The 288,358-nt window shown below is 41.9% G+C and overlaps 12 protein-coding genes and 1 long non-coding RNA gene across 19 annotated transcripts in view; 5 read left to right on the top strand and 8 right to left on the bottom strand.

Moving 5' to 3' along the window:
- Nucleotides 1-88,790: 88,790 nt before the first annotated feature.
- LOC306928357 (cationic amino acid transporter 3-like) lies at nucleotides 88,791-112,549 on the bottom strand. The gene is made up of 13 exons (XM_079508404.1): nucleotides 112,470-112,549; nucleotides 103,570-103,868; nucleotides 102,188-102,565; nucleotides 101,665-101,826; nucleotides 99,776-99,956; nucleotides 99,546-99,661; nucleotides 97,704-97,926; nucleotides 96,674-96,813; nucleotides 95,638-95,740; nucleotides 95,163-95,395; nucleotides 94,025-94,191; nucleotides 92,915-93,023; nucleotides 88,791-92,142 (listed from the first exon to the last, which is right to left on the bottom strand). Exons 3-13 carry the CDS (start codon nucleotides 102,552-102,554, stop codon nucleotides 91,991-91,993), a joined length of 1,953 nt encoding a protein of 650 aa, XP_079364530.1. The 5' UTR covers nucleotides 102,555-102,565; nucleotides 103,570-103,868; nucleotides 112,470-112,549; the 3' UTR covers nucleotides 88,791-91,990.
- Nucleotides 97,330-131,829, bottom strand: snx12 (sorting nexin 12; the record flags this gene model as incomplete). 2 transcript variants are annotated; one of them, XM_079508406.1, is made up of 5 exons in its annotated part: nucleotides 131,380-131,829; nucleotides 128,485-128,580; nucleotides 126,409-126,533; nucleotides 125,879-125,972; nucleotides 97,330-97,339 (listed from the first exon to the last, which is right to left on the bottom strand). In XM_079508406.1, the coding sequence occupies exons 1-5, from the start codon at nucleotides 131,542-131,544 to the stop codon at nucleotides 97,337-97,339; spliced, it is 483 nt and encodes a 160-aa protein (XP_079364532.1). In that variant the 5' UTR covers nucleotides 131,545-131,829. The 2 variants fall into 2 exon arrangements, with proteins under 2 accessions (XP_079364532.1, XP_079364531.1); XM_079508405.1 differs by lacking the exon at nucleotides 97,330-97,339 and having other exon boundaries at nucleotides 125,870-125,972.
- A 3,579-nt stretch (nucleotides 131,830-135,408) lies between these two features.
- On the bottom strand, nucleotides 135,409-141,910 carry LOC306928647 (cytokine receptor common subunit gamma-like; the record flags this gene model as incomplete). The annotated part of the gene is made up of 10 exons (XM_079508917.1): nucleotides 135,409-136,328; nucleotides 136,670-136,748; nucleotides 137,413-137,518; nucleotides 137,984-138,164; nucleotides 138,672-138,805; nucleotides 138,918-139,090; nucleotides 139,409-139,502; nucleotides 140,400-140,435; nucleotides 140,653-140,847; nucleotides 141,841-141,910. The coding sequence occupies 10 exons, from the start codon at nucleotides 141,908-141,910 to the stop codon at nucleotides 136,137-136,139; spliced, it is 1,260 nt and encodes a 419-aa protein (XP_079365043.1). The 3' UTR covers nucleotides 135,409-136,136.
- Nucleotides 141,911-145,848: 3,938 nt separating this feature from the next.
- On the top strand, nucleotides 145,849-147,149 carry LOC306928570. Its single transcript, XR_013790712.1, has 4 exons — nucleotides 145,849-145,922; nucleotides 146,315-146,408; nucleotides 146,716-146,888; nucleotides 147,023-147,149. It is a non-coding gene; the product is annotated as an uncharacterized lncRNA (long non-coding RNA).
- Nucleotides 147,150-147,704: 555 nt separating this feature from the next.
- LOC306927870 (cytokine receptor common subunit gamma-like) lies at nucleotides 147,705-149,990 on the top strand. Its single transcript, XM_079507746.1, has 6 exons — nucleotides 147,705-147,757; nucleotides 148,191-148,284; nucleotides 148,641-148,816; nucleotides 149,106-149,239; nucleotides 149,460-149,633; nucleotides 149,794-149,990. Exons 1-6 carry the CDS (start codon nucleotides 147,730-147,732, stop codon nucleotides 149,797-149,799), a joined length of 612 nt encoding a protein of 203 aa, XP_079363872.1. The 5' UTR covers nucleotides 147,705-147,729; the 3' UTR covers nucleotides 149,800-149,990.
- A 1,271-nt stretch (nucleotides 149,991-151,261) lies between these two features.
- On the bottom strand, nucleotides 151,262-164,129 carry LOC306927869 (protein-tyrosine sulfotransferase 1-like). Of its 2 annotated transcripts, none has more exons than XM_079507745.1 (6): nucleotides 163,794-164,129; nucleotides 160,948-161,668; nucleotides 158,992-159,150; nucleotides 157,701-157,957; nucleotides 154,522-154,726; nucleotides 151,262-152,830 (listed from the first exon to the last, which is right to left on the bottom strand). In XM_079507745.1, exons 2-6 carry the CDS (start codon nucleotides 161,365-161,367, stop codon nucleotides 152,819-152,821), a joined length of 1,053 nt encoding a protein of 350 aa, XP_079363871.1. In that variant the 5' UTR covers nucleotides 161,368-161,668; nucleotides 163,794-164,129; the 3' UTR covers nucleotides 151,262-152,818. The 2 variants fall into 2 exon arrangements, with proteins under 2 accessions (XP_079363871.1, XP_079363870.1); XM_079507744.1 differs by having other exon boundaries at nucleotides 151,262-152,759.
- Nucleotides 164,130-174,124: 9,995 nt separating this feature from the next.
- Nucleotides 174,125-181,349, bottom strand: LOC306928191 (serine protease FAM111A-like). Its single transcript, XM_079508121.1, has 7 exons — nucleotides 181,308-181,349; nucleotides 180,020-180,113; nucleotides 179,290-179,364; nucleotides 178,948-179,022; nucleotides 177,168-177,256; nucleotides 174,897-176,738; nucleotides 174,125-174,283 (listed from the first exon to the last, which is right to left on the bottom strand). Exons 2-6 carry the CDS (start codon nucleotides 180,102-180,104, stop codon nucleotides 174,900-174,902), a joined length of 2,163 nt encoding a protein of 720 aa, XP_079364247.1. The 5' UTR covers nucleotides 180,105-180,113; nucleotides 181,308-181,349; the 3' UTR covers nucleotides 174,125-174,283; nucleotides 174,897-174,899.
- Nucleotides 181,350-182,584: 1,235 nt separating this feature from the next.
- On the bottom strand, nucleotides 182,585-187,433 carry crcp (calcitonin gene-related peptide-receptor component protein). Of its 2 annotated transcripts, XR_013790541.1 has the most exons (7): nucleotides 187,305-187,433; nucleotides 185,738-185,774; nucleotides 185,497-185,595; nucleotides 184,981-185,075; nucleotides 184,384-184,441; nucleotides 182,741-183,613; nucleotides 182,585-182,699 (listed from the first exon to the last, which is right to left on the bottom strand). XR_013790541.1 is itself a non-coding variant. In XM_079507368.1 (6 exons), the coding sequence occupies exons 1-6, from the start codon at nucleotides 187,310-187,312 to the stop codon at nucleotides 183,467-183,469; spliced, it is 444 nt and encodes a 147-aa protein (XP_079363494.1). In that variant the 5' UTR covers nucleotides 187,313-187,433; the 3' UTR covers nucleotides 182,585-183,466. The 2 variants fall into 2 exon arrangements, 1 of the variants encoding a protein (XP_079363494.1); XM_079507368.1 differs by having other exon boundaries at nucleotides 182,585-183,613.
- Nucleotides 187,434-187,438: 5 nt separating this feature from the next.
- asl (argininosuccinate lyase) lies at nucleotides 187,439-203,671 on the top strand. 2 transcript variants are annotated; one of them, XM_079507367.1, is made up of 16 exons: nucleotides 187,439-187,592; nucleotides 189,656-189,850; nucleotides 194,797-194,880; nucleotides 195,584-195,640; nucleotides 195,862-195,959; nucleotides 196,468-196,545; nucleotides 197,498-197,575; nucleotides 198,077-198,129; nucleotides 198,728-198,790; nucleotides 199,343-199,457; nucleotides 200,132-200,216; nucleotides 200,504-200,563; nucleotides 200,712-200,795; nucleotides 201,245-201,325; nucleotides 201,991-202,097; nucleotides 202,721-203,671. In XM_079507367.1, the coding sequence occupies exons 1-16, from the start codon at nucleotides 187,578-187,580 to the stop codon at nucleotides 202,863-202,865; spliced, it is 1,398 nt and encodes a 465-aa protein (XP_079363493.1). In that variant the 5' UTR covers nucleotides 187,439-187,577; the 3' UTR covers nucleotides 202,866-203,671. The 2 variants fall into 2 exon arrangements, with proteins under 2 accessions (XP_079363493.1, XP_079363492.1); XM_079507366.1 differs by lacking the exon at nucleotides 187,439-187,592 and adding an exon at nucleotides 189,045-189,201.
- Nucleotides 203,672-205,161: 1,490 nt separating this feature from the next.
- On the bottom strand, nucleotides 205,162-218,177 carry ca4c (carbonic anhydrase IV c; the record flags this gene model as incomplete). Its single annotated transcript, XM_079508916.1, has 8 exons — nucleotides 205,162-205,350; nucleotides 206,727-206,890; nucleotides 207,971-208,037; nucleotides 209,652-209,744; nucleotides 210,297-210,442; nucleotides 210,591-210,755; nucleotides 211,766-211,813; nucleotides 218,126-218,177. 8 exons carry the CDS (start codon nucleotides 218,175-218,177, stop codon nucleotides 205,162-205,164), a joined length of 924 nt encoding a protein of 307 aa, XP_079365042.1.
- Nucleotides 218,178-220,377: 2,200 nt separating this feature from the next.
- LOC306927571 (uncharacterized protein) lies at nucleotides 220,378-224,283 on the top strand. Of its 2 annotated transcripts, XM_079507362.1 has the most exons (7): nucleotides 220,378-220,484; nucleotides 222,126-222,501; nucleotides 222,608-222,748; nucleotides 223,022-223,077; nucleotides 223,377-223,419; nucleotides 223,664-223,912; nucleotides 224,162-224,283. In XM_079507362.1, exons 2-7 carry the CDS (start codon nucleotides 222,135-222,137, stop codon nucleotides 224,167-224,169), a joined length of 864 nt encoding a protein of 287 aa, XP_079363488.1. In that variant the 5' UTR covers nucleotides 220,378-220,484; nucleotides 222,126-222,134; the 3' UTR covers nucleotides 224,170-224,283. The 2 variants fall into 2 exon arrangements, with proteins under 2 accessions (XP_079363488.1, XP_079363487.1); XM_079507361.1 differs by lacking the exon at nucleotides 220,378-220,484 and having other exon boundaries at nucleotides 222,013-222,501.
- A 1,031-nt stretch (nucleotides 224,284-225,314) lies between these two features.
- Nucleotides 225,315-241,919, bottom strand: LOC306927750 (aldehyde dehydrogenase family 3 member A2-like). Of its 2 annotated transcripts, none has more exons than XM_079507591.1 (11): nucleotides 241,814-241,919; nucleotides 241,129-241,297; nucleotides 240,376-240,607; nucleotides 237,329-237,414; nucleotides 236,581-236,789; nucleotides 235,087-235,204; nucleotides 233,603-233,744; nucleotides 232,583-232,749; nucleotides 231,835-231,934; nucleotides 229,962-230,200; nucleotides 225,315-226,744 (listed from the first exon to the last, which is right to left on the bottom strand). In XM_079507591.1, exons 2-11 carry the CDS (start codon nucleotides 241,288-241,290, stop codon nucleotides 226,730-226,732), a joined length of 1,470 nt encoding a protein of 489 aa, XP_079363717.1. In that variant the 5' UTR covers nucleotides 241,291-241,297; nucleotides 241,814-241,919; the 3' UTR covers nucleotides 225,315-226,729. The 2 variants fall into 2 exon arrangements, with proteins under 2 accessions (XP_079363717.1, XP_079363718.1); XM_079507592.1 differs by having other exon boundaries at nucleotides 241,724-241,816.
- Nucleotides 241,920-271,473: 29,554 nt separating this feature from the next.
- LOC306928645 (transcription factor COE1-like) overlaps nucleotides 271,474-288,358 on the top strand; it is a gene marked incomplete at its 3' end in the record, with an annotated part of 118,890 nt that continues 102,005 nt past the window's right edge. The window contains 4 exon segments of the mRNA XM_079508915.1: nucleotides 271,474-271,617; nucleotides 272,420-272,576; nucleotides 273,386-273,449; nucleotides 278,837-278,892. Coding sequence (XP_079365041.1) covers nucleotides 271,487-271,617; nucleotides 272,420-272,576; nucleotides 273,386-273,449; nucleotides 278,837-278,892 — 408 coding nt within the window. The 5' untranslated portion in view covers nucleotides 271,474-271,486.

Genomic DNA, 288,358 nt, shown 5'->3' with positions numbered 1-288,358 from the left:
AGTTGTGCTGGCTAAAGCACTCACTTCACACTTCCCAAGGAAATCAAGTGGCCTATACTACTTATCAAGTGGCCTATTTCAGGGTGAAACTAATTAAACTAGTCTACTAGCCTACTGTTTGAACACAAACACTACAACTATAAACTACTGACTACTACACAAGCTAATAATATACTACTAATACAAAAGCACTTAGAGTTACACTAACAGCAGTTTGCTAAAATACAGAATAATGCTACTTACTCAACTAGACAGGTCAGGAGGTCTGTTCACTTCAAATGTTGGTTATACACTGAAGACAATACTCCCAGCCTGGCTACTTAACCCTTGAGTTGTGCTGGCTAAAGCACTCACTTCACACTTCCCAAGGAAATCAAGTGGCCTATACTACTTATCAAGTGGCCTATTTCAGGGTGAAACTAATTAAACTAGTCTACTAGCCTACTGTTTGAACACAAACACTACAACTATAAACTACTGACTACTACACAAGCTAATAATATACTACTAATACAAAAGCACTTAGAGTTACACTAACAGCAGTTTGCTAAAATACAGAATAATGCTACTTACTCAACTAGACAGGTCAGGAGGTCTGTTCACTTCAAATGTTGGTTATACACTGAAGACAATACTCCCAGCCTGGCTACTTAACCCTTGAGTTGTGCTGGCTAAAGCACTCACTTCACACTTCCCAAGGAAATCAAGTGGCCTATACTACTTATCAAGTGGCCTATTTCAGGGTGAAACTAATTAAACTAGTCTACTAGCCTACTGTTTGAACACAAACACTACAACTATAAACTACTGACTACTACACAAGCTAATAATATACTACTAATACAAAAGCACTTAGAGTTACACTAACAGCAGTTTGCTAAAATACAGAATAATGCTACTTACTCAACTAGACAGGTCAGGAGGTCTGTTCACTTCAAATGTTGGTTATACACTGAAGACAATACTCCCAGCCTGGCTACTTAACCCTTGAGTTGTGCTGGCTAAAGCACTCACTTCACACTTCCCAAGGAAATCAAGTGGCCTATACTACTTATCAAGTGGCCTATTTCAGGGTGAAACTAATTAAACTAGTCTACTAGCCTACTGTTTGAACACAAACACTACAACTATAAACTACTGACTACTACACAAGCTAATAATATACTACTAATACAAAAGCACTTAGAGTTACACTAACAGCAGTTTGCTAAAATACAGAATAATGCTACTTACTCAACTAGACAGGTCAGGAGGTCTGTTCACTTCAAATGTTGGTTATACATTAGCCCATGGTCTTGGAGTGATTTTCGTCTTTTCTCAAATCCTCGTTTTTCATCATTTTTGACCATGGGCTGTAGCCCATCTCAGACGGCATACTATAGCACGCCGTTTTTCATCATTTTTGAGGATTTGGGAAAAAGGCGAAAATCACTCGAGACAATGGACTATAGCCCATGGTCTCGGAGTGATTTTCGCCTTTTCTCAAATCCTCGTTTTTCATCATTTTTGACCATGGGCTGTAGCCCATCTCAGACGGCATACTATAGCATGCCGTTTTTCATCATTTTTGAGGATTTGAAAAAAAGACGAAAATCACTCGAGACAATGGACTATAGCCCATGGTCTCGGAGTGATTTTCATCTTTTTTTCAAATCCTCGTTTTTCATCATTTTTGACCATGGGCTGTAGCCCATCTCAGACGGCATACTATAGCACGCCGTTTTCATCATTTTTGAGGATTTGAAAAAAAGGCAAAAATCACTCGAGACAATGGACTATAGCCCATGGTCTCGGAGTGATTTTCGTCTTTTCTCAAATCCTCGTTTTTCATCATTTTTGACCATGGGCTGTAGCCCATCTCAGACGGCATACTATAGCATGCCGTTTTTCATCATTTTTGAGGATTTGAAAAAAAGACGAAAATCACTCGAGACAATGGACTATAGCCCATGGTCTCGGAGTGATTTTCATCTTTTTTCAAATCCTCGTTTTTCATCATTTTTGACCATGGGCTGTAGCCCATCTCAGACGGCATACTATAGCACGCCGTTTTCATACTTTTTGAGGATTTGAAAAAAAGGCAAAAATCACTCGAGACAATGGACTATAGCCCATGGTCTCGGAGTGATTTTCGTCTTTTCTCAAATCCTCGTTTTTCATCATTTTTGACCATGGGCTGTAGCCCATCTCAGACGGCATACTATAGCATGCCGTTTTTCATCATTTTTGAGGATTTGAAAAAAAGACGAAAATCACTCGAGACAATGGACTATAGCCCATGGTCTCGGAGTGATTTTCATCTTTTTTTCAAATCCTCGTTTTTCATCATTTTTGACCATGGGCTGTAGCCCATCTCAGACGGCATACTATAGCACGCCGTTTTCATCATTTTTGAGGATTTGGAAAAAAGGCGAAAATCACTCGAGACAATGGACTATAGCCCATGGTCTCGGAGTGATTTTCATCTTTTTCTCAAATCCTTGTTTTTCATAATTTTTGAGGATTTGGAAAAAAGGCGAAAATCACTCGAGACAATGGACTATAGCCCATGGTCTCGGAGTGATTTTCATCTTTTTTTCAAATCCTCGTTTTTCATCATTTTTGACCATGGGCTGTAGCCCATCTCAGACGGCATACTACAGCACGCCGTTTTTCATCATTTTTGAGGATTTGGAAAAAAGGCGAAAATCACTCGAGACAATGGACTATAGCCCATGGTCTCGAAGTGATTTTCGCTTTTTCTCAAATCCTCGTTTTTCATCATTTTTGACCATGGGCTGTAGCCCATCTCAGACGGCATACTACAGCACGCCGTTTTTCATCATTTTTGAGGATTTGGAAAAAAGGCGAAAATCACTCGAGACAATGGACTATAGCCCATGGTCTCGAAGTGATTTTCGCCTTTTCTCAAATCCTCGTTTTTCATCATTTTTGACCATGGGCTGTAGCCCATCTCAGACGGCATACTATAGCACGCCGTTTTTCATCGTTTTTGAGGATTTGGAAAAAAGGCGAAAATCACTCGAGACAATGGACTATAGCCCATGGTCTCGGAGTGATTTTCATCTTTTTCTCAAATCCTTGTTTTTCATAATTTTTGAGGATTTGGAAAAAAGGCGAAAATCACTCGAGACAATGGACTATAGCCCATGGTCTCGGAGTGATTTTCATCTTTTTCTCAAATCCTCGTTTTTCATCATTTTTGACCATGGGCTGTAGCCCATCTCAGACGGCATACTATAGCACGCCGTTTTTCATCATTTTTGAGGATTTGGAAAAAAGGCGAAAATCACTCGAGACAATGGACTATAGCCCATGGTCTCGGAGTGATTTTCATCTTTTTTCAAATCCTCGTTTTTCATCATTTTTGACCATGGGCTGTAGCCCATCTCAGACGGCATACTACAGCACGCCGTTTTTCATCATTTTTGAGGATTTGTAAAAAAAGGCGAAAATCACTCGAGACAATGGACTATAGCCCATGGTCTCGGAGTGATTTTCATCTTTTTTCAAATCCTCATTTTTCATCATTTTTGACCATGGGCTGTAGCCCATCTCAGACGGCATACTACAGCACGCCGTTTTTCATCATTTTTGAGGATTTGAAAAAAAAGACGAAAATCACTCGAGACAATGGACTATAGCCCATGGTCTCGGAGTGATTTTCGTCTTTTCTCAAATCCTCGTTTTTCATCATTTTTCACCATGGGCTGTAGCCCATCTCAGACGGCATACTATAGCATGCCGTTTTTCATCATTTTTGAGGATTTGAAAAAAAGACGAAAATCACTCGAGACAATGGACTATAGCCCATGGTCTCGGAGTGATTTTCATCTTTTTTTCAAATCCTCGTTTTTCATCATTTTTGACCATGGGCTGTAGCCCATCTCAGACGGCATACTATAGCACGCCGTTTTCATAATTTTTGAGGATTTGGAAAAAAGGCGAAAATCACTCGAGACAATGGACTATAGCCCATGGTCTCGGAGTGATTTTCATCTTTTTTTCAAATCCTCGTTTTTCATCATTTTTGACCATGGGCTGTAGCCCATCTCAGACGGCATACTATAGCACGCCGTTTTTCATCATTTTTGAGGATTTGGAAAAAAGGCGAAAATCACTCGAGACAATGGACTATAGCCCATGGTCTCTGAGTGATTTTCATCTTTTTTCAAATCCTCGTTTTTCATCATTTTTGACCATGGGCTGTAGCCCATCTCAGACGGCATACTATAGCACGCCGTTTTCATAATTTTTGAGGATTTGGAAAAAAGGCGAAAATCACACGAGACAATGGACTATAGCCCATGGTCTCGGAGTGATTTTCATCTTTTTCTCAAATCCTCGTTTTTCATCATTTTTGACCATGGGCTGTAGCCCATCTCAGACGGCATACTTTAGCATGCCGTTTTTCATTATTTTTGAGGATTTGAAAAAAAGACGAAAATCACTCGAGACAATGGACTATAGCCCATGGTCTTGGAGTGATTTTCGTCTTTTCTCAAATCCTCGTTTTTCATCATTTTTGACCATGGGCTGTAGCCCATCTCAGACGGCATACTATAGCATGCCGTTTTTCATCATTTTTGAGGATTTGAAAAAAAAGACGAAAATCACTCGAGACAATGGACTATAGCCCATGGTCTCGGAGTGATTTTCGTCTTTTCTCAAATCCTCGTTTTTCATCATTTTTGACCATGGGCTGTAGCCCATCTCAGACGGCATACTATAGCATGCCGTTTTTCATCATTTTTGAGGATTTGAAAAAAAGACGAAAATCACTCGAGACAATGGACTATAGCCCATGGTCTCGGAGTGATTTTCATCTTTTTTTCAAATCCTCGTTTTTCATCATTTTTGACCATGGGCTGTAGCCCATCTCAGACGGCATACTATAGCACGCCGTTTTCATAATTTTTGAGGATTTGGAAAAAAGGCGAAAATCACACGAGACAATGGACTATAGCCCATGGTCTCGGAGTGATTTTCATCTTTTTCTCAAATCCTCGTTTTTCATCATTTTTGACCATGGGCTGTAGCCCATCTCAGACGGCATACTTTAGCATGCCGTTTTTCATTATTTTTGAGGATTTGAAAAAAAGACGAAAATCACTCGAGACAATGGACTATAGCCCATGGTCTTGGAGTGATTTTCGTCTTTTCTCAAATCCTCGTTTTTCATCATTTTTGACCATGGGCTGTAGCCCATCTCAGACGGCATACTATAGCATGCCGTTTTTCATCATTTTTGAGGATTTGAAAAAAAAGACGAAAATCACTCGAGACAATGGACTATAGCCCATGGTCTCGGAGTGATTTTCGTCTTTTCTCAAATCCTCGTTTTTCATCATTTTTGACCATGGGCTGTAGCCCATCTCAGACGGCATACTATAGCATGCCGTTTTTCATCATTTTTGAGGATTTGAAAAAAAGACGAAAATCACTCGAGACAATGGACTATAGCCCATGGTCTCGGAGTGATTTTCATCTTTTTTTCAAATCCTCGTTTTTCATCATTTTTGACCATGGGCTGTAGCCCATCTCAGACGGCATACTATAGCACGCCGTTTTCATAATTTTTGAGGATTTGGAAAAAAGGCGAAAATCACTCGAGACAATGGACTATAGCCCATGGTCTCGGAGTGATTTTCATCTTTTTTTCAAATCCTCGTTTTTCATCATTTTTGACCATGGGCTGTAGCCCATCTCAGACGGCATACTATAGCATGCCGTTTTTCATCATTTTTGAGGATTTGAAAAAAAAGACGAAAATCACTCGAGACAATGGACTATAGCCCATGGTCTCGGAGTGATTTTCGTCTTTTCTCAAATCCTCGTTTTTCATCATTTTTGACCATGGGCTGTAGCCCATCTCAGACGGCATACTATAGCATGCCGTTTTTCATCATTTTTGAGGATTTGAAAAAAAGACGAAAATCACTCGAGACAATGGACTATAGCCCATGGTCTCGGAGTGATTTTCATCTTTTTTTCAAATCCTCGTTTTTCATCATTTTTGACCATGGGCTGTAGCCCATCTCAGACGGCATACTATAGCACGCCGTTTTCATAATTTTTGAGGATTTGGAAAAAAGGCGAAAATCACTCGAGACAATGGACTATAGCCCATGGTCTCGGAGTGATTTTCATCTTTTTTTCAAATCCTCGTTTTTCATCATTTTTGACCATGGGCTGTAGCCCATCTCAGACGGCATACTATAGCACGCCGTTTTTCATCATTTTTGAGGATTTGGAAAAAAGGCGAAAATCACTCGAGACAATGGACTATAGCCCATGGTCTCTGAGTGATTTTCATCTTTTTTCAAATCCTCGTTTTTCATCATTTTTGACCATGGGCTGTAGCCCATCTCAGACGGCATACTATAGCACGCCGTTTTCATAATTTTTGAGGATTTGGAAAAAAGGCGAAAATCACACGAGACAATGGACTATAGCCCATGGTCTCGGAGTGATTTTCATCTTTTTCTCAAATCCTCGTTTTTCATCATTTTTGACCATGGGCTGTAGCCCATCTCAGACGGCATACTTTAGCATGCCGTTTTTCATTATTTTTGAGGATTTGAAAAAAAGACGAAAATCACTCGAGACAATGGACTATAGCCCATGGTCTCGGAGTGATTTTCATCTTTTTTTCAAATCCTCGTTTTTCATCATTTTTGACCAAGGGCTGTAGCCCATCTCAGACGGCATACTATAGCACGCCGTTTTTCATCATTTTTGAGGATTTGGAAAAAAGGCGAAAATCACTCGAGACAATGGACTATAGCCCATGGTCTCGGAGTGATTTTCATCTTTTTCTCAAATCCTCGTTTTTCATCATTTTTGACCATGGGCTGTAGCCCATCTCAGACGGCATACTTTAGCATGCCGTTTTTCATTATTTTTGAGGATTTGAAAAAAAGACGAAAATCACTCGAGACAATGGACTATAGCCCATGGTCTTGGAGTGATTTTCGTCTTTTCTCAAATCCTCGTTTTTCATCATTTTTGACCATGGGCTGTAGCCCATCTCAGACGGCATACTATAGCATGCCGTTTTTCATCATTTTTGAGGATTTGAAAAAAAGACGAAAATCACTCGAGACAATGGACTATAGCCCATGGTCTCGGAGTGATTTTCATCTTTTTTTCAAATCCTCGTTTTTCATCATTTTTGACCATGGGCTGTAGCCCATCTCAGACGGCATACTATAGCACGCCGTTTTCATCATTTTTGAGGATTTGGAAAAAAGGCGAAAATCACTCGAGACAATGGACTATAGCCCATGGTCTCGGAGTGATTTTCATCTTTTTCTCAAATCCTTGTTTTTCATAATTTTTGAGGATTTGGAAAAAAGGCGAAAATCACTCGAGACAATGGACTATAGCCCATGGTCTCGGAGTGATTTTCATCTTTTTTTCAAATCCTCGTTTTTCATCATTTTTGACCATGGGCTGTAGCCCATCTCAGACGGCATACTACAGCACGCCGTTTTTCATCATTTTTGAGGATTTGGAAAAAAGGCGAAAATCACTCGAGACAATGGACTATAGCCCATGGTCTCGAAGTGATTTTCGCTTTTTCTCAAATCCTCGTTTTTCATCATTTTTGACCATGGGCTGTAGCCCATCTCAGACGGCATACTACAGCACGCCGTTTTTCATCATTTTTGAGGATTTGGAAAAAAGGCGAAAATCACTCGAGACAATGGACTATAGCCCATGGTCTCGGAGTGATTTTCATCTTTTTTTCAAATCCTCGTTTTTCATCATTTTTGACCATGGGCTGTAGCCCATCTCAGACGGCATACTATAGCACGCCGTTTTCATCATTTTTGAGGATTTGGAAAAAAGGCGAAAATCACTCGAGACAATGGACTATAGCCCATGGTCTCGGAGTGATTTTCATCTTTTTCTCAAATCCTTGTTTTTCATAATTTTTGAGGATTTGGAAAAAAGGCGAAAATCACTCGAGACAATGGACTATAGCCCATGGTCTCGGAGTGATTTTCATCTTTTTTTCAAATCCTCGTTTTTCATCATTTTTGACCATGGGCTGTAGCCCATCTCAGACGGCATACTACAGCACGCCGTTTTTCATCATTTTTGAGGATTTGGAAAAAAGGCGAAAATCACTCGAGACAATGGACTATAGCCCATGGTCTCGAAGTGATTTTCGCTTTTTCTCAAATCCTCGTTTTTCATCATTTTTGACCATGGGCTGTAGCCCATCTCAGACGGCATACTACAGCACGCCGTTTTTCATCATTTTTGAGGATTTGGAAAAAAGGCGAAAATCACTCGAGACAATGGACTATAGCCCATGGTCTCGAAGTGATTTTCGCCTTTTCTCAAATCCTCGTTTTTCATCATTTTTGACCATGGGCTGTAGTCCATCTCAGACGGCATACTATAGCACGCCGTTTTTCATCGTTTTTGAGGATTTGGAAAAAAGGCGAAAATCACTCGAGACAATGGACTATAGCCCATGGTCTCGGAGTGATTTTCATCTTTTTCTCAAATCCTTGTTTTTCATAATTTTTGAGGATTTGGAAAAAAGGCGAAAATCACTCGAGACAATGGACTATAGCCCATGGTCTCGGAGTGATTTTCATCTTTTTCTCAAATCCTCGTTTTTCATCATTTTTGACCATGGGCTGTAGCCCATCTCAGACGGCATACTATAGCACGCCGTTTTTCATCATTTTTGAGGATTTGGAAAAAAGGCGAAAATCACTCGAGACAATGGACTATAGCCCATGGTCTCGGAGTGATTTTCATCTTTTTTCAAATCCTCGTTTTTCATCATTTTTGACCATGGGCTGTAGCCCATCTCAGACGGCATACTACAGCACGCCGTTTTTCATCATTTTTGAGGATTTGTAAAAAAAGGCGAAAATCACTCGAGACAATGGACTATAGCCCATGGTCTCGGAGTGATTTTCATCTTTTTTCAAATCCTCATTTTTCATCATTTTTGACCATGGGCTGTAGCCCATCTCAGACGGCATACTACAGCACGCCGTTTTTCATCATTTTTGAGGATTTGAAAAAAAAGACGAAAATCACTCGAGACAATGGACTATAGCCCATGGTCTCGGAGTGATTTTCGTCTTTTCTCAAATCCTCGTTTTTCATCATTTTTCACCATGGGCTGTAGCCCATCTCAGACGGCATACTATAGCATGCCGTTTTTCATCATTTTTGAGGATTTGAAAAAAAGACGAAAATCACTCGAGACAATGGACTATAGCCCATGGTCTCGGAGTGATTTTCATCTTTTTTTCAAATCCTCGTTTTTCATCATTTTTGACCATGGGCTGTAGCCCATCTCAGACGGCATACTATAGCACGCCGTTTTCATAATTTTTGAGGATTTGGAAAAAAGGCGAAAATCACTCGAGACAATGGACTATAGCCCATGGTCTCGGAGTGATTTTCATCTTTTTTTCAAATCCTCGTTTTTCATCATTTTTGACCATGGGCTGTAGCCCATCTCAGACGGCATACTTTAGCATGCCGTTTTTCATTATTTTTGAGGATTTGAAAAAAAGACGAAAATCACTCGAGACAATGGACTATAGCCCATGGTCTTGGAGTGATTTTCGTCTTTTCTCAAATCCTCGTTTTTCATCATTTTTGACCATGGGCTGTAGCCCATCTCAGACGGCATACTATAGCATGCCGTTTTTCATCATTTTTGAGGATTTGAAAAAAAGACGAAAATCACTCGAGACAATGGACTATAGCCCATGGTCTCGGAGTGATTTTCATCTTTTTTTCAAATCCTCGTTTTTCATCATTTTTGACCATGGGCTGTAGCCCATCTCAGACGGCATACTATAGCACGCCGTTTTCATAATTTTTGAGGATTTGGAAAAAAGGCGAAAATCACTCGAGACAATGGACTATAGCCCATGGTCTCGGAGTGATTTTCATCTTTTTCTCAAATCCTTGTTTTTCATAATTTTTGAGGATTTGGAAAAAAGGCGAAAATCACTCGAGACAATGGACTATAGCCCATGGTCTCGGAGTGATTTTCATCTTTTTTTCAAATCCTCGTTTTTCATCATTTTTGACCATGGGCTGTAGCCCATCTCAGACGGCATACTACAGCACGCCGTTTTTCATCATTTTTGAGGATTTGGAAAAAAGGCGAAAATCACTCGAGACAATGGACTATAGCCCATGGTCTCGAAGTGATTTTCGCTTTTTCTCAAATCCTCGTTTTTCATCATTTTTGACCATGGGCTGTAGCCCATCTCAGACGGCATACTACAGCACGCCGTTTTTCATCATTTTTGAGGATTTGGAAAAAAGGCGAAAATCACTCGAGACAATGGACTATAGCCCATGGTCTCGAAGTGATTTTCGCCTTTTCTCAAATCCTCGTTTTTCATCATTTTTGACCATGGGCTGTAGCCCATCTCAGACGGCATACTATAGCACGCCGTTTTTCATCGTTTTTGAGGATTTGGAAAAAAGGCGAAAATCACTCGAGACAATGGACTATAGCCCATGGTCTCGGAGTGATTTTCATCTTTTTCTCAAATCCTTGTTTTTCATAATTTTTGAGGATTTGGAAAAAAGGCGAAAATCACTCGAGACAATGGACTATAGCCCATGGTCTCGGAGTGATTTTCATCTTTTTCTCAAATCCTCGTTTTTCATCATTTTTGACCATGGGCTGTAGCCCATCTCAGACGGCATACTATAGCACGCCGTTTTTCATCATTTTTGAGGATTTGGAAAAAAGGCGAAAATCACTCGAGACAATGGACTATAGCCCATGGTCTCGGAGTGATTTTCATCTTTTTTCAAATCCTCGTTTTTCATCATTTTTGACCATGGGCTGTAGCCCATCTCAGACGGCATACTACAGCACGCCGTTTTTCATCATTTTTGAGGATTTGTAAAAAAAGGCGAAAATCACTCGAGACAATGGACTATAGCCCATGGTCTCGGAGTGATTTTCATCTTTTTTCAAATCCTCATTTTTCATCATTTTTGACCATGGGCTGTAGCCCATCTCAGACGGCATACTACAGCACGCCGTTTTTCATCATTTTTGAGGATTTGAAAAAAAAGACGAAAATCACTCGAGACAATGGACTATAGCCCATGGTCTCGGAGTGATTTTCGTCTTTTCTCAAATCCTCGTTTTTCATCATTTTTCACCATGGGCTGTAGCCCATCTCAGACGGCATACTATAGCATGCCGTTTTTCATCATTTTTGAGGATTTGAAAAAAAGACGAAAATCACTCGAGACAATGGACTATAGCCCATGGTCTCGGAGTGATTTTCATCTTTTTTTCAAATCCTCGTTTTTCATCATTTTTGACCATGGGCTGTAGCCCATCTCAGACGGCATACTATAGCACGCCGTTTTCATAATTTTTGAGGATTTGGAAAAAAGGCGAAAATCACTCGAGACAATGGACTATAGCCCATGGTCTCGGAGTGATTTTCATCTTTTTTTCAAATCCTCGTTTTTCATCATTTTTGACCATGGGCTGTAGCCCATCTCAGACGGCATACTATAGCACGCCGTTTTTCATCATTTTTGAGGATTTGGAAAAAAGCGAAAATCACTCGAGACAATGGACTATAGCCCATGGTCTCTGAGTGATTTTCATCTTTTTTCAAATCCTCGTTTTTCATCATTTTTGACCATGGGCTGTAGCCCATCTCAGACGGCATACTATAGCACGCCGTTTTCATAATTTTTGAGGATTTGGAAAAAAGGCGAAAATCACACGAGACAATGGACTATAGCCCATGGTCTCGGAGTGATTTTCATCTTTTTCTCAAATCCTCGTTTTTCATCATTTTTGACCATGGGCTGTAGCCCATCTCAGACGGCATACTTTAGCATGCCGTTTTTCATTATTTTTGAGGATTTGAAAAAAAGACGAAAATCACTCGAGACAATGGACTATAGCCCATGGTCTTGGAGTGATTTTCGTCTTTTCTCAAATCCTCGTTTTTCATCATTTTTGACCATGGGCTGTAGCCCATCTCAGACGGCATACTATAGCATGCCGTTTTTCATCATTTTTGAGGATTTGAAAAAAAAGACGAAAATCACTCGAGACAATGGACTATAGCCCATGGTCTCGGAGTGATTTTCGTCTTTTCTCAAATCCTCGTTTTTCATCATTTTTGACCATGGGCTGTAGCCCATCTCAGACGGCATACTATAGCATGCCGTTTTTCATCATTTTTGAGGATTTGAAAAAAAGACGAAAATCACTCGAGACAATGGACTATAGCCCATGGTCTCGGAGTGATTTTCATCTTTTTTTCAAATCCTCGTTTTTCATCATTTTTGACCATGGGCTGTAGCCCATCTCAGACGGCATACTATAGCACGCCGTTTTCATAATTTTTGAGGATTTGGAAAAAAGGCGAAAATCACACGAGACAATGGACTATAGCCCATGGTCTCGGAGTGATTTTCATCTTTTTCTCAAATCCTCGTTTTTCATCATTTTTGACCATGGGCTGTAGCCCATCTCAGACGGCATACTTTAGCATGCCGTTTTTCATTATTTTTGAGGATTTGAAAAAAAGACGAAAATCACTCGAGACAATGGACTATAGCCCATGGTCTTGGAGTGATTTTCGTCTTTTCTCAAATCCTCGTTTTTCATCATTTTTGACCATGGGCTGTAGCCCATCTCAGACGGCATACTATAGCATGCCGTTTTTCATCATTTTTGAGGATTTGAAAAAAAAGACGAAAATCACTCGAGACAATGGACTATAGCCCATGGTCTCGGAGTGATTTTCGTCTTTTCTCAAATCCTCGTTTTTCATCATTTTTGACCATGGGCTGTAGCCCATCTCAGACGGCATACTATAGCATGCCGTTTTTCATCATTTTTGAGGATTTGAAAAAAAGACGAAAATCACTCGAGACAATGGACTATAGCCCATGGTCTCGGAGTGATTTTCATCTTTTTTTCAAATCCTCGTTTTTCATCATTTTTGACCATGGGCTGTAGCCCATCTCAGACGGCATACTATAGCACGCCGTTTTCATAATTTTTGAGGATTTGGAAAAAAGGCGAAAATCACTCGAGACAATGGACTATAGCCCATGGTCTCGGAGTGATTTTCATCTTTTTTTCAAATCCTCGTTTTTCATCATTTTTGACCATGGGCTGTAGCCCATCTCAGACGGCATACTATAGCATGCCGTTTTTCATCATTTTTGAGGATTTGAAAAAAAAGACGAAAATCACTCGAGACAATGGACTATAGCCCATGGTCTCGGAGTGATTTTCGTCTTTTCTCAAATCCTCGTTTTTCATCATTTTTGACCATGGGCTGTAGCCCATCTCAGACGGCATACTATAGCATGCCGTTTTTCATCATTTTTGAGGATTTGAAAAAAAGACGAAAATCACTCGAGACAATGGACTATAGCCCATGGTCTCGGAGTGATTTTCATCTTTTTTTCAAATCCTCGTTTTTCATCATTTTTGACCATGGGCTGTAGCCCATCTCAGACGGCATACTATAGCACGCCGTTTTCATAATTTTTGAGGATTTGGAAAAAAGGCGAAAATCACTCGAGACAATGGACTATAGCCCATGGTCTCGGAGTGATTTTCATCTTTTTTTCAAATCCTCGTTTTTCATAATTTTTGACCATGGGCTGTAGCCCATCTCAGACGGCATACTATAGCACGCCGTTTTTCATCATTTTTGAGGATTTGGAAAAAAGGCGAAAATCACTCGAGACAATGGACTATAGCCCATGGTCTCTGAGTGATTTTCATCTTTTTTCAAATCCTCGTTTTTCATCATTTTTGACCATGGGCTGTAGCCCATCTCAGACGGCATACTATAGCACGCCGTTTTCATAATTTTTGAGGATTTGGAAAAAAGGCGAAAATCACACGAGACAATGGACTATAGCCCATGGTCTCGGAGTGATTTTCATCTTTTTCTCAAATCCTCGTTTTTCATCATTTTTGACCATGGGCTGTAGCCCATCTCAGACGGCATACTTTAGCATGCCGTTTTTCATTATTTTTGAGGATTTGAAAAAAAGACGAAAATCACTCGAGACAATGGACTATAGCCCATGGTCTCGGAGTGATTTTCATCTTTTTTTCAAATCCTCGTTTTTCATCATTTTTGACCAAGGGCTGTAGCCCATCTCAGACGGCATACTATAGCACGCCGTTTTTCATCATTTTTGAGGATTTGGAAAAAAGGCGAAAATCACTCGAGACAATGGACTATAGCCCATGGTCTCGGAGTGATTTTCATCTTTTTCTCAAATCCTCGTTTTTCATCATTTTTGACCATGGGCTGTAGCCCATCTCAGACGGCATACTTTAGCATGCCGTTTTTCATTATTTTTGAGGATTTGAAAAAAAGACGAAAATCACTCGAGACAATGGACTATAGCCCATGGTCTTGGAGTGATTTTCGTCTTTTCTCAAATCCTCGTTTTTCATCATTTTTGACCATGGGCTGTAGCCCATCTCAGACGGCATACTATAGCATGCCGTTTTTCATCATTTTTGAGGATTTGAAAAAAAGACGAAAATCACTCGAGACAATGGACTATAGCCCATGGTCTCGGAGTGATTTTCATCTTTTTTCAAATCCTCGTTTTTCATCATTTTTGACCATGGGCTGTAGCCCATCTCAGACGGCATACTATAGCACGCCGTTTTCATACTTTTTGAGGATTTGAAAAAAAGGCAAAAATCACTCGAGACAATGGACTATAGCCCATGGTCTCGGAGTGATTTTCGTCTTTTCTCAAATCCTCGTTTTTCATCATTTTTGACCATGGGCTGTAGCCCATCTCAGACGGCATACTATAGCATGCCGTTTTTCATCATTTTTGAGGATTTGAAAAAAAGACGAAAATCACTCGAGACAATGGACTATAGCCCATGGTCTCGGAGTGATTTTCATCTTTTTTTCAAATCCTCGTTTTTCATCATTTTTGACCATGGGCTGTAGCCCATCTCAGACGGCATACTATAGCACGCCGTTTTCATCATTTTTGAGGATTTGGAAAAAAGGCGAAAATCACTCGAGACAATGGACTATAGCCCATGGTCTCGGAGTGATTTTCATCTTTTTCTCAAATCCTTGTTTTTCATAATTTTTGAGGATTTGGAAAAAAGGCGAAAATCACTCGAGACAATGGACTATAGCCCATGGTCTCGGAGTGATTTTCATCTTTTTTTCAAATCCTCGTTTTTCATCATTTTTGACCATGGGCTGTAGCCCATCTCAGACGGCATACTACAGCACGCCGTTTTTCATCATTTTTGAGGATTTGGAAAAAAGGCGAAAATCACTCGAGACAATGGACTATAGCCCATGGTCTCGAAGTGATTTTCGCCTTTTCTCAAATCCTCGTTTTTCATCATTTTTGACCATGGGCTGTAGCCCATCTCAGACGGCATACTACAGCACGCCGTTTTTCATCATTTTTGAGGATTTGGAAAAAAGGCGAAAATCACTCGAGACAATGGACTATAGCCCATGGTCTCGAAGTGATTTTCGCCTTTTCTCAAATCCTCGTTTTTCATCATTTTTGACCATGGGCTGTAGCCCATCTCAGACGGCATACTATAGCACGCCGTTTTTCATCGTTTTTGAGGATTTGGAAAAAAGGCGAAAATCACTCGAGACAATGGACTATAGCCCATGGTCTCGGAGTGATTTTCATCTTTTTCTCAAATCCTTGTTTTTCATAATTTTTGAGGATTTGGAAAAAAGGCGAAAATCACTCGAGACAATGGACTATAGCCCATGGTCTCTGAGTGATTTTCATCTTTTTTCAAATCCTCGTTTTTCATCATTTTTGACCATGGGCTGTAGCCCATCTCAGACGGCATACTATAGCACGCCGTTTTCATAATTTTTGAGGATTTGGAAAAAAGGCGAAAATCACACGAGACAATGGACTATAGCCCATGGTCTCGGAGTGATTTTCATCTTTTTCTCAAATCCTCGTTTTTCATCATTTTTGACCATGGGCTGTAGCCCATCTCAGACGGCATACTTTAGCATGCCGTTTTTCATTATTTTTGAGGATTTGAAAAAAAGACGAAAATCACTCGAGACAATGGACTATAGCCCATGGTCTTGGAGTGATTTTCGTCTTTTCTCAAATCCTCGTTTTTCATCATTTTTGACCATGGGCTGTAGCCCATCTCAGACGGCATACTATAGCACGCCGTTTTTCATCATTTTTGAGGATTTGGAAAAAAGGCGAAAATCACTCGAGACAATGGACTATAGCCCATGGTCTCTGAGTGATTTTCATCTTTTTTCAAATCCTCGTTTTTCATCATTTTTGACCATGGGCTGTAGCCCATCTCAGACGGCATACTATAGCACGCCGTTTTCATAATTTTTGAGGATTTGGAAAAAAGGCGAAAATCACACGAGACAATGGACTATAGCCCATGGTCTCGGAGTGATTTTCATCTTTTTCTCAAATCCTCGTTTTTCATCATTTTTGACCATGGGCTGTAGCCCATCTCAGACGGCATACTTTAGCATGCCGTTTTTCATTATTTTTGAGGATTTGAAAAAAAGACGAAAATCACTCGAGACAATGGACTATAGCCCATGGTCTTGGAGTGATTTTCGTCTTTTCTCAAATCCTCGTTTTTCATCATTTTTGACCATGGGCTGTAGCCCATCTCAGACGGCATACTATAGCATGCCGTTTTTCATCATTTTTGAGGATTTGAAAAAAAGACGAAAATCACTCGAGACAATGGACTATAGCCCATGGTCTCGGAGTGATTTTCATCTTTTTTTCAAATCCTCGTTTTTCATCATTTTTGACCATGGGCTGTAGCCCATCTCAGACGGCATACTATAGCACGCCGTTTTCATCATTTTTGAGGATTTGAAAAAAAGGCAAAAATCACTCGAGACAATGGACTATAGCCCATGGTCTCGGAGTGATTTTCGCCTTTTCTCAAATCCTCGTTTTTCATCATTTTTGACCATGGGCTGTAGCCCATCTCAGACGGCATACTATAGCATGCCGTTTTTCATCATTTTTGAGGATTTGAAAAAAAGACGAAAATCACTCGAGACAATGGACTATAGCCCATGGTCTCGGAGTGATTTTCATCTTTTTTTCAAATCCTCGTTTTTCATCATTTTTGACCATGGGCTGTAGCCCATCTCAGACGGCATACTATAGCACGCCGTTTTCATCATTTTTGAGGATTTGAAAAAAAGGCAAAAATCACTCGAGACAATGGACTATAGCCCATGGTCTCGGAGTGATTTTCGCCTTTTCTCAAATCCTCGTTTTTCATCATTTTTGACCATGGGCTGTAGCCCATCTCAGACGGCATACTATAGCATGCCGTTTTTCATCATTTTTGAGGATTTGAAAAAAAGACGAAAATCACTCGAGACAATGGACTATAGCCCATGGTCTCGGAGTGATTTTCATCTTTTTTTCAAATCCTCGTTTTTCATCATTTTTGACCATGGGCTGTAGCCCATCTCAGACGGCATACTATAGCACGCCGTTTTCATAATTTTTGAGGATTTGGAAAAAAGGCGAAAATCACACGAGACAATGGACTATAGCCCATGGTCTCGGAGTGATTTTCATCTTTTTCTCAAATCCTCGTTTTTCATCATTTTTGACCATGGGCTGTAGCCCATCTCAGACGGCATACTTTAGCATGCCGTTTTTCATTATTTTTGAGGATTTGAAAAAAAGACGAAAATCACTCGAGACAATGGACTATAGCCCATGGTCTCGGAGTGATTTTCATCTTTTTTTCAAATCCTCGTTTTTCATCATTTTTGACCAAGGGCTGTAGCCCATCTCAGACGGCATACTATAGCACGCCGTTTTTCATCATTTTTGAGGATTTGGAAAAAAGGCGAAAATCACTCGAGACAATGGACTATAGCCCATGGTCTCGGAGTGATTTTCATCTTTTTCTCAAATCCTCGTTTTTCATCATTTTTGACCATGGGCTGTAGCCCATCTCAGACGGCATACTTTAGCATGCCGTTTTTCATTATTTTTGAGGATTTGAAAAAAAGACGAAAATCACTCGAGACAATGGACTATAGCCCATGGTCTTGGAGTGATTTTCGTCTTTTCTCAAATCCTCGTTTTTCATCATTTTTGACCATGGGCTGTAGCCCATCTCAGACGGCATACTATAGCATGCCGTTTTTCATCATTTTTGAGGATTTGAAAAAAAGACGAAAATCACTCGAGACAATGGACTATAGCCCATGGTCTCGGAGTGATTTTCATCTTTTTTCAAATCCTCGTTTTTCATCATTTTTGACCATGGGCTGTAGCCCATCTCAGACGGCATACTATAGCACGCCGTTTTCATACTTTTTGAGGATTTGAAAAAAAGGCAAAAATCACTCGAGACAATGGACTATAGCCCATGGTCTCGGAGTGATTTTCGTCTTTTCTCAAATCCTCGTTTTTCATCATTTTTGACCATGGGCTGTAGCCCATCTCAGACGGCATACTATAGCATGCCGTTTTTCATCATTTTTGAGGATTTGAAAAAAAGACGAAAATCACTCGAGACAATGGACTATAGCCCATGGTCTCGGAGTGATTTTCATCTTTTTTTCAAATCCTCGTTTTTCATCATTTTTGACCATGGGCTGTAGCCCATCTCAGACGGCATACTATAGCACGCCGTTTTCATCATTTTTGAGGATTTGGAAAAAAGGCGAAAATCACTCGAGACAATGGACTATAGCCCATGGTCTCGGAGTGATTTTCATCTTTTTCTCAAATCCTTGTTTTTCATAATTTTTGAGGATTTGGAAAAAAGGCGAAAATCACTCGAGACAATGGACTATAGCCCATGGTCTCGGAGTGATTTTCATCTTTTTTTCAAATCCTCGTTTTTCATCATTTTTGACCATGGGCTGTAGCCCATCTCAGACGGCATACTACAGCACGCCGTTTTTCATCATTTTTGAGGATTTGGAAAAAAGGCGAAAATCACTCGAGACAATGGACTATAGCCCATGGTCTCGAAGTGATTTTCGCCTTTTCTCAAATCCTCGTTTTTCATCATTTTTGACCATGGGCTGTAGCCCATCTCAGACGGCATACTACAGCACGCCGTTTTTCATCATTTTTGAGGATTTGGAAAAAAGGCGAAAATCACTCGAGACAATGGACTATAGCCCATGGTCTCGAAGTGATTTTCGCCTTTTCTCAAATCCTCGTTTTTCATCATTTTTGACCATGGGCTGTAGCCCATCTCAGACGGCATACTATAGCACGCCGTTTTTCATCGTTTTTGAGGATTTGGAAAAAAGGCGAAAATCACTCGAGACAATGGACTATAGCCCATGGTCTCGGAGTGATTTTCATCTTTTTCTCAAATCCTTGTTTTTCATAATTTTTGAGGATTTGGAAAAAAGGCGAAAATCACTCGAGACAATGGACTATAGCCCATGGTCTCGGAGTGATTTTCATCTTTTTCTCAAATCCTCGTTTTTCATCATTTTTGACCATGGGCTGTAGCCCATCTCAGACGGCATACTATAGCACGCCGTTTTTCATCATTTTTGAGGATTTGGAAAAAAGGCGAAAATCACTCGAGACAATGGACTATAGCCCATGGTCTCGGAGTGATTTTCATCTTTTTTCAAATCCTCGTTTTTCATCATTTTTGACCATGGGCTGTAGCCCATCTCAGACGGCATACTACAGCACGCCGTTTTTCATCATTTTTGAGGATTTGTAAAAAAAGGCGAAAATCACTCGAGACAATGGACTATAGCCCATGGTCTCGGAGTGATTTTCATCTTTTTTCAAATCCTCATTTTTCATCATTTTTGACCATGGGCTGTAGCCCATCTCAGACGGCATACTACAGCACGCCGTTTTTCATCATTTTTGAGGATTTGAAAAAAAAGACGAAAATCACTCGAGACAATGGACTATAGCCCATGGTCTCGGAGTGATTTTCGTCTTTTCTCAAATCCTCGTTTTTCATCATTTTTGACCATGGGCTGTAGCCCATCTCAGACGGCATACTATAGCATGCCGTTTTTCATCATTTTTGAGGATTTGAAAAAAAGACGAAAATCACTCGAGACAATGGACTATAGCCCATGGTCTCGGAGTGATTTTCATCTTTTTTTCAAATCCTCGTTTTTCATCATTTTTGACCATGGGCTGTAGCCCATCTCAGACGGCATACTATAGCACGCCGTTTTCATAATTTTTGAGGATTTGGAAAAAAGGCGAAAATCACTCGAGACAATGGACTATAGCCCATGGTCTCGGAGTGATTTTCATCTTTTTTTCAAATCCTCGTTTTTCATCATTTTTGACCATGGGCTGTAGCCCATCTCAGACGGCATACTATAGCACGCCGTTTTTCATCATTTTTGAGGATTTGGAAAAAAGGCGAAAATCACTCGAGACAATGGACTATAGCCCATGGTCTCTGAGTGATTTTCATCTTTTTTCAAATCCTCGTTTTTCATCATTTTTGACCATGGGCTGTAGCCCATCTCAGACGGCATACTATAGCACGCCGTTTTCATAATTTTTGAGGATTTGGAAAAAAGGCGAAAATCACACGAGACAATGGACTATAGCCCATGGTCTCGGAGTGATTTTCATCTTTTTCTCAAATCCTCGTTTTTCATCATTTTTGACCATGGGCTGTAGCCCATCTCAGACGGCATACTTTAGCATGCCGTTTTTCATTATTTTTGAGGATTTGAAAAAAAGACGAAAATCACTCGAGACAATGGACTATAGCCCATGGTCTTGGAGTGATTTTCGTCTTTTCTCAAATCCTCGTTTTTCATAATTTTTGACCATGGGCTGTAGCCCATCTCAGACGGCATACTATAGCATGCCGTTTTTCATCATTTTTGAGGATTTGAAAAAAAGACGAAAATCACTCGAGACAATGGACTATAGCCCATGGTCTCGGAGTGATTTTCATCTTTTTTTCAAATCCTCGTTTTTCATCATTTTTGACCATGGGCTGTAGCCCATCTCAGACGGCATACTATAGCACGCCGTTTTCATCATTTTTGAGGATTTGAAAAAAAGGCAAAAATCACTCGAGACAATGGACTATAGCCCATGGTCTCGGAGTGATTTTCGCCTTTTCTCAAATCCTCGTTTTTCATCATTTTTGACCATGGGCTGTAGCCCATCTCAGACGGCATACTATAGCACGCCGTTTTCATCATTTTTGAGGATTTGAAAAAAAGGCAAAAATCACTCGAGACAATGGACTATAGCCCATGGTCTCGGAGTGATTTTCGTCTTTTCTCAAATCCTCGTTTTTCATCATTTTTGACCATGGGCTGTAGCCCATCTCAGACGGCATACTATAGCATGCCGTTTTTCATCATTTTTGAGGATTTGAAAAAAAGACGAAAATCACTCGAGACAATGTACTATAGCCCATGGTCTCGGAGTGATTTTCATCTTTTTTCAAATCCTCGTTTTTCATCATTTTTGACCATGGGCTGTAGCCCATCTCAGACGGCATACTATAGCACGCCGTTTTCATACTTTTTGAGGATTTGAAAAAAAGGCAAAAATCACTCGAGACAATGGACTATAGCCCATGGTCTCGGAGTGATTTTCGTCTTTTCTCAAATCCTCGTTTTTCATCATTTTTGACCATGGGCTGTAGCCCATCTCAGACGGCATACTATAGCATGCCGTTTTTCATCATTTTTGAGGATTTGAAAAAAAGACGAAAATCACTCGAGACAATGGACTATAGCCCATGGTCTCGGAGTGATTTTCATCTTTTTTTCAAATCCTCGTTTTTCATCATTTTTGACCATGGGCTGTAGCCCATCTCAGACGGCATACTATAGCACGCCGTTTTCATCATTTTTGAGGATTTGGAAAAAAGGCGAAAATCACTCGAGACAATGGACTATAGCCCATGGTCTCGGAGTGATTTTCATCTTTTTCTCAAATCCTTGTTTTTCATAATTTTTGAGGATTTGGAAAAAAGGCGAAAATCACTCGAGACAATGGACTATAGCCCATGGTCTCGGAGTGATTTTCATCTTTTTTTCAAATCCTCGTTTTTCATCATTTTTGACCATGGGCTGTAGCCCATCTCAGACGGCATACTACAGCACGCCGTTTTTCATCATTTTTGAGGATTTGGAAAAAAGGCGAAAATCACTCGAGACAATGGACTATAGCCCATGGTCTCGAAGTGATTTTCGCCTTTTCTCAAATCCTCGTTTTTCATCATTTTTGACCATGGGCTGTAGCCCATCTCAGACGGCATACTACAGCACGCCGTTTTTCATCATTTTTGAGGATTTGGAAAAAAGGCGAAAATCACTCGAGACAATGGACTATAGCCCATGGTCTCGAAGTGATTTTCGCCTTTTCTCAAATCCTCGTTTTTCATCATTTTTGACCATGGGCTGTAGCCCATCTCAGACGGCATACTATAGCACGCCGTTTTTCATCATTTTTGAGGATTTGGAAAAAAGGCGAAAATCACTCGAGACAATGGACTATAGCCCATGGTCTCGGAGTGATTTTCATCTTTTTCTCAAATCCTTGTTTTTCATAATTTTTGAGGATTTGGAAAAAAGGCGAAAATCACTCGAGACAATGGACTATAGCCCATGGTCTCGGAGTGATTTTCATCTTTTTCTCAAATCCTCGTTTTTCATCATTTTTGACCATGGGCTGTAGCCCATCTCAGACGGCATACTATAGCACGCCGTTTTTCATCATTTTTGAGGATTTGGAAAAAAGGCGAAAATCACTCGAGACAATGGACTATAGCCCATGGTCTCGGAGTGATTTTCATCTTTTTTCAAATCCTCGTTTTTCATCATTTTTGACCATGGGCTGTAGCCCATCTCAGACGGCATACTACAGCACGCCGTTTTTCATCATTTTTGAGGATTTGTAAAAAAGGCGAAAATCACTCGAGACAATGGACTATAGCCCATGGTCTCGGAGTGATTTTCATCTTTTTTCAAATCCTCATTTTTCATCATTTTTGACCATGGGCTGTAGCCCATCTCAGACGGCATACTACAGCACGCCGTTTTTCATCATTTTTGAGGATTTGAAAAAAAAGACGAAAATCACTCGAGACAATGGACTATAGCCCATGGTCTCGGAGTGATTTTCGTCTTTTCTCAAATCCTCGTTTTTCATCATTTTTGACCATGGGCTGTAGCCCATCTCAGACGGCATACTATAGCATGCCGTTTTTCATCATTTTTGAGGATTTGAAAAAAAGACGAAAATCACTCGAGACAATGGACTATAGCCCATGGTCTCGGAGTGATTTTCATCTTTTTTTCAAATCCTCGTTTTTCATCATTTTTGACCATGGGCTGTAGCCCATCTCAGACGGCATACTATAGCACGCCGTTTTTCATCATTTTTGAGGATTTGGAAAAAAGGCGAAAATCACTCGAGACAATGGACTATAGCCCATGGTCTCTGAGTGATTTTCATCTTTTTTCAAATCCTCGTTTTTCATCATTTTTGACCATGGGCTGTAGCCCATCTCAGACGGCATACTATAGCACGCCGTTTTCATAATTTTTGAGGATTTGGAAAAAAGGCGAAAATCACACGAGACAATGGACTATAGCCCATGGTCTCGGAGTGATTTTCATCTTTTTCTCAAATCCTCGTTTTTCATCATTTTTGACCATGGGCTGTAGCCCATCTCAGACGGCATACTTTAGCATGCCGTTTTTCATTATTTTTGAGGATTTGAAAAAAAGACGAAAATCACTCGAGACAATGGACTATAGCCCATGGTCTTGGAGTGATTTTCGTCTTTTCTCAAATCCTCGTTTTTCATCATTTTTGACCATGGGCTGTAGCCCATCTCAGACGGCATACTATAGCATGCCGTTTTTCATCATTTTTGAGGATTTGAAAAAAAGACGAAAATCACTCGAGACAATGGACTATAGCCCATGGTCTCGGAGTGATTTTCATCTTTTTTTCAAATCCTCGTTTTTCATCATTTTTGACCATGGGCTGTAGCCCATCTCAGACGGCATACTATAGCACGCCGTTTTCATAATTTTTGAGGATTTGAAAAAAAGGCAAAAATCACTCGAGACAATGGACTATAGCCCATGGTCTCGGAGTGATTTTCGCCTTTTCTCAAATCCTCGTTTTTCATCATTTTTGACCATGGGCTGTAGCCCATCTCAGACGGCATACTATAGCATGCCGTTTTTCATCATTTTTGAGGATTTGAAAAAAAGACGAAAATCACTCGAGACAATGGACTATAGCCCATGGTCTCGGAGTGATTTTCATCTTTTTTTCAAATCCTCGTTTTTCATCATTTTTGACCATGGGCTGTAGCCCATCTCAGACGGCATACTATAGCACGCCGTTTTCATCATTTTTGAGGATTTGAAAAAAAGGCAAAAATCACTCGAGACAATGGACTATAGCCCATGGTCTCGGAGTGATTTTCGTCTTTTCTCAAATCCTCGTTTTTCATCATTTTTGACCATGGGCTGTAGCCCATCTCAGACGGCATACTATAGCATGCCGTTTTTCATCATTTTTGAGGATTTGAAAAAAAGACGAAAATCACTCGGGACAATGTACTATAGCCCATGGTCTCGGAGTGATTTTCATCTTTTTTCAAATCCTCGTTTTTCATCATTTTTGACCATGGGCTGTAGCCCATCTCAGACGGCATACTATAGCACGCCGTTTTCATACTTTTTGAGGATTTGAAAAAAAGGCAAAAATCACTCGAGACAATGGACTATAGCCCATGGTCTCGGAGTGATTTTCGTCTTTTCTCAAATCCTCGTTTTTCATCATTTTTGACCATGGGCTGTAGCCCATCTCAGACGGCATACTATAGCATGCCGTTTTTCATCATTTTTGAGGATTTGAAAAAAAGACGAAAATCACTCGAGACAATGGACTATAGCCCATGGTCTCGGAGTGATTTTCATCTTTTTTTCAAATCCTCGTTTTTCATCATTTTTGACCATGGGCTGTAGCCCATCTCAGACGGCATACTACAGCACGCCGTTTTCATCATTTTTGAGGATTTGGAAAAAAGGCGAAAATCACTCGAGACAATGGACTATAGCCCATGGTCTCGGAGTGATTTTCATCTTTTTCTCAAATCCTTGTTTTTCATAATTTTTGAGGATTTGGAAAAAAGGCGAAAATCCCTCGAGACAATGGACTATAGCCCATGGTCTCGGAGTGATTTTCATCTTTTTCTCAAATCCTCGTTTTTCATCATTTTTGACCATGGGCTGTAGCCCATCTCAGACGGCATACTACAGCACGCCGTTTTTCATCATTTTTGAGGATTTGGAAAAAAGGCGAAAATCACTCGAGACAATGGACTATAGCCCATGGTCTCGAAGTGATTTTCGCCTTTTCTCAAATCCTCGTTTTTCATCATTTTTGACCATGGGCTGTAGCCCATCTCAGACGGCATACTATAGCACGCCGTTTTCATAATTTTTGAGGATTTGGAAAAAAGGCGAAAATCACACGAGACAATGGACTATAGCCCATGGTCTCGGAGTGATTTTCATCTTTTTCTCAAATCCTCGTTTTTCATCATTTTTGACCATGGGCTGTAGCCCATCTCAGACGGCATACTTTAGCATGCCGTTTTTCATTATTTTTGAGGATTTGAAAAAAAGACGAAAATCACTCGAGACAATGGACTATAGCCCATGGTCTCGGAGTGATTTTCATCTTTTTTTCAAATCCTCGTTTTTCATCATTTTTGACCAAGGGCTGTAGCCCATCTCAGACGGCATACTATAGCACGCCGTTTTTCATCATTTTTGAGGATTTGGAAAAAAGGCGAAAATCACTCGAGACAATGGACTATAGCCCATGGTCTCGGAGTGATTTTCATCTTTTTCTCAAATCCTCGTTTTTCATCATTTTTGACCATGGGCTGTAGCCCATCTCAGACGGCATACTTTAGCATGCCGTTTTTCATTATTTTTGAGGATTTGAAAAAAAGACGAAAATCACTCGAGACAATGGACTATAGCCCATGGTCTTGGAGTGATTTTCGTCTTTTCTCAAATCCTCGTTTTTCATCATTTTTGACCATGGGCTGTAGCCCATCTCAGACGGCATACTATAGCATGCCGTTTTTCATCATTTTTGAGGATTTGAAAAAAAGACGAAAATCACTCGAGACAATGGACTATAGCCCATGGTCTCGGAGTGATTTTCATCTTTTTTCAAATCCTCGTTTTTCATCATTTTTGACCATGGGCTGTAGCCCATCTCAGACGGCATACTATAGCACGCCGTTTTCATACTTTTTGAGGATTTGAAAAAAAGGCAAAAATCACTCGAGACAATGGACTATAGCCCATGGTCTCGGAGTGATTTTCGTCTTTTCTCAAATCCTCGTTTTTCATCATTTTTGACCATGGGCTGTAGCCCATCTCAGACGGCATACTATAGCATGCCGTTTTTCATCATTTTTGAGGATTTGAAAAAAAGACGAAAATCACTCGAGACAATGGACTATAGCCCATGGTCTCGGAGTGATTTTCATCTTTTTTTCAAATCCTCGTTTTTCATCATTTTTGACCATGGGCTGTAGCCCATCTCAGACGGCATACTATAGCACGCCGTTTTCATCATTTTTGAGGATTTGGAAAAAAGGCGAAAATCACTCGAGACAATGGACTATAGCCCATGGTCTCGGAGTGATTTTCATCTTTTTCTCAAATCCTTGTTTTTCATAATTTTTGAGGATTTGGAAAAAAGGCGAAAATCACTCGAGACAATGGACTATAGCCCATGGTCTCGGAGTGATTTTCATCTTTTTTTCAAATCCTCGTTTTTCATCATTTTTGACCATGGGCTGTAGCCCATCTCAGACGGCATACTACAGCACGCCGTTTTTCATCATTTTTGAGGATTTGGAAAAAAGGCGAAAATCACTCGAGACAATGGACTATAGCCCATGGTCTCGAAGTGATTTTCGCCTTTTCTCAAATCCTCGTTTTTCATCATTTTTGACCATGGGCTGTAGCCCATCTCAGACGGCATACTACAGCACGCCGTTTTTCATCATTTTTGAGGATTTGGAAAAAAGGCGAAAATCACTCGAGACAATGGACTATAGCCCATGGTCTCGAAGTGATTTTCGCCTTTTCTCAAATCCTCGTTTTTCATCATTTTTGACCATGGGCTGTAGCCCATCTCAGACGGCATACTATAGCACGCCGTTTTTCATCGTTTTTGAGGATTTGGAAAAAAGGCGAAAATCACTCGAGACAATGGACTATAGCCCATGGTCTCGGAGTGATTTTCATCTTTTTCTCAAATCCTTGTTTTTCATAATTTTTGAGGATTTGGAAAAAAGGCGAAAATCACTCGAGACAATGGACTATAGCCCATGGTCTCGGAGTGATTTTCATCTTTTTCTCAAATCCTCGTTTTTCATCATTTTTGACCATGGGCTGTAGCCCATCTCAGACGGCATACTATAGCACGCCGTTTTTCATCATTTTTGAGGATTTGGAAAAAAGGCGAAAATCACTCGAGACAATGGACTATAGCCCATGGTCTCGGAGTGATTTTCATCTTTTTTTCAAATCCTCGTTTTTCATCATTTTTGACCATGGGCTGTAGCCCATCTCAGACGGCATACTATAGCACGCCGTTTTTCATCATTTTTGAGGATTTGGAAAAAAGGCGAAAATCACTCGAGACAATGGACTATAGCCCATGGTCTCTGAGTGATTTTCATCTTTTTTCAAATCCTCGTTTTTCATCATTTTTGACCATGGGCTGTAGCCCATCTCAGACGGCATACTATAGCACGCCGTTTTCATAATTTTTGAGGATTTGGAAAAAAGGCGAAAATCACACGAGACAATGGACTATAGCCCATGGTCTCGGAGTGATTTTCATCTTTTTCTCAAATCCTCGTTTTTCATCATTTTTGACCATGGGCTGTAGCCCATCTCAGACGGCATACTTTAGCATGCCGTTTTTCATTATTTTTGAGGATTTGAAAAAAAGACGAAAATCACTCGAGACAATGGACTATAGCCCATGGTCTTGGAGTGATTTTCGTCTTTTCTCAAATCCTCGTTTTTCATAATTTTTGACCATGGGCTGTAGCCCATCTCAGACGGCATACTATAGCATGCCGTTTTTCATCATTTTTGAGGATTTGAAAAAAAGACGAAAATCACTCGAGACAATGGACTATAGCCCATGGTCTCGGAGTGATTTTCATCTTTTTTTCAAATCCTCGTTTTTCATCATTTTTGACCATGGGCTGTAGCCCATCTCAGACGGCATACTATAGCACGCCGTTTTCATCATTTTTGAGGATTTGAAAAAAAGGCAAAAATCACTCGAGACAATGGACTATAGCCCATGGTCTCGGAGTGATTTTCGCCTTTTCTCAAATCCTCGTTTTTCATCATTTTTGACCATGGGCTGTAGCCCATCTCAGACGGCATACTATAGCATGCCGTTTTTCATCATTTTTGAGGATTTGAAAAAAAGACGAAAATCACTCGAGACAATGGACTATAGCCCATGGTCTCGGAGTGATTTTCATCTTTTTTTCAAATCCTCGTTTTTCATCATTTTTGACCATGGGCTGTAGCCCATCTCAGACGGCATACTATAGCACGCCGTTTTCATCATTTTTGAGGATTTGAAAAAAAGGCAAAAATCACTCGAGACAATGGACTATAGCCCATGGTCTCGGAGTGATTTTCGTCTTTTCTCAAATCCTCGTTTTTCATCATTTTTGACCATGGGCTGTAGCCCATCTCAGACGGCATACTATAGCATGCCGTTTTTCATCATTTTTGAGGATTTGAAAAAAAGACGAAAATCACTCGAGACAATGTACTATAGCCCATGGTCTCGGAGTGATTTTCATCTTTTTTCAAATCCTCGTTTTTCATCATTTTTGACCATGGGCTGTAGCCCATCTCAGACGGCATACTATAGCACGCCGTTTTCATACTTTTTGAGGATTTGAAAAAAAGGCAAAAATCACTCGAGACAATGGACTATAGCCCATGGTCTCGGAGTGATTTTCGTCTTTTCTCAAATCCTCGTTTTTCATCATTTTTGACCATGGGCTGTAGCCCATCTCAGACGGCATACTATAGCATGCCGTTTTTCATCATTTTTGAGGATTTGAAAAAAAGACGAAAATCACTCGAGACAATGGACTATAGCCCATGGTCTCGGAGTGATTTTCATCTTTTTTTCAAATCCTCGTTTTTCATCATTTTTGACCATGGGCTGTAGCCCATCTCAGACGGCATACTATAGCACGCCGTTTTCATCATTTTTGAGGATTTGGAAAAAAGGCGAAAATCACTCGAGACAATGGACTATAGCCCATGGTCTCGGAGTGATTTTCATCTTTTTCTCAAATCCTTGTTTTTCATAATTTTTGAGGATTTGGAAAAAAGGCGAAAATCACTCGAGACAATGGACTATAGCCCATGGTCTCGGAGTGATTTTCATCTTTTTTTCAAATCCTCGTTTTTCATCATTTTTGACCATGGGCTGTAGCCCATCTCAGACGGCATACTACAGCACGCCGTTTTTCATCATTTTTGAGGATTTGGAAAAAAGGCGAAAATCACTCGAGACAATGGACTATAGCCCATGGTCTCGAAGTGATTTTCGCCTTTTCTCAAATCCTCGTTTTTCATCATTTTTGACCATGGGCTGTAGCCCATCTCAGACGGCATACTACAGCACGCCGTTTTTCATCATTTTTGAGGATTTGGAAAAAAGGCGAAAATCACTCGAGACAATGGACTATAGCCCATGGTCTCGAAGTGATTTTCGCCTTTTCTCAAATCCTCGTTTTTCATCATTTTTGACCATGGGCTGTAGCCCATCTCAGACGGCATACTATAGCACGCCGTTTTTCATCATTTTTGAGGATTTGGAAAAAAGGCGAAAATCACTCGAGACAATGGACTATAGCCCATGGTCTCGGAGTGATTTTCATCTTTTTCTCAAATCCTTGTTTTTCATAATTTTTGAGGATTTGGAAAAAAGGCGAAAATCACTCGAGACAATGGACTATAGCCCATGGTCTCGGAGTGATTTTCATCTTTTTCTCAAATCCTCGTTTTTCATCATTTTTGACCATGGGCTGTAGCCCATCTCAGACGGCATACTATAGCACGCCGTTTTTCATCATTTTTGAGGATTTGGAAAAAAGGCGAAAATCACTCGAGACAATGGACTATAGCCCATGGTCTCGGAGTGATTTTCATCTTTTTTCAAATCCTCGTTTTTCATCATTTTTGACCATGGGCTGTAGCCCATCTCAGACGGCATACTACAGCACGCCGTTTTTCATCATTTTTGAGGATTTGTAAAAAAGGCGAAAATCACTCGAGACAATGGACTATAGCCCATGGTCTCGGAGTGATTTTCATCTTTTTTCAAATCCTCATTTTTCATCATTTTTGACCATGGGCTGTAGCCCATCTCAGACGGCATACTACAGCACGCCGTTTTTCATCATTTTTGAGGATTTGAAAAAAAAGACGAAAATCACTCGAGACAATGGACTATAGCCCATGGTCTCGGAGTGATTTTCGTCTTTTCTCAAATCCTCGTTTTTCATCATTTTTGACCATGGGCTGTAGCCCATCTCAGACGGCATACTATAGCATGCCGTTTTTCATCATTTTTGAGGATTTGAAAAAAAGACGAAAATCACTCGAGACAATGGACTATAGCCCATGGTCTCGGAGTGATTTTCATCTTTTTTTCAAATCCTCGTTTTTCATCATTTTTGACCATGGGCTGTAGCCCATCTCAGACGGCATACTATAGCACGCCGTTTTTCATCATTTTTGAGGATTTGGAAAAAAGGCGAAAATCACTCGAGACAATGGACTATAGCCCATGGTCTCTGAGTGATTTTCATCTTTTTTCAAATCCTCGTTTTTCATCATTTTTGACCATGGGCTGTAGCCCATCTCAGACGGCATACTATAGCACGCCGTTTTCATAATTTTTGAGGATTTGGAAAAAAGGCGAAAATCACACGAGACAATGGACTATAGCCCATGGTCTCGGAGTGATTTTCATCTTTTTCTCAAATCCTCGTTTTTCATCATTTTTGACCATGGGCTGTAGCCCATCTCAGACGGCATACTTTAGCATGCCGTTTTTCATTATTTTTGAGGATTTGAAAAAAAGACGAAAATCACTCGAGACAATGGACTATAGCCCATGGTCTTGGAGTGATTTTCGTCTTTTCTCAAATCCTCGTTTTTCATCATTTTTGACCATGGGCTGTAGCCCATCTCAGACGGCATACTATAGCATGCCGTTTTTCATCATTTTTGAGGATTTGAAAAAAAGACGAAAATCACTCGAGACAATGGACTATAGCCCATGGTCTCGGAGTGATTTTCATCTTTTTTTCAAATCCTCGTTTTTCATCATTTTTGACCATGGGCTGTAGCCCATCTCAGACGGCATACTATAGCACGCCGTTTTTCATCATTTTTGAGGATTTGGAAAAAAGGCGAAAATCACTCGAGACAATGGACTATAGCCCATGGTCTCTGAGTGATTTTCATCTTTTTTCAAATCCTCGTTTTTCATCATTTTTGACCATGGGCTGTAGCCCATCTCAGACGGCATACTATAGCACGCCGTTTTCATAATTTTTGAGGATTTGGAAAAAAGGCGAAAATCACACGAGACAATGGACTATAGCCCATGGTCTCGGAGTGATTTTCATCTTTTTCTCAAATCCTCGTTTTTCATCATTTTTGACCATGGGCTGTAGCCCATCTCAGACGGCATACTTTAGCATGCCGTTTTTCATTATTTTTGAGGATTTGAAAAAAAGACGAAAATCACTCGAGACAATGGACTATAGCCCATGGTCTTGGAGTGATTTTCGTCTTTTCTCAAATCCTCGTTTTTCATCATTTTTGACCATGGGCTGTAGCCCATCTCAGACGGCATACTATAGCATGCCGTTTTTCATCATTTTTGAGGATTTGAAAAAAAGACGAAAATCACTCGAGACAATGGACTATAGCCCATGGTCTCGGAGTGATTTTCATCTTTTTTTCAAATCCTCGTTTTTCATCATTTTTGACCATGGGCTGTAGCCCATCTCAGACGGCATACTATAGCACGCCGTTTTCATAATTTTTGAGGATTTGAAAAAAAGGCAAAAATCACTCGAGACAATGGACTATAGCCCATGGTCTCGGAGTGATTTTCGCCTTTTCTCAAATCCTCGTTTTTCATCATTTTTGACCATGGGCTGTAGCCCATCTCAGACGGCATACTATAGCATGCCGTTTTTCATCATTTTTGAGGATTTGAAAAAAAGACGAAAATCACTCGAGACAATGGACTATAGCCCATGGTCTCGGAGTGATTTTCATCTTTTTTTCAAATCCTCGTTTTTCATCATTTTTGACCATGGGCTGTAGCCCATCTCAGACGGCATACTATAGCACGCCGTTTTCATCATTTTTGAGGATTTGAAAAAAAGGCAAAAATCACTCGAGACAATGGACTATAGCCCATGGTCTCGGAGTGATTTTCGTCTTTTCTCAAATCCTCGTTTTTCATCATTTTTGACCATGGGCTGTAGCCCATCTCAGACGGCATACTATAGCATGCCGTTTTTCATCATTTTTGAGGATTTGAAAAAAAGACGAAAATCACTCGAGACAATGTACTATAGCCCATGGTCTCGGAGTGATTTTCATCTTTTTTCAAATCCTCGTTTTTCATCATTTTTGACCATGGGCTGTAGCCCATCTCAGACGGCATACTATAGCACGCCGTTTTCATACTTTTTGAGGATTTGAAAAAAAGGCAAAAATCACTCGAGACAATGGACTATAGCCCATGGTCTCGGAGTGATTTTCGTCTTTTCTCAAATCCTCGTTTTTCATCATTTTTGACCATGGGCTGTAGCCCATCTCAGACGGCATACTATAGCATGCCGTTTTTCATCATTTTTGAGGATTTGAAAAAAAGACGAAAATCACTCGAGACAATGGACTATAGCCCATGGTCTCGGAGTGATTTTCATCTTTTTTTCAAATCCTCGTTTTTCATCATTTTTGACCATGGGCTGTAGCCCATCTCAGACGGCATACTATAGCACGCCGTTTTCATCATTTTTGAGGATTTGGAAAAAAGGCGAAAATCACTCGAGACAATGGACTATAGCCCATGGTCTCGGAGTGATTTTCATCTTTTTCTCAAATCCTTGTTTTTCATAATTTTTGAGGATTTGGAAAAAAGGCGAAAATCACTCGAGACAATGGACTATAGCCCATGGTCTCGGAGTGATTTTCATCTTTTTTTCAAATCCTCGTTTTTCATCATTTTTGACCATGGGCTGTAGCCCATCTCAGACGGCATACTACAGCACGCCGTTTTTCATCATTTTTGAGGATTTGGAAAAAAGGCGAAAATCACTCGAGACAATGGACTATAGCCCATGGTCTCGAAGTGATTTTCGCCTTTTCTCAAATCCTCGTTTTTCATAATTTTTGACCATGGGCTGTAGCCCATCTCAGACGGCATACTATAGCACGCCGTTTTTCATCATTTTTGAGGATTTGGAAAAAAGGCGAAAATCACTCGAGACAATGGACTATAGCCCATGGTCTCGGAGTGATTTTCATCTTTTTCTCAAATCCTTGTTTTTCATAATTTTTGAGGATTTGGAAAAAAGGCGAAAATCCCTCGAGACAATGGACTATAGCCCATGGTCTCGGAGTGATTTTCATCTTTTTCTCAAATCCTCGTTTTTCATCATTTTTGACCATGGGCTGTAGCCCATCTCAGACGGCATACTATAGCACGCCGTTTTTCATCATTTTTGAGGATTTGGGGAAGAGGCGAAAATCACTCGAGACAATGGACTATAGCCCATGGTCTCGGAGTGATTTTCGTCTTTTCTCAAATCCTCGTTTTTCATCATTTTTGACCATGGGCTGTAGCCCATCTCAGACGGCATACTATAGCACGCCGTTTTTCATCATTTTTGAGGATTTGGAAAAAAGGCGAAAATCACTCGAGACAATGGACTATAGCCCATGGTCTCGGAGTGATTTTCATCTTTTTTCAAATCCTCGTTTTTCATCATTTTTGACCATGGGCTGTAGCCCATCTCAGACGGCATACTACAGCACGCCGTTTTTCATCATTTTTGAGGATTTGGAAAAAAGGCGAAAATCACTCGAGACAATGGACTATAGCCCATGGTCTCGGAGTGATTTTCATCTTTTCTCAAATCCTCGTTTTTCATCATTTTTGACCATGGGCTGTAGCCCATCTCAGACGGCATACTATAGCATGCCGTTTTTCATCATTTTTGAGGATTTGAAAAAAAGACGAAAATCACTCGAGACAATGGACTATAGCCCATGGTCTCGGAGTGATTTTCATCTTTTTTTCAAATCCTCGTTTTTCATCATTTTTGACCATGGGCTGTAGCCCATCTCAGACGGCATACTATAGCACGCCGTTTTCATAATTTTTGAGGATTTGGAAAAAAGGCGAAAATCACTCGAGACAATGGACTATAGCCCATGGTCTCGGAGTGATTTTCATCTTTTTTTCAAATCCTCGTTTTTCATCATTTTTGACCATGGGCTGTAGCCCATCTCAGACGGCATACTATAGCACGCCGTTTTTCATCATTTTTGAGGATTTGGAAAAAAGGCGAAAATCACTCGAGACAATGGACTATAGCCCATGGTCTCGGAGTGATTTTCATCTTTTTCTCAAATCCTCGTTTTTCATCATTTTTGACCATGGGCTGTAGCCCATCTCAGACGGCATACTTTAGCATGCCGTTTTTCATTATTTTTGAGGATTTGAAAAAAAGACGAAAATCACTCGAGACAATGGACTATAGCCCATGGTCTTGGAGTGATTTTCGTCTTTTCTCAAATCCTCGTTTTTCATCATTTTTGACCATGGGCTGTAGCCCATCTCAGACGGCATACTATAACATGCCGTTTTTCATCATTTTTGAGGATTTGAAAAAAAGACGAAAATCACTCGAGACAATGGACTATAGCCCATGGTCTCGGAGTGATTTTCATCTTTTTTTCAAATCCTCGTTTTTCATCATTTTTGACCATGGGCTGTAGCCCATCTCAGACGGCATACTATAGCACGCCGTTTTCATCATTTTTGAGGATTTGAAAAAAAGGCAAAAATCACTCGAGACAATGGACTATAGCCCATGGTCTCGGAGTGATTTTCGTCTTTTCTCAAATCCTCGTTTTTCATCATTTTTGACCATGGGCTGTAGCCCATCTCAGACGGCATACTATAGCATGCCGTTTTTCATCATTTTTGAGGATTTGAAAAAAAGACGAAAATCACTTGAGACAATGGACTATAGCCCATGGTCTCGGAGTGATTTTCATCTTTTTTCAAATCCTCGTTTTTCATCATTTTTGACCATGGGCTGTAGCCCATCTCAGACGGCATACTATAGCACGCCGTTTTCATACTTTTTGAGGATTTGAAAAAAAGGCAAAAATCACTCGAGACAATGGACTATAGCCCATGGTCTCGGAGTGATTTTCGTCTTTTCTCAAATCCTCGTTTTTCATCATTTTTGACCATGGGCTGTAGCCCATCTCAGACGGCATACTATAGCATGCCGTTTTTCATCATTTTTGAGGATTTGAAAAAAAGACGAAAATCACTCGAGACAATGGACTATAGCCCATGGTCTCGGAGTGATTTTCATCTTTTTTTCAAATCCTCGTTTTTCATCATTTTTGACCATGGGCTGTAGCCCATCTCAGACGGCATACTATAGCACGCCGTTTTCATCATTTTTGAGGATTTGGAAAAAAGGCAAAAATCACTCGAGACAATGGACTATAGCCCATGGTCTCGGAGTGATTTTCATCTTTTTCTCAAATCCTTGTTTTTCATAATTTTTGAGGATTTGGAAAAAAGGCGAAAATCACTCGAGACAATGGACTATAGCCCATGGTCTCGGAGTGATTTTCATCTTTTTTTCAAATCCTCGTTTTTCATCATTTTTGACCATGGGCTGTAGCCCATCTCAGACGGCATACTACAGCACGCCGTTTTTCATCATTTTTGAGGATTTGGAAAAAAGGCGAAAATCACTCGAGACAATGGACTATAGCCCATGGTCTCGAAGTGATTTTCGCCTTTTCTCAAATCCTCGTTTTTCATCATTTTTGACCATGGGCTGTAGCCCATCTCAGACGGCATACTATAGCACGCCGTTTTTCATCATTTTTGAGGATTTGGAAAAAAGGCGAAAATCACTCGAGACAATGGACTATAGCCCATGGTCTCGGAGTGATTTTCATCTTTTTCTCAAATCCTTGTTTTTCATAATTTTTGAGGATTTGGAAAAAAGGCGAAAATCACTCGAGACAATGGACTATAGCCCATGGTCTCGGAGTGATTTTCATCTTTTTCTCAAATCCTCGTTTTTCATCATTTTTGACCATGGGCTGTAGCCCATCTCAGACGGCATACTATAACATGCCGTTTTTCATCATTTTTGAGGATTTGAAAAAAAGACGAAAATCACTCGAGACAATGGACTATAGCCCATGGTCTCGGAGTGATTTTCATCTTTTTCTCAAATCCTCGTTTTTCATCATTTTTGACCATGGGCTGTAGCCCATCTCAGACAGCATACTATAGCACGCCGTTTTTCATCATTTTTGAGGATTTGAAAAAAAGACGAAAATCACTCGAGACAATGGACTATGGTCTCGGAGTGATTTTCATCTTTTCTCAAATCCTCGTTTTTCATCATTTTTGACCATGGGCTGTAGCCCATCTCAGACGGCATACTATAGCACGCTGTTTTCAACATTTTTGAGGATTTGGAAAAAAGGCGAAAATCACTCGAGACAATGGACTATAGCCCATGGTCTCGGAGTGATTTTCGTCTTTTCTCAAATCCACGTTTTTCATCATTTTTGACCATGGGCTGTAGCCCATCTCAGACGGCATACTATAGCACGCTGTTTTCAACATTTTTGAGGATTTGGGAAAAAGGCGAAAATCACTCGAGACAATGGACTATAGCCCATGGTCTCGGAGTGATTTTCGTCTTTTCTCAAATCCACGTTTTTCATCATTTTTGACCATGGGCTGTAGCCCATCTCAGACGGCATACTATAGCACGCCGTTTTCATCATTTTTGAGGATTTGGGAAAAAGGCGAAAATCACTCGAGACAATGGACTATAGCCCATGGTCTCGGAGTGATTTTCATCTTTTTTTCAAATCCTCATTTTTCATCATTTTTGACCATGGGCTGTAGCCCATCTCAGACGGCATACTATAGCACGCCGTTTTTCATCATTTTTGAGGATTTGGAAAAAAGGCGAAAATCACTCGAGACAATGGACTATAGCCCATGGTCTCGGAGTGATTTTCATCTTTTTTCAAATCCTCGTTTTTCATCATTTTTGACCATGGGCTGTAGCCCATCTCAGACGGCATACTATAGCACGCCGTTTTCATAATTTTTGAGGATTTGGAAAAAAGGCGAAAATCACTCGAGACAATGGACTATAGCCCATGGTCTCGGAGTGATTTTCATCTTTTTTCAAATCCTCGTTTTTCATCATTTTTGACCATGGGCTGTAGCCCATCTCAGACGGCATACTACAGCACGCCGTTTTTCATCATTTTTGAGGATTTGGAAAAAAGGCGAAAATCACTCGAGACAATGGACTATAGCCCATGGTCTCGGAGTGATTTTCATCTTTTTTCAAATCCTCATTTTTCATCATTTTTGACCATGGGCTGTAGCCCATCTCAGACGGCATACTACAGCACGCCGTTTTTCATCATTTTTGAGGATTTGGAAAAAAGGCGAAAATCACTCGAGACAATGGACTATAGCCCATGGTCTCGGAGTGATTTTCATCTTTTTTCAAATCCTCATTTTTCATCATTTTTGACCATGGGCTGTAGCCCATCTCAGACGGCATACTATAGCATGCCGTTTTTCATCATTTTTGAGGATTTGAAAAAAAGACGAAAATCACTCGAGACAATGGACTATAGCCCATGGTCTCGGAGTGATTTTCATCTTTTTCTCAAATCCTCGTTTTTCATCATTTTTGACCATGGGCTGTAGCCCATCTCAGACAGCATACTATAGCACGCCGTTTTTCATCATTTTTGAGGATTTGAAAAAAAGACGAAAATCACTCGAGACAATGGACTATGGTCTCGGAGTGATTTTCATCTTTTCTCAAATCCTCGTTTTTCATCATTTTTGACCATGGGCTGTAGCCCATCTCAGACGGCATACTATAGCTATAGCATGCCGTTTTTCATCATTTTTGAGGATTTGAAAAAAAGACGAAAATCACTCGAGACAATGGACTATAGCCCATGGTCTCGGAGTGATTTTCATCTTTTTTTCAAATCCTCGTTTTTCATCATTTTTGACCATGGGCTGTAGCCCATCTCAGACGGCATACTATAGCACGCTGTTTTCAACATTTTTGAGGATTTGGAAAAAAGGCGAAAATCACTCGAGACAATGGACTATAGCCCATGGTCTCGGAGTGATTTTCGTCTTTTCTCAAATCCACGTTTTTCATCATTTTTGACCATGGGCTGTAGCCCATCTCAGACGGCATACTATAGCACGCTGTTTTCAACATTTTTGAGGATTTGGGAAAAAGGCGAAAATCACTCGAGACAATGGACTATAGCCCATGGTCTCGGAGTGATTTTCGTCTTTTCTCAAATCCACGTTTTTCATCATTTTTGACCATGGGCTGTAGCCCATCTCAGACGGCATACTATAGCACGCCGTTTTCATCATTTTTGAGGATTTGGGAAAAAGGCGAAAATCACTCGAGACAATGGACTATAGCCCATGGTCTCGGAGTGATTTTCGTCTTTTCTCAAATCCACGTTTTTCATCATTTTTGACCATGGGCTGTAGCCCATCTCAGACGGCATACTATAGCACGCCGTTTTCATCATTTTTGAGGATTTGGGAAAAAGGCGAAAATCACTCGAGACAATGGACTATAGCCCATGGTCTCGGAGTGATTTTCATCTTTTTTTCAAATCCTCATTTTTCATCATTTTTGACCATGGGCTGTAGCCCATCTCAGACGGCATACTATAGCACGCCGTTTTTCATCATTTTTGAGGATTTGGAAAAAAGGCGAAAATCACTCGAGACAATGGACTATAGCCCATGGTCTCGGAGTGATTTTCATCTTTTTTCAAATCCTCGTTTTTCATCATTTTTGACCATGGGCTGTAGCCCATCTCAGACGGCATACTATAGCACGCCGTTTTCATAATTTTTGAGGATTTGGAAAAAAGGCGAAAATCACTCGAGACAATGGACTATAGCCCATGGTCTCGGAGTGATTTTCATCTTTTTTCAAATCCTCGTTTTTCATCATTTTTGACCATGGGCTGTAGCCCATCTCAGACGGCATACTACAGCACGCCGTTTTTCATCATTTTTGAGGATTTGGAAAAAAGGCGAAAATCACTCGAGACAATGGACTATAGCCCATGGTCTCGGAGTGATTTTCATCTTTTTTCAAATCCTCATTTTTCATCATTTTTGACCATGGGCTGTAGCCCATCTCAGACGGCATACTACAGCACGCCGTTTTTCATCATTTTTGAGGATTTGGAAAAAAGGCGAAAATCACTCGAGACAATGGACTATAGCCCATGGTCTCGGAGTGATTTTCATCTTTTTTCAAATCCTCATTTTTCATCATTTTTGACCATGGGCTGTAGCCCATCTCAGACGGCATACTATAGCATGCCGTTTTTCATCATTTTTGAGGATTTGAAAAAAAGACGAAAATCACTCGAGACAATGGACTATAGCCCATGGTCTCGGAGTGATTTTCATCTTTTTCTCAAATCCTCGTTTTTCATCATTTTTGACCATGGGCTGTAGCCCATCTCAGACAGCATACTATAGCACGCCGTTTTTCATCATTTTTGAGGATTTGAAAAAAAGACGAAAATCACTCGAGACAATGGACTATGGTCTCGGAGTGATTTTCATCTTTTCTCAAATCCTCGTTTTTCATCATTTTTGACCATGGGCTGTAGCCCATCTCAGACGGCATACTATAGCTATAGCATGCCGTTTTTCATCATTTTTGAGGATTTGAAAAAAAGACGAAAATCACTCGAGACAATGGACTATAGCCCATGGTCTCGGAGTGATTTTCATCTTTTTTTCAAATCCTCGTTTTTCATCATTTTTGACCATGGGCTGTAGCCCATCTCAGACGGCATACTATAGCACGCTGTTTTCAACATTTTTGAGGATTTGGAAAAAAGGCGAAAATCACTCGAGACAATGGACTATAGCCCATGGTCTCGGAGTGATTTTCGTCTTTTCTCAAATCCACGTTTTTCATCATTTTTGACCATGGGCTGTAGCCCATCTCAGACGGCATACTATAGCACGCTGTTTTCAACATTTTTGAGGATTTGGGAAAAAGGCGAAAATCACTCGAGACAATGGACTATAGCCCATGGTCTCGGAGTGATTTTCGTCTTTTCTCAAATCCACGTTTTTCATCATTTTTGACCATGGGCTGTAGCCCATCTCAGACGGCATATTATAGCACGCCGTTTTCATCATTTTTGAGGATTTGGGAAAAAGGCGAAAATCACTCGAGACAATGGACTATAGCCCATGGTCTCGGAGTGATTTTCATCTTTTTTTCAAATCCTCGTTTTTCATCATTTTTGACCATGGGCTGTAGCCCATCTCAGACGGCATACTATAGCACGCCGTTTTTCATCATTTTTGAGGATTTGGAAAAAAGGCGAAAATCACTCGAGACAATGGACTATAGCCCATGGTCTCGGAGTGATTTTCATCTTTTTTCAAATCCTCGTTTTTCATCATTTTTGACCATGGGCTGTAGCCCATCTCAGACGGCATACTATAGCACGCCGTTTTCATAATTTTTGAGGATTTGGAAAAAAGGCGAAAATCACTCGAGACAATGGACTATAGCCCATGGTCTCGGAGTGATTTTCATCTTTTTCTCAAATCCTCGTTTTTCATCATTTTTGACCATGGGCTGTAGCCCATCTCAGACGGCATACTTTAGCATGCCGTTTTTCATCATTTTTGAGGATTTGAAAAAAAGACGAAAATCACTCGAGACAATGGACTATAGCCCATGGTCTCGGAGTGATTTTCATCTTTTTTTCAAATCCTCGTTTTTCATCATTTTTGACCAAGGGCTGTAGCCCATCTCAGACGGCATACTATAGCACGCCGTTTTCATCATTTTTGAGGATTTGGAAAAAAGGCGAAAATCACTCGAGACAATGGACTATAGCCCATGGTCTCGGAGTGATTTTCATCTTTTTTCAAATCCTAATTTTTCATCATTTTTGACCATGGGCTGTAGCCCATCTCAGACGGCATACTATAGCACGCCGTTTTCATACTTTTTGAGGATTTGAAAAAAAGGCAAAAATCACTCGAGACAATGGACTATAGCCCATGGTCTCGGAGTGATTTTCGTCTTTTCTCAAATCCTCGTTTTTCATCATTTTTGACCATGGGCTGTAGCCCATCTCAGACGGCATACTATAGCATGCCGTTTTTCATCATTTTTGAGGATTTGAAAAAAAAGACGAAAATCACTCGAGACAATGGACTATAGCCCATGGTCTCGGAGTGATTTTCATCTTTTTTCAAATCCTCGTTTTTCATCATTTTTGACCATGGGCTGTAGCCCATCTCAGACGGCATACTATAGCATGCCGTTTTTCATCATTTTTGAGGATTTGAAAAAAAGACGAAAATCACTTGAGACAATGGACTATAGCCCATGGTCTCGGAGTGATTTTCATCTTTTTTCAAATCCTCGTTTTTCATCATTTTTGACCATGGGCTGTAGCCCATCTCAGACGGCATACTATAGCACGCCGTTTTCATACTTTTTGAGGATTTGAAAAAAAGGCAAAAATCACTCGAGACAATGGACTATAGCCCATGGTCTCGGAGTGATTTTCGTCTTTTCTCAAATCCTCGTTTTTCATCATTTTTGACCATGGGCTGTAGCCCATCTCAGACGGCATACTATAGCATGCCGTTTTTCATCATTTTTGAGGATTTGAAAAAAAGACGAAAATCACTCGAGACAATGGACTATAGCCCATGGTCTCGGAGTGATTTTCATCTTTTTTTCAAATCCTCGTTTTTCATCATTTTTGACCATGGGCTGTAGCCCATCTCAGACGGCATACTATAGCACGCCGTTTTCATCATTTTTGAGGATTTGGAAAAAAGGCAAAAATCACTCGAGACAATGGACTATAGCCCATGGTCTCGGAGTGATTTTCATCTTTTTCTCAAATCCTTGTTTTTCATAATTTTTGAGGATTTGGAAAAAAGGCGAAAATCACTCGAGACAATGGACTATAGCCCATGGTCTCGGAGTGATTTTCATCTTTTTTTCAAATCCTCGTTTTTCATCATTTTTGACCATGGGCTGTAGCCCATCTCAGACGGCATACTACAGCACGCCGTTTTTCATCATTTTTGAGGATTTGGAAAAAAGGCGAAAATCACTCGAGACAATGGACTATAGCCCATGGTCTCGAAGTGATTTTCGCCTTTTCTCAAATCCTCGTTTTTCATCATTTTTGACCATGGGCTGTAGCCCATCTCAGACGGCATACTATAGCACGCCGTTTTTCATCATTTTTGAGGATTTGGAAAAAAGGCGAAAATCACTCGAGACAATGGACTATAGCCCATGGTCTCGGAGTGATTTTCATCTTTTTCTCAAATCCTTGTTTTTCATAATTTTTGAGGATTTGGAAAAAAGGCGAAAATCACTCGAGACAATGGACTATAGCCCATGGTCTCGGAGTGATTTTCATCTTTTTCTCAAATCCTCGTTTTTCATCATTTTTGACCATGGGCTGTAGCCCATCTCAGACGGCATACTATAACATGCCGTTTTTCATCATTTTTGAGGATTTGAAAAAAAGACGAAAATCACTCGAGACAATGGACTATAGCCCATGGTCTCGGAGTGATTTTCATCTTTTTCTCAAATCCTCGTTTTTCATCATTTTTGACCATGGGCTGTAGCCCATCTCAGACAGCATACTATAGCACGCCGTTTTTCATCATTTTTGAGGATTTGAAAAAAAGACGAAAATCACTCGAGACAATGGACTATGGTCTCGGAGTGATTTTCATCTTTTCTCAAATCCTCGTTTTTCATCATTTTTGACCATGGGCTGTAGCCCATCTCAGACGGCATACTATAGCACGCTGTTTTCAACATTTTTGAGGATTTGGAAAAAAGGCGAAAATCACTCGAGACAATGGACTATAGCCCATGGTCTCGGAGTGATTTTCGTCTTTTCTCAAATCCACGTTTTTCATCATTTTTGACCATGGGCTGTAGCCCATCTCAGACGGCATACTATAGCACGCTGTTTTCAACATTTTTGAGGATTTGGGAAAAAGGCGAAAATCACTCGAGACAATGGACTATAGCCCATGGTCTCGGAGTGATTTTCGTCTTTTCTCAAATCCACGTTTTTCATCATTTTTGACCATGGGCTGTAGCCCATCTCAGACGGCATACTATAGCACGCCGTTTTCATCATTTTTGAGGATTTGGGAAAAAGGCGAAAATCACTCGAGACAATGGACTATAGCCCATGGTCTCGGAGTGATTTTCATCTTTTTTTCAAATCCTCATTTTTCATCATTTTTGACCATGGGCTGTAGCCCATCTCAGACGGCATACTATAGCACGCCGTTTTTCATCATTTTTGAGGATTTGGAAAAAAGGCGAAAATCACTCGAGACAATGGACTATAGCCCATGGTCTCGGAGTGATTTTCATCTTTTTTCAAATCCTCGTTTTTCATCATTTTTGACCATGGGCTGTAGCCCATCTCAGACGGCATACTATAGCACGCCGTTTTCATAATTTTTGAGGATTTGGAAAAAAGGCGAAAATCACTCGAGACAATGGACTATAGCCCATGGTCTCGGAGTGATTTTCATCTTTTTTCAAATCCTCGTTTTTCATCATTTTTGACCATGGGCTGTAGCCCATCTCAGACGGCATACTACAGCACGCCGTTTTTCATCATTTTTGAGGATTTGGAAAAAAGGCGAAAATCACTCGAGACAATGGACTATAGCCCATGGTCTCGGAGTGATTTTCATCTTTTTTCAAATCCTCATTTTTCATCATTTTTGACCATGGGCTGTAGCCCATCTCAGACGGCATACTACAGCACGCCGTTTTTCATCATTTTTGAGGATTTGGAAAAAAGGCGAAAATCACTCGAGACAATGGACTATAGCCCATGGTCTCGGAGTGATTTTCATCTTTTTTCAAATCCTCATTTTTCATCATTTTTGACCATGGGCTGTAGCCCATCTCAGACGGCATACTATAGCATGCCGTTTTTCATCATTTTTGAGGATTTGAAAAAAAGACGAAAATCACTCGAGACAATGGACTATAGCCCATGGTCTCGGAGTGATTTTCATCTTTTTCTCAAATCCTCGTTTTTCATCATTTTTGACCATGGGCTGTAGCCCATCTCAGACAGCATACTATAGCACGCCGTTTTTCATCATTTTTGAGGATTTGAAAAAAAGACGAAAATCACTCGAGACAATGGACTATGGTCTCGGAGTGATTTTCATCTTTTCTCAAATCCTCGTTTTTCATCATTTTTGACCATGGGCTGTAGCCCATCTCAGACGGCATACTATAGCTATAGCATGCCGTTTTTCATCATTTTTGAGGATTTGAAAAAAAGACGAAAATCACTCGAGACAATGGACTATAGCCCATGGTCTCGGAGTGATTTTCATCTTTTTTTCAAATCCTCGTTTTTCATCATTTTTGACCATGGGCTGTAGCCCATCTCAGACGGCATACTATAGCACGCTGTTTTCAACATTTTTGAGGATTTGGAAAAAAGGCGAAAATCACTCGAGACAATGGACTATAGCCCATGGTCTCGGAGTGATTTTCGTCTTTTCTCAAATCCACGTTTTTCATCATTTTTGACCATGGGCTGTAGCCCATCTCAGACGGCATACTATAGCACGCTGTTTTCAACATTTTTGAGGATTTGGGAAAAAGGCGAAAATCACTCGAGACAATGGACTATAGCCCATGGTCTCGGAGTGATTTTCGTCTTTTCTCAAATCCACGTTTTTCATCATTTTTGACCATGGGCTGTAGCCCATCTCAGACGGCATACTATAGCACGCCGTTTTCATCATTTTTGAGGATTTGGGAAAAAGGCGAAAATCACTCGAGACAATGGACTATAGCCCATGGTCTCGGAGTGATTTTCGTCTTTTCTCAAATCCACGTTTTTCATCATTTTTGACCATGGGCTGTAGCCCATCTCAGACGGCATACTATAGCACGCCGTTTTCATCATTTTTGAGGATTTGGGAAAAAGGCGAAAATCACTCGAGACAATGGACTATAGCCCATGGTCTCGGAGTGATTTTCATCTTTTTTTCAAATCCTCATTTTTCATCATTTTTGACCATGGGCTGTAGCCCATCTCAGACGGCATACTATAGCACGCCGTTTTTCATCATTTTTGAGGATTTGGAAAAAAGGCGAAAATCACTCGAGACAATGGACTATAGCCCATGGTCTCGGAGTGATTTTCATCTTTTTTCAAATCCTCGTTTTTCATCATTTTTGACCATGGGCTGTAGCCCATCTCAGACGGCATACTATAGCACGCCGTTTTCATAATTTTTGAGGATTTGGAAAAAAGGCGAAAATCACTCGAGACAATGGACTATAGCCCATGGTCTCGGAGTGATTTTCATCTTTTTTCAAATCCTCGTTTTTCATCATTTTTGACCATGGGCTGTAGCCCATCTCAGACGGCATACTACAGCACGCCGTTTTTCATCATTTTTGAGGATTTGGAAAAAAGGCGAAAATCACTCGAGACAATGGACTATAGCCCATGGTCTCGGAGTGATTTTCATCTTTTTTCAAATCCTCATTTTTCATCATTTTTGACCATGGGCTGTAGCCCATCTCAGACGGCATACTACAGCACGCCGTTTTTCATCATTTTTGAGGATTTGGAAAAAAGGCGAAAATCACTCGAGACAATGGACTATAGCCCATGGTCTCGGAGTGATTTTCATCTTTTTTCAAATCCTCATTTTTCATCATTTTTGACCATGGGCTGTAGCCCATCTCAGACGGCATACTATAGCATGCCGTTTTTCATCATTTTTGAGGATTTGAAAAAAAGACGAAAATCACTCGAGACAATGGACTATAGCCCATGGTCTCGGAGTGATTTTCATCTTTTTCTCAAATCCTCGTTTTTCATCATTTTTGACCATGGGCTGTAGCCCATCTCAGACAGCATACTATAGCACGCCGTTTTTCATCATTTTTGAGGATTTGAAAAAAAGACGAAAATCACTCGAGACAATGGACTATGGTCTCGGAGTGATTTTCATCTTTTCTCAAATCCTCGTTTTTCATCATTTTTGACCATGGGCTGTAGCCCATCTCAGACGGCATACTATAGCTATAGCATGCCGTTTTTCATCATTTTTGAGGATTTGAAAAAAAGACGAAAATCACTCGAGACAATGGACTATAGCCCATGGTCTCGGAGTGATTTTCATCTTTTTTTCAAATCCTCGTTTTTCATCATTTTTGACCATGGGCTGTAGCCCATCTCAGACGGCATACTATAGCACGCTGTTTTCAACATTTTTGAGGATTTGGAAAAAAGGCGAAAATCACTCGAGACAATGGACTATAGCCCATGGTCTCGGAGTGATTTTCGTCTTTTCTCAAATCCACGTTTTTCATCATTTTTGACCATGGGCTGTAGCCCATCTCAGACGGCATACTATAGCACGCTGTTTTCAACATTTTTGAGGATTTGGGAAAAAGGCGAAAATCACTCGAGACAATGGACTATAGCCCATGGTCTCGGAGTGATTTTCGTCTTTTCTCAAATCCACGTTTTTCATCATTTTTGACCATGGGCTGTAGCCCATCTCAGACGGCATACTATAGCACGCCGTTTTCATCATTTTTGAGGATTTGGGAAAAAGGCGAAAATCACTCGAGACAATGGACTATAGCCCATGGTCTCGGAGTGATTTTCATCTTTTTTTCAAATCCTCGTTTTTCATCATTTTTGACCATGGGCTGTAGCCCATCTCAGACGGCATACTATAGCACGCCGTTTTTCATCATTTTTGAGGATTTGGAAAAAAGGCGAAAATCACTCGAGACAATGGACTATAGCCCATGGTCTCGGAGTGATTTTCATCTTTTTTCAAATCCTCGTTTTTCATCATTTTTGACCATGGGCTGTAGCCCATCTCAGACGGCATACTATAGCACGCCGTTTTCATAATTTTTGAGGATTTGGAAAAAAGGCGAAAATCACTCGAGACAATGGACTATAGCCCATGGTCTCGGAGTGATTTTCATCTTTTTCTCAAATCCTCGTTTTTCATCATTTTTGACCATGGGCTGTAGCCCATCTCAGACGGCATACTTTAGCATGCCGTTTTTCATCATTTTTGAGGATTTGAAAAAAAGACGAAAATCACTCGAGACAATGGACTATAGCCCATGGTCTCGGAGTGATTTTCATCTTTTTTTCAAATCCTCGTTTTTCATCATTTTTGACCAAGGGCTGTAGCCCATCTCAGACGGCATACTATAGCACGCCGTTTTCATCATTTTTGAGGATTTGGAAAAAAGGCGAAAATCACTCGAGACAATGGACTATAGCCCATGGTCTCGGAGTGATTTTCATCTTTTTTCAAATCCTAATTTTTCATCATTTTTGACCATGGGCTGTAGCCCATCTCAGACGGCATACTATAGCACGCCGTTTTCATACTTTTTGAGGATTTGAAAAAAAGGCAAAAATCACTCGAGACAATGGACTATAGCCCATGGTCTCGGAGTGATTTTCGTCTTTTCTCAAATCCTCGTTTTTCATCATTTTTGACCATGGGCTGTAGCCCATCTCAGACGGCATACTATAGCATGCCGTTTTTCATCATTTTTGAGGATTTGAAAAAAAAGACGAAAATCACTCGAGACAATGGACTATAGCCCATGGTCTCGGAGTGATTTTCATCTTTTTTCAAATCCTCGTTTTTCATCATTTTTGACCATGGGCTGTAGCCCATCTCAGACGGCATACTATAGCACGCCGTTTTCATACTTTTTGAGAATTTGAAAAAAGGCAAAAATCACTCGAGACAATGGACTATAGCCCATGGTCTCGGAGTGATTTTCGTCTTTTCTCAAATCCTCGTTTTTCATCATTTTTGACCATGGGCTGTAGCCCATCTCAGACGGCATACTATAGCATGCCGTTTTTCATCATTTTTGAGGATTTGAAAAAAAGTCGAAAATCACTCGAGACAATGGACTATAGCCCATGGTCTCGGAGTGATTTTCATCTTTTATTCAAATCCTCGTTTTTCATCATATTTGACCATGGGCTGTAGCCCATCTCAGACGGCATACTATAGCACACCGTTTTCATCATTTTTGAGGATTTGGAAAAAAGGCGAAAATCACTCGAGACAATGGACTATAGCCCATGGTCTCGGTGTGATTTTCATCTTTTTCTCAAATCCTTGTTTTTCATAATTTTTGAGGATTTGGAAAAAAGGCGAAAATCACTCGAGACAATGGACTATAGCCCATGGTCTCGGAGTGATTTTCATATTTTTTTCAAATCCTCGTTTTTCATCATTTTTGACCATGGGCTTTAGCCCATCTCAGACGGCATACTACAGCACGCCGTTTTTCATCATTTTTGAGGATTTGGAAAAAAGGCGAAAATCACTCGAGACAATGGACTATAGCCCATGGTCTCGAAGTGATTTTCGTCTTTTCTCAAATCCTCGTTTTTCATCATTTTTGACCATGGGCTGTAGCCCATCTCAGACGGCATACTATAGCACGCCGTTTTTCATCATTTTTGAGGATTTGGAAAAAAGGCGAAAATCACTCGAGACAATGGACTATAGCCCATGGTCTCGGAGTGATTTTCATCTTTTTCTCAAATCCTTGTTTTTCATCATTTTTGACCATGGGCTGTAGCCCATCTCAGACGGCATACTATAGCATGCCGTTTTTCATCATTTTTGAGGATTTGAAAAAAAGACGAAAATCACTCGAGACAATGGACTATAGCCCATGGTCTCGGAGTGATTTTCATCTTTTTTTCAAATCCTCGTTTTTCATCATTTTTGACCATGGGCTGTAGCCCATCTCAGACGGCATACTATAGCACGCCGTTTTCATCATTTTTGAGGATTTGGAAAAAAGGCGAAAATCACTCGAGACAATGGACTATAGCCCATGGTCTCGGAGTGATTTTCATCTTTTTCTCAAATCCTTGTTTTTCATAATTTTTGAGGATTTGGAAAAAAGGCGAAAATCACTCGAGACAATGGACTATAGCCCATGGTCTCGGAGTGATTTTCATCTTTTTTTCAAATCCTCGTTTTTCGTCATTTTTGACCATGGGCTGTAGCCCATCTCAGACGGCATACTATAGCACGCTGTTTTCAACATTTTTGAGGATTTGGAAAAAAGGCGAAAATCACTCGAGACAATCGACTATAGCCCATGGTCTCGGAGTGATTTTCGTCTTTTCTCAAATCCACGTTTTTCATCATTTTTGACCATGGGCTGTAGCCCATCTCAGACGGCATACTATAGCACGCTGTTTTCAACATTTTTGAGGATTTGGGAAAAAGGCGAAAATCACTCGAGACAATGGACTATAGCCCATGGTCTCGGAGTGATTTTCGTCTTTTCTCAAATCCACGTTTTTCATCATTTTTGACCATGGGCTGTAGCCCATCTCAGACGGCATACTATAGCACGCCGTTTTCATCATTTTTGAGGATTTGGGAAAAAGGCGAAAATCACTCGAGACAATGGACTATAGCCCATGGTCTCGGAGTGATTTTCATCTTTTTTTCAAATCCTCGTTTTTCATCATTTTTGACCATGGGCTGTAGCCCATCTCAGACGGCATACTATAGCACGCCATTTTTCATCATTTTTGAGGATTTGGAAAAAAGGCGAAAATCACTCGAGACAATGGACTATAGCCCATGGTCTCGGAGTGATTTTCATCTTTTTTCAAATCCTCGTTTTTCATCATTTTTGACCATGGGCTGTAGCCCATCTCAGACGGCATACTATAGCACGCCGTTTTCATAATTTTTGAGGATTTGGAAAAAAGGCGAAAATCACTCGAGACAATGGACTATAGCCCATGGTCTCGGAGTGATTTTCATCTTTTTCTCAAATCCTCGTTTTTCATCATTTTTGACCATGGGCTGTAGCCCATCTCAGACGGCATACTTTAGCATGCCGTTTTTCATCATTTTTGAGGATTTGAAAAAAAGACGAAAATCACTCGAGACAATGGACTATAGCCCATGGTCTCGGAGTGATTTTCATCTTTTTTTCAAATCCTCGTTTTTCATCATTTTTGACCAAGGGCTGTAGCCCATCTCAGACGGCATACTATAGCACGCCGTTTTTCATCATTTTTGAGGATTTGGAAAAAAGGCGAAAATCACTCGAGACAATGGACTATAGCCCATGGTCTTGGAGTGATTTTCGTCTTTTCTCAAATCCTCGTTTTTCATCATTTTTGACCATGGGCTGTAGCCCATCTCAGACGGCATACTATAGCACGCCGTTTTTCATCATTTTTGAGGATTTGGAAAAAAGGCGAAAATCACTCGAGACAATGGACTATAGCCCATGGTCTTGGAGTGATTTTCGTCTTTTCTCAAATCCTCGTTTTTCATCATTTTTGACCATGGGCTGTAGCCCATCTCAGACGGCATACTATAGCACGCCGTTTTTCATCATTTTTGAGGATTTGGGAAAAAGGCGAAAATCACTCGAGACAATGGACTATAGCCCATGGTCTCGGAGTGATTTTCATCTTTTTTCAAATCCTAATTTTTCATCATTTTTGACCATGGGCTGTAGCCCATCTCAGACGGCATACTATAGCACGCCGTTTTCATACTTTTTGAGGATTTGAAAAAAAGGCAAAAATCACTCGAGACAATGGACTATAGCCCATGGTCTCGGAGTGATTTTCGTCTTTTCTCAAATCCTCGTTTTTCATCATTTTTGACCATGGGCTGTAGCCCATCTCAGACGGCATACTATAGCATGCCGTTTTTCATCATTTTTGAGGATTTGAAAAAAAAGACGAAAATCACTCGAGACAATGGACTATAGCCCATGGTCTCGGAGTGATTTTCATCTTTTTTCAAATCCTCGTTTTTCATCATTTTTGACCATGGGCTGTAGCCCATCTCAGACGGCATACTATAGCACGCCGTTTTCATACTTTTTGAGAATTTGAAAAAAGGCAAAAATCACTCGAGACAATGGACTATAGCCCATGGTCTCGGAGTGATTTTCGTCTTTTCTCAAATCCTCGTTTTTCATCATTTTTGACCATGGGCTGTAGCCCATCTCAGACGGCATACTATAGCATGCCGTTTTTCATCATTTTTGAGGATTTGAAAAAAAGACGAAAATCACTCGAGACAATGGACTATAGCCCATGGTCTCGGAGTGATTTTCATCTTTTTTTCAAATCCTCGTTTTTCATCATTTTTGACCATGGGCTGTAGCCCATCTCAGACGGCATACTATAGCACACCGTTTTCATCATTTTTGAGGATTTGGAAAAAAGGCGAAAATCACTCGAGACAATGGACTATAGCCCATGGTCTCGGAGTGATTTTCATCTTTTTCTCAAATCCTTGTTTTTCATAATTTTTGACCATGGGCTGTAGCCCATCTCAGACGGCATACTATAGCATGCCGTTTTTCATCATTTTTGAGGATTTGAAAAAAAGACGAAAATCACTCGAGACAATGGACTATAGCCCATGGTCTCGGAGTGATTTTCATCTTTTTTTCAAATCCTCGTTTTTCATCATTTTTGACCATGGGCTGTAGCCCATCTCAGACGGCATACTATAGCACGCCGTTTTCATCATTTTTGAGGATTTGGAAAAAAGGCGAAAATCACTCGAGACAATGGACTATAGCCCATGGTCTCGGAGTGATTTTCATCTTTTTTCAAATCCTAATTTTTCATCATTTTTGACCATGGGCTGTAGCCCATCTCAGACGGCATACTATAGCACGCCGTTTTCATACTTTTTGAGGATTTGAAAAAAAGGCAAAAATCACTCGAGACAATGGACTATAGCCCATGGTCTCGGAGTGATTTTCATCTTTTTTCAAATCCTCGTTTTTCATCATTTTTGACCATGGGCTGTAGCCCATCTCAGACGGCATACTATAGCACGCCGTTTTCATACTTTTTGAGAATTTGAAAAAAGGCAAAAATCACTCGAGACAATGGACTATAGCCCATGGTCTCGGAGTGATTTTCGTCTTTTCTCAAATCCTCGTTTTTCATCATTTTTGACCATGGGCTGTAGCCCATCTCAGACGGCATACTATAGCATGCCGTTTTTCATCATTTTTGAGGATTTGAAAAAAAGACGAAAATCACTCGAGACAATGGACTATAGCCCATGGTCTCGGAGTGATTTTCATCTTTTTCTCAAATCCTTGTTTTTCATAATTTTTGACCATGGGCTGTAGCCCATCTCAGACGGCATACTATAGCATGCCGTTTTTCATCATTTTTGAGGATTTGAAAAAAAGACGAAAATCACTCGAGACAATGGACTATAGCCCATGGTCTCGGAGTGATTTTAATCTTTTTTTCAAATCCTCGTTTTTCATCATTTTTGACCATGGGCTGTAGCCCATCTCAGACGGCATACTATAGCACGCCGTTTTCATCATTTTTGAGGATTTGGAAAAAAGGCGAAAATCACTCGAGACAATGGACTATAGCCCATGGTCTCGGAGTGATTTTCATCTTTTTTCAAATCCTAATTTTTCATCATTTTTGACCATGGGCTGTAGCCCATCTCAGACGGCATACTATAGCACACCGTTTTCATCATTTTTGAGGATTTGGAAAAAAGGCGAAAATCACTCGAGACAATGGACTATAGCCCATGGTCTCGGAGTGATTTTCATCTTTTTCTCAAATCCTTGTTTTTCATAATTTTTGACCATGGGCTGTAGCCCATCTCAGACGGCATACTATAGCATGCCGTTTTTCATCATTTTTGAGGATTTGAAAAAAAGACGAAAATCACTCGAGACAATGGACTATAGCCCATGGTCTCGGAGTGATTTTCATCTTTTTTTCAAATCCTCGTTTTTCATCATTTTTGACCATGGGCTGTAGCCCATCTCAGACGGCATACTATAGCACGCCGTTTTCATCATTTTTGAGGATTTGGAAAAAAGGCGAAAATCACTCGAGACAATGGACTATAGCCCATGGTCTCGGAGTGATTTTCATCTTTTTTCAAATCCTAATTTTTCATCATTTTTGACCATGGGCTGTAGCCCATCTCAGACGGCATACTATAGCACGCCGTTTTCATACTTTTTGAGGATTTGAAAAAAAGGCAAAAATCACTCGAGACAATGGACTATAGCCCATGGTCTCGGAGTCATTTTCATCTTTTTTCAAATCCTCGTTTTTCATCATTTTTGACCATGGGCTGTAGCCCATCTCAGACGGCATACTATAGCACGCCGTTTTCATACTTTTTGAGAATTTGAAAAAAGGCAAAAATCACTCGAGACAATGGACTATAGCCCATGGTCTCGGAGTGATTTTCGTCTTTTCTCAAATCCTCGTTTTTCATCATTTTTGACCATGGGCTGTAGCCCATCTCAGACGGCATACTATAGCATGCCGTTTTTCATCATTTTTGAGGATTTGAAAAAAAGACGAAAATCACTCGAGACAATGGACTATAGCCCATGGTCTCGGAGTGATTTTCATCTTTTTTTCAAATCCTCGTTTTTCATCATTTTTGACCATGGGCTGTAGCCCATCTCAGACGGCATACTATAGCACGCTGTTTTCAACATTTTTGAGGATTTGGAAAAAAGGCGAAAATCACTCGAGACAATGGACTATAGCCCATGGTCTCGGAGTGATTTTCGTCTTTTCTCAAATCCTCGTTTTTCATCATTTTTGACCATGGGCTGTAGCCCATCTCAGACGGCATACTATAGCATGCCGTTTTTCATCATTTTTGAGGATTTGAAAAAAAGACGAAAATCACTCGAGACAATGGACTATAGCCCATGGTCTCGGAGTGATTTTCATCTTTTTTTCAAATCCTCGTTTTTCATCATTTTTGACCATGGGCTGTAGCCCATCTCAGACGGCATACTATAGCACGCCGTTTTCATCATTTTTGAGGATTTGGAAAAAAGGCGAAAATCACTCGAGACAATGGACTATAGCCCATGGTCTCGGAGTGATTTTCATCTTTTTTCAAATCCTAATTTTTCATCATTTTTGACCATGGGCTGTAGCCCATCTCAGACGGCATACTATAGCACGCCGTTTTCATACTTTTTGAGGATTTGAAAAAAAGGCAAAAATCACTCGAGACAATGGACTATAGCCCATGGTCTCGGAGTGATTTTCGTCTTTTCTCAAATCCTCGTTTTTCATCATTTTTGACCATGGGCTGTAGCCCATCTCAGACGGCATACTATAGCATGCCGTTTTTCATCATTTTTGAGGATTTGAAAAAAAGACGAAAATCACTCGAGACAATGGACTATAGCCCATGGTCTCGGAGTGATTTTCATCTTTTTTTCAAATCCTCGTTTTTCATCATTTTTGACCATGGGCTGTAGCCCATCTCAGACGGCATACTATAGCACGCCGTTTTCATCATTTTTGAGGATTTGGAAAAAAGGCGAAAATCACTCGAGACAATGGACTATAGCCCATGGTCTCGGAGTGATTTTCATCTTTTTCTCAAATCCTTGTTTTTCATAATTTTTGAGGATTTGGAAAAAAGGCGAAAATCACTCGAGACAATGGACTATAGCCCATGGTCTCGGAGTGATTTTCATCTTTTTTTCAAATCCTCGTTTTTCATCATTTTTGACCATGGGCTGTAGCCCATCTCAGACGGCATACTATAGCACGCTGTTTTCAACATTTTTGAGGATTTGGAAAAAAGGCGAAAATCACTCGAGACAATCGACTATAGCCCATGGTCTCGGAGTGATTTTCGTCTTTTCTCAAATCCACGTTTTTCATCATTTTTGACCATGGGCTGTAGCCCATCTCAGACGGCATACTATAGCACGCTGTTTTCAACATTTTTGAGGATTTGGGAAAAAGGCGAAAATCACTCGAGACAATGGACTATAGCCCATGGTCTCGGAGTGATTTTCGTCTTTTCTCAAATCCACGTTTTTCATCATTTTTGACCATGGGCTGTAGCCCATCTCAGACGGCATACTATAGCACGCCGTTTTCATCATTTTTGAGGATTTGGGAAAAAGGCGAAAATCACTCGAGACAATGGACTATAGCCCATGGTCTCGGAGTGATTTTCATCTTTTTTTCAAATCCTCGTTTTTCATCATTTTTGACCATGGGCTGTAGCCCATCTCAGACGGCATACTATAGCAAGCCGTTTTCATCATTTTTGAGGATTTGGAAAAAAGGCGAAAATCACTCGAGACAATGGACTATAGCCCATGGTCTCGGAGTGATTTTCATCTTTTTTCAAATCCTCGTTTTTCATCATTTTTGACCATGGGCTGTAGCCCATCTCAGACGGCATACTATAGCACGCCGTTTTCATAATTTTTGAGGATTTGGAAAAAAGGCGAAAATCACTCGAGACAATGGACTATAGCCCATGGTCTCGGAGTGATTTTCATCTTTTTCTCAAATCCTCGTTTTTCATCATTTTTGACCATGGGCTGTAGCCCATCTCAGACGGCATACTTTAGCATGCCGTTTTTCATCATTTTTGAGGATTTGAAAAAAAGACGAAAATCACTCGAGACAATGGACTATAGCCCATGGTCTCGGAGTGATTTTCATCTTTTTTTCAAATCCTCGTTTTTCATCATTTTTGACCAAGGGCTGTAGCCCATCTCAGACGGCATACTATAGCACGCCGTTTTTCATCATTTTTGAGGATTTGGAAAAAAGGCGAAAATCACTCGAGACAATGGACTATAGCCCATGGTCTTGGAGTGATTTTCGTCTTTTCTCAAATCCTCGTTTTTCATCATTTTTGACCATGGGCTGTAGCCCATCTCAGACGGCATACTATAGCACGCCGTTTTTCATCATTTTTGAGGATTTGGAAAAAAGGCGAAAATCACTCGAGACAATGGACTATAGCCCATGGTCTTGGAGTGATTTTCGTCTTTTCTCAAATCCTCGTTTTTCATCATTTTTGACCATGGGCTGTAGCCCATCTCAGACGGCATACTATAGCACGCCGTTTTTCATCATTTTTGAGGATTTGGGAAAAAGGCGAAAATCACTCGAGACAATGGACTATAGCCCATGGTCTCGGAGTGATTTTCATCTTTTTTCAAATCCTAATTTTTCATCATTTTTGACCATGGGCTGTAGCCCATCTCAGACGGCATACTATAGCACGCCGTTTTCATACTTTTTGAGGATTTGAAAAAAAGGCAAAAATCACTCGAGACAATGGACTATAGCCCATGGTCTCGGAGTGATTTTCGTCTTTTCTCAAATCCTCGTTTTTCATCATTTTTGACCATGGGCTGTAGCCCATCTCAGACGGCATACTATAGCATGCCGTTTTTCATCATTTTTGAGGATTTGAAAAAAAAGACGAAAATCACTCGAGACAATGGACTATAGCCCATGGTCTCGGAGTGATTTTCATCTTTTTTCAAATCCTCGTTTTTCATCATTTTTGACCATGGGCTGTAGCCCATCTCAGACGGCATACTATAGCACGCCGTTTTCATACTTTTTGAGAATTTGAAAAAAGGCAAAAATCACTCGAGACAATGGACTATAGCCCATGGTCTCGGAGTGATTTTCGTCTTTTCTCAAATCCTCGTTTTTCATCATTTTTGACCATGGGCTGTAGCCCATCTCAGACGGCATACTATAGCATGCCGTTTTTCATCATTTTTGAGGATTTGAAAAAAAGACGAAAATCACTCGAGACAATGGACTATAGCCCATGGTCTCGGAGTGATTTTCATCTTTTTTTCAAATCCTCGTTTTTCATCATTTTTGACCATGGGCTGTAGCCCATCTCAGACGGCATACTATAGCACACCGTTTTCATCATTTTTGAGGATTTGGAAAAAAGGCGAAAATCACTCGAGACAATGGACTATAGCCCATGGTCTCGGAGTGATTTTCATCTTTTTCTCAAATCCTTGTTTTTCATAATTTTTGACCATGGGCTGTAGCCCATCTCAGACGGCATACTATAGCATGCCGTTTTTCATCATTTTTGAGGATTTGAAAAAAAGACGAAAATCACTCGAGACAATGGACTATAGCCCATGGTCTCGGAGTGATTTTCATCTTTTTTTCAAATCCTCGTTTTTCATCATTTTTGACCATGGGCTGTAGCCCATCTCAGACGGCATACTATAGCACGCCGTTTTCATCATTTTTGAGGATTTGGAAAAAAGGCGAAAATCACTCGAGACAATGGACTATAGCCCATGGTCTCGGAGTGATTTTCATCTTTTTTCAAATCCTAATTTTTCATCATTTTTGACCATGGGCTGTAGCCCATCTCAGACGGCATACTATAGCACGCCGTTTTCATACTTTTTGAGGATTTGAAAAAAAGGCAAAAATCACTCGAGACAATGGACTATAGCCCATGGTCTCGGAGTGATTTTCATCTTTTTTCAAATCCTCGTTTTTCATCATTTTTGACCATGGGCTGTAGCCCATCTCAGACGGCATACTATAGCACGCCGTTTTCATACTTTTTGAGAATTTGAAAAAAGGCAAAAATCACTCGAGACAATGGACTATAGCCCATGGTCTCGGAGTGATTTTCGTCTTTTCTCAAATCCTCGTTTTTCATCATTTTTGACCATGGGCTGTAGCCCATCTCAGACGGCATACTATAGCATGCCGTTTTTCATCATTTTTGAGGATTTGAAAAAAAGACGAAAATCACTCGAGACAATGGACTATAGCCCATGGTCTCGGAGTGATTTTCATCTTTTTCTCAAATCCTTGTTTTTCATAATTTTTGACCATGGGCTGTAGCCCATCTCAGACGGCATACTATAGCATGCCGTTTTTCATCATTTTTGAGGATTTGAAAAAAAGACGAAAATCACTCGAGACAATGGACTATAGCCCATGGTCTCGGAGTGATTTTCATCTTTTTTTCAAATCCTCGTTTTTCATCATTTTTGACCATGGGCTGTAGCCCATCTCAGACGGCATACTATAGCACGCCGTTTTCATCATTTTTGAGGATTTGGAAAAAAGGCGAAAATCACTCGAGACAATGGACTATAGCCCATGGTCTCGGAGTGATTTTCATCTTTTTTCAAATCCTAATTTTTCATCATTTTTGACCATGGGCTGTAGCCCATCTCAGACGGCATACTATAGCACACCGTTTTCATCATTTTTGAGGATTTGGAAAAAAGGCGAAAATCACTCGAGACAATGGACTATAGCCCATGGTCTCGGAGTGATTTTCATCTTTTTCTCAAATCCTTGTTTTTCATAATTTTTGACCATGGGCTGTAGCCCATCTCAGACGGCATACTATAGCATGCCGTTTTTCATCATTTTTGAGGATTTGAAAAAAAGACGAAAATCACTCGAGACAATGGACTATAGCCCATGGTCTCGGAGTGATTTTCATCTTTTTTTCAAATCCTCGTTTTTCATCATTTTTGACCATGGGCTGTAGCCCATCTCAGACGGCATACTATAGCACGCCGTTTTCATCATTTTTGAGGATTTGGAAAAAAGGCGAAAATCACTCGAGACAATGGACTATAGCCCATGGTCTCGGAGTGATTTTCATCTTTTTTCAAATCCTAATTTTTCATCATTTTTGACCATGGGCTGTAGCCCATCTCAGACGGCATACTATAGCACGCCGTTTTCATACTTTTTGAGGATTTGAAAAAAAGGCAAAAATCACTCGAGACAATGGACTATAGCCCATGGTCTCGGAGTGATTTTCATCTTTTTTCAAATCCTCGTTTTTCATCATTTTTGACCATGGGCTGTAGCCCATCTCAGACGGCATACTATAGCACGCCGTTTTCATACTTTTTGAGAATTTGAAAAAAGGCAAAAATCACTCGAGACAATGGACTATAGCCCATGGTCTCGGAGTGATTTTCGTCTTTTCTCAAATCCTCGTTTTTCATCATTTTTGACCATGGGCTGTAGCCCATCTCAGACGGCATACTATAGCATGCCGTTTTTCATCATTTTTGAGGATTTGAAAAAAAGACGAAAATCACTCGAGACAATGGACTATAGCCCATGGTCTCGGAGTGATTTTCATCTTTTTCTCAAATCCTTGTTTTTCATAATTTTTGACCATGGGCTGTAGCCCATCTCAGACGGCATACTATAGCATGCCGTTTTTCATCATTTTTGAGGATTTGAAAAAAAGACGAAAATCACTCGAGACAATGGACTATAGCCCATGGTCTCGGAGTGATTTTCATCTTTTTTTCAAATCCTCGTTTTTCATCATTTTTGACCATGGGCTGTAGCCCATCTCAGACGGCATACTATAGCACGCCGTTTTCATCATTTTTGAGGATTTGGAAAAAAGGCGAAAATCACTCGAGACAATGGACTATAGCCCATGGTCTCGGAGTGATTTTCATCTTTTTTCAAATCCTAATTTTTCATCATTTTTGACCATGGGCTGTAGCCCATCTCAGACGGCATACTATAGCACGCCGTTTTCATACTTTTTGAGGATTTGAAAAAAAGGCAAAAATCACTCGAGACAATGGACTATAGCCCATGGTCTCGGAGTGATTTTCATCTTTTTTCAAATCCTCGTTTTTCATCATTTTTGACCATGGGCTGTAGCCCATCTCAGACGGCATACTATAGCACGCCGTTTTCATACTTTTTGAGAATTTGAAAAAAGGCAAAAATCACTCGAGACAATGGACTATAGCCCATGGTCTCGGAGTGATTTTCGTCTTTTCTCAAATCCTCGTTTTTCATCATTTTTGACCATGGGCTGTAGCCCATCTCAGACGGCATACTATAGCATGCCGTTTTTCATCATTTTTGAGGATTTGAAAAAAAGACGAAAATCACTCGAGACAATGGACTATAGCCCATGGTCTCGGAGTGATTTTCATCTTTTTTTCAAATCCTCGTTTTTCATCATTTTTGACCATGGGCTGTAGCCCATCTCAGACGGCATACTATAGCACACCGTTTTCATCATTTTTGAGGATTTGGAAAAAAGGCGAAAATCACTCGAGACAATGGACTATAGCCCATGGTCTCGGAGTGATTTTCATCTTTTTCTCAAATCCTTGTTTTTCATAATTTTTGAGGATTTGGAAAAAAGGCGAAAATCACTCGAGACAATGGACTATAGCCCATGGTCTCGGAGTGATTTTCATCTTTTTTTCAAATCCTCGTTTTTCATCATTTTTGACCATGGGCTGTAGCCCATCTCAGACGGCATACTACAGCACGCCGTTTTTCATCATTTTTGAGGATTTGGAAAAAAGGCGAAAATCACTCGAGACAATGGACTATAGCCCATGGTCTCGAAGTGATTTTCGTCTTTTCTCAAATCCTCGTTTTTCATCATTTTTGACCATGGGCTGTAGCCCATCTCAGACGGCATACTATAGCACGCCGTTTTTCATCATTTATGAGGATTTGGAAAAAAGGCGAAAATCACTCGAGACAATGGACTATAGCCCATGGTCTCGGAGTGATTTTCATCTTTTTTCAAATCCTCGTTTTTCATCATTTTTGACCATGGGCTGTAGCCCATCTCAGACGGCATACTATAGCTATAGCATGCCGTTTTTCATCATTTTTGAGGATTTGAAAAAAAGACGAAAATCACTCGAGACAATGGACTATAGCCCATGGTCTCGGAGTGATTTTCGTCTTTTCTCAAATCCTCGTTTTTCATCATTTTTGACCATGGGCTGTAGCCCATCTCAGACGGCATACTATAGCATGCCGTTTTTCATCATTTTTGAGGATTTGAAAAAAAGACGAAAATCACTCGAGACAATGGACTATAGCCCATGGTCTCGGAGTGATTTTCATCTTTTTTTCAAATCCTCGTTTTTCATCATTTTTGACCATGGGCTGTAGCCCATCTCAGACGGCATACTATAGCACGCCGTTTTCATCATTTTTGAGGATTTGGAAAAAAGGCGAAAATCACTCGAGACAATGGACTATAGCCCATGGTCTCGGAGTGATTTTCATCTTTTTTCAAATCCTAATTTTTCATCATTTTTGACCATGGGCTGTAGCCCATCTCAGACGGCATACTATAGCACGCCGTTTTCATACTTTTTGAGGATTTGAAAAAAAGGCAAAAATCACTCGAGACAATGGACTATAGCCCATGGTCTCGGAGTGATTTTCGTCTTTTCTCAAATCCTCGTTTTTCATCATTTTTGACCATGGGCTGTAGCCCATCTCAGACGGCATACTATAGCATGCCGTTTTTCATCATTTTTGAGGATTTGAAAAAAAGACGAAAATCACTCGAGACAATGGACTATAGCCCATGGTCTCGGAGTGATTTTCATCTTTTTTTCAAATCCTTGTTTTTCATCATTTTTGACCATGGGCTGTAGCCCATCTCAGACGGCATACTATAGCACGCCGTTTTCATCATTTTTGAGGATTTGGAAAAAAGGCGAAAATCACTCGAGACAATGGACTATAGCCCATGGTCTCGGAGTGATTTTCATCTTTTTCTCAAATCCTTGTTTTTCATAATTTTTGAGGATTTGGAAAAAAGGCGAAAATCACTCGAGACAATGGACTATAGCCCATGGTCTCGGAGTGATTTTCATCTTTTTTTCAAATCCTCGTTTTTCATCATTTTTGACCATGGGCTGTAGCCCATCTCAGACGGCATACTACAGCACGCCGTTTTTCATCATTTTTGAGGATTTGGAAAAAAGGCGAAAATCACTCGAGACAATGGACTATAGCCCATGGTCTCGAAGTGATTTTCGTCTTTTCTCAAATCCTCGTTTTTCATCATTTTTGACCATGGGCTGTAGCCCATCTCAGACGGCATACTATAGCACGCCGTTTTTCATCATTTTTGAGGATTTGGAAAAAAGGCGAAAATCACTCGAGACAATGGACTATAGCCCATGGTCTCGGAGTGATTTTCATCTTTTTCTCAAATCCTTGTTTTTCATCATTTTTGACCATGGGCTGTAGCCCATCTCAGACGGCATACTATAGCACGCCGTTTTTCATCATTTTTGAGGATTTGGAAAAAAGGCGAAAATCACTCGAGACAATGGACTATAGCCCATGGTCTCGGAGTGATTTTCATCTTTTTTCAAATCCTCGTTTTTCATCATTTTTGACCATGGGCTGTAGCCCATCTCAGACGGCATACTACAGCACGCCGTTTTTCATCAATTTTGAGGATTTGGAAAAAAGGCGAAAATCACTCGAGACAATGGACTATAGCCCATGGTCTCGGAGTGATTTTCATCTTTTTTCAAATCCTCATTTTTCATCATTTTTGACCATGGGCTGTAGCCCATCTCAGACGGCATACTATAGCATGCCGTTTTTCATCATTTTTGAGGATTTGAAAAAAATACGAAAATCACTCGAGACAATGGACTATAGCCCATGGTCTCGGAGTTATTTTCATCTTTTTCTCAAATCCTCGTTTTTCATCATTTTTGACCATGGGCTGTAGCCCATCTCAGACAGCATACTATAGCACGCCGTTTTTCATAATTTTTGAGGATTTGAAAAAAAGACGAAAATCACTCGAGACAATGGACTATGGTCTCGGAGTGATTTTCATCTTTTCTCAAATCCTCGTTTTTCATCATTTTTGACCATGGGCTGTAGCCCATCTCAGACGGCATACTATAGCTATATTGTGGCAGCGGTGGCCGAACGGATAGCGGCGCGGTCTAGATACCGGAAGGTTCCCAGTTCGAACCAGCCGTCCAACACGTTAAAATTACCACCGCTGAAATGCCCTTGAACAAGGCATCAACCACTACGATGAAATGTGTTCTATGAGCAGGGCCTGGCTGGAAACAAGTTCTTGAGCTTAGCCCAGATACCCTGGGTAAATATAGATTTCATTTCATTTCATTTCATAGCATGCCGTTTTTCATCATTTTTGAGGATTTGAAAAAAAGACGAAAATCACTCGAGACAATGGACTATAGCCCATGGTCTCGGAGTGATTTTCATCTTTTTTTCAAATCCTCGTTTTTCATCATTTTTGACCATGGGCTGTAGCCCATCTCAGACGGCATACTATAGCACGCTGTTTTCAACATTTTTGAGGATTTGGAAAAAAGGCGAAAATCACTCGAGACAATGGACTATAGCCCATGGTCTCGGAGTGATTTTCGTCTTTTCTCAAATCCACGTTTTTCATCATTTTTGACCATGGGCTGTAGCCCATCTCAGACGGCATACTATAGCACGCTGTTTTCAACATTTTTGAGGATTCGGGAAAAAGGCGAAAATCACTCGAGACAATGGACTATAGCCCATGGTCTCGGAGTGATTTTCGTCTTTTCTCAAATCCACGTTTTTCATCATTTTTGACCATGGCTGTAGCCCATCTCAGACGGCATACTATAGCACGCCGTTTTCATCATTTTTGAGGATTTGGGAAAAAGGCGAAAATCACTCGAGACAATGGACTATAGCCCATGGTCTCGGAGTGATTTTCATCTTTTTCTCAAATCCTCGTTTTTCATCATTTTTGACCATGGGCTGTAGCCCATCACAGACGGCATACTATATCACGCCGTTTTTCATAATTTTTGAGGATTTGGGGAAGAGGCGAAAATCACTCGAGACAATGGACTATAGCCCATGGTCTCGGAGTGATTTTCGTCTTTTCTCAAATCCTTGTTTTTCATCATTTTTGACCATGGGCTGTAGCCCATCTCAGACGGCATACTATAGCACGCCGTTTTTCATCATTTTTGAGGATTTGGAAAAAAGGCGAAAATCACTCGAGACAATGGACTATAGCCCATGGTCTCGGAGTGATTTTCATCTTTTTTCAAATCCTCGTTTTTCATCATTTTTGACCATGGGCTGTAGCCCATCTCAGACGGCATACTACAGCACGCCGTTTTTCATCATTTTTGAGGATTTGGAAAAAAGGCGAAAATCACTCGAGACAATGGACTATAGCCCATGGTCTCGGAGTGATTTTCATCTTTTTTCAAATCCTCGTTTTTCATCATTTTTGACCATGGGCTGTAGCCCATCTCAGACGGCATACTATAGCACGCCGTTTTTCATCATTTTTGAGGATTTGGGGAAGAGGCGAAAATCACTCGAGACAATGGACTATAGCCCATGGTCTCGGAGTGATTTTCGACTTTTCTCAAATCCTCGTTTTTCATCATTTTTGACCATGGGCTGTAGCCCATCTCAGACGGCATACTATAGCATGCCGTTTTTCATCATTTTTGAGGATTTGAAAAAAAGACGAAAATCACTCGAGACAATGGACTATAGCCCATGGTCTCGGAGTGATTTTCATCTTTTTTTCAAATCCTCGTTTTTCATCATTTTTGACCATGGGCTGTAGCCCATCTCAGACGGCATACTATAGCACGCCGTTTTCATCATTTTTGAGGATTTGGAAAAAAGGCGAAAATCACTCGAGACAATGGACTATATCCCATGGTCTCGGAGTGATTTTCATCTTTTTCTCAAATCCTCGTTTTTCATAATTTTTGAGGATTTGGAAAAAAGGCGAAAATCACTCGAGACAATGGACTATAGCCCATGGTCTCGGAGTGATTTTCATATTTTTTTCAAATCCTCGTTTTTCATCATTTTTGACCATGGGCTGTAGCCCATCTCAGACGGCATACTACAGCACGCCGTTTTTCATCATTTTTGAGGATTTGGAAAAAAGGCGAAAATCACTCGAGACAATGGACTATAGCCCATGGTCTCGGAGTGATTTTCGTCTTTTCTCAAATCCTCGTTTTTCATCATTTTTGACCATGGGCTGTAGCTCATCTCAGACGGCATACTATAGCACGCCGTTTTCATCATTTTTGAGGATTTGGAAAAAAGGCGAAAATCACTCGAGACAATGGACTATATCCCATGGTCTCGGAGTGATTTTCATCTTTTTCTCAAATCCTCGTTTTTCATAATTTTTGAGGATTTGGAAAAAAGGCGAAAATCACTCGAGACAATGGACTATAACCCATGGTCTCGGAGTGATTTTCATCTTTTTTTCAAATCCTCGTTTTTCATCATTTTTGACCATGGGCTGTAGCCCATCTCAGACGGCATACTACAGCACGCCGTTTTTCATCATTTTTGAGGATTTGGAAAAAAGGCGAAAATCACTCGAGACAATGGACTATAGCCCATGGTCTCGGAGTGATTTTCGTCTTTTCTCAAATCCTCGTTTTTCATCATTTTTGACCATGGGCTGTAGCCCATCTCAGACGGCATACTATAGCATGCCGTTTTTCATCATTTTTGAGGATTTGAAAAAAAGACGAAAATCACTCGAGACAATGGACTATAGCCCATGGTCTCGGAGTGATTTTCATCTTTTTCTCAAATCCTCGTTTTTCATCATTTTTGACCATGGGCTGTAGCCCATCTCAGACAGCATACTATAGCACGCCGTTTTTCATCATTTTTGAGGATTTGAAAAAAAGTCGAAAATCACTCGAGACAATGGACTATAGCCCATGGTCTCGGAGTGATTTTCGTCTTTTCTCAAATCCTCGTTTTTCATCATTTTTGACCATGGGCTGTAGCCCATCTCAGACGGCATACTATAGCATGCCGTTTTTCATAATTTTTGAGGATTTGAAAAAAAGACGAAAATCACTCGAGACAATGGACTATAGCCCATGGTCTCGGAGTGATTTTCATCTTTTTCTCAAATCCTCGTTTTTCATCATTTTTGACCATGGGCTGTAGCCCATCTCAGACAGCATACTATAGCACGCCGTTTTTCATCATTTTTGAGGATTTGAAAAAAAGACGAAAATCACTCGAGACAATGGACTATAGCCCATGGTCTCGGAGTGATTTTCATCTTTTTCTCAAATCCTTGTTTTTCATAATTTTTGAGGATTTGAAAAAAAGACGAAAATCACTCGAGACAATGGACTATAGCCCATGGTCTCGGAGTGATTTTCATCTTTTTCTCAAATCCTCGTTTTTCATCATTTTTGACCATGGGCTGTAGCCCATCTCAGACAGCATACTATAGCACGCCGTTTTTCATCATTTTTGAGGATTTGAAAAAAAGACGAAAATCACTCGAGACAATGGACTATAGCCCATGGTCTCGGAGTGATTTTCATCTTTTTTTCAAATCCTCGTTTTTCATCATTTTTGACCAAGGGCTGTAGCCCATCTCAGACGGCATACTTTAGCATGCCGTTTTTCATCATTTTTGAGGATTTGAAAAAAATACGAAAATCACTCGAGACAATGGACTATAGCCCATGGTCTCGGAGTGATTTTCATCTTTTTCTCAAATCCTCGTTTTTCATCATTTTTGACCATGGGCTGTAGCCCATCTCAGATGGCATACTATAGCATGCCATTTTTCATCATTTTTGAGGATTTGAAAAAAAGACGAAAATCACTCGAGACAATGGACTATAGCCCATGGTCTCGGAGTGATTTTCATCTTTTTTTGAAATCCTCGTTTTTCATCATTTTTGACCATGGGCTGTAGCCCATCTCAGACGGCATACTATAGCACGCCGTTTTTCATCATTTTTGAGGATTTGGAAAAAAGGCGAAAATCACTCGAGACAATGGACTATAGCCCATGGTCTCGGAGTGATTTTCGTCTTTTCTCAAATCCTCGTTTTTCATCATTTTTGACCATGGGCTGTAGCCCATCTCAGACGGCATACTATAGCATGCCGTTTTTCATTTTTGAGGATTTGAAAAAAAGACGAAAATCACTCGAGACAATGGACTATAGCCCATGGTCTCGGAGTGATTTTCATCTTTTTTTGAAATCCTCGTTTTTCATCATTTTTGACCATGGGCTGTAGCCCATCTCAGACGGCATACTATAGCACGCCGTTTTTCATCATTTTTGAGGATTTGGAAAAAAGGCGAAAATCACTCGAGACAATGGACTATAGCCCATGGTCTCGGAGTGATTTTCGTCTTTTCTCAAATCCTCGTTTTTCATCATTTTTGACCATGGGCTGTAGCCCATCTCAGACAGCATACTATAGCACGCCGTTTTTCATCATTTTTGAGGATTTGAAAAAAAGACGAAAATCACTCGAGACAATGGACTATAGCCCATGGTCTCGGAGTGATTTTCATCTTTTTTGAAATCCTCGTTTTTCATCATTTTTGACCATGGGCTGTAGCCCATCTCAGACGGCATACTATAGCACGCCGTTTTTCATCATTTTTGAGGATTTGGAAAAAAGGCGAAAATCACTCGAGACAATGGACTATAGCCCATGGTCTCGGAGTGATTTTCATCTTTTTTCAAATCCTCGTTTTTCATCATTTTTTACCATGGGCTGTAGCCCATCTCAGACGGCATACTATAGCACGCCGTTTTCATAATTTTTGAGGATTTTGAAAAAAGGCGAAAATCACTCGAGACAATGGACTATAGCCCATGGTCTCGGAGTGATTTTCATCTTTTTCTCAAATCCTCGTTTTTCATCATTTTTGACCATGGGCTGTAGCCCATCTCAGACGGCATACTTTAGCATGCCGTTTTTCATCATTTTTGAGGATTTGAAATAAAGACGAAAATCACTCGAGACAATGGACTATAGCCCATGGTCTCGGAGTGATTTTCAACTTTTTTTCAAATCCTCGTTTTTCATCATTTTTGACCAAGGGCTGTAGCCCATCTCAGACGGCATACTTTAGCACGCCGTTTTTCATCATTTTTGAGGATTTGAAAAAAAGACGAAAATCACTCGAGACAATGGACTATAGCCCATGGTCTCGGAGTGATTTTCATCTTTTTTTCAAATCCTCGTTTTTCATCATTTTTGACCATGGGCTGTAGCCCATCTCAGACGGCATACTATAGCACGCTGTTTTCAACATTTTTGAGGATTTGGAAAAAAGGCGAAAATCACTCGAGACAATGGACTATAGCCCATGGTCTCGGAGTGATTTTCGTCTTTTCTCAAATCCACGTTTTTCATCATTTTTGACCATGGGCTGTAGCCCATCTCAGACGGCATACTATAGCACGCTGTTTTCAACATTTTTGAGGATTTGGGAAAAAGGCGAAAATCACTCGAGACAATGGACTATAGCCCATGGTCTCGGAGTGATTTTCGTCTTTTCTCAAATCCACGTTTTTCATCATTTTTGACCATGGCTGTAGCCCATCTCAGACGGCATACTATAGCACGCCGTTTTCATCATTTTTGAGGATTTGGGAAAAAGGCGAAAATCACTCGAGACAATGGACTATAGCCCATGGTCTCGGAGTGATTTTCATAATTTTCTCAAATCCTCGTTTTTCATCATTTTTGACCATGGGCTGTAGCCCATCTCAGACGGCATACTATATCACGCCGTTTTTCATAATTTTTGAGGATTTGGGGAAGAGGCGAAAATCACTCGAGACAATGGACTATAGCCCATGGTCTCGGAGTGATTTTCGTCTTTTCTCAAATCCTCGTTTTTCATCATTTTTGACCATGGGCTGTAGCCCATCTCAGACGGCATACTATAGCACGCCGTTTTTCATCATTTTTGAGGATTTGGAAAAAAGGCGAAAATCACTCGAGACAATGGACTATAGCCCATGGTCTCGGAGTGATTTTCATCTTTTTTCAAATCCTCGTTTTTCATCATTTTTGACCATGGGCTGTAGCCCATCTCAGACGGCATACTACAGCACGCCGTTTTTCATCATTTTTGAGGATTTGGAAAAAAGGCGAAAATCACTCGAGACAATGGACTATAGCCCATGGTCTCGGAGTGATTTTCGTCTTTTCTCAAATCCTCGTTTTTCATCATTTTTGACCATGGGCTGTAGCCCATCTCAGACGGCATACTATAGCACGCCGTTTTTCATCATTTTTGAGGATTTGGAAAAAAGGCGAAAATCACTCGAGACAATGGACTATAGCCCATGGTCTCGGAGTGATTTTCATCTTTTTTCAAATCCTTGTTTTTCATCATTTTTGACCATTACAATTACAATTTACAATTTAGGCATTTAGCAGACGCTCCTAATCCAGAGCGACTTACATTAGGCAAGAACAAAAGTATGGGAATACATCACATATATAAAATGCATTTATCAAGAAACATGCGTAAGCTAAGAACGTAACTAGAACATATCTATATAATGACACTATACATATTAAAAATACATATATACTATACTATGCTATACATATGTACTATGATGTGCTATGACTACATACAATGCAATTATTGTGCTGTCTACAAGACATGCTATAAGTCTGTTTCAAATGCTATCTAAGTCTAAAAAGTGCTATCTAAGGGGGTAGGATAAGTGCTATGGGCCATGATGAGTCTGAAAAGGTGGGTCTTCAGACTACGGCGGAAGATTGGGAGTGATGCTGCAGTTCTGATTGCAACGGGGAGTGCATTCCACAGTTTTGGGGCCAGAAGGGAGAAGAGTTTGGGACGTGTGGAGCGTTGTCCCGGCGTTTTTAGTGAGGGTACTTCCAGCTTTCCTGCGTTGGCTGATCTGAGTGCGCGGGAGGGTTTGTAGGGTTCAATCATGCTTGCAAGATATGGGGGAGCCATACCTTTGGTTGCTTTGAATGCCAGCATCAGAGTTTTGTATTCTGTGCGGGCAGCGACTGGGAGCCAGTGCAGGGAGCGGAGCAGGGGGGAGACATGTGAGAATTTTGGCTGGTTGAAGACCAGACGAGCTGCGGCGTTTTGGATCAGTTGGAGAGGCTTAAGTGCACATGCCGGTAGGCCAGTAAGGAGCGAATTACAATAGTCAAGTTTTGACAAGACTGTTGTCTGGATTAGGAGCTGGGCTGATTCCTGGGTGAGGAACGGTCTAATTCGTCGTATGTTATAGAGTGTGAACCTACAGGATCGAGTGACAGCTGTGATGTGAGTTTTAAACGAGAGCTGACTGTCCAGGACAACACCAAGGTTCCTGGCTGTTGGGACAGACGTTACCAGGGCGTTGTCTACGGAAATAGTTAGCTCCCGCATAGGGCAGGACTTAGCTGGGAAGAAGAGAAGCTCAGTCTTGTCTGGGTTCAGCTTGAGGTGGTTGGAGGACATCCACTGTGAGATGTCGGCCAGGCATGCAGTGATGCGCTCTTCCACCTGAGTGGCAGAGGGGGGGAAGGATAGAAACAGTTGTGTGTCATCGGCATAGCAGTGATAGGATATATTGTGAGCAGAGATGATAGTGCCAAGGGATTTGGTGTACAGTGAGAAAAGGAGCGGACCAAGTACAGATCCCTGTGGGACCCCAGTTTGGAGGGTTCGGGGGGATGATAGCAGACCTTTCCAGGAAACCTGGTAGGTCCGGTCGGTGAGATAGGAAGAGAACCACTTTAGTGCTGTCCCGCCGATGCCTAGATCCGCTAGGGTGTCTAGGAGCAGCTGGTGGTTCACTGTGTCAAATGCCGCCGATAGGTCTAGGAGAATCAGGACAGCAGAGTGGGAAGCAGCCTGGGCAGCATGTAGTGCTTCTGTGACTGCCAGCAGGGCAGTTTCTGTGGAGTGTGCCTTCTTGAATCCTGATTGGTTGGGATCCAGCAGGTTGTTCTGTGAGAGATGGAGAGAGAGCTGGTTGGAGACAACACGTTCAATGCTTTTAGACAGAAATGAAAGGAGTGATACCGGTCTGTAGTTCTTGACATCTGAGGGGTCAAGGGTTGGTTTTTTGAGGAGTGGAGTTACTCTGGCTGACTTGAGGGCAGATGGGAAGCAGCCTGAGGTTACTGAGGTGTTGATGATGGAGGTGATGAAGGGGAGCAGATCAGGTGCGATGGTCTGGAAGATTGGAGACGGGACAGGGTCGAGAGGACAGGTGGTAGGTCTAGTGGATGTCACTAGTTGTAGGACCTCGTCTGGGGAAAGAGGAGAGAAAGAAGACATGCATGGTAAGTTGGGGTTAGTGTTGGTTGAGTCAGATGCCACTTTATGGGGGAGGGGGGGAAAGGAGCTGCTGATATCGTCAACCTTCTTCTCAAAGTAGTTGACAAAAACATCAGCAGTGAGGGATGCAGGTTGAGTGGGGGGAGGGGGCTTAAGGAGGGAGGAGAAAGTGGAGAAGAGTTTCCTTGGGTTAGAAGTACAGGATTGGATTTTGGTGTGGTAGAAAGAGGTTTTAGCAGTGGTTAGTGAGAGGGAGAAGGCAGAGAGGAGTGAGTGAAAGTGGGAAAGGTCATCAGGTAGCTTTGTCTTGTGCCACCTTCTTTCGGCTGCCCTTAGAGGTGTTCGTTCAGATCTGAGAGTTTCAGATAACCAGGGAGCCGGTGGACATGAGCGAGCTGGCCTGGATGAGAGCGGGCAGTGTTGGTCGAATGCCGATGAGATAGAGGAGAGGAAGGATGAGGTTGCAGTGTTAGGTGAGAGAGAGAGGAAGGACTCCAGGGAGGGTAGAGAGGAGAGAATAGAGGATGAGAGGGAGGAGGGGTTTAGGGACTTGAGATTGCATCGGGTGGTGGTGTTCGGAGGGTTAGTAGGTTTGGGCGGGAGGGTGGAGAGAGAGAGGGAGAAGGTTATGAAGTGGTGGTCAGACCTGATTAAGGGGGTAACAGAGAGTGTAGAGGGAGAGCAGGCTCTGGAGAACACAAGGTCCAAAACATTACCAGCCTTGTGAGTGGGAGGGGAGGGAGATAGGGAGAGGTCAAATGAGGCCAGAAGGGATGTAACGGGAAGATACTTCTCTGCTGTAGGTAGGTTGAAATCACCCAGTAGGATCAGAGGGGTGCCATTCTCCGGAAAGGAGCTGATCAGAGAATCTAGTTCTTCCAGGAAGTTCCCAAGGGTTCCTGGGGGGCGATGGGCTGTAGCCCATCTCAGACGGCATACTACAGCACGCCGTTTTTCATCATTTTTGAGGATTTGGAAAAAAGGCGAAAATCACTCGAGACAATGGACTATAGCCCATGGTCTCGGAGTGATTTTCATCTTTTTTCAAATCCTCGTTTTTCATCATTTTTGACCATGGGCTGTAGCCCATCTCAGACGGCATACTATAGCACGCCGTTTTTCATCATTTTTGAGGATTTGGGGAAGAGGCGAAAATCACTCGAGACAATGGACTATAGCCCATGGTCTCGGAGTGATTTTCGTCTTTTCTCAAATCCTCGTTTTTCATCATTTTTGACCATGGGCTGTAGCCCATCTCAGACGGCATACTATAGCATGCCGTTTTTCATCATTTTTGAGGATTTGAAAAAAAGACGAAAATCACTCGAGACAATGGACTATAGCCCATGGTCTCGGAGTGATTTTCATCTTTTTTTCAAATCCTCGTTTTTCATCATTTTTGACCATGGGCTGTAGCCCATCTCAGACGGCATACTATAGCACGCCGTTTTCATCATTTTTGAGGATTTGGAAAAAAGGCGAAAATCACTCGAGACAATGGACTATATCCCATGGTCTCGGAGTGATTTTCATCTTTTTCTCAAATCCTCGTTTTTCATAATTTTTGAGGATTTGGAAAAAAGGCGAAAATCACTCGAGACAATGGACTATAGCCCATGGTCTCGGAGTGATTTTCATCTTTTTTTCAAATCCTCGTTTTTCATCATTTTTGACCATGGGCTGTAGCCCATCTCAGACGGCATACTACAGCACGCCGTTTTTCATCATTTTTGAGGATTTGGAAAAAAGGCGAAAATCACTCGAGACAATGGACTATAGCCCATGGTCTCGGAGTGATTTTCGTCTTTTCTCAAATCCTCGTTTTTCATCATTTTTGACCATGGGCTGTAGCTCATCTCAGACGGCATACTATAGCACGCCGTTTTCATCATTTTTGAGGATTTGGAAAAAAGGCGAAAATCACTCGAGACAATGGACTATATCCCATGGTCTCGGAGTGATTTTCATCTTTTTCTCAAATCCTCGTTTTTCATAATTTTTGAGGATTTGGAAAAAAGGCGAAAATCACTCGAGACAATGGACTATAACCCATGGTCTCGGAGTGATTTTCATCTTTTTTTCAAATCCTCGTTTTTCATCATTTTTGACCATGGGCTGTAGCCCATCTCAGACGGCATACTACAGCACGCCGTTTTTCATCATTTTTGAGGATTTGGAAAAAAGGCGAAAATCACTCGAGACAATGGACTATAGCCCATGGTCTCGGAGTGATTTTCGTCTTTTCTCAAATCCTCGTTTTTCATCATTTTTGACCATGGGCTGTAGCCCATCTCAGACGGCATACTATAGCATGCCGTTTTTCATCATTTTTGAGGATTTGAAAAAAAGACGAAAATCACTCGAGACAATGGACTATAGCCCATGGTCTCGGAGTGATTTTCTTCTCAAATCCTCGTTTTTCATCATTTTTGACCATGGGCTGTAGCCCATCTCAGACAGCATACTATAGCACGCCGTTTTTCATCATTTTTGAGGATTTGAAAAAAAGACGAAAATCACTCGAGACTATGGACTAGCCCATGGTCTCGGAGTGATTTTCATCTTTTTTCAAATCCTCGTTTTTCATCATTTTTTACCATGGGCTGTAGCCCATCTCAGACGGCATACTATAGCACGCCGTTTTCATAATTTTTGAGGATTTGGAAAAAAGGCGAAAATCACTCGAGACAATGGACTATAGCCCATGGTCTCGGAGTGATTTTCATCTTTTTCTCAAATCCTCGTTTTTCATCATTTTTGACCATGGGCTGTAGCCCATCTCAGACGGCATACTTTAGCATGCCGTTTTTCATCATTTTTGAGGATTTGAAATAAAGACGAAAATCACTCGAGACAATGGACTATAGCCCATGGTCTCGGAGTGATTTTCATCTTTTTTTCAAATCCTCGTTTTTCATCATTTTTGACCAAGGGCTGTAGCCCATCTCAGACGGCATACTATAGCACGCCGTTTTTCATCATTTTTGAGGATTTGGAAAAAAGGCGAAATTCACTCGAGACAATGGACTATAGCCCATGGTCTTGGAGTGATTTTCGTCTTTTCTCAAATCCTCGTTTTTCATCATTTTTGACCATGGGCTGTAGCCCATCTCAGACGGCATACTATAGCACGCCGCTTTTCATCATTTTTGAGGATTTGGGGAAAAGGCGAAAATCACTCGAGACAATGGACTATAGCCCATGGTCTCGGAGTGATTTTCATCTTTTTTTCAAATCCTCGTTTTTCATCATTTTTGACCAAGGGCTGTAGCCCATCTCAGACGGCATACTATAGCACGCCGTTTTTCATCATTTTTGAGGATTTGGAAAAAAGGCGAAATTCACTCGAGACAATGGACTATAGCCCATGGTCTTGGAGTGATTTTCGTCTTTTCTCAAATCCTCGTTTTTCATCATTTTTGACCATGGGCTGTAGCCCATCTCAGACGGCATACTATAGCACGCCGCTTTTCATCATTTTTGAGGATTTGGGGAAAAGGCGAAAATCACTCGAGACAATGGACTATAGCCCATGGTCTCGGAGTGATTTTCATCTTTTTTTCAAATCCTCGTTTTTCATCATTTTTGACCATGGGCTGTAGCCCATCTCAGACGGCATACTATAGCACGCCGTTTTCATCATTTTTGAGGATTTGGAAAAAAGGCGAAAATCACTCGAGACAATGGACTATATCCCATGGTCTCGGAGTGATTTTCATCTTTTTCTCAAATCCTCGTTTTTCATAATTTGAGGATTTGGAAAAAAGGCGAAAATCACTCGAGACAATGGACTATAGCCCATGGTCTCGGAGTGATTTTCATCTTTTTTTGAAATCCTCGTTTTTCATCATTTTTGACCATGGGCTGTAGCCCATCTCAGACGGCATACTACAGCACGCCGTTTTTCATCATTTTTGAGGATTTGGAAAAAAGGCGAAAATCACTCGAGACAATGGACTATAGCCCATGGTCTCGGAGTGATTTTCGTCTTTTCTCAAATCCTCGTTTTTCATCATTTTTGACCATGGGCTGTAGCCCATCTCAGACGGCATACTATAGCATGCCGTTTTTCATCATTTTTGAGGATTTGAAAAAAAGACGAAAATCACTCGAGACAATGGACTATAGCCCATGGTCTCGGAGTGATTTTCATCTTTTTCTCAAATCCTCGTTTTTCATCATTTTTGACCATGGGCTGTAGCCCATCTCAGACAGCATACTATAGCACGCCGTTTTTCATCATTTTTGAGGATTTGAAAAAAAGACGAAAATCACTCGAGACAATGGACTATAGCCCATGGTCTCGGAGTGATTTTCATCTTTTTTCAAATCCTCGTTTTTCATCATTTTTGACCATGGGCTGTAGCCCATCTCAGACGGCATACTATAGCACGCCGTTTTCATAATTTTTGAGGATTTGGAAAAAAGGCTATAGCTATAGCATGCCGTTTTTCATCATTTTTGAGGATTTGAAAAAAAGACGAAAATCACTCGAGACAATGGACTATAGCCCATGGTCTCGGAGTGATTTTCATATTTTTTTCAAATCCTCGTTTTTCATCATTTTTGACCATGGGCTGTAGCCCATCTCAGACGGCATACTATAGCACGCCGTTTTTCATCATTTTTGAGGATTTGGAAAAAAGGCGAAAATCACTCGAGACAATGGACTATAGCCCATGGTCTCGGAGTGATTTTCATCTTTTTTCAAATCCTAGTTTTTCATCATTTTTGACCATGGGCTGTAGCCCATCTCAGACGGCATACTATAGCACGCCGTTTTTCATCATTTTTGAGGATTTGAAAAAAAGACGAAAATCACTCGAGACAATGGACTATAGCCCATGGTCTCGGAGTGATTTTCATCTTTTTTGAAATCCTCGTTTTTCATCATTTTTGACCATGGGCTGTAGCCCATCTCAGACGGCATACTATAGCACGCCGTTTTTCATCATTTTTGAGGATTTGGAAAAAAGGCGAAAATCACTCGAGACAATGGACTATAGCCCATGGTCTCGGAGTGATTTTCATCTTTTTTCAAATCCTCGTTTTTCATCATTTTTTACCATGGGCTGTAGCCCATCTCAGACGGCATACTATAGCACGCCGTTTTCATAATTTTTGAGGATTTGGAAAAAAGGCGAAAATCACTCGAGACAATGGACTATAGCCCATGGTCTCGGAGTGATTTTCATCTTTTTCTCAAATCCTCGTTTTTCATCATTTTTGACCATGGGCTGTAGCCCATCTCAGACGGCATACTTTAGCATGCCGTTTTTCATCATTTTTGAGGATTTGAAATAAAGACGAAAATCACTCGAGACAATGGACTATAGCCCATGGTCTCGGAGTGATTTTCATCTTTTTTTCAAATCCTCGTTTTTCATCATTTTTGACCAAGGGCTGTAGCCCATCTCAGACGGCATACTATAGCACGCCGTTTTTCATCATTTTTGAGGATTTGGAAAAAAGGCGAAATTCACTCGAGACAATGGACTATAGCCCATGGTCTTGGAGTGATTTTCGTCTTTTCTCAAATCCTCGTTTTTCATCATTTTTGACCATGGGCTGTAGCCCATCTCAGACGGCATACTATAGCACGCCGTTTTTCATCATTTTTGAGGATTTGGGGAAAAGGCGAAAATCACTCGAGACAATGGACTATAGCCCATGGTCTCGGAGTGATTTTCATCTTTTTTTCAAATCCTCGTTTTTCATCATTTTTGACCATGGGCTGTAGCCCATCTCAGACGGCATACTATAGCACGCCGTTTTCATCATTTTTGAGGATTTGGAAAAAAGGCGAAAATCACTCGAGACAATGGACTATATCCCATGGTCTCGGAGTGATTTTCATCTTTTTCTCAAATCCTCGTTTTTCATAATTTGAGGATTTGGAAAAAAGGCGAAAATCACTCGAGACAATGGACTATAGCCCATGGTCTCGGAGTGATTTTCATCTTTTTTTGAAATCCTCGTTTTTCATCATTTTTGACCATGGGCTGTAGCCCATCTCAGACGGCATACTACAGCACGCCGTTTTTCATCATTTTTGAGGATTTGGAAAAAAGGCGAAAATCACTCGAGACAATGGACTATAGCCCATGGTCTCGGAGTGATTTTCGTCTTTTCTCAAATCCTCGTTTTTCATCATTTTTGACCATGGGCTGTAGCCCATCTCAGACGGCATACTATAGCATGCCGTTTTTCATCATTTTTGAGGATTTGAAAAAAAGACGAAAATCACTCGAGACAATGGACTATAGCCCATGGTCTCGGAGTGATTTTCATCTTTTTCTCAAATCCTCGTTTTTCATCATTTTTGACCATGGGCTGTAGCCCATCTCAGACAGCATACTATAGCACGCCGTTTTTCATCATTTTTGAGGATTTTAAAAAAAGACGAAAATCACTCGAGACAATGGACTATAGCCCATGGTCTCGGAGTGATTTTCATCTTTTTTCAAATCCTCGTTTTTCATCATTTTTGACCATGGGCTGTAGCCCATCTCAGACGGCATACTATAGCACGCCGTTTTCATAATTTTTGAGGATTTGGAAAAAAGGCGAAAATCACTCGAGACAATGGACTATAGCCCATGGTCTCGGAGTGATTTTCGTCTTTTCTCAAATCCTCGTTTTTCATCATTTTTGACCATGGGCTGTAGCCCATCTCAGACGGCATACTATAGCACGCTGTTTTCAACATTTTTGAGGATTTGGAAAAAAGGCGAAAATCACTCGAGACAATGGACTATAGCCCATGGTCTCGGAGTGATTTTCATCTTTTTTTCAAATCCTCGTTTTTCATCATTTTTGACCATGGGCTGTAGCCCATCTTAGACGGCATACTACAGCACGCCGTTTTTCATCATTTTTGAGGATTTGGAAAAAAGGCGAAAATCTCTCGAGACAATGGACTATAGCCCATGGTCTCGGAGTGATTTTCGTCTTTTCTCAAATCCTCGTTTTTCATCATTTTTTACCATGGGCTGTAGCCCATCTCAGACGGCATACTATAGCACGCCGTTTTCATAATTTTTGAGGATTTGGAAAAAAGGCGAAAATCACTCGAGACAATGGACTATAGCCCATGGTCTCGGAGTGATTTTCATCTTTTTCTCAAATCCTCGTTTTTCATCATTTTTGACCATGGGCTGTAGCCCATCTCAGACGGCATACTTTAGCATGCCGTTTTTCATCATTTTTGAGGATTTGAAATAAAGACGAAAATCACTCGAGACAATGGACTATAGCCCATGGTCTCGGAGTGATTTTCATCTTTTTTTCAAATCCTCGTTTTTCATCATTTTTGACCAAGGGCTGTAGCCCATCTCAGACGGCATACTATAGCACGCCGTTTTTCATCATTTTTGAGGATTTGGAAAAAAGGCGAAATTCACTCGAGACAATGGACTATAGCCCATGGTCTTGGAGTGATTTTCGTCTTTTCTCAAATCCTCGTTTTTCATCATTTTTGACCATGGGCTGTAGCCCATCTCAGACGGCATACTATAGCACGCCGTTTTTCATCATTTTTGAGGATTTGGGGAAAAGGCGAAAATCACTCGAGACAATGGACTATAGCCCATGGTCTCAGAGTGATTTTCATCTTTTTTTCAAATCCTCGTTTTTCATCATTTTTGACCATGGGCTGTAGCCCATCTCAGACGGCATACTATAGCACGCCGTTTTCATCATTTTTGAGGATTTGGAAAAAAGGCGAAAATCACTCGAGACAATGGACTATATCCCATGGTCTCGGAGTGATTTTCATCTTTTTCTCAAATCCTCGTTTTTCATAATTTGAGGATTTGGAAAAAAGGCGAAAATCACTCGAGACAATGGACTATAGCCCATGGTCTCGGAGTGATTTTCGTCTTTTCTCAAATCCTCGTTTTTCATCATTTTTGACCATGGGCTGTAGCCCATCTCAGACGGCATACTATAGCATGCCGTTTTTCATCATTTTTGAGGATTTGAAAAAAAGACGAAAATCACTCGAGACAATGGACTATAGCCCATGGTCTCGGAGTGATTTTCATCTTTTTCTCAAATCCTCGTTTTTCATCATTTTTGACCATGGGCTGTAGCCCATCTCAGACAGCATACTATAGCACGCCGTTTTTCATCATTTTTGAGGATTTGAAAAAAAGACGAAAATCACTCGAGACAATGGACTATAGCCCATGGTCTCGGAGTGATTTTCATCTTTTTTCAAATCCTCGTTTTTCATCATTTTTGACCATGGGCTGTAGCCCATCTCAGACGGCATACTATAGCACGCCGTTTTCATAATTTTTGAGGATTTGGAAAAAAGGCTATAGCTATAGCATGCCGTTTTTCATCATTTTTGAGGATTTGAAAAAAAGACGAAAATCACTCGAGACAATGGACTATAGCCCATGGTCTCGGAGTGATTTTCATATTTTTTTCAAATCCTCGTTTTTCATCATTTTTGACCATGGGCTGTAGCCCATCTCAGACGGCATACTATAGCACGCCGTTTTTCATCATTTTTGAGGATTTGGAAAAAAGGCGAAAATCACTCGAGACAATGGACTATAGCCCATGGTCTCGGAGTGATTTTCATCTTTTTTCAAATCCTCGTTTTTCATCATTTTTGACCATGGGCTGTAGCCCATCTCAGACGGCATACTATAGCTATAGCATGCCGTTTTTCATAATTTTTGAGGATTTGGAAAAAAGGCGAAAATCACTCGAGACAATGGACTATAGCCCATGGTCTCGGAGTGATTTTCATCTTTTTTCAAATCCTCGTTTTTCATCATTTTTGACCATGGGCTGTAGCCCATCTCAGACGGCATACTATAGCACGCCGTTTTTCATCATTTTTGAGGATTTGAAAAAAAGACGAAAATCACTCGAGACAATGGACTATAGCCCATGGTCTCGGAGTGATTTTCATCTTTTTTGAAATCCTCGTTTTTCATCATTTTTGACCATGGGCTGTAGCCCATCTCAGACGGCATACTATAGCACGCCGTTTTTCATCATTTTTGAGGATTTGGAAAAAAGGCGAAAATCACTCGAGACAATGGACTATAGCCCATGGTCTCGGAGTGATTTTCATCTTTTTTCAAATCCTCGTTTTTCATCATTTTTTACCATGGGCTGTAGCCCATCTCAGACGGCATACTATAGCACGCCGTTTTCATAATTTTTGAGGATTTGGAAAAAAGGCGAAAATCACTCGAGACAATGGACTATAGCCCATGGTCTCGGAGTGATTTTCATCTTTTTCTCAAATCCTCGTTTTTCATCATTTTTGACCATGGGCTGTAGCCCATCTCAGACGGCATACTTTAGCATGCCGTTTTTCATCATTTTTGAGGATTTGAAATAAAGACGAAAATCACTCGAGACAATGGACTATAGCCCATGGTCTCGGAGTGATTTTCATCTTTTTTTCAAATCCTCGTTTTTCATCATTTTTGACCAAGGGCTGTAGCCCATCTCAGACGGCATACTATAGCACGCCGTTTTTCATCATTTTTGAGGATTTGGAAAAAAGGCGAAATTCACTCGAGACAATGGACTATAGCCCATGGTCTTGGAGTGATTTTCGTCTTTTCTCAAATCCTCGTTTTTCATCATTTTTGACCATGGGCTGTAGCCCATCTCAGACGGCATACTATAGCACGCCGTTTTTCATCATTTTTGAGGATTTGGGGAAAAGGCGAAAATCACTCGAGACAATGGACTATAGCCCATGGTCTCGGAGTGATTTTCATCTTTTTTTCAAATCCTCGTTTTTCATCATTTTTGACCATGGGCTGTAGCCCATCTCAGACGGCATACTATAGCTCGCCGTTTTCATCATTTTTGAGGATTTGGAAAAAAGGCGAAAATCACTCGAGACAATGGACTATATCCCATGGTCTCGGAGTGATTTTCATCTTTTTCTCAAATCCTCGTTTTTCATAATTTGAGGATTTGGAAAAAAGGCGAAAATCACTCGAGACAATGGACTATAGCCCATGGTCTCGGAGTGATTTTCATCTTTTTTTGAAATCCTCGTTTTTCATCATTTTTGACCATGGGCTGTAGCCCATCTCAGACGGCATACTACAGCACGCCGTTTTTCATCATTTTTGAGGATTTGGAAAAAAGGCGAAAATCACTCGAGACAATGGACTATAGCCCATGGTCTCGGAGTGATTTTCGTCTTTTCTCAAATCCTCGTTTTTCATCATTTTTGACCATGGGCTGTAGCCCATCTCAGACGGCATACTATAGCATGCCGTTTTTCATCATTTTTGAGGATTTGAAAAAAAGACGAAAATCACTCGAGACAATGGACTATAGCCCATGGTCTCGGAGTGATTTTCATCTTTTTCTCAAATCCTCGTTTTTCATCATTTTTGACCATGGGCTGTAGCCCATCTCAGACAGCATACTATAGCACGCCGTTTTTCATCATTTTTGAGGATTTGAAAAAAAGACGAAAATCACTCGAGACAATGGACTATAGCCCATGGTCTCGGAGTGATTTTCATCTTTTTTCAAATCCTCGTTTTTCATCATTTTTGACCATGGGCTGTAGCCCATCTCAGACGGCATACTATAGCACGCCGTTTTCATAATTTTTGAGGATTTGGAAAAAAGGCGAAAATCACTCGAGACAATGGACTATAGCCCATGGTCTCGGAGTGATTTTCGTCTTTTCTCAAATCCTCGTTTTTCATCATTTTTGACCATGGGCTGTAGCCCATCTCAGACGGCATACTATAGCACGCTGTTTTCAACATTTTTGAGGATTTGGAAAAAAGGCGAAAATCACTCGAGACAATGGACTATAGCCCATGGTCTCGGAGTGATTTTCATCTTTTTTTCAAATCCTCGTTTTTCATCATTTTTGACCATGGGCTGTAGCCCATCTTAGACGGCATACTACAGCACGCCGTTTTTCATCATTTTTGAGGATTTGGAAAAAAGGCGAAAATCTCTCGAGACAATGGACTATAGCCCATGGTCTCGGAGTGATTTTCGTCTTTTCTCAAATCCTCGTTTTTCATCATTTTTGACCATGGGCTGTAGCCCATCTCAGACGGCATACTATAGCTATAGCATGCCGTTTTTCATCATTTTTGAGGATTTGAAAAAAAGACGAAAATCACTCGAGACAATGGACTATAGCCCATGGTCTCGGAGTGATTTTCATCTTTTTTTCAAATCCTCGTTTTTCATCATTTTTGACCATGGGCTGTAGCCCATCTCAGACGGCATACTATAGCACGCTGTTTTCAACATTTTTGAGGATTTGGAAAAAAGGCGAAAATCACTCGAGACAATGGACTATAGCCCATGGTCTCGGAGTGATTTTCATCTTTTTTTCAAATCCTCGTTTTTCATCATTTTTGACCATGGGCTGTAGCCCATCTTAGACGGCATACTACAGCACGCCGTTTTTCATCATTTTTGAGGATTTGGAAAAAAGGCGAAAATCTCTCGAGACAATGGACTATAGCCCATGGTCTCGGAGTGATTTTCGTCTTTTCTCAAATCCTCGTTTTTCATCATTTTTGACCATGGGCTGTAGCCCATCTCAGACGGCATACTATAGCTATAGCATGCCGTTTTTCATCATTTTTGAGGATTTGAAAAAAAGACGAAAATCACTCGAGACAATGGACTATAGCCCATGGTCTCGGAGTGATTTTCATCTTTTTTTCAAATCCTCGTTTTTCATCATTTTTGACCATGGGCTGTAGCCCATCTCAGACGGCATACTATAGCACGCCGTTTTTCATAATTTTTGAGGATTTGGAAAAAAGGCGAAAATCACTCGAGACAATGGACTATAGCCCATGGTCTCGGAGTGATTTTCATCTTTTTTCAAATCCTCGTTTTTCATCATTTTTGACCATGGGCTGTAGCCCATCTCAGACGGCATACTATAGCACGCCGTTTTCATAATTTTTGAGGCTTTGGAAAAAAGGCGAAAATCACTCGAGACAATGGACTATAGCCCATGGTCTCGGAGTGATTTTCGTCTTTTCTCAAATCCTCGTTTTTCATCATTTTTGACCATGGGCTGTAGCCCATCTCAGACGGCATACTATAGCACGCTGTTTTCAACATTTTTGAGGATTTGGAAAAAAGGCGAAAATCACTCGAGACAATGGACTATAGCCCATGGTCTCGGAGTGATTTTCATCTTTTTTTCAAATCCTCGTTTTTCATCATTTTTGACCATGGGCTGTAGCCCATCTTAGACGGCATACTACAGCACGCCGTTTTTCATCATTTTTGAGGATTTGGAAAAAAGGCGAAAATCACTCGAGACAATGGACTATAGCCCATGGTCTCGGAGTGATTTTCGTCTTTTCTCAAATCCTCGTTTTTCATCATTTTTGACCATGGGCTGTAGCCCATCTCAGACGGCATACTATAGCACGCTGTTTTCAACATTTGAGGATTTGGAAAAAAGGCGAAAATCACTCGAGACAATGGACTATAGCCCATGGTCTCGGAGTGATTTTCGTCTTTTCTCAAATCCACGTTTTTCATCATTTTTGACCATGGGCTGTAGCCCATCTCAGACGGCATACTATAGCACGCCGTTTTCATCATTTTTGAGGATTTGGGAAAAAGGCGAAAATCACTCGAGACAATGGACTATAGCCCATGGTCTCGGAGTGATTTTCATCTTTTTCTCAAATCCTCGTTTTTCATCATTTTTGACCATGGGCTGTAGCCCATCTCAGACGGCATACTATAGCACGCCGTTTTCATCATTTTTGAGGATTTGGAAAAAAGGCGAAAATCACTCGAGACAATGGACTATAGCCCATGGTCTCGGAGTGATTTTCGTCTTTTCTCAAATCCTCGTTTTTCATCATTTTTGACCATGGGCTGTAGCCCATCTCAGACGGCATACTATAGCACGCCGTTTTTCATCATTTTTGAGGATTTGGGAAAAAGGCGAAAATCACTCGAGACAATGGACTATAGCCCATGGTCTCGGAGTGATTTTCATCTTTTTTTCAAATCCTCGTTTTTCATCATTTTTGACCATGGGCTGTAGCCCATCTCAGACGGCATACTATAGCACGCCGTTTTCATCATTTTTGAGGATTTGGAAAAAAGGCGAAAATCACTTGAGACAATGGACTATAGCCCATGGTCTCGGAGTGATTTTCGTCTTTTTTCAAATCCTCGTTTTTCATCATTTTTGACCATGGGCTGTAGCCCATCTCAGACGGCATACTATAGCATGCCGTTTTTCATCATTTTTGAGGATTTGAAAAAAAGACGAAAATCACTCGAGACAATGGACTATAGCCCATGGTCTCGGAGTGATTTTCATCTTTTTTTCAAATCCTCGTTTTTCATCATTTTTGACCATGGGCTGTAGCCCATCTCAGACGGCATACTATACCACGCCGTTTTTCATCATTTTTGAGGATTTGGAAAAAAGGCGAAAATCACTCGAGACAATGGACTATAGCCCATGGTCTCGGAGTGATTTTCGTCTTTTCTCAAATCCTCGTTTTTCATCATTTCTGACCATGGGCTGTAGCCCATCTCAGACGGCATACTATAGCATGCCGTTTTTCATCATTTTTGAGGATTTGAAAAAAAGATGAAATTCAGATTTTACGGGGGCCAGTTTCGAATTGCAGCCATCCGTAGGTGCCCTTTGAGAGCGGTTTTGAAGGAGTCAAGGGATTCGCATGTCTTAATGACTGTTGGTATGGCGTTCCACATTTTGGTGGCATAGGAGCGAAAAGAATTTAGTCCCTTGTTTGTGCCGAATCTGGGTTGAACATGGTTCGTTGCACTCCCTCTGGTGTTGTGGGTGTGGACTTCGTTAACATTAAGGAAGTATCTACACAGGTACATGGGTATCTTGGTGGAGTATCGAATCTTGTGGACCAGACCCATCGCAAGATGCTGTACTCTGTCGCCGACCCTAAGCCATGCCAGTCTGTCAAAGTGGGCAGGGGTGAGGTGGGTTCGGGGGGTGAGGCCAAGTAGGAGCCTGACCAGTTTGTTTTGGGAGGTCTGGAGCCTAGTTTTAAGGGCCTTTGAGGTGCTGTGGTACCAGGAGGTGCATGCATAGTCAAAGAAGCCTTGTACAAGGGCTCCTGTTAAGGTCTTCAAGGTGTTTTTGTCGACCAGTGAGGAGATCCTGTAAAGGAATCTTGTTCTTTGGTTGACTTTTTTGATTACGTTGGTGGCCATTTTATCACCGGAAAGATTAGCCTCCAGGATGGAACCTAGGTAGGTAATTTCATCTTTACGTGTGATAACATTGTCACCCACTCTAACCAAGAAGCCATTTGCCTTGCTGAGATTACTATTAGATCCAAAGAGAATGGATTCAGTTTTCCCAGGTGTAAAGATAGTTTGTTATCAGCGAGCCAGGTGCAGATTCTACCGAGTTCAGAGCTGAGGGCATTTTCAACCTGCAGTTTGTCCCTGTCCGAGACCAGCAGTGCCGAGTCATCTGCGAACAGGAACAAGTTGCAGTCACAAGCTGAAGTCATGTCGTTTACATATATTAGGAACAGTAGAGTCCCTAGTATGCTTCCTTGTGGAACGCCACAGCTCACTGGGAGGGACAGTGTTCCGTTCACTTCCACCATCTGTTCTCTCCCCTCCAGATAGGATTGCATCCAGCTCACTGATGTGCTGCGTGCGTGCATTTAAAAAGTAACCAAACGGATCATTTGTTTTTTTACACACAATCATCAGTTTTAGCCTTAGGTTTTAGCAGAAGCAGATACATCATGCATGTAGCCTACCGGTCTTGGCTGAATGGAATATTATAATATATATATTATTACTTATAAACAGCTCCTTCTTTGCTCTCTTCTTTATCCACGTGTGGGGAATGGGATACACAGGAGAGTTGTCATGGTTGCTTTAATCCTTCTTATATTAATTTGATTTGCTAGTTTGCTTTCACCTCGTTGAGGTCAACACTGTTGTCGGGATCCGTGGCGTCGTGATATAAAGTATAATTGCACGCCGGTGTTTTCATTCAAATCAGCGCTGATCCTAAATCAGCATAATCATCACACGTAACACAGCCGTTCGTGTCGCGTATTGTACTGTAAATATGACAGTTGCATGGATGCAAAGTAGTGGTTGATGTCTGGACAGGCATGCTGTTGGTGTTGTGCATGGTGAGATCATGCAAACGGTGTGGTTACACCTGGCGCCGGGCCTGGTTTGGTAGGAGAAGGCGGACAAAGGATGGGGTATTAGTGTGGCAGGATGAGTAAGCATATGACAAAGGGCCATGAAAATATGACTTTTTAAAAAAGTGGTCATGTGGCTCAATTTTCCCCAGGTAAGGGGTAAGTTGATCCAAGTCGAGGGGTAAGTTGAACCACATGATATTTTAATGTTAAAAGCTTAAACTTGAACAGATAATGTAATTCACTTATCGATAATAATATAATAACTGTTTTCCCTTTTGCAAATAGTCTTATTTATTTATTTGTTTATTTATTATTTAAACAATATTAAGACAATTAAATAAAGTTTGTTATTCAGAACCTTATTTGCAATAATGTTAATACAATATTGCAAACTTCTCTTAAATGATTATGTATAAATGTACGGTCATTCAGTATAATTTGAGTAGCAAAGACTAATACAAAAAATATGAATAGTGATTCCCATTGACTCAATTTACCCCTGGACATTGGTTCATTTTATAGCCACCATTTTAGAATGTATTTGCTAAATGATTCACACGGTTCTATCCATTGGCAAATCATTAACGTGTATGGTATTACATTTTAGACCTAGGTACATTTTGCTTTGTATAACAGTCATTTTACATGACAAATTTCACCTTGACATACAAAAAACTGTTTTTTGTGTAAAAGAATGTTTTCTACTTTCCCCATGTGCTTCCCAACTTCCCAACTTCACAGCCAGGTGTAAAAAGGTTAAATCAGACCTGTCTGAAGTGAGTGGTGCAACAGCGCCCCCTGTTGGTCCCATACAGACATAGGGACAGACTGCTGGTTCTACGAGTGGTTGCACCACTCAAATAGGTCATGCCATACAATATATAGTTTATGGTGTTATACCATGTATTGTAAACTAAAGTACTAATTGCAACAACATATATAGACCACTAGAGGGTGACATCCATCAACTTTACAGTTTTTTTGTCTCAGTCACTGAGTCACTCTACCCGACAGAAATGAATGGCAACAGTTGCTATATAATAGCCCAGCCAGGGGGATAACTATATGGGACCCACATGGAAATGTCAGCGGGCACCAGATGGTTCTCACCTGGGTTGCCCGTGTGGGTTCTACCTGGGTCCTAGGTGGGCCCCACCTTGGCAATTTTATGTGGGACCCAAGTGGGTCCTAACTGGGCTAGCCCGTGTGGGCTTTAAGTGGGTTCTACCTGGGTCCTAGGTGGGCCCCACCTTGGCAATTTATGTGGGGCTGACATGGGTCCCTTATGGTTTCAAGGTGGGCTGAACTATATGGGAGCCACATGGAAATGTCAGCGGGCACCAGATGGTTCTCACCTGGGTTGCCCGTGTGGGCTTTAAGTGGGTCCTAGGTGGGCCCCAACTAGGCAATTTTATGTGGGACCCAAGATCTGCCATTGACCCCCATTATACATTTCTCAAATTTGATTTCTAAAACTATGAAACATTTCAAAGATGAATTTTCAGGCAAACATGTCCACCGTAAGATGAACCTAATAAAGTTTGAATGGGGTTTCTAGGTGTAAGTATGTAGGACTAGTAGCATGCCAAATATTCCAGAAGGAGCGATTTACCGGCCGACCCATGTGAGACAATAGTTAAATCTACAAGCTGACAATATTGCGGATGTATTGAGTTGCACACTTAAGAAGTGAGTCATGGTAGAATGAGTGTAAAGTACGGTAGCTAGTGAGTCATCAGGGAGGGAGTCATGATAGAATACTTCAACTACGGTACTTGCATTACTTGGTTCATACTGAGAAAGTCAAAGCGGAAGGTCTAGTACACCAAACACGCAGTCATCCAATTTGTAATAAGCATGAATCATTTAATTAAAAAAAGACATTGAAAATACAGCTCATTTTACACAACAGCCATATTTACAGGATATAAAACTCATAAGAGACAAAAATATATTGTTTGCGTTAATGAGACAGCGTAGTGAGAGAGTTGCAAGATGAGTCGACTTGTTTAAAAAGGCACAAGGGGCGGGATGTTGGTCACATCTCTCATTCCCTTCCAAATACTCGTTATAGATTAATACAGTCTGGATAAACAATGGAACATGTACAGTACAGTACAGTATAACCTGGCAGAACTCCCATAGGTTATACCTGTGTAGGACTATGCCTAACCCATGCCCATGAAAACAGTATTAGTAATTTTAAACATGTCTTAACCCATATCCTCTGTTTCTTTTTTTCTTTTTTTTTGAGATGTTGTGTGATTGACATCTGTTACAAATACTGGCTGGATCATTCTAAACCTACCCGGCCAGTACCTCCCATCTCCACATTCAAGTTGCTTGCCTACAGTTTCACTCTGAACAATAGGCAAAAGTATACGGTAGCAACTGCAAAAAGTAATCTACAAGCAAGGGAAAAGATTCCCTTGAAAAGATTAGAGATTTGTGTTAGAGCATTGAAAGGCAAAAAAAAGAGAGACAAATGACAAAAAGAAGAAACTCCCTTCAGTGATACTTTGAATTCATCTGTATAAGTTAAAGAATCATACCATGATAGTTATACAGAAATAATGTACAAACTACAGTAAAGTACTGTACTAGTATCACCCCCCTCCCCCCTATAAAACAAAAGAGAACAAAAACAAAAAGGAAAGTGGAAACAATTTACATAATTTAAAGACCATCTTTAAGCGGTCATTGCATGTTATGGAAAACTGTCGTTTTCCAAAACACATTGATTTGTTTGAGCAGGGATCAATATAACCCGACAGGGTCAAACAATTGGTGATAAAAAAGATTTGAAATAAGAAAACAATATACATATACTGTAGATATATAGGAACAAAATCATTTAGCTACTTAAAAACTGTACATGTAACACTTAAAAACACAAAGAAAGTACATCTAAAAGCGTGTTAATAGAGAATTATACGAAAAGGCAGAAAGATGTTTTTCTTCTTCAAAAAACACCTAAATATAATAGGTTCTAATGAACAGAATAATTGAGTCAATGAAATGATGAAACAAAACGTGACGACAACTCAACAACAGACCAAGTTTCAATGGAAACTAAAAATAAACAGTACCTTTGAGAAAAAACCCAGAGAGTTTTTCCACAAGGAACAAAATAAAATATATGTATATAAAGTTTAAAGATATATACTAGTGGTGATGAATTGACAGACAGGCCTGTGTAAAGAAAGCGACTCCAGAGATCCCAGGCCAAAGACACGTGTGGAGAATCGGAACCTGATAGTTGCCAGTTAGAAATAACTGACCCCCACTGAAACCGTACGCCGTTTCTTACAGCTTCCTGACCATAACTCAGTACAACATTCTCTAAAAGATGAACAGGCAGACGCGGAGAGAGAATTTAACTTTAGCCGATTTGTACGGAACCCGAGACGTTCCTGTGAGCCGTCAAGAGGGTTACAGGTGACACGGTCGGACATTAAAAAAAAGAAACTACGCCTCCATCAGGCGGCTTCGGTGAGTCTGCACAGAGATCGTGGCGCGTCCTTCCATCCCGGGTAAAAAGCTTTCGCAGCAGACAGACTCTAGTATGTACAGATAAGTCAAACTGGTAGCCATGCTTGCTGACCACATTGGATGCTTTTGCAACATCCATAACTGACCTCAATGAATATTGGTTGGATAAAACCTGCATCCAAACCAGAGCTCAGTCAAATAGTATTGGCCAACAAAAAGATTGTTTCAAACGACTTGAAGTGCCAGATGATGACTCAGGGCAATCACTGTTGTGTTACCCTGACATTCATGATTCACTCATTACATTATATAGTAAGTATACTGTACACTAGTCTGGTACTCCATGAAGGCTCCATGAAGGTTCAGTAACAGTCTGTTTAAAAACAACATAGATATCATTGATGTAACTGACACAAGATAGTAATTTCTGGTCTTATTTCATTGTGGACCCAAGTAAAAGTAGTTGGTTTCCCCCGGTAACAAAGGGATCCAAATAAACGATTAGACGGTAGATGCTACTACAGTATCCATTTCTTTTCTGCAGCTCATCTGTAAATATACTGCATGATATGAGGTCGTGTTGCGGGTGTTGGGCATTAAGGAAAAACACACCGTCCTACAAAGCTTCTACTTCAGGCTTGGACATACGCTACACAGTACACACACACATCAATACGCGCCTACCATGTGCTGTTGACCTAAGCGCACTGGGGCTCTGACCAGCGATTGTAAACCTCACAGCCACAATGCTACCCTGTATACACACACACAGCAGACAGACAGACAGACAGACAGACAGACAGACAGACAGACTGGTACACTGTGACCTAGCCCCATATGGAACCTCTCCCTCTGCTATGTAGCTCCGAGATGAGGTCCCACTCATCCGGGTACCGGCACAGGTCGAGACCAGCGAATATTTTCCACAATACACAATTCTTACCCTGCTCTCAGACATTTTATTACACCGAAGCTTACCAGAAGCCAATAGAAGATTTCCGGAAAGTCTTAAAAATGTGGAACTGGCTGACTAAAGAAGCGATTTAAACGCTTGTTTCAACCGTCAGTTCGATTTTCATGCCAGAAGATAAAAGGTCTGAGAGCAGGTTCCATAGGATCAATGAGCTGGCCCAGGTGACATGGTAACACATTAAGGTCTGAGAGCAGGTTCCATAGGATCAATGAGCTGGCCCAGGTGACATGGTAACATCAGGTTCCATAGGATCAATGAGCTGGCCCAGGTGACATGGTAACATCAGGTTCCATAGGATCAATGAGCTGGCCCAGGTGACATGGTAACACATTTCATGAGTATATCCAAGTTCAACGTTTGTTCGACGCCGGCAGCGCCACACGTTGGACATTTGGATAAGTCGGAAGGCTAGCTGGTTGATGCAGTCTACCGGGCTCAAGCAAACAGGTTTAGTAAACACTAGTCTACAGCTAGTGGCCACAAAAGTTGCGCACGCAAACACATTTGCGCACACACACACTGAGCCACGTTGCGGTAACTACTTAATCAGGAGGCGAAGACGATAAATAGTTTATTTTTTTTGTTAATGCCGGTGGGGAAATTCTTCACAAGTATCACAGTACTTGTTGTTAGTCACTTCTGGGCAAAAAGGGTTCATTACAGGCAGTTTATCTCCAGACTCTAAAAGGCCTGGTTTATACTTGGTGCACGACACCCGCACGCAACCAAGTATAACTCAGGGGCAGAGGATGGGTTTAAGGCTCAACACAGACAGAGACCCATGATGAGGCACGTTGGTTTTTAATCAACCAAAATTACCGCAATGAGTCTGTGTGTCGACGTCAGCCAGCCTCCAGGTCAGAGGTAAGATGTGTGGTGTGGTCTGTTTTTTCCTTCTCTTCTTCTCCCTTTTCAACTTTAAGCGGTTAAGGGGCATTGGGTCCGGCAGTTAGTTGGGTGGTCTATCAGGGGCTGCTGTCGCCTTCCATGTCGCTGTCGTTGGGGGCTCCCCGGTAGATGGGGCTCTTGCTCTGCAGAGCGGGCTCGTACTTGCGCCCGGGCGAGCTGGCCGACTCGCTGCTGTTCTTGATACCGTAGAAGAAGTAGATGGTAAAGCCTGGAGGGAGAAAGACGCGAGGAGGAGACCAAACAAACGAGGAGTTCCATTAAAAAATGCCCTTGTTGTTGTCAGCAGCTAAAGAACATAGTCTATTGTCATCCCGTATGAAACCAACAGTCACTGTGAAACAGCTTCAAATGAGGATTCACTGGCTAGGAAAAATACGGTAGTATTTGTATGTACTGTACTTTATATACTTATACATTATTTAGTGAATGTACCTACTGTATATACACTGTAACTTGCATGCAGTACTGTTAATGTATATACTGTGTACATGCATTCAATTCCCTGTTATTCTAGTATATAAATATGTTTTTTTTGTCCAATTGTGCATATTAATGTGTGTGGGTGTCATGTAAGGGGCTGTCAAATTAAATCTATACTGGGCTCTATGCACACATGCACTTCGTTCACAGGTGTAACCGATGATACTAATTAAGGCTCTGTTCCATTCTGGTAAACCGGGAGTCATGGTGCTGATTTTGTTGTCTCACTGGAAACACTCTGCTACACCAGTGGGTCTCAAAGTGTACTTGAGTGGGTTCCAAATGGCCCCGTACAGGTCTGTAACTCTGATAGTGTACAAATGGAACCCACACTCTCAGAGTTATGGGGGTCCTTGAAATTAAAAAGTTTGAGAACCACTGTGTACACTAAATGAGCCTTAATGGTAAGGAAGTGGAGAAGGGGCCCGGAAGTATTAAGAGTTATTATGTGAGCATAGAGCCCATTTGCTCCCTGTCGGAGGTTAGTTGCGAGGACATACCGATGGCCATCCACACGGCGAAGCGGCACCACGTGCCCATGTCCAGCTGCATCATGAGGTAGATGTTGACGAACACGCTGAACAGAGGCAGCCAGGGCAGCAGCGGCACCTGCACAGAGGAGAATTGTTGATTTTGAGTCATAGATAGATATATATATATTGAGTCATATTTTAGTCACAGATAGAGGAAACATATTGTCTCTGTCGGGCAAAAAACTTCATATTTTCACCTTTTCAAGTTTTTTCCCCCCATAAATTAAAGCCCTACTTCAATGTCATCACAATGTCAATCACACAAAAGTAACAAAAATAGCAACTCTACAACGCGATGCGTTTTGAGTTTGCAGATCTGCTCTTGCTTCTATTTTGGATTTGAACTCTGAAAAGTAATAGTTTCAGACAGATGAGGTGTGCTCTTGCTCTTTAACCTCAATTTCAACCTCCAATTTCAGCCATGACCAACTCCAGCTGCCCTTTTTCCCTGCAATCATCTGAGTCACCATCAAAGCATAATTCTCTCCTAAATCATTCATTCTGAAAGTAAACCATAGGACCCACTTTTGTTGACACTCACCCAAACACACATCAATCTTTCATTTTGAGCAGGCACAGGAAGGGCATCTCTGATGTCATGATGTCACACTGTAGTCCAGAAATGACTTCATACTGCTTAATGCATACGCCATACACTCACTTTTTATATAGGCTCACATCACTCTTTCACTTTAGGTATGTGGCTCACATTTTAGTTTTCTCATTGGATCTGTGCGAACCATGTACGTAGGTGATCAGAGAATTCCGTTGAAAGGTGACAAGTTTGCATTGCTCAATGTGTGATGAGTCATGACGAGTGCTTTGACTGAAAATGAGAGCTGATCCCCCCCAAAGGTACCCTTCTCTTATCCACTTTAATCCTTTATACTTCATTGACCGGGGTTCGCCAGGAGCCTACACTTGGTCCCCAAATCCCCATCTTTCTTCCCTCTAGTCAACACCAAATCTTTTGGCCAATCTATAAGCTCAAAACTTGAGATGGTATCCTGTAGATCTTCAGCTACTATTACAAGCCTATAATAGGGACGCTCAGGTTCATTTAAAAAAAGGACATACCTTGAAGGTGAGAGCCTCTTTGCTCTCAGGCTGCCTCCAGATGATGATCACACAGACGGCACACATCAGACCAAGGATCACACACGTGGTCAACACGGCCGGATCGGCCGCCAGCAGCTCCGGGAGTTTCTGGGCCAGCACCACGCACAGGATGGTGATCAGCACCGCTGCAGTGGACAAGAGGACACATCAGTAGATCAGTTACCTTCATAGAGCAATGTGGCGCACACGCAAACATATGAGCGTATGTCTTCGTCACGATGAAGTGATTCATTCAGAATCCAGAGCAGAGAGTCCAGTGCTGATTTCGTCTGTGTTGATTTTCGGTCGAGTCGACTACCTTTTTTCACGGACAAAAACTAAATAAAAACTTAGATGACTAAAACTACATATATTGACAATTTCGTCAACAAATAAAAACTAGACTAAAATGTCAGGGAGGGACTAGTGGTGAAGAGATACAGTAGAACTTGGTTGCGTACGGGTGTTGTGCTCTGAAAATAGCAGATCTAAAAGCTCACAACGCCTCACGCATGCAACCAAGTGTAACAGCCATTACGATGCCATCAAGGCCTTTTTTGTCGACAAAATCAACTGTAGATTTAGTTGACTAAAATCATATGATATATTTAGTGGACACAAACTAGACTAACACTAAAACATTTCAAATGACTGATCAAATATGAAACTAAATGGAATTTTATTCAAAATTGCTGTCGAAATCAACACTGGGAGAGACCTCTTCTCTGGTAGAGAACGCGATAATCTACTGTTAGACGGATGTTAGGTTCTTAGCTTGCTTATGATCCTTGATGACAATTTTCTATGTATTTGATGAATTGCCATGTGTTGTTCTTGCTTACTGTAAGTCACTCTGCATTAAGAGCGTCTGCTAAATGCCTAAATTGTAAATTGCTAGGGCTGTGTTGCTGTAGCCTGGTATCCAGCCTGCTTCGCTACGTTCGGCGGATTTTTTTTTCTCTCTTCGCTTATCAGTCTGGAAAGCCTCCTATCTCCAAGGGAGGCGGGCAAAACCTCCCAATGGGAGGCTTTCCAGACTGATAAGCGAAGAGAGAAAAAAAAATCCGCCGAACGTAGCGAAGCAGGCTGGATACCAGGCTAGTGTTGCTGTACTTACAGATAAAGGCCGTGGTGATGTAGACGATGTTGCCGGAGGTCTTTGTGGGCGTGTCCCCGCTGGGGCAGAACAGCAGCTTGAGGGTGAAGCCCTCGTGGAGCGGCCGGTCCTCCGGCTCCACGCCGTACTCATCACCGCTGTCCCCTCCGCTGCTCACCGCCACCTTCTCCCCTCCCACCAGCTCCACCAGCTTCTCCGTCTGGCTGGATTTATTGATGCTGCCTGGCTGGTACCTGCATGGGTGGGCGGATGAGACAAAGTTAGGGGGGGGAGCCCGATGGGAATGAACGTACTACAGTGCATGTGTCGGTTCAACCAAATGGAACAACAATCCAAATTGAACCGAACATCTCGTAAAAAACTGCACACCAATCTAAATTTGTCACCGCTTGTCGACTGTATGTTGGACCAGAATTCTTTTTTTTTAAAGAAAGCTGCTTAATGTTTGTGTTTTGTATAGACATAGACAGCCTACCTGAGGATGAGCACACAGATAGCCACCAGGGAGTAGGCCAACAGAGTCCCAATGGACATGAGGTCCACAAGAGCAGCCAGGTCAAACAGGAAGGCCATCAGGGCTGGAAAGGGGAAACCACAAGCTTAGCACACAATAACTTCTCCTTTCTTAGTAAACGGTGCATTTATAGCCTATAGTAATACATATATATTAGCACATTATCCTATGCCATGCCATATAATTAAGCAATATTACACGAGAGGTTTGCTTTACCGTGATTATTAGCACGACAGCATTGCTGCAGGAATGAGGCTTTTGCCGAGTTCCGCAAGCAGCGCCATAATCTAGGGAAAGCACACCCTCTCGTGCAATATTGCGATTATACAACAGTTACCCTTAAACAAAAAACATGTCAACTCAATGTCATTGTCAGATTTAGCCAATACGACCGCAAATGTCCCATGCAAAGCCTAGCCACTCAGCTGGCTATGTTATGGCTAGTTATGCTCTGCGAGACTCAGCACAGCTGATTTTTATGTTTTGATTAGGTGTTCCATCATGGTCGTTTAAGCATGATGGAACACCTGGGTAGGGTAGAAGCAAACCAATCAGTTTGCTTCCTCAAAACTACCTGTTGTATAATGCTGAATGAAACTTCCTGCCATTAGTGCTTGGACCGAACAAGGCCGGCAATATCCCAAAGTAAACCTTTTTAAATGCTAGGAGAGGAGAGTGGGGTGTTATTGATCAAACAGACGCTGCCTGTCAGCCAGCCAGCCAGCCAGATAAATAGCTGAGTAGTAATCTGTGTTGAGACCATGACGAACGAGAAAAACAAAAAGAGAGCCGACATGAAGACAAATTATGGACTGACAGGCGGTGATAGAAATGAGAGCTGGCCTTCAAGACAGCCAACGGAAGAAAAACAAGCATGACAGCTGTGATAAGCAATGACCCGACCAGCTCTCAGTTTGAAAGGTTTGGGCAACTGAAAAACCCACAGTCACACACAAAAATAAATAAATCATAAAAAAGGCAATCAAAGTGAACCTACCAGCCACAATACCAGAGGCAATAGTAGCGATAAGAGGTGTCTTGGTGCGCTCATTCATCTTGGACAGAACCCGGAACAGCAGCCCGTCCTCTGCCATGGCGTAGATCACCCTGGGCATGGGGAACATGGAGCCCAGCAGGCTGGAGCACGGCAGATACGTCAATTATAATAATACATTTTATTTGTTTATAGGACTTTTTTAAAGTACACACTTCACACAACTATCCCCTATCACCATATTTAGCCGATCAGACGTTAGGGCACTGCACAGGGCAGTGGGTACTCTGACAACGGGTAGAACGTGTATTCTGACAGGTACAACGGGTATTGCATAAACGGGTGGTGCATGCATTCCTGACTTCACCTGTGTCAGGAATGCATGGCTTTTGTACGAGAAACAGAACACAAAACACAGACTAATCAAGTAATAAAAGCAAGTCTATAACAGTGTGTTAGCATTCTCAACAAGTTTGGTTTTAACAGCAAAATAAATTAATGGACTAATTTGCAGACTGAGTTCCATACATACATACAAGTGGATAGCCTCATAATTATAATTACTATAGTTTTGCATTCCTCCATTGCTCAACTAATTATTTCCGTTTGTAAACCTGAAAGGCCATTACATTCGTGGAGCTTCCCAGATTGCCCTTCTAGTTTCATTCACTCTGTAAGGAATGTGGTTCATCTTGTCCGACTTCCTATGACAGCAAGCAATGGGTTAAAAACATAACTTGCCAAATGCCAACTACAAATGATTGTGGCTGTGCTTCTGAAACCCAATCCAAGTCATGAAGACCGGAAACCAATAGCAGTGAATCTACCAACAAGACAACGGGTCATGCCATATAATGGTATAACATTGTCTTTAGGGCTGCAACTATGGATCATCTTCATTTTGTTTTCATACCAACAAATCAAGGCAAAAAAAATCTACTCGGTCAATCGATTATTTTATTTAAATCAGTGATGTTTTTGAATTGCTTAAATCGACCTGTTGGATTAACCATTGCACCCCTGATGGTCTTACCTGGTAGAGAGGGCGCAGAGGGAGCCCACGGCCACTATGTATCTAGCCGGACCCCAGCCCACGTAGCTGAAGGCCTCTGGCAGCGGGCTCTGGTTGTTCAGCTGGTAGTACGGCATCATGAGGGTGAGGGCCGCCGACACGCCAAAGTAGGCAAAGAAGCAGATGAGCAGGGATGCCACGATGCCTATGGGGATGTCACGCTTGGGGTTCTTGGCTTCTTCGCCTGAGGGGAGGAGGAAACCGGGTCAACGTGAATGTAGAGGAGCTAAGGTCCCTGACACATGAGGCCAGAATTCTACAAATGTCTTCTATAAAACAGTTATCTAGAAACTTTCAGTGGTTCTCAAACTTTATATGTATTTGGAGTTTTCAGTGGTTCTCAAACTTTATATGTATTTGGCCGTGGACCCCCTTCTCAAAATATTTTGGACCTCCAGAAGCAAAGATTTGAGTTAAACATTTTCACTTTAAAAATATATATTAAGATTTTCAAAAATAGCAGATCTACAGGCTCATAGTGCGGCAAGAAGTGACGCACTATGAGCTTGTATATCTAAATTGTATTCTATTCTATTGTATATCTAAAATGACAGAGATTGAGATAACCCCCATACCTGAGGTAGAACCAAGCAAGCACAACCACGTTTTTTCATAACCTTCATATGTCGTCATTTTTTAAGTGGATGATGATGTGAATGTCACATTTGGACTGTTTGTTTTAGACAGTTATGCACTGAATATCTGAATGAGAGAACATACTATATGCATCTCTTGCCCCATGCACAATATATCAACAATGGGTATAGTTTAACTTTATGGGGGAATATATGCAAAGTTGCAAACCATTGAGCATCCCTTTTCCGGCTATGCCATAATCTGTGAACATTCTGCAAAATAGCAGATCTAGTGGTTCTACATGGACCCCTTGGGGATCAATGAAGTAAGATGTAAGTTGTTAACATTATACATTTAATGTATATACTATAGTGTAATATTGTGATAGCTGTGGCACCAAACAGAAGTTCAGCACGTATGCTGCCTAAAACAACCTCCGGTTGGGGCAGTTGAGAAGGCTGCATTGCATGCATACCTCAACTCATCCAGAGTGGTACACGCAACACGTTTCTCATTCTTGTGGTCTTGTTGATACAAGCAAATGTCTCCTCAAGACGTGTTGTCAAACCAAAAGTGACTTAGACCTTTCAGTTTCTCCAAGTGCTTCTGAAGGCTTTTGAACTTGTCTTTTCTATTTTCGCAGGATGTATCGATTGGCACAAGCCTCTTGTTGCCTTTACAGTATGACCTTTGCAAATTACGACGTAAGCTGAGCCTCGAATAATACAAAAGAGCAACACAATGACGCCAGTGGCATCACACGTGATAAGTGGTGTGTGTCTCTTGGCAAGGTGGATGGCATGTAGCACTATCCTGGTAATCCCCTCTAATGGATCACTCATCAAACCGGCAAGTCATTTTAGATCGTTTTGGTTTCTTCCGCATCTTCAAAATCACCTTATGCAATTGCAAACAAAAGCAGAAAGAGCAGCTTTGTTGTCACTTCTTATGAAGTACCTCATGTAACCTGGCACCTTTGAGTGCCCTGCCTTTCTGCAACGTGCATAATACAAAAGAGCAACACAATGGATGGCATGCAAGCACCTCGTGTTAATGACTTTAATAATCAGTTGTCGCCGAAATCTTTGATTCAATAGCATGCAAAAACATCCACTCCAAATGTGGTGACATTATGCTCATTAATTACAGAGATGTGGACCTTCAACCTTGGGGTATCCCCAAAACGAAAGCCTTTTGGGGATTTGTTCCTCTACTAAAGCCACTCACTTGTTGTGGCAATGCAGTCGAAGCCCACAAAGGCGTAGAAGCAGGTGGCAGCGCCAGACAGAATGCCTTTCAGTCCGAATGGAGCGAATCCGCCTTCACCAAAGTTGTCTTTGACCCTGGGGGGGAAGCGAGATTCAGAGTGTTACCAGACGAGTTTGTGTGTCAATATCGATAACGGAACAGGAAGGTTAAAAACTGTATAAGTAGACAGGTATCAGCCAGGTACTGACGTCATGACAGTGTTGTTGGTGGAGTTGATGAAGGTAGAAAAGTCCTCCTCTGTGAGGTTCCAGTTGGCCGCGTCCCCCTTGACGAAGCCAGAGATGATGACAAAGCCCAGAACCACCAGGTTGATGCCCGTGAACACTTTGTTGACCAGCGCAGACTCACTCACACCAAACGCCAGCAGGCCTGGGAGGAGAAGAACAACGAGAGCCATAATTCATGATGCTCATCCTTACTTACACTATACAAATACACATACACCAACACCCAGTGTTGGAAAACATCTTTTACCTACAAGGTAGAAATACTAAAAGTCTGGTATTCAAAACTTACTTGAGTAAAAGTACAAAAGTATTGGCATCATAATGTACTTAAAGTACTCGCCCATTATGGAGAATGTCCCATTTCACCCGTTTTCAAATGTATACAATCCTTTTAAAATAGCAGATGTATAAGCTCACAACACGTCGGGAGAAGCATATAATATACTGTATAGGGCTGAGTGGTTAATGTTAGTGTACAGTAACTAGTAACTTAAGTTTTCAAGTAATTGTAGTGTGAAGTCTGAGATGTAGTGGAGTAGAATTATAAAGTATTGAAAATTGTAAGTAAAAGCACCTCAGAATTATACTTAAGTACAGTATTTGAGTAAATGTACTTAGTTACTGTCTTACACCACTGCTTCTACTACACATACAGACACCAACAGCCCTTATTATAACCAACATACTACTAGGAAAGTTACAGTGACAGTATCTTCTAGACTAGAGCATCTTATTATAACAAACATACTTCTAGGAAAGTTACAATGACAGTATCTTCTAGACCAGGGGTTCTCAACGTTTTTGGCCGGGGACCCCCGGTAATGCTTTGGCAATGTCTCGGGACCCCCGCCCCGCCCCGCCCCCTCCCGACCCCCAATATAAATTGACTGCTACAATAACCATTTTGGGCGGGAACCCCTTTTGGTGTTTTAAGCATTGTTATAATTTAGCTATTGAAAAATAGCAGATCTACAAGCTCATAGCGCGCCACCGAGTGGCGCTCTACAAGCTTGTAGGTCTGCTATTTTTGAATCATCGTGAAAATATTTTTTTATTTTTTAGAAAATAATTTGGGGACCCCCTAAAATAATTTCGACCCACGGGTTGAGAACCCCTGTTCTAGACTAGAGCATCTTTTCCCTTCTGAAAACAATGCTTTTGGTAGAATATGCATATTCTACCTTCTGTGTGATTAATTTAAGGTTTAAATAGTTAAATATGTTTACCAACCAGCCTAAAACATTACTTTTCCTTTAGCTGCAAAATGGCACACTAGAAATGTCAACGTGATACATCACTAAACTGATTCAGTCAGATAACTCATGAGTAGATTGATACCAATAATAGCTTGAGAACATGAGTATTTATAAAATGTATAAATACAAGTGTGAATGTTATATTTGATCTTGGCGTCCAGGCTCTGACTGCTATACATTACTCCCTGCTCAGCACATTAGCACGAGCAGACAACCATTTATGAGCAGGGAGATGTATAGCAAACCACTCGGGGGAAAACCAGAACCCTTAGGAAAACAGTCTACCGGTGGTGCTGGGCGGTGGTGGTGAAAGCAAACAAAGCACATACAACATCAGTGACAGCCTGACAGACAGCAAGAGGAAGTGCAATGTATCAAGTGAGCTGAAGTAGACCGCCAGCTGCTTGACGCGTCGTATACACTACATCGCTCACATAGTGCTGCACATGCGTGTACAAACCTCTCGAGTATCTCCCTGATCCAGCTCGCAGGCTACGCATCATTTACATTTATTTGATTCAAATCCTATTACGTTTTTTTCTGTCCATTGATTTGGGTAAAAAAACAAGGTAGTTTCCAGCAATGCCAACTCACCAGTGAGCAGCAGCACCAGTAAGAGGGCGAAGAGGTCGGGATACTCTGCGAGGACGTTCCCAGGAACCTTCATCGCCATGGCGGCTCGGAAGAAGCCGGATATCTTTTGCTCCACCAGGTTGTCGAATGTGGAGCTCCATGCTCTCGCCACGCTGGCCGTGCCTTACGTGGGGGGAGAGACAAATACATGTTTAAACCAAGGTGCACACAAAGGGGGGAAAACTATAGCCTTGCGTAGCGATACTAATATCATTCATTGCATATTAGTCTCGTCCATCTCAGTGTAAGATTGTTTTCGGCAAGGTCCGGCCCCATATTTGAATACTGGGCACTGGTTGGTTATAGCCTGGTTCCAGACGAAACTGGTTGACTCGTCACCATTTCAGCCGTGAAGTCCTCCCACAACTGAGACTTAATCTGCCTGGGTCAATATGCATTGCAAAGGCAGATGAAGGCTGGCTACGCGAGGCTAGGAAAAGGGTACTCACTCCGCTACCAAGTAGGCTCAATCCATCCAACTCACCAATCACATACGACAGGATCAGATTCCAGCCCGTGATGAACGCCCAGATCTCTCCGACCGTCACGTAGCTGTAGAGGTACGCCGAGCCCGTCTTGGGCACGCGGGCGCCGAACTCGGCGTAGCACAGCCCCGCCAGCATGGAGGACAGCGCGGCGATGAGGAAGCAGAGGACGATGGCGGGCCCCGCCTTCTCGCGCGCCACCTCTCCGGCCAGCACGTAGACGCCGGCGCCCAGCGTGGAGCCCACGCCCAGGGCGATGAGGTCCAGGGTGGTGAGGCAGCGGGCGAACCGCGTCTCCTCGCAGGAGAGGTCGAGCGCCCGTCGACGCAGCAGCACCTTGCCCAGGGCGGCCAGTTTGGCAGCCATGTTACCTAGGGCTGTCATGATCACAACATTTAAGTTGACAAACTATTTTCGATTAACGACTTAATTGTTTTTTTTGTTTGTTTTTTGCATTGACCATTGGAACATTTCAATAAAAAATATATTTCTGTTTGCCTCGTAATAAAAAAATCACACCGTGTGAACTGAGTGGTGTAAGGTTTTATATAGCATGATCAGCTGTGGTCTGACGTAATAAGGTATTATATAGCCTGATCAGCTCTGATCTGACGTAATGAAATCACACCCGGATGTGATTTCACAACTGGCTTTTTTTGTGCAGAGAAAATGAGCACGGTTGCTACGGTCATCCAGTTCACCCGGGTGTGATTTAATTACGTCAGAAATTATTTTGAACATAGCAACCATGCTCATTTTTTCTGCACACAAAAGCCAGTTGTAGGAGTGGTTTACACCACTCAAAAATGCACAGGGTAGATATGAGAAATAACTGAAATATACAAAGACATTACTGACATATCACACCTCCATATATGGTAGTGACACGTAACGCCACATCACACATCATGACAGCTGGCCAGGAAATCTACATCTGCAGCGACGCAAGTCACACTTGCAAATGAAACAAGTTGGTACAACACATGGATCTCCATATGTGGAGCTGACTATCATCACCTGGATCTCCATATATGAAGATCACGACACTGATCTTATCAAACCCTGGATAGCTATACATGGTTTGAAATACTAGATCTGCATATATGGAGCCGGCCAGCAACTCTACATCTGACCTCACTGACACCAGATTAACTCCTGCTTCTGAACTGTGCCGCATTAAGAAGCTCTGTAAAGGGCGAGGTCGCTTCTTGCCCTCAGGGCGTCTTACTGGTTATTTTATACATAAAAAAAGGTAAAAGAAATAGCGGCAATAAATGTATGACATTTTTTCAACATGCAAACGTGACGATTATGACAAAATAATTGTGATTATCTCAAATAATTGTGATTAGACTTTATGTAATAATTGTGACAGGCCTACCGTTATGTGTGTTTGGAGAGAATGTGGGTATTTGGTATCCGGCGTGTCCCTTTTCGTTGAGCGTTTAACCAACGCTGCTCAAACCCCCCCCCCCGCCCGACGTGTGAGGTTTGTATTTCAAATAAAATGTGAACAGGTAGACGACTGACACTAGTCAATCGTGACTTGCGGTCCTCTAGGGATGTTGTGTGTGTTCTCTTTTTGCAGCAGCAGCAGGCACTGGAGAGTGGAGACAAGACAGCAGACACAGGGAGCGGCAGGCTCACTCAGACTCACAATAGCTGGCAGAAACAGAGGACCTGGGAGGACAAAACAAAACAGGAGAAGCTAGTTAGTTAGTTTGAAAGAACATGGAGCTATCCAGTATCCAGTCGGTTTAACCACATTAACACAATCAGACCCTCACTACTCGAAATCAAGTTAGACGCTTTTGCACCCTCTAGCCTAGTCTAAAACACACAGCGAGCACTACAATAGCACTGCCATCTTTAATTTCTGGGATTGCCACAGGCTGCATGCTTCTCACATCTGTTTCCAATGAGGGCAGGTTAATACCAGAGAATCCATTCTTGGAATGCATCTATCCTCGAGCAACCTAGCAGGTGCTCGGCTCGCCAGCCAGCCTAGCAGCAGGAAAGGGGGATAAAATGAAGACACATGCTCACTCACGCACCCCCTGCTTATACAACTTCGTGGAACTCTCCCATCTCTTTGTCAACCCAATAGAAATCCAAAAGAGCTACCTAACAGCGTTGCCCCTACTGGGTTTCAAGATCAAACATTAAAATCTATAAGCGGACACGACAAAGCGCCTCTAGAGAAACACAAGGGGCAACACCTAGCATAGTTCTCCAACACACCCGTGCGGTGAGCTGGGCGTTCCGCTGCGTGTGCTCTATTATTTCAGCAAACAGACACCGATAGGGAGAAGCATGGGAAAGTCGTGAGGCGAGAGAGGCCAGTCAAATGAGTCAAGTCAACAAAGACAGAATGGCGATAGCCTGTGTATTGATAAGATGGACAGAAGAACCTGAAAAAGGGTCAGTTATCAAGTGACCGGAAAATGGGGCATATGAAAAGACAACAATCTAGCTAGCTTCGGGCGCCATCAATGAAAGCTGTTCAGTGTACTGAGCATGCTGGTTCATATAACCATTTCTGTGCACCAATATCCCGATTATTGGTAATAATCAGGTTACGGCAATAATTTGACAGAAGCTTTTGCATGCTGATGATGATGCATGCACAGCATTAGTGCAATAAGTTGCTGCAATAACACGGGTTCACATTTTACTCTAGCACACGTTATGAAACCTGAAAGTTACCTGAATGTTAGCTGATCCATTATTTTTTCTTTGATTGTAAAGCACTTTATTTACACTTTATTGATTTATTTAATAATTCACTGTCATGAATATGTACTTGTCCATTATTTTAGAATTTATTTTATTTTATTTTAAGGTCAAAGGTCACATCATGGTTTACAAATCCGCAATTAGAAAGTAGTGATCTATGTATTGCACCCATTATGCTTTTAACATGAACAGTTTATGAAGTTCAATGTGTATTGTAATTTGGCTCCCGGTCGCTGCCCGCACAGAATACAAAACTCTGATGCTGGCATTCAAAGCAACCAAAGGCATGGCTCCCCCATATCGTACAAGTATGATCGTACCCTACAAACCCTCCCGCTCACTCAGATCAGCCAACGCAGGGAAGCTGGAAGTACCTCACTAAAAACGCTGGGACAACGCTCCACACGTCCCAAACTCTTCTCCCTTCTGGCTCCAAAACTATGGAATGCACTTCCCATCACAATCAGAACTGCAGCCTCACTCCCAATCTTCCACCGTAGTCTGAAAACCCACCTCTTCAGACTCCACCATGGCCCGTAGCACTTGCCCTAGCCTAGCCCTTAGATAGCACTTTATGTAGACTTAGATAGTATTTTAAACAGACTTATAGCATGTTACATAGACAGCACTAGAATTGCATTGTATGTAGTCATAGCACTTTATAGTACACATGTATAATATATAATATAGTATAGTATGTATAGTTTACATAGATAGTCCACTGTTACGTTCTTAGCTTATGCATGTTTCATGATAACTACTTTTTATATATGTGATGTAATGCCATGCTTTTTTGTTATTGCTTAATGTAAATCGCTCTGGATTAAGAGCGTCTGCTAAATGCCTAAATTGTAAATTGTAATTGTAACCAGGACTTTATTTAACAAACCAATTGCATTTTCACAGCAGAACTCGCTGAAAGAACACGCTGGTCTGACATCAAGGACAGCAGCCACAAACCTTTACAATCAGCGTTGATAATATGCTTGGTAACTGTGGGACCAGCAGAACAATAATATTGATTACAATGCACTAAGGTGCGCACGTGCGCGCACACACACACACACACACACACACACACACACACACACACACACACACACACACACACACACACACACACACACACACACACACACACACACACACACACACACACACACACACACACACACACACACACACACACACACACACACACACACACACGTTGGGCCAAGGCCACTCTGAGGGAGGACGGTGAGACGAGGATACATGTGGTGTTATCGTTAATCTGTGCAGGTGCAGGGTTATACTCCAGGACGGTCACTCGCATACACCTGACGTCAATCTCCAACAAACAACCAACAAGACCGGCCGCAGGGTTATCTACTTATGATAACCCCTTTCTGCTTTGTTTTGCTCACATCCCTGTACATTACTGTACATCCACGTAACCAAACACGCCACGCACTGCCTCATGAAACATAAAGGTCAATGGTTTACGGACATGCAAAGATGCAATACCTGTTCAAGATTACGTGTCATGCTGGCACGCTGATCTTATCAGTAAATACTACACTAGGTTTGTACATTTAACACAATAGTCAAATGTTTGACCGGCTTGTCACGTGGTCCATCACATTGCAGTAGTAACCTAAAATGCAATGGCAGTGGATGTGCTGGGAAATGCATATAATTTAGTCAACAATGGATCTCAGAGTTGCGAGGACGTGGTTATGATTATGCAGAAATGCGTTGTGGGCGCAGTCAGTGGTGCCGTTCATTCTTTGATATAATATAAACCGTTCACTTGTTTGCTGCTGTATCAGCCCATAATACACATTCTTGTGTTGGAGCATGTGATGCAAACTGGCTTTTGACCAGTTGATCCCACTGTTGGTCCCCGAGGGAAATGTCACGTCCGCCTATTGACACCTGAGCCTCAGCATGGCTTGCTGAGGAGGCAGGTTGTCATTTCAGGCCTATTTGGTCACTCTACGCTGGACAGGCCGCACAAGACAATTCAACTATATGCACAAGTCACAGAAAATACAGACCATTTTAATATGATTTGGAATATGTTTTGCCCAAGTACTCTACATAAATGTATATTAAACAAATTAACCAAATGTATCTTATGAACTTACTTCGCTATTTTTGTTGTGCTGCTGCCCATTCTCTTTCTTAACCCACAAGGCACAATGACACACATTCTCACCAAAGACTTTGTGTAAGTGAATTGTACTATTAATACTGTTAAAACAACATAACCCACGCTATCAAAGGGGCTTCTGTAACAACATCAAAAGAAGAATATCCTGCCTTGTGTGGTTATGTGTTAGGTAGAAAAACAAACCGCATCAAACAATCAGGAAAAAGTAACGACGGCAACAAAAGAAAGAAAACCAACAACCGCAACAATAAGCGTCGGACGGGGGCCTTTTTGAATAGCGGTGGGAAACTGGTACGGCAACGACATTCCGGCGGCGTTTACCACTCCCATTACCAGGAACTGCGATCTGAGGGTGTAAATGTTATATCAATAAACATTCACTACCACACTGCCGTGCCCAGCCAACTCTGATCTGCCCAGGGGGTTGGCCCTGCATTGGATATCCCGACAGTAAATGGGACAAGGGTGCTTAAACCAAACCTGGGGAAATGGGGTCACCGATATCAAAAGTAGGGAAAAATTCAAAAAAACTAGCCAAGCTGTACCTTGGGCGGAAGGTTATAGTTCACATTATGTGAATTTGTGAAACCACTTATCCCCATTCAAATTTGTGATGCACCACTTCTTCCCATGCAACGTATAATTTGGATTGGCTCATACAACGTCAGCCAACCTTGGCCATCAGGCACAGAAAAGACTCACTTTAGGGTGGTCTCATTAGAATGATGCCAGATCCACTGCTAGCGTAACTGAAAGGCCATTCTAGTTCCAACACCTCTGCCTGTTACTAGGCTAATCCTTTCCTTGTGGTCTTCACGAGGGTGCCTGGCTGGCTCTGTGTGTATATGCGTGTGTGAACTAGGGCAGATTTTGCACCAAGTTGCAAGACGGTGTGGCTGCAGAATGAAGTCTATTCTCTGGCACGGGAATGTACCAAGTGCAAACTCAGCCAGACACCCACCTGCAACCCTGCCCAGTGCCCAGGCACACACACATGACAGGCTGACAGCAGTGTGGACAGTAGTGTTATTACACATTATTTGTTTCTCTAGACAGTGACTACTTTTAATGGTACATCTCCTTCGGCTAAGCCACAATATTGTAGAGCAGCACTGACAACTCACAAAATTGTATTGACTTAAGCAAGGCAATAAGTGCATTCAAACACATCTTCTGTGGGACTCCCAGGGAGCAAACAGCCACACCTAGCCAGCTACCTCCCTTCAGGGCTATGACCGACCTTGCACTTATTACAAAGGTACTATATGATCAAAGTGCTTGGCACAATAGACATGCTAATGTCGCTTTTGTAAGATTTGGTTCCAAAGGGTCCTTGTTACTTGGTGGCGGGCTGCTGTACCAACCTCTAAGAGGATTAGCAGGACTAGCAAACCTGCTAAACTCATTACAGCCACTTGCCCCATCTGTCTTAACAACACACAGCTTTGTTTGGGTTCTTTCTGTCAAAAGCAACAACATGGTTTGTACTACTTATCTATGTTGTGCGAAAGTGGAATAGTTTAATATCTCATGTCTACAGTGTCTTGTCATCAACCACCTGATAAGCAACGCCTGCTGTAACAAGACACACAAAAGACAAGACAACTTTAGTCACCACCAATTAGTCCAAGCATTAACACACCAAACACCAGACCCTTATATAAGAGTCTCACCTATTCACTTACATAACCTCACCTTAAAGAGTTAGTCCACAGACTGTAGAACAGGTCAGGTTCCCACAGTGTCAAAACTATTATAGTGCACTTTTGAGGATTTAAAAATCCATAGAGAATGCAAACAGTTTCCCATGCTTGCCATTTCTGACGGGTTCAGGGTCACCTACAGACAACGTTCTGAATGACGATACTATTGTAGGTCCAGTATTGTGTGAGTTAAGTGGGACACATACTAGACTAAATTGAATGGGCCATTGCATAGGCTGAACCCAACACTTTTGTGAACAGTAAATGCAAGGGTCACTAGGGATGGGCACATGGTTAAACATGTACGTACGTACGTACGTACGTACATGGATTTAAATCACTGTCCATTTTGGACTGATCAACAGAAATTTTTAAACAACTCACAAATTATAAAGAATATTGTATATAAATTGCAATTTATCTAACATATCAAACATTCAATGTTGATGGCCTCCACAAAAAATATAACAATATATTCCCTAACCCTTCTTCAATCTATCTAAAATTCCACAAATCTCTGTATCCGTCTGTGTTTTGGTGATTCTTGCATCATATTGATGATGGCATAGTACTGCAACATCGGCTGCTGTTGCAGCATCAAATATGACACAATTTTCATTTTGAATGGCTTGTCTTTCAAAATAAACAAAAAGCTCTTGTTTTGGAACCATTAGCTGATAAAGAGACTTCTAGGAAACCATCCACAAGGCAGTAGAAAACATTTCTATTGAGACAGATGACTGTTCTAACTTTATTTACTGACGTCAAGGTCATATACGTCAATACAGTCACTGTGTCCAAGGCTTGTGAAGTTTACTGAGGTGCATTAAAAATGCACAAAGAATATGCCATATAATAATAATATATATATATATATATATAATATATTAATAATTCATTCAAACTTGCGTGCTAAGAAACACTAGTGAATGGGGTGAACGTGAACTCACCTAACCCTGATGTGTGTTCAAAAGTACAACTTAACAATTTCAGAATGTGTCAAAGAGACAATGGCTGTTTGAAGTTATGGAACGCTGTTTTCCCCCCCAACTTAAAAAAGGACAGACTCTATATCCGTGTGCACGGCGCGCACACGTATGGTCGTTGTGTATTTTGTGGGACTAGGCAGAGCGTTGTGCATGCATGCGTGCCGAGTGCGTGTGGACAGACTGACCGCTGTGACTGAACTGGACGACCTTCTAAGTAAACCGACCGGGACGGGCGCCATCACCACCAACAACCTCTTGTCGCTGGGAAATGGAATGCGGTGGGCTACGGGCAGCACAGCACACTATGAACTTTCTTTTGTCTACCATGGCTGGATTGGCCGCCCGATACCATCCCTAGACTACATAGTCTCATCATCACATAGTGAGCAATGAATGTAGAAGCACCCTCTCGACTCCTCTACAGCCAGAACAAGGATACTGTGGCAGCAGAGGGCCAGAGGCCATACCAGGTCCAGGAGTGATACCAAATAATCCAGGCTAGTAAATGAACCACAAGCTTGTAGATGTTCTATTTCTGCAACGAAAAGATTTGACATAGAGGGGGGGGAGGAGGGGGCCTAGTATCGACCCCTGGGGGACTCCGGACAAATAAGTATATTGAGATTTTTCAAAAATGCCTTTCGCCAAAACACACATGTCACCTTCGCCGGATCAGGTTTCTCCTTACTTAACAACAAATAGTGATCTTCACCCTCCCTGCTATGAGTGTGTTATAAAGCACATAATCGCCCACGTCCATTTCACAGGGTGCCACGCGGTAAGCATTTCTGCTCACTCACTGCCCTGTTCCGAGCACAAGATGCTGTGTGTGCAGAGTGCACTGTGCACTGTGCAGAGTGCACTCTGCACAGTGCACCCAGAACAGTGCACCCAGAACCCCAATATGCTTAAATCAGCTCAAAATTCAAATACAGCACTCACAAGAAATAATGTATCACGGTCCTCAAAAATGTTGTTGGACTGGCATTTGATCATAATGTCCTTTCTGTTGTGGCAGAAATGCACTGAAATGTCAACCAGCAGCAGCAACTGGGGTGAAAAGTAAATGTCAAAAGTCATCGATGATGTAGTCTTCTGTAAACGTGCTTCACCATTTATTATCTCACACCGTGTGTGGTATACTTTTGACATTTACTTTTTCACCCAGTGCTATACTGGTCGACATGTCAGTGTATTTCTGCCACAACAGAAATGCAGGTCTAAAGTACTATACAGAGATGTGTGATACTAGTACATCATAATCACATTCGTTCCTTAAAACACACAGCAGGCATCACACCGACGACTGGACAAGCAGCTCATTTGTACATTGTTGAGGAAGTCACTCAGTCAGAAGACAGAATGAATGTCATTATAGAGCAACCGGATCAGGGCAGTAACCTGGGACAGCCCGTCGTCTCACGTTTAATGTCACCCAAACAAGGACACGCACATACGACACGGGCGGAGACTCGGGACTGGAGGATCAAGTGACAACACAAGTCATCAACGACCTTTAATACAGGTGGTTCGCTTGGTCATGGTCACTCACATCTCTGTGATCATCATGTTACCGTCTGTGTCTGCACACACATACAGGTACACTTGTCTGAAGATGATGCAACTACACGCACACGCACGCCGCGGGCTCCTTGCCTCCTCCCTTTGCTAATAAGGGAGTCACTCGCCGAAAATAACCGATCTACAAGCTCACAGTGCGTCGCGACCGAGCAGGTCGGCTATTTGTCGGCCAGCGACATCGTAGCTTAGAGTGGATCGCCCGTGTGTGTGTGGTGGAAATACGTGGCCCCGGCTCGGTGTAATCTCGCGTGATTCGGCCGCCAACAACCAACAACAACAACACCACACGGTTCTCGCGTGGCTTGGTTGTAACAATATACAGTAGAGTAGAGTCTATCCATCTAACATGGTAGCATGGGGTTGGTTGTTGCTACTAGCTGCCGGGTGGGCTACAAGAACCAAAACAATGAATGGACTGAGAGGTCGACTAGACCACACACACAGCACCACCACGGCACGAACGAACTGAACCAAAAATAACTGATCTGGTTCTAACCGGTGCGGGTTTTAAACGGGTCTATGACTCTATTTGGCACAGGCTTTTCCGATGAATTGAATGAATATATACACTTCTTGGACCCCAATGGAAACAACAAATGAAATAAGCCGTATAACTAAAGATTTCTTGTTGGGGTTATCCTTCCTTTTTAGCACCCTTTTGTATGAATGATATGAATCTGTACCTCTGTGCTTTTTTGGGGGGACAAACTGTTAATAAAGTAGCATTTACATTTACAATCAAAAGCTAACATCTCCCGCGAAGAACGGTATCATCCGCTAAAAAAAGGAAAAAATAATCTGTCTGATAAGAGATTTACCAATTCCATTAACAATAAATATAAATTAAATGTATTTGTTTAGACTTAAATCCCAACGTCAGAGCCAGATTGTGTAGCCTACACTATACTGTAAAACATGTGTGTACAGTAGTGATAATGACAGCACGAGGCGGTATTGCATCAGTCTAGTCTAGCAGAGACAGAGAGCCGTTATTACAAGGTGAGTCCCCTGGAAGCGGAAGGCATGCAGGAAGCGCGACATCTTATCATCGTATTAAAAAAGAAAACGGTATTTTTTACACAATGTCATAATGTAATAAAACACGGTTTATAGTCACCTGCTGTTGTGTTTGGAATGGATGAATGGGCAGCAGCATCAAACTGTGTCTCTCTCTCCTCGTCGTTGTGGTGAATGTGAAATATCTCTTCTCCCGCCCGGGTGTGTGTGTGTGTGTGTGTGTACTTCCTCGTTTCCGAGGGGCGGGGTGACGTGTGTGTGTGTGCGTGAGTGTGTGTGCGTGTGTGTGTGTGCGTGTGCTTGAGGGGCGGGGAATGCGTGACGTCACCGTCTGTGTATAAACAAACCACCGCCGTTCCCACAGGGAGTGGGGAAGGTGGGTGGGGGCGGGGCCTGTCATTCATGAATGGAAATTGTAATGGTTACGATCTTAACCGATGACCACTTTCAGCCTCCCTGAGTCCCTGTCTGTCTGTCTGGCTGGCTGGCTTCCCCTATTGTCATTGTCACTGTTGATGTTGGCGAACAAAAAAAGATTATTGCATTTTTCGAAATGTTTTGAAACTATAGCATATGCTGTTGGGTTACTGTAGTGGCATGACCATATATGGAAGCAGCGTCAACTGTCTCCACTGGGTCTTTTGTCCCTCTCACAATCACATTAACATTATGAACGAAACTGAGGGAAATCGCCAATCGGATTAAAACAAACCAGTAGCCTACTCTCCATGTGCTCAGTAGCCCATGATACATTTTGTACTTAAGTAAAAGTACCCATACCACAACGCAGAAATAAATAAAACCAAGATATTCAAAATTGAGTTGAGAAAAGTAGGAAAATATTCACATTGCAATGTGCTGTGAGCTTGTAGATTGTCTATTTTCCAATAGCCATGGGGCTGAAGTGGTTAATGCTGCATGTTTTCGTTCAGTTAGTTATAGTTCCATATATATAAACACACAGTGTATAACTACTATAACTAGTAGCAAACCAGCAGAAGTAAAAAATAATAATAAATACATGATATATTCCATCATATTAGCTGACATTGGGGCATTGTTGGAGCATAATATTGAAACTGAGATTGACTGTGAGTCAATGTGTTTATTACACAATAAATACGTATTCTGAACATTTGAACAAGATTGCTTCAGACTTCAGAATGTTTACTTTCAGTATTTGTCCTCCAGCCTAAAAACTAAACTAAAACTATAGCAAACAAGGTAAAAAACTAAGGAAAAATAGGCCTACAAATTTCTTTCTCTGAATCTCTGTACATCCCTCGACTGAATTAAAACCTACTTAAAATGTGATTACATTTCAAAGCGACCCATCGCAAGTTCTCAGACTGGATTAATTAATTAATTAGCTCTGAAAGTACTAGCTTTATGATGTTATATATAGCTTATTATATCTTCCCTATTCCCTTCTGTCTATAAATTACCACAAATCTCTATGTATCTGCCTGTCTCTGCCTGTGATTTTGGCCAAATAAGATGTACCCGTCCCTGACGATGGCATACTGCAACATCGGCTGCTGTTGAGCATCAAATATGACATCATGTTTCATTTTGAATGCTTGTCTTTTAAAATAAATGAACAGCTTTGTTTTGAAACAAGGCAGTGGAAAACATTTTCATTGAGACAATGAGAGTTTAACCTCATTTTCACTGACACCAGCTGCACTACATACTGTACACTGTACATACTGTACATGATACCGTCAGGCTTGTGACAAACACAATGTAGAGTGCTTTTATTATAGCCAATTGCCTCAAATAATACAATGGGGAGATATTAGAAGTTTGTCAGTTGTAATTGTTTTTTAACCAGTAAAGCCCTAATATATTTCATATTTTCTGTTGAATGTCAACTGCCTTTGTAAGTTTTATTGTTAACTTAAATCTGTCCAAATTGAGGTTAGGGTTAGTATTCTAATATAATTGAATATCTAATCTAATATTCTAATATAAGTATTCTGGACAAAGTTAGTTGTCAGTTATGTTGTTTTTTAAAATCTTTGTGTGCTTGATTAATGATTATTGCCAGGAAGTGGATTGTTTGACTACTGTTTCGAATCCTAAACCATTGACCACTGACCACACAGATTAGCATGACCACTTACTGTTTAGAATTCTAAACAATAGTGATCAAGGAATAGGATGACTAAATTAAGCAATCCGCAAACCAATCATCTATCTAATCTTTAGACAGATACTTACTCACTGATTGACAGATACTCACAGATACTTACTCACTGGCATGGCTTAGGGTCGGCGACAGAGTACAGCATCTTGCAATGGGTCTGGTCCACAAGATTCGATACTCCACCAAGATACCCATGTACCTGTGTAGATACTTCCTTAATGTTAACGAAGTCCACACCCACAACACCAGAGGGAGTGCAACGAATCATGTTCAACCCAGATTCGGCACAAACAAGGGACTAAATTCTTTTTGCTCCTATGCCACCAAAATGTGGAACGCCCTACCAACAGTCATTAAGACATGCGAATCCCTTGACTCCTTCAAAACCGCTCTCAAAGGGCACCTACGGATGGCTGCAATTCGAAACTGGCCCCCGTAAAATCTGAATCCCCCCCACCGCCCCCCCCTTTTTCCCCTCACTGTATATGTTTCTTTTCCCTTTTTACCTCCATTATGATGAATTCCTGTACTGTTCTTTGTCTATATAGAAGTGTCTATTTGTACGTCTCTAAATGTTTTGATGAATTGAACATGGTGGACCCTGTTGTAAACAAGTGTAATGCTTAATTGGGTCGTCCACTCACAGTTAACAGCCTTTGTATTGAGTTTGTGCTTGAAATGTACTGTAATTCTGCAAACTGTTAATAACATTTTCAATCAATCAATCAATCAAATTATTATTTGATAGTTTGTGGTATCAGTCCAACAATCAACTGTTTGCTCATTGGATCAAATTATACAGAATTTACATAAGAAAGGTAAATTACATGTAAAATTATAGGTACAATCTGTGCATTGGATTTCTATAAATGTAACAATGTTTTCGTAAATATTTCATTGGTGACCTTTACCACAGGTATGGCATATTGTAGCTATACTCTCCTCACCTTTTGTCTATGCTCAGAGACACTGCTTTGCAGATGCTCTTTCAATTTACTTCCACTTTATCAAACTGACCCAACTGGGTGTCTGTTCAACTACAAGCGCCACGGCTGCACACTGGGCTGCTGTGTCAGAACCACTAAGAAAACAGAATCTAATCCCTTCCCCTGGTCCCTTATCCATTCTGCCTGCTTTCATTACACAGGACTAGGCCAGCAGATCAAAGAATGCCCAGTGCTTTTTTTTTTCTCCCCTATTTTCTTTTTGCAGGTCACAGCCTTATAGGGTCACAGTGGAGACCTCTACCAAGGCCTAAAGATCTCAACAGGTAGCTCATTTAACCACATGAACCCTACCGTCTCTATTGATATTAGACAAAAATAAGACAATCTTCAAGCGCACAGTGTGTTGCAACGTGACGGGTTGTGAGCTTGTAAATCAGCAGTTTTCTACTTTCTATTTGGTGTGTAGAGGGAAAAGGGTTGAGGGTCGAGTAGTTAAAGGTAGTTAAAGTTAAAGGCCATGGGGTCACCTAAATCAATAGCTTCCTCCTCTTGGGAGCATGCATGCATGCACAGAAAATCTGTGTCTGTATGACACAGATTACAAAGTTGAATGTTCAAGTTTGGCCTGATGGTGGCACTAGAGGAAAGGTCACAGGGTGACCAAAAGCAATGTTGTTTCTTCCCCCTTGGGAGCATTGATGTGAAGAGAACATGTGCAATGGTAATGGTAATGGTAATTGGCAGCTGCTGGCCAATTACCATTACCATTGCACATGTTCTCTTATTTCGAGATAATATCTCAAACATATTATGTTGGCCACAGAGAGACAGACAGACAGGGAAAACATCAGTGGTGGAAACAGTGATACTGCAATGTATAAACGCTCTGTTACAATTAAAAGTCTGGTACAAATAAACGTAAAGTAGGCCTATCAAAAGTAAAAGTACTCATTATGCAGATTCTAAGAATTGTAGTGTAGTAAAAATATAATATTAGCCTCTGAGATGTAGTGGAGTAGAAGTAAAAGTATAGAAATGTGAAAGTACTACTGCAAACTACAAAACACATTCAAATGGTTACTTAGGTATAGTACTTGAGTAAATGTACTTATTCCACCACTGTAAGGCCTCACTCAGACCTTTAAAACATTGATGCATGCTTGTTGTATGAATGTTGTGAGTGTCATGGCCGCCAAAATGCATTTCCAATGGAAGTCACATGGTTTGTAGTCCACATTTTGGACTACAAGCTGTTGTATGGCTTTCGGCTGTGTTTCGGCTGTGTTTCGACTGCGCCCCTCCCCCTCATACAACACAAATGTTGTGTCAAACCATGTGACTCCCATTGGAAATGCATTGGGGCAAGCTGTGTCACACCCTTTGTATACAACAAGCATACAGCAATCTGTTGCGATCGTGTGAGTGAGGCCTAAAACAAAACGTCCTTGGTGGAGGCGACTTAACTGCAGCAGGACAGAGCAACACTTTACATCCAAATCTCTGTAGGCCTACTGTGTACATTTGCCTATATAGCCTATGTACTGTATCATAATAGGAGTGAAGTGTTGATTGTTGTAATATGTCATTCTGAAGTCCAATTGTCCCACACACATTTTACACACACATTTATAATAAGACACACTTGTATGGCCAATTACAATCATGTCTAATTTGGTCTGTGCAGATCAAGGTCTACAGTACATGACATAATTACTATTCTGGGACAACTTTAATCCACCTTTGGCCAACATTCCCCTTCCATGTTAATCCCTACACTTAATGCACAAAGTCATGAAGAAAAATGTTTGAAGATAGTCTTTTCCACAGTACATTATCAAGCTCATTGTGAACTGGCAATTATAGGAGGATAAAAAAAATCACAATGCATTGTTGCTTACAGTAAAAAATAATAATCACAATGCATGGCTTGCAGTGTAGAGCCCTGGGAGACACTGGTCAACAATGTGTATACGGTTAACTTGTGTGTAGGATCAAGTCAAATAGCAAGAAACATAGTTTAGTTCCCAGAATCAATCTAGACTTTAAAGACATTAGTAATTTCTTCTCCCCATACTACATTAGGCCATCTCCTTTTATGACCCCTCCTATAGGAAATAATGTGATTTAGTGTGAAAAGGCGGCAAGAAGCCTACTATACTACTGCAGAGCCTATACTTTTTGTGACATAATAACCACACAATCCCTAGCTAGCATCCCTATTCTGTGGCAGACATTTGGCAAAAATAAAACATCTCCAAATTGTGAGCTTGTAGATCTGCTATTTTCGGCAAAGAGATTTGGGTCCCTATTTTCGCCCTTATCCCCAAACCTTTTTTTTACCATTTTGAAAAACATTGTAAAATCGTTCAACTAGCCGATCTACATTGATACGTTGTGAGCTTGTAGATCGGTTATTTGAACAATTCAAAGGTGCTGGCAAAATTCAAAGGCTCTGGCAAAAATATGGCCCTTGGTGTGGAGGGGAAAAGGAACGGGCCAAATATAGAGCCGGAGAGGACCCAGGGCTCTATACATAGTATACTGTTTTAGTATACCGGTTGTCAGCAGTGGTTACCTTCTAAAAACACATTACTCTTAGCATGACACAAGAACTGATTTACAAGTTATGTGTCATAAACCTATACATCAGTTTGTCGGAAAGCGACTATAAATGTAACAGCTGTATGTCGGTCGACCCGACATTTCGGTCCCACGAGCAACATTATTTCAATAACTACTTCCTGACTTGCCATGGAATTCACTGTGCACCTTCATGCTCTCCATAGAATGAACCATATCGGTTTTGGTGACCCCGCATGGCCTTTCCTCGAGTCTAGCACCACCATTAGACCAACTTGCACAAGATACCTCAACCTAATGGATGAATAGTTGAAACTGTTAAACTGACTTAGTGCTGACCTTTGCTTGGGGTCCATACCCTTAAGTAGACCTGAATTATTATCTCACAGTTGAAAATAATAATCTATTTGACAGGATACAGCAGGCAGCAGGGACTTTTATTGGTGGATACAAACAACAAGGAAGTTTCTATTCACCCATAGTGAAATTGCAATGATTACATGTAGGAGTACATCTTATAATTATAATGATGAAAGAAAGAAAGCAATACAAAATAAGGGTAGAACGAGCAATATTTAAGGTCAGCAGAGTAGTTGCAGATTACTACCTTGAACAATCATTGTTCACAATATTTAACCCCGTTGTCACAGTGCTTAGATGTGGGTATTTTACCTGACTTAACATTCCCAGAACACAGTAAAATCTAGTGTTAATTTTACTCAAGAGAATGTACAAATCAAATGGAACCAAATTACCTGACCTGTTAAAGGGTCTATTTGGTTCTTCGAGTTGAATTAACGCAAGAGGGTTTTACCGTGTTGCCGATTTGACGACACACAGCCAAAACGTAATTCAGTTAAAACTAAGACAGGGGTAAAGGAGGGGAGATAATAATCACATGTCAGTATGTCGGGAAAAAATAACATATTCCATTTCATCTTCATGGAGAAAAAAGTTCACACACATGGAATGCGGTTTATTGTCTCTTGCTACATGTTGCTCAGCTTTGGAAGGTCGAAGGAATCATCAGTACCAAATATCTTGTTAGCAAAAGGATACACTTTGAAAGCAGGGAATGTGACGCCTTTTACTTAAGAGCATCTAAATAATTAAAAAAAACAATACACCCATAACAATGCAATATTCAATGTAAAAAAATAATAATAAAAATAAAATTCTTGATATGATAGAATGACAGATGGGAGTGTGAATGTTTTTTCTTCTTTTTTGCGATTATTAAATTCAAATTGTGTAATGTGGTGCAATGGCTAAAAAAGATAAACCATACAATTTCTATATGATACATTGATTTTCTTTACTTGGTTCTGGCTAGGAGAAACAGGATATATATATTTTTTTCTACATCTTCATCTTCATCATCAGACCTTTTCCACCAAGTTTAACGTGACATGACGTCATAGAAATAAGTGTACATGGGACCGCTCCAGCAGTTTTCATGGTCTTTTCCAACAAGGGAGAGAGGAGAAAAGAAAATACATAAAGGTAAGAATGCAGTCTCCCTCGAAACAGTTTCAATTAAGCCTGATTCTACAAATGTTTTCTAAATCCTATACTTGTCGCTATCGGGTAGAAACCTGCATATTTTAACTATTTGTGCGTTTTCGTAAAATGAATGCCCTGCTTGGATCATACATACATCAGCGTCACACAAAAATAGCATCACGAAATGACGCGTTTTGAGCTTGTCCGTCTGCTATTTTTGATACTGTAGAATTTGAATCCTGAGAGTAACATTTTTGGACATTTCTACCAGACGGAGCCAATACTGTATAGCTAAAATCTAAAATTACACAGATGCTTTCCCGGTTTTAAAGTGTTATATTGTATCTCTCAATTTCATCCAATCTCTCCTGATTGGATGAAATTGGAATTCTGACCCGGAACATGTATTTTAAAAGAGCTGGAGAGATGGGGAGACCCCCATTACTGGCGTTAAAAGAAAAAACAGACCAGACAGTGGGCTTGTGGTTGCGTGATTTCTTTCTACGTCCGTGATTAGACATGGTAACGCCCCGCCTGCCTCTGATTGGCCTACCGACACTGCCCGTCTTGCCTGTCCTCCAAGATGCAAGGGTACTCTCCGTGGATTTGATTTGGCTGTCTAATAGTACTAATACTAAAAAGATAAAGATCAAGGGAAAAAGAGACCTTTTTACAGTACAATAATGTTTCAAGTTTACACATGTATGCAAATAAACAGGCCAGCGGCATAAACAATATTAGTTTGCCTCTTCTACAAAAAATAAAAGTTACTGTCGCGCGTGCCAAGCTGTCATTCTCTTGTATTACCGGTATATCGTACTTGTACTACGGCTTTCCACCACCTCAGAGGCAGGCGGGGCGTTACCATGTCTAATCACGGACGTAGAAAGAAATCACACCTTGTGGTTAGAGTGTCCGCCCTGATACTGGGAGGTCAGGGGTTCAATCCCCAGGCCGGGTCATACCAAAGACTGTAAAAATGGGACCCAATGCCTCCCTGCTTGGCACTCAGCATCAATGGGTTGGATTGGGGGGGTCAAATCAACTAATCAAATGATTCCAGAGCACGGCATGGCTGCAGCTCACCGCTCCTTGGCTGCGGCTCACCGCTCCAAGAGATGGGTCAAATGCGGAGAACAAATTTCACTGTGGTAGCGTGTGACAAATTATATGACTTTAACTTTGAAACAAACAAAATATTACAATGATACTATAGAATATAAACACTTATTTTAACAAAACATATCACTTACACCGTGACCACCTTCAACATTTTATATACTGTAAGTAAGCCTTGCCGAGCCATGAGGCCCATAGGGCAGGAGCCCATCTCCTGTTTCTGTAGTGTGAGGCAGCTTGATGTACAAGTACACCCCCTGGACATGACGCTAGTATATACTTTTTATACTGTACAAGTGTACATATGCATAAATTACTTTTCTGGACAGAAACATTTAAAAGGAAATCTCAAGTTCAGACATGCGTTTCAGGCCAGCCTGCAGGCAACCCATTTCGTTCAGAGCTGAACACACATTGTCACTTTCAGTGGCCAGATGTGCATGAGGAATTAGAAAATACCCAAAAATGTAATAAAACCACATGTAGCACAATCCTAGCCACTGTCTTAATTAAGTAATGTCGTGTCGCTTGCCAAAACCGATTTGAAAGAGTCATTCTCGTAAAGTGATAGTCGTCCGATGGAACAATAAAAAAGGCTTCAAGAGGAGCACAGACAGCCGTTGTGACTGTGTTCCTAAGTCCAGATAATATAAGAGGACAAATGGGAATTCAACTATTCAATTGAAATGAGTTTCCTCTTCAGCATGCTTGCATTAAATCTATTTTAAGATCCCTAAATGAATTATTATTAATGAACTCAAACAATGAGTAAGAAATGACTCTGGAGCCTACGCAAAAATCTGATTTGACTGAGCTGAAATGTAATTGACCAGTTCTGCTAGGCAGGCATCTGGCAGAAGATGATCAAGGTGGGTATGCACTCTAGTCTACACCAACATGCACTCATGCAGTGCGTGTGTGTACTGCTGATGCACATCTGAAGCTGCAAAACTGCTTTGGACTTATGTGGTTTTCATTTTGTTTGCTTTGCCACCATGTGTGATCAAAGCGTTGAGATGAAGTCTTCTCAAGACTCGTGTTGGGTGGTTTCTATGTGAGCTACAGAATATGTTTTTGGCAGATGGGCAGTGTGAGGAGATGTTCTGGCAACGGCTATTATTTATCACATGGCTACATCACAATGCTGTATGGCCTTTCATTCACAAAGAAATGTTTGTCTTGGTGCGAGACTGAACAGTGCATTTCATTGATTTCGCAGGTCTGGGATTTATTTTTCTTCAAAAAGTCAATTTAGGGATGGAGATCGAATTCAACAGGATGAACACTCACAGTGAAGCGTTAAAGCACACATCGTTCATGTTTACAATTCACCACGTGACGAGAATAGCCGGCAAGCTTGCAGTGCTAATTCTTGGCCGTTCTCGGCGTGTGACACCATCACACAACGGAGCATAGATAGACAGAAGTAAGCAAAAACAGATGATCGTCAGAAGCGTGCAAACTTGCCATGCAGCTGGTTAGTAGTTACTAGCAACAAATTTGTGAGAAAATTAGTAAAATGATTTTAAGAGTGCTCTACAAAAGGATGATGTATCCTTTCGTTATAAAACAGTGGTTAACATACAGGTACACGGTAAATTAGTATTCTAATAGTTATATTAGTTATTAGTACACTGAGAAACTTCGGCAAGCCACATTGGCCAAGGACAGTGGTCTATCGATGTATGTTCAATTCCTACTGCAATGACTAAATCTGAAATGTTAACCTGCATGCTAGAAAATAGATTGCAAAATTCCCTACATATCTCTGTGGGTTAGAATTTGCAGCAGTTGAACCGGCAGAATTATACAGTATATATTGTAGGGCTGGGCGATATTGATCTGGCCAAAATATCATGACTGTATATAACTTATGACAAACTTCTCACTGTCCTACTGTATTTCAAATACATATATACTGTATACTTTATATTGTCACTGTCGGGTGGAAACCTTGTATGTCCAAAAACGTTCATTTTCAGGAAATGGGAAAGAAGCTGTGTTTGTCGAAGTAAGGCACGCAAACATAAATATTGAAATATGGAGAGACAAGGTTTCTGCCAGACAGCAATGATATAGTGAATAGTTGTTTTTCCCCCAATTTATATACTGTGGACAACGGTATAGTAACATCCATACCTTTGTATGGATCCACAGCACGTATAGCTTCCTATTCACTAGATCTTCCGGCACTACTATATTGTCATTTATTTATTTTTTGTTCTCTGGTTGTCTTCTAGGACAGGTAATAGGTACACATGGATGTAAAGGTAGATTACAGGCAGATCTCCTGATCTATAAGGACTATTAGTTTAGACTTGTAGATCTCGCAAAGCAATAGATGGATCAGAATATTTTAAAGTGCCCATGCAACCACCTGTGATTTGTGAAAGAAAAGAAAAAAGGAGGGGAAATAAGCTTTTAGGGAGAGGATGTTTATATAATAATAAAACAAACTTACTTCATTCATACCTAAAAACAAAAAAAGAGAAAACATGAGATATATGTTAAATTACAGTACAATGTCTCTGTACAGTACGTCTGATGTACAAATGCAAATATTTCAATATTGTTCTACTTTATTCACATTATATTACAATCATGAATATATAACACTCTTGGAAAGATCAAATGTATTGTACAATTAATTACTTTTGTTTAATCCCCCCTGAAATTAGCGATTGGAGAAACAAGAGCCCAAGGGCCCGATTAAGCAAGTGGAAAAACCCATGCGGTAATACAGATTTTGGCCTCGCTCTGCGCCTTTTCGTATTATGGAAGCCGTGGTGAACGCTCACTCATATGGAATACCACGTTCCTGAATATTTTAGCATTGGGGGAGTGTCCATATGTTAATTATTTTCGCTTTGCGCTATTTGCTATTAAGCCCCTTGACCTAAAAACACTCAGCGCATACCGATTCCGCCTGGGTCTGACCACGTCTTAAAAGCAAAAAGCACTGTTTGATTTTACACTTGAGCGGCTCTGGAGTGTTGCCATGTCTGTTTGCTGTTTATTATAAGCGGCTTCTTTTTCTGCAAAGTTGCTTGTAAATATTGGTAGTTGTGGTTGCTTTTCTTGTTTCTAAAGTGCTTATTTGGGCTTTTCTCCTAATGTTGTTTAAACCAGTGATCCTCACACAGCGACATTCCCATGTCAAGGACCCCCAGATGAATGCATTTGCCCAACTAAGCCAGTGACCCCCATGACAGATTTGTGTTTTTAAATGTTTCAATAACATTTTTCAAAAATATTCCACAATTGTCACTTTTTTCAAAGATTACTTTTGAAAATAGATCTACCAGCTCACAATGCATCACATTCATTAATTAAAACTATGAACTCTGACTGCAGGGAGATATATATTTATAATGATCATTATAACAATGTGCAAGAAAATATGTAAAAAGAAGGAAGATTTTTATATTTGTGGACAATCAAAATATGCTGGAAATTTTAATGTGGTGTCATTAAAAGGAATCTTGATATGGCAGACTCACTATCTAGAAAATAAAATAGGTTGCAGACCCCTGTTATATGCGATTCTTTTGGGAGTATGTTTATAGACCTATTTACTTGTTTCTATGAGACATGGCAACAGCGAGCTTTCTGGCTGTCTGGCTTTCTGTTGTTGAGATTGTAAAGGGTCATATATCGCTCATTTCTCAACCTTTTAAAAAAATTAAAACATCTCCATAATCATTGGGAAGTTTGCTTTCATACGCTGTATCACACCCGACTCAATTCTTCTTCAATAAAATGCTACGAGCGAAGACCATAACATTGGGGCGGCAGCAATACGCATGGCGCACGTATGGCATTTCAACTCATTCCTTCGTCGTGACTCGAATGAAATAAAATAAAATAAACGTTATTTTACTGGTGTTTTTCAATAGAAACAAATAAAGAGCGTGTGTGCAACAGTGCATATACGTGCATGCACTATATGCTATATTTCCTCCTTGTCGGGATGTGAGCTCTTCACAGCTCTGTCTTTCATATTATTCTTATAATATTTGATATTATAAACACTCATGGTTCTCTCATTTCTCAACCGTTTTTTAAAATGTAAAAATCCCCATATTCCTTAGGAATCTTGCTTTCATTCGCTGTATGGTACATGGTTCTATTTTTATCGAATTAAACAATATCAAACGAACTTGTATGTTCGGGGTTTAGACGATTCTGGGAACATTACGCATGGATTGCCAATTTGCCAGCCAATGCTGCGTATCTACTCGCAGTTCCATTCCGATCTGAAAGGTATAGGTAGGTGCCATTTCAAAGGCTTAGTTATTCATTTATGAATCAAATGAACTAGAATAAAGATTTTTACAGCTGTTTTTCATGCTTAGAACAGAAACAAATGAAGTGATGATGTGCGTATATCTCCCTCCCTTTATAGCCGCCGCTGTAATGACTTTCCAATTAACACCGCAAGTTACTTAACAAAATAGAGACATAGGCATACAAGCTATGCACATCATGGCTGTGACAGCTTGTGGATCTGTTCTTTTGAGGTGACAGCAGGCAGTGCAATAGGAATAATTAACCCAAATATGACAAAGTCATGTCATATCTAATGGTGCCAGCCTGCAGAAATGTATTACCACTCCAGCAAAGGGCGCATTCCGTATGTTTTCCGTATGTGAGATCAGCTGACTCGTAAAGAGAATAGTACGGACATGTTCATTGGGTAAGCCTTAAACACTCCTATAAACACTCCCATGACTAATTCAAGGCCGTTTTGCTCACACCACGGGGTGTCGAAAGCGCTTCTTACCAGGCCCATAATTGTAATATGACATTGCCCACGCCCCCACGTCTTAAAAACTGTAATATGATATGTAATTAGATTCCACTTGCTTAATCGGGCCCCAAGACTTCACAATATGAACACATCTTATTTTACAGTTATAAAACTAATGCAGGAGGGGGAGAGAGGAAGAGTCACAGACAGAAATGTCTGAACACATATCAACATATCCTGATGTAGAACAGACAAACAGTCGTTGAGAGACGGAGGGAGACAGAGAGAGACGGAGAGAGAGAAAGCGAGAAGAGAGCGAAAGGCAGATGCAAGAAAGAAGAGAGAAGATAAAGAGGAAAACATTGAAAGGAGACTGGGAAGATATAGGCAAAAAATGGCAAATGCACTGTTAAACATCACAACTTTTGACCCCATCATCCCCCTTGGTAACCCTAGTGCCGTACTTTTCCAGGAATGTAGTTGCGGTCAATGCTCTCCTCCTGCAGAAACATGTGAAGACAGCGCTCATTCTGGGCCAAGGGATGACCTGCGATTCTACAGGAAGACATGGTACAGATAAAATTCACTCGATGCACGAAATGTATCATTAAATACCACCAATGTCTCTTTTTCTTGGAAAGCAGCTGGAGGATTAGCTGGTAAGCCCCGTCGTGGGCTAAACATTTCTGGCAACGTCTAGGTCTGTTAAATGTCTCCGTTCAAGCGGGTAATTTGTGTCTAGATGACTTAGCGGAAGACACAGTGATAGCTTTGATTCACCTGTGATCTGAAAACCACCTGAATTTGTTGAAAACCACCCAAACAAACTCTGAAACCGGCATGAAATGGTAGTATGCCAGGCATAAGACATAATGTAACCATTTGTGGGCTTAATTGAAATATACAGTATGCCTTGTGTCAATAAACTCAATATGCTGCCCAGCCCTACTTAGAATACCAGTTTTACCAATTAATTATTGGCAGCACTGACCTGTTGATGAATTGCTCCAGGCCAAATCGCCGCTCCTCGATGAAGGCCTCCTCAAAAATGCCCTCATCCCCTCGGAAGGGCAGCTGTCTCTTCAGGGCCTTGCCTGGCAGAGGTGGTACTACAATCTGCGGGTGTCAGGGAACGCAATACACATTAAATATTCTATTATTATTATACACATTTACCGGTAGATATACAGTACACGATAGGTATGATGGAATACATGTTTCAACCCCCCACATGTACTCGTTTCGTAGTTCTTTTCCCGCTTTTAGTGTGCGATTTGAAATTATCTGCATCTTGGTAGCATGACAAAAGGTATGGTGTCCACTGTCCAACTGTCCAAAAATTCAATGCACACATACATTTCAATGGAAGTAATTATGTAATTTAAAAACTAAGGGGTAACTAACATTCACAGTGTTTCCCCTAGCCAGAAGCTGATTGTGTGGGGGGGAGCTTTTCACTTTCACACGCGCCGGACCCGTGCACACGCACGGTACGGTTTTTATTTATTTATTTTATTCATTACATTTTTTGCTGTCTTTTGCCTTTTTCTGGCCTATTTGCGGCCGCCTACTAAAAATCATACTGTGATGACTGGCCATGATTGTGTGGGGGCCCCTCACACCATAATGCATATTTGGGAAACACTAATTCATTTTTAAAACTTTTTGGGTGTCGGAATGCTGCAGGGTTCTAGCTCATATCATGAGCTAGAACAATGTGACAACTAAATATGTGACATGACACATAATTAGCCTGCGGACCAACCCACCCTTTGAAAAGATAAATGATGTCAGGGACCCCCAAATTGACACATCATTAACCTGCGGACCAACCCACCCTTTGAAAAGATAAATTATGTCAGGGACCCCATTTACAGCTATAGCAGTGATTCTCAACCATTTTAATTTCAAGGACCCCCCAGTTTGGTCTTGCATTAAACCCACAGACCCCTATTTGATATAATTTTGATCTCTGGGACCCCCGATCTACCAGTGTTAATTTAACTCTGATGGATTTGTACACTCTCAGAATTACAGACACTTCAGGGTCCATTTGGTTCCTAACAATCAATCATTTGGCAGGGCACCCTTCTCAAGGACTTTGAGAAACACTGGCTTAGGGTGCCACCTGTGTGGGGGAGGGGTTCATTCTTTACATGTATGCACAGTTGCACACCTGGTCACCTGCTATCATACATAGAATGCAGAGTATGTGCAGAACCACATACTGCTATAAATACTGAGAACAGACAGTATAGTACAGCAGTGACTGTAATACAAACTAAGGATAAACCGGCTAATAAGCAGGCGAAACAGCTTCACAGCAGAACCCTGTACTACGTATAAAGTCAAAGAGAAGTCCAACATGCTTCAGCCAGTTATGGGTAGAAGGGCTCGGTGCTCAGACAGCAAGACTAGTAAAAAGAAAAATACCTGGGCACTTCAAAATAGACTACCCAAATAACCATACTGTGTCTACGGCTACACCTTTTATTCATTTACAGGGGTGACTGACGTTTCGACTTGCGCCTTCCTCCGATTCTGAGGAAGACGCAAGTCACGCCCAAGTATTTTAATTTGTATACTGCAAATATTCTAATATTCCGTAGACTGAAAATAGTCTACGGAAACATTCTGTCTGAGATTCCAAGACAATGAAAGAGAGAGACATTTAATCCAGGACATTACACTTTGATCTCAGAGAATGATTGATTTGATCATCAGAGAAAGAGAGAGGGAGTAGGATGTCATGGATGAACCGTTGGTTTTTCTTTCATGTATCAATAATGACAGAGAAGGTCATCAGACATCTCAAAACTAACACCTAGTCAACAGAGGAAGTGTAAAATTGGTTTTATACTTCGCTGTGCAGCAGTGTTGTGCACCAGAAACAGCAGGCTATCTTCGGTGCGCAGCACAGTGTGCAACCAATGCCTATAAATCAGCCATAAAGCTGTGCAGCCAACATCATCTCTTATCGGCTCACGGTAACTGTTGGGTGTCACCGATCGACCCAAATAATTGCCACCTAGAAATGTGACGTTATGTTGTGACTTGTGTGACTCACCTTACTGTCTCTTTCAAGCTCATTCTTTAGCCACTCAAAGTCACTGTATCTTCTTCTCACACAGGAATCCTTCAGCTTGAAAATAGGAAGGTTTGTCTACACAGAGAAGACACAAGAAACAAGACTTGATGTGGCTTCTGTTGCATCCTGAAATCTGTGCTATATTGACAAAGGCCATAGATAATAGACATAAAAGGGGAGAATTTTATTTTCATGATTACTGATGTATTTGGCAAGTGTTTTAGTATTTTTTCCATCTATGGTGATAGCTATATAAATTAGCAGGGTGATGTACAATTTGTGTCAGTGGCTGTACAGTCCATAGAAAATTGTACGATGGGGAGTGGGGAGTAGCCAGTTGTAGGGAGTTGAAACTTGTACCACTTAAAGTACTTCATTATTAAGAATACAACCAACAATGATAACAGCAGATCTTTAATTTTACCAAGAACGACATGGTGCAACAGTTGATAGTAGATCTACAAGCTCACAATGTGGTGTGATCTGCTGTGAGCTTGTACATCAGTTAGTATAAAATAAAATAGGGATAGGGATTAAGTGCTTAATCAGACTAATACATTTATTATTATTATTTTTTTTAAAGCATTTTCATGTCCTTCGTTGACAGAATTTGTTGTAGTCCCAGGTTGAAAATGGTTAAAGGGAAATGAGTTTCATTGTGGGAGACATACAGTGCCAGGAGTTGGAGCGAACTCCACTCATTTGCCTCCAGCTGCCAAATAGCTTTCATGCAGCCTTTTCAAAATGAATATTATTATGCCTGACTTTAGCCGCTGGTGGTGATGCAGCTTTTTGTTGTTGTTGCACTACTGTTGCACTACTGTTTGTATTTTGCCAGAATTAATGAGGAAGAGACATAAATGAGTAACATTTATCATTATCGGGCAACTGTGGTCAATAATGCAGGTACTACTACACTAGAATCCTATTGAAGGCAGTGTTAATACTTTGTTGAGCGGGGCACCCCAATCTACTATGAATCACTCCGTTCAATGGAAAGGAATTGCAATGACTGGGGTACCCCAGGGAGCTATACTTGATCGCCTCCCTTTTCCTGCATTTTAGTCCACAAACCTCTTTGCTGAAAATAACCAATTTAGCTTCCATGTGGTTAACCTGAAACTATCACAATGGCATATTATGTGAAAAGTTCTTGGGTTGCAAGAATTGAGGAACAGTGACCAGCATGGACTGAGTTTTGAATGTTAAGTATCAGTTTCATGAACAAAACAACATCGTCAACATTATGGCTGAAATTAGACCTTTCATCTCTCCCTCTCTCATCAACATGGGCAAAATGAATTAATCTGATTAGCTGCAGTGGATAGTAAATAGTAAATTGTTAAAATAAATGGCAAACCTGGCAGTCTAGTTCTCTTTTTTGGGGCTTGGGATATTGGTGTGTCCACGTGGTCTATTAACACCAGGCATTGGTTATATTATGTTATTTAACCTGCCAATAAGCATTCTAGCCTAAACATACCAAAGAAAAAACTAGACATACCCTAGAAATAACTATAAAGCGAAGGGCTTGTCATTTCACTCGTGATAACCATGCAGATCTCTGGCAAACTGTTGATCTCTGCATGGTTTAATGGGGGTGATAACATTAATTTCCTCAATATGATATGATCCAAGCGTCAAGGTTTAGCTGTGTCAGTGGTTTTCTACCTCCCTCAGTCACTCTGTCATTCACTTCTCATTGGGATTGAATTTCATTCCTCGATATTTGTTTTCTTTGCCAGGTTTGGTCAAGACAGACGGTTCCAGATGTCTCTCCACAGTCCACACAAACAACAATTTGCTTATATAGCATTTACTGAACTGTTAATATCAATGCATTATCCAGACATTCATTTTCATTCTGAATATAATCTACACACAGCCATCGATTAAGAACCATGTCAACAACAGAGCACAGTACCGCTCTCACATGTTAATGCATTTGGAGCACTGCAAGCGTTCTTAATCTGCATCTGTAAACAAAACTCATATTGGACCAGACCATTTTGTGACTGTTCATGGTAGCGGGAGAGCATAATTAATAATATGATAAACTTCACATAATTACAGAGGCAGCCAGGGCCGCACGACAAAGCCCGGACCTCGGGTTTGTATTTGCCGGGGTCATTCGGTTCCCTCCCGCCGGATCAAGACAACGTTACAGCCCCGGTATGTTTTTAACTTCCACATCCAGAGGATGCTAACCAGGCTAACGGAGGCTTAGCGAGTTCTCTCTAACGCTGTTAGGAGCGGTGCTCCTCCCAATGCTCCTATAGACTGAAAATTCCACTACAGCGAGGTCTCCAACTGTAGTAAAACATAAATAAAGAAGGTTATTTTGCTACTCATCGAAACAAAGACTGTTTTGTGCTGTTGAAAGACTATTCTCCATGGTGGGAATAGTCTCAGGACCCCACCTTCTCTGGGTAATGTACTTTTTGGGCAGAAAATGAAATATGTCCGCCAGACGGACATTTTTGTAATTACTCACCTGCGCCCTCTACAGATCTGGTCAACGGTAATTTATATTGTCCATGTCTGTAGAGGGCGCAGATGAGCAATTAAAATAATTTCCGTCTGGCGGATATATTTAATATTCTGGCCAAAAACGATATTATACAGTGAAGGTGGGGTCCTGATACGTTTCCCACCATGGAGAATAGTCTTTCAACAACACAAAACAGCCTTTGTTTGGATGAGTAGCGAAATAGTTTTCTTTATTTTGACTACAGTTGGAGACTTCGCACGGTAGTGGAATGTTCAGTCCATGAGAATAGCAGCGCGCGCTGGCAGAGCGTAGCGAGAAGTCGATAACGCTCTGGACCAGAGCTAACCGTGACCCATGTTTTCGCCGTTTCTCTCCGAACCTACCCGCATCCGAACTTCATAGGTGGTATACCGGGTCCGTCCGACCCCCACGGTCTGTGGATCATAAACGTCTATCTCCAGAAAATTACTCGGCGGCCCGTAAGCGTCCGTCAGGTCCTGAGGTTTGGAATTCAGCCGGCGAGTGTCGGCCACCGTAGGTTCTGTCATTTTTTAGGCTGTTTTCTTTTATTTATTTGGGAGCTACGAACAACAACTAAAAAAAAAAAAAAAACTCACACTATGTAAATAACACCCACAGAATGGTACTTAGATCTCTTCTGGAGACATCAATGTGTTGTTGTGGTAGCTGATAGCTACAGCTGGATGATGATAAGTAAAGTAGGTTGTTGTGTGTTCTGTTCGGGGGCCCAGCCGCCCTGCCCTCCCTCTGCGAGAAATGCGTGCGTTCGGCTCCGTTTCCGTGCTGCTGTGTGTGGGACAGTGCGCACGCCTTCTAGCGGACTGACGAAGTCACTGCATGGACTCAGTCCATCCATTTATTTACCCTTACAATGAAATACTTTATTTATCTTCATCATCTGACTGGGAGATGAAAATAATAAAATCTAAAACAACTAATTAGAATCAAAAGTGAGATTGAACAACGGCATACTGTAGAAAGCAATATATACGCCAGAAAATCATATAGGCCTACAAGTAAGTATTAAAGTAAGTAAGACACCCTGAGGGCAAGATGAAACATATATGGACCTTCATATATAAATACATTTTCGGGTCGGTTAGGGCGTAAAATGTGTGCTAAGGCCAGGCCAGGCGGGGCCTTGGGCCAGCCTGGCAGTTAGGCCTTGATTTTCGGGCCTGTTGAGAACTCTAGTTTTCGCCAGCTGCCGAGCGCGGCTGCGCTAATAACTTTGGGGGTTTGAGGTCAGATGTAGAGTTGCTGACTGGCTCCATATATGCAGATCTAGGTGATGATCCAGTCTTCTCCATGTATGGCTATCCAGAGTTTGACGAGGTCAGTCCCGTGATCTTCATATGGAGATGGCCATATATGGAGCGGGTCACGAGGCGTGACAGACTGATGGCTATATACGGAGCGTGTCACAAGGCGTGACGAACGGACAGACTGACTGACAGGTTTTGCAGGTTTTCGTAGTATTTATTTTATATTTTTTATAGATGGACAGACAGTAGACTGACAGGAAATGGGGAGAGAGATGGGGGGTGCATGGTGACATGCAGTAAAGGCCATCGGGATCGGGAGTTGAACCCGCGGCACTCTGCCAGACTGCTTGGACCGCTGAGCCACGGCCCAGGCCGTCATAGAAATAGTTGACAGAAAGCAATTTAAAGAACAAAAACTAAATTTTCACAAATTTACACAAAAAGTAGCAGATCAAGCTTGTAGATAAGCAATTTTGTCATTCATATACGAGAAAGTAATATTTTGCACCCTAAATAGTGCATAAATGGTTAAAATAATAGACTGCAAAGCAAGGCAAAGCAACAACAATGCCCATTGGGAATGCACAGCCCTCCATTTATACAATACCCGTTGTCATACCTGATATATAATATGATGTAATTGGTGACATCAAGGATCTCCATACTTGGGCATAAATGGTGCATTTGTTTTGGTGTATTTATTTTTATATAGTATAAATACGTCGGACAGACAGACAGGCAGACGGACAGATCTTGCCGTAGATCTGCTATATATTTTTTTTTAATTAACTTTTATCCCACGATTTTGCAACCAATTTTTTCACCCAGTGACAATTATCTAATGTAATCCTGGGCGCTACACTTCCTCTGTCAACCTGGGGGGGCAGCGGACTGACCTCATGCTTGCTCCTATGCATGAGGAGTCCAAGCTGCTTCTTTTCGCCTGACAGGGGGGAGTTTCCCCGGCCTGACGTAGTGAGTGGAAGGAACACGTTATTCCGACCAGTTCCTTTCCCCTCCATCAGGCGCCCCGGCTGGCCAGGGGGAGGTAGTTTAGAGACCAGGATTACTGCATGTTTTTTGTGAGGGTACCTACCCTAGATCTGCTATTTTTGAATAGCCCAATGCAAACATCTAAAATGACACAGATGCTTTCCCAGCTTTAATGGGCTAACCATTCAATATAAACCAACAGTAGCCAGTAGCCAGTTAAGTGTAAAGATATGAGAACTGGATAGAATTTATAATAATTTGGTCCACTCCCTGGGGTGTTGTCTCTGTACATGAAATTTAGTTTACCCATCCTACATCCAAGCATCAATATGGTGCTCGGGAAGCAGTTAGTCCGGGGTTAATTGTCTTGCTCCTAGACACTTCGACACATTGCCGGGCCTCAACCTGGGACTTTCTGCTCCCCAAGTGGGCTCTCTCTACCCATTCAGCTGTGGAGTAATATTATTAATATCTATTATACAATTGAAAAGGTGTGCCCAAAACGCTGTGCGCCGCACAGGAACAAAAGGCACCAGCTACTACGTCACTCCAAGAGTGTCTGACACACTGCAACACACACTGCAATAACCCACTAAACACACTAACACGTCACACACTTACCCTCCGCGTCGACCCATGGCTATCTCCTCATGTCGCGCAGCACGCCCATGATCAACACCAGCCGCGTAAAAATTGTCATCGCACTGCCACTAAAGCCGGCTCCCGTCCAGACTCACAAACAATATCAATATCAATAATAAACACAAACACGCCACAAGCACCGACACCCCCGCCTAATTTGTTGCCACGTCTATGAAAACAACCACAGAAACAATGCCATTCAACAGCTACTTACACACACTACCACTCGCTTACAATACGCGGCCCTGGCAACACTACATCCCCTCTCCCATTTGCTCAAAGCCAACCACGTGACCCACGAGAGCTTTTATGTTTCTGCAACACCGGAAGTTACACGCTACACACACACACACATTAGAAGAACAACACGAACACAACACTACACACTCACACACACACACGGGCCACTGTTGCCAGGTCTATGAAAACTGGCCCAGAAACAAGCAAACAGACCCAGAAACAAAGCCTTTCACCACGCTACTTACACACACTACAACTCGCTTACAATTCACGACCCTGGCAACATTGTTCCCCGTCTTCCACAACACACACCGTCCCACACAGACACACACACTGATTCGGACTTGGATGGACAGCGGCGCGATTACATAAATACACCGTTTAATTCATGCAAACACGACAATTGCACCACCAGTTTCATTAATGTAACCACGACAATTGCGCGACCCGTTTAATTCATGGAAACATGACAACTGCGACGCACCGAGGCGCATGGATTCTGTGTGTGTGTGTGCGTGCGGGGTGCCTCTGAATTGGAGTGTTTCTGTCAGTCAGCGATGCGATCCGTTGTTATTCAGCCAGGAAAACAATCTAAACATTATATACTAACGTCAGCATCGGGCAGATTAACACACACAAGCGTTATTAGTTGAGTTTTCTTATTGAAGTGCCTCTCAATTGTAACGGTGTGTTTATGTCAGTCAGCGATGCGATCCGTACCAGCACCATATGCACGGACTGGAGAGAGGCGAAGTGTTTCTCTCCCTTCGGCTCATGTAGCCCTCATTGGAACTACAAATATTGTTCCCGAACAAACAATGTGGGGTCACTGCAATCCACAATCCAAAATATTGTAGCCCTACTATAATGCAGTCAAGGTCCCCCAAAAAATATACTACAGTATGTTCTGCTCCATTCTCAACAGCTTTTGGTTTCCAAAAACAGTAATTTATTGTAAGCAAACAAAAACAGTAAACAGCAGTTTCATGTCTGCTTATTTTCATTCACATTAATTTCCTTTGATGTGAAAATACAACAATAATAATAACACCCATCAGTTACTACATGTCAAGGGCACAATACTGGAGTGGAGTCTGTCAAATCCCGCTATTTCCTTCTTCCCATTGCGCTGCCAACGGAACTAGGATTCGCCGCCCGAAGGGCGGCGAAATTCTAGTAATATACATAATATTACTCATGGTATTAGTTAGGACTCAAGCATTGTTCTGAATCTGCTAGATCAGCTGTCTGATCATTCTTTTCTTTTTTTACAAAGACAATGTAAGGACACACCATTACAGTAGTATTGCAGTATTATTATATTATTAACTGTTATCTATAAAGATTTTTCCATCTTCCAAAATCAATAATACATTCAAGTGTTAAAAATCTGTTTTTCTGTGGTCACATCCAATAGCTCATTACAATGTCGAGTAGTCTCACCAAAGCACTTCTCTTCTTATCTCCTTCGCCAAATACAAATAGCAATCTTTACATTTCTCCAATTAATAAAAAAAGCTTCACAACAGTGCCCCTGTAATTAAGCGACAAAAAAAAAGCTGAAAACCTTTTTTTTTATATTATTTTGTATGTGTGGATTAGACTATCAACTACAGTATTTATGTTTTACTTCCATTACCTAATTCCCCCAACAACACCTGTGTTGCCACTATTGCAGCCTCAGTACCTCAGCTCAGAAGCCTTTGCTTGAAGTTCCTACTTCCTATAGCACCCCTTTCAAAACAGCTCTTTTGTTCCTCGAGAATAGATGAACCAAGTGTTTGACTACACATTTGTTTTGTTTGCATGGACTGGCCATAAGAAATGTATGTATTTCATAGCAGTTTCTGACTTAGTTGGAGGGGATGCTATTTGCAACAAATGAAATTATATGGACAGTTAACACTTTAAACCCATATGATACGCGACACTGTGTCGTTCAGAAGAAAGGGGAAGTGTGGAGTGGGGGAAGTGGAGAATCACTCAGATTCATTGGTTGAGGTGGCGACAGAGCAGTCGGTTTGGTCAGTGGTGACCGAGAAAGAGGAGGAACTATCGGAGCTCTCGCTGGCAGACTGGGGGACACGGCTGTACTCGTTAACAGCACAGGCACGCTCATTGTAATCAGCCTTGAACCCCTCCTTCAGGCCTTTGGAGATGTGAAGCCACTCCTTCAAAAAGAAAGTTATTTGCATTGTTTTGTAGAACATGGTATACAGTCTACTGCACAATACAATACTTTACTGTCCATCATTGTTGCTTCAAATAGAATGTATTTGAACATGATCATAGTATATAGTAGGCTATTATGGACATATACTGTACCAGAGCCCCATATACATTTCTAAGCAGAAAATATGTAAGCATCCAACGATATATACAGATATTTTTTTTTCTCAGGATAAAACAATGTTTTTTCAAAATTAATTAATGTATTCGGCTCCATGAAGTTTTTATGAGTTTCTGGTGGCTCCATGCATGCTTAAGTTACAGATCTCTGGATGGTACTAACCTCTACATTGCCATGGATCAGGATTTCATTCAGGTTCTTGCCTGGTTTTGGAACAATGGGGATCAGGATGATTCTAATCCTGTGAGGAGATAAAAACTGCTCAGTATAATGTGATCATAGAGACTAATTTTGATTTATTCAACGTTAGTTTAAAAGAAAACACATGATAGACATGCTTCTCGAAAGGAAAGAACATCAAGGTAACTACTTTTTATGTATGTGATGTATGCCATGCTTTTTTGTTATTGCTTAATGTAAATCGCTCTGGATTAAGAGCGTCTGCTAAATGCCTAAATTGTAATTGTAAATTGTAAGGTAATGAATTGTTTCCAAAGTGTGGTCCTTAGTTTCGAGCAAAACAAGCAAAACAAGATCAGGGCATCAACATTTGTTTTCCTTATCCCTTTGCAACTCTGGTTGATTTATTGTAAGGCTGTGTGTGACTGTGTCAAATGTCGCGTGACATTGGTACCACAGGGGAACTGATAATTATTGCGACCGAAGGTCGCAATAATTAACTATGGAATCGAGCATTTCCCGTCAGTTAGTGTGTCGGGCACCATGTGGTTCCCAGGTCTCGTGACATTGTGTGACATCATCAGGGATGGAGATGTGGAGACCCTGATGTCATAAAAACTATGTTGAATGTGTGAATGTGAAAATGTCATTAGACAATGAACCCTGCTAACCAGGAAGCCATGATGAGCAGCCAGTCAACAATGTTCCCCTCTGGAATGACCCACCTGTCATGATGCACCAACGTGATGAGCACCAGAAGAAAAATGCAGGTACCCACAACAGAAAACACCACAGACCACACTGACATAGGGCCACTTCCACGTGGAGTGTCTGAGACAGGGAAAGATGTGTCTAAAATGACGATATTCAATGTATATAGGTCGCCATACTTTATTCTGCGTACTTGCTTATGTGCTTGCTTACTTGCTGGCTGATTGACTGACTTACTTACTTACTTGTTTACTTATGTACACTGTACAGTTACTATAGGCAAACTTACCTTCTTTAGGTACATACTTTCTTATATACTTAGCCTATACATGCTTCCTTCCTTCCTTCATTAACTTACTGTACATTGTCTTTGAGCTAAATTCTACATATAAAAGTTGCTATTAAATAATTATTACTATTATCCTCACATATGGCCTAAACGGAGGTTCTGCTGTATACCTCTCTCTTTCTCTATTGCTTTTCAGAAACAGCCTGATGGCAATGACAGTTTGTTCAACCTACTTTGTTCTGGTTAGGTTTTTTACCTATAGCGACTATTTAGACAAGTCTGGGTTTATTAAATACCTGTGCTCAGTGTGCTGCTATTCTTCATAGATCCCCAGTAGACAGGTTGACTCCAGTCACTCAAGTATATGGACCCTCCACAGTAACTGGCCACCCTGAACCTCACCTGAAGCTCATAGCGGGAGTTACCGGAGGGCAGGTTGGAACAGTAACTCGGTCTCTCCATGCTGAATCTAGAACTCTGAACACAAGAAGAAAAATGTGCAGATGGTTTGAGAGGTGGATGAGGGAGAATGTTGGGCTAAAAATGTGATGAAAGAAAGAAAGAAAGATTTATTTTTTATTTGTATCAACTGTATTCTAATGCTGACCAACGGAAATGACAGTGATATCTGACGGAACAAATGATCCATCTCTTGGCTATTGTGCTTGCATATTGTAATACCCTGTTTTGTGGGTTTTTTTCTCTTTTTTTGTGTTTTGTATTGTATTGATTGTACAGTTAGGACCCTCTCGAAAACGAGATACTATATCTCAATGGGGTATTCCTAAATAAAGAATTTCAAAGAAAGAAAGAAAGAAAGAAAGAAAGAAAGAAAGAAAGAAAGAAAGAAAGAAAGAAAGAAAGAAAGAAAGAAAGAAAGAAAGAAAGAAAGAAAAAGAAAATAATCTATTGAATATTATAATTCCTTTTATAAAATCCCATCATTCAGGCTTTTGCTTATTCTCTTATTAATTCCATACCTACCTCCCATTTGTTGTAGTTGGTCCTGTAGCGAACTTCATTTTCCAAACATTTGTACCAATCATTGGTGTGATTCCAATAGAAACACAGGTTGGAGTCGTTCTTGACAGTAACGTTGACTGGAGCATTCAGCTTGACTGAAAATGTAACAGAAATAATGAAAATAACCAAACCGTTGAGGGAAGTTCACAATAATAGCATAGGAGCCCTAAGGTTAGATAATGAACATTGAAAATGACCTACCTTTACCTTTGGTTTTTAGGCTGTGTTCGTTGAGAAAACTGTCATTGTCGTATGTCAGCTTTGTGTAAAAAGGTTCAAACCTCTGAGTTTCTAGCTTGTTGTATGGCTGCTTACATCCAGTAGTAGAGCCTTTCTCTGAGGTATAGAATGTACACTCTTTGAAATTATCCCAATGAAACCTAAACACACACACACACACACACACACACACACACACACACACACACACACACACACACACACACACACACACACACACACACACACACACACACACACACACACGCGCACACACACAGTGTGAGAAAGAATGTGTACACAAGCCTAGCTGGATTCTGTAAACTACTGATTACTTGCTATAATTCTGTGGTGCAACATAATACATTTGTTTACAATATCCTCATGGTCGCTATGTCATAAAAACAAATCACTTAGCTTCTACAGTATATGCATGGTGTTCGACCCATCCACTTAAGCTCTATGATGAACAGACTAACCTGCTGTAGAAGGTGTAGTTGACCTCTGGTGTGTTCTGTCCATCCCAGCTACAATGGACATAGTCCAGATCCTCCAGCAGACAGCTCACATTGACTACAATCACAACATTTGGTTCCTAATTATCATTTAGCTGGGGACCCCCTGGAACTCTCTCAAGGACCCCTGGGGGTCCCCGGACCCCACTTTGGGAACCACTGATATAAACAGTTACAACCACACCTACACACCACTGGGACACAGAGATTCAACAAAGACATCGCTGTTTCATAATAATTAGTTACATACCGCCAGTGTTTTTTTTTACTACTGCAATGTACTCCATTACAAGTAAAAGTCCCATATTCAAAATGTACTCGAGTAAAAGTACAAAACTATCGGCATCAAAATGTACTTAAAGTACTAAAAGTAATAGTAATAGTATATTGCAGAATGTCCCATTACAATGAGCTCTCTGACATTAACAAGTATAGAGTATACCGGTACATGTATTACAATTTATCCCACTGGATATATATATATATATATATATATATATATATATATGAGGTTTCTCTTCCTGTTAAATGATCAGATTTAAGCTCCTCTATGATGATTTCCTGTTTTTGGCTATATAGAAGAGTATATTTGTACGTCTCTAATTGTTATGATGAATTGAACATGGTGGGCCCTATTGTAAACAAGTATAATACTTGATCGTTGATTGTGTCGTCCACAACTGTGTCGTTAACAGTTTTGTATCGAGTTGTGCTTGAAATGTACTGTAATTCTCCAATCTGTTAATAAATTCATCAATCTCTCTCTCACACTCGCACGCACGCACGCACGCACGCACGCACGCACGCACGCACGCACGCACGCACGCACGCACGCACGCATGCACCCACGCACGCACGCACGCACGCACGCACGCACCCACGCACGCACGCACGCACGCACGCACGCACGCACACACACACACACACACACACACACACACACACGTATACGTACTCTGCTTTTGTACAAGTGGCGGTAGTTCTGGGTCACCTGAAATGCAATAAATGAGTATGTTATAAGGCTTATTCTTCATTTATAATTGTGCATGATAGTCATGGTCAATGAATAAAGGACTGAATATTTAAGAGGAAAGCAAAGACGAAAGACTGACATGTAACCTATACTAAATATGTGCCTAAAAAAGTTAGTTCATCATACATCATATATATCTATAATATGTGCAAACACACAAAGATTTTAGTCTTACGTCGTTTACAGATTAGATTGGGTTTGGACCACTGATTATTGTCACACTTGATGACATAGGAGGTGCCTGCCTTCCTCGCGTAACCATCAGTACACGTGTATCGGTACTTGCCGACACTTTGACAACAATTTGATGCTTTTGGAAGTTCAGTTAGTTCCACATGTGGTAACTGTGAGCATGGACACGTGCAGTTCTCTGTAAACAAAGCATGGATATGCCAGGATACAACAGATTATTACAACAACCAAGTCATGCCTTATTTGTAAAGACACATTTTTGGAGATTCTTTTGGTGTCTTTTGAGTGAACAGTTTAGGGGGCCATTTAGAATTTTGTCCATAAATCACAACCTGTTAAAGGTTTTTTGGGCACCCCTTCTAGGATGTTTTAGGATGACCCAAGGGACATCTGTACCAAATCACCGTGTATCAATTTCGACGGTATTCCGCCCTACTAATAGCCCTATAGTGGTATAATTACCCAACAATATACTATAATTTACCATACATTAGGGGAATAGAAATGAAAGCATTGCCCACATCCACCTACAGATGTGTTAATACACAGTAACTGCAGTGCAGGCTGACGTCAAGGGGAATTTACCCACAGTTCTTTTCTGGGAAAGGAAGCCACATTTCTCGAAGCCACATTTCTTAAAACAACATATCACCACAAGTCGTTCGCGTTTAGCCTCAGTATGAAAACAATCTATATCTCAAATTAATAAAACCTTTAATTTATTTATTTTTAACTGAGAAATCTTGGTAAGATTTGATCAACTTTCAGATATTTGTGTTCCTTCCACTGACAAACACTTTTCAAGAAATGAAAGAGAAAGAATGAAGTGGAATAGGATTTATTTTTAAAAATTATTATTGCATTCTTTAAAAAGATAGAGATCCTGACAATGTAAGATAAGTGTATCAATTTAATTACAGTAGGCTGGATGTAGACACACAGAGTTGACAAAACCCATGAGCATATAAGTTAATTTTGATATACTGTAAAACATTCACTATATTAAAAAATAAATATATATATAAGAAATATATATTTTATATTTTCTTTTGTATAAAAAATACAAAAAACAATATTTCCTTTTTTTAATATAGTGATTGTTATATATATATATATATATATATATATATATATATATATATATAATATTATTATTAAAATATTTACTAACCTGGCGGTGGTTTTCCGGCAATCACACTGCCAGTCAGGTAGAGAAGGATAAACAATCCAACTGGTGCCATGGCAGAACAGAACAGAATGATGTGCATGTGACAACCTGATGGGGGTAGTTGCATGCTCTCAACCTCACTTGGTTTTTCACTTCCTGTTAACGGAAACAATTCTGCAGTTTCAGAGCAGGTGCTTTTTTATGACATACATAAAAAAACCCACAAACTTTATCTTGAAATTCTGTGTTAAAATAATTTTGGCTCAATTAGGAGTCAAGAGTAACAAGGTAGTTCAGTCACTTACACTTCAGTATACTATACTGTAAAAGTGTTAATTAACTACTATTTGGTGGAGAATGGGCTGGCAGAAGTTATAGGGTGAGTGAGTGATTTAATAGGTCAATTCCTCCTCCCAAATGTTTATATCATAAAGCCCAGTTAGTGTCCCAGTCCCACTCACATGTTTTGTAAAATGTGTTATGACCCATATATCAAGTCAGATAATGTTATTGTCTCCACCAGGCCGAAGGCCTTGTCTCCACCAGGCCGAAGGCATGGGGAGAGAGTATGTTTTGCACTCCGTCCGTGTGTGTGTGTGTGTGTGTGTGTGTGTGTGTGTGTGTGTGCGTCCGTCCGTCCTTCCTTCCGTCCGTCTGTTACCAGCTAATCTCCGGCACCGTTGGCCCGATCCATGCCAAACTTTGCACACACACTCTGTGTGTGCAAACGACGAACCTCTGCCCCAAATATTCCTCAATGGCCTGTTATAGCGCCACCATGAGGCCGATTTAGGCAAAACACATTTCTGTAGATTACTCGTACACATTTTATCCATACATCACACAATTCGGTATACACTATCTCCATAGTCATGTGATCAACACGGATCTGCACCATTTCCCATCTTCCTTCCTGATTGGCTAAGATTCGCTTCCAAAGCTCACATGATTGGTCCGTTTCGAACAAAATGCCACAAATCACAAACACAGTGTGCAATTTCCGTGAAATTATACACGCACATTTCCACTAGGCTGAGGACGACATGACACAATTTATTTTCCAAACCAGCCTCATGGTGGCGCTATAACAGGGCAATTCCTGTTTTTACCTATAACTGCATCGTTCTGTGTACAACTTTGTATGCGCACTCCCTAGAGGCATGGAAAAACATTTTCCCTGCATCCCTCCACATCTGCCGGTTATAGCGCCACCATGAGGCCGATTTCTGCAAAACACATTGTTTATATTAGTCGCACAGATTTCATCCAAATCTCATGCAAATCGGTATACATGATCTCTGTAGTCATGTGATCAAGACGAGTCTTTTTGATTTCTCAGATTCTACACTGATTGGCTAAGATTGCCTTCCAAAGTCTTCAGGAGTGGCCCGTTTTGTACAAAATGCTGCACATGTCCTGCTCATCCAGAATTCTATCCTCAGAGATGCTATGAGTGATCTGACTCTGCATTTCCTCAACACAATGAAGACAATTGTTGCAAAAAACAAACAAACATGTTTATATCACTCCTAAACATTTTGCCAAACATCACACACACTCCTATCCTCCTGGTGGAGACCTGTGCCCAGAAGGGCACTTTTTTAAATATTTACATTGTCTTTTAGGCCGTGGGTACAGCCCATTCCAATAAGGAAGTTATTCATATTTACATTGTCTTTTAGGCTGTGGGTACAGCCCATTCCAATAAGGAAGTTATTAATATTTACATTGTCTTTTAGGCCGTGGGTACAGCCCATTCCAATAAGGAAGTTATTAATATTTGTCTCCACCAGGCCGAAGGCATGGGGAGAGAGTATGTTTTGCACTCCGTCCGTGTGTGTGTGTGTTTGTCCGTCCGTGTGTGTGTGTGTGTCCTTCCATCCGTCTGTTACCAGCTAATCTCCGGCACCGTTAACCCGGTCGATGCCAAACTTTGCACACACACTCCCTGGATGCCAACGTTGAACCTCTGCCCCGCATTTTCCAGAACGGCCTATTATAGCGCCACCATGAGGCAGCTTTTCACATTTTTTACCTAAAACTGCACCGATCTGCGTGAAACGTTGCATGCACACTCCCTAGAGGCCAAGGACAAACCTTTGACCTGCATTTTCCGCATCTGCCTTTTATAGCGCCACCAGGAGGCCGACTTTTGTAAAACACATTTTTTGATATTACTCCTCCAGATTCTGTCCAAAAATCTCACAAATCGTTACACAGTATCTCTATGGTCATGTGCTCAAGTCGGATCTGTCCCATATTTCATATTCCATCCTAATTGGCTATAATTGGCTTTCACAGTTTGCAAGATTTCCCCGTTTTGAACAAAAGCCTCAAATCATGAACACAGCATGCAATTTACGCATCTTTCACACATTTTCTTACTAGGCTGAGGAATATATCCCACCCTTTTCACATTGGCCTGTTATAGAGCCACCAACAGGTTGATTTTTGCAAAACACAATTTTGGAACAAAATGCCTCAAATCATCCAATTGCCATCAAAGGCAAACATGTTTATATTACTCCTAAACATTTTACCAAACATCTCACACAGTCCTATCCTCCTGGTGGAGACCTGTGCCCAGAAGGGCACTTTTTCTAGTTAACAATGTTACTTCATGCAGACTTCGACTGGACAAAGGAGAAATAATCCAACCACTGTCATGCTAGACACAGGTGTGTTTCCATTTCAAGTGTAGTTTGGCATGAGAACATCAGATGTTTTCTAGTTTCCTGTTTTTTGCTGCTCTTAATTTCCAATGTGTGGGGCTTGTTTCCTATACGTGGGAGGCCCCTTATAAAATATAGGCCATTTAGATAGAAGAGAGTACTATTCTGTTCAATTCACTGTACATTATTATTACTGTATATCTGCCTGGTTTAAAACATGTGAAAGTTTGCTGACCAGTGACTTGAAGAATGATGTAGATTTAACTTAAAAATGAAATTGATAGTAATACAGTACGTGAGGCAATGGACAAATGAAAATTAATAAGTGGTATTAATTGGTTGGAGGGAGGATTTTACGCTGTAGCTTATTTAAATGAGCACACTTTCTGTATTCACTACACCTCCACAAGACAGCCACCCACACAGCTCTGATAACACATAGCACAACGGAAACGTCACATGCATGCAGATACCACAATATCTAGCATCGTGCATCTATCTTGCATCCTGTCATATGGCCTGGCTCCATCCTGACCCATCGACAGTGATGGAAAAATGAAGTAAAAGTATCAATAGTGCAATGTAGAAGTATCTGTTACAAGTAAAAATTCCGGAATTCAAAATTCACTTGAGTAACAGTACACAAGGCTGTGCTTTACCATGATTATTGACACGCCAGTGATGCGGTCAGGAACAAGGCTTTAGCCGAGTTCCGCAAACATCACTGAAGTGGTGCTCTCGTGTAACATTGCTCAAGTATGTATTTGCCTTATCAGCAACAACTGAACAACGCTGGTGAAGGGAACTACACTTTCTGTTTGACAAACCACAAAGCATTTCAACAACACCTTTCTAACTGCAGACTGAGAGTGACTGTGAAAATCAGAGGGGTGTTTTTGGTTCAGTTTTAGTCAAATTCAGGATCAGGCTCTGGAAAAGTGGGTCTTAGTTGACCCAATTCCGTGACCTTTGGGCCCCTGGGCCTGTTCAGGGATCCCTTTCTGCACCGCTGCACACTCGCACACCAGAAATTACCACATTGTTTTCTGTACGTACATGTATACTTTTATTGCTACTAGGTTTTGAGGATTTCTTCTATGTAATTGTATGTCTTAAATGTCTTGATGAATACTTTTTGTGTTATCCGTATAATTGTACATCTGTACTATTTTGCAAACCTCTGTAATGATCAACATTTACTGTGACTAATGCAAGTCAAATGTTCCCAAAGACTCTTGGCTGACAAAGGACCCCTCCCCATCTTTGTAATTGTGAAAGCATTAACAGGAAGTGAGGAAAACTATATAGTTAGTTATTTTTTGCCTAGTTTCTGTTCTGCCATGGCACCAGCTGGATTGGTTCTCCTCCTCTGCCTGGCTGGCAATGTGATTGCCAGAAACCTCCCGGCCCTTGGTTAGTATGTGGTTCTTTTTTCATTTAGAATTGTTTCAAATTATACTAGAAATCAAATAGAGGGTTGAGTAAATAGCTCTGAAACGGCATTTTGAATCAATATACAAGATAAAAGTAGATTAAGGAACTGTGGTTTCCCAGATAATAACTGTTGATAAATTATCCTTCATATGCGCTGCAAGGTATGTTAATGCGGGTACAAATGTAGCCTACAATGTATACTTGTGTCATACTGACATAGAATACAACGGACAACAATACTTTCCTTTGGGGAATTATTAGAGGTCCATTGACACCAACGCATGCATGCAGAAATCAAATGTTAGAACACAACATTTGTGGTGCATGTTTGTGTCCCAGCCATTATTGTAGCATATAGTTTGTGATTGTAGTCAATGTGAGCTGTCTGCTGGAGGACCTGGACTATGTCCATTGTAGCTGGGATGGACAGAACACACCAGAGGTCAACTACACCTTCTACAGCAGGTTAGTCTGTTCATCATAGAGCTTAATTAAGTGGATGGGTGGAACACCATGCATATACTACTGTTGAAGCTAAGTGATTTGTTTTTATGACATAGCGACCATGAGGATATTGTAAACAAATGTATTATGTTGCACCACATAATTTTAGCAAGTAATCAGTAGTTTACAGAATCCAGCTAGGCTTGTGTACACATTCTTTCTCACACTGTGTGTGTGTGTGTGTGTGACTGTGTGTGTGTGTGTGTGTGTGTGTGTGTGTGTGTGTGTGTGTGTGTGTGTGTGTGTGTGTGTGTGTGTGTGTGTTTAGGTTTCATTGGGATAATTTCAAAGAGTGTACATTCTATACCTCAGAGAAAGGCTCTACTACTGGATGTAAGCAGCCATACAACAAGCTAGACACTCAGAGGTTTGAACCTTTTTACACAAAGCTGACATACGACAATGACAGTTTTCTCAACGAACACAGCCTAAAAACCAAAGGTAAATGTGCATTTTGTTCATGCCTTCATTTTCAATGTTCATTATCTAACCTTAGGGCTCCTATGCTATTATTGTGAACTTCCCTCAACGGTTTGGTTCTTTGCCTTTTTTCATTATTTCTGTTACATTTTCAGTCAAGCTGAATGCTCCAGTCAACGTTACTGTCAAGAACGACTCCAACCTGTGTTTCTATTGGAATCACACCAATGGTTGGTACAAATGTTTGGAAAATGAAGTTCGCTACAGGACCAACTACAACAAATGCAGGTAGGTATGGAATTAATAAGAAAATAAGCAAAAGCCCGAATGATGGGATTTTACAAAAGGAATTATAATATTCAATAGATTATTTTCTTTTTCTTTCTTTCTTTCTTTCTTTCTTTCTTTCTTTCTTTCTTTCTTTCTTTATTTAGGAATACCCCATTGAGATATAGTATCTCGTTTTCGAGAGGGTCCTAACTGTACAATCAATACAATACAAAACACAAAAAAAGAGAAAAAAACCCACAAAACACAAAAACAGGGTATTACAATATGCAAGCACAATAGCCAAGAGATGGATCATTTGTTCCGTCAGATATCACTGTCATTTCCGTTGGTCAGCATTAGAATACAGTTGATACATTTTTAGCCCAACATTCTCCCTCATCCACCTCTCAAACCATCTGCACATTTTTCTTCTTGTGTTCAGAGTTCTAGATTCAGCATGGAGAGACCGAGTTACTGTTCCAACCTGCCCTTAAACTCCCGCTATGAGCTTCAGGTGAGGTTCAGGGTGGCCAGTTACTGTGGAGAGTCCATATACTTGAGTGACTGGAGTCAACCTGTCTACTGGGGATCTATGAAGAATAGCAGCACACTGAGCACAGGTATTTAATAAACCCAGACTTGTCTAAATAGCCGCTATAGGTAAAAAATCACACCCGTGTGAACTGAGTGGTGTAAGGTCTTATATAGCCTGATCAGCTCTGATCTGATGTAATGTATGACGTAATGAAATCACACCCGGGTGAACTGGGTGACCGTAGCAACCATGCTCATTTTTTGAGCACAGACAGACAGACAGACAGACTAACAAAGCCAGTTGTAGGAGTGGTTTACACCACTCAAAAACCTAACCAGAACAAAGTAGGTTGAACAAACTGTCATTGCCATCAGGCTGTTTCTGAAAAGTTGAAAATTATTAGAGGTCCATTGACACCAACGCATGCATGCAGAAATCAAATGTACAGTTAGAACACAACATTTGTGGTGCATGTTTGTGTCCCAGCCATTATTGTAGCATATAGTTTGTGATTGTAGTCAATGTGAGCTGTCTGCTGGAGGACCTGGACTATGTCCATTGTAGCTGGGATGGACAGAACACACCAGAGGTCAACTACACCTTCTACAGCAGGTTAGTGTGTTCATTACAGCTTAAGTGGATGGGTGGAACATCATGCATAAGCAAAGGATTTGTACATGCACGCGCGCACACACACGCGCACACACACACACACACACACACACACACACACACACACACACACACACACACACACACACACACACACACACACACACAAACAACACTAAATTTACAACCAGCTCTTGCAGCAGTGTCATTATAAGTAAAATATCTGTCAGGTGGTCAATTTATCAATATCAATATTACCTAATGGAATCTCTATAAAAGTTGATATGTGCTTGTGCGAGTGTGTGCATGTGTGTGTGTCTGTGTGTTCCGTTCACTGATTATGTTTCCGTGTTTAGGTTTCATTTGGATAATAGTTTCCTAGAATGTACATTCTATACCTCAGAGAAAGGCTCTACTACTGGATGTAAGCAGCCATACAACAAGCTAGAAACTCAGAGGTTCAGTCCTTTTTTCACAAAGCTGACATACGACACTGGTAGTTTTCTCCAGGAACACAAACTAAAATCCCAAGGTAAGATCATAGTGTTCTTAGCTGCTGCAAGAGTTATTTATATAAATAACACATTATTATTCTTTAGCATATAAGATTCATGCTAAATATTGTTTCAAGCCTTCTTCAAGCGTTCCACCAGGGGGAAACATTACACTTTCCCTGTGGGAACTAATCCAACTCTCCAACTATAACTTTAGATGTAGATGTATGTGTGTGTGTGTGTGTACCCCTTTGCTCCTCACTGGCTTGACCAGTTGATCTGAATTTGCACACAGGCATTGACCATTCCATTCTGTTACATTTTCAGTCAAGCTGAATGCTCCAGTCAACGTTACTGTCAAGAACGACTCCAACCTGTGTTTCTATTGGAATCACACCAATGGTTGGTACAAATGTTTGGAAAAGGAAGTTCGCTACAAGACCAACTACAACAAATGGGAGGTAGGCAATATCATGGAATCAAAGAAAATAACCAAAGGCTAGAATGTTACAAAGCATATATCAGAATCACATACCGGTAAGCAATTGTCTTCTGTTATATTTTTTTCTTGACAATTCTTTTTTTCAAGTCATCGATTCATTTATAACATTTTACTAGTGAAATACTCCTGCATTGCTTTAATTCCAGTCCAACCATGCTATCTTTGCTCCTTGTGTTCAGAGTTCTAGATTCAGCATGGAGAGACCGAGTTACTGTACTAACCTGCCCTCCGGTAACTCCACCTATGAGCTTCAGGTGAGGTTCAGGGTGGTCAGTTACTGTGGAGAGTCCATATACTGGAGTGACTGGAGTCAACCTGTCTACTGGGGATCCATATGGAGAGCAATGGCGCAGGTATAGGCCTACAGAATGGAGACTATGGGAATGCAGAATGCAATGTCAAAGCATTATCATACAGCAAACACCAATCTGGTACCATGATACAAGTACGTACCGTTACTAGGTTGGTCTCTATGATCACATTCGTTACTGAACAGTTTCTATCTCCTCACAGGATTAGAATCATCCTCAGAAGAACCTGAATGTCTTGGTTGTTGTTTTTTTGTCTGTCTTTTGTCTGCCCACTCTTTCTTCTTTTTCTCCTTCTGAAATGTACACTCAGAAGCGATATTGCCCTTTGCCTCTGTTAAGTGTTGACTTGATGCCATATGTAGTCCTGAAGAAAGCAAGGATGTTACAGAGACACTGGAGATGGAGTCACTTGGAGGGGGGAGGGAGGGAAGAGGGGTGAAAAAGAAATCCTGGGAACTGCACTTGTGTCCTATGTATTCATTGAAATGCTGTTATTGTAATGCTTTTCCCAAATAAAATAAATATTATTAAAAAAAGAAGAAGAACCTGAATGAAATCCACGGCAATATAGGTTAGCATCTAGAGATCTGTAACTCAAGCATGTATGGAGCTGAAATCACTAGGCACCAGAAAGTACAGAAAGTCACAAATAGTTGTCTGAACGGTTAATGTTGCCTCACTAAGACTCAATCAAATATATTGACAGATTCATATTAACTCTAGTTTGGCTAAAACGTATTGCCATTTCACTGTATATCACTGGATGCCCAAAACATAGCCATTGATGTTAAATGCTCAAATCATTTCAATTTGATGCAACAGTGATGGGCAGTAATGCATTGTATTATGCTGTACTGTACAGTGTACACCATGTTGACCTATTCAAAACAAGATATCTAACTTTCTTTTTGAAGGGGTGGCTACACATCTTCAAGGGAATGAAGGAGGGGTTAATTACAACAATTGCAATATGCTGGTAAAATCTTCTAAAAGCTAAATTCAAACATCCTTCAACGATTTAAAACAAGGTCAATTTAAAATACACACATGGCCGGTCCATTCCTCTTAACTTTTACCTTGTATGATTACATTTATGTATTAATGATGGTCAATACATTTAATGTAACACATACACAAATACATATTGTTGTGAGTTGTGTTGTGTGACGTGTGTGTGTAGGTACTGTATATTTACAGTATTTGTGTGTTAGTATAATCATACCACTGTACTACTTACACTGTTAATAAAGTATTCAATCAATCAATCAATACATTGTACGTTTCTTTCTTGCCAAACATGAAGAACACAAGATCTACAAAACAAATGTTTCATGGGGAAATTAAAGATGTAAATGAAACCAAACAGAAATCACCTTTTCATTTTTTGACAAATGTCACATAAATGGCTTCCCCCACAGTAACAGAAGTAGAAAACAGAAAATACACAAGCAGAGTCCTGAGGGACTCACCTCAACGGTATGGGGTTTAAGTGTTTAACTACCGTAACCACATGAATCCTAACCCTACAAGCTCACAACGCATTGTGACGTTTGTAGTTTGTAGATTGGCTATTCAGTAATGTTTACGTTTCATTTAGTTTTTTTAATACCCAATACACAAGTGAATGAAATGGGTTTATTTTGATAAATATAAAAGTCTTACAGTCATAGTACAAGCAATGTCAAATTCTTTAATGAATGATCGACAACAAAATAATTTATTAAGAAAATAAACGTACGTCTTCAAAAATATACAGTCATACTCTGAACAGTTACCGCCCTGTTAGATAGTACCAACGGTCTAAAACCACATTCATATTGGTGGTGAATTGATCACATTACGCTCACGATCAAATACTTTCAGATACACTTTGAGAGAGAAAAACCAAGACCAAAAGTTGAATAGGATGTAACATTGATTGTTGGAACAAGTAAGAAGTAACTTCCCTGAGGAGTCCAAGGACTGAAGCCTTGCAGCATACTCCAAACTAGCCAAGTCAAACGTTTTTCAGCTTCAGCATGTCAATGAGAACAAAATGACATGTATCATTGCTGACTCAGCAATGCTGAGAAAAACAGACAAACATGTCCTGCCGAAGGTCATTTCAGCATTTCTTGCGCCGCCAAGATTGTCTAGCTGTAGCCAAACATCGCACGCAGAGGCACCAATGTGAAGAACTTGTGTGATTGGTCAGACACACAATTTGCTTGTCATTCATTATTGTTTTCTTTCTACAATCTAACAGCAACGTACCATGGACTGGTTAGAAGATAAGGTTCTCTGAGGAGGTTAGGAGGTACAAACCTCTGAGACAAAGTATGTGTCGGAGGTTATGTAAAACAAACAATTAAGATCCATGGTAAAAAATAAAATAAAAAGTTCCGTCACTGTATACAGTGAACGGGCCTAACATTCAGAACCCAGAGTGGAGCTGCAGTGAGTATAGATAGAAGCCCAGTTTGCGTGCTTCAAAAATGTTCAGTATATAAGCAAGTTTGCATGTGAGCTTGTAAAAATCAGCTATTTTCAATAACATTTTAGATTTTATATATGAGAAATGTTGTTCAAACACCAGAGGTAGTTCAATTAGATTATAAAATAGAATGCCAGAGGACTTCCGTCGCATAATTCAAGGTATTTATTTATTTTTTGGTTCAGCAAGACCTGCTGCAGCTGAAAAAACGTGACGTTGTTTGGACTGGAGTATTCTGCTAGCTTAAAGTCATCAAAACCGGGAAAGCATCAAGAGTCATTTTAGATTTTAGTGTTGCCTATTTAAAATGAGCAGATATACAAGCTCGCAGCACGTCACTTAATGCTGCGCTGCGAGCTTGTACATGTGAGAACTATTGATTTAGAAGGCATTTGTAGAATCGGCCTCAGGTCTTGAAGGGTTAAGACCAGCTAAAGTATCGCACAGCGGCACAACCAGAGGCCTCCTGCTGATGAACACAAACCTACTAGTGTGACATGACATGAAACCAAATATAGCTATGACTAATGACAAAAACAAATCCAGCGTGGAACACATCAAAATCCTCTTGTAAGGGTGAGCTGGCAGTCAGAGAATATTAAGCAATATGATTTAGCTGAAGGCCATTCCAGCACGTTCCTGGCAGAGCTGCTGGTTTCTTAGCTGGGATGTGGGGCTTCTGTTGCTCTCGGACTCTGAGGAGAGGGAAGACATCGGTTGCTGTCATTACTGGGATCATTGCAATGCATTACATTCAGGGTTTGATCTGCAAAAAAAATAAGAGGGGGGAGGGGGGGGGTCTTAACAACTTAAGCTGTATACTTACTTCATTGTACAACAAATTGTGAAAATTGCCAATGTACAGGCAACGTGTATAGATGTGTGCAAAATAGGGACACCAAATAAAAATCGATAACCAGACAAAAAAAAATGCTCTATTTTCCTTTTTCAACTTTCGTTTTTCTTTCTGGCCAGGATATGTACTTCTGTGCCATCTTATTTGCCATCTCACGTTGTTTCATGTGAATAACTTGAAAAACAAGTTCATGGGTGTGTCAGTATTAAGTGTCCATAACGGCCATATCTACCTGGCAAAGAAATTAGATCGAGATTCCTCTTCATTTGGAGAATCACACAGAACGACTTGGAGAAATGAAATGCAATAAAAGCCAGTGTTCTTGTGGTGGGTTGTCCCTTTTCATTAGGCCCACCATTTCTTTTTTAGTCCGTTAGGGCCCAGTTGTACCGATTCATCGGCCTTTCCCACAGCCACGGTCAAGGCAGATGGTCGCCTGCCCTAGAGCTTGGTTCTGCCTAAGGTTACATGGCTCTACATTGTAAAGTGTCTAAACATGTTGTGAATTGGCTCTATGATACAATTTAAACGGAGTGAATTAAATTGAACTGTTCAAACTGGTGAAGCCATCAATTGCATTGCCGATAAACATTCAAGTTTTCTAACCTCAGACTAGAGGCCCTCAGTTTTTGTTTTGTTTTTTGTAACAGATCAAAACAATCCATTTCTATGTCTCTGAAATGACATGTACAGTTTGGATTGGGACTGTTTGTAGAAGTAACTAAGTACATTTACTTAAGTACTGTACTTAAGTTCAATTTTGGGGTATTTGTACTTTGAGTATTTCCAATTTCCAATACTTTTACTTCTACTCCACTACATCTCGGATCCAAATATTGTAATTTTACTCCACTACAATTATTTGAAAACTTTAGTTACTAGTTACTTTGTAGATTTATTTGTAGATTGTAGATTTATTACAAAACATACAGTAACCACTTCAGCCCTATATATATTTCAGTCATTTGAAAATAGCCGATCTACAAGCTCACAATGTGTCGTATCGTGATGCATTGTGAGCTTGTAGATCTGCTATTTTCAAAAGTTACACATTTGAAAACTTAAAATGGGACATTCTGCACAATGACTACTTTTACTTTTGGTACTTTAAGCACATTTTGAAGCCAATACTTTTATACTTTTACTCAAGTAAATGTTGAATTCCAGACCTTTACCTACTGTATAGAGTATCTTTATGTTGCAGTATTGATACTTTTACTTAAGTAAAACATTTGAGTACTTTTTCCCACCACTGCTGTTAGAGAACAAAGTCTCAAAAGTCAAGTTTGGTAAACACTCTGTTGTCTCCCCTGATGGCTGTCATGGCTCAATAAGGTACTTTGTACCACAGACCTCCCACAACAGCCAGTCTGCATCGCATATCCCCCCCGCCCCCCCTTTGCCCCGCAACTCTCTACTCTACAGTCTAATAAAGAAGACATGCCTCAAAATAATAAAATAAACAAACATCTCTGAACAACACTGCACATTTTGGGTATGAATAAACATCACATCCTCCTTGCTCAGATGAGTGCCAGTCTCACTGACTGACGCGAGTGGCGTCAGTAGTACTGCTAGTTTGAGCAAAAGTTGTCTCTGACCTGCGAGTAGTTGAACATGGAGTTGAGGATGGGCTGGGGTTTGGTGTAGTCGGGAGGGTTGGCCACGGGGTCGTAGCCCAGTCGAGCCAGCATGGGGGCGATGTCGGCCATGTCGCTGAGCACGTCGGGCGGGATGTGGCCCACCCAGTTGTACAGGGCGTCCGTGTTGACCGGTCTCATCACCTGGTCTGTGGAGCGCTCCACCCTGCAATGCACACCACATTACACTGTTAGTGTCCGTCGACTAAAACGACGCCGAAAAATGTTGGTCGTTGGTTTTTTTCCACTGATGTGAAGTAAAAACCTAAATAAAACACGAGGCTATGATGAATAAAATCATCATCATAAAATGTTCCGTCAACAAATAAAAACTAGACAAAAATGTTGGGGGAAGCGATCCAGTAGAACTAAGACAAATCACGTTATGCTTGGTTGTGTGCGGGTGTCAGTGTCACGCTACGAAAATAGTCGATCTATGGCCTGGGCCGTGGCTCAGCGGTCCAGGCATCTTGGCTGGTAATCCCGTCTGGCAGTGTGCCGCGGGTTCGACTCCCGATCCCAACGGCCTTTACGGCATGTAAACCCCCCCCCCCCATCTCTCTCCCAATTTTCCATCATCAGCCTACTATGCTGTCTGTCCCTCCATAAAGAAAATGTAAAATAAAGGCGAAAGCCACAAAAACAAAACGATCTACAAGATCACAGTGCGATGCGTTGTTAGCTTGTAGATCTGCTATTGTCGGCACGCAGCTAAGAATAAGGCATTACGACGTTATAACAACCTGACAAAATGCATTTTAGTTGACTAAATTAACTGTAGATGTAGTTGACTAAAATCCTTTACTGCATTAGTCAACTATAACTAGACTAAAACTAAAACATTTCAGATGACTAAAATGTGACTAAAACTAAAGTGGAATTTTATTGCAAAAATATCACCGTATGACTTGACCAAATAAACATTTGCTGTCCAAATTAACACTGCACCGCAAAGACGGAAGTCACAGAACCACACCCAGCTTTATTCCCCGAGGACATCCACATGTGCCAACATCGTTTATCGTGGCCTTTCTTTCAAACAATAAAGCCACTGTTGGTCGGGGTGGTGTTGCAGTCTATTGTTGCTGTGTAACTCGCGTCTCTTCTTGTAGATACAAATACTCACGGAGATCAGAAAGTATAGTTGCATCAGACAATATATTTATTTCTCCGTCACATGAACTTAAACTTTGAGTATTGTAATAAAACAAAAAGGAGCCTGCGCGGTCAACAAACTGTGACGCTTCCCTGTCTGTGTGTCACTTGTGTGTCACGCCTGTCTGCCATCAGGTACCTTGCCTAGCACCTACGTATCCTTGTACATATCCTTTCTCAAAAGGACAACACATCAAATTCATAGTCAAATTATAATAATGAAATGAACACGAAAATAAACAATTCATAAAGAAGGCAATAATAATCATAATAAATACAAATCATCATAAATAGAAAATGGCTCTAACATTGTTGGTGTCAGACATTTTACTTTACAAACACACAAGGGAAATAAGCTCTTGGTCTTTTTGTGTTTTATCCTCTCGACAGATATGTACATGTATATGTCATGTATTAGCATTCGTCAATAAGAACATCAATTGAAAATCATCAATTGAAACTGGATCATCCAAAATGTTTTAACTACCTTAAGTCCAATTTGGTCAGCTATTCGAAAATAGCCGATCTGAAAGGTTTTTTTCCCCTGGTGTCACTTGACCTGACCTGTGAGTTTGGAGGCATTCTATCCCAGACCCAATTTGGGCAAAGGCAAACACAAACCTACTGTAGATTCCCGTTTGCGTGGGAGAGAGAGACGTCATTTTAACTAACCTCTGTACTAATGACAGATGCCAGAGCCAGAGACGCTGGCTGGTTCTCAGACACCCACCACGACTAAAAGTGTAAGCACACAATGTATTGTACTGTATTCTAACTGCATACAATATACACTTACCATACAAAGTCTGATGTAAGATGAGTTACGTATTGCGTTTACAAGATGTAGTGTGTCTTCATTCAAGCAACAGGTGTGTGTGTGTGTGTGTGTGTGTGTGTGTGTGTGTGTGTGTGTGTGTGTGTGTATGTGTATGTGTATGTGTGTGTGTGTCTAACTGACACCTTGCTTATATCCTGAAATACATGGCTTCTTCAACCAAACTCCTAACCGTTTAAGGAGGCTGATTATTTACTGGAGCCAGTTGCAGTATATACAATTTGAATTGATGTATGCTGTGTAAATAAACACTCATTGGCACAAATAAATACGAATATAAATGCTGCAATTACATGTGCTAATACACTAAGACTAACTAACTAACTAATTAGAGCCTGACCGATGCCAGATTTTTGGATTTGGTGCCCATCCCGATTGTGGAGTTTCCTAGACTATGGATTACTGGTATTTTGTTCAAAGGGACAAACTCAATTCTAATCAATTTGACAAACTTCATTAAAAGTTTGAAAATACAAAACGCAAAAATAGTAATTCTACGAGCTTGTAGAAAACGTTTGAATATTTTCACCTAGCCCAAAATAGGGACGCCATGCCCATGTTGAAAGTGGTTAAACATCAAAGACACGTCAAAGCTGCATAATTGCCGATACGGATGTCATCATATAAAGCCATGTAATAATGGCCGATACTGTATATTGGCAAACTCATATATCAGTCTGGCTCTAGTGTACATACTGTATAAACTTTACTGTGCACACAAACTCTCCCGCGCACGTGCATTAGGGTTGGGATTTGAACGATTCTGGTTCCTTAACGATTCCCTCTTAACGTTTCTAAACTTTCTGTTACTTAACGGTTCCCTTTAACGATTCTTATAGGGCGGTTCCAAATGGACTCTTACAGGTCTGTAACTCTGAGAGTGAACAAATGGAACCTAATGGGCCCTTACAGGTCCATTTGGTTCCATTTGTTCACTCTCAAAGTTATTTATGGCGGTCCTTCAATTTAAAGTGTGAGAACCACATGATGTGTAATTGTATAGCAGACACACACCAGCTCTGACAATGTGATGATGACACCGGTTCCGGAAACAGTTCCAAATGTGACGGAACGGATTCCGGTTCCTCGATGTTGTATGCGGTTCCGGGTCCCAACCCTAACCTCCATGCATGCACACTCACTCACTCACTTGGACAGGGACACTCCTCCAGCTTTCCCGATGAGGTCCTGGTGGTGCAGCACCGCCGTGTCCCAGGGCAGCTCCAGGAAGTGCAGCAGCTTGCGCATCTCCTCCTCAGGGTGCAGCACCAGCTGCTCGTAGCGCACGGGCAGACAGCGGCCCTCCGACGCCCCCCCCTGGCACTGGCTGAACATGGCCTCCACCGCACCGCTCCACTTGGTCAGGCAGTCTCTGTAGCTGTTCAGGTCAAAGCCCGAGATAGTTACCTGCACAAGGAGAGGAGAGGAATGGAGGGGAATAGTGTTGTTTAGATATAAGTTATAATTAATTACTTTAATAGTTAATATTGCACCTTCTCCATCTTTATTTATTTTAAATGATGTGACCCAGCTACACCTAAACAACAGACGCATCTTCTTTGCTGGATTAACAACAGCTAAGAAGATGGTTGCTATGTGGTGGAAACCTCATACTTTCGCAAATGGGCTCTAACATTTTTAAATAAAATGTAGTAGATCTAGAAATGTCAACTGCAAGATTACATGGTATATGTTAACGTATATGGTCTAGCATTGCAGACAAACTTATGGATACTGTATGATTCAGGCTGTCCTTACACAGTGGGAAGGTATACCCGGCTTTTTGTGACATCGTTGGTCCTGGGAGGGGTTGCTTTTGCTTTTCTTATTTTCTTTTCTTGATCCTTTGTTGTGTTCGTTTTAAGTTGTGTATGTACATGCATCTTGTTTTTGTTTATTTTATTTTTATTCATGATGCCATACTACATAATCGTATAGTTTCTGTGGTGAATAAAAACAATTGATAACAAATACATATATTTTGTAATCAATATATTCTATATATCTATTATATATATTCTATATAAGATGTCATGAACGTGACTACAGCATATACTGTTGATCTACATTGCCTCAGGCCGACCTTGCCATTAAGCACCAGAGGAATGTTCCCCCCATGTTCATGTTGAAGTTACATTGTGAGGGGTGGGGTTTACAAAAGATAAACCGTCTGTTATATTGGGGAACATTTTGTAAATCAATTCCAGTGCTAGAGAATATTTTATGCCGTTACCACCTTGTCTCTCCTGTGCAAATATATTTCCTTATTTTATTTTAAGTGTCAAAAGTACCAAAAATAGCTGATCTCACAATGCGTTGCATCATGTAGATTTTAAAGTGGTCTGTCCGTTAGATTTTGACTACTGTAAATAATGACATTACATTGGATCCATTGAAAACACAGGTTCTTTCTCAGGCCTGAGGAACGACCCCGAACGCACCTTTCGTGAGATCATGGAATGGACGGTCGCTCGCCCGTCTCGCAGCATGAGGACAAATTTGGCCTTGGGGAAGATGCGTGCGAGGTAAACAAGGGACTTGAGGGCGAATGGGTCCTTGTTACAAAGACGAGCTGCAGGCTCCCCGTGACCCACTATGATCTGGAATACACAACGTCATACAGAGAATATCATACACAAAGCACAGAGCAACAATAAAAAAAGGAGTGCTGCAAGTGCAAATAAGACATAGGGCTCAGGAGGGCAGTGGGCATATTAGGTAGAGCAGGCGTCTCGGAATCAGAAGGCCTCCGAATGCAAGACTGCCTGGAAAGTGGTTGGTGCTGTCTGTGGTCCTGTTCTGTTTTGTCTTATGTACCATGATTTATTTTCTTTTTACCAGCTGCGAAGCAGGCTGGTCTACTTTCTATCAGGTTGGTAGTGGGAACTTATCATTTAATTGGCTGCCGTAGTCACCTAGTGGCAACTTATCATTTAATTGACTTTCTGATTGGCTGCCTCGTCTCTAGCCAACCAGACACTTTTTGCCTCTAGCCAACCTCTCAGCCAATGGGATAGCATTGCATTGCAGCCAGTAAGTTGCAACAACAACCCACAATTATTTCACCCACAAGTCTGCAGATATAATAACGCAGCTGGTAATTATGACTATGTCATCAATTCTTGTTTTTGTCTGTGTTTTTGTTTTGTTTTTCTGGGTGTTGCGGCTATTAATCCATCCTGTGACATTTGTACACTGTTGAAGGGCCTTGATTGATAAAAAAGAAAGAAGGCCTCATGTTTGTTTAATCCTCCTGGCATCGCACCGAAGTGACCTTGACCGACACACTGAACCCCAATCTGCTCCAGATGACTGTGAGGTACACATAGAGCTTTTAATGGTCATGTTGAATAGAAAGGCTGTCCATTAAATATGAAAATATATACAGTATAATCCATCAATAAATGCGACGTGATAAAGATCTTGTTGAAATGATACAATACAAGGCTTTCAAATTTAACCGTTTTAGGAATGGCAAATGGTCTGCTTCACAATGTGTAAACGGTGGAGGCAACCAGTTAGGGGTTCAATGGGTCAGTTTATTGCTGGGCCAAACAAACAGGGTTGAGTGCTGACCATAAGCTCACTGAGAATTTATTTTAAAAAAGTGCTCAGTTTATGCGAACTGAAGCACCCATTTTTAGAAAAACAACTTCAGAAAAGAGAACACAGACAGTCATTGAAATATTGAATATTATTGTGAGTGAGTTCTGTGCTGAACTTCATGTTTTGTTCCAGCCATCATTGAGGCAGAAAGTTTACACACACATGCTTAACACTGGGGAATAAATCATATCATGCTATAATGGTTATATCTTATATGTAACCTTATTTTCAGTACATTGTTGTTCATCTCTGTGCCCTATGATACATTATAATTCACATGACGTAAGAGCCAAGACATCTCTCCTAGGCTTGATAGCTATTGTTTATGGAACAGCTTGTCCTTGTAACATGCCAGTATAACCATGGTCTGAATCCTTGTGCTCCTGGCAGAACGACTGTAGCACAGGCCAGTGCGTACTAACTTACTAAGGGCCTTGTTTTCATCAGTGCTAAACCCCTTATCCCTAAACTTCCAAGCTCACAACGTGTTGACGTAGATCGGCTAGTTGAACAATTTTCAAGTTTTTCAAAATAGTAAAAAATGAAAAAAGGCAAAGACGTTTAGGGATAAGGGGTTTAGCACTGTTGAAAACAGGGCCCGATGTACATCTCCCCTGTCCGCTCATGTATTAAAGCACAACCACCACGGCACCACCTTTTATGTAGTGTCTGGCTCTGACCCCTTTATTTCATTACTGATTGACAGTTGAATTCCACAACAACACACGTTCTTTGTCAGGGAATCTCTCTGCCACACGTTTGCATAATAACAGCTGTGAATTTCATCTCACCTCCAACAAGAAGGCCCGCACGGCCGAATCCAACACCTGGTCCGTGACTCCGGCCTCGTCCAGGCGGAGCCTCTCCTTGGCAGAGCGGCTCCAGGTGGCCCGCATGCCCAGCAGCCGAGGGATGACGCGGGTCTCCTCGCCGCAGCGCACGGCGCCGTGGGCGTCCAGCATGGCCCGCATCAGCGTGGTGCCGCTGCGGGGGAAGCCACCGATGAAGATGAGAGGCGTGTCCTCGGGGGGGATGAGGAGGCCGCTCGACGACAGGCTCTGGTTGGCCGAGCCTGGTCCTAACTCGGCCCAGCCGCGGTGGTGCCGTCCGCTTTTGGGCGGACACTCCACACCACTCATGCCCAGGTACAGGAGAGACACGGAGCAGAGCAGGACGCAGCCCAGCAGCAAGGTCCACCTGCTATTCCTCATGGTCGGGGTGCGGTCGGCTCAGATCGACATCGGTATTTCCATGGAGAACACCGATAGAGGACTGAATTCTAAATCGACCGGTGGAGAGCAATGTCTTATGTCTACTGACGGCCCAGGAGAGGTCCACAGAGAAAAGACAGCGAGGGTGGGGCCTGTGGTATGCAGACAAAAGGTGGTGTCGGGGCCGAGAACACAGTGTGAACCAGATAGTGGGGCCCGGGGGGATTGTTCACCCTCCTCCTGAGGCCTCAGCCTTGGGGTTCGTCCTTGCCTGCTAGGCTCCACGGCTCACCTATCAAACCTACATGCGACAGCAGAGGAATAATGTTACACATGACAGGTGGAGCGAGGAATAATGTAAATTTAAATATAGCATAAGTGAGCTGATATCAGCATTGCAAGCAGAATTTATCGTCATCTTCCACACAGTCAAGACTGAAGGCTGTCCAGTAATACTGCATTCTTATAAGCAATTATTTTTTACACAGACACAAACGGCTGGGCTGTTTCAACGTTGACTCGGACACACTCACACGGTGTATGCAAAGCCACTAATTGCTACCTCGCTGTGTTTTCGTTTTCAGTGACAGTCTAGACCGCGCTCGAACGCGAGGCAAACGGTTTTAAGATCATGTTTCAGTTCACTGAGCCACGCTGCAACTTCCCGCAATCACTTCTGCAATCTGCAGCATGAAGGTTGTTTCCCACATGCTTCTACCAGCAACATCGGTAAATCCTACCAGTATTTATAGTCAGTTAAATATCGTCTTAACTATGATGCATTTGTATTTCGTACTACTTACAAAACTATCATTGAAGAGAATTACACAGTACCCAGTAGTACCAGGTCACTACCCAGACTATCTGCTCACCCATAACCATTATACTTAAGACATACAATGGTGTCACACAAAAATAGCCATTCTACAACATTACAATATGTCTGCTATATTTGGACTTTTGTGAAAATGTTTGCCTACAATTACACCCACCATGCTCCCACCCCTAACCATTAAAAAAAGAATACATTAAAACAGATTAGTTCGTTTGATTAACCGTTAAAATAATACTTAACACGATGCAGTGCAGGGGTGCTGCACTGCATCGTGTTAAGTATTATTTTCTGTGCATTGGGTGGGAAGATAGCCAGGCATATGGCAGACATTTGTGTGTGTTTGGATAGGTAACCGCTCCTCTACAACTGGCTGGAGTAGCAGTAGCTCATGCATCCTACAGTACTGATGTCAAACGTATTGCATCTGCAACCAAGCACAGCACAGTCATGGGTTTGGGGAAACTACCACTTGACACTAAATCTGCTGATAGCCAGGAGCTGCAGTCAGATATTAAACACATTTCCATGCAGAGATTTCATTTGTAGACAACGTATGTAATGGTAATGTATGTGCCACATGGAGAGAGACTTGCCGTGGGGCCAAGTAGCATATTTTTCCAACAGAGGAAGTTACACAACTACTTGCATCGTGAAGTGGTATTTGTGTGCTCTGATGAAACTAGGAATTGACCTAGATAAGGCTACAGCGTGTGTTGATCTGAGATAAGCCAGTCTGCCAGTCTGTTAAATTAGAACGCACTAAAGATATGGATGTGTATGTATTTATATTCAGCTGCTACTACATAGGACCCTGTTTGGTGGTCTCACGTTTGGTGAGAGCACAATACGTGGTGCATGTAGTGTCCATCCATAAATATCATAATACAAGTATAAATAGGAACCCTTTGGGTCACATTGTGTGTGTGTGTGTGTGTGTGTGTGTGTGTGTGTGTGTGTGTGTGTGTGTGTGTGTGGACAGGAATTATGCAAGCCTGCAGGCTCATCTAATTCCTTTAACATCTGTCTGTGGGTGATGCTAAACAAAGCTTCTCTATAATACCTTTAACATCTGGCTGTGGGTGATGCTATAGTTAGACAACGCTCAGACAAAACACCTTCGAACATCTGGCCATAGGAAATTGATACACAGTAAAGCCCTCCTCCCGGCTCCTCTGTCTTAAATGTATAAATTGTTAACGCTCGGATGGTACGCATGATGTAACTAAATTGAGTAAAATGGACCCTAACCAAATGCCCCTAAAAAGGGTCGAAAATGTGGTTACATTTGTACCCTCTGTTATCAGAGTCTACCATAAACATCTGGATGATGGATGATGCTAAACAAAGCTCTAGGCAGCGGCCCAGACTGACAGCAGGAATGCAGGCAGCCACCACCAGCCAGGTGAACGACACGACAGGCAGGCAGGCAGCTATCACCAGGTCGCAACACTGGAAAAAAACGTTACCTACTAAACTAAACGTCCCCATGTATTAAACACAACCGTTTTACCGAACCGTTGTTCTAGGTCGCCGGCGAGTCCGAAAACGCCACTAAGCAAAAATAATGATGGCAACAAAAACAACTACTCACCCATGTCTGCACACGATCGACAAGAGATCTGAAACGCGTTCCAAGATTGAAATGTAGCTGGGTCGAATATCATAAACAAACCGGTTTATTGGCGATTGCAGATCACACATACGACAGAAACAGGCCGAGGTTGTGTCTGTCTGTGTCAGCAGAAGTTACAATGTATCAAGTCAGAAAAGATTAAAGAAGAACGTTGGGTCGTGCTGAAGTGAAACGTTACAAAAAACGCTGCTGCCGTCTGTCTGGAGAGGGGAGGGGGGCGACGGAACATCGGTTGCTGATTGGTCGACGACAGGGCTGGTTTCCGCAGCACATCTGTACCGATGCTTTCCATTGGTGGAGTGGACTGGAGGATGGTAAAGGGCCAGTCCACCGTGTTTATTTATGGTCGCTGTGGGCATAGGGTGTTGCTACTTGCTAGTAGACTTTGTGCTGTCAGGAAAATAACAGGGCCCAGGGGAATGGATGCCGTCAATCTGATGGCTTTACAGCTCACTCACTCACTGACTCACTCACTCACTCACTCACTCACTCACTCACTGACTGACTGACTGACTGACTGACTGACTGACTCACTCACTCAATTTCAAAGGGATTTTTTGGCATGAGAAAACATACATTTACATTGCGAAAGCAAAAGGCACAATACAACAATACAGCAATACAATCAAAACAAAATGTGTGTACATGTACATGTACATGTGTAAGTCAGAGTCTTCAATAAATCAGTTTCTATGTAGGCTACCAAGATTACTCGATGCAGGTAGTCCATTTGATATCCTTCTATCACAGCAGCCTATCACAGCAGCTAACAAGTCTACAGTGCACTTTTATGAAACAAACACTTTGCAGGTAGAAAGATAATTCAAGGATTCTGCCCGTGGCTGTTGGGTAGAATCCTCATATCTCCATGTTTTTGTTTTTCATTTTCCCATAAATATACACCCTCCTTGATCACACTACAGCGGTCACACAAGAGTAGCAAAAATAGCAGATATACAATACAAGCTCAAACCGCGTCACATTGCAGATCTGCTATTATTGCTGTATTATAGAATCTTAATCGTGAAAAGCAACAGTTTTGTACATATGAGGTTTTCACCTGACGTCGTGGCACGGCGTGTGAACTCCACACCTGCTAATGTATCATGGCCAATCAAATGATGCCAGCTGTGAAGACACCCTCGTATGGAGCACATAAAAAGACACACACAGACAGCAACACACCACCCTTCAAGGAGACCCGACCCAATCTCCACGGACACAGAGACCACCTCAGGCTGATATGCTGCTAAGTCCTCAACTCCTGTGCTTGCTGGGCCTCATGGCACTAGTTAATAGAATAGTTTTTATTTTTATTTGATTGTTTCATATATGCTTCCATAGGGTTTTAAAGACCCCAGTTTGACATACAGTATATTAGCCCACAGACGCCCACTTCACATAAGTATTTTATCTCTAAATGCAATTACTGTGAAGTGTTGATTTAACTGATACAGAACTGTAAGGGTTCATTTTCACCTGCGCAGCACCCCCTGTAACACCCTCGAGGACCACGTACGGCCATGGTTGCAACTCTATGTCTAACCTCTTGTACATACTGTACCTGTTGATTTAGTGTATATTTGTAGATATGTTTTCTATTCTGCTTTTCTTTTCTCCTTGCTCTCTCTCTCTGCTCCCTGTATCCTCTTTTTCTGATATGATAATTTTTATTTCTGGAAACAAACATTGTTCATCTATATGGCATCACTGTAATTTGGCACTTCATTGTCCTGTGTGTGTGTGTGTGTGTGTGTGTGTGTGTGTGTGTGTGTGTGTGTGTGTGTGTGTGTGTGTGTGCGTGTGGGCACCGTGCACGCCAGTCCCTCTGCTGAGCTGAAGCTGGAGCGTGGGAGCTGTCCATTGTTCTGGTTCCACTTCAACGGTCGCTGTGCTACAAGTACCTACACTGACGAGCTGGAACTACGCAGAGCAGAACTGCCGCTCTGAAGATGCCAGCCTGGTGTCCATCCACAGTGAGGAGGAGAGCACCTTTGTCCGTACCCTGATCCAGAACTATAAGCCATCGCAGGTAGCCACCTGGATTGGACTGCACGACCTCTTCTACGAGGGTGGATGGTTGTGGACTGATGACTCCGATGTTAACTATACCAAGTGGCATAGTAGTTATCCAACTGGTGGTGATAAAAACAAAAACTGTGCGTATACAAACGGTGGAAAGGAATGGTATGACCTCTCATGTTCTTATGCATCTGGCCTACCTTCTATGTGTGTACTTCGTACATAAACATGCCCTTGTTGAGTGGAATGCGTGATTAAACTCTCACTGACTTGTACTCTTGGCTGTGCTGCCTATCTTGTATAGCTATACTAATCTATTCTACACTACACCATTTAATAGTAACAATAATGTATTAGATCATCCGTTTTTTTCTTGTCTTTCCAGATTGGTAATCACCATAATTTATATCTGTTCTCCAAAAATAGCTCCTCTACAAGCTCATGCGGGCATGCGATCTGCAGCCCGTGTGCGGGCTGCAATCGGCTATTTTTGGATAATGACATTATAAAGACATTATGTGCAAATATAAAATAGCTGTGATACTTATATGTAAGTGGTTATGGTGAAATAAACCATTAACACTATAGTTTAGAGGGGGCGAGGGGACTATGACATCACCGTTTCAGCAAATTAGGCGGCATTTGCTATACACACAGAGACGTGAAAGTCGCGTCTCCAAACTTTCCCACTCTGGAAGGTAGTTTCAAAATTAGCCGTTTAAGTCCCCCAAAATGCCGTCTCCGTGTGACAAAAAGGGCAGATCGGCTAATTACTTGCCCCAGAAACACCGAAATCGTCCTCATCTGGATGGCCCCTGAGTCTCCACAATAAAAGAGCATGAAATAAATGTAATCGATGTGTTTACTGGTGCCATCATTTCAGAGTGTCTCCATTGTGAAGCACATTCATTATATGTTTGATGTTAATTATTTATTGGTATCACAATGAAAACTCATTCTTCAAGGTATTAAAGAAATTAATTTTATTTATACATTATATTACACATTACATAAAAACAAATGTGCTTTGCCAACATTATAATTTGTTTCATATTTTGGTGGGGGCAGGGTGACCCTTTTTGACCCTTTCAATACCTAAATGAACCGCATCAAAAGTTATCAACAAGCTATACTGTAACAACTCGGTAAACATAAATTGTGAAATAACAAGAAAGAGGCAAACATTGTGAAAATGGACGATCTACTCTCTTAGTGCTCATGGGGGGGGGGGGGGGGGGGGGGCATCAAGGCCCACAGCATCAAGGTCGACTAAAATCTTATGATATTTAGTTGACTAAAACTAGGCTAACACTAAAACAGTTCAGGTGACTAAAATGTGACTAAAACTAAATGAAAACTATTCAAGAGACTATATGACTAAAACTAAAATCTAAATTTGCTGTCAAAATCAACACTCATTGCTCCTGCCTGAAGGGAGGCAGGGGGTCAAACAACAGACCGTGTGCTGGGTGGGGGGCGTCTCTTTTCATGGTACTGGGAGCCCTTTCTCTCCCAGGTACTTGAAACTAGAGACCAGTGGTGTAAAGTAACTACCATTTTGAGGCAGTTTGTACTTTACTTGAGTATTAAATCTTCTGTATACTTTTACTTCTACTCCACTACATCTTGGATCCAAATATTGTACGCCTACCTTTTACCCCACTAAACTTTAGTTAGTAGTTACTTTTGATTATTATTACAAAACGTTGTCCATTGTACAACCCTATATAGGCATAGGCTACATGTTGGGCGCCTAAACTAAATGTATGTTTAAAGTACTATATTTCAGTATTTCTTTAGTTAAATTACATTCAGACTCTTTTGTGATAAGGTAGACACCAGGTTCATATCTCAGCACATGTGATGAAGATAAGAGTGACCTATTCGGACTGGCCTTTTTCAAAGATTGGGGTAGGTCTAAACAAAGAATAGCCAAAAAAAACTAAATTTGCCCCAAAATAAAAGGTCGCAGTAATCCATTTAATTAATGGGAGAGTTTAGTGTTTGGGGGGAAAAAAACGTGTTGTTGTTTTTTCAACACAAATCTTCTCTTCTGGCGGTCCTTGGCACAAAACATTTACAGATTGGGGTCCGTGGCCAAATACAATAGTATTTTGGTTGTCCTTATTACTCCTTAAGTTGGCACTAAAAAGTTTGAGAACTACTGATTTATATAGAAGACATTTTGTAGAAGCGGCCTCAGGTCTGAATGGACTCATGTTGGAGCAGGAATCTGGTCCTGGACTGCTAAACCAACCTGGTCGTGGAAATCACATTTCATTTGAACTTTAAATGAAATGTGATTTCTGCGACCAGGGTGGTTTACCAGGCTAGGATGGTCCTGGACTGGACTACACTGGACTGGACTGAGTGTCACTCACACAGAGGTCAGTCTGTGAACTGAGCAATGGTCACTTTAACCAGATAATGCTGCTACAGGCTTAGTCATTGGTGGAACTACACCCAAGTACTGTAATTATGTAACATTTTACTGGAGTAATTTTCAATTCTTTAACTTCCATGAAACGTAATGAGCAGCCATGTTGTGTGACTATACTGTACATTCTGTTCACTGACTTACTCTGGCTCTCCAAAATAAAAGTACATTAAACATGTTTATGATTACTTCATGTATTAATTGTGACATGAATACAGTAAACTCCAGTTGAAGAATGTATTGCATCATATCACCCCCCACCCTCCTCTCTCGCTCTCTGTTTGAGGTGAGGTGTGTGTGTGTGTGTGTGTGTGTGTGTGTGTGTGTGTGCATGCGTGCGTGCGTGCGTGCGTGCGTGCGTGTGAGCGTGTGGGTGATAAATTATAGTAAAAATATCACAACCTTTTCCACATCTCTATACTGTACATCTCTGTATGCTATGGTGTTTGCACCAAATGGAAAAATAAGCTAAAAAGTATCAAAACATGCATGTAAAAATATCATTGAGCTTGATTAGATTCCTTTTCCAGCCCGGCCATGTTTATGTTTGTTGGCTATAATTACCAAGCAGATAGACTAGAGAAAAGGAAACTGGTGTAAAAAAAAAGAAACAGGAAGCATAACAACTGAAAGATGTACTCACATGTCTTCCTCTACTCTATTGAACCTTTTCATACTTGGTGTTCTGTTTGGCTTTAATGGAGGCAGTTAAATGTTTAAAGTCTTCATACTCTCCCAATACTAGGATTAAAATAAACTGGACTGTACTGTAATCATTACTGGTAGAGCAACAGATAGGCCTATAGAGGGGAGATTTTATTTTATTTTTTAATTTATATTCAATATTCCATATACCATATGCCAGTGGGTTTCAACCCTTTTCATATCAAGGTCCATTATTTTATACAGCATTTGAGCTACAGATCACCATTGATGAGATTTATTCTCTCAGACACAACACTTTCAATGTTTTGCTGCCGTTGGATAAGATTCTGTCCACAATCCAATGCTGTATTGATGTGGAACCATAGGAGAGACAACAGGCAAATGTCGATCAAAACAACAACAATAAATACAGATATTTAACAAACATTTTGACTATTGTACCTATCTTAATTGTGGCTGATGTACTTTCCCCCAGCTATTTACAACGTAATGAGCTAACATTTTAGTAAACAGTACTTGGGCCCAAATCAAGTGTGTAAAGTTGAGGCATCATATGCCAAAGAAAATAAGATAATTGGCCAGCTTTGCTGATGCTACTGTAGGACAACGTTGAAACCAGTCTGAATCACATTTTAAAATGTTTGGCTATGAATGCATGGTTTCATAAATAGTGTGACAAATTAACACATCCACATTTCCTTCAAGATATTGATAATCTAATAATTCAAAGAGACAGAAAGAGTAGAATTCTGGGACACTTCCCTATCAGACAATACAACAGCTGTTTGTGTTTGTATTTCCTCTTTTATTCTTAACATAATAAGGGCACGTCTCAGACAACTCTAAGATCTTTGGTTTCATAGTGAGAGCAGTTTCTGTTCTATGATTCATTCTGAAATATGATATCTGCTGTTTTCTGTCTCACACGTGATACTGTTATTTGTTTTTACAAATATTATGTATATCTGTTACTATATCTGCTGCTATTTTAATTGCCTCATTCCATTGCCATCTTATTAACCCTTGCATCCTAAATCTCTGACATTCTTAGCCAAGCCCATTCCCCTAAATGTCAGACATTTGAAACAATAAAATCAGAGCTGAAATTGCTGGTGACCTCTGCAGGAAACTTTGGGATCTGCAACCATGAGAACATTCATAGAACATCTCAGAACTTTGCAGGATTGTATAGCTACTAGAATTTCGCGGGCCTTCGGCCCGCTCATCCCAGAGTTGCGTTGCCCCGCGTTGCGATACAGAAGTCCACAGATACAGAACTCCACAGTGACACGCGTTTTATGCAGCTGTTTTGTGTTGCAGCGCGTGCGCGCGCGCGCGCGCGTGCGTGCGTGTAGTGTTGTTGTTCTTATCCATATATGCGCCTCGGTTCGTCCCGTTTGTTCCACGCCAGGTGTCGATGCAGTCGTTTGCGCAATTTGCGTGTTTGCATTATTTTAAGTGTGTAGGCATACCATATTCTGAATGAGCAAAAAGAGGACACATGCGCGCGTGCATGTGGATGTGGACATGCGCGTGCACGTCGTGCATGTGCATGTGTCGTGCGTGGGCGGTTCTGTTAAATTCAGATGTCAAAATAATCTGTAGCCTAACATTAAATTGATCAAATATGCTCTATATTAGTTATGTATTTTTTGAAAGCAGTGGCTCTCAAAGGTGTGATCCAGGGACCCTCATGGTTCCTTGAGGGGGTTCCAAATGGACCCATTATAGGTCTGTAACTCTGAGAGTGTACAAATGGAACCAAGTGGACCCTACAGGTGTGTAACTCTGAGAGTGTACAAATGGAACCAAATGGACTGTTTTATAACTTTTAACTCTGATACTGTACAAATGGAATCAAATGGGACTGTTATGGGTCCATTTGGTTTTACTGTCAGAGTTATGGGGGTCCTTGAAATTAAAAAGGTTGAGAACCTGTATGCAATGGCGTATGTCTTGTAAAAAGAGAGACCAGCCTATTCTCCAAACCATCATATGTTATACTTTGCTAGGTTGTACAAAATAATATTGGGTCAGTGTAATTTGCAGGAGTCACCGCGCGCACAGCTGCCTTGTCTGTGTTGACATGACATGGGCTTGCAGGACAGAACTTTTATTTGTGACAGACACATAGTTGCTTTGCAGACAATACAATCTGCTTCTCATTGGTCAGTCACAAAGCTAAGAAAACAATGTGAGAGAAAAGGTAAGGACTGGAAAGCGCTGTCTTTGTCTATCTGTGTTCCTACGTGAAGACGTGTGTGCTCTGTCTCTCTCTCGCTCTCTTCTCTCTCCTCCCTCTCTGGGGTGTGTGTGTGTGTGTGTGTGGGGGGGGGGGGGGGAGTAGTTGCGCTGCCTTCGACAGTGCTATACTTCTCCAGCAGCGGTGCAGAACCGAGAGAGTGACACATTGTTGTGGATGTAAACGGCGCAACTTGTAGCTGTAAAGAAGTTTGGATTGTGTAGTCGCAGCGGTGCTACAAAGTGAATGTTACAAATCGCACGGTGATATTGTAAGTCGCAAATGCGAGTACGTAGTGGCACTGGCGAGCCCTGTGTAGTGTAGTGCCATTGTCGCGGCATCGCGAGGCGATCCAAATTCCCCCCCCCCCCCGCGCACGCACGCACGCACGCACGCACACACACACAGTACGTAGCTGTTTGTTGTTGCAGCGCGCGCGTGTGCGTGTAGTGTTGTTGTTGGTATCCATATATGCGCCTGGGTTTGTCCCGCTTGTACCACGCCAGGTGTCGACGCGGTCGTGTTAGCATTATGGTAAGTGTCCAAGTTAGAATCAGAGTGTGCGCTGTGTAGTTCTTCTTCTTCTACTTGGTTTTGGTATGTGTGTGTGTGGGTCACGTGGTGGGCTGTGAGCAAATGGGAGAGGGAATGTAGTGTTGCCAGGTCCGCGTATTGTAAGCGAGTGGTAGTGTGTGTAAGTAGCGTGTTGAATGGCATTTTGTCTGTGCTTGTTGTCATAGACGTGGCAACAAATTAGGCGGGGGTGTCGGTGCTTGTGGCGTGTTTGTGTTTATTATTGATATTGATATTGTTTGCGCGTGTGGACGGGAGGCGGCTTTAGTGGCAGTGCAATGACAATTTTTAGGCGGCTGGTGTTGAGTGTGGGCGTGCGGCGCGACATGAGGAGATAGGGAACGAACGACGCGGAGGGTAAGTCTGTGACGTGTTAGTGTGTTGTTGCAGTGTGTGTTGCAGCGTGTTGCAGCGTGTCAGTGACGTAGTAGCTGGTGACTTTATTTTCCTGGTTTGGGCACACGTTTTGGGCACACCTTTTCAAATGTATAATAGATTAGCTATACATAATACATCTTCCATTTCTACTGTCTTGACTCGATCGGTTCCTTCTACCTACTCATTAAGGTGGTCTTCAACAGTATTTCCAACATGGTCATACATAATGCATCTCTTGAAATGGGAGTTTTTCCATGATGTCCAAGTTCAGCAATTACAGACCCCCATCAAACCTCCCCTTTTTAAGATACTTGAAACATTTTCTCAACCAAGTAGGCTACAATTAAAACATGTCAGAAATGTCACATCACAGGTTTATAGGTCTAATAAAGTGGGTGTAATTATTTTTAATACAAGCTAGCATCGTTAGCATTTTCAAGAATAAGGAAAGTCAATATTAGCAGTAGTTACCGGTAGCCTAATTTAAGGGTAGCCAGGCAGGGCCAGGGTTCAATACTGCTCATTTGAGTCCACTATGATTTTGTTTTAATCCCATTTGAAACTGTATTAAGTATGAGATAGAAGAACATAGGGCTGAAATGAAATGAAATCTATATTTACCCAGGGTATCTGGGCTAAGCTCAATAACTTGTTTCCAGCCAGGCCCTGCTCATAGAACACATTTCATCGTAGTGGTTCAATGCCTTGTTCAAGTGCACTTCAGCGGTGGTAATTTTTAACGTGTCGGACGGCTGATTCGAACTAGGAACCTTCCGGTATCAAGACCGCGCCGCTATCCGTTCGGCCACCGCTGCCACAAGCTGTCAGGGACAGGCATGATGCAGAATTTAAACCACATTTTTACCATTTCAATCACTGAGGATTCCAACACATGCTTCACCTAACATCTATCTATGCAGCTTTTCTGGTGATGGCAGATAATACAACTCAACAGAACTATAATTCTGTATTGTAATGGTAACTTGCTTTATTATCTGCCATGTACAAACACAATCCAAAAGCATAATTTTGTAACTTTATTGATGACAGTCTTTCTTTACAGAGTGACATTGGACACCACAAGCAACTATCCACTACTCAGTAAGGTTGTTTACACAGCAATGAGATTTGTTACTTATAGATAGTTGATACTAATATTTCATTGAACAATTCATCGTACAACAAAAATGATGTTTTCCAGTTAAAAACATAATTTTCAATCATCAACTTCAATCAATATTTATTTTCAGCTTACCACATGTAAGCTAGTGAGAGAAACAAACAACAAAAAATCTAAACTCTCCTTTCAGTTTTTCCAATGATAAGAATTGTTTAAAGATAAACTAAAGCATAAAAACATCAAGTAGACAATGTTGCAATGCAAATTCATTGCACAAAATAATTAACAGAATGCACATTTAAACTCATGTAGTAAATATTTGCTTACATGGTGTAGAGTTGTAGACAGTAGATACAAGTTTAATTTGATAACATTTGCATTGTATGATTTATTAAAACTACCTACTACTACAGGTCCTTACCCATTTGAATATATGAATACAAAACTATGTACAGGAATGGGCACAACATTAATGTTATTATTAGGCAGGTGGTCCGCGGACCCCCAAGTGGTCCGCAAAGAATGCCGTCGGACTCACAGGTTTCTTTCTCTCTCACACACACACGCACGCACGCACATGCGCCCGAAAATGTCCCAAGCAGAAATTAATTCTGTTTTGAATATCATTTACTTGCTATTACATACAATTTGAAGCTTTATACAACTATATGGCCCTTTCCACCTCACTCGTCTTAACCATTTTAAAACAATATTAATTTGACTGGAGTGGATTATGAACAGTAAATGAAGATGCAAACATACTGTATACGAGGAAAAATAACTAACATACAGGGAACCCTGCTGTCTGTACAAGTACAAGTAAAATGTAGACTTCAGTCTGATATCAGTAGAGGAAAATCAGCATTGTATAGAAGGAATATCTTAAAAAACACCAACACCGGTGTGTCCTGAAAGGCATTGTTCTGAAAAACACTGGCATACAAATCTAAAGCCCATGTACTGTATGTGCCACCTATGAGTTCTGCAACAGTATATGCAGTTGTTGCAGTCTCCAAACAAAGTATGTATGATACAAGTGGCTCAAACTGGAGACCCCAACATAAGGACAGACATCACAAAGTGGAAAAGTTTTAACAGTTTTTATTAACCACTTCCCCACAGAAGCATTAAGCCAACAAACAAATTATCAAACAAAACACATATCACTGTCAGGTACTTTACCCAAATCAGGAGAACAAAGGAGACCTGGAGATGCCGGCCAAAACAGGAGAATGAGGGGGGGCCCAGGCCACCCCCTATAGGGACGTCGAAGCCGTTTCCCCCCTCCCCTAACTTAAACCAAATAACTAATAACAACGAAAACTATAACTGCCGGCCATCCCCAGGCCAAACTAAACTAAATTAAGTTTAACTGCAAAGTATTCGCGTGGATTGGGACTGAGCTGTTGCTGGGTCTGTGTCTACCTTGACACTGAGCTGGCATGGCTTTTATAGCAGAGGGCTGCAGCAGAGGATGATTGGGGAATCTGCTGCAGGTGTGCCAGCCTGGGTGTGTCAGTCTGAGTGGGGAGGAGAGACAAGATTAGGCACAGACAATGATTGAATGACTTGAGTGTGTGTGTGAGTGATGTCATGGCCACACGCAACAGCAGTCATTACAACTACTCAGTCAGTTTCCATGGGCACCGAATCCACATTTTCTTGTGGAAATAAGAATTGTATAAATTCCCTGATTTTCTCTGAGTCTCCATCATAAGTTTCAAGAATGTTTTGAAATGTCATGCTTTTCACTGTCATCTTCACAGTCTCCTCCACTTGGACACATTTGTCATTCTTGTGAATGAGGTATGCCTCAAGTACATCAAACCTCTTTCTCTCCACTATATGGAGGATGATTCTCTGAAGTACGTGAGACAAAGGTTGGGCATACTCAATGAAACTCTGGGGCTGAGCTTTCTGGCTCTGGGTCTCATAGACATAGCCCCCAGTGTGCATTGCAACAACATTACAATGCTCATCAAAGACAGGTGAGCCAGATGCCCCATAGAAGAAGCACGTCTGATAAGCTAACGGAGGGCTTGGACTAACCAGGAGTGCAAAGTCAAAGTGTTGAGCACTAATGAGCTGAAATTGAATATCTTGCCAACGGTCATTTAAAACCTTTTCGCGGTCATCAACTGGAATGATAAAGCATGGGTCATACTTTTTCACTCCTCCATCGGGGTGTCCGACAATACAGATTCCACCCCTCAGAGGTGGGGGTGCAAAATGTCTTAACAACCCAGGAGGTAAGTTTTGGGTAGGGAGAGGGTCAAGCTCCAACAAAGCCAAATCATGATAACATCCCAAATCATCCATACGTTTTTCAAAGACAACAATGTCACGTTTCACTGGCACTGAATCCAACTGGTCTCTCGTCACTATATCTTCAAAAGAGAAAGAGACTGTGACATCCTGCATCACCGGTTCTCTCCCATCGTGCAATTGTGGTGAAAACAAATGGGCGTTTGTGAGAATGAACTTATCAAACAGGAGAAAACCACTCCCTACTCCCCTCCCATCTACTCTCACCTGACAAACGGAGTCAGCCGAAAGCATTAGCTGCTTCATGAGTTTCACTTCCTTGCAAGTCTGCACACTCTTTCCAAATTCAATACGGAAGAGCTTTTGCTGTGATTTTTTTCCTTCTCTGCCTTTCATCTGCTTGACTAATTCTTTAAACTGTGCACGTAGGAGACCTATGATTTCCTCAGAATTTGGAATTGGCAATGGTTTGGCCAGAGTAGGAGTATAGTCTGCCAGAGCTGTGTACTCCGGCACTAGTGGCACAACAGTATTTACTGAAACATTTTCATCAGATGGAGATTCATTTGGAATACCATCATCTGACTGGATCTCTAGTGGAGCATTCTTTTCATCCAATGTGATCTTGACTGTTATGCCGTCAAGATCATCAACAAGACTGGTCATGTCTGTGATAATGTCATCGCTTATGCCTTTGAGTGCATAGCCTGGACTGAAAATGTCACATTTGAAACGCCCATCTCGTTTTAGAGCGTCCTCTACCTTTTCCCCTTTGTATGCATAAACATCAACTTCCTCAGCTATGCACTTCAGTTCCATGCTATTCAGAACTTTATTCGTTATGTTATGGTCTCCCTTCGTTTTTACATGAAAAACGACTGGTTTCCCCTTGTCTTCGGGAAAACGACTTTCACTCTTTGTGTGTTCAGGGTTTCCCTCATCTTTTCTCCATTTAATAGTTAGATGCTCATTTGGTTTAATTAAACGGCATGGAAAGTGTGTGCTGATAGCTCTAGGAGGCATATCTCTCAGAAGGCAAAGTTCTTTGCCTTCTTTGTTTTTGGCAATCTTTTCATAATTTGGGTTTATCATTAGTGAATCTGTAATGGTCTGGAGTCTGTCACAGGTTACTTTCCTCCGTTTGCCGTTTCTATTACCAATGGAATATGAAAAGGAATGGGTGACATGTGCATCTTCGTTCTGCGAAAAGAAAGGTCAGTCATTCATTTCAGTACAACACATCTGTTGACATGCAACGTTGGCATTACCAAAGAGAATATAAATTAAAATGAAAATACATGCCAGGGAATTACATTTATATAGTTAATGCTTTAACAAAAATGGCAACAAATGTAAAACCTGTAAGTGAGTGAATATAGCCTAACTGCTTGCTGCTTTATCATAATATTATACATGTAGAAATGTGTTGTTATACAGCTATACATCTTTGAATAACTGAGCTTTGCATAAGCAAAGCTCAGTCTACATTGCATAATACAAAAGTCAAATAAAGAATAATACAACTGATTTGTGCAATATTGTATATTAGACCACTTGAATGACATAATGGTAACTGAGACAGCTACTGAAAATAAACAGGTTTTGGATCATAGTACAGAAGAATGGTACCTGATCCATTGTTTCAGACTTTATTTTCTTGGTGTCCACTTTGGGTGGTGTCTGCTGATGGTTAGATACATTGGCGAAAGGGGTTCGACCTGTTAAGGTGGAGAAATGTGGATTACCGTATTAATTGCAATCTAAATAACAGTAATAGGCCTACATGTCACTATGCAATAAATATATCCTAAAAATCACACTTGAGTGAAGTCAGGGGCGCTCTTATCATCGTACATCATCCTGAGTCCTGACGTAAAATAGACACTATGTTTATTTGCTTAGACACCATGACGTAAAACTTTCCATTCATTGCCAATGGGAATTTAATGTTTGTGTTGGACAAAGTTTGTGAACATACACTATAAAAGCTGGATATAGGAGCGGCTATCGCCCCTCATAGTCCCGCAGCCGGGCTTGTGGGTTGGGAAATTTGGTATATAGTCTTTTTTATCGGCCTAAAATATTGTCTATATACATACATTCATGAATCCACTTGCTGACCGGCTGTCGGTATTGAGCAATTTGTTTTATAGGGGTTTATATGTGATCCTACCATTAACATCCTATATAAAGGCAAAAATGTCAAAATTTCATTATGCTTTGAGTAGCATGTGACATGTCAAACTAGGGGGGTTTTCATGATTCTGAATCATTTCCAAGCATTAATTTTACACAAAAAACACTCCTTGGGCTAAAAACGGCCATAGCCGTCATCACAAATGTGATGAAATGTGATGAGATCAGCACATTTTGGGCACATTTGTGATGACGGCTATGGCAGTATTGCAGTGCCTACATCTTTCCGTATGCTGAAAATAGCCGATCTACAAGCTCACAACCTGTTGAGGAGGCGGCACGTTCTGAGCTCGCAGATGAGCTACTTTCAGCATGCAACACGTTGTACGGTGAAGCATAAGTCAGGCTCCACTTTGTTTTTAGCCGAGGTGACGAACACAGACACACATGCCTCCTCGTTTCAAAATAAACAGTAAAGGTCCCCACACACCGAGCGCGTTTTTCGGATTTCTAGCTGCGTTTCTCCATCAGTTTCCCGAAAACCACGTCCAGTGTGCAACCACCTTAAGGGCCGATTCATTCATACTGCTATTTTAGAGCCAAAACAAAGTCGTTTCTGGACAGTATCTGACTAGCCCTCGCTGGTGCGCTGCGTGAGTCCCCCTCCTCCCACAGTTGTTTCACACAAACAGCCTGTGAGTGTCTCATTCAAACCGCGATGCACTGTTTTTGTCTGTTTATAGGAGATGTTGGCGATTCAAGTGAGGAGATGGGAAATATAAACAGACACATGGCCAAATACATCTAGCTTACTAAAGAGATGTATAGTTTCAACTGGACAGGGCTACGTGGACGAGTGAGCACACAACATCACAGAGTTGTGAGCTGCGCGCACCACGGCAGAGACAGATTACATTCATTTGGTGTTGGACTCAGGTTTACTATGCTTTTAGCAGGACTTTTGGATTTGTGCAGTGCTTTAATTTGTTTCCACACACACACACACACACACACACACACACACACACACACACACACACACACACACACACACACACACACACACACACACACACACACACACACACACACACACACACACACACACACACACACACACACACACACACACACACACACACACACACACACACACTTCTGCAGCTATAATAAGGCAGCTGGTAATTAATTGATGTTCATCAATTCTTGTTTTTTATTATAACATAGCTCTCTCACACTGTCATGGTGTGACCACCCTCATATGTAAGCTGACCTGTCTGAGGTGTCTTCTGAAACCCGGCATGCTGTCTCACATTGTCTGCTCTGGAGCCTTGTGGTTGCGCCTCACCTTAAATTGAATTATTATTATCAGAATTATAAAAGAATGCCATCACAGTCCAGACAGCATTCTCTATTCAAAGATTCAATTGCATTGGAACAGTGGAACTACTATTTCAAATGCACAAAATGCACTAAAACAAGTGAACACTTTTTTCATGGACATGAATTAGACTGATAGGCTATATCTAGTTTTGTCTACAAATATGTAATATTAAACATTACTTTAATAGTATCTGTCTCACAACTTGCCAATGCCAGTCATCCTCATATGTACCTGTCTGAGGTGTTGCGTGGGGCTCTGCATGCTTTCCGTCATTCTCTGCTCTGGAGCGTTGTGGCTGCGTCTCACCTAAAATGTGAATCAGAATTAAGAATACATTTGTGCACAGCATTTACCTCAGACCAAGTGCAGAATCGAGGAGGCCCGATCATGTTTTGAGCACAGTATGTGGGAGCTCTTTGAACACCAGACAATGAGTATCTCACCTCCACTCTCACTAAAGTATAATCTATCAATTTCTGCACTCATAATTAACTACACAAGAAAATAAATCAGATCAGACCAGAAACCCTATAGTTGCTGTTGCTGCTGCTCAGAGGCAGAGCCCAGGTTGCAGAGACAGAGAGGCCCACAGGAGAGTCAGGGTGGATAGATAGAGGCATTAAAACTGCTAAACAAACAACGCAATTTTATAGTGTTCCAGTTCCAATTTTGTCTGCATTTTTTCCCTTCCGTCTAATTCCCGTCTAGGGGTCGCCACAGTGGATCGTCTATTTCCATCTGTTTCCTATGGTCCACATATTATTTGATTTGGCACAGGTTATATACTGCATCCCTTTCCTGAAACAGCCCTCCCCAATTTAAACAGATTTGGGACCGGCACTAGTAAGCACACACAAATATGTGCATACCCAGGGTAATCAGGTTGCCTTTCTCTGTTTTTTTTGTTTCACCACTTACAATTTCACTTGATTCAAACTTGAAAAAGGTTGCTTGACATCACCTGTTGGCCTGCTGGGACTCAGCCAGTCTTTTATACTTGTGTTCCCCTTAGCTGCCAGCTGCAGACTCTTCTTTTTGGAAGGCATTGTGGTCTGCTGAAAACACACACAATTAACATTAGGCTAAGAGACAATAACAATAATAACTAGAAAGATGCAATCCTGCGGAATTGCGAGTGTGGTTGCCTATCTCTATAGAAATATTGTTCAATTAGAAGAGTTGGGTATGTCACTATACTGTCCAATCCAATCAGATGAGGACAAAGTGCACAAATGCCTTGGGAAGAGTTCCGAATCGCTTGCCAATCGGAAGGGAGAATAGAGTTAAACGTTTTTAAACGATTTAATCTCTGGAGTACAATAACAATAGTCTGCTTGCCTATAGGCAACCACACTAATAAAAACATAAAAGAAAACTTGCATTACAATTACAACTGAGAACCAATGTGAAAATGACATGTTATCAATCTCATAAATAAAAATAAAGTGACCTATCAGCTCCATCTACTGCTGGTAGATGGAGAAATGGAGCAACTTGAATGAGCTAAATGAGCTACCGGTATGTCACAACTTAAGCTGGACAGAAACTCAAACTATCAAGTATCATGGGCATTTGGTCTTGGTTTGATGCCAACTGTGACTAACAATCAACAAAATGCTTTTCAGAGACTTCTCAGATAGACACCAGAGGGGGAATAAAAGACAAATGGGAGATAAATAATGATCACAATTTTTCAAATAAATGTATAGCCTACACAACCCAAACATAAAAGAAGAAGACATAAAAATACAAAATAACCGCAGTAATAACAGAAATAAATTAATGAAAGAAACTCAACACTAACTAAAAACAGACAATAGACAGGCCCATGAACAGGCATGCCAGGATTCGGTTAGCTCTGGTCCATAGCCTTACTCCTTAAATATGATCTTTTTATATGCTTTCTTAAAGTCATTCATATTTGGACATTGTACATTCCACAAATTCACTCCATAAACTGGAATGCACATAGCCTACCTTTCGATGTTGAATTAATGAACAAAGTGTTCATTCAATTAAGGCTTAAGCTCTCTTCTTACATTGTAGGCTAACCCTATTACCAATGGGGTTTTTTTGCTCTAAACAAAATTAGTTTAGCAATGGAAAGCTGATGACATCTGAAATGTACAAACTACAAACAACAATGTATTCTATATTTGCATTTGTAAGTAAAGACAGTGATTTCAATCCAACAAGGAGGAAATAAATACAAAATAAAATAAACACAAACTAAAAAAAGCTCAACTTACCCTTCCAAGAAAAGTTTCTCCCTTGAAATGGAGAGATAATGTCCTTGTTGTGCCCTTAGATTGTGCCCTGTGAGGGAATGTTCCCGCCTTCCGCTTGAATCTCCCGCCCCCGCAATGTGTAGCGTCTGTCCCTGATTGGCTGACTGAGACCTGAAGGCATAAGTTTCATTTCACCTGAAATGAAACTTTCAATTCAATTGAAATTTGTGTTTGTGTCTGATACACCACCCAAAAGAGGCCATGGCCGCCTTTTTAACGCCTGGGTCGGGTGTTTTTGTCCGAAAATCGTTTTCACAAAAGCTGGACCCTGAATCACTGAACTTAGCAGTTCTGAACAATGTCCATCAGCAGCCACAAGATGGAGTCCTAGTACTGTAATCATCATGATTCTCACTTCAGAGACATCGCTCTGGGAGCAGGCTGTACAGCCAGTAACGCCTCAATATAAACCTATACACACTATGTACAGCTGTATGACACCACTGTACCATAGTCCATAGACCACTACACTGTGTGTACACTTGTGCTATGTATGTCCCGAGATCAGCAAAGGGGGTAGGGCAATTACCAGGACAGAAGAGGGAATAACAGAAGGAATAGGAGTTTAAGTTTCATTTCAGCCAATCAGGGACAGGGAACCTATAAAAAAACAGATACAGATAGAGAATAGATAGATGTGTACCTGTCATTTGAGTTGTGCCATCTAATGTTTATTAAAAATCACACCTCTTATCATCATACGTCATCACTTTTGTCTTCAATGTTTGCGTTTATACACTTTTGCCTTCAATGTTTGTGTTTACACAGACCTTCAAAGCTGGACATAGGAGGGGCTAGCGGCTTAGCGCCCCTCAAAAATATGGCTTCCAGTCACACCCAATAGGCATAAATTGCATATTAGTACTGCATGCAAAAAAGGCATGGTTTGACTTTATGCACAAAACTGCATGAAAAGTGTGTGTGTGTGTGTATAGTTTTTATAGCATAATTCATTGATTTATTTTAATGCAGTAATGGCCCCTTTTCTTTCTTGGTGTATTAAAAGGGTCTTTTAAGTCCTTAAATTGTCCCTTCGCTGTCATCTGGGGACCCCCCAAAAATAAAGTGGGGATACTGGGGCCCCGATCCACAGATTGAGCACCACTGATCTAGATAACACGATCTTCAGTGTTATTGTCTAGACTTTACATGGATTGTCCTATCGCTTAGCCAATCAGCTAATTAAGAACAGTCATGAGAGGAAATGTCAAAAAACAAACGTTTAGACATGTTCAGTGTAAATATCAGTACAGGTGAGTTTAATATACTCAGAGTCAGGAATTATCCAGCAATAACTAATAGCAGTAAAATATGAGACCTTTAAAGGTAGGTTATACTCATTGAAGAGATAGTCTAGCTTGGTAGACAGTAAATGGTAACGCATAACCATTGACACCATAACCAAAACATATTATTAGTGATGATGTCTATGAAAGAGTGATTTATTTCTAAAGTTTGCTCTCCCAAAGCTATTAAATGGATGGTCATTGCCAGGTCAAGGCAGTATATTCTGATTCTACACCAATAATGTAAATAAGTATTGGCAAAGTGGCCTTTCAGGCTTAAGCATCTGCTGCTTGTCAGGCATCTTGCTAGTCTGCTGGAACATTGTAGCCTAAGCAAATGTACAAGATCGAGCTACACAACACTGGTCAAGCTCGGTAAGTAATGAAATTACTACTTGCAAGGACAGCGCAAATTACATTTCCAGATTTGTTATACTCTGCTGTTGCCATACCACTTCCTGAAATTTCGTATTCACGCCACAACATGCAGTATGACTTACATCAATAACAAATAATGATGACAGATGAATGGGTGCAGTCTATTATACTGCACCCAGGAAGTTAGAACACTACTGGATTTTAAGGAGGCGCTTCAGGGGTAAAAAAAAACAAGACAAAAAAAATTGCTTTAACTTGACAGTTCCTAACTGTTGCCATTGATAGACAAGCAGTTTGGATCTCTCATAATCAGCTCTGGATTCAACTCAAACAAGCAGACAAAAATTGAGTTAAAAAAAAAGTCATACAAAGTAAAATCCTAAGTCCCACTGGGACATTTGGCTGTATTTGTACACTGTCTTGTCCTGGTCTTGGTGCAGCCGCTGTGCTGGATCATCAACTCTCTGTGGTTCCATCCAGCTCTGCCTCTGGAGCCGGAGCAGCGATTTCCTGCTCTGGATCTCCTGGAAGGATGTCACTGACTCTCTGGATGAGCTCCTCAATCTGCTCCTCTGATAGCCTCTCCTCACTCTCCTCTACTATCTACAGAGAGAGAGAAATTTTATATACTAGTTTATCTGTACCTCCTGTTAAAATCTGCTGTATAATATTCAGAATACACAAAGCCTTGTTGCAAGTGCAAGTGTATGAAATGTATTCGACTACACAGGCACTATACTGACATATAAGCCAATATTCCCATACAGTGACAGTAGAATGAAGGCTGATTCATACTTTGTCACACGACGAAGCATGTGCGACGAACATGGCAAATATCCAACGTACCAATTCTCAGGGCTGGATGCAAAGCCTTGTGAGTAACATTCCAGTACTTAGTTTTCCAGCATTGCACATTGAGCAAACCACACATCCTAGTTTACTTACCTCATTGTCAGTTTGGCTGCCATAATTATTTAGAATGAGTTTTGTTTACTTTAGTTTATTTTTGTTGTCTTTATTGCTTATTTATTTTTGCCCAATTGAACTGCAACATTGTGCCGGAACTGCCGGAAGTGTCAATTGTTTCAGTCAAGCCGGAATGCTATACTGTACATATGGTATGGTGTCACCAAGTCCCTGTTGCACCTTCACTGTTTTCCAACAGTCACATGATTGTGATGCTGTGTACGTTTGGGAGGGGCGAACAAACTAATCCACATCACAACAGGCAACCAGAGACACACTTCTAGCTCTGGTAAGCACATCATAGAACTCCAATGTCTCAATTTAACACCCACACATAATAATTCTTTAGACTCATACTGAATGAGAATATAAAGGTACAAATAGGTGCAGAAATACAGGCCACTCACTAGTTGGATCTCCACGGCTGTCTGTGGCCTGTGGTTCAGCAGCTGTAGTTTTTCAGCCCTGATGACAAAGAAAAAAGACGACATTCAGGAGTAGGCTTGTCACAAAAATAATCACCTAATCGCAATTATTTGAGATAATCATTATTATTTTGGATTGTTTTTTCAATTCAGCTTAATTCATCTGCTGAAAAATGTATACATTTTCAAAAATAGTCGAATTAGCAGATATCCAAGCTCACTGTAGATCTGCTATTTCCACTATTGTTGATTATATGTGAAACTATCAAAATATTAAAGGTCTATTTATCATTGTTTTATCATGTCATTTCTTTGTATAGTCAAGTTGTCATAACTGCCCTGTGCAATTTGTGTTTACAAAACCTAAAAGGTAATCAGAAATGTATTTTTTTATTCGTATGCACCAATGTCCAATGGTAAAAAGTAAAAACACAATCATTTGTGTGACAATTAATCGTACAATTTTATGATCCTCCTCATTCCTGACAGCCCTGGACAAAATGTGTATGGGAATTCACTCAATTCAGGAGTGGGACCATTAATGGAAAGAAAACATCGTCTCTGTGAGGGAACACCCACTTTGTGAGTTTGTGAGGCATCAGAGTGGTGAGGAAGACTTTGACTGTCTCTGGACTCTGCCTGCTGCATGGCGTCTTTGAAAGGTATTTCAATGTCTGAAGAAACAAAGAAAAGAAAGGGAAAAAAACAGTGTTCTCTTCAACCATTCGTGTTACCTTGTGTTGTAATAGAAACGGTAACTGTAGAGTTGGCTATTCACATTGGTTGGCTATTCAAAAATAGCAGATATACAAGGTCATAGCATGTCACTTTGTGCCGCGCTATGAGCTTGTAGATCTGCTATTTTTGAAAGATTTTGCAAATCTTTGACTAGATGTTGTAAAGCAAACATTTGTCACATTTGCTTTCTTCTGTGGGGTTCTCTGGCACAAAATATTTGAGATGGGTGTTCATGGCCAAAACAAATACATATAATTGTGTGTGTCCTGGACATGAAAAAGTTTGAGAACCACAGATACACAGTAGATAGCAACATACGTTTTTCAGAAAACCGAAGAGAAGAGCATCTATCCCTACCTCGTACATGATGGTGTTGAGGTTCTGCTGTCCAGCGCTGTGCTTGTTCTTCCCGCTGTCCTTCCTCTGTTCCTTCAGATCCGTTAAGAGTTTGAATACCTGTTGATAATATGCAGACATACAAGCTCACATTGCTGCAGATGTGGTATATTTGATATTTTGTGAAATTTAGAAATACAATAAACTAATGTTATAACAATGGTAATATTTGCAATGCAAAACAGTGGCAAAAACACAGTACCTCATAGTTGCTGAGCATAGCAGCATTGTGGTCCTTCCTAAGAAACACACAGAAGAGAAATAATTTGTTTAGCCCATTGTATGAGCTGTGATACATTATGGCACCGTCAATTTTGCTCCAAACATGCGCCAGAAATCCCTCACTGTCTTTGTTATTAATGATTTGTCCTCAGCTATTCCAAAAGGAACATGCATTCTTTTGTCTTTTCATTTCAATTCTCTTTTGCAATCCCATCTGCTTTCTCTTAACCCTCTCCACACCACTATACACACACAACACACATTGTAAATTAATTAAAACTCTTATGTATTCTCAAACATTATCATACATATTTCCACCATATCTATAGTTTGCGTACAAAATAAATGTAACCACAGTAACCTATGGACTCACCCTCACGGGTCCATTTGGTTTCATGACTGTGCACACTCTCAGACGTAAATTAACTCGTATGAGGCTGTCTGTAAATGGCCTACTCGTATTTGAACTCTGTTGCCATACTTTGACTAGCCCTGGTCCAGTGCTTACAGCGAGTAGAGCGAGTCTCTCTAGACTCGCTCTACTCGCTGTAAGCACTGGACCAGGGCTATACTTTGACCACAATGGAAACCAGTCCCCAGGACCTTTCTGTGTTATATCAAATGTTTGACTCAAATGTTTGACTGTACCTGGTGCTTGCCTTGTGCTGTTCACATTTATGTCTAATTAAGTATTCAATCAATCAATCAAATTCAAAAGCATACAATTCAAGCTCCATCACTATCTTTCTAGTAAGGAACATGCCCTTTATTGCTGCCGTTGCATTAATGAAGGCATTCTAGAGCCATGGACCAGAGCTAGGAACAACATAATGCATCATTTTGAATCCCCAGTCATATAATATATGGTTGGAGTAGCTCTGGTCCATAGCCTTCTACTATGGCTATGGAAGGCTATGGACCAGAGCTATGGTTGGAGTAGCTCTGGTCCATAGCCTTCTACTATGGCTATGGAAGGCTATGGACCAGAGCTATGGTTGGAGTAGCTCTGGTCCATAGCCTTCTACTATGGCTATGGAAGGCTATGGACCAGAGCTATGGTTGGAGTAGCTCTGGTACATAGCCTTCTACTATGGCTATGGAAGGCTATGGACCAGAGCTATGGTTGGAGTAGCTCTGGTACATAGCCTTCTACTATGGCTATGGAAGGCTATGGACCAGAGCTATGGTTGGAGTAGCTCTGGTCCACCATATAGCTCTAATGCCTTTATTAATGCAACGGCAGCAAAGGGCATTCGGGCTATGGACCAGAGCTACGATTGGAGATATCATCGGTCAGATTCACAACCACAACTATAACCAATTCAATTAACCATAATTGAACCTTCATAGTAGATAGTACACTGAATGCCATGAATGAGACACTAGGGCTAATGTCTGTGATGGAATTTCCCCTCTTTTCCCATCATGTGCATTACTGCATAAAGCAATAACCACCTCTCAAACATTCATGAACATAATTATAATAACGCATCATAATGTTGAGCAGAATAGCTAAAAAATAATAATAATAATACCACAATTCTTACACTTCCATGTCGGCAGCAGAAGCGATCGGATGAAATACGGCCCGTATTTTAAATGTGTCCGTATAGAAACATCACAGTCCATTTCAAATGTGTCCGTGCGTGCACAACCCCGTCGAAGGGATAGTTCCGGCCGTTTGACGTAAGAGAAACCATGGCGGTATAAAAAGAGTCCCGGTAAAAAAAACAGCATAATATAATCTGTCGAGAGCTGAAGAAGATTATCTGGACTGCCTGAACCACAGAGACCATAACAGCACCACATCACTGAAGAACATGGCGAATGCAGAGGTGAATTGAATGGAAGAATGGATGCGTGGATGTGAAATAATCGCCTGTCATGTTTTGTTTTTGTTGCCTCGTCCACGTGTGGTGGATGTCAGTGATTTGTTGTTTTAGCAGCCAGCTGATCAGAGAGGCTGACACAGCAGCCGCTTAGCTACAAAAATACTTTGAGGGTGCATCCGAAAAACTTTTTTTTTGCCTGCCAGTGCCATAATCTTCTCTCTCGGCTAAACTGCGTTCATGCACACTAAGGACTATTTATTTGTTTATTGTATAGTGTTTTATTATTTTATAACATGACATTATTGTTGTATTATAGGTCTATGCAGCAGTATGCACATATTGTAGTGTTCTCCAGGGGGACAGTCGGGAGGATAACCGTTATTCATCTGCCAAACTAAACGGCACATAGTTTATGAAATCAACATTTCATAGACCATAAAAAGGACATATAGTGCAGTATAGGGCAGGCTACAGCAACCACCAGACATTCCTTAAGGAAGAAATTAAACCGTGAGGCGTGAGCTCTGTTTCAATCAACTTAAATACACTATGCAATGTAATACTTCTAGAAGCAGAAGCATGGTGGTGGATGTATTTTATCCTTTTCCACAATACAGTTAGCCCCATAATATGGTCTAAATGAGTCTCTTTCTATTGATTACCCTTTGTGTGTACAGGTGTATATACAGTATGTGTAGGTATATGTACTGTATGTGTATATGTCTGTAATCTATGCACAACATGTATTTATGCATGTGTATGTATAGATACATATTCTAGATGTACTGTATCATGTCTGTACGACGGTATGTACATACTGGATGGATGGATGGATGGATGGATGTATACAGGTATTTACCAGTGGTTTGCAAAATGGTAATACTGATTGATTTGTATTGACTCAGGCATGCATTGGCTTTGGTTTGATTTAAACTTTGATTGAGTGACTTATTGATCAAACCACACCCCTATCACACACGTCTGCCTGCACTCATGTCATATTTCACCTCTCCTATATTTTTGACAGGATTTCACACGCTTACTATAGAGGCGTATATTTTCTGTTCACTTTTCAAAATATATTACCTTCCAAAGCTGTGAGCACAAATAGTCTGACGCACGTGGTACCAGTTGTAACACTTTACTTGATGTAAAGGAAAAATACAGGTGAACAAAATGTCTTAAAAGGTTACATGGTGTGGGATAACATGTGGTAGAAAAACATGTGCTCTCTCTACTCTCTACTACAGCTTCTGACAAACTCAAACAGGACAGGAGGGTAATTTAGACATCAAAGAAAAAGGAGCACCAATCACAAACATTCAATCAAGAGCTGACCAATCTAAGCAAGGCAGTAAAAAGAGTACTCTGCTGCACTAATCAACATGAGATCAAACACTGCTGCACAGAATAGGCACAATCAAAGCAAAGCAAAGCAAACAAGGTCATCATGACATGAACTCATAAAGTGGCTCTTACACTTACACTGACTTGCTGCTTGAGGAAGGGTTGTTGACTCAATATGCGTTGTCTGAGTAGTCTGCATGTTTATAAGCGGTTATTTGTGTCCATGTGGCTAGATACGAACTGTAAAGGAATTAATTATCTGAAGGTCTGAAAATATTTTTTGCATTTTACTGGGGTCTCTCTGATCATCTGTTTGGTTTTTGGGAACCCTAGCCTAGGACTTTATACTTTTCTGTGGGCACTTAAAACCAAGCTTAAGTTAACACGTTCTGATACAGAATTTGGCAACCTTGACACATATATGTATTATAGGGCAACACATTCTGATGGTGATAAGTACATGATACCTGTTCATAAAGTGTGTGCGTGTGTGCGCGACATATGTATTTCATTTTAATTGCCCCACTACAAAGCATTCACTTGTAACTGTTTACCGGCAGTTAGTGATGATGAAATCCACATCGATTGAGGATGTTTACAAGAACCAGACATCTGTAGTATCAAGAGCCAGTTTAATGTTCATAAAATGGTGACTAAAATATTGCTGTTATGGTTTATATGTGTCATGCTGTCATGTGTGTCTTATTTCTGACCATCAGGGAAATAAACTTTGGGGCGGCCGGTTTGTGGGAGACACCGACCCCATCATGGAAAAGTTCAACGCATCCATATCTTACGACCAGAGGATGTGGGACGCTGACATCCGAGGGAGCAAGGCCTATGTCAAAGCACTAGAAAAGGCCAAGCTGGTTACCAAGGAAGAAATGAATGCAATTCTACAAGGAATGGACCAGGTGAAAACAGACACACTCTGTGCGTGCGTGTGTGTTCAAATGTAATAATGTCTGCTCTGATATATATATCTCTCTCACTCACTCACTCTCGGATGTGTCCCTGAGGCGTGCTTCAGTGTAGCAGAGCAATTTCAAGGATTCTATCACGTCATATCCCACGTTTGATCACATCACATGCCAATTACATTAATACAGCTGTCACAGCATTGCACTCTTGCAGGCAGTGGCATATTCAACATTGTGGATAATGAAGAACAAATACAGTAATGCTGTAATGTAATTATTTGACCTCCGAATGGATGTACTGGAAGACAGTGGCTGTTCTACCAGAGCAACCACAGTTCACAAACTGAGCAGAATATATTGTCCTTGAGTGGAACTAAATGACAGATAATCATCGGCACTCTTGATTTCAAATGTTTTTGGGCAACTGGACTATTACTGTAGTTGTCTCATGACCTGCTGACAACAGTCATGAACACATAATTATGCATGACAATCTCTGTAGAGTCTCAGAGTAGTGAGTCGCTTCTTCGCTTGGAAAGGAGCCAGCTTAAGTGGTTCGGCATCTGGTTAGGATGCATTAGGTTTAGCTTTAGGTTTATTTATTTAGCATGTAGTACAAAATATAGACAATACATATCAAAGAACAAAAATACAATGCAAGGAAAGGAAGAAGCCAGCTGGCTTATTTGGAATCCTTTCCTGTATGGAAGAGGTCATTGATTTAAAACAGATTAAAAGTTAAATTAAGAACAATACAAAAGCCTGGGCCATGGCTCAGTGGTCCAGGCACCTTGGCTGGTAATCCAGTCTGGCAGTGTACCGCGGGTTCGACTCCCGATCCCGACGGCCTTTTCTGCATGTCTTCCCCCCATCCCTCTCCCCATTTCCTGTCAGCCTACTGTCTGTCCCTCCATAAAAATATAAAATAAAGGCGAAAGCCACAAAAAAAAACATAATACATACAATATAGAACAATACAAAAGTCTACAAGTTTGGCAAAGGGGGGCAGCTGTGCAATAAAGAAATAAAAAACACAGACTGCACAAAAAAGGGAAATAAACAATACAAACAACAAAAGAAAATATAACACATCAAAGTAAATCATGTAATCTACAGAGAGGAAGAAATAATATATTTCTTTAGATGTTTTTTGAATATTGGCAAGGATAATGAGGATTTAAGTGAAGCATCTAGGGAATTCCATAGGTGAGGGCCTCTAAATTTGATGAAAGATTGATGTTTGGAAGTGCGACAAAAAGGTAATTCAAAATCATCTCTTTGCCTTGTGGGGTAGGAGTGAATGTCAGAAGTAACACGGAAAAAATTGTGAAAAGAAGAGGGAATGTCTTGTTTGCATTTTTTGAATTTAAACATAAATAAACAGGTCTGAAAAACGTTTACTTTGTCAATGGGTAATAGTGAATATTTAATAAAGAGCGGGGCAGACGGCTCATACCGATTTTAAATGTGAAATCATTCTCAGAAACCTTTTTTGAATGATCAGTAATTTAGAGAGATGTGTTGAATATGTAGCAGCCCAGACAATATTACAGTAATTAATATGAGGGAAAATTAAGCTATAATAGAGTGTTAAGTGACATGAAGGAAGAACAAAAGGGCAGATTTTTCTCAATATACCAAGCATCTTCATAGACTTCATACATACAGTATCAATATATGTTGTTTCCAATTTAAATGTTCGTCTATAATGACACCCAATAATTTAGTATGTGGAACCTGGCAAATTTCAGAGCCATTGATTACAATTTTAGGTTTTTCTTTGGGAAATGTTTTGTTAATTAATATTGCTAAAAATCATGAAGTTGCATTTTTTTATATTGAGAGTAAGCTTATTCAATTGAAACCACTTGAAGACATCCAACAATTCATCATTAACATATTTAACGAGAGTATTTAAATCCCTGTGTGAGGCAATGAGATTGGTATCATCTGCAAATAAAATAGGAAGAAACTTATTGCAGTGGTTAAATCATTAATATAAATCAAGAATAATAAAGGACCAAGTATGGAGCCCTGTGGCACCCCGACCCCGGGGCAGACCAAGCATGAGTTGGAGGGTTTATATCTCCAATATCTGGTGGGACCGCCTCGGGATCCCCCAGGATGAAGTTACTAATGTTGCTCTGGAGAGGGAAATCTGGAGTTGTTGCCCCCGCGACCCAACTACGGATAAGTGGTTGAAGATGGATGGATGGATTACAATCCATGCGATAAATAATAATATAAAACTTTAATAATAAATAAGGTACAAGAAAGTCAGAAAGTGTCGCCTGTCTGAGGCCTCATACACACGTACAGAACACAAATGTTTGGTTGAACCATGTGACTCCCATTGGAAAAGCATTGAGGCGGCCATCAAACACAGACAGAACATAGAACATGCGTTCTGCATGTGTGTATCAGGCCCGTTTTCGGTGCAACCCTATTTACCCCCCGCACTGGCACGACACCTCCCCTTTTGGGATTAGGCCGCGTCTCGCAGCAGAGCCACACAGGGAACATTTCCGGGGGGAGCCTCCCCCTAGCCAGCCGGGGCGCCTGATGGAGGGAAAAGGAACTGGTTGGAATAACGTGTTCCTTCCACGCGCTACGTCCAACCAGGGAAACTACCCCCTGTCAGGTGTAAAGGAGCGACTTGGACACTCATGTATGAAGGAAGCATGAGTTCAAGTACGTTGCCCTCCCCAGGTTGGCGGAGGGTGTGTAGATGCCAGGATCACATTAGATAATTGACACAGTGGTGAAAAATGGGTTACAAAATCGTGGGATAAAACAATATAAAACTAGAAAAAGTGCCCTTCTGGGCACAGGTCTCCACCAGGAGGATAGGAGTGTGTGTGATGTTTGGCAAAATGTTTAGGAGTGATATAAACAATTTTCTTCATTTTGTTGAGGAAATGCAGAGCCAGATCACTCATAGCATCTCTGAGGATAGAATTCTGGATGAGCAGGACATGTGCAGCATTTTGTACAAAACGGGCCACTCCTGAAGACTTTGGAAGGCAATCTTAGCCAATCAGTGTAGAATCTGAGAAATCAAACAGACTCGTCTTGATCACATGACTACAGAGATCATGTATACCGATTTGCATGAGATTTGGATGAAATCTGTGCGACTAATATAAACAATGTGTTTTGCAGAAATCGGCCTCATGGTGGCGCTATAACCGGCAGATGTGGAGGGATGCAGGGAAAATGTTTTTCCATGGCCTCTAGGGGGTGCGCATACAAAGTTGTACACAGATCGATGCAGTTATAGGTAAAAACAGGAATTGCCCTGTTATAGCGCCACCATGAGGCTGGTTTGGAAAATAAATTGTGTCATGTCGTCCTCAGCCTAGTGGAAATGTGCGTGTATAATTTCACGGAAATTGCACACTGTGTTTGTGATTTGTGGCATTTTGTTCGAAACGGACCAATCATGTGAGCTTTGGGCGAATCTTAGCCAATCAGGAAGGAAGATGGGAAATGGTGCAGATCCGTGTTGATCACATGACTATGGAGATAGTGTATACCGAATTGTGTGATGTATGGATAAAATGTGTACGAGTAATCTACAGAAATGTGTTTTGCCTAAATCGGCCTCATGGTGGCGCTATAACAGGCCGTTGAGGAATATTTGGGGCAGAGGTTCGTCGTTGGCATCCAGAGAGTGTGTGCAAAGTTTGGCATGGATCGGGCCAACGGTGCCGGAGATTAGCTGGTAACAGACGGACGGAAGGAAGGAAGGACGGACGGACGCACACACACACGGACGGAGTGCAAAACATACTCTCTCCCCATGCCTTCGGCCTGGTGGAGACAAAAATAACATTTCCGGGGGGAAATTTTCGAGTCCCAAACAATGTTACGTGCGTTTGCACCAACACATGCACTGTTTCGACAAGTACATGCACTGTTTCCACAACATGGAATGAGCGGGTCCATTTGGCTATACACTCCCAAAGTTACATTACTGTGACAGCGCAATGACCGCCATCCCGTGCCGTCGGTAAAATAAAATGCTAAATACATACAGAGATGCAATAACAGTTAATGACAGATATCTATCTATCTATCTATCTATCTATCTTATATAATAATTTTGTGCCCAAGTTCAACCCAAGTTCCCAAGATCATCTGTTAACAATTCCCTCCCAATCAATGTGATCTATTATATCGCAGTACCCACACTGTACATAATTTCCTGTTCATATATTAGAACGGGTAAGGCCTAGTACTGTGTATACAGTATATAACATACAATGTGATTGACAGTCCTGCCTGGTGTAACGTCCATATGTGCATGTTGTGTAACACATTGTGGTTAATGGGTGACAGCTGCAAATGTGCCCTGCTGCAGAAATTCCTCTGTGTATTCTGCTGAGTGTGTGTTGAACAATATTACTGTCACATGACTGCTTGCAGCTACCACGCAAGGTCAGATGAGGTCAGATGAGGGAGCATTTTATTTTTCCCTAGGAAGTCTGACAATAATCCACACGTGAAATATAGATAAGATGATAAATAGTACTACTACTTCTAATAATAATACAATAAAATTGCTATAGTAGTGTGCTGGCACTACAAAAGTGACTATTTTCCTGGGGAAAAAAGACACACACACAGCATTTCACACTTGTCAGCCAAGTATTACTTTTGTGTATATATAAAAAGTGTTAATACTAGGAGTACTTTATACTTTATATACATTTTCTTTCTTTTTTGCCTTATTAGATTGTATACACTACAGTAGACTGACAGGAAATGAGAGAGAGATGGGGAGTGACACGCAGAAAAGGTCGCCAGGATCGGGATTCGAACCTGCGGCCCGCTGTCACACTACGGTAGCAGCCTAGGTTCCTGGATTGCTACGCCAGACGTCTGGGCCAGATTAATATATTTTGACACTAAATTCAGTTGTGTTCTCTTTTTTTCAGATCAAAGATGAGTGGTCCAAAGGGGTGTTTGCGATCAGACCAGGTGATGAAGACATTCACACAGCCAACGAACGCAGGCTAAAGGTGACCATGACCAGAATGATGATACAGGGATGATTGTTTCACTATTCACAGTTGGCCGTTGGGTCAATGACACAGTAATACACTTAATTTGTGTCACTTGGCGAAGTTTAATACATGCTTTACAAAATAATAAATATAAACATAAAAGGACAACGTCTATTAAAAATAAGTGTTTTTTTTATTTAATTAATCAAAGTTGCTCCGCAACAGCATGCTGCAAAGTCGAGGAGAATTCAAGGTTAAAGTATGCCAGGACATTTACTATCGGTATCCTGCAAATGCACACAGTTTAGCCTACACACAATGATGTTAAAACACAGTTTAGCCTATACACAATGATGTTAAACAGTTTAGCCTACACACAAAGGAATACAGCAAGTTTAATAATATAGCCTACATTTAAATATGCCTGGGCTTTGGCTCAGCGGTCCAGGCAGGTGATCCAGTCTGGCAGTGTGCCTGTCTATCCCTCTATGAAGCGATCACGCAGACCGCTCCCAGCCTCCTCGTCATATTATGCTGGTGAAGTAATTACATTTTCAACGTGTCTAAAATGTGATCGTACTGTACGACTTACAATCTGAGGGCTAAGCCCGTTACAGTCCATTAGAGGTGCCAAAAAAAGTAACAAATGAATTCAGTATAGTCAGTCAGATACTATGCATTGCATTCATATTGTGTTTATATGTTCTGTGTTTCTCAGGAGCTGATTGGTGAGCCTGCAGGGAAGTTGCACACTGGCAGGAGCAGGAATGATCAGGTTTGATGTTATTTTGCCTCCTGAACGTTATGTTGATGGTGATGGAAGTTAAAACATTCACCTAGGTATCCTAATTTAGAATAGTTTTCTTTGCAGTCCACGTATGTGGTCATTTACCCTGTAGTTTGTTGCCTAGGGTTCATGCCGTTGATTCTGACTCTGATTTTACACTTGGCTCTGCATAAGTCAAAGTGTCTGCTCTGTGTTGTCTGGCTGAACAGGTTGTGACTGACATGAGGCTGTGGTTGCGCGATGCCATTACAACACTGAAGGGAAACGCCCTACAATTGATCTCAACCATGGTGGATCGAGCAGCTGTGTGAGGAAGTAGAAACACACACACACGCGCGCGTGCACGCACATTTTATGTTCACATATGCAAAATAAACAAAGGATCGCTCATGCAAAACTATCATCTAGGTATATCATGGTTCCAAATGTGGCAGGGACAGAACAGTTCCTTGCCAGGAACGTTTCACCTTTCTTTGGCATTCCTGCAAACCCCTCACCAACCATCGGTGGACAAGTTTAAACGCAAGCATCTAAAAGTGTCTGAATTTCTATACAAGCTGTGACGCAACAATCATGAGATGTTTTCAACGTTATAAGGAATGCTTCCTCCAAACTAGAGTCGATGGCTCACACCACTTCCAGACCATTAACGGCATCATCTGATGTATTTGCTTAACACTTGAACTGGTAAACGGGCAAGCAGCGCTCATGCATTAACCTGTGGTCGGCAGATATCTTGCGCACACACACACACACACACACACACACACAACACATAATTAACAGCACGCATGTGCCGTCTCTTTGAACTGCAGAGAAATCGACGTACTGTTTCCTGGTTACACGCACATGCAGAGAGCTCAGCCAATCAGGTGGAGTCACTGGATCCTCAGGTAGGTAACCAGGCAGGAAGTGCATTATTGCTCTATAGTTACCAAAGGTCGCAGTTAACTATGGAATCGCGCATTTCCCGTCAGTTGGTGTGTCGGGCACCATATATGGTGGCCGGGTGAGAGATCACGTGACATCATCACAGGGATGGAGCACGTGACATCACATGACATCATCAGGGATGGAGATCCCTGATGATGATCCCTGATGTCATCAATATTGGCCAGTAACTCTACATCTGACCAAACCTCAAACCCTTAGATCTCCATATATGGAGCTGACCTGTTCTGACATTCCATATGTTGATCCTTCCCCATCCATCCTTCCTCTTCGATGTCTCCCTTTCGACTGATACCTGTCCATTTAGCTCTAGACGGGCCTGCCCCAAAGTTATTACTGCAGCCGCAACCTAGCAGCCGGCGAAAACTAGAGTTCTTAACAAGGCTGAAAATTAAGATCTTACCCCCCATGCCAAAGCGCCAGTGCTCGCCCAGCAGTCTGCTGTCACCCAGGCGGATGCGTGCACGTGACCTCGCCCTTTAGGGCGTGTTACTGGTCTATACTATACGTTTGCTCAGTCACACGCATTCTAATGCGTGCGAGTTACACCCACTGTAGAACAAACATGGGAAAGTTCTCATTCTACTGCTCTGCCACAAGTGTGGAATGCCCTGGCTGACACCATCCATTAATTAAAGTATCGGTCATCTATCAGGAGACCAAAAGGGGATGTAAATGAAAATTTCCCATCTCTTTTGTACATTGTGTTAATTTTGCATGCTACGTTGATGACTTTAATCGTTATGAATACATAGGAATGGAAACAAGTCCCCAGAGTGTTTTTTGTGTTATCCTTTTAGCTTTAATGTTTTACTGTACCATGTGTTGTTTACATTTCTGACTAATAAAAGTATTCAATCAAATTTCATGTTTTGGCGTCTCTGCGTGCTCCAGCCACGTGGTGACGCTGAGCAGAGACGTGGAGCGCCTTGAGGAGACGAGCAAGAGGGTTAACGTCTTACCACTGGGCAGGTATGAATGACACACACCACCCATGTTCACTGTCACTGGGCAGGTATGAATGACACACACCTGCACCTCCATGGCCATCCTGAATTAAACCTTTAAGCCCTAACCACACCAAAGGGTCAAGACGGTTTTAGCGTTCTCCCTGCGGTGTGATATGTCTTGTTGCACATTGACCCACGTTGACCCTAGCGATTCAATGCATGGAATTCAATGGCCCAAACCACACCAAAGGGTCAAGACGGTTTTAGCGTTAACTCCTTGCAACCGTTTGGACCCAAGGAGTTGCATGGTGACCCTTTGGTGTGGTTAGCGCTTTAGAAACACATTTGAGGGACATAAACCATATGATATAAAATATTTTTTAAATGTGAATAACGCATAACATAACATATTGTACAAAATTATTTTACTATTTACCTTGAAGGTGTTTGACACATCCCCATGTGTATCATCATAAGATGTGACTGACCTGTTGTGTGTGTCACTGTGTGTGTGTGTTCTCAGTGGAGCCATCGCTGGAACTCCATTTGACATTGACAGAGAGTTCCTGCGTCAAGGTGAGAGCATTTAGCTTCTCCCAAACAATCTCTGTTACTATACATTTACACCTCCATGTTTAGGGTTCTGGTTAAACGCTCGTATTCAAATCAAGAGCAAGGATTAGGCTCCAGTGTATAAATCTCCAACATCAAAAGTAACCAAGAGAAGACCAAGTACAGTGGTTGTACTAGTTCTGTCATCCAAGACACATGGTGTAAGTGCCATTATAAGAATAGGGCACAATAGCTGTGTCTGCCTAGGCTAGCCCTAGAGTCTAGGGCCTAGACCTAGACAACCAAAGAGCCCTTATTAGTGTGATTTCCTAACAGGGCAGTCAGACTATTAGTAATGTAATTGCACAACTTTATTTATAGAGCAACGCCAAAAAGTTTTAGTTTTATTATTCTGCATCTTGTGATGTTATGTGGGTCAACACATCATCATCATACTGTACTTAGCAACCACACTTGCAATTTCCCAGAATTGTGAATTTTCTAGTTCAAAAATGTTCTCGCAAAACATCAGGTTAAATAATAATCTATTATGCTTGCAGCTTTCTCAACTCTTCGGTAATCTGTGTCTATGTCTGTGTTTTTCACTTTGCCTGGTACATAGAGTTGGCATTCGATGACATCAGCATCAACAGCATGGACGCCACAGGACAAAGGGACTTTGTTGGTACGTTAACCATACCCGTCTGTCAGTCACTGTCACTATCAATCACACACAGTAGAAGAGCATGTCGTCGCTGTCAGGCGGAAACCTTGTACAGTATAGCACAATATGTAGTTATCAATTAGTCACAAGCTCTTGTTACAACTCCAGACCTATCCACTTTCAACCTGGCATTTTGGGCATGTTTGTATTGGCACAAATATTAAAATCCTTTCAAAAAGAGAAAATCTGGAGATACAAGGTTTCTGCTCAACAGCGATGCAAAATGATTGTATGTTAACACAAAGTTACATTTAATCATACATGTACTGGTATGGTTAGATGATACAATTAACATTTTAGGCATTTAGCACTTGCTTAATCCAGAGCGATTTACAGTAAGTAGAACAAAAACATGGTAATACATCAAATACAAAAAGTGCTACGGGCCAAGATGGAGTCTGAAGAGGTGGGTTTTCAGATTACAGCGGAAGATTGGGAGTGAGTCTGCAGTTCTGATTGCAATGGGAAGTGCATAAGTAACACTGTGTATACGTCTGTGTGTGCTATCTATAGCGGAGTTCTTGTTCTGGGCATCGCTGTGTCTTACACATCTCAGTAAGATGGCTGAGGACCTGCTGTTGTACAGTACCAAGGAGTTCTCCTTCGTCAGCCTCTCTGATGCCTACAGGTAAGTGTGTGTGTGTGTGTGTGTGTGTGTAATCTATCAATTCACAATACTTGTGTGTGTGTGTCTGTTGCTCTGTGTGTGTGTGTGTGTACAGTTTTGATATTGTGGACATAACTCTTGCACCGCCCGACCGCTTGCCCTCAAACGTGTGTGTCGCGTGTGCTGCTGAGCTAGTGTAGGTGGTAGGTCTGTTTGTCTTCCATTTATACGCATGTTCGTCATCACACAACGTCAGCAATATCAGGGTTCCCCTATCACAATATTTGGCCGATCGGTCGTATCGTATGGTGGTAGGTACTGTATTGCATAAACGTGTGGGGCATACATTCACAACTTACATTGTTCCCGACTTGCATCGTTCCCGAGTAGGCTTGTGTCCATTTATGAATCACCCATCTATTGTAATATTTAAATGTATTAGTACTGTGGTAACGGGTACCACACTGGGTACTTTAACAACTGGTACAGTGAGTACTCTGATAGCAACTACGGGTATTGCTTGTATTCCCAACATGCATTGTTCCCTAGAATCCCTACTTGCATGGTCCGGTAGTCATTAAATAATAACCAATGTAATTATGTTTGGCCTGTATTCTGTCACAGATGTTTCTGTTCCAGATATGTTTCTTCCGGTCTTTCTTAATGAAACTATGCGTGTGCATGTGCGCGTGTAGCACAGGCAGCAGTCTGATGCCGCAGAAGAAGAATGCAGACAGTTTGGAGCTGATCAGGAGTAAAGCTGGCCGTGTCTTTGGCAGAGTAAGATCACAACACCAACACAATCAGCCTGAATAAATGAGCCATCCTTCAAGAACTAACTGTAGAATGTTTCATTCTCCTGTAATTCAGGCATTAGTGGTGCTGGCAAACAAATCACATAATGTACAATAATAATGTACACATACTGCTATACATATTCAGGCATAGAGAGATACATACAGTGGAAATGTGATGTCACAAAAAAGAACGACCTAGATCCAAGCTAGTGCTTCCACCAAATGGTTTTGCTTATTGTCCATGGGGTGTTGAGCATCTGTGTGTTTCAGTGTGCAGGCTTTCTGATGACGATGAAGGGGCTGCCCAGCACCTACAACAAAGACCTGCAGGTATGTCTGTCACAACATTTACTGTGCCTTATTTTATATAAGATATTGTATCGTGCTTCACTGCATTACCGTAATACCGAATGCAATGTGCCCATTAAAAACACACTGTTTGTCAATCCATGCGTCTTTCATTCCCTTTGTCTGTCAGGAAGACAAGGAGGCCATGTTTGACTGCTATGACACTATTCAAGCTGTGCTGCAGGTGACCACTGGGGTCCTGTCCACTCTCAAGGTCAGGTGTTTTCCTGCTGGAACTCCATTACATTAACCATTCTGTTTTGTTAAATTAGCAGATCTGCAATCCCACGTTGGTCGAGGTGCATTGTGACGTTTTGTGAGCTTGTAGATCAGCTATTTTTTTTGCATGACCGGGTTTTGCAAATCTCAATATTTATTTGACTGGGGTCCCTCAGGCCTGTTGCATTGAGACGCATTGCAAGTTTGTAGTTCTGCTTTCCCCCTCAAAATGCCCCAGAATAGGAATGCTTGACTTTGGTCTTTGGACACCATGGTATTTACTATTTACAGTATTCTGTATTTCCAACCCTGAGGGATGCCATCCACTATACTTGCTGTAGAAAACAATGACAATGTGACTCGTCTCTTACAGCTGGGCAGCAGTGAACCATCTTGACTTGTTTGTTCCTCATGTTCTTGTATCTTATGTTGTCTTTGTTTCAGATCAACCAGAGTGTGATGGAGGCAGCACTCAGTCCAGACATGTTGGCCACCGACCTGGCCTACTTCCTTGTCAGGAAGGGAGTGAGTGTTATATAATAATATAATAAATATGTATTTATTAAATTATAATATATTGTGAGGACCATTTCCCTGCTCCTTGCAAGATGAATGATTGTTTCACGCTTTTAGAGACTTAGGGCAGTATTATGCGTGTCTTAAGTACCAGGTCTTATTACTTAACTTAATACCTGGAGGCGTGATCAATGCCATTTGGCTATTCTGAGTGGCCAAACAGCATTGACCACGCCTCCAGGTCTTAAGTTAAGTCATACGACCTGGTACTTAAGACACGCATAATACTGCCCTTACTGTCCAATTACAGTGCGTTTTTACGGCAGGAGATCAACGGCGAGCAACACGTGAATTTCATTGGCTATCGCCGGACGATGTCGCCCAAAAGATACATTATTTTCATCGTTTCGGCTATCGCCAGTAGTTGACAAAATAATGCTCTTCCGGAAAATTCGTCTGGCTGTCGCCCACTGTTAAGACGCACTGTTAGGATCAGATTCAGACTACGGTTAATTAGGCATTTAGAGGTTAGGTTTAGGATAACAGTCATGCCTGATTCATACGTAGTACAAATTCACCCTCCTAAAGTATAGTAATGCTAATGTCTCACTCTACAAGTGGAAACGGGTGGTGCCCCCAGAGGGAAATTCAAAGGTGTGTGTGTGTTGTTTCAGATGCCGTTCAGGGAGGCCCACTCAGCCTCTGGGAAAGCTGTGTTCCTGGCTGAGACCAAGAACGTCCCACTGAACCAACTCACTGTACAGGAACTGGGGACTGTTAGGTAACTGACACACACACACACACACACACACAGTACAATTATACACACGCACAAGTACGCACACAACCTTTTTTGACACCTTTCGACAGTGGGTGCCCCCTTGCCCCGCCCCCCCAGTGCGGGAGCGCACTCGCCTATTAGTTTGCATTGCACTGTGCGCTCAGTGCGCTATTTCCGAACGCGCCCATTGTGTCAGTGGGTGCTTCAGCCCTCAAGCACCCCCGGACTCGACACCGCTGCCTGCGTGCGTGCGTTTTGACAAGCAACACCTTTGGAATATATTAGGATCTTTGCAACAACGCAGTGTTCCTTTTGACAGCAAATTCTGATTTAGTCTTTTGAATAACGCACCATTTACTTTTAGTCCTATTTAGTCATCTGAAATGGTGTAGTCTAATCTTAGTTGACTAAATATCAAAATCTGAGTCTTTTAGTCTTCGTCAACAAAATGAACACTGCTATGATGAATACACAAGAGACAAGGCTGTACACACGATTCATGAATCCAACATTGGTCTTTACTAAAAATGTTGAGTTGTGAATGAGGCCCATTCATTTCCATTGACAGCCACACACACAGTCTTACAAGCCCTTGTCTGACACTTTCTTTGCTCTTCCCTCAGCCCTCTGTTTGACAGCGACGTGTCATCGGTGTGGGACTACAGGAGAAGCGTGGAGCAGTACAGCGCCCCTGGTGGCACGGCCAAGAGTAGCGTCACTGCACAGATCGAGCACCTGAGAGCCTGGCTCCAGAAACACTCCCAGTGACCACGGAGGGATCCTTCTATCTTTCATCTTAGGACAGTGATTCTCAAACGTCGGGCCGAATTCCAATACCCAAAGTCTCAACCACTCACTCGCTCACTCCAGCATGGCGGTGTTGCGGTGAAAGTGGTGACCTGCTGAAATATGTCACAATCGCATAGACATCGCATAACGTCAGTCTCCGAACGTAAATCATTGCGGTGTGTTCATTAGCAGAGTTCAACCTTGCGGTATTTAGGCCACGTTTTTAAAGACCACCATGTAAGTTATGTGAAGTCCACAAGATGGTCGCATATTTCTGGCGGTCACCAATTTCACCGTAACGCGGCCATGCTGGAGAGACTGAGTGTGAGTGAGCGAGCGGCCGAGATTTGGGGTATTGTAATTTGTGACCCAGACATGGAGACAGAAAGAGAGATGCAGTACAAATCTATTTGGTTCCATTTGTACACTCAGAGTTATGCAGGTCTGTGGCCTCTCTAATGCATACCAAACCAAACTGGGGATCGTTGAAATGTAAACATTTGAGAACCACTGTCTTAGAACCAGCGTACTGACCAATCAGCTTGAACAGGAAGTTGTTACATTGTAAAGGTCAATAACCTACAAGCCACAGGTAACGGAGGAAGTCTGACCTTTTAAAACCACACTGCCTTCTTCTAGCATAAGCTAAACGGTTGTTGCCTTTTTCATTGCTTAAAAATGTTGAAAAAAACTGTTACACGCAAGCATTTACGTTCTCATGGTCAAAATATGATTTCTACTGCACATTTACTGGGTACTGTAATAAAATCGATCACTTAATTGTATGTCTTGATGTTAATTTCATATAAGCTGCTTTTTAAAATGTGTTTATTTTATTACAAATCTATTGAACAAGTACAGAAAGAAGAAACGGGAACAGTCATGGTAGGGTTATCAGAGACTGATGACGTTGTTGTGCACATTCAGCACACACTTCATTAAACCTATTAGGCCCCATTTACACTGGCAGCCAAATCTAGCCTGAATCAGATCTGTGCCACATCCAGATTGGAATCTGATTTGTTTAAATAAGTCTAAATGCAGACAAGTCACATGGACTAAGATTTTTTCCCAATGTGACTTGAGCCACATTCAGAGGTGGTTTCCAATCTGATTTGAGGAGATCCGTCTCAGTCTGAATGCAACAACCTGATCAAAATCAGATTCCATGTGACTTGTTTGGGTTTAGATTTATTTGATGGGACTGCAGTCTAAAGGGCCTTTGCCATTTTGTCTTTGTTAGACATTTTGGTGTTGAGAAAGAGGGTGCTGTGCAACATGCATGCACACAGTGTCACAACAACTAGCCTGTAAAGAGGGTGCTGTGCAACATGCATGCACACAGTGTCACAACAACTAGCCTGTAAAGAGGGTGCTGTGCAACATGCATGCACACAGTGTCACAACAACTAGCCTGTAAAGAGGGTGCTGTGCAACATGCATGCACACAGTGTCACAACAACTAGCCTGTAAACTGGGTGCTGTGCAACATGCATGCACACAGTGTCACAACAACTAGCCTGTAAAGAGGGTGCTGTGCAACATGCATGCACACAGTGTCACAACAACTAGCCTGTAAAGAGGGTGCTGTGCAACATGCATGCACACAGTGTCACAACAACTAGCCTGTAAAGAGGGTGCTGTGCAACATGCATGCACACAGTGTCACAACAACTAGCCTGTAAAGAGGGTGCTGTGCAACATGCATGCACACAGTGTCACAACAACTAGCCTGTAAAGAGGGTGCTGTGCAACATGCATGCACACAGTGTCACAACAACTAGCCTGTATACCTGATTCCCAACCTGTTTCCTTATAGCCCCCCCCCCCCCCCCCCTCTTACATGTGATGCATCTGTATGTATGCACATATGTCACACATTATAGTTCTCGTACGACAAATAACGAAAATAGCCAATCTACAAGCACACATGTTGGGATGTGACGCACTGTGACCTGGTTGATCGGATTTGTATTCTTGACCCAAAAGTTTAATGAATCTTATTTATTTTTAACTATTTTTGACAACATGACATGCCCAAAATAGATGTTCAAAGTGGATGAAAGCAAGTTCCGATTTTGCAGAACACGTTCAAATGTTTTGACTACTTTCAAACAGACAAGGCCTCATACCCAGCCTCCCCTGTGATATTTGGTACCCAGGGCCCCCGGTTGGGAACCACTGCTGTACACACACACACACACACACACACACTGATTGATCCACAGCAGATCCATGATATCTTGTTGTTTGTGGGTGTCTTTCATTGGCTCATTCAGTGGCCCAGCACAACAGACCCCAGCACCAGTGAGTGAACACACAGCAACATGCCCATCAGTCCGGGCAGAACCGCACCGGCATCGGACCGGTACACCACTCTGCCGTCAAGAGGCTGCGTAGGACGGAAGATGTCCGTCATCCGCTGGCCGGTCCAGAAACGACACTGCTGAGTCACAGCAACCAGCTGGAGAGGAGAGGAAGGAGAAAAGGGAGGGAGGGAGGGAGGAAGAGAGAGGATGGAAGGGAGGAGACAAATGTAGTTATCCTTAATTTATGTATCATGGCAAATGGGCGAAGATGGGAACAAACAAAACACTACAAGACAAGCGTCACAGAGCTTCCAATGATGCCAGCTGTCATTTACAAAAGGAACATGCAAAAGATGACCCCTGGTGGAGATGTGGTGTAAAAACAAGCTGCTAGAGCAGTGAAATGGTTCTCAAAACTTGAAAATGCATTTTCATATTTCAATGATTAATCAGTCGATTGTGTTCATAGTTTACGTTCCGATTTACTGGTATAGCAACTCATTTTTCAATGTTTAAAAGATTTTTTTTTACAAAAGATCTTGTGGAAGTGTTGTTGCCAATTATTTGGGGGCCACTTGCAATATCCTCATGGCCCAGTAGTGGGCCCCATCCCACAGATTGAGATCCACTGGGTTCTAGAGGTAGCCTATAATAGATGGAGTAAATGAGTCTCTTTCTAGATTTTACACTTGGTTCCATGCTGAAAATAGCCAATCTACAAGCTCACAATCCGCTATTTTCAGAGCACAACACCCGAGTGCAACCAAACATAAAATGACTTGTCTTTTAGTTCTACTGGATCTCTTCAGTCTTCTCCACTTGTGTGATAGAATGACCAGCGGTTGGAATGCAGTACATGATGGAGGCATGGCATAGAGTTCAACCAGCTGGTATATTCATTCACCAAAAACAAAGACAACATTCTCTTTGCATGGTGGTGCCCAGCTTCCCCACCCCTCTTTCTCTTATAACTCTTGACAACTGGCAGCCTTTTATACCAGGCTGCACTGCTGCAGCTAATGAGCCTGGACTGCTCCATTTACAGGGGTGTATTCAAACTCTAAAACATACTAAACGTACAATGATACCAGTATAATAAATACTAAATCAAAATGTGCAGGAAAAATTAACCCTGATCTACTGACACACACAGGTACTGTTAAGTATTTCAATCAAAGTAGCTCAAGTCTCAACAATAAAACCTCACACTACAAACATATTGCACTCTCCATATTGCACTAAGGTGAACTGCAAATTACTTAAAGTGCAAATGTGCTGTGCAAATGCCATTCAATAAATAAGGGTTATATGTGCAAACATGATGAGTAACAGAGGACCTCCAAGTTCCAACTAGTAAGTCCCTCCCTAACATTTTAGTAGCCTATAGTTTTTATTTGTTGATGAAATTTGTCAATATTATATTTAGTCATAGTTTTAGTCATCATAGCTTAGTTTTTGTTTAGTTTTTATTTTACACTGATGTGGAGGTGGCCCCCAAGGTCACCTTTGAACAAAACAACAGCGTACGTACCTGTCGGCTGCTGATGGGTAGCATCTTGTGGAACACGGTCCAAGCGACCGCCTGCTCGCAGCCCGGCGTGGTCATGGACCCCACGTAGCGATAGTAACTATGGAGGTCTTTTGCATCCGGAATGATGTCACTGAGTCGAAGGTTTGGGATGACGGTGGTACTGCCTGAGAAGCAGGGTTATTATAGTTAAAACAGCATTATCTAACTTTTTTCATGAAATGGAGTTGGAACAACAGATGTTCAGGAGGCGGAGGAACACACCTTGACCATACCTTCACGCCAATAGGCCTATCTCACAGCCCGCTTTCCACGCCCACTTCCGGTAAATAGTGGTGTCTTTAACATGAGCATTTACACGTTTTTTTCTCTGGAGAATCTAAGTACATTTTCTAATGTAAAAATGTGACAGACCAATATTATTATGAAGCAAACAAGATGGTAAATCAGGTCGAACAGATAGAACAAACCTTACCTTGAGAAAACAAAAGTTGTAGACTTCTTAAATTACCTCTGTTAACATGTAGGTCTATGGAGTGACGTCACGCTATCACCACTAACCCCGAAAGGGGGCGTATTTAGGGGGGCGGGGAAATTCTGTGAGATAGGCTTATCTCCGCCCTCCACGCCAATCTACCTGAGCCTACTTATACCCGCCCAATACAACCCAGCATCCTCTATGCTTTTCGTATCCCACCTCCATCCCCATCACCACCTCAGGACCAGCAGCATCTCCACTGCTCCATCTCCTCCTCCCTCTCTCCTCACCTCCTCCCTTCCTCACAGTTCCCACGGGGGGATCACGCCTTCACGTGTACCGCGGGCTGACCACCACACGACCCCCTCCCCAAAGACTCCAGGGTCGGCGACCCCCCCGGAACCCACGCCCCGCTCCCCCCACTCTCCTCCTCATCATTCCATTCTTTCATTCAATAAAATCTTTAAACCTTCCACAATGTGTGTTCATTCCAACTAGTGAATAAAATATAAATGTGCCCAATCTGTATTAGAGTATGTAAATAGATTGGGGTGGTTGTATTTGGTCTCCCTGCTCTTCTATTGATACATTGTGTCAAAGGTCAGGAAACAGGGTTCACATCCGGGGTAGAGGAGGAAAGTTACATACTGTAGTGCAGCTTTAACAAAAAACTAAGATTAAAATTAAAAGGGGAATTATTACTTATTTGTCATATACACCCAGTAAACAACAATGCATCGTGGTTTATGTTGTATAATGTGTCTCTTACCATTGTTCTGAACCCGACCCATAGCATCTATCACAATGTTGAAATGAGGGTTGTCCTCTGTTGTCTCCTATAGAGGAATACACAGCAGATATTAGAGAAACAAAGGTGCTATACTGCAGAGCATACAGATACACACACTAGGCTTCGTACACACATAAAGAACGAATGTTCTGTGCTCTGCCTGTGTTTCATGGCCGCCCCAATGCTTTTCCAATGGAAGTCACGTGGTTTGACCAAACACTTGTGTTTGATTGCCCCCCCTCCCCCCATCACACACAACTGTTTGGTCAAACCACGTGACTTCCATTGGAAAAGCATTGAGGCGGCCATGAAACACGTACAGCACAGAGCATGTTCGTCTGATATGTGTGTACGAAGCGGCCTCATTCTCACGTACCAAACACCAATCAAGCAAATGTTTGGTCGTTTTGGTTGTTTTTTTGGGCCACCACAATGCTTTTCCAATGGGAGTCACATGGTTTGATCAAACATTTGTGTTTGATTGCTGATTGCTGGTGGTGTTCTGCCCCTCCCCCCTCATCAAACAAAAATGTTTGGTCAAACCATGTGACTCCCATTGGAAAAGCATTGTGGTGGCCCAAAAAAACTAAAAAACGACCAAACATTTGCTTGATTGGTGTTTGATACATGTGAATGAGGCCTTATACCCATGAATCATCTATCAGATGTCTACAATTACCCACGTATAGTTGATTTTCATTTGCTGATTATACTGATTGGGAAAAATAATACAGCCTTTATACACTTGTGGGGAGAGGCCTAGTTCACACCTACACAACAAATGTTCGGTCCGTGTGTGATGCCTGATTGCTTTTTGATTGCTGCTCCAATTCATTTTCAATGGGAGTCACATGGTTTGACCAAACATTTTTGTTTGATGAGGGGGGAGCAATCAGCAATCAGCGATCAAACACAAATGTTTGATCAAACCATGTGACTCCCATTGGAAATGCATTGCGGTGGCCCAAAAAAACAAAAAAACGACCAAACATTGCTTGATTGGTGTTTGGTACGTGTGAATGAGGCCAGAGGGTTCTAGAATATTGATTCAAAGGGTGTTGATTTCAATGATTTGTGTTGTGGACATGCTCATTCAAATAATTAGCCTATTTTTTGTTTGTCTGGCTGGGTCTCTGCAACAGTCAGCACAGTGACAAATATATCAGTACAGTAGCAATGTTGTCCTTAATTTACAAATCACATTTCAAACAAGATGGGAATGTGGTTTTCCATGTGTTTTGTTTTGCTGGTTAGATTTGCTTCAAAAATATGCCCATCTGGATGGACAAAGAAATAAGAATCATATTTGGGTTCCTATTGTCAATACTCAGGAGTTGACAGTGCTGGCCTATACCTCAAACAGAAAGGCCAGCAGCGCTATCCTATACCTCAAACAGAAAGGCCAGCAGCGCTATCCTGTACCTCAAACAGAAAGGCCAGCAGCGCTATCCTGTACCTCAAACAGAAAGGCCAGCAGCGCTATCCTATACCTCAAACAGAAAGGCCAGCAGCGCTATCCTATACCTCAAACAGAAAGGCCAGCAGCGCTATCCTATACCTCAAACAGAAAGGCCAGCAGCGCTATCCTATACCTCAAACAGAAAGGCCAGCAGCGCTATCCTGTACCTCAAACAGAAAGGCCAGCAGCGCTATCCTGTACCTCAAACAGAAAGGCCAGCAGCGCTATCCCAGCCATGTCATGTTCTGCTTCTGCCAGCGACCCGTAGGGCTCCTTAATATGGACAATGTGAAGCTGTACACACAGAAGATAGATCACAAAGACAGGCATGAGACAATTAGAATGAAGAGAAGTATACATTTCTACACAATAATTACAACATGCCATGTATCCACATAATCACATTGCATACAGTACAATAAGTAGAAGTATTATAGATGGTGACCATTTCTACAGTAGCCTAATGATGGAAAGTTAAAGGTGAACAAAGGAACAAGGAATGTTTGACCACTACTATGGCACTACAGAGCAACTCTCAGATCCACTGAGTTGTGTACCACGATTCTAGTGGTAAACATTGACATTCATTAAGTTATTACACTTCAAGACGCAATCATTGGGTCCAGTAACATGCTCTATAGCGGTCTAGCCTATATTATTTTGAAAATAAACAAAGGCATGTTTGTTTATCCTAAAAATTAGTAAGTGACATTGTATACCTTTGCATAACTTCACTGTCATTCTTACTCAGTCACCTTGATGTTGATTTATTATCCTGTCTAAAAATAGGAAAGTCAATCGAAATATGATTGCTGTGTGATTTCCTGGCCCCTCTGACTTACTCACCTCCATAGGGAACCTTTCACCATCTATGGTGTGCTCTGAGCCGGGTCTCCCATCACTGCCCCAGTGGAAGTGGAATTGCAGGGCTTGGTAGTGACCCGGGAGGCCCCCGCCAGTCAGACGGATGGACGTTGGAAGGTGAAAGTGGGCTGGAGGAAACAAAGGAACACTCTTACCCCACGCCATGTGGATCGGCATCTTATCACATGCTTTAAGCTCAGCGGGGAACTGGGCAACAAGAAACAATATAGTTTATAGTTCAGAGAAAGGGATCAAAAGCGTTATTTCTCGGTTTACCGGAGTGTCCCATGTTCTCCACTGTGATGTTGAGGACGTCGTGGTGGCCGGTGAACACTAGGGGTGGCAAGGCGCTGTTTGGGTGCACATGGTTGGTGACGATGTTGATCGGTGATTGGCGTAACCCACCACAGCTCGGGAACTGGACGGCCCAGTTCTCGGGGTCTAGAAAAAGGGAAGAGTAGCCTACTGATTGTGCACAGGGAAGTGTGTCCCTATAGAACACTAACGTTGAATATTATCACACCGTCACTAACGTTGGGTATATTTTACCCAATATAATATATTCCATAAAAAAATACTTCTTTGATGTTTCAATATAAAATATCACAAATATTGGGGGGAGGGGGGGACCTATAAAAACAATACCATTATTAGAGCTCAATTCATGTAGGAAAAATGTGGGAATTGTTAACAAAGAATGACACAAAATATATATATATACATGGCTGATTAACTGTAAGAGAGCCCACTCTATCACTATAATGTTGGGTGAAAACACCCAATAGGCCTATCTCACAGCCCGCTTTCCACGCCCACTTCCGGTAAATAGTGGTGTCATTTAACATTAGCATTTACACGTTTTTTTCTCTGGAGAATCTAAGTACATTTTCTATTGTAAAAATGTGACAGACCAATATTATTATGAAGCAAACAAGATGGTAAATCAGCTCGAACAGATAGAACAAACCTTACCTTGAGAAAACAAAAGTTGTAGACTTCTTAAATTACCTCTGTTAACATGTAGCGTCTATGGAGTGACGTCACGCTATCACCACTAGCCCCGAAAGGGGGCGTATTAAGGGGGCGGGGAAATTCTGTGAAATAGGCTTATTACTCCAAAATCACCCAATTGGGGGCAGGGAAACAAGCCTACCTTCGGTGATGTCACTGAGCAGCCTGAAGGTGCCCATGAAGGACCCACCCACAGTCTCAGACATCAGCGAGACAATGCAAATCACACAACCTTAACCTTATAATTGTGTGGGTGAAAATCATGCGACGTTAGCATTAGGGTTACTCTGCCGTGCTTTTCAGAAATATTTAACCAAAAGTATTATCATCAGTGACTAAATAATAACTGCATTGGATCCATTGGTTATAACTTATTTTCCCCATTTGTCCTGCGGCCACAAGCTGTATTGGTTGAGTGTGTGATTTGTGCCTTGTCTTACCTCTGCATTTGTCGTCACAGGAGTATTGGTCCTGGTAACACCACTGGCCTGCATGGGAGGGACGGAAACCAGACAGTGGCCTTGTGGTTAGAGTGTCCGCCCTGAAACTGGGAGGTCGGGGTTCGATCCCCGGCCGGGTCATACCAAAGACTGTAAAAATGGGACCCAATGCCTCCCTGCTTGGCACTCAGCATCAATGGGTTGGATTGGGGGTCAAATCAACTAATCATTCCCGAGCGCGGCGGGCAACCACACTAATAATAATAAAGTGTTACAATTACAATAGTCTGGTTGCCTTTTGGGCAACCACACTAACTAGCTTTGGGGATGCGTCAGAGCTGGATTCCTGAATGGGAAATTCTGGGCACAAGCCCTGCAGGGCCCAAAGAGCAGGGTGGCACTGTAGAAAATTAGGCCAATTAAGTCAGAGGCATTCACCCTGGAAATCTTAATTATAGCGGCTCTCATATAATGTTATGTATTGTTACATATACAAATAATAAAGTGGTGAAAGAACATAACCAGCTGATCAGTCAGTCTATCATATGATTCTAAAGTAAAGGGCCCCAACACGAAAAGCTACTATAGTGTACCCGCATACGGCCTGTTTTGAAACCAAATATAGCTAAAGTATAACATAATTCTTAAAACACCAAAAGGGGTTCCCGCCCGTCACTACACCATTGGTTCTCAAAGTTGGGGTCTCAGCTGGTCCTTAGAAGGGTAGAAACTAAAATCAGCCAGAGAATGTATCATTCATATACTGTACAGTACTATGCTGCGTGAATAAACATACAATTTGATAGCATACAGTAGATCACCCAGGTTTTATGTTTTTTCAATCCCCACACGTGTATGTATAAGTGTTGCAACACTTAAAATGTAGAATATGACATTTTAACGGTAATATTGTATATCGTATCGATATCGCAATATTTGGCATAAATACAGAGATATGAAATTTTGTCCATATCGTGCAGCCCTACTTGTAATCCAGAGCCCATAGAGTATAGACAGAGTTACGACAACTCCGTTCACTTCATGGGGCCAGTCCTCTTCTACATAGACTTCTATTGGCGAATAGGGACACCGGAAGTTTATAGAATCTATTGTAGTCGATAGGGCTCGCGCGAGTACATGCGAACCACGTGACCGGGCTGTTTTCTGCCCCATCAATGTCGCAACTCTGTCTATACTCTATGGCTCTGTTGTAATCCAAACGTACACGCGTGTGGGTATAGGGATAGGGTGGCCTGGCTGGGTGTATGACTTGACTACCGCGGCCTGAATGATTCAGCCCTGCAACCCTGGTGTGAGATATGATCTGGGCAACAGATGTCAATATGAAGTTGAGGATAACATTGACCACTTCTGTGTCTTAGTCATACTTCTCTCTCCTTTCTTTCGTAATCTTTTTTGTCATCAGACGGACAGCTTGGTCATATACTTCTCTCTTTGCTGACGTTTTGTTAACTCATCCTCCTGCCGTTAACCCAGTGGTGGAAAGTAACTAAGTACATTTACTACTTTACTTAATTTTGAGGTATTTGTACTTTACTTGACTGTATTCCAATTTCCAATACATTTACATCTACTCCACTACTCTCAGAGCCAACATTTGTACTTTTACTCCACTACAATTATTTGAAAACTTTAGTTACTAGTTACTTTGGAGATTTACATTTTGATTAGAAAAACATACATTACTGTAACCACTTCAACCCTATATACATTTCGACCATTTGAAAATAGCTGATCTACAAGCTCACAATGCGTCGCGATGCGATGCATTGTGTGCGACCTCTCTTTTCTATTCAAATAGGAATATAAACTGGAAAGGTTGCAATTTTGAAAAAGTGCAAAGTGTGGTTGCCGCAGTCGCTTACATAGGCCCCTCCCACTAATGTTGCTAGCCAATTACAATGTCGCGTCAACCTTGTGATCATGCGTAAGTAATTCGGAGGAGATTTATCCCCCCAAAATCATGTTTTTGCAACAATACATTTTTCGCATTTGCGGCGCCCCCTATGGATGAAAATGGAATTGCTTTTGGAACTTGGTTGATTGAACCACCCGGGACATGTGATTCAAATTTGGGATGGTTTGGACATTCCGTTCGTGATTTGTGGCATTTTTTTGTAAAATAGGCCCCTCCTACTAACTTCGGACGACGATTACGGCCGAAGTATACGCACTACCAAAATTCTGCAGTTGGTATTTTAATCGGATAGGTCCGAAGATCATGTGTGCCGATTTTTGTGAGATTTGGACAAAATCTGTAGGAGGAGGAGCCAAAAGTGTGTTTTGGAGAAAATTCAAATTTGCAGGATTTTCCCTGACGAAAATAGGCGTGGCCTATATGTGGAAATGCATCATGACCCAAGGAATCCATGGAAAAGGAAATTTAGATTTGAAGACTTACGGTTCAAGAGTTATAGGGAAAAACGCAAAGTGGGCTGTAATAGCGCCACCATGAGGCAGACTGATGTAATTCCCTTTCAATTAATTTTCATAATTATTATGAACCTCCCCCCCAAGTCTTGTAAATATGGCGCTTACGGTCTCCAAGGGAAAAAAATAGTCTTCGATTTCCCCATTATAAGTCTATGGAGAACTAATTAATTAATATCAATTAAACTATACAACGGATCTCTTAGCAAAATACAAGCACACGATTCCCGGTTGCCTGTTAGGGCAACCACACTAATGACACTTATAAGGACAGCTCCACCTTGAACCAATCTAGCCTGGTCTGTAGGGTTATTAACCGAATTACGCTCTGTTTCCCCCCGAGTCAGCATGCTGATCAACCGACCTCCACACACAACACACACACACACACACACACACACACACACACACACACACACACACACACACACACACACACACACACACACACACACACACACACACACACACACACACACACACACACACACACACACACACACACACACACACACACACACACACACACGTAGGTCAAGAGCCTATCATTGAGTCCCAGTTTTTTGTTAAATGACAGCGGTATTGAACCTCCGACCTCCCAATCTCAGGACAGACACTATGACCACAAAAGGCCGCTGAGCTGGTGATCAAAGCAGTGGCAGCACACAACTTTGTGGGGAGGCTTAATTAATTGGCATAACACAATTGTGAGAAGGAACTGGAAAGGTTAAACTTAAATTGGTTCCTCTAAAGTTTGACAAAACAAAAGTCAAAAGTGGAGAGCCAGTGCTGGAAGTTCTCCTGTTGATTTGGAGGTGCCAAGTCGGCCTATTGTAGAGGAGAGGGATGTTTGTTCCTGTATTGTGTTTTTTCTTTGTTTGTGAATGAAGTGGCGCCGGAAATGAAATGAAAATAATTGATGTAATTGTAGACTTATGGGACATAGTTTGCCTCGTTTAAGTTAATTGATACAAATTACTGGGAGTATTCTTGGTATGACCCACCTGGTTAAAAATGGGAGCTGCAACTGCAGCATATGCCAATGTTTGGACAGTTCAGCACTGTAAATATTATTGCACTGCCAGGTTGGTGTTTGGAGAGGTTTGGTAAATAAAAAAACGCAACAAAAAGCATTCTTGGATAGTTGTATATTTCTTAGGGTCTTGGCCGTCCGGCCAACCTTTACATGTGGTGGCTGAAGAAAAACAGATAAGGACAGTCCAGAATGCCTCCAAAGCAATGACGTCACCGGCAGAAGCAAGCTATGCGCTCGGAGGAGGACGGTGCCACAGGGGGAGCCCTTGAGGAAGGCTTCCAGCCCATATGGTGGACACAACCACTTCCCTAAGAGGCTGTGTTTCTCAACAGTGCTAGAGGGTTTGAGGCCTTCATGCGGTTCAAGAGGAGGCACGAGCAGAAGCTCAACATGTTCAACCCCCAGATCATCACCCAGCTCCAGTGGACACTGAGGCAACCAGGGCGCAGCCAATGGCACCTATAGCTGCAGTGGGTGGCAGCAGGATCGGCAACTCTAGTCTGTAGTTCTCTAATCTACGGAACTGGGTCAGAACTGTGCAGCAGACTTTTGAGGACGCCACAGGAGGCGTCTTCAAAGGGGGGAGGAAATGTCACGGGGTGCCCTATAGAGACCAACAGGGACGTACAATCTACACGTACAAAACACTGAAGTCCTTAAACCAGAAACCTAACCCTAACCTATGTTTTCGTGCAAGTACTATTTCATGATATGCCTATTATTAGACAGCCGACTCCATCACTGTAAATATTATTGCACTGCCAAGTTGGTGTTTGGAGAGGTTTGGTAAATAAAAACTCCCAACAAAAAGCATTCTTGGACAGTTGTCTAATTCTTAAGAGCCTTGGCCGTCCGGCCAACCTTTACACACACAAAGTTAAAAACACAGAAGCACGCATGCATGCACGCACGCACGCACGCACGCACGCACACACACAACACAGATGATCCCCCCCCCATAACCGTCCCGTTGGATGCTAAGACACTGCTGAGATGGACACATTCAGCGTGGAGGGCAAACAGGAGGTTAAGTCATCATGGGACTCTTAACTGCCAATGAGTAACATGAACCAACCTAATGAAGCCCTCAGGCAACCTGACACACTACAGAAGCTCTGAAATGTAATGCTCAAAGGTGAATTTCAAAAGTGACAACTCAAATTCTTCAATATATTGTAGTTTAGCCATCATAAGCCACAGTGCAAAATACGTTAAGCTGTGTTGCTGTCATATTCCTATGATGTGTTCAGAACGCTAGGCATGCATGCACGCACGCACGCACAAACATATATATTTTATCCTTTGATCAAGGACCCTGTCAAAAACATATCATGACCCACGCCTGGGTCCCAGCCCTAAACAAACACTACACTAAACTCCAGCTATGGACAGGTGTGGCGGGTGAAGTAAAAAAGTTGAATGAAGTTCTTGTCACTATTGTATTGTTGAGAGATACTCAGATACCAGACTCTGTGGTGGGAATAAACCGTTTTATATAGAGGGCCATTCATCCAAAAACAAGAACACAGATTAAGAACACACAAGCACCAATAATGGTTCTCTTTGAGAGGCGACAATGTTTTGTGCCGGGAGAGAACAATGCACAAGTGGAGCCAGCATCTAGGCCTGTGCACCTGGCCTGGCCTGGCCTGGCCTGGCCTGGCCTGGCCAGGACAGGACAGGACAGGACAGGACAGGACAGGACAGGACAGGACAGGACAGGACAGGACAGGACAGGACAGGACAGGACAGGACAGGACAGGACAGGACAGGACAGGACAGGACAGGACAGGACAGGACAGGACTACCCAAAGGAAAGTGTCAAAGATGTCCAAACCTTGGCACTTACAGGCTACAGTACATCTACACTTAAAATGTTTAATGTTAATATAACTCTGAGCATACAAAATCTAATCCATTTGAGATGAAAAAGGCTTGTGTCAAAGAACAAGGTCATAATCAAGGTCAAAAGGTCAAAGAACAAGGTCATAATCAAGGTCAAAAGGATGTAATCAAGGCATCTTGGTGGCTCGCATAGTGAGTGCACATGGCATAATAATATACAATAGGTGTGGCTGTTGGCCTTCCTGCAGCTGGCCCGGGTTCGAGTCCAACCTGGGGGTTGATAAAAAACGTGCGTGCGCGCGTGTGTGTGTGTGTGTGTGTGTGTGTGTGTGTGTTAGTAGTAGCAGTGCGGTGGTGCTAGTTAGCAGCAGTGATATTTAGCAGTGGTATTAGTTAGTAATCGTGGTATCATTTACATTGCCGTCTCATCGCCTTTTTCTGTTTTTTTTTCAGTAAATGTATGCCCTACTAACCTACTTCATCATACAAGACAAGAGTGTCGCACAAAAGTAGTGAAAATGGCAGATTTACATGCTCACAATGACGTTGAGAGCTTGTACAGTACTATTTTCACTATTTTAATAAATAAACGGTTTTGGACATGAGGTTTTCACCCGACCACTACGACAGTAGTCATGGTTAGTAGTGGTGTTATTTAGTGACAGTTGTCTGATATCTAGCATGCAGAACTTATTTTACCAATAACTTTGTACTTTGTGGCATTCTAAATACTACAGCAGTTAAACATAACTAGACCGTGACAAAGCATAGAATGATAACGTTAAATAGTGTCCATCCCAGCTCAAGACCTATTTTTTCACTCTTGCTTTTAGTTGATTCTTAATTCTGTGTTGTTATTCATGTCCTCACTGTTTTGCCTTATTCACTGACTTTTTTTGTGCTATTATTTTAATGTTGTTTTATGCTTTTGCTTTTCTTTTGAATATTGCTCTGTAAAGCACTTTGAGCTGCATTTCATGTCATGAAAGGTGCTATACAAATAAAGTTTATTGTTATTATTTTCTTACCTGTGCCTTGGTGAAGGACAGAAAGCAGAGTCAGGTAGAGAGAGAAGCCCATCGTTCAAGAACACCACCGTCTCGTCTCCACATACGACCTCACATACTGGACATAAACACCTGAGTGAGGGCAGAGTCAGCTGCACACAAGCTGAGTGTGTGTGTGCATGTGATAGAGTTGGGAGGAGGGAGTCAATAGCCAGATATGTATACACAAAGTCAGCAACAAAATAGCATTCAATCAGCACTTTAATTGAATTCATTTAATAACATTATTCAATTTCTGATGTTAAAGGAGAAGTTCAACCCAAAGATTTTCTATCAATTACACACCCCATGAAGCCTTGAATTCATGGAGACTTCAAAATAACAAAAAAGTTTGTTTTTGTCACATTCCTGAGTCAATGATTTGATGACCGCACATTGCCAAAACTTGGCAATGTGCTATGTGCACCGTGCAACTTACCCATCCCCCCATCCTCCTTAGGAAATGCAAACCAACATTTGATTTTAATTTTTATGTTCTGAATCCTTTTAATGTTACAATAAGTCACGAAATGCAGTACAGTTTTAGAAATGTAAAACTTCAGTACAACTTAAAAAAGAGATCAGTGATTGCACAGTGATGTCGTCCCTTCCCCCTATAATAATATATAATAATATATAATAATATATACCCATGTACCTGTCCAAATACTTCCTTAATGTTAATGAAGTCCACACCCACAACACCAGAGGGAGTGCAACAAACCATGTGCAACCCAGATTCGGCACAAACAAGGGACTAAATTCTTTTCGCTCCTATGCCACCAAAATGTGGAACGGCCTACCTTCAAAACCGCACCAATGTAACTACTCGCTTGCAATAATGTACAAGGCCTACAATAAAGCACTTCCAAGCTGCATGCAGGAGTTGTTCAAGCCAAGAGAGGCTCAGTGGAACCGCCATATTCAAGCCAATTAAGGCAAGGACCAACACTAACCGTAGATGCATATCAGTCATTGGAGTAAATATGTGGAACTCACTAGATAACTAGAAAAAGTGCCCCTCGGGGCACAGGTCTCCACCAGGGCAGGTCAGGTTGTGGCCTCCTGGTGGCGCTATAATAGGCCAATGTGAAAAGGGTACAATTTCTTCTTACGACTTGGATGGCAATTGGATGATTTGAGGCATTTTGTTCCAAAAATGTGTTTTGCAAAAGTCTACCTGTTGGTGGCGCTATAACAGGCCAATGTGAAAAGGTTGGATATATTCCTCAGCCTAGTAGGAACGTCTGTGAAAGATTTCACGTAAATTGCACACAGCGTTCATGATTTGAGGCTTTTTGTTCAAATCGGGCCAATCCTGCAAATTTTGAAAGTCACTGTTAGCCAATCAGGATGGAATATGCAATATCGGACAGATCTGTCTTGATCACATGACTATAGAGATACTGTGTAACGATTTGCGGGATTTTTGGACAAAATATGGAGGAGTAATATCCAAAAAAGTGTTTTACAAAAGTCGGCCTCCTGGTGGCGCTATAACAGGCCGTTCTGGAAAATGTGGGGCATGCCTTGGCCTGGTGGAGACAATGAACTTAAAATGTCCAGCTCAATAAAAACATTCAAGAAACTATATAAAGCAAAGGTCATTGATAGGTATATAGCAATACATGAATAGTAATGTATATTATATAATATAGTATATTATTATTATTATTAATGTTGGTACTACCATCATTATAAATAAATAGTATAATTGCTATGAGTCATATACAAACTGTTTACATCTGTTGAATGTAGCAATTAATGCAAATATGTTTTCCTTTTTTGATTTTCTTTTTCTTCTCTGTTTTGTTTTGTTTTCTGGTTTGGTTTAGCTCTGTAATGTAATATTTGAAGCTCATTTTCTTTGTATATTCATAAACTGTGTACTTTTATTCTATTATATAAAAACTTTTGTGATAAGGTGGGCAATATAAGCTTCAACTTCAGCCCTAACCTTTTCGGCCAAATAGTCACCTTGTTGACTAAGTTGTAGGCTACTGTATGCCTATCAACTGTATTGTTTTTTACAAATGACCGAAATAAATAAACTAACTAACTAACTAACTAACTAACTTGCAACATGCAGCTATTTGCAACTACTGGCAAACGTTATTGCCAATGGAGTTGCATTGGTGCACGGTCTTAAGAAAGAGCGTGAGGAAGGAAGTGGCACGCACACGTGCACGCACACACACACACACACACACCTCTCACACTTCTTCTCCTCCACTGCTCAGTAGCCCAGCCTTCAGTACAGGAACTATACTACTAGCCACTACAACTATATTAGCCTACATATATTTACGTTCATCCTCATCAAACTACTCTCATTTGAAAGGTAAAGGACTGTAATTCTTTGTAAAGCTCTTTAAAAATGGTCAGAGTTAAATTACCACTTTGTATTTTGTTTGGTTTAGTAGGCCTATCACTTATTTACAGAGTACAGTACAGTACAGTACAGTAAAAGTTACGTTAGGATCTTTGTTAAACTGTCAGGAAGTCAATTAGTTGGTAGTTGAGTTACTTTGAATGTTAGTAAGTAAATCAGCTAGTTAGGTGCTGTAATTCATGGCAGAATGAATCATCAGGTTATAGCATGATACTGAAAGTGAAAGAGTCATGTGTTACGAGCACTGCGTCGGCACTCAGCACTGTATGCATTACTTTTTATTATTTTATTTATTGATAGAATTGTATTTCGGTTGATCATTTATTACATTACTAACAGCAAAATTAAATTGTATTAACATCATTATCACGTGTTAGATATCGTTGTGTATTTTTCAAACTTTTCAAACTATTTAGGTATTGTTATATTTGTGTTGTCAGGTAAGTAAAACACACTAAAATCAATGCTATGAGTGTTATAGTTGTGAATAGTTTTGCACTGTGACTCAAGGAATCAAGGAAATACAAAGTTTTCACATAGTGCACTTACTCAGAGTGAGTGAACTATGAACATGGGAGTAAGTTACTCCCACACCCACACCCACACCACACACACACACACACACACACACACACACACACACACACACACACACACACACACACACACACACACACTCACAGCCTCGTATTGAAAACAGGTTTGACATGGGGCTCTGTGAACTCTGAAACATTTTTATTATCTTGATTTGTGTTGTGTCACCTGCCACGTTTTGATTTCAATCTGTTTATTTTACCAGACAAGTTACGCTAGCAAATAATAGTCCTTAAATAATTTGCTCCGCATTTGTAAGGAAATATTTGGGAACAATATCACTGTGTGCATCAACTTTTTGAAGTTTGTACTGAAGTTTTACACTGCATTTTGTGACCTTGATTGAAAGGATTCATAACATAAAGATACAAATCTGAAAATGAGACCTTGTATATTTGATTATAATATATGATTGATCTGGTTTCCAAGTTTCATGCAAACTGGGTTGAGTGTTTATGAGCTCATAAACACTCAACCCAGTTTGCATGAAAGGTTATAAAACGTTATAAACACACATAATACAGGATGGTAAAAAACATTCTGTTCAAGACGTTTTCGAACACTTGTGTGTCAGTGTGTACAAATGTTGGTTTGCATTCCCTAAAGAGGATGGGTAAGTTGCACCTATAGCACATTGCCAAGTTTTGAGTGCAATCCCAAACCGCACCAATGTAACTACCAAAGAGTTGCGACTCTAGTTGCATTGGTGCGGTTTGGGCTTTACATAAATGTATTGTAGCTTAAATTGGTCAGGAATGAGTACGGAGGACCCAAAATCAGGCAACAGCAGACCTTAATGGCGCAGTATACTGGCTGATTTTAGACTTGGTTGCATGCTGAAAATAGCCAATCTACAAGCTCACACGACGCATTGTGTGAGCTTGTAGATGTTCCATTCTGATCTATTCGGCCGTTTCAACCTATAGCTGTCTCCCGTTGTCCATTCTCAATCATTTGCCCCTTGTTGATGCTGGATGTCATTCTCTCATGTTTCAGTCACCAGTCATGGACGCTGTGGAAAAGTTCTTTACCATAGCAAGTTCAATCTACACTCTCTGTGAGAAGGTCAAAGCCAACAAGAAGGAGTGCCAGGATCTGGCCCAGCGTGTGAAGAAATGGGAGCCAAACATTCTGAAAATCAAGGAAAAGGGACGCATCTCTGAGAATGTGAAGATCGTCCTCTGCGATCTCACAAGCATTCTGGAAGAAGCTGAAGAGCTTGTCAAGAATTACTCCTCTAATAATTTAGTGAAGCGTCTAGTGAAGGTCAACAAGCACGGAGATGAGTTTGAAGATCTGAAAGGACAACTGGACGAAGTATTCCAGAGGCTGTCCACAGCTCTGCACCTGGAAACCCAGGATAGGATTGAAGGTCATTTAACTTTTGTGTATTATTGTGTTGCACGACGTGGCGCTTGAGGCCAAATATGCGCGCACTCGTGCGTGTGAAATAATGACATCTACATCTCTTTCAACAGAATTGGCAAAAAAAGATGGAGAAGCAAAAGGTCCCTTAAAAGGTCCATCAAAGCAGGGTGAAACACTTTACCTGCAGGTAAAGTGTTTCAACGTACAGGATGCTGTTGACGGCTCAACTGGAAATACTGAGGCAGACAAAGGTGAGCTTTTTAGAGTGCGGCACGCACGCACGCACGCACGCACGCACGCACGCACGCACGCACGCACGCACGCACACACACACACATTAACTGTATATGATTTTGTGTGGGACAGTACAGTACAGTTCAGTACAGTACAGTACAGTACAGTACAGTACAGGGACCCCCTGGGGACCCCCACACGGTAACTCTGTCATTTCTCAACCGCACTTGGGGCCAAATATGCGCGCACGCGTGCGTGTGAAATAATGACATCTACATCTCTTTCAACAGAATTGGCAAAAAGAGATGGAGAAGCAAAAGGTCCCTTAAAAGGTCCATCAAAGCAGGTAGTGTTTCAACCTACACATACCTACGTCTACAAGTTTACTGCCCGACCGTGCATTCCATATACAGGACAATGAATAAAAACTATACCCTAAAACTGTACTGTGACTGTATCTGATGTCATGGCTTAACAATGGCTCGGCATCACTTCCCCCATCAAGTGTCACAAATAGAAATACTGCACATTGTAAAAGAAATGTTAATTATACAGCTTACGTGAAGGTCCCTTATCCAGATAGTGAGTTGTTGTCCAATAGCACTAGTCAGTGATATGATTGATACAATGTAATGTGTTCAACAGGATGCTGTTGACGGCCCCATTGGAAATACTGATGCAGAAAAAGGTGAGCACGCACGCACACGCACGCGCGCACACACACACACACACACACACACACACACACACACACACACACACACACACACACACACACACACACACACACACACACACACACATTACACCCAGGGCGCGTTCCAGGGGGCATGGATGTGTTCCGGGGACCCCCACACGGAGTTGCACCACTCACTTCACACAGGTGTGATTTTTACTATTCTCAGCCACTCTCTTTTTCCTCTTGTAAACAGCACATTTTGTGATGGAGAAGAGGGCCAAGGTGATTCAAAACGCTGCCCATGTCATGGCCATAGTGGAAACCCTACAGGACAAGAACATGATCCATCCTGAGTTCTATGCCGCCATTGAGGCAGAGAGGACAGACATTGTCCAGATGAGGAAACTGTATGCCAAGGTGATCCAACCAGGAGGAACAGGCGTCCGAGCAGCCTTTTATGATGCCATTAAAGAACACCAACCTAACCTGTTGACGAAGCTGGGTAAGATCAGGTGTAGCTACTGTACTACTAAAACACTTTTACAAGCTGCACTACAAGAACCCATGATTTATAAACCACTGGCGTTGCCACTATATGCACCGCTTCGGACTGTCCTACCTTTCCAGAATCTAACTGTAAAGGCTAATTGTTCGTGCTATATAAATAAATAAAGTATAGAACATTTGGCGAATATAGAGCTAAAGAAGTCTTCCGATTCTTATTGCTTCTCTCTTTCTCTCACACTTGCAGATGAATGAATTCAAGTAGAGAAAAACTCCCAGCTGTCCCCATGATCACCTGCTTTGAGGGTACCCTTCTACAGCACTGCATGGTTCCCAAACACTGGGTCAATACACATTTTTATGGGTCCCTTTATATTTTTCTACATTTTGTTTTTAATTAATATTATTAAAATTTAAAAATGAAAAAAATTAGTTAAAAACTTTTTTTTTTTCATTGTTGAAATAAATAAATGAAAAATCTAAGAAATTCCATAAATTAGAAAACACGTGTTTAAGAAGTACTGAAAATAGATACAAGCCTGATACAAGCTCACAAGGTTTAAATCACGACCTGTGTTATCTTAAAGCTGGAGCCATGGTGCCGTGATTTTTGTATTTTTTTCCAGTTTTTCATGTGTTTATGAGCTGAGTGACAGTATTTCATTAGACACCTTGGTGTGGTTGTTATGTGCATTGTGCAACAGATGTCTTCTATATTTGTATTATATAATCTTTGTTACATTAGTTGACTTTTTTTGTCTAACTCGAATTATGTATTCAAATATCTAAAATAAAATGACAATACTCTCACTAATCTCTATGTCAAATTGTAGTTTGTTACACATTCGTATAGCAATACAATGCTATAGGCGTGTGTGCTTAACCCATTTTGAACTGGGAACGATTCTACAGTCTTCTAAATTCTGAAAAACCCATGTTTCTATGTCAGTGGTTCTCAAACATTTTCATGACAAGAACCCCAAATATATATGACATTGGCTGCCGACCCCCATCTGAAAATATGTTTGTTCCAGGGATTCGAGTTAAAAACTTGCTCTGTAACAATATATATTCAAAGATTTCAGGCACATTTTCACGATTTTTCAAAAATAGCAGACCTACAAGTTCATACCCACTATGAGCTTGTGGATCTGCTATTTTTCAATAGCTAAAGTATAACATAATGCTTGAAACACCAAAAGGGGTTCCCGCCCAAAATGGGTTAAGATTCTGAAAGGTTAACTAACTTTGAAATAGCATTCCTGTATAGTAACGATTACCTTACCGCTGGATCCATTTGGTGAGTTCCCAGTTCTGCACTCGCAGCGTTAAATGAACACAGTGGACTGTACAGTGTATGAGTATGACACAACATAACATAACATACAATAATACCCAGATTCGATTTAAAAACATTTATTAAAATCTCAATTACAAACTCATGAAAATGTCTGCAGGGTGGGTGATACATTCCCAAAGACGTTTCAGATTGAACTTGACTCAAAACATGACTTTTCTTCCTCACAGGCACGAGTTCCAGAGAGAGACAAAAAGACTCTAAACAAAGTAATACATCATTTGTCTGGAATGGAATGCACTAAACTTGTGGCCATTTGCCACTAATGTTTTACAACAGCAAGTGCTAGGTCACCTATTAGAGGTCCTTCATATTAAGTATAGTGGGATGGGAGTGTCAAACGTGAAGAAAATGCATTGTAGCTGAATGAATTACTGTGCAAATATACTGTACTATATGGACTGAGGCACTAATCTGTAGCACACTGCTATAGAGAGAAGGGAGGAGGTGAAATTAACAGGACAAAATACAAATGCTACGTGAGCTTTGTGAGTGAAATGTATCTGAACATAGAGGCAAGTATATTGTTTGAGAATCCTCCATCCTGAGTTGTAGTCAAGGATTCCTATAGGATAACTATTGGCAAAAACTAAAAATAACTAGTAAAAATACATCCTTATGATCCTTAATTAAAAATGTGTTGTTTCCTAAAGAATGTTGTGTTGCAAAGTCACTACACAGCGATATGCAACAGTCAGAACTAGTCACAGCATTACTTGAATTATTTTTGTTACTTAAAAAAAGAAAAAGAAAATGTAGCCTATATGCCGTAAAATAGCAGCTCTGTTAATATTTAAAACATATTTAAAAAGCTCCTTTTAATAGAATCCAACCTGAGTTAACAGGCTATAGAGCACAACATAAAGTGCCATAGATATATTAAGGCATAACATTGGATAGAATTACACTCTAGCTACAGTGAGCCAGCAGCTGATCCTTCGGAAATTGTTTTTGACAAGCAGAATAATAACACATTATTGAAATTAGCTAGACTGTTCCCCAAATGTATAGTGTAGCACTGAAAGCATCCGTGTCATTTCAGATTTTGTGCGTCGGCTATACATAGCAGATCTCCTGATTAGGGTGCGGTCACACTTTGATTCTGCCCATGAGAGCGGACTCTGCCAATGCCTTTCAATGGGAACGGAGCGGTTTCTTGCCATTTGCAGATTTCCTCGAAACAGCTCTCCATTCCCACTCATGGGCAGAATTAAAGTTCGGTGTGACCGCACCCTTAGAAGGCATTTTTTAGAATGGGCCTCAGGTCTTAATGGGTTCATAATATTGACGTGTTGCGCTAAAAGGCACTTTGGCTAACAGCGTCTACCAGGTGCAATAGGATGCAGTTTATATTAACTTCATACAGAACCTTTCAGCCCAGGTTCATGCAGGTTCACCAGACGTCTGGAGGGTTGAGATAAGTGACACTCTTGTTGTTGTTGTGGGGAAGTACTGTCCTCACAGGAAATACTTCTGGAAAACACAAACAAATACATTTTTAAACAGGGACATGCACGTATACGCACACGCACGCACGCACGCACGCACGCAATCACAATAATTTCTCTCTCACCGTAGCACTGCTCTGGAGCCTAAAACAATCACAATGGGGTTCAGGTCTTCACATATTTGTTTCCAGGAAACACACCTGCAACCACTGATTTGGGCCAAACCAATTCCTTGTGGACAAGGACTGTCAAAGAGGGACACTGGACACTCAAACTCTATTATGACAGAATAGCAAATCATTTATGACTTTAAATTAAGTTTGCATCATGAATTTGTGTGCCGGTTTATTTGAACAGAGATATCACCCTATTATTTACTCTCTTTATCTTTAACTCTCTCAAGAGTTAAAGATCTATAAGGGTCCATGTGGTTACCAACTCTTCCATCATTTAGCTGGGGACCACCTGGAACCCCCTCAAGGTCCACTGGTGGTCCCCGAACCACTGGATTGAGAACCACTGACATAGGCGCGATTCATACGCCTATTTTAGAGCCGAATAAAAGTCGGTTCGGCTCTGTAGAGCCTACAAGGTGACGTCATTTGAGGTACCGTCCTAAAGTCGGCTCTTCGGTGCTACTGAAAATTTCTGACGAGCCGAAATCATTTTGGCACTACAGCGGTAAAATAGGAGTATGAATTGGCCCATACGCAGATACAACGTTCATTGTAATTTTGTGTGTTAAATTGCATGGAGCCTGATTAGCACGTACTGTGTCCAGGGCTCAAAAACCTGCTGAGGCCGTTTTACCTCACAAAATGGAGTATGCCTATTTATGCTAACAATGAAACGTTATTAACCCATTTAGACCTGAGGACGATTCTACAAATGTCTTCTAAATCATGACAGTTTTCTGAAAAACCTATGTTTCTATGTCAGTGGTTCTCAAACTATTTCATGTCAAGGACCCCCAGAATTATATGTAATTGGCCGCCGACCCCCATCTGAAAATAGGTTGTTCCAGGGACGCCCCCAGAAGCATGTGGCGCAAAGATTTGCGCCACATGTTCACGATTTCTTTGAAATAGCAGGACTACAAGCTCATAGCGCGGCACTCGGTGCCGCGCTATGAGCTTGTAGATCTGCTACTTTTTCAATAGCTAAATTATAACATAATGCTTAAAACACCAAAAGGGGTTCCCGTTCAAAGATTTCTGTGCATTTGAATTCTAAAAGCACAACAATATCCCCTTAACGTTAGGAGTAGTTAAGTATATTGTAAGAACAACACCATTTCCCATTTACAACAATCCTGATATGATATCCTATATTATTATAAGAAACAGCATAGGGTACCTGTAATATGGAAATATTGTTCAGGTTACTTATGTATACAGTAGATCTGCATACTGTTTTGGGTTTTTTACCATGTTCAGTTTGACTGCATCCTCAACCATAATTACAGTTACTGGAGTTATGAACTTCTAGAGATGATGATTACAACCAGCTATCACCTTGTTTTCTCAATGACTGATGACAGCTCAATAGTTCTCTGTTCTTTGATATTACTGACCCCTACTGTCACTCTGGTGCATGTGCACATGTACTATAATTGGGAAGTACATAATTATGGTTCTCAAACTTGCTCCAGGGTTTCCTCATTGTAAGTGTGCTTAATTTTGCTTAATTTGAAACCACTTTGTAACACTTCTGAACGGTGCTATATGAATTATGAATAACCAGTAAGACGCCTGGGGGCGAGAAGCGACCTCGCCCTAAAGGGCACTACGTCGTACTGCTGGAGCAGATCGGTGTGTGCACGCATCCGCCTGGGCGACGTCAGACTGCTGGGCGGGTGAGTGACGGGGAGAGAGTGATGTGTGACGTGTGATGTGTCGTGGAAAGTGGGTTAGGTGTCAAAAATGCAAGATAGTTACAGTGACTCAACACCTGATATCATCAATAAACACAGAAGGCCATACAATGTCACACATTAGATCTCCAACTCAGTATCTGACATATGGTGCAAGTTGGTGGTTAAAGGTCTAAAAGTCTAGTTATTGATTAACATGATGTAACCTCGATGAGACTGCTGCTGAGCCACATGTATTAACATGATGTAACCTCGATGAGACTGCTGCTGAGCCACATGTATTAACATGATGTAACCTCGATGAGACTGCTGCTGAGCCACATGTATTAACATGATGTAACCTCGATGAGACTGCTGCTGAGCCACATGTATTAACATGATGTAACCTCGATGAGACTGCTGCTGAGCCACATGTATTAACATGATGTAACCTCGATGAGACTGCTGCTGAGCCACATGTATTAACATGATGTAACCTCGATGAGACTGCTGCTGAGCCACATGTATTAACATGATGTAACCTCGATGAGACTGCTGCTGAGCCACATGTATTAACATGATGTAACCTCGATGAGACTGCTGCTGAGCCACATGTATTCAACTACACAGTATGACTGTGAAGGCCAGACACTCAAACAGCTTTTTCCCCACGGCTATCCGGCTCCTCAATGCTGCTGGTGTCCCCCCTTGACCCCCTTCTATCCTCCCTCCATCCCCACTCAGAGTGAGATGGACTTGACTTGTGCTCTGATCTGACTTGAACACTTGAACTCTCTGCACTTTATATTTATTCACTATTCATTGCACTGTGTTGTTTTTGCACTGTCTTGTCCTGTTTTGCACTTGTCCTAATGTTGTAACTGCACTCTGCTGTCCACCAAACCAAATTCCTAACATGTTTACATGTCATGGCAATAAAGGCTTCTGATTCTGACTGTATGTTACTTCCTTCACGGGTGTTACCAGTGATACTAATAACTAATCCGGGTTGTGTTCCATTCTGGGTGCTGAAATTGTGCATGTTGGTTGCATGCCAATATTGCTGCCATGTGTACAAGGAGGAATTATTCTATCGATGACGTTTGCGATTCATCGGGTAATTGAAAAAAATTTCAATGAATAGATTAACAACTTAAGTGTTATTTTTATACTTCATTGTACATTTGGTTCCATTTGTACACTCTCAGAGTTATGGGCCGCGGGGTCCTTGAAATGTTAATGTTTGAGAACCGCTGTACACTAAATGGAACAGAGTCTTAATTAGTAACATCGGTAACACCGGAAGTTGGAAGACTTATTTCCAAAATGGCCGTTAGTTGTATTAGCTCATTTAGCTGTTGTTGCAACCCTGGTCCGGACTTTCACGTACCTGCAGCACCACGGCCGCCACCACCACCAGGGCGGCGAGCAGCGCCATGCGTCCCATCCAGCCCAGGTCGGGGTTGCTCAGGAGGAAGAAGCGCGCCCAGCCCAGCTTCTTGGGTGTGTGCGGCGGGTAGCGCATGTCGTTGACCCCCTCCATATTCAGCTTCTTGATGAGGCAGGCCCGCAGGTGGCTGAGCTGGTCGAAGCTGTACTTGCCGTGGTAGCAGCCCATACCGCTGTTTCCTACAGAGAGAGGACCAGTGTTTAGCTCAGGGCTTCTCAAAGTAGGTGCTGTGGCACCCTAGGGTGCCTAGTCACAAGTCCAGGGGTGCCTCTGAATGCTTTGATAATATTTGGAATTCATCAATGCCACCACTCAGACCCTCTATACTTAGCAAAACAGACCTGAGTTAAACTGTACTTTAGGGTGCGTTCTCCCCCCCCCCCCCCCCCCCATAGCTGTCCGTTTTTACGACCTTTTGTAACATTTGACTGCATATACAAAGTTCTATGTAAACTACGAAATTAGGGCTTTCATTTGGTATATAGATCGTGCGTGTAGGCCGTCTCTACGGAACGGTATGAAGCGAAAAGGAAAGCTCGGTAAATCGGATTAAACACCATTTGCTGCGCTATGGGGTGATGAACTAAATGAGCAAATGGAATCGCGCACGCCGCACAATGCCTGGCACAAATAACTTCTTTGACTATACAATTATATAAACACAATGGACACAAGGAAGTGGCATGAATCACTTCTGCTGATTATAGGAAAATTACAAAGAGATGCAATATGAATAAGGAGAGATGAGGCAGCCTGACTAGTCTGTGCCTGGACATCTCCATTGAGGCGCGCGCTGTGCGCCGCTCTACCAAACTAAGCCCTATGGGACCTATTTTCAGTGCTAAACCCCTTATCCCTAAACTTCTTTGCCTTTTTTTTTTACTATTTTGAAAAACATATTAAAATTGTTCAACTAGCCGATCTACATCAACACGTTGTGAACTTATCGATCGGCTATTTGAACTATTCAAAAATCTTTTTCAAAATCCCCATCCAATACTCAGCCATCCCTTTTTGTTCAATAAAAACTGTTAAACCCTAAGCAGAAGGTGTGGTCTCTTACTAGTGAAAGGGACCTACAGTATATGTCAATAAAGGTGTTTCTGAACTGATACAGTATGGGAGAGAATAACAGAGAGAGATAATGGCTGGCTGGCTGGCTGGCTGACTGACTGACCACCTTTGCGTATTGGATTCAAATGTTCATATATTGCACTCAAAATCTAAAGAGTCTGCCATTCCCATGATAACACCTGCAAATCACACACTATTATTGCTAGCAGCTTGGGCTGTGGTTAGCTGCAGGTTATATAACCGATATATATATCTGGACTCTGGAGCATTCATCACCCTTGGTGTAACTGGAGATAAGCCAGTGAGTGTGAAGTGATGCTTAATGTACACTCTGTTACGTGATGGTGATGCATTCCAGGAATAGTAGATCTCCAAGTTCAAAATGTGTAGCCGGGGCTGTTTTTGCTGCACGATGCCAAGTGCAAATCACTCAGCCTCAAGTGTGTCAGCAGCACATTTAGTCCGTGTGCAAACTCACCTACTACTAAACTCACCTACTCTGCCGAAGGGTAAAGCGTTGACCGAGTAGGGAACCAAACTCACCTACTCCGCCGAAGGGTAAAGCGTTGACCGAGTAGTGAACCAAACTCACCTACTACGCCGAAGGGTAAAGCGTTGACCGAGTAGTGAACCAAACTCACCTACTCTGCCGAAGGGTAAAGCGTTGACCGAGTAGTGAACCAAACTCACCTACTCTGCCGAAGGGTAAAGCGTTGACCGAGTAGTGAACCAAACTCACCTACTCCGCCGAAGGGTAAAGCGTTGACCGAGTAGTGAACCAAACAGTCGTTGGCCAACACTCCTCCACTGGACGTCTCCTCTATCATTCGCTTTATGACCTTCAGGTAGAGGAGAAGAGAAGAGAGCTCTGTTAATTCAACACAATGTAAGCAAAGTCTAGTGACTGAGATATTCACCCAGCTCGACATCTAGTTTGAATATTTCTCATGGAGGGGCTGCGAATGTCTGCTTGTGAAAGCCTGGTGGTATTTACAGCATACAGTTTGGGAACCCCACATCGACATGTTTGGTCGTAGCGATTTCCATCGGGCCATGAGACTACAAACAGACCTGTAAGGCTTCTGACACGTCCAGTGGTTTCTGTTACAGCAGAACAGCACCGGAGATCACCCTGCGGCGTGAGTGAGTGATACGCTGATACCCCAACAAAACTGGAGCAGGAGAAAAGGCCTTTTGAAAACCGCGCTCCAGTCAAAATCCTCGCCAAGCAACGCGTTGTGAGCTTGTAGATCTGCTATTTTTGGTGAAGAGACATGGTGTACTGTAGGCTGAAAAAGATCGCACCAAGTACAGTTTAACTCGGGTCTTATCTGTTTGGTTTCTAAGTGGTTAAACTGATACATTCGAAATATTATCAAAGTATTCTGAGACTTGCGTCACAGGTCACCCACTTTGAGAAGCCCTGCTCTGGAGCACACACATACATGCTGTATTCTGTATCCCCATGTGTCATCTGTGTGTCATACCTTATCATCGGGCGTGAAAATATAGAGGGCGAGAGGTTTCTCTCCACGGTTGATGTACTTGATGGCGTCATCCAGTCCGTTGACTGGCAGGATGGGTAGCAGAGGTCCGAAAATCTCCTCCTGCATCACCTTGGCATCTGGCTTCACGTCCCGCAGAACCGTAGGAGCTGGGATACAAGTACACACATAATCAAATCAGACTATAAAGTTGTCTTTGTCCTCATCTGCATTAAACGCCGCTAACCCCTTTGTATGTACTTCATTATTAACACGATGGACCCCAAAACGCCTCTCAACCCGCCAGATGAAAGGTTAAGATTTAACCCCGGAGGTCGCCGAACCCGTCAGATGGCGGGTTGTAAGGTTTATATGAATACCAAGCAGCCGAAGCTCAACACTAACCTTCCGTGCTGCCCAGGCTGCTAGACAGCGCCTACGCTCTTCCCATCATGACGATCAATGTGCGCGCCTCCCATAAGGATCCACTCATTGTCGTTTCTTTGTTGCTTGTTTTCTCCGAAAAATACTCCAAAGTTGTTGTTTTAGTCCAAACCGCCCGTTCAGATGTAAATAGTGATTTCTGATCGCATCATGCCAGCCATGTTACCGCTTGTTGTGAAACCTAACACATGTCGGCTGCTGCTCGAAAAAGTTTTTGCCCCTCCTCTCGTTGTATTGGGCTGTGTGTCGGCGGATATAGCTGGCTGCCTGCGGTCATTTCAAATGAACAGCAGGGGCGCTGAAAGTGTTAACTAGGGTCCTCCAGGGCTCTATCATTGAAAATAGCTCATCTACAAGCGTTGTGAGATTGTAGATCTATTGTTTTCTGCTATGTATTAGTATGACCAGAATAGAGGGTTTCATGTGGCTAAGCAGTGCACAATGAATCACAAGTCTGAATATAGCCTAAGTGAGTTTCCACAAACAAAAACTAACCCCACTCTCTTCAAGAAGAGAGTGCAGAAACGGACAAATTTCCCCTGTGGACAATAAGGTTTACCTTGACCTTGTAAGTTGTACCTATGTAGCAGTCTGACTCGTCATGGTCTCCTCCTACAGCAATGGTGCTGTCTTCAGTCAGGGCCAGAACCCGCTTGAAGTGGCGCTGGTTGATGATGCGTCCATAATCAGAGCAGGTCTTAGGGTCGTCTGTGTAGAAGTTCTGGGAAGGGAGAGGGAGCGTTGTTAGGCCCACTTGTCTTTTTTTCACTTTTCTCTTCAATAAAATCACTCAGTGCAACGTTCATAGTATCGTATATCTCATATCACAGTAAAGTAGGTTCATAATCACAAAATAACCAGACTTCAGCATTCATTTTGGGAAGGTTATATACAGCAATAGGGACTATACATATAATTTATACCGTTTTCATATTTATACAGGTTTAAGAACCCGTGGTGAAAGTGGTTAAGGGTCCCAGTTTGGGTGTTTGAAAATATGGTCACCCTGAGGTTGAAGGAAGACGCAAAAACCGTGTCAGGATTGATCAAAGTAATATTGGCACATTTTGACCTGCTGGTGAACACACTGTAAAGTGTAAAGTATGCATGGTTCCTTTGCTCACAAAGTTCCTCCCGTGTTTCAACATGTTACCTGTTCAAGTGCTTGAGACCATTATAAGGATTTGCACCCACACACTTCCTTGGGTGTTGCTGCTGCTTCATAGACGTTTTAACCACTTAAACCCGTTGACCTGTTGACGGGGGTCTATTCCCCTACAAAGCCAAAGTGCTACACACTTAAGTAACTAGGTAACTACGCAAAGAATAAAACTTTTAGGCGAATAGGCGAATGTTCGCCTATTTTCACTGACTATTCACCTATTATGACATGACCAAAATACGGATGCTAGGAATCACATGGTTGAAGTATTTTGAGAATACTTTTTGAGTATTTGTTCGTGCAAATGAGCAATACCCCCAGAGTCTCCCGAGAGGAGGGGAGGAAGCGAGACTCGCTAGGACAGATTCAACGGCTACGACAGTGACACAGACTCAGAGAAGGCTTAAACAACCCACTTGACTCAAAAACACCAGAGTAAGGCCAAGTGTGGACAAGGACGGATCCATGCACACCGCACAGACTTATAGTCTGGTGGTGAGATGTAGGAGGACCCTAGGCAGGACGCAAACCACAGTCCTAGAGACCTCTAAGTGCCTGCAAATCCCCCAAGAACACACAATGCAGGTGGAGCCAGGACAATAGCTGGAAGCCTGGAGGAGAGGGGCAGTGATTTGGCCAATCACTGCTGACCCGCCAACTGGAGAGTGTTGTAGTTAAGGGTCGAAACACTCTAAGAAGGTTGGGGACCACCTGATGACCTCTCTTCCAGGCCAAGGCTTTATCCATTATAGATGGATTATAATCCAAACATTGGTTTATAACATTGTACAACTGAAAGAGACGTTGGAACTCTGGGATGAATTGAAACACAGAACACTGCACGGAGCTGAACCTGACATGTGTTGACTACGTTGCAGGAACCCTGGCTGAGTGCAGTTACCTTGATGGACTTCTTCACCTCCTCGATGACACGGTCCTGGATGCTGGCCTCACACAGGATGTAGTCCGGGGCGATGCATGTCTGACCACAGTTAGTGTACTTTCCCCAGGCCACTCGCCTGCAGCACAGCACAGGGAGGGAGGGAGGAGGCACAATGCAAGAGACATTAGATAATGACTGCTGCAGTCGCACAGAAAAGATGAGAGAGGGGTTAAGGAGGGAAGGAAGAAAGAAAGAAAGAAAGAAAGAAAGAAAGAAAGAAAGAAAGAAAGAAAGAAAGAAAGAAAGAAAGAAAGGAAGAAAGAAAGGCAGTACAGTTGAGATTTGGAACCGGTTTTATCACACTGTCAGTGGTTCTCAAACGTTTTAATTTCAAGGACCACGAGAGTGTATGGGTCCATTTGGTTCCATTTGGAGGACCGATTCCTGTACATTTTTGGCGGGCAGACATTAGAAGTCCATAGACTTGGCTGCCACATGACGTCATCTAAAGGGAACCGTTTAGGAATCGGACCGTTGAGAGGGAATCGTTAAGGAACCACGAATCGTTAAGGAACCATGAATCGTTAAGGAACCATGAATCGTTAAGGAACCATGAATCGTTAAAATCCTAATGGATCTCATTCTCAACCCTAGGCAGGCAGGCAGGCAGGCAGGCAGGCAGGCAGGCAGGCAGGCAGGCAGGCAGGCAGGCAGGCAGGCAGGCAGGCAGGCAGGCAGGCAGGCAGGCAGGCAGGCAGGCAGGCAGGCAGGCAGGCAGGCAGGCAGGCAGGCAGGCAGGCAGGCAGGCAGGCAGGCAGGCAGGCAGGCAGGCAGGCAGGCAGGCAGGCAGGCAGGCAGGCAGGCAGGCAGGCAGGCAGGCAGGCAGGCAGGCAGGCAGGCAGGCAGGCAGGCAGGCAGGCAGGCAGGCAGGCAGGCAGGCAGGCAGGCAGGCAGGCAGGCAGGCAGGCAGGCAGGCAGGCAGGCAGGCAGGCAGGCAGGCAGGCAGGCAGGCAGGCAGGCAGGCAGGCAGGCAGGCAGGCAGGCAGGCAGGCAGGCAGGCAGGCAGGCAGGCAGGCAGGCAGGCAGGCAGGCAGGCAGGCAGGCAGGCAGGCAGGCAGGCAGGCAGGCAGGCAGGCAGGCAGGCAGGCAGGCAGGCAGGCAGGCAGGCAGGCAGGCAGGCAGGCAGGCAGGCAGGCAGGCAGGCAGGCAGGCAGGCAGGCAGGCAGGCAGGCAGGCAGGCAGGCAGGCAGGCAGGCAGGCAGGCAGGCAGGCAGGCAGGCAGGCAGGCAGGCAGGCAGGCAGGCAGGCAGGCAGGCAGGCAGGCAGGCAGGCAGGCAGGCAGGCAGGCAGGCAGGCAGGCAGGCAGGCAGGCAGGCAGGCAGGCAGGCAGGCAGGCAGGCAGGCAGGCAGGCAGGCAGGCAGACAGACAGACAGACAGACAGACAGACAGACAGACAGACAGACAGACAGACAGACAGACAGACAGACAGACAGACAGACAGACAGACAGACCTGCAGGCTATGCTGAGATCACAGTTCTTGTCGATGTAACAGGGGCTCTTCCCGCCCAGCTCCAGGGTGACAGGGGTCAGGTGTTTGGCGGCAGCCTCCATGATCAGCTTGCCCACGGCGCAGTTCCCTGTGTAGAAGATGTGGTCGAAGCGCTGCCGCAGCAGCTCCTGGGTCTCTGGCACTCCTCCCGTTACGACCGGGTACAGCTCCTAGTGCACACATGAAGGAATAGCAGTGGAGGAAAGTAACTAATAACTAAGTAACTATAAGTACATTTACTCAAGTACTGTACTTTAACTCATTCAGGACGGGAACCCCTTTTGGTGTTTTTTAAGCATTATGTTATGCTTTGGCTGTTGAAAAATAGCAGATCTACAAGCTCATAGCTCATAAATGTTGTATGTTTTGATAAAAGCATTTCAACGTAAAGTCAGAGAACAGGTGGGGTCTTAGTTTGAAAATATTTCAAGTGTGTAAGAGTATGACACATTGCTTTATCAGCATTTGAACACTAGCTTTAGTTAGCCCTGAGGGCCATGACATTAGAATGAAGATTCCATGATAAGAGTTGTATACTATACAAGTCAGAGAGCAGGTGGGGTCTTAGTTTGAAAATATTTCAAGTGTGTAAGAGTATGACACATTGCTTTATCAGCATTTGAACACTAGCTTTAGTTAGCCCTGAGGGCCATGACATTAGAATGAAGATTCCATGATAAGAGTTGTATACTATACAATCCATCCTTACCTTGTCTATGTAGATGGGGAGCAGATCTGCCATGACCTTAGAAGTATGGACACACACCTCCGAGGGCTTCACCACAGCAGCATTTCCTAGTAGAGGAAAGGCACAAATTCAATAATGGCAACAGTTTTTTCCCCCCCACCGAGGGAATACATATATGCTAGGCCCTAAAGAGTATTGGCTCACAATATGTTCAAATGCTTCTGTCTAACAGTCAGTAGCCGCACTTCCATTGTGCATTTGCAGTCACGTAAATAAGTCAGACAGGACATCAATTTAGTCAAAGCCTATCTGTCTCACTGCTTAGCAGAAAACAACATATAAATAAATAAAAAATCACACCCGTGTGAATTGAGTGGTGTAGGGTCTTATATAGACTGATCAGCTGTGGTCTGACGTAATGTCTGACGTAATGAAATCACACCCGGGTGAACTGGGTGACCGTAGCAACCATGCTCATTTTTTGAGCACAGACAGACAGACAGACAGACAGACAGACAGACAGACAGACTAACAAAGCCAGTTGTAGGAGTGGTTTACACCACTCAAATATGTATTGGTTCTTGACCTGTGCTGTGCGGGGTGGGCTGCAGGGTTGCACTGGCGTCTCATGCCCCTTAAAGGGAACTTAGGTGCTGGACTAAAGAAACTTCCGTTTAGAAAAGGGTAGAGCCCTCACACCATTATAGGTACAAAATACCTAATAAACATGTTGCTATCTTGAATTTATTATCCCCCTATGTGTTATGTTTGTTGTCGTTGTTCTTTTGCGATTGGTGGTTGGTTCTATATATTGTGTACATGTAATGGGATGGGAGGGACATATATAGTATGCATATGATGTTCCTGATATGGTGTGTACTGGTGTTATAAAACTCCAAATACAAATATAGCTAACAATTTATTTTAAAGATATTTTAAAATATATGAACAGATGACATCTTCCAGGTACAGACTCTCGGTAGCATTCAAAGATTGTGGAAGAGTTTCCTGGCTTGGGAGACAAAATAAAACACAGACTTTTTATTTCACCCTTAATGGCGTCATCATCTGTGTACAAATATTTGACACTAACCTGACAGAGAGAGCATTCATTCAGATGTGCATTTCTCCATTTGCATAGTTTTTATTATATAAATAAAAAGCAAGTGATACGCTATGGAGGTCATAATAGGTCAATGTTTGCATTTTAAGTTTATATGCCGCCAGCAGAGGGCGCCATGGCTCTAACAATAACCATTAGGGGTTACAAAGGGTTGAGAGAAGCCACCTCCAACACATCATAGCACAGGAAGAGGAATGACCTTTCTAATCAGTGCAGACCAGGACAATAAGAGGAAGGGCTACATGAGAGTCTTTGGGATTCTTGGAACTTTTAAAGCTTAAAGTTTTAAAAACATAAAAGCTACACAGCCAGCCTGAGACAGACAGCAGAACAGAGTTATATCATTCTAGCTCATATTCTATCTCATAATGTATGTTTTCTTTTACTAGGTTGCCTGGCTGTGAAGTAAGATGACTTCTGCTCTACTGAGCCTGTATAACCCTCCAAGCCAGAACTGATAGCATTGCACCACAGTATGAAGTCAAGGCCACAGTAAACACACACACGCACACGCACACACACACACACACACACACACACACACACACACACACACACACACACAGTCACGCACGCACGCACGCAAGCACGCACGCACACACGCACGCACGCACGCACGCACGCACGCACGCACACACAACACAACACACCCCTCTACAGCATATTTGCTAGTGGCTTTACGTTGCCTTACCTAACCTCACACAAGCAATTATTATAATTTAATTACATTTTGTTTATTTACCTATTACGGTAAAAATATGCTGAGCTGCCAGGTATATAAATGAGGGCCTGATTGATAACCACTTAAGCCCTGTATATTCCGTTGCACTACAGTATGTATAGTGAAAATAGCCAATCTGCAAGCTCACAACACTGTGGCACTGTGACACGTTTCAAGCTTGTAGATCTGCTATTTTAGCTATGTTTTAAATGTTTTCCTATAATGACATGCCTGAAATAGGGCCCCCAGATTGAAAGACTAAGTGGTTTAAATGGAGGCTATAGATTTAACGAGGACATTCAAGGAAATGTAAACTTCAACAAAACAAACTGTTAACTGTTATGCTGGCCTACAGCATAATGCTAAACCGTTACAAGCAAACACACCAGGTTACGTTAAGGTGTGAGAGTCACTCAATGAAAGGACAGGTTTGGTTTACCTTGGCCTTTAGTGCAAAAGATCACTAATAGGAGCAATGAGTTCAGAGTTCAGACACGCGTACACTTGTGGACAGATCCAGAGCCATCTAATAGAAGAGTTGCGATATTGAGGGGGCAGAAAACAGCCCGGTCACGTGGTTCATGTACTCGCGCGAGCCCATATACACTCAATGCATTCCGTAAACTTCCGGTTGTCAAACCAATAGAAGTCTATGTAGAAGATATTGGGGCCATTGGACTGGCCGCATGAAGTGAACGGAGTTTGCGTAACTCTGTCTTACTCTATGACTCTGGACAGATCCAGGCTCACGCACACACACGTCTACATGCATTTAAATACCATGTCATAATTATAACACACATGCACACACACAAAACAAACACACACGCACCAACAGTTATTGTTATATCCTGCCATTAAGAGGAAATGACTGGCCAGTGAAATGTACTGTGGAGCAGACTTTATGGATTAGCCTTTGACCCAGTTATGGCTGTGAGGCTGATAGTTATGCAATACAATAGCTAGCATAAAAGGAACTGGTTGTCAATGCCGGTCAAAAGGCAAGATGAATGAAACTAGAAAATAATAGACACGTCACATGAGCTTATACAGTAGATCAGATATTTTGGGCGAACCGATTTGGTGCACATGTAACGCCCGGGATTCGAACTACACACAGACAGACAGGTTCCCTGGGGGAACCCGGTCAACCAAGTACACACACACACACACACACACACACACACACACATACACGCGCGCAAGCGCGCACACACACAGTACCAGCGGCGATGGCTCCAATGAGTGGCTGTATGGTGACGGCCCAGGGGTAGTTCCAGGCCCCGATGATCAGCACCACGCCCAGGGGCTCAGGCTGGATGTACACTGTGTCCGAGATGGTCAGCAGGTTCTTCTCCACCGGCCGCGGGGCGGCCCACTCCTTCACCTTCTTCACCGCCAGGTTGATCTCCGACTCCAGACCCAGGGTCTCGTACAGCTGGGTACCCACCTCGCTCTGCAAGAGACACACATGTTGAGGGCTAGGGATATAGTGGACTGACGCTGTCACAACTTTCCCCCCTGCAACATTTCTGACGTCTGACCCACCCTGGGCCGCAATCTAAAAGATCAACCTTCCATTATTGAATATTTTCATAAATTAATGCCCTAGCCTATTCATACTTGAAAATCTACAAGCGCACAGCATGTCAGCAGCGAGCTTGTAGATCGGTTATTTTCACCTATGATTGTAGGCCTTGATTGATTAAATGATTGATTGATTGATTGATTGATTGATTGATTGATTGATTGACAATGCTAAAAGGATTGAACCCAAGAAAGCACTATGGCTTGTTTCCATTGGGGACTCCTGTACAGTATAGTGTATGTCATCCCCATGTCTGTGGGTTTAATGAAGCTTGTGACTGAATAAGGTGCAAGGGAAATAGGCTACAAACATCTAAAATACAAAATAATCAGTTAAACAGGTCAAGTCACTCACAGGAAACTTTACAGAAAGGCATTTTAATCACATACTTTATTTAGGTCTTTTTTGACGGCATCTGCAATCTCTTTCTGCTTCTCCACAAATAGCCGCTGGAGGTTCTTCAGCTGGCGGATCCGGTACTCCAGAGGCTTGGACCTGCCGGTCAGGAAGGCTTTCCTCGCCCGCTCCACCGCCTGCTGCTCCTGCGACATTCTGGGGCTGCATGGGGGGGACCAAAGTATTGTTTATGGAAACTGGAGAGCGGATTATTCTATTCTCTAATAGACAATGTGAAAACTGACACCTCTTCATAGCCTATCGAGATGGCTCAGGATAGAACTTAGTCTTTTGGTGCTAGACGTAACCTTGGTGTATTAATTTAACTTTTCTAAGTGAGTCTGACTCTAGGCTACTGTCTAAAGTCTAGGTTGACAATGTGTAAGCAGTAGGCAGTGCCGCGTAGGCTTACTAGGCTAGCTATAAAAACTGCGTAACAACGCATGAAGATAAGCAGCAATGTTTGCAGGTCTTAAATAGCTCATTATATTAGCTTATGTAAACTAAATAGCTCATTATATTAGCTTATGTAAACTATTTCTTGTTACAAATATTTCCAGAAAATAACAATGTTGACAGCATACCGACCTTTCTTGGACCTAAAAGTTGCGCCCGAGCTGAGGGAATCAGCGAACACGGGCCAACGAGAGACTGTTTCAGTTTATAATTCCTTCTTACCTTAATGTTTTATTATTATGTATTTATGCCTTGCGATCTTCGAAAGTCAAATAGCAGCAGGTCGACCGTGCGGTGCTTCAGGCTAGCGAGTGATCCTCCTTCAGCACATAGACATTAGACAGAGGAGCGATGCAGGCCCGTTAGGTCACTCCCCCCGGATGGAGGTAGGGAGGGAGGGAAGGGCAGGGCGGTGCAACAAGATAAACTGATAAATATGAGAGTGACAGCAAACTAAATATTGAAGCATGCATAGTTCTTCCAGGTGTGACAATTGCACCATGCTTGGCTGAAATGCACTTGAATTTAAACTTGAAAACACATTTGTAAAAATAAAAAAGGGGAAAAAAGGACTCTGTGATTGCATCTCTTCCTTATTGGGAATTATGTGCCACATTTGGTTGACATTTCCCTAGTCTTTAGCCCCTAAAGGACTGGTTTATATAGGCAACTTCTTTTTTTCTTTTTTTTTTTACAAAATATAAACGTAGGCTAATCAACAAACTATAGGCCTACAATATAAAGGTCAAACATTGTCCAAATTGTCAAATATTAACCTACCTAAGAAAGAGGCAAACATTGTGAAAATAGCAGATCAGCTATTTATCTATGAAACCGAGACAACAAAAAGTAAATCCCTCAACTCCTAAAATTCCAAAGTGCAAATATGATTATCTTGGGGGGTCAGTGTCACGGCTTGAAAAAGTTGAGAACCCCGTCTGATCTCAGCAATACAAATGCACAAATCTGCAATCTGCTAAGAGACAACACTGCATGTTTTTGTTATTATCATGAATTATAGTCAGTAGGCTAGCCTATATAAAGTATGAAAAGATATATAGTTTGACAGCCTGCATGATTGCATCTGACAAAGCTTTCAGTCAAGTCATTCTCCATTATTCCATACCTTTATATTGATGGTTAATCTATCTTGCATGAATGTGTCTCTCTTTAATGTTATGCCGGGGGTTACACTTATTATTTGCCAAATCTCAGGACTATACGTAATACCCTCTGGCATTATGTTTTTTGCCATGCATTCCTGGGTAGCCTAAATATACTCCTATCTATCCTGACCTGAACGGTAACAGGATAGGTGGAGTATAGGGACATCTGGGCATGGCAATGTAAAATTGGCTATTTTGTCCAAAATGTTGAAAAATAAAATATTTGGAAATTGTTTTAAGTAAAGTATGCTCAAACATGCTCAGACATTTGACAATTAAGGTCTAGTATTTATACAAAACCTGATTTCCATTCATTTTGGGGCATAAAGAAGAAGTTGAGGGAGAAAATTAAGTTTGATAATGCTGCATCGTGCATGTTCACATCATGTATACTTTACATTACTTACAACCATTTTTCAAATATATTTTTTTTTTAACATTTTGGACAAAATAGACAATTTTACATCAAGGTGCCCAGATGTCACTAGTGTCCACCTATCCTGTATCCATCTGAACACATAATCAAACCACTCTGCTGTGACTCTGTTACGGTTATTTTTTCATGTAAGTATCCTTTTCCTGGTTAGTACAGTGCAGACATAAACAGGAAAGAGAGGGTAACACAGGAACATTCTCAGTGTAGTTTATTCACAATAAGAGTGCACAATTATAACCATAACATTTGTATTTATGTCCATCCAACATCCATCCATCCATCTTCAACTGCTTATCCGTAGTCGGGTCGCGGGGGCAACAGGTCCACCAGGTCCACCAGAGAGCTCCAGACTTCCCTCTCCACTGTCTCCATAGCAACATTAGTAACTTCCTCCTGGGGGATCCCGAGGCATTCCAAGGCCAGTGAGTCGATGTGATCCCTCCATCTGCGCCTTGGTCTGCCCCAGGGTCTCCTCCCAGTGGGACGTGCCTCGAGGACCTCCCTAGGGAGACGCTCGAGAGGCATCCTAACCGGATGCCCGAACCACCTAAGCTGGGCTGGCTCCTTTCCAGGCGAAGAAGCTGCACTCTACTCCGAGTCTCTCTCGCGTGACTGAACTTCTTACCCCGGCCGCTTGTATTCGCAAACCTTATTCTTTCAGTCATGACCCACACATCATGACCATAGGTGAGAGTAGGAACGAAGATCGGTAGACAGAGAGCTTTGCCTTCTGGCTCAGCTCTCTTTTCATCACAACAGTGTGGTACAGCGACTGCAATACCGCCCCTGCTGCTCCGATTCTACGGCTGATCTCCTTCTCTGTCCTCCCCTCACTCGTGAACAAGACCCCGAGATACTTAATCTCCTTCACCTGGGGTAATGTCTCATTCCCTACTTGGACTGCACAATCCATAGTTTAATTGGTGCAGGTTTTAAGGATGTTTAACAAATTCAGGCAAAGGTACAAAGGGAAAAGACAAAACTCATAGTCAAAAGCAAAGTTAGATTCAGCAACAAACACAGACAAAAGCTATAAACGCACAGGATCGTGAGTGTCTAGTGCAGGCAAACAATACTTACTCAAGTAGAGTGGCAGAGCAGAGGGGGTTGACTATATTGACTAATATTGGAGTGGACTAATGAGGAGCAGGTGTGTAGAGAGTTAATAGGTTGGAGATGATGATCTCTGGAATGAGGGCATGGTCATGACACTTTTACTCAAGTATATTTTGAATTCCGGATTTTTAGGCTATTTCTATGTATATTGCAGTATTGATACTTTTACTTAAGTAAAAATTGTGAGTAGTTTTTACACCACTGGAAATTTTATTGTGCTAGAACAATTATATCAGAATCAAGACACGTACGAGCCAAGTGTATTCTGATTGTGAAGTTTCAACCAATTTCAAAGTAATTTTCCTCACTCCCAGCCCCCAGGTCTCACATTATCACATTTTTTAATTTGAGGCCAAGCCTTGGAATGCAAAGACACACACTAATTAAACTTTTGGCCAACGTTCATACAGAGAAAAGTGCCCAGATCTTGTCTGTACCTGGGAGTTGAAATATTATTGTCTGTGGCATCTCATTCTCCACTCCACCAGTTTGAGTCCGTCCGTCCCCCCCCCCCCGCCTCCTATTCATTGATAACTGTCTAAAATTCCCCACGGTTTTTTCCTCTTCCCTCTCTCTGTCTTCTTTCATCCGAACCTGAGCTAAAGTCACGCAGAGTTGCTAGCGGCGGTAGAATGTGCTGATATAATATTTCATTTCCTTGCCCCTGAGCCTTCCTTCTTCTGAGCCAGAATCTGTATTCATTGGCAGCTTATGCAGGCACTAAATCATGTCTTGTGGGTTCTTTACAATGTTGGACACCGGTGGTCTTTCATGCAAGGCCAAGCTGAGAGAGTCACACTTGACCTCTACTTCTCAAAGTACTTAGTACTCAAGTACTGTAGTTTATAAGTATAATTTTGCTTTTCTGGAGTATTTTCACATTTAAAATGTCTATACTTTCTATACTTGTACTACTGCACTATCTCAGAGGCAAATATGAATGTACTTTTTACTCCACTACAATTATTTGAAAACTTTAGTTACTAGTTTTTGTTGATTTTCATTATTACAAAAGGCTACATTAACCACTTCAGCCCTAATATACAGGGTATACCTTAGTCTATTTAAAAATAGCCGATCTACATCTGCTATTCAAAAGATTTGTATGCATGCTAGGTATTTTAAAAGGCTACTTCTGAAATGGGACATTCTACATATTAAGTAGGCCTACTTTTTTTTTGGTCCTTTAAATATATTTTGATGACATTCATTTTGTACATTTACATTTTTGAATACTGGAATTTCACTTAGTATTGAATAGTATTGTAATCAGTATTGATACCCTTACGAGTATACTTTCTCCACCACTGCTACTTCTCAGGCCCAGCGAGCCCCCCCCCCCCCCCCCCCACGCACACATGCACGCACGCACACACGCACGCACACACGCACGCACGCACGCACACACGCACGCACGCACGCACGCACGCACGCACGTACACACTTTGCCCTGCCACCACCTGGATTAGGCCTAGATATCTCTCGGGATGGCAGGAAATGTGGACAGAGTTTCCACATCAAACGGTTGAGCCTTGGAGGTGTGTTTGTGTATTGTGAGGGAAGAGGCAGGGCAGTGGGTGTGAGAGAGGAGGGCAACGCGTCATTCACACCTGACTGTCAAGCCTGACCTGCAGGAGAGGAGTGTGTGGCTATGCAGTGGTGGAACCACCACACACACACACACACACACACACACACACACACACACACACACACACACACACACACACACACACACACACACACACACACACACACACACACACACGCACACACACACACACACACACACACACACACATACAGATGAATAAAATGTGAGTGTTTTGTAGTCTATTCATCTGGTATCCGGAGAACTCGCCAGTTTACCAACTCGCCAGTTTACCAACTCGCCGCAGCGAAAATTATAGTTTATAGTTAATTTCCAAAGTGATCATCCATCCAATTATTTTGTGCAATTAAATGGTCAGCTATTCAATGATAAAAGGTTGAGTATGTGAATACCAATGATAGTAGGCCTACCAATTCAGGATATTGTTTACTAATGAATTACATTGTTTCGGTACTTTGGCGTTTAAACTTTATAGCATTCCCACTTCATCTAGTGTGAACTCTAAACAACTATCCTCTCTCTCTCAATTCAATGCAGTTTAAATGAAGTAAAACAAAAAATTACTAAACTGAGGCGAGTCGGTAAACTGGCGAGTTCATCCATTCATCTTGCATCACGTGTACAGTTTTCTTCCTGGAAATAAAAATGACAACACACACACACACACACACACACACACACACACACACACACACACACACACACACACACACACACACACACACACACACACACACACACACACACACACACACAAACACACACACACAGTCTGGAGAACGGAAAGGGACAAATAACAGAAAGTGGCAATCAAAATACACACAAACACAACAAAAGAGTTACAACAATATCAGTAGAACACAATAGACAATTCTTTATCTCATGTCTGCTCTAGTCAAAGAAATGGATTCATATAAGAATTTCATCATCTGAAAGGATACTATTGGCAATGGACATCACCAGTAGACATGCACATTGCACACCCTTGTTTGTTTATTTCATCCCAACACAAGTCCACAAAAGCAAACCCTGGTGGCAAGAATGTATTCCTCACTGCAAGTTTGCAGGCTGAATATGGCCTTGAATAACAATTAATAATTCATATAGAAAGAGTGCAAGCACAACTCAGTCACATGTAATAATCAATGTAATGGGTGCACGGCTCAGATGAGTTCAATAAAAGCATTAAGTGTCCTCTGGTTACTCTTTATTCAGGTAAAGCTCTTTATTGAGCGTGTCATTCTTCTGTATTTATTGAACTTCTTTATAGTGTTGCACCTGGTATATGATTATTATTTGAATTATTTGTGATGAGATGTGATCGCATTTTTTTCTCTATAGTTTGTCTGCTGAGCAATGCAGCTCCACACGCATGGCACCATGATGTCATATATCCCAGATGCATCTGAGAAGATTTTATTTCCTGCTTTCTCATTTATTATATAGGAGAGAGTTGATATAGTAGTCACATGTGACTCATGTGATGCATCTACATTGAGGAGGAAAAGTGGAAAAGAAAGTACCTGGTGGTATACTAAAATACAGGGACGTGCACACATACACATCAAAGGGGGCTTCAGCCCCTGCCCTTTTACCCGTCTGTAAAACAACTGCCCTCTCCAGACCACGAATGCAGCATTTACTATGGTGAAAGAAATGCAAATGCCACTCCTCTCCTTTCCATGCCATACCGGAAGGCAGCATTCAGGAGAATTGCTTTTTTTTCTCCGAAGTCTCCTGAACTTGAACACAGAATTTTGCGTTGAACAAATTTGTTTAGAAATCCATGTCGTACACACCGCATCTCCACTAGCTAAAGAGTGCTGGGTTGCGCCCCAAAAATAGCTGATCTACAAGCTCTCAACGCGTCACAGCGTGACGCGTTGTGAGCTTGTAGATCTGCAATTTTCGCTATTTTTGGTCCGAAAGTGCCATCTTACGGGATTTCAGCCCCTGCCTCTCTAGACTGCACGTCCCTGCTAAAAGAGTTCAGCCACTACCATGCAGTGAAAATGTGCCATAAACTGCTTGAAAGAGTTCCCTCCTGTCATTACTGTCTGTCTTGTTAATGTGTCTGTCTGTCTTCCCCTCGTTCTCAAACACCCTAACACTATTTATACTCAATTCATTGTACAAATGTCATGCGGCCAAAATAACCAATTGATAGATCTGCTATTTTAGATTTTTTTTTAATGCTGAAAATACTTGCCTATAATGACATGCCCAAAATAGCTGTTCATTTTTGCTTAAAGGACCACTACACGACTTTTCAATTTATCTTCAAATAATTGGTCCACTCCTCACTAATGTTCATGATAAAATAGCACATTTGTTTTCTACTCAGTCTGTGTCTCATAGGAGAGCTGTTGGCAGTTCAGAAACCCCTCCACCAGTGACAACATCGTGGTAAGTAGTTAGTTGGAGGCTTGCCACTCTTCTGTGGAATCTCTTCTGTGTGGCCTCCTTGGCAAGATAGTACCACAGACGAATAACAGTCTAAGTCCACACTATTGATCCATAATATATAAATGATAGATAAGGGTTCAGGACACCGAGGCCTTTTCGTGGAGGGGTCAGTCTGAAATTTGGACTTAGACTGTTTTTCGTCTGTGGTACTCAATATTATAGGCAGCTTACGTAAGCACATTCATTTTATCCTGTTTGACAGGAACTGTATGGCTGAAATTTTCCCCAATGGTGTACTGTGTGTTATCTTACATGGTAAGTATTGGAGGCTTGGCATGATTGGCATCTCTTCCGTGTGGCCTCCTGGCGTGAAAGAAGAAGATCTGACGAACCGTAATAACGAGCCCATTCAATAGAAGAATGAGAACGTGGGTATCGGGTGAACCGATCTTTGATCCTGAATGACAGGTACTGTTTTGCTCAATCTCTTCACAATTAGTGTCGTCTTCCACATGGCAAGTAGTTGAATCTCTTCCGTGTGGCCATCTTCAGTAAAGATGTGAGATAGTGGTCATACACTACAGTATATTATCTCTCGTTTAAGGCTTGATAAGGGTCTTGCTCCTCATTACATCTCTATGAACCTCCATGTGGCCTGAGGTCCTCAGGCAAGCTAGCCTCTGACTAAAAGTCCTTAATTCACACATTGTAACTAAGGGGCCTTCGCCGTCCGAGCTTCTCTGGGATGCTCTACCTGAGACAATTTCCCTCACTGATCGTTTAAATCACTATTAAAAACGTACATGTTCTAAAGCATTACTGTAACTTCTTTGTTTCATCACATTTTGCATGGTAATGTCTTGTTTCATTTGTATTATAATTTTATTTAAACTTGTTTATTACCTTTGTGAAATTCTTATTTGTTGTGTATTCTGTCCAAGATTCACCCACACGTTCATACACTGATGACGGAAGAAACCATGCAAGGCACCAACCAGCACATCAGGAGCAATTAGGGGTTCAGTGTCTTGCTCAAGGACACTTCAACACTAACTCTGGGGAGCACAGGTTCGAACTGGCAACCTTGTGGTTACCATCCAGCCACTCTACCCCTGAGCCACCGCCACCCCTATATAAAATCTTTTATCTTGGCATTCGGCTCTCCTACATTTCTCTGCTTGGCACAATTAAACACCATCATTAAACATTAAGAGCAGGGAGATAGATACAACTAGAAAATGTGCAACATGAGCAGAGAAGAAGAGCTCTTGTTGTCATGTCTGAAACCGAAAGTACTCATACCCCGTGGTCTACTGAGGGGCACAGACCCTGTGGTCTACTGAGGGGCACAGACAGGGCTACTAGTGATCCCATCACCGTTTGGTTTAGGGGCGCCCGCTGGCCTAGCGGTCAGATCAGATTCTACAAATGTCTTCTAAATCCTGACAGTTTTCTGAAAAAGCTATGTTTCTGTCAGTCGTTCTTCGATTTTTCAAAAATAGCAGATCTACAAGCTCATAGCGCGCCACTCGGTGGCGCGCTATGAGCTTGTAGATCTGCTATTTTTAAATAGCTAAAGCATAACATAATGCTAACACCAAAAGTGGTTCCCGCCCAAAAAGGGTTTAACCCGGTCGATGCCAAACTTTGCACACACACTCCTTGGATGCCAACGATGAACCTCTGCCCCGCATTTTCCAGAACGGCCTGTTATAGCGCCACCATGAGGCAGCTTTTCACATTGTTTACCTAAAACTGCACCGATCTGCGTGAAACGTTGCATGCACACTCCCTAGAGGCCAAGGACAAACCTTTGACCTGCATTTTCCACATCTGCCTTTTATAGCGCCACCAGGAGGCCGAAAATCGTTACACAGTATCTCTATGGTCATGTGCTCAAGTCGGATCTGTCCGATATTTCATATTCCATCCTAATTGGCTATAATTGGCTTTCACAGTTTGCAAGATTGCCCCGTTTTGAACAAAAGCCTCAAATCATGAACGCAGCATGCAATTTACGTCAAATCTTTCACACATTTTCTTACTAGGCTGAGGAATATATCCCACCCTTTTCACATTGGCCTGTTATAGCGCCACCAACAGGTTGATTTTTGCAAAACACATTTGTGGAACAAAATGCCTCAAATCATCCAATTGCCATCAAAGGCAAACATATTACTTATTTATATTACTCCTAAACATTTTGCCAAACATCTCACACAGTCCTATCCTCCTGGTGGAGACCTGTGCCCAGAAGGGCACTTTTTCTAGTTAAGGTTATTTTTGCAGTCAGTTTGTATTGGTGGTGGGGAGGGGGGGCGGGACGGGGGTTGCGAGACATTAATCACATACATACGCGTCACATTTAAATGATTCTATTTAACTATCAACATCAATATTTAATATCAATGGTCTTGTCAGGTGTGTCCTGTGAACAACACACGTGTAAAGGTCCCTCTGCCTGCACACTGCTGCGTTTTTCAGATTTGTAGCAGCGTTTTTCCGAAGAAAACACGTCCAATCTGCAAGGACCTTAATTTCATTCTCAGCCTTTTTTCACGTTACCAAATGTAACCAGACGGGCAAGGTAAAAAAAAGGTAAAAAGAATCACACCTGTGTGAATTGAGTGGTGCAACTCCGTGTGTGTGTGTGTGTGTGCGGGGGGGTACCCAGGGTGCAGCACCCTGCCCCCCCCCCCCCCCCCCCCCCATGAGAAATGACAGAGTTACCGTGTGGGGGTCCCTCTACTGTACCCTCTACTGTACTGTACTGTACTGTACTGTACTGTACTGTACTGTACTGTACTGTACTGTACTGTACTGTACTGTACTGTACTGTACTGTACTGGGACACCCGGGTTGCTCCACTCAAAAAGTAAGAAATAGAAGGAACAAGGAACACTGACAAATTATACTTGGGGAAATGCCCACATTACCAAATGAACCAGACGAAACCAAACAAAGAACACCGAAACACGTACGTTGTTGTGCTGCAGCATGCCATACCTATGATAAAACAACAAAGTGTCTTTAAGGACACTTCTGTGAGTGCTCTGGAATTCTCTGGTTTAAAAGTTACTTCCCGACTGTGCACCCGGTAAAATGCTCAGAGAGATTGAGACTAATTTAATGCAGTCATGCATGATTCCTTGATTTAGAGGCGTGTGACAACGCCTTCTGAGTGAGTGGCAAAACACTACTTTCTGGCCTTGATAGCCCATACACAACCCAACAGAAAAGTGATTGCATTAAACGACATTAAACTCACTCACTTTATGCATGCGCATTAGGGCTGTGAATATTTGGGTGTCCCACGATTCGATTCGATTCCGATTCTTGGGGTCCCGATTCGATTCAACTCTATTCTCAATCCAAATTCAAAAGCATTTTTTTCCAGATTCAAAACGATTCTCTATTCAAAATGATTCTCGATTCAATACATAGGATTTCATCACAATATACTCCAGCCAACTGAACTGACTATACTACAGTAACTTGAAAATGACTGAAGACATGATGTTTACTGTGATTAGGGTAAGCTTACATTTCATATCACAAACACTTTGGAAGGCAATCTTAGCCAATCAGTGTACAATCTGAGAAATCTAACAGACTCGTCTTGATCACATGACTACAGACGCACGCACGCACGTACACACTTTGCCCTGCCACCACCTGGATTAGGCCTAGATATCTCTCGGGATGGCAGGAAATGTGGACAGAGTTTCCACATCAAACGGTTGAGCCTTGGAGGTGTGTTTGTGTATTGTGAGGGAAGAGGCAGGGCAGTGGGTGTGAGAGAGGAGGGCAACGCGTCATTCACACCTGACTGTCAAGCCTGACCTGCAGGAGAGGAGTGTGTGGCTATGCAGTGGTGGAACCACCACACACACACACACACACACACACACACACACACACACACACACACACACACACACACACACACACACACACACACACACACACACACGCACACACACACACACACACACACACATACAGATGAATAAAATGTGAGTGTTTTGTAGTCTATTCATCTGGTATCCGGAGAACTCGCCAGTTTACCAACTCGCCAGTTTACCAACTCGCCGCAGCGAAAATTATAGTTTATAGTTAATTTCCAAAGTGATCATCCATCCAATTATTTTGTGCAATTAAATGGTCAGCTATTCAATGATAAAAGGTTGAGTATGTGAATACCAATGATAGTAGGCCTACCAATTCAGGATATTGTTTACTAATGAATTACATTGTTTCGGTACTTTGGCGTTTAAACTTTATAGCATTCCCACTTCATCTAGTGTGAACTCTAAACAACTATCCTCTCTCTCTCAATTCAATGCAGTTTAAATGAAGTAAAACAAAAAATTACTAAACTGAGGCGAGTCGGTAAACTGGCGAGTTCATCCATTCATCTTGCATCACGTGTACAGTTTTCTTCCTGGAAATAAAAATGACAAACACACACACACACACACACACACACACACACACACACACACACACACACACACACACACACACACACAACACACACACACAGTCTGGAGAACGGAAAGGGACAAATAACAGAAAGTGGCAATCAAAATACACACAAACACAACAAAAGAGTTACAACAATATCAGTAGAACACAATAGACAATTCTTTATCTCATGTCTGCTCTAGTCAAAGAAATTGATTCATATAAGAATTTCATCATCTGAAAGGATACTATTGGCAATGGACATCACCAGTAGACATGCACATTGCACACCCTTGTTTGTTTATTTCATCCCAACACAAGTCCACAAAAGCAAACCCTGGTGGCAAGAATGTATTCCTCACTGCAAGTTTGCAGGCTGAATATGGCCTTGAATAACAATTAATAATTCATATAGAAAGAGTGCAAGCACAACTCAGTCACATGTAATAATCAATGTAATGGGTGCACGGCTCAGATGAGTTCAATAAAAGCATTAAGTGTCCTCTGGTTACTCTTTATTCAGGTAAAGCTCTTTATTGAGCGTGTCATTCTTCTGTATTTATTGAACTTCTTTATAGTGTTGCACCTGGTATATGATTATTATTTGAATTATTTGTGATGAGATGTGATCGCATTTTTTTCTCTATAGTTTGTCTGCTGAGCAATGCAGCTCCACACGCATGGCACCATGATGTCATATATCCCAGATGCATCTGAGAAGATTTTATTTCCTGCTTTCTCATTTATTATATAGGAGAGAGTTGATATAGTAGTCACATGTGACTCATGTGATGCATCTACATTGAGGAGGAAAAGTGGAAAAGAAAGTACCTGGTGGTATACTAAAATACAGGGACGTGCACACATACACATCAAAGGGGGCTTCAGCCCCTGCCCTTTTACCCGTCTGTAAAACAACTGCCCTCTCCAGACCACGAATGCAGCATTTACTATGGTGAAAGAAATGCAAATGCCACTCCTCTCCTTTCCATGCCATACCGGAAGGCAGCATTCAGGAGAATTGCTTTTTTTTCTCCGAAGTCTCCTGAACTTGAACACAGAATTTTGCGTTGAACAAATTTGTTTAGAAATCCATGTCGTACACACCGCATCTCCACTAGCTAAAGAGTGCTGGGTTGCGCCCCAAAAATAGCTGATCTACAAGCTCTCAACGCGTCACAGCGTGACGCGTTGTGAGCTTGTAGATCTGCAATTTTCGCTATTTTTGGTCCGAAAGTGCCATCTTACGGGATTTCAGCCCCTGCCTCTCTAGACTGCACGTCCCTGCTAAAAGAGTTCAGCCACTACCATGCAGTGAAAATGTGCCATAAACTGCTTGAAAGAGTTCCCTCCTGTCATTACTGTCTGTCTTGTTAATGTGTCTGTCTGTCTTCCCCTCGTTCTCAAACACCCTAACACTATTTATACTCAATTCATTGTACAAATGTCATGCGGCCAAAATAACCAATTGATAGATCTGCTATTTTAGATTTTTTTTTAATGCTGAAAATACTTGCCTATAATGACATGCCCAAAATAGCTGTTCATTTTTGCTTAAAGGACCACTACACGACTTTTCAATTTATCTTCAAATAATTGGTCCACTCCTCACTAATGTTCATGATAAAATAGCACATTTGTTTTCTACTCAGTCTGTGTCTCATAGGAGAGCTGTTGGCAGTTCAGAAACCCCTCCACCAGTGACAACATCGTTATAGGCAGATTTTTTATCGTGAGAACGATGGCTTCCATCATCGCATTACAACTTTTCAGTAAAGCCTGCAATTTCTATAGCTTGGATTCCCCATCGATGATGTCACTAATTCCATTCTTTAGTTGTCTAAAACAATTGCAACAGCATTGCATGGCGTCTATGCTCCTTATCGCAACAATATAATAGGCCTATAGTGTTTGGCTTGGATCAAAGCGTGAAAGTGGTCATAAGTGGGGTCGATTCAGAAGCATGTGACCCGAACTGGTTTCGATGGCTTGCATGATCCATATCTCATCCCATATTCACATGGTATCGATCCATTGTTGTCTTAATAGCCTACATGAACATTAATGAGGGCCAATTATATGAAGGTAGATTGAAAAGTGGTGAAGTGGTCCTTTAAAGAAAGAATTTCATTGATACAACAATGTTGATATAGTGCATATGGCCTGCCCTACTGTACTGCTGTATTCATATTCTGAATTAGAATCCCATGCAGTCTGTGCATGGGAAACATGACTGTGTTGTTGTTTGCATAGGCAAATTCTACCAACAGGCCCTGGGGCAACAAGCTTTTCAAGGCCTGCTTACTCAGCGACAAGGCTGAGAGTACAAGGGAAGGTATTAAAAAAAACGTTTCGCAAAACATTTCATATTAACAGACTTACTGTATGGTCTGTCATTTACTGTACCGCTTATAGGATCTTTGGTGACTGGAAAAGGCCATACAGCCAACCCATGGAGCATGGATCAAATACAACAATATGGCACAGTATAAGATTTCAGTACACCAAGGGCCCTGTGCGTTAGAGACTGATAGGGAACTCTATAAAACATTCAACTCTAAACATATTTAATCACTGTATTTTTTTAATACATGCCCACATTTAGCAAAACAAACAATATCAATATCAATCTGTAACCTTTCACCCTTGCCAATTTTAACACGTCGATGTTATCATTGCATGTAAGCTGCACAGGAAAAATACAAATTGTTCATTTAGTGTAGGCTACAGAGTTAAATTAGCACATATTATGAAGGCAAAATAAAGCCTTCTACCGGTATTCTAATTACAAACAATCTACAACATGCAAGTAACTCCATTGACAGATGGGGGTAAAGTATAGAGGAGTGTATCAGGGGTGAAGGTGCCCACGCTTTTTGACCTGAGAGCTATACTTTCAAAATGAAAGATGGTCCTCAAAGTGGGGTCTGGGGACCCCCAGGGGTCCTTGAGAGTGTCAGCTTTATCTCTATAAAATCTTGAAAACAAGAAAGATTTTAAACATTTTAACAACACAAATCTTGGGTTCTTATCAGGTGGACGTCCTGGCCAAATATTTGGGGGTCTTTGACATTAAAAAAGTTAGGTTGAACATATGTAAATGATTTATTTTTTACTAAAATTTACTAAAACATGCTATGAGTTGTAAACACCACGTTTTCATGCCATATATTCTTGCATAGCCTATATATTCTTTAGTTGTCTAAAACAATTGCAACAGCATTGCATTCTCTTTTTTTATGCATGGCGTCTATGCTCCTTATCGCAACAATATAATAGGCCTATAGTGTTTGGCGTGGATTAAAGCGTGAAAGTGGTCATAAGTGGGGTCGATTCAGAAGCATGTGACCCGAACTGGTTTCGATGGCTTGCATGATCCATATCTCATCCCATATTCACATGGTATCGATCCATTGTTGTCTTAATAGCCTACATGTCACGCGGTGATGCGGCCAACATAGATTATGACGATCACAATACAACGACCTTTTGTCCCCAGCGTCAGGTGTAAATGAGCATCTATCATCATAGTTTAGCAGCATCACCTGATCAGCCTGGATGGAAAGTAGCCTGTTTTTGTATCCTCTTTTTATATTCAAATATAATGCATCATGTGTAGGCCTATGCTGTGATTTGACACATACAATATAAGATTACCTAACCTATAGTCCCAAGATCGGTGGTTTTATTTGTAATATTATAGCAATAGACTATAGGCTATTGTACACAATTAAAAGTAGATATAATCATTATACAGAACGACAGTAGTCCATATGATGTTTCTTGACAAGACATAACTGTAATTTAGGCTATGTTCATGTTGCAGCGGGTAAATTATGGCAATTTGAACGACTTTATGCGTGCTGCTGTGTCGCTTAATATCCTAATAACTATTTAACTAAAGCAATTTTGTGGAGTAGTAAAAGGTGTAATCTATCATCTGTCTGTCTATATTATAGCCTAACAGATGATGGCATCTGATGGAGAATATATTATATATGCCTATAGGCTATAATAAATAAATGTTACACACGCAATTGTGTTAACAGCATCATCATCATCATGAATCAGTTGGCGTACATGCGGCCATGGACGTCTATATAGGGCCTAGTATAGGTTATTCTGTCTGGCACAGTATGGCACTGGCACTGACTTTGGACGTGGCCTTATCCGGCGTTTTGAAGTCTAGAGAACGATATGGGGAACGACACACTACCGGTGTGTTTGAAGAACTAAGAAGTAGTAGTCCGATTTGTCACCTTACACACACGTACATGAAATGAAGCTCACACTCTCACAGCCAGTCAATACACTTTCTCGCCTTCGCTATCTCTTGAACCCGTGTTCGCTGCACACCGGGGGGCGATGCTGTCCAAAGGAAAGGGGATGCGGGCTAGACTGGAGTGTCTGTCAAATCCTCAACGTTCATGTGACGTGACCACGAGAGAGTGTACAAATAACGTAACCAAATGGACCCGCAAGTGTCAAATTGGGTTACAGGCTTACAGTTTGATAAATTAAAACCGCTATTTTTTACCTGCTGTATTTTTTACCTGCTCAAAGGAGTGATTGTAATTTTGCCACATCACATGACCTTGCTGCCCGTGTTTGATCGGTCTGGGTCCTTAATGGGCCGATTAGGGTTGTCGGGGATCAAAGGGACACCTATTAGACCAGGGCGCACAGCACTTCAAAGGCACGCGTTTGTAAAAGAGACATGTGATCATATCTATTGAGGGCTATAGGTAGGCCTGATGGCTGTCTGTGGTGGGGGTAGTCTGGTACTATAAAAAGGGTCGCAGCATTATTTTGGTCAGTACAGTCCATCAGTCTCCAGGAGAAGCACCTCGAAAGACAGTGGATCACTAGCCTGCTGTATCACATTTGGATTTATTATTATTCGGAGGTATATGATGGAGGCGTTTGGATTGGATTACACGACTGTTTCAGAGATTAATGCACTTTACCCAGGAGGAGGACATTACTGGTCAACTGGACCATGTCTGGATGTGAACCAGATCGATGAATTTTCACCAGAGCCCAGAGGTAAGACATTTTAACCAAACTGGTGTGTTTTATTTAAGTTCTTGAATAACTTGCATATATAGCCTATGTGCTGTTCCTTCACATTCTGAATTAAAAAGTAGTAATTTGCCCTGGAAACTCGGTTGAATCCAATGCGTAAAATGCGTAAATTTAGAGCAAATATATCCAATTGTCTCTAAAGTCCCTTCAAACCTAATTGGTATTTGTATAATAATTCTAATAATATTTGTGTTCTTTCTACAGTGGCCCTTAATGCTCAGCTGTACCGGGGGCGCACAGACATCCAGCGCCGGAGAAAGCGCACGACTTTCAGCAAAGCGCAGTTGATCGAGCTGGAGAGGGCCTTCTCCCTCAACCATTACCCGGATGTCAAGACCAAGGAGGCCCTCGCCTCTTTCACAGGGCTTCCGGATTCTAAGATCCAGGTACAGTGAAAATCCATCCCTCTGTGTTCATTTCACTCGAGAATCAAGTGTGTTATTAAGGTCAACCTATTGTGCTTATAAGGCCTAATTGTGTGATTATATTGTGTGAATTTGTGTCCCTAACCACCCTCTTCTTTTTGTATCACAGGTGTGGTTTCAGAATCGTCGTGCACGCTATTTCAAGAGCAACAAACACAACAGGGACGCATCACAGCCACCAAGCAGTCCTCCTTCACCGCAGTTCTGTAACATCATGTCACCCACTAGCTCAGAATCCTCCTCCTCCATCATGTCAACCCCTTCCCCCTCTGCACCGAGCTACCCATCTCCAAGTCTCCCAAGGCAGGCATGGAGTCCCTCCCCGACATGGAGTCCCCAGTCCACGCTTTGTCCTACAATGCCGGGGCACCACCAGGGAGTGGGGCAGGCAAGACCCGGGCACGGTCCTACTTCGCCAGTCCCCGGAGACCAGGCTAGAGGCTATTCCCCGGACTGTCCCCAGGACTATTACCAAACACCTGCTGGCTTCAATGGACATTTTAACGAAATAGTTCCGAACACCGTGTTCCTCCCAGAGGACGTTGACTTTCTATTTGGAGACGGAGCTCAGCCCGTCGGGAGCCGCTGTGGTAAAGCCGAGCATAACGCACACACACACAGCGGATTCATGCCTGACATGAGCGACATGGCGCAGTACCAGTCTTTCCCCGGCAGAGGGGGACGACAGACCGAGGTATTTGACGACATGATCGACCTCGCTTTTCAAGACATGGGCGAAATCATCAACTGCTCCGACTTGGAAGTTTCTGCTGCAATGATTGATTATTTATTGGGATGAGTGATATCATATATAGCAGTTGTTGGGGAAATTGTATATAATAACACATGTAAAAATTCTACGTATTTATAGTGACAAGTGAGACAAAAAGAATATAGATAGATAATTTATATAACGAATGCATAATCTTGTTCTACTGAGCTCTATACTGTAGATTATTTATAACATATACTTTGTAATGGATTGAAGGTGATCAAATATTTGGGGGTCTTTGACATTAAAAAAGTTAGGTTGAACATATGTAAATGATTGATTTTTTACTAAAATTTACTAAAACATGCTATGAGTTGTAAACACCACGTTTTCATGCCATATATTCTTGCATAGCCTATATATTCTTTAGTTGTCTAAAACAATTGCAACAGCATTGCATTCTCTTTTTTTATGCATGGCGTCTATGCTCCTTATCGCAACAATATAATAGGCCTATAGTGTTTGGCATGGATCAAAGCGTGAAAGTGGTCATAAGTGGGGTCGATTCAGAAGCATGTGACCCGAACTGGTTTCGATGGCTTGCATGATCCATATCTCATCCCATATTCACATGGTATCGATCCATTGTTGTTTGATTGATTGATTGATTGAAGAATGTATTAACAGTTTGCAGAATTACAGTACATTTCAAGCACAAACTCAATACAAAGGCTGTTAACTGTGAGTGGACGACCCAATTAAGCATTACACTTGTTTCCAATAGGGTCCACCATGTTCAAATCATCAAAACATTTAGAGACGTACAAATAGACACTTCTATAGACAGAACAGGAATTCATCATAAAGGAGGTAAAAAGGGAAAAGAAACATATACAGTGAGGGGGAAAAAAAGGGGTGGGCGGTGGGGGGGGGATTCACGTTCAGCTCCGTTAATTTGTTTTTTTTTCCTTGGAGGAGCTGCGTTGGGTCCCCAAGTTGGCTCAGTGGCCATACCTTGAGTTGGCTGTGTGGCCGCGACCGTCTCTTGTGTTGTCCTTGCGTTCGTGTTTGAGGGATTCCGATTTTACAGGGGCCAGTTTCGAATTGCAGCCGTCCGTAGGTGCCCTTTGAGAGCGGTTTTGAAAGAGTCAAGGGATTCGCATGTCTTAATGACAGTTGGTAGGGCGTTCCACATTTTGGTGGCATAGGAGCGAAAAGAATTTAGTCCCTTGTTTGTGCCGAATCTGGGTTGTACATGGTTCGTTGCACTCCCTCTGGTGTTGTGGGTGTGGACTTCGTTAACATTAAGGAAGTATCTAGACAGGTACATGGGTATCTTGGTGGTGTATCGAATCTTGTGGACCAGACCCATTGCAAGATGCTGTACTCTGTCGTCGACCCTAAGCCATTCCAGCCTGTCGAAGTGGGCAGGGGTGAGGTGGGTTCGGGGGGCTAGGTCAAGTAGGAGCCTGACCAGTTTGTTTTGGGAAGTCTGGAGCCTGGTTTTAAGGGCCTTTGAGGTGCTGTGGTACCAGGAGGTGCATGCATAGTCAAAGAAACCATGTACAAGGGCTCCTGTTAAGGTCTTCAAGGTGTTTTTGTTGACCAGTGAGGAGATCCTGTAAAGGAATCTTGTTCTATGGTTGACCTTTTTGATTACGTTGGTGGCCATTTTATCACCGGAAAGATTAGCCTCCAGGATGGAACCTAGGTAGGTAATTTCATCTTTACGTGTGATAACATTGTCACCCACTTTAACCAAGAAGCCATTTGCCTTGCTGAGATTACTATTAGAGCCAAAGAGAATGGATGACGATCACAATACAACGACCTTTTGTCCCCAGCGTCAGGTGTAAATGAGCATCTATCATCATAGTTTAGCAGCATCACCTGATCAGCCTGGATGGAAAGTAGCCTGTTTTTGTATCCTCTTTTTATATTCAAATATAATGCATCATGTGTAGGCCTATGCTGTGATTTGACACATACAATATAAGATTACCTAACCTATAGTCCCAAGATCGGTGGTTTTATTTGTAATATTATAGCAATAGACTATAGGCTATTGTACACAATTAAAAGTAGATATAATCATTATACAGAACGACAGTAGTCCATATAATGTTTCTTGACAAGACATAACTGTAATTTAGGCTATGTTCATGTTGCAGCGGGTAAATTATGGCAATTTGAACGACTTTATGCGTGCTGCTGTGTCGCTTAATATCCTAATAACTATTTAACTAAAGCAATTTTGTGGAGTAGTAAAAGGTGTAATCTATCATCTGTCTGTCTATATTATAGCCTAACAGATGATGGCATCTGATGGAGAATATATTATATATGCCTATAGGCTATAATAAATAAATGTTACACACGCAATTGTGTTAACAGCATCATCATCATCATGAATCAGTTGGCGTACATGCGGCCATGGACGTCAATATAGGGCCTAGTATAGGTTATTCTGTCTGGCACAGTATGGCACTGGCACTGACTTTGGACGTGGCCTTATCCGGCGTTTTGAAGTCTAGAGAACGATATGGGGAACGACACACTACCGGTGTGTTTGAAGAACTAAGAAGTAGTAGTCCGATTTGTCACCTTACACACACGTACATGAAATGAAGCTCACACTCTCACAGCCAGTCAATACACTTTCTCGCCTTCGCTATCTCTTGAACCCGTGTTCGCTGCACACCGGGGGGCGATGCTGTCCAAAGGAAAAGTGTCTGTCAAATCCTCAACGTTCATGTGACGTGACCACGAGAGAGTGTACAAATAACGTAACCAAATGGACCCGCAAGTGTCAAATTGGGTTACAGGCTTACAGTTTGATAAATTAAAACCGATATTTTTTACCTGCTGTATTTTTTACCTGCTCAAAGGAGTGATTGTAATTTTGCCACATCACATGACCTTGCTGCCCGTGTTTGATCGGTCTGGGTCCTTAATGGGCCGATTAGGGTTGTCGGGGATCAAAGGGATACCTATTAGACCAGGGCGCACAGCACTTCAAAGGCACGCGTTTGTAAAAGAGACATCTATTGAGGGCTATAGGTAGGCCTGATGGCTGTCTGTGGTGGGGGTAGTCTGGTACTATAAAAAGGGTCGCAGCACTATTTTGGTCAGTACAGTCCATCAGTCTCCAGGAGAAGCACCTCGAAAGACAGTGGATCACTAGCCTGCTGTATCACATTTGGATTTATTATTATTCGGAGGTATATGATGGAGGCGTTTGGATTGGATTACACGACTGTTTCAGAGATTAATGCACTTTACCCAGGAGGAGGACATTACTGGTCAACTGGACCATGTCTGGATGTGAACCAGATCGATGAATTTTCACCAGAGCCCAGAGGTAAGACATTTTAACCAAACTGGTGTGTTTTATTTAAGTTCTTGAATAACTTGCATATATAGCCTATGTGCTGTTCCTTCACATTCTGAATTAAAAAGTAGTAATTTGCCCTGGAAACTCGGTTGAATCCAATGCGTAAAATGCGTAAATTTAGAGCAAATATATCAAATTGTCTCAAAAGTCCCTTCAAACCTAATTGGTATTTGTATAATAATTCTAATAATATTTGTGTTCTTTCTACAGTGGCCCTTAATGCTCAGCTGTACCGGGGGCGCACAGACATCCAGCGCCGGAGAAAGCGCACGACTTTCAGCAAAGCGCAGTTGATCGAGCTGGAGAGGGCCTTCTCCCTCAACCATTACCCGGATGTCAAGACCAAGGAGGCCCTCGCCTCTTTCACAGGGCTTCCGGATTCTAAGATCCAGGTACAGTGAAAATCCATCCCTCTGTGTTCATTTCACTCGGAGAATCAAGTGTATTATTAAGGTCAACCTATTGTGCTTATAAGGCCTAATTGTGTGATTATATTGTGTGAATTTGTGTCCCTAACCACCCTCTTCTTTTTGTATCACAGGTGTGGTTTCAGAATCGTCGTGCACGCTATTTCAAGAGCAACAAACACAACAGGGACGCATCACAGCCACCAAGCAGTCCTCCTTCACCGCAGTTCTGTAACATCATGTCACCCACTAGCTCAGAATCCTCCTCCTCCATCATGTCAACCCCTTCCCCCTCTGCACCGAGCTACCCATCTCCAAGTCTCCCAATGCAGGCATGGAGTCCCTCCCCGACATGGAGTCAGTCCACGTTTTGTCCTACAATGCCGGGGCACCACCAGGGAGTGGGGCAGGCAAGACCCGGGCACGGTCCTACTTCGCCAGTCCCCGGAGACCAGGCTAGAGGCTATTCCCCGGACTGTCCCCAGGACTATTACCAAACACCTGCTGGCTTCAATGGACATTTTAACGAAATAGTTCCGAACACCGTGTTCCTCCCAGAGGACGTTGACTTTCTATTTGGAGACGGAGCTCAGCCCGTCGGGAGCCGCTGTGGTAAAGCCGAGCATAACGCACACACACACAGCGGATTCATGCCTGACATGAGCGACATGGCGCAGTACCAGTCTTTCCCCGGCAGAGGGGGACGACAGACCGAGGTATTTGACGACATGATCGACCTCGCTTTTCAAGACATGGGCGAAATCATCAACTGCTCCGACTTGGAAGTTTCTGCTGCAATGATTGATTATTTATTGGGATGAGTGATATCATATATAGCAGTTGTTGGGGAAATTGTATATAATAACACATGTAAAAATTCTACGTATTTATAGTGACAAGTGAGACAAAAAGAATATAGATAGATAATTTATATAATGAATGCATAATCTTGTTCTACTGAGCTCTATACTGTAGATTATTTATAACATATACTTTGTAATGGATTGAAGGTGATCAAATAAAGATGAAAAACTACTACGAGTATTGCAATCGTTATATAGTATTTTTTCTGCCTCTATCGTCACCCGGCGCTGTGGCTTAGTTGGTTAAAGCGCCTGTCTAGTAAACAGGAGATCCTGAGTTCGAATCTCAGCAGTGCCTTTTCCCGAATCCCGATGCTTCTTTATGTTAAAGCGTTTAATCGGTCGTTTATGTTTAAACGGTAGCTTTTTGTTACCCTAATGATGACTGAGGTAACATCTAATGATTTTCATTTACAATTTATATGGAAGGCATTAATGCCGCTGAATGCGGCGGCCTGCCATAGCCTACAATGCAACAAGACTGACAGAATGCGGTAGTATCGAATAACTCTAACGTTTTCATCATGTGGTCAACTTCAGTTATAAATAGCATTCTACTAGCCTTGGATGAAAACGATCATAGATAGATATAGTTAATCGAGTCTGATTTTTACTTTCGTATCTATGATGATCTTGGTCTTTACCCCTAATAGTCACTGAACATCCGCACGGAAAGCCCTACTACTTCTCCTTACATACAAAAACATGTAAAGTGCTGACCATGTAGCCCTGGGTGTACACTCGACATTAGGAACCCGTGTGCACTATATATTAGCCCATATTTTCCAATAGATATGTGTTTTAATCCCGTCTGTGTCGGATTCTGTCGGAAGTTCCCTGTACTCAATGGGCGGTAATAACGCGGCGCATCCGGTGAAAGCCGGTATTACAGTATTACACTCGATGTAAACAGGAAGTAAACGATGGAGGGGAAATAGTGTTCAGGCACAGACGCGATTAAAACACATATCTATTGAGAAATAAGGAATAATACAGTGAACAAAGGTTCCGAATGTTAATATCCAGAGCTACCGCGTAAGGACCGTATCTTTTGCATTTGTACATGTTCGGAGAAATACGGACTTTGATCCAAGGCTAGCTAGCGTTCTACGCTGGACGGAGGAAACTCAGGATATTCAACTCATCGTTGGACCATCTCAAGTAAGTCAGTGTATGTCTTCTCTAAGGTGTATGTAGGCTATCTAGCCTACAGTAGCATTGGTTCTCAAAGTGGGGTCTAGAATTTGGATATTTGAAAATACCCGAGCTACAAGTTCACAACATATCACTGACTATGCAATGCGTTGGGAGCTTGTAGATTTGATCTAATCTTGAGAAGACTTTAGGAATATGAAAAAAAAATTACAACCCAAATCTTGTATCCTCCCTGTAGTCAGGGAATATTATCAATATAATGTCAAATCTGGGAATACATTTCTTACCAATAATTTTCTTCACCAATGTGTAATATAATATCCCACATTGGATTCTATTCAACCACCCTAGGGGAAGTTTTGACAGCTGCTGAAAGTTGGGGTGCCATACAACCATTATAAGGCAAAATGTTCTAAATTTAATTATGCTTTAAGTAGCATGACGTGTCAAACTAGGGTGTTTTGATGATTCTGAATCCATTCCAAGCATTAGTTTTGCACGATTTGGGCATACAGGATAACAGGATAGGGACATCTGGGCACCTCGATGTAAAATATTTTATTATGTAAAGAAAAATATACATGATTAGAAAATACATTTGATCATTAAGGTCTAAAATTTCTACAATTACTACAAATTGCTACAAAACCTGTAAGCCTATATCCAGTCCTATCAACATTGGATGAAACTGATGTATTATTACATTCATTACATTAAATGTCACCCAGCCTATACAACAGTGTCTGTTCTGTAAAATATATATACTGTTTAACAACAGTGAATATAATACATAAATTAAACGACATGGTTACAACGGTTAACAGAACATACAGTATTCGGTCTGGCTTATTAGCCAGGCTAGGTCAGGCTTGGTTGTCGAGCATGCGCCATCTACTCTCCAAGTCACTTTGTTTTGTGCCGGGGGGCGACAAGTCTGTGGCATCGTGGCTGAATGTGCACCTCATCCCCACTAGCATAGAGTGGATGGGATGGAAACAGAGCACCTGCCCACTATACCAAGACATCATACTTCCCACAGATTATACACACCCAAAGTGAGTGAAACTATGATCAACGATAGTACTCGCATATTGGGAGAAATACAACAAAAAAGTGCAAACACAGCAGCAAGATTTGTGAACTGTTGCGACAAGAGAAGGTTAGCCAATACAACCACCCTAAGGAATACTATTTGTACCAAGTAGACCACTAGACCTACTGCAGTAAACAGAGCTGCTACCTTTAAACACATCTTAAATTTGAGTTTTTTTGTATACTATTTAAATAGACTTGAGAATAAATGCTACTATTTGTCCCAAAGTAATTGCAAAAAAATCGCTACTATTTGTTTCAAAAAGCTTAGTATAACATGTATATAACGATGCATGCAATGTGACATAGCTCTGGTTACAAAACAATGTACCCCCTCCAGCTGTTTATACTTTACCCATTTTCAACAGTTTTCATATATTTTGACATGACACTTGCTTTGGCAATGTGAACGTACGTTTTCTCATGCCAATAAACTCCTTTGAATTGAATTGACCGTTCATCAGGAGGTTAGCATTATCCAGCCTCCTCTTCATCTTCTTGTTTAACTCAAACCACAAACCAGCTTGTTCAGTTTGTTGGCATTACCTGTGTTGATGCCAACATACCACTGGCAAAGAACAGCTTGCTCTATCCCTGGACTCCCTTCCTGTAGAGCGCATTGGGGCTGTCTGTCCAGTCCAATTTATTGTTTGTGTGTTCTCCCTGGTTACTGTTAAGGTATATCTAGCTGGCATGGTGGTTGGCATTCACCATGATATGGGAAACACCATGGCACTGTGAATTAACCGGAGCACTGGGACTGGTGCTGTGTTTAAGGACATGATATTGAACGGTCAGTGGGAGAGTGGAGTTGACAAAATAGTCATCCATTTTTATTTTTTACGACATGACTCTGCAGGAGTCTAACTGTCTGAGTTTAAGGGTCTGTGTGTCTGTGTCCGGGGCTAATCTTGGGAATCGATCAGTGGCATATTTCTTGCGCACACTGCCAGTAGGCCACAGGAGTAGCTCCACCACCCCCCCTCCCCCCACATATGTTTTATAGCCTACTTGAAATATTCATTTCATTCATTTTATTATGGAATTCAGTGATGCTCAGATCGGCCTGAAATATTGCCCAAATATTTCAGTAGCACATTTTGTATTATGTTTATTTATTTATTTATTTATTATTTTTACAGTGCAAATTCAAAGTAGCTGCAAATTTAGAAACATGCAGCAAAGTTGACAAATTGTGAAGCACATGCAAACAATATGGCCAAAAAAAAATCACAACACCGGGATGTTTTCCAGAGAATAACTAAAGGGAATGAAAACACGGGAATGAGTTTCAAGGCCGCGCTGTTGGTGTAGCCTGGCATGGCCAGACTAATATCACTGCGTAGATAATAGTCTGGAACTTTGGTGTGGAAGATCCCCTTCCAAGGGGCATTTTATAAACATTCAAATGTCACAGCAAAACATTTCCTTCTTTGAATAGTGGGCTAAATGTAATTCAAACCGAGGAGTGCCAGATCAATTCTGCCTAGGGCTTCTTTTTTTTTGTTTGTTGGTGCGCCTGGCTTGTTGTCAAGGCAGGCAGTCATCTTGCACAGTCATCCTTGGAAAAACTGCTGTGTAGTCATAAACTCAAATGTGGGAGACAATAACACGTGGTTGTTGTGCAATGAAATCCTAGCTCGCAATGTGTTGCATCATGACATGGATGTTGTGGAAAGGTGAAGGATAATGTGTTGACATGCCATAGGGCAGTGGTTCTTTTGGCACTAAGGCAAACCAAAGGTCACACCCAAATCTCAAGGAACACAATGCAACCCAGTGAGATGCGTTGTGAGCTTGTAGCTAGGCTATTAAAAACAAAAAATACAATGAAATAGGTCATACAAAGTTATTAAGATTCAGACACGTTTCATGGTAATCTGCCCCATAAGATGTGGGGAATGGGGATATCTTGTGTACAAGTTGACACTTTTGGCCTATAGGTGGCACTAGAGGAAAGGACATGGAGTCACTCAACTCAGTAACCTCGGGGGAGCATGCATGAACCAAATGCAAGTTTCATGGCGATCCACCTGTTATAAATGTGTGCAAGTCGAACTTTGTGGCCTATAGGTGGCACTAGAGGAAAGGAATTGGGGCCACCAGCATCAGTAGGAAGGTGCACTGCACACAGACCAAAGTGCTGCACTCCTTACATATACCGACAATTGTCATCTACATATTGTATGAAATTGTGTTGCATGGATTAAACGTTTTTTCATCGATATCATATATAGCTTCATAGCCTGTTTGACAGCACTGTCATCAGTGTGCTCTGTTGGATGAAACCCATTGTAACATCAAACTCCATGTGTCTTTTTTTTCTGGCACCACATAAACCATCAATACTTGGACAACTTTTATTTATTTTTATCCCATGATTTTGTAACCCATTTTTTTCACCCGATGCCAATTGCCTGTACTAGCTCTGCCAACCTGCGGAAAAGCACTGAACTGAGCTGCTTCCTTCAATGCATGAGGAGTGAGCAGGCCGCTTCTTATCACCTGACAGGTGGGGAGTTTCCCCGGTAGGACATAGCGCGCGGAAGGAACGTTATTCCAACCAGTTCCTTTCCCCTCCACCAGGCACCCCGGGTGACCAGGGGGAGGAAGTATAGAGACAGGTTGTTGTGAGGGTACCTACCCTGCACGGGGAGAACATGCAATCTCCACACAGGAAGGCCCTTTCGCCAACCCCATGGGCACTGATGACGCGGAGGTGAGAACGCGCCCACATGGTCCCCGACCGGAATCGAACCCTGGACCTTCTAGCTGTGAGGCGACATTGCTATACCGACTGCGCCACCATGCCCCCAATACTTGGTAAACATGACCTTTCACTCTGCATTTGGTCTATTTTTGGCTTACAGTCTCCTCAGAATAAAGATGCTATAGGGTTCATAAATAAACTGTTCAAAGATAAACCCTATCGCACAAAGATTTGGTGCCCCCCTCTGTATAGTAACTCTGAGGACCCCCTGTCCAAGTGACTATGGTGACCTGCAGTTGCTGTGGACTACTATGGCCGAAGGTTCCCATTCACTCCCCCAGAATTAGTGTCAAAGTGTCCTTGAGCAAGACGCTGAACCCCTAATTGCTCCCGATGTGCAGGACTAGTTTGGTGCCTTGCATGGTTTCCTCCACCATCTCCATGTGTAAGAGTGTGTGTGTGAATGGTGAAGCACCTTGGATAAAGGCGCTGTATGAATGCACCATTTACCATTTCAGTATTTGGGACATTGTTTATTGTTTATTGTTTTTTGATCCCCTTTAGTGACTGCCTACAGCAGTGACTATTCTTCCTGGGGTCAAACAGTACAATATTTTACAGTGCATAAAAAAATTACAATATTTAGCAATACAAATATAACAATAACAAAATAACAATTAAAGAACCAATAGACTAAAATATAAAAATATACACAATAATGAACATACCAAAGACGAAAACAATTGTCCTAAATGACAAAAAAGTTAATTGAAATATAACACAAAGTATATACGTCATATTTTAATATTTGACATAGTTGACCTCATAGTTGGCCCCAAAGTGGTTGCAGATTTAAAACCCACTGGGAAAGCGTTCAAACTGTATAATATGCACAGGCCTATCTGCATAAAAGTAAAATATAAGTAAACTTGTGTATTGCAATTGTTTTATTGGCCATTAACCACGTTTTTGTATAGGTTATATGTAGAACCAATATTAAATACATTGACTGAATATATGAATGTCCAGTCATGAAAAAGGGTCAAAATTGTGATTATACAAATGATATCTTTTCAGTTGGTATTAGACCAAAGATTTTCATAATCAAGTTGAAGAGCACTTAACCTTTGGGCCTGGAGTGTTTATCCTTGACAATGATTTGTTTTTCACTTGTATTTGAATAAAACTGTGACCTGTTTTATTATCCCAATGACAATCGATCATTGTGTTCATTTAAATGTACAACTCAGTTGTAGGCCTAAGGTATACTTTGTAAGTTTGTATTTTGATCCCCCATGATGGCAGCACTATCCATCCCCGTGATAGGTTGTTCAAAATAACAGATGATGGTATATTATGGAGAGAGACTAGAGAGACATCTGGAAGGATCTGGCAGCAATTATACTCAATTGTGCTCATTGTTATTTTGAGCTAATTATTGTTATTGTCACTTTTGTTTGTCTGCGTGCCTTGTGGCGCTATAGTCTACATACAACATTACAGGCCTATATATGCAGACAATAGGAAGCGTGCAGGGGTATGTTTTGTACTAAATGTGGGCTTCTAAAAACGTCGCATCTTCGACTTCGAGGTGTCTAATAAGATAACATGTCTGAGTACCGAGTACCGGGTAACAAAAACAAACAAAAAACATTTCAAATTAGCATATTTATGAAAAATTGTCTTAGAGCATTTTTTTAAATAAACCCTATCTGGCTCGTTAGTCAAGCGTTTTTGTCTTCCAGTTATTATTTGAATTGCAGTCTCTCATATACATTATTTTAAAGGCTGTTGCACATCTTCTTCCACAAGTTATCCTTTTTTCCAACAATGTGATTCAAGCAGCCAGCAGCTCACAACGCGCAAAGGACACCGAGTAGCCTATTAACGGATAATTAGTGGAGGGTCTCCGCTCTCCATGTGGCCGCATGGGCGGATCTGACTCCACACTCGCCTTTGTTTGGGGGCGTCTCCTCCTCTCCTCCTCCCCTCCCTCCTTCGGAGTCCTTCCCATCCTTTTCTCTCTCTCTCTCTCTCTCTCTCTCTCTCTCTCTCAGAGAAAGAGAGAGAGAGTCGTGGTGTTTGGTTCTCAGAAAGTCTCCTCTGGGGAGGAAGAGTCTCACACAGAGCGCTTTTACTCAGAGAGAGAGAGAGAGAGAGGGGAGTGAGTGGAGAGAGAGTAAGAGTGAGGCTGCACTCAGGACGCACACGCATACACACGCGCGCGAGCGCACGCGCGCACAGCCAACCCTACGCATGAGCATACACGCACACACACGCATAGGGGCTACGGTCGGATACCGTACGTGTATGTTCTTAGAATACCCTGGACCGCTGCAGGCTGGGAGAGGAGAGGAGAGCACGGAGGGAAACAAAGAGTAATACAAAAAGAGGAAGAGAAGAGACTTATTGTCAGATAATGATGATGACATGTAATCCGGAGGAGCGCTAGTTTGATCTCTGTGTGTGTGTCTCTCGTCTCTGAGTGTGTGTATGTGATGTGTGGCGGGGCTGTGGAGTGTGGAAGTCCACAGGATAGCGAAGCACCGTCCGGGAGGGACTTAATAAAACACCTCTCCACAGCTCTGTTCCATCCGATCTGAAGTAGCCGACCGTTTGGATTCTATCAGTCCTTTTTTTGCCTTTCATTTGAGCTTTCTATATGCGACAATTACGTGGATAAGAGCTAAACGGCAGAACTGCACACTAGCTGCAAACTCCTCCTGGGTGCGAAGGAGAAGCCACGCGTTTTTGGGGGGGATCACGAAAAACAAGTGCCAAGAAGAGAGGACAGGAGAGAGGAGGGGATCAGTGAGCGGGGTAGAGAGAGGCAGAACAGCGGTCTGTTGATGTTTGGGCTCCAGGACAGCATCCACCGGAGCGGCAGCAGCCTGAAAGAGGAGCCGCTGGGAGGGATGAACGCGGTGCGCAGCTGGATGCAAGGGGCCGGGGTGATGGACGCCAATACGGCCGCCCAGAGGTGAGCCCTGGCCGGGGGGCACAAGCACCCATGTAGCTCACACACCCTCTCTTCCCCATGCACCACCTCTCTCAGGAGTCGGGACCCCCCTGTCTGGCCGCGGGGCTGAGTGGTGATGGAGTTATAGGGTGATCACTCACTCGCTCTTGTCTTGGCGGAGTTTGAATTTAATCGCCGGTTTAGTCCTTAACCAATAACCATGCACTTGGACTATAAACTTTAGTAAAAACGGATCTGAGTTGGCTCTGCAGCGCTTGGACCGTTTTCCCCCTCTACCCCCAAATCGATCTAAAGCCCACAGCCAATATTAATATTCATCATGCTGGGGTTCAAGTGATTAAAGACACCTTTGGGAAAAAATCTGACAAATCTCAAAGCATAGGCTAACCCACCCAGGAATGTGTATAACTATTAACGGCATGCACTGATTGGCAATCATATATGTTATGGGCATTTGTGACTCACTATATGGAGCCTAAAAAATAACAGCACACGAATTTATGAAACTGAAATCGCATAAAAAAGGGAGACAAAAGAAAACACTTTGAGTATTTTTATACTCACTTTTATACTCCTCAAACAGTAGCCCATACTTTTGTAAAATCACTGAAATGCATATAATATCCAGCACATATAAAATCGGCTGGTAATTTATCAATTCAACAACACATGTGCAAATGTAACCAAATAGATCGGGCCCCACCACATGGTTACATTTGTTACATTTTCGCATCGTATAAGTTTAAAGTCTTTAAGATCCAGTTGCTATAAGCCCGGCATCCTCCTGTGTGTGTCCCCGCAGCGGGGTGGGCCTGGCCCGGGCTCACTTTGAGAAGCAGCCGCCCTCCAACCTTCGGAAGTCCAACTTCTTCCACTTCGTGCTGGCTCTGTACGACCGTCAGGGTCAGCCCGTGGAGATCGAGCGGACGTCGTTCGTGGGCTTCGTGGAGAAAGAGAAGGTGCGTGGGTCACAATGAAGACATGCACGGGGTTGACTGTGGGCTTTTATTCCTGAGTTGTGTTGCCAATTTACCGTTCTGCCTGCACGGTGATGCACGGGTCTTTCGTGTTTTTAACTTAGCCTATAAATGATACATGTGGCTTTATCGTGCGTGTAAAATTGTAACACTTTGAAACGTTGATTCGCGTGGAACTGTTAAACTGAAAACTACAATAAAATACAAGAGCTTCAGGTTAATATTATTATTAGACTATTATTATAATTATTATTAGGGCCTATATTAATTCCAACGATTATATTATGAAATAGGGCCTATAATATTGTATAGGCCGGTATAGCCTATAATCCGAAATCAAAGGCGACATAAACAGATGCGAGAAAATCTATTTTGACATATATTGTTTGTCAAATAATTTACGGCCCGTTTCAACCCAGCCATGTGCACTTCTTGCGCGATGCAACACGGTTCCATATATCAATAAGTTAGTGAAATTAGGCATATAGGTTTACTCAAATAATTTAGCGGTAGATTTATTTGTCTATAATCTGTCCCACCATAACCCGTAATTGTGGTTGAATTAAAAAAAGCCAAAACAACACCGTGGTTACACGCATAGATAATCACATGCAATTTAAAATGTATACCCCTTAATTATATAAACCAGGTTGGACAGAAATAAAACAGCCTTATCTAACCCATAAGGCTTTTACCTGCATGCCCTGCACAAACATGCACGACTTCATTTACTATATATATTATACTATAGCCTATATATGAACAATATTGTGTATTCATTTGTGTTAAAGGAAACCCCTGGAGAGAAAACCAATAACGGGATTCATTACCGACTGCAACTCCTGTACAGCAATGGTGAGTGAGAGAGCTGCATGGGCCCCGCAGAGAGCCTGTTGTATGTATTTAATATATGTTTTTAACAATTAAGTTATTACATTGTTAGACAACCACAAAGTTCCTCTATTATTTTAATGATGCATAACATATTTTTGTGTACTACAAAATTTGCTCTTTTAAAGGCGGTAATTGTCAGCCTTTCAATTTGTATTGTTATGTGTGTATAGGCCTATATGTTGTCTTTGTATGGGACAATGATAGGGTATACATGCATGTAGTGCAGTGGTTGATGTAAAAGGAGTTTGTCTATTTTATACAGAGGGGGTTTCATGACAATTTGTGCTCAAGTTTGGCATGCCTGTTGTCGATGCCCTGCTGTCTGTCTCAGCTGTTGTTATCACCAACTGATGGCTACTTTTTAAAAGTTATTTTGAGAGATGCGTATGTATATACGCTGCCTTATCGCCCGTACAGAGACAGTTATGTATAGGATGTGACTACTGGTGGAAAAGCAGTACAGTAAGTGTACAGTATAGCCTATAATACTCGTATTGTTTTTTTTTAATGAAGTAAAAAATATCACCGCAATCATGTAGAAATACTCTGTTACAAGAAAAGTCCCCTGCTAAAAAGTACAAAAGTATCGGCATCCAAATGCACTTAAAGTACCAAAAGTAAAAGTACTCAAAGTAACTCAATATGTCAAATGTCCCACTGAATGGAAATATTTTTCAAATAGCAGGTCTAGATCTGCTATTTTCAAACAGCCGAAATATATATAGGGCTGAAAGTGGTTATATTAATGTATTTTGACCTGAGATCAGATTCTAAAAATGTCTTCTACATCCTGACAGTTTTCTGAAAAAGCTATGTTTCTATGTCAGTCGTTCTTCGATTTTTCAAAAATAGCAGACCTACAAGCTCGTAGCGCGCCACTCGGTGGCGCGCTACGAGCTTGTAGATCTGCTATTTTTCAATAGCTAAAGCATGACATGATGCTAACACTAAAAGGGGTTCCCGCCCAGAATGGGTTAATGTATTTTGCATTAATAGTCTAAATCTACAAAGTAAGTTTTCAAATAATTGTAGTGGAGTAAAAAGTACAATATTTGCCTCTGAGACGTAGTGGAGTAGAAGGAAGTAAAATTATTGAATATTGGAAATGCACTAATATGTCAAGTACAACTTGTACTTACTTAAGTGCAGTACTCAAGTAAATGTACTTAGTTACTATATCCACCACTGACTGTCATGTTGGGTGTTTGTTGGGTGGATATCGTTGAGTGTGTTTAGGGGCGAGGATAATCGCCGCATGTGGAAACGATCTGCATGCGGTTTTATCACAATGCCTTACACCCACAAAACAGTCACCAAGAAGACGTAATGATTTTTAACAGAGAAAACACAGCGTGTGATCATCCAAAAGCTACACGGAATCAATACTATATAGTGCTGACGATTCAAGGACATTAACGTGAAGTCAGCATTGTTTTGTATGTTTGTTATATTTGTAATGTATCTAGGCTAATACCTCTTAGGCACAGCGTGTGCTGAAGTGGGTTGTCTTGAGAAAAAAGACCAACACAAATAAAATACATAATAGCTCTTTTCTCCGAAACGTCTTCAGTTACGCTGTTAAGGAATTCCAACCTTACATGACAACACATCTAATTATAGATATGTGATCATCATATAAAATTATATAACTAAACTAATTTAACAATAAAATATTGTTAATATACTATTTGGGGGATTCCCAAATATTATATGATTCACGAAGCATGGCGGCAGGATCAGTGTGCTACGTTTTGATTAAGAATACATTTATGCAAGCAGGGGTGAAAGCAGAGCAGATATCTAGACCTTGGGCTGAAAGGTCTTCCTTTAATAATTAGTATATTGAAAGCATACAACGTGTTCCCTTAGGTCCTCAAATCAAGAGCCATTAGAAATCCCACTGCTCCCTCAGAGATGAAAAGGGACTCATGCTTAGAGTACTATGGAACCATCAGGCTATGTCAGGCCATGTCCCATTCCCCCCATCGCTGGTTATTCTACAGTCCTTTTTAGTTCCTGTTTATGTAGCCTATACTGTATATATTTATCAGGAACCTGTTAATCTGTTGTACTTTGCATATTTTTATTTTAGTGGGCTAGTTTTATTTCTTATTTGTTTTGCTGTTATTGTTAACCATTCCAAACCCTATATTGGGCATGTCATTTTAGGATGCAAAAATTGTTAAAATGTGATTTGCAAAAAACATATATGCACATGACACTTGTGCACACGCACAGTCGCACACACGCACACACACACGCACACGCACACGCACACACACACACACACAATTTAAAGTAGTATGTAAAACACTCCTTTTAAAAATAGTCCTCAAGCCGTTCTCCTGTAGACTACAAGTGCGGTGTGTGCAGCAGTGGTGCAGTGTCATGTGTCTAAGTAGCCCGCACTGCACTGCACTGCACTGCACTGCACTGCACTGCACTGCACTGCACTGCACTGCACTGCACTGCACACTCGCACACAAATGAAATCAACAGTAACGCCCCGGGGATGATTCGATGGCTGTGTGTGTGTGTGTGTGTGTGTGTGTGTGTGTGTGTGTGTGTGTGTGTGTGTGTGTGTGTGTGTGTGTGTGTGTGTGTGTGTGTGTGTGTGTGTGTGTGTGTGTGTGTGTGTGTGTGTGTGTGTGTGTGTGTGTGTGTGTGTGTGTGTGTGTGTGTGTGTGTGTGCGCATGTGCGTGCGTGTGTTGGGAGGGGGCTGCACAGCCTGTTTTGGGTTAAAACAGCACCACCACCATGTGTTCCCTAGCTCTCACCTGGGTTAAAACAGCACCACCACCATGTGTTCCCTAGCTCTCACCTGGGTTAAAACAGCACCACCACCATGTGTTCCCTAGCTCTCACCTGGGTTAAAACAGCACCACCACCATGTGTTCCCTAGCTCTCACCTGGGTTAAAACAGCACCACCACCATGTGTTCCCTAGCTCTCACCTGGGTTAAAACAGCACCACCACCATGTGTTCCCTAGCTCTCACCTGGGTTAAAACAGCACCACCACCATGTGTTCCCTAGCTCTCACCTGGGTTAAAACAGCACCACCACCATGTGTTCCCTATAGCTCTCACCTGGGTTAAAACAGCACCACCACCATGTGTTCCCTAGCTCTCACCTGGGTTAAAACAGCACCACCACCATGTGTTCCCTAGCTCTCACCTGGGTTAAAACAGCACCACCACCATGTGTTCCCTATAGCTCTCACCTGGGTTAAAACAGCACCACCACCATGTGTTCCCTATAGCTCTCACCTGGGTTAAAACAGCACCACCACCATGTGTTCCCTAGCTCTCACCTGGGTTAAAACAGCACCACCACCACCATGTGTTCCCTAGCTCTCACCTGGGTTAAAACAGCACCACCACCATGTGTTCCCTATAGCTCTCACCTGGGTTAAAACAGCACCACCACCATGTGTTCCCTAGCTCTCACCTGGGTTAAAACAGCACCACCACCACCATGTGTTCCCTAGCTCTCACCTGGGTTAAAACAGCACCACCACCACCATGTGTTCCCTAGCTCTCACCTGGGTTAAAACAGCACCACCACCATGTGTTCCCTAGCTCTCACCTGGGTTAAAACAGCACCACCACCATGTGTTCCCTATAGCTCTCACCTGCTCCCCTCCATGGTGTAAACTAAAGCAACTACATTTACTCAAGTACTATACAAGTACACATTTTTATTTTTATTTTGTTTTACTTTACTTGAGTATTTCCAAATTTCAGTACTTTTTCTTCTACTCCACAACATCTCAGAGGCAACTTAAACATTTACTCCTTTTACAATTATTTGAATACGGTAGTTACTATTTACTTATTATTATTACGAAACTTTAAGAATTAACCTCTTCAGCCCTATGTAACATTCGGTAAATGGCCGATCCACAAGCTCACGATGCATCACATTGTGAGCTTGTAGATCTATAGACATTTTTTGCTTTTGAAAACTTGTGACACGAGACTTTCTGCAGAATGAGTTTCTGCTTTTAGTAATTTATACACATTTTGATACCAATACCTTAATTGTGCTTTTATACTCAAGTAAACTTTGAATTCCGGACACTTAATAGAGTATTTCTATAGTCCAGTATATTGATACCTTTTCTCAAGTAAAAAAAAAGACAGACAGGCAGGCAGTGTGACAGACAGACAGACAGACAGACAGACAGACAGACAGACAGACAGACAGACAGACAGACAGACAGACAGACAGACAGACAGACAGACAGACAGACAGACAGACAGACAGACAGACAGACAGACAGACAGGCAGGCAGTGTGACAGACAGACAGACAGACAGACAGACAGACAGACAGACAGACAGACAGACAGACAGACAGACAGACAGACAGACAGACAGACAGACAGACAGACAGACAGACAGACAGACAGACAGGCAGGCAGGCAGGCAGTGTGACAGACAGACAGACAGACAGGCAGGCAGTGTGACAGACAGACAGACAGACAGACAGACAGACAGGCAGTGTGACAGACAGCCAGACAGACAGACAGCCAGGTGCTCCTCGTCATCATGTCACTCGTTCTCATACACCGCAGCAGCAGCAACGTAGAACACTGCTGGAATGCATTAATCCACCAAGACCTGAGGGTCATTAACGCCTTCTAAATCAGCGGCTCCCAAACCTTTTCATGTCAAGGACCCCCAAATTGACACTAATTAGCCCGCGGACCCCCATTACAAAATATAGCCTATTCCAGGGACCCCCATGAGAGAAGATTTTTACGGCTCTAGCAGTGATTCTCAACCCGTTTAATTTCAAGAACCCCCAGTTTGACATGCATTAGTCTACGGACCTCCATTTAATGGCATTTCTATCTCTGAGATCCTAATTAATATTGTAAAATCAATGTTAATTTAACTCTGAGAGTGTACACATGGACACTAATGGGTCCATTTAGTTCCATTTGTATTTTGTACACTCTCTGAGTTACAGACCCATAAGGATCCATCTGGTTCCAAACTACCATTTAGGTGGGGTGGGGACCCCCTGGAACTCCCTGAAGGACCCCTGGGGGTCCCCGGACCCCACTTTGGGAACCACGGTTCTAAATCAGCAGTTCTTCTCACACTGTCAAAAGAGGTTTAAAAAAAAGTTCAAAAATAGCAGATGTACAATTCGTGCCGTGCTTCGAGCTTGTAGATCTACTGTTTTTTTGAATAGCCATCGCCGAAAAGTTACACGGATGCTTTCCCGATTTTAATGGGTTAATCCCTGTTTTTTCTCTCTTTTTTTGTCTTTCATCCACACACCCCTGCCCCCCATCTCTCTCTCTCTCTCTCTCTCTCTCAACCCCCACAACTCACAGGCATCAGAACAGAGCAGGACTTTTATGTTCGTCTCATAGACTCCATGACTAAACAGGTAAGAGTCTTTTTAGGATGCACACACACACACACACACACACACACACACACACACACACACACACACACACACACACACACACACACACACACACACACACACACACACACACACAGCTGAGGTGTGTCACAGGCACCGCTGAGTGTGTTCTAATATTACCTCTATGACAATGAGCTGCTCTACTGATCTGACTGTACACTACCAGCCTGGTGCGTGTGTGCGTGTGTACTTGTATGGGCCAAATGTTCCCACAACAAGTATAGGAGAATGTGAGTGATAGACATTGTGAGAACCATTCTCTTAAGATTTGTTTTGGGGCTTCTATTTATTGATAGGGAACTGTAGTCAGACAGGAAAGGGGGAGAGAGATGGGGAGTGACATGCGGCAAAGGCCGTCGGGCTCGGGAGTCGAACCCACGGCCCGCCGTCCGGCTGGCTTGGCAGCCTAGGTGCCCAGACGGTAGAGCTAACCGCCCGAGTGAGAACCATTCTGCTCCTCACACTGCTCACAGGAGCAGAGTGGTTTAGAGCACGTTTCCCCAACAGTGTTTAAATATTAGTGATGATAGACTTGTGACATTGTGAGCTTGTAGATCTGCTGTTTTCACAAATTTGGGTAACAGGCAAAAAAGAGGTTAGGGTTGTGGTTTGTCGTGCACCGAAACCTGCCGATCTACAAGCTCACAATGCGCCTTTGTGATGCCTTCACAAGTAATACAAACTGTGTTTAGCGTATACAGTATTACGCACGTGTGTGTGTGTGTGATTTCCAGCAGTTGTGGGTGGATTCTTCTAGAGAGAGCGTGGGCGGAGGCGCGTGCACACACATGCACGCACACGCGCACACACACACACACACACACACACACACACACACACACACACACACACACACACACACACACACACACACACGCACACACGCGCACACACACACATGCATGGCTTCAGGCATTTTCCTGCGCTGTTCCAGCTCTGATTAGGGAGGAGAGGACAGGAGAGTGTTGTTGAGAGACAGGACTGTAGTGTAGACAGTTATACAGACACTACAATGTGTTGCATTTTATAGCTATTAGATAGATAGATAGATAGATAGATAGATAGATAGATAGATAGATAGATTGATTGATTGATTGATTGATTGATTGATTGATTGATTGATTGATTGGTTAATATTTAGCTTACTTTCTGAGTGACATCTGGGTTTCGTTTGACTGACAAATCAGTGAGCGAAAGCTGTGTGTGTGTGTGTGTGTGTTTGTGTGTGTGTGTGTGTGTGTGTGTGTGTGTGTGTGTGTGTGTGTGTGTGTGTGTGTGTGTGTGTGTGTGTGTGTGTGTGTGTGTGTGTGTGTGTGTGTGTGTGTGTGTGTGTGTGTGTGTGTGTGTGTGTGTAGGCCAAGGAGACATGCACGGTACACTGAATGCCCGCTAATGTGTCTCGCTCTGACACGGATAGTCGGATACTGGGACCACATACTGTGTGTGTGTGTGTGTGCGCGTACGTACAGTACGTCTGGCAGGCCTATGGGACCACGCTGTTCCCTAATAACACTGTTTAGCTTGAGCTTGCTGGGGCGACAGCCAGCTGCACGCACGCACGCACGCACGCACGCACGCACGCACGCACGCACGCACGCACGCACGCACGCACGCACGCACGCACGCACGCACGCACGCACACACACACACACAGTCACACAGTCACACAGTCACACACACACATTCCTGTTCTGTTTCCATGCACGCTGTCCTCTGTGTAACATGAGATGACTATCGCGCACAAAATACATTTTTAAAGAGTTACCCACTTAAGCCCTACAGTATGGTGAAAATAGCAGATCTACAAGCTCACAATGAGTCACATAGTGCGACACCTTTTGACATTGTAGATACATTTCTGTGTATGTAGATGTAGATTTAGTCGATTCAAAATCTTAAGATGTTTAATCGACTAAAACTAAAACTTTTCAGATGACCAAAATATGCCTAAAACGAATGTATTCAAAAGACTAAAACTACGTGAAAATGTGCTGTCAAAATCACCAATGCTGCATGCATCTGTCATCGAAAATGAATGTATCTTTATAGCCGTGTGTGTGTGTGTGTGTGTGTGTGTGTGTGTGTGTGTGTGTGTGTGTGTGTGTGTGTGTGTGTGTGTGTGTGTGTGTGTGTGTGTGTGTGTGCGTGTGTGTGTGTGTGTGTGTGTGTGTGTGTGTGTGTACTGCCATGTAGTATTAGTAAATCTCTAGCAGACAGACAGACAGTATATAGGTTAGTGGTAGTAAAGCCTCTGCCTGATGACCATCTCTAGCAGACAGACAGACAGTATATAGGTTAGTGGTAGTAAAGCCTCTGCCTGATGACCAAAAAGCCTAATATTGTCCCCTGGCCCAGCCGAGGGGAACCCCCTTTAGGCTAGTGGTTAATATGTGTTTGCTTTCCACGTGGGAGACCCGTCTTCCATTCCTGCGCGTTACGTGTGTGTGTGTGTGTGTGTGTGTGTGTGTGTGTGTGTGTGTGTGATCCCTGGGGGAGGAGGAATGGAACGCCAACAGGTGGTCAAAACCAAAACAGCCCTTCTGTGGTTAGCTTAGCTGGCCTGTGATGTCATGGCCTCTGTCTGTCTAGTGACACGCATGCACGCACACACGCACAGATCGACGCGTTCATGCAAACGCACGCACGCACGTACACACACACACACACACACACACACACACATTTTGTTATAACGGGCAAATAATGTGGTAGCAATTGCACGGTACATGATCTCCTAAGATTGCTCATTGAAGTGTAGAAACACCAGGGTGCTGATGATAGTGACACAATACCATGGTGGGTGGGTGGTGTGTGTGTGTGTGTGTGTGTGTGTGTGTGTGTGTGTGTGTGTGTGTGTGTGTGTGTGTGTGTGTGTGTGTGTGTGTGTGTGTGTGTGTGTGTGTGTGTGTGTGTGTGTGTGTGTGTGTGTGTGTGTGTGTGTGTGTGTGTGTGTGTGTGTGTGTGTGTGTGTGTGTGTGTGTGTGTGTGTGTGTCGTCATTGGCCTCTGAGAGTGCACAAATTTAACCAAATTGTAGTCAGGGTACATTTGTCTAAATTATTTGTATCAATTTATAAATCTCGGAGTATAAAATATGAAATATGAATAAAATAAGTATGAATTAACAGTGAGAATTTTACCGTGTACATGCAGTGAGGTTAGAATGATGGAGAAGCCCTTTGCGCTCATGCGTCTGGTAGCGTTTTAACGAGCTACGGCGTGCTACTGCTGGCGCATCGTAGCCTAGCTTGCAGCACCGGGTTAATGGTGTCGTGGGAGTCAGGCGGAGAAGAAGAAGAAAGGGTCTTGTCAAGCACCGCGCCCGTCGCGTCGGATCATCCGCTCGCTCGCTAGCCGCGGCTGACACCTACCGGTGCTCCCGGAGCTCACCGCCTGCTTGTTTACACGTGTTGTGTGACATGACAGGACGCTTCAAAGGAGGCGGAGGTAGAGATGTAAAGCAAAATGAAGCATTGGGGCTGTAGGTGGAGATGGAGGAGAGTGAGGAGGAGGGGTGAAGAGATGATGACATTTATGGAGCATTGACTTTGGGTCGGGCTGGGAGTGACTACAGAGGCAACTGTGGCTCAGGAGGTAGAGCGTCCATTTGTTACGTGTTCGATCACACAGTCATGCACACAGGCACGCATGCACGCACACACATGCGTGCCGTGCACGTGCTCGAGTTTGATCCCGGGCTCCCCCAGAGTTAGTGTCGAAGTGTCCTTGAGCAAGACGCTGAACACCTAATTGCTCCTGATGTGCAGATTGGTGCCTTGCATGGATTCCTCCGCCATCGGTGTGTGAGTGTGTGTGTGGATGGGTGAATGAATGTAATGCACAATCTATGTAAAGTGCCATGGATAAAGGCACTATTATATAAATGCACCAATTACCATTTAAAAGCCCAGTCACACGACCACGTAAAGAACAAGCTATTATGTATTTCCTTACGTGGGACATTTGCGGTACAGAAAGTTAATCCCTGGCCTGAAGAAGACCTTTCGAGGTCGAAACGTTGGTATATATATTCCTTTAATTAATGATCCTGCACCATGGCTAGGAGTGTGCAGCCTTTTCTTTAACTTTTAACTTCTTCACCAAGGCCAGCGGCTCCTCATCCATACTGGTCTCCTGCTTGTTTGCCGGGTACAGAAGGTTAAGACATAACCCTGACAATGAAAAAGGTATAGGAGTCAGTGCAGGTATAAGGGGTCCACCGAATAATGAAATACATCCCTCATCTTTTCATTAAGAGAAGAAACAATGATAATGACACCAAAAAAGAAAAAGAAAAAAGAGAATCGATTACGTAGCATGAATTAGTGTAAACATGCACTTTTATACAGGTCAGTGAAAGTTGCGTACTGAAATGTATAATACCTATAATCCTGCGTTTAAAGTTGAATACACTTGTCTGGCGTGCGCGCGCGCGTGTGTGTGTGTGTGTGTGTGTGTGTGTGTGTGTGTGCGCGTGTGCGTGTGCGCGTGGGCGTGCGTGTGCGCGTGAGTGTGCGTGAGCGTGCATGTGTGTAAGAAAGAGCGAGCGCGGGAGACGGAGCAAAGAGCAAGAGAGTGCGAGAGGACGAGCTGACAGTGATGCATGCTGGTCCGGCGGTGTAGGAAGCTACCCCCCCCCCCCAGCCCCCCCCCCCCCTCCCGACACACTCTCCTTTCATGATGCACCACTGGATCTAATCCAGCCGATCCATCCGGGACCCCCGGACAGATCCGTGTGGGCTATATATTACATTTTCTATTTACGCGGTCTATTATATCTCGTATCAACCGTCCCCAAAAGTTCAGCCTTTTCTTACATGTATAGGCCACAGTTGGGGCCAGATGTGAATTAAATTGCTGTGGGAAAGAATGAGAGAAACGTCGTGACTTGTGCCTAGATATGCTCTAACTGTCCCTCTCTCCACTGATGCATTACGTGTCGTTTCTCCATCAAACGGCGGTCTCTTTGCTTTGGCAAGCTCTCACAGAAGAACGCTGCAAAGTCAAAGTCCTGCTCCGCTGCAGCTTTTGGGGGGAAAATGCAAGGCTCGCCAAAAGTGTTTTTCCCGCTATACTGCATTGTTTCTCAAACAAACTTGTTTATATTATCAAGGACCCCCAAATTAATATGGATTATTTTGGCCGTGGAACCCCATCTGATAATGTTTTTTGCCGCAGGGACCCCAGAAGAGAAGTTTTGTGTAAAAATAAATAAATAAATTCTTAAAAAATGTTCCAATAGCTTCAAGATTTTTAAACATGTTTTAAAAAATTCAAAGTGAATTGTGAGCTCATATATTATGTGCTATTTTTTAATAGCAGATATAAAGTGGTACTAAATAATTATGATGCATGCTGTATTAAAGGAGAATTCCATGCTAGAAGGCTTTCTTACCTTTATTTGTAAGGAGGTCCAGGTGTTATTTTGTGCCAAAACTCCTTATTGGCTATTTCCCCTACCATTAAGCCCTCAATGAATTGCATTGAATTGAATGGGAATTGAATGGGGATATGGGGTGTTGTGCTAATTCGCTTATTTCCATCGCTCAAAATTATAATTTCTTTGTATATATCCTCTCTTCATAATGTAAATAATATCCCAAGCGGCACACTTTACTACTTATTTCGATGGAAATAAGCGAATTAGCACAACACCCCATAGCCCCATTCAATTCCCATTCAATTCAATGCAATTCATTGAGGGCTTATGGTAGGGGAAATAGCCAATAAGGAGTTTTTGCACAAAAAAGCACCTGGACCTCCTTGATGGGGACGTAACAACTACAAATAAAGGTAAGAAAGGTCAGAAAGCCTTCTAGCATGGAATTCTCCTTTAACACATTTTATGGGGACCATCCCTGGACCCCACTTTGAGAACCACTGCCCTACTGTATGTTGTACTGAAAGCGACATACAGACATACAAACATACTGTATCGTAACACCATATATATATATTCAAAATGTAAACTTAGTATTATTACTTGTTATTCTTGATAGTGAGAGAGAGACACAGGAAAGGCGGGAAAGTGCAGCAAATATGCAGGATAGAATGTATAGCCTTCTTTATTTGGTAGCACCACATAAATAAGGCTACTGTGTTCATAGCACTTTGTGGTATGCGCTCCTGGTGATCCATCACGGTGAACTATACTTAAAAAGTATTTAAAATTGTAAGCACTTATTGTAACCACACATGTACACAGTTACACACGTACCAAATAGCTGATCTACAACAGCGCACAACACAATGAGCTCGTTAATCTGTTGTTTCCGCTTTTTTTATTGTGAAACATTTTTGGAAATTCTTTGCTTATAGTGACAAAATTAATGGACAAAATTGGGACACCAAAATGTCATTCATTGACATTTTGGTGTCACATTTAAGGGTCACAGTGGCACAGTCGGTAGTGCTGTCGCCTCACAGCTAGAAGGTCCTGGGTTCGATTCCCGCTGGGGACGCTGTGGGCACTGGGGGTGTGTTCCCTCCTCCGTGTCATCAGTGCCCATACCCGAGGCGGGGTTGGCAAAAGGGCCTTTCTGTGTGGAGTTTGCATGTTCTCCCCGTGTCCCCTAGGGTAGGTACCCTCACAAAAACTACCTCCCCCTGGCCAGCCGGGGCGCCTGATGGAGGGGAAAGGAACTGGTCGTAAATAGCATGTTCCTTCCACGCGCTACGTCCGGCCGGGGAAACTTTCCCCTGTCAGGTGAAAAGAAGCAGCTTGGACTCCTCATGCATAGAAGGAAGCATGAGTTCAGTCCGCTGCCCCCCCCCCCCCCCCCCCAGGTTGGCAGAGGAAGTGTAGCGCCCAGGATTACATTAGATAATTGACACTGGGTGAAAAACTGGGTGAAAAAATTGTGGGATAAAACATACATTTAAAAAAAAATGTCATTCATAAAGAAATAAGAATGGCTATTCAAAAACAGTAGATCAATAGATAGGCCTATACAAGCTATTGGGGGTGGGGGGGGGGGGGGGGGGGGTACAACGATATGTACTGAACCACACAGCTTTCTGCCCCGGCTGCAACGATATGTACTGAACCACACAGCTTTCTGCCCCGGCTACAACGATATGTATTGAACAACACAGCTTTCTGCCCCGGCTGCAGTGATATGTACTGAACCACACAGCTTTCTGCCCCGGCTGCAGTGATATGTATTGAACCACACAGCTTTCTGCCCCGGCTGCAGTGATATGTACTGAACCACACAGCTTTCTGCCCCGGCTGCAGTGATATGTACTGAACCACACAGCTTTCTGCCCCGGCTGCAGTGATATGTACTGTACCACACAGCTTTCTGCCCCGGCTGCAGTGATATGTACTGAACCACACAGCTTTCTGCCCCGGCTGCAGTGATATGTACTGAACCACACAGCTTTCTGCCCCGGCTGCAGTGATATGTACTGAACCACACAGCTTTCTGCCCCGGCTGCAGTGATATGTACTGAACCACACAGCTTTCTGCCCCGGCTGCAGTGATATTTTATTGAACCACACAGCTTTCTGCCCCGGCTGCAGTGATATGTACTGAACCACACAGCTTTCTGCCCCGGCTGCAGTGATATGTACTGAACCACACAGCTTTCTGCCCCGGCTGCAGTGATATGTACTGAACCACACAGCTTTCTGCCCCAGCTGCAGTGATATGTACTGAACCACACAGCTTTCTGCCCCGGCTGCAGTGATATGTACTGAACCACACAGCTTTCTGCCCCGGCTGCAGTGATATGTACTGAACCACACAGCTTTCTGCCCCGGCTGCAGTGATATGTATTGAACCACACAGCTTTCTGCCCCGGCTGCAGTGATATGTACTGAACCACACAGCTTTCTGCCCCGGCTGCAGTGATATGTATTGAACCACACAGCTTTCTGCCCCGGCTGCAGTGATATGTACTGAACCACACAGCTTTCTGCCCCGGCTGCAGTGATATGTATTGAACCACACAGCTTTCTGCCCCGGCTGCAGTGATATGTACTGAACCACACAGCTTTCTGCCCCGGCTGCAGTGATATGTACTGAACCACACAGCTTTCTGCCCCGGCTGCAGTGATATGTACTGAACCACACAGCTTTCTGCCCCGGCTGCAGTGATATGTATTGAACCACACAGCTTTCTGCCCCGGCTGCAGTGATATGTACTGAACCACACAGCTTTCTGCCCCGGCTGCAGCGACTTGTAGCGAACCACACAGGCCGAGACTTTGACATCCTGGGTTGGAGTGTCCTTGGTGACCTGTCACGCATGTTATCGCCTCGCTACCTTACCGCTTCCTTCCTCGCGCTCTTCCTTCCTTCCCTTTGCTTGATGACACTTGGTGTAATGGGCCACTGTTTTGCTGTGTGACTGCACAATATAAACGTGATTTACAGGGAGCATGTGCCAGTGACAAGACAACATCCAGTTGTTGTGTTTTTGTGCGTGTGTACGTGTGTGTGTGTGTGTGTGCGTGCGTTTGCGTGTGTGCGTGTGTGCGTGCGTGCGTGCGTGCGTGCGTGCGTGCGTGCGTGTGTGCGTGCGCGTGTGTGCGCGTGCGTGTGTGCATGCGTGCGTGCGTGTGTGTGTGTGTGTGTGTGTGTGCGTGCGTTTGCGTGCGTGCGTGCGTGCGTGCGTGCGTGCATGTGTGAACAGAGGTGTCAGTGTGAGAGCAGTGTGATGCTAACTGGAGTTAAAGTGAGGAGTACATTGTTAGCTCCACCGGTACATTGGTACTACTATGCTGTATTTGCTGTACCTCTCCGTCCTGGTAAATTACCATGTGTGTCCTCGCAAAAGTGCAAAGAAGCAGCATGTTTTCGCTACACAACCTCATGTCTTACACACACTGAAAAAGAAACATTTCATTCTTGGTGGAGGTGTATTATTTTATTTTTCTCCCAGAAATGCTGTCTTATCTTATAGTTTTGGTATCTTGTCTAGTTCTAATTGTTCTTGTGCATTCATTTCTAAGCCCTACGTGCCTAATTCACATTTGTGTCTCTCTTCTTTTTTAAATGTTTCATTCTTAATGTTCACAATAATTCACAATGGGTGGTCGACGACACAGAAAATGCCTTTTTGTTTGTCCCTAAAGACTTCATTTGAATCCCTGGACTTTTGAAAAGGCCCACATATGACATCAAGGGGTTGACTTCACAGTAAAACCCCTATGGATGCCATAAAGGCCATTTAGAACAGGAACCTAAATTGTTGTTGCTTTGTATAGCAACATACCTTTTTGTAATTTTCAGAAAACGTACAGGTCAGGATTTAGAAGGTGTTTTTAGAATCGGCCTCAGGTCTAAATGGTGTTAAACCCCATCATCCGTCCGGTGGGGAAAACCGTCCATTTAAGATATTTAATGTACTGTAGAGAACAGAAAGGTCACTATAGCCATTATAATAGAGGGACTCTGGGATGTACTGGTTAAAACTCA

The sequence above is a fragment of the Electrona antarctica genome (assembly GCF_951216825.1).
Source record: "Electrona antarctica genome assembly, chromosome: 8".
Taxonomy (NCBI): domain Eukaryota; kingdom Metazoa; phylum Chordata; class Actinopteri; order Myctophiformes; family Myctophidae; genus Electrona; species Electrona antarctica.
This window is presented reverse-complemented; position numbering and strand designations above follow the sequence as displayed.

Excerpts from the sequence above, each read along its gene's own strand:
- LOC306928357 (XM_079508404.1), bottom strand. The coding sequence starts at position 102,554 with ATGGCTGCCAAACTGGCCGCCCTGGGCAAGGTGCTGCTGCGTCGACGG. Across the intron at positions 99,957-101,664 it reads ACTGGTGCTGCTGCTCACTG|GCCTGCTGGCGTTTGGTGTG; the intron begins GTGAGTTGGCAT and ends TTCTCCTCCCAG. Across the intron at positions 95,741-96,673 it reads TGCCTCTGGTATTGTGGCTG|CCCTGATGGCCTTCCTGTTT; the intron begins GTAGGTTCACTT and ends TCCCCTTTCCAG.
- LOC306927870 (XM_079507746.1), top strand. The coding sequence starts at position 147,730 with ATGAAGAATAGCAGCACACTGAGCACAG. Across the intron at positions 148,285-148,640 it reads AACTACACCTTCTACAGCAG|GTTTCATTTGGATAATAGTT; the intron begins GTTAGTGTGTTC and ends TTCCGTGTTTAG. Across the intron at positions 149,240-149,459 it reads CCAACTACAACAAATGGGAG|AGTTCTAGATTCAGCATGGA; the intron begins GTAGGCAATATC and ends CCTTGTGTTCAG.
- LOC306927869 (XM_079507744.1), bottom strand. The coding sequence starts at position 161,367 with ATGAGGAATAGCAGGTGGACCTTGCTGCTGGGCTGCGTCCTGCTCTGC. Across the intron at positions 154,727-157,700 it reads GGAGGAGTGTCCCTGTCCAA|GGTGGAGCGCTCCACAGACC; the intron begins GTGAGTGAGTGA and ends TGTGCATTGCAG. Across the intron at positions 152,760-154,521 it reads CCATGTTCAACTACTCGCAG|AGTCCGAGAGCAACAGAAGC; the intron begins GTCAGAGACAAC and ends CCCTCTCCTCAG.
- LOC306928191 (XM_079508121.1), bottom strand. The coding sequence starts at position 180,104 with ATGCCTTCCAAAAAGAAGAGTCTGCAGCTGGCAGCTAAGGGGAACACA. Across the intron at positions 179,365-180,019 it reads GAGTCCCAGCAGGCCAACAG|GTGAGACGCAGCCACAACGC; the intron begins GTGATGTCAAGC and ends TTCACATTTTAG. Across the intron at positions 179,023-179,289 it reads CCACGCAACACCTCAGACAG|GTGAGGCGCAACCACAAGGC; the intron begins GTACATATGAGG and ends ATTCAATTTAAG.
- crcp (XM_079507368.1), bottom strand. Across the intron at positions 185,596-185,737 it reads CTATGCTCAGCAACTATGAG|GTATTCAAACTCTTAACGGA; the intron begins GTACTGTGTTTT and ends TATTATCAACAG. Across the intron at positions 184,442-184,980 it reads ATGCCTCACAAACTCACAAA|GGCTGAAAAACTACAGCTGC; the intron begins GTGGGTGTTCCC and ends CTTTGTCATCAG.
- asl (XM_079507366.1), top strand. The coding sequence starts at position 189,112 with ATGCGTTGTCTGAGTAGTCTGCATGTTTATAAGCGGTTATTTGTGTCC. Across the intron at positions 198,791-199,342 it reads AGGACAAAGGGACTTTGTTG|CGGAGTTCTTGTTCTGGGCA; the intron begins GTACGTTAACCA and ends TGCTATCTATAG. Across the intron at positions 200,217-200,503 it reads CTGGCCGTGTCTTTGGCAGA|TGTGCAGGCTTTCTGATGAC; the intron begins GTAAGATCACAA and ends TGTGTGTTTCAG.
- LOC306927571 (XM_079507361.1), top strand. The coding sequence starts at position 222,117 with ATGTTTCAGTCACCAGTCATGGACGCTGTGGAAAAGTTCTTTACCATA. Across the intron at positions 222,502-222,607 it reads AACCCAGGATAGGATTGAAG|AATTGGCAAAAAAAGATGGA; the intron begins GTCATTTAACTT and ends CTCTTTCAACAG. Across the intron at positions 223,420-223,663 it reads AAATACTGATGCAGAAAAAG|CACATTTTGTGATGGAGAAG; the intron begins GTGAGCACGCAC and ends TCTTGTAAACAG.
- LOC306927750 (XM_079507591.1), bottom strand. The coding sequence starts at position 241,290 with ATGTCGCAGGAGCAGCAGGCGGTGGAGCGGGCGAGGAAAGCCTTCCTG. Across the intron at positions 233,745-235,086 it reads AGGTGAAGAAGTCCATCAAG|AACTTCTACACAGACGACCC; the intron begins GTAACTGCACTC and ends CTCCCTTCCCAG. Across the intron at positions 230,201-231,834 it reads TTTACCCTTCGGCGGAGTAG|GAAACAGCGGTATGGGCTGC; the intron begins GTGAGTTTGGTT and ends CTCTCTCTGTAG.